Here is a 288,358-nt window from a genome sequence, read left to right as displayed (position 1 = left end):
TGACGTGAGACGCCACACGTGCTAGAGGTGGGCGGGTCCAGAACGAAGAAGAGGAGAACGAACGCGGAGACGAGCTAACCACGCCGCTCCGTGATTTCTATTTGGCTGGCTGGAATGATCCGACGAAGTGGTTGGTGTAGCCAGCTTGGAGCAATATAGCGACGCTTGATCCTTAAAGTTCGTGTTAAAAGCACACTGACGGGCTGCTACCGAGGAGAAGGAAAGGAAGGGAAGAAAGAGAAAAGAAAAGAAAAAGGGTTTTTTTTCTGCAGAGTGTTTCTTTTCTCTATACAGAGAACAAAAAGAGATTTCCTTTTTTTAAAAAAAAAAAACAAGAGCTAAGAAAGAAGAGAAAACGGAAGGGAAGAAGGAAAAAGGGAAAGAAAAAAGAGAAAAAAACCCTCAGTAATCTTCTAAACAGCTATAAATAAAACTGTGAGTACCCTGAACATACTGCAACATATTAAATTCATTAACATATCTGCATATTAATATTAGCTTGAGATAAGATTTGCATAAGAGGAGATCAAGGTAATTGATTAATTCAATTAAGCCAAAAGCTACACATAAGGCAGGCTATTTAGCCGAAATTATATTTTTTTTCTCCCTCTTTCTTTTTATTAAGAAGCACCTAAGAAATAACAAGAAATAAAAATGACAACTAGAAAGACAACTACAGAAAAGAAAAAGGAAATTAAATCAGTTCAACAAATGGAAAAGAGGTTATCTGGCTTTTTTTCAACTCCTATTAAAGACGTGCAGGAACAGCAAATTGAATGCACGACACACCCGATTAATACCTCCAACATTAATTTGGAAATTCCAACTGCTTTAATACAATCTCAAGCAACTACTTCAATTAATATATTAGATCAATTTAAACAAGTGTTGGAGCTACAACTCAATACATTAAAACAAGATATGTATATGAATCTCAATGATATAAAACAAGATATTAAAAATGTTGCAATATCAGTGGTAGAAGTGGAAAAAAAATGTGAAGTGTTTGGAACTCAAATAAAAGCAATCAATACAGAAATGCATTTTTTAACAAATAAAGCTGACAATCTCGATTTGAAAATAGCAGCTTTGGAAGATAGATCAAGAAAAAGAAATATAAGAATAAGAGGGGTTTTTGAAGAAATTACTAATGAAAAATTAAGAGAATATTTAAATAACCTATTCAAAGAAGTCCTACCCGAAATACCTTCAGATGAATATCAAATAGAAAATTTCCATCGAATATACAAACCCAATACAATTGCTTCACACCTTCCAAGAGACGTAATAGTGAGCTTTTTTCACTATCAATGAGAAATAATTTAATGAAAGCCAGCCGTATCAAACCCCGAATAAATTTTATTTATAAAGATATAATTTTTTTGCAAGACTTATCCTACTATACCAGGATTTGGAGAAAATCTTTTTCTACCGTGACAGACTTTCTGAGAAAAGATGGGATCAGATTTCAATGGGGTCTTCCAACATCCTTAAAGTTTACTTGGAAACAGGATAAGAATTTTTTTTTGGGATGCAAATGAAGCAAACAGCTGGCTAACCAGTATCAAAGAGAAAACATGAAAAGACTGTTGCGACAGAAAAATGGAGAGCAAAAAGAAGAAAAAAAAAAAGGGCAAGGGAAGGGTTAAAACTATTTTAAAAGTACTAAAATTACTTTTAAAACACAACAACAGTTTGAACTAAAATGGCACACAATGTTGCAGCACCGCTCCGTCTCTCTCCACTTCTCTACACACACAGAGGTGGAGGGAGGAGGATAAGAAATCCCAGGAGCACTGTGATCGCTGTGACTGGCTGTCACAGCGATCACATGTGCTAAGACAGCACTATGGGCGGTTGCTGGTCTGACTGTGACATCGAGGCACCCAGCAACAGCATTAACTCCATGATCGCCGCGATCGCGGTGATCTTGCGTTAACGTTAGTAAATTATGGAAATTTTCCGTCAAGGGTCCTTAACGTAAGAACAAGCTTGACGGAAAATTTCCGTCTTTGGTCGGGAAAGGGTTAAATGTACATGCATGTTTGGACACATTTTGAACATTATCATCTAATACCCCCCCTCCCTCGCCTCTTGTCATCTCCCTATTATAAACTTTAAATTGTAAGATATCTAGGTAAGAACATTTCCTCCCCACCCTAAACACTCAGCAGATGCCTTTTTAGCTTTTTTTAAAGGGGGGCCCAAAGAGCTGGCTGGCTGGTCCCCTGTGACGTGGGAATGCTGAACTGTGTGATCTCTATGCTTAGCTCCCTCAGAATGCGAGGGAGCATAGGAAGGAGATTAAAGCATCCTTGCCGCCTCCACTGCGCACCCGCCTGCATGCTAGCCCATCTGCCATTAGCTTCACTAGACCCCTGTGACATCAGTCCCACTGGGGCCCAGGGCGAAAATCCACTCCAGGTCTCCAAAAGGTAGGAAGGCTGAATCAGAGGAAATAAAATTGCCACACAAAAGTATATATTCATATAAAGCAGACATCACAGGCTATTTTGACACTTTTTACGTTGCCATTTCACCGCCAATCTTTGCTAAATATTGGAGTAAAATGTATATTTTTTTTTTTAACACAAATTTATAACAAAGAACTTCTCATGTGTATTTCGTAATGTTTGTGTGTGCTATTCCTGTACAAAACCTCATTTTGTGTTCAGCTACATCTGCTGAGTACAACAAAACATCAATTGTATGACTTTGGCACTATTTCGTGTAGAAACAATGCCATATAGGAGACCTGTCCATTTCAGTATTTACAGTAGAATTTTGAGAGGCGGATTTGATGGGCCCATGTTTCAATTTGGGGCATTATAGCAGTTTTAATGTTCGAAAAAAAAATCACAAAGGCCTACCATTTCTTAAAGAAGACACCACAGGCTATTTCAAATGGCATATTTTAAACCCTAGTATAGGATCATTATTTTTGCTAGTTTGTACCAAGTCTAGTAGTAATTAGCATTTTTTTCTGCCTTTTTGACACACACTTGTGATGTTACTGACTGTATATTTTGCAATATGTGTGCTACGGCAGTATAACACCTAATATGTTGCTCAGCTATGTCGTCTTAGTACAACAATACCCCCATGTGTACCTTTTTCAGGGATATGTAGATGTTGAAGGGGCACATTGGAGACCAAGCCATATCAGTTTTGTTCAAAAAAATCTTTTGGAATGTGTATATATAAACAATATATATAAACAATTTGCAACTTATTCGCCCTGGGTGTGAAAAACTTTGAAACAGTTGCCAATTGTCACGCATCCATCCTCTCCACGTGGAGAGTAGTAAAGGTTACCTTCCTGAGAGTGCTGGAAGTGCCGCCCAGCGGTCCTGTGCCGTGATACCTGCGCCGCTGCGATCCACGCCATATTATAGCCCCCACGTCCGCCCACGGTAATGACGACGTCGACGTGCGTGTGACATCATGCAAAAGACGCACATGCACATTTTGGGGTCAAAGGTCAGGTACGGCCAATCGGATTTGCAGGAGGGTTATTTATAACTATAACTAATTTTTCCTTCCACTCATTGCCCTGCCGTGGTTTCCCTTTGCTGATTATCCAAGAAGGTGTTCCAGAACGTATTATTTCTGTTTTTTGACTTTGGCTTCCTTTTGACTTCCCTGATTTCTGGTATCCTTGACTTTTGGCTTTCCCTCATCGTTGTGTCTCATTCTGCATCCCCGACCTCGGCAAGTATTTTGACTATTCTTTGGTACGTTAAGTCTGGCCATTCTAAGGTTCGTTTAGACGTTATCCTCAATCCTAGGTGTGATACTATTTCTGCGTGCTGGATCAATTAGTAATCCAGAACCAATACAAAGGCCGGGCTGAGAGGGGCAATCAGGGCAGTAATAACTGGTTTCCATCCTTATGCCCCTCTGGTAGCACAACCTACACCTTTTCTGGGGTGTCTTCTTTTTGGGGGTTGGTGGTATGCGGAAACAGAAGTGACCTGTCTCAACCCTTCTGCTGCTAGGCCCGGCTGATGGTTCCCCACTGTGGCACTCAGTGAGCAGCCCAGAAATCCGCTGAAACTGAAAATCTGAAACTGAAATGTGGATTTAATTTCAGCATTTGTCTTTTTGTATAGAATAAAGACATTGTGTGTCGCCATTTGCATTAGGTAAATGCCAAGCTTTTTTTTTTACCATGCCCTGGTCTTCCTCAGTATTAAATATGGCTGCAGCAGTTGGTCGGACTGGTCAGCTCCCCCCATATGCTTGTTGTACTGCCTAATGCAGACTGGCACCCGTCTAGTTTCTTGTCTGTCACGAACTGCGACTCTTCGAGTGTCCTCAGTATGCATGGATTTTAGCATGAACACCTTCTTTTTATATTTAAATTTTAGAGCCAGCAGTTCGTCCTGGCAGAGAGCAGCCATTTCCCCCCTCTTGAGCTTTTTTTGTGCCAGGGCTTTTGGGAAACCGACACGTGTTTTTCAGGTAGTGCCACAGTTTCAAAGCAATAAAGCATCCTAAGAAGAGGGATGCTCTTGTAGTAGTTATCTATATATAAATGATACCCCTTGTTTAGCAATGGGTTAATTAGATCCCATACAATTTTCCCACTAGTCCCAATGATATCCGGGCAACCTGGGGGATCCAAGTGGCTGTCTTTACCTTTGTAAACACGGAAGGTGTAAACATAGCCACTGGCACTTTCACAAAGTTTATATAACTTTATCCCATACCGGGATCTTTTGGCTGGGATATATTGCTTAAACCCCAGTCTGCCCTTGTATTTCATCAAAGACTCCTCTACACAAATATTTTTTGTGGGGTGTAAATTGAGCCAAATTGTCTGTTGAAGAGGGAAGTTAGGAGGCGAATCTTATTATCAAACTGAGGATTATCTCTTGGGGTGAACTTTGAATTGTCGCTGAAGTGTAAAAAGCAAAGTATTGCTTCGTATCTGGACATATTCATGGTCTGGGAGTAAATAGGGGTGCTGCATACAAGATTTTTGGACCAGTACATCCTGATGCTGGACTTTTTAATAATGCCCATTAGTATAGTTAGTGCTCAATTTTTTTTTTCATTCTGGCACACTGATGGGGTACCAACTCCCTTTCCTGGTGATGAGACTCTGGTCATTAAGTGTCAGGTACTGCGCAGCATAAATTTTGGTCTCGGTGACGATATCCCCTAAAATATCATCCCCACGTATAGCTGCATGAAATCCAGTGCACTGTAGTTAGCCAAGTCCAACTGAATTCCAGGACTATCAGTAAACTCTGTTATGTCAGGCGTAAAATTATTTGGGGGTTCCCAGTCACCAGCGTCATGAGCCATGTCAGAAGACTCAGCGCTTACAACAGAGGATCCTGCAGTATCTGGCAAAGAGTCATCACCACTCTCAGAGGCTGTGTCTGTGGCGTCAATCAGCTGCTAAAATATCATAGGCCTCCTCAGCAGTGTACCTTCTAGACATTGAGAAGCTGTAACTTGAGCTTAGTTTTTCTAACTTTTTAAAAAGTTTTTAGTTTTTTTTAAACGTTTTTCTTTTTTTATACTTTTTAAAAAACTTTTCTAAACTTTTAGTCCCTAACTAGCCTAACACTCAATTTCCCACCAAAGTCCACCCACTCCAGCTAACTAAAGAATCAACGTCAAATTAATAAAATAACAAATTAAATAAAATTAACCCCTAAGGGTTAAAAAAAAAAATCAAAATTAACCCTTCAGGGTAAAAAAAAAAAAAAAAATGAGATCACAGTTAAATACTGTGATCAGTATACTGATCACTGCAGGCAGTGATCAAAAGGGCAAGGGAAGGGTTAAAACTATTTTAAAAGTACTAAAATTACTTTTAAAACACAACTACAGTTTGAACTAAAATGGCACACAATGTTGCAGCACCGATCCGTCTCTCTACACTTCTCTACACACACAGAGGTGGAGGGAGGAGGATAAGAAATCCCAGGAGCACTGTGATCGCTGTGACAGCCAGTGCTAGGACAGCACTATTGGCGGTTGCTGGTCTGACTGTGACATTGAGGCACCCAGCAACAGCGTTAACTCCATGATCGCCGCGATCGCGGTGATCTGGCGTTAACGTTAGTAAATTATGGAAATTTTCCGTCAAGGGTCCTTAACGTAAGAACAAGCTTGACGGCAAATTTCCGTCTTTGGTCGGGAAAGGGTTAAATGTACATGCATGTTTGGACACATTTTGAACATTATCATCTAATACCCCCCTCCCTCGCCTCTTGTCATCTCCCTATTCTAAACTTTAAATTGTAAGATATGTTGGTAAGAACATTTCCTCCCCACCCTTAACACCCAGCAGATGCCTTTTCAGCTTCTTTCATGGGGGGCCCAAAGAGCTGGCTGGCTGGTCCCCCGTGACGTGGGAATGCTGAATTGTGTGATCTCTATGCTTAGCTCCCTCAGAATGCAAGGGAGCATAGGAAGGAGATTACAGCATCCTTGCCGCCTCCACTGCGCACCCGCCTGCACGCTAGCCCATCTGCCATTAGCTTCACTGGACCCCTGTGACATCAGTCCCACTGGGGCCCAGGGCGAAAATCCACTCCAGGTCTCCAAATGGTAGGAAGGCTGGGTGGTTTTAAATTAAAATTTAAAAAATAGTGTGTGAGAAAGTGAGTGTGAGTATGTCAGTATCAGTGTGTGTATTAATGAATGCGTGTGTGTGTGTCTGTCAGTGACTATGTGTGTGTCAGTGAATGTGTGTGTGTGTGTGTGTGAATGAGTTTGTGTGTCTGTCTGTGACTGAATGAGTGTGTGTCTGTGAGTGAGCTTGTGTGCCTGTCAGATTGTGTCAAATCAGAGGATGTGTGTGTCAAATCAGTGTCACGATCTCTTACCTTATTCCATCGCGCCCATGTGGAGCAGGATCCAGAGCAGACTCCTCTCCCAATGAGTTAAGCATGTCCCACGCCGGACACTGGAGTCATGCCCCTTTTTATGACACGGCCCCTCGTCATCAATACCGGCTCAGAACATTTTGGGGGCGTGGCCTTAAAGCAAAAGACGCTCCCTTATAAAAGGGGCGCCTTTTGCCTTGTTCCTTGCCCTATTGTGGTTCCTTGTGTTATCCTTATTGCTCTTTGATTCCCCCTTGCGTATTTACAGCTTGGCTTTTGAAGTTCCTGTTTTCTGGTTCCTTGACTCGGCTTGTATTTTAATCTCCTGATTTCTGTTATCCTAACCCAGCTTTTCTTGTATCGTTCTCCTAATCTCTAGTATTCTGATTTTTGGCAATCCTCTGACTACTCTTTTCTACCTACATTAAATCCGACCATTCTGAGGTTCGATAATACGTGCTTGGATTTCTGTGGGTTTACATACTGCGTGTTGGGTTATCAATTTACCATGATAATCAGTCAGTGTGTGTGTGTGAGTGTGTGTATGTGTATCTGAGAGTCAGTGTGTGCCAATGACTGTGTATCTGTCAGTGAGTGTATGTCAGTGCAGGCATCAGTGAGGGCTGTCAGTGCTCCGCGGGCAGCGGTGAGGGGAGGCTGCAATCCTCTCGCAGCACTCACCCTCGGTCCGTCGCCGCCCGCGGTCCCCTCTCCCCTTACCGATAAGCGAGCGGCGTCCTCTCCTCTTGACACGCCGCTCGCGTCCTCCTCTCCTCCTCCCAGCGGCAGCATGTCTAACGCTGCACGCTGGGAGCCGGCACTATTATCTAAGCGCCGGGGTCACTCACGTGACCCGGCGTTAAAGCTACAGTGCAACAAACACAGTGGGGGGTATAGATATCCCCCACGTGTGTTTGTTAATACTGATTGGTGGTTAGCCAATCAGGATTCAGGCTAGGATTTAAATACTTACCTTTCCTGTCTATCTGTGCCCTGTTGTGGTCTTTGCTTTATAGTATTGATTCTAAACGTGTGCTTTCTGGTTTCGTACTCTCTGGCTTGTTATACTGACTTTGTGACTTTCTCCTACCCTTTGACCTCGGCTTGTTTCTCGATATTCTGTTTTCTGGTTCCCCTTACTCGGCTTGTCTCCTGACTATTCTGTGTGTGCTTAGCCCGGCCACTCTAAGGACCGGTACTGCACACTTTCTGTCTGTGTGTCTGTGTGTGTGTTAGCGTGTTGGGTTCCCCAGTATCGTGACATTACAACAGGGCCATAATGGAACCTGCTGACATACCCCAGCTCCTAGTTAATCAGGAGGCAAGAATGGATGGCTTGGACCACCGTATGGATCAGTTTGCTCAAGCTTTACAGACCATACTGGCTCGTACTGCACACTTGCAGCCTGCCGTCCAGGAGGCGGCTGCTGCTGTGCCCGAACCCATTGCCACTCCAGTACCCGTTCCTGCTCATGTAGTCCATATGACACCGCCACAGCGCTATAGTGGTGACCCAGCTTTGTGTTGTGGTTTCCTCAATCAAATTGACATCCATTTGGTGATGAATCCACGTTCCTATCCCACCGACAGGTCCAAAATTGCCTTTTTGATAAACCACCTGTCTGGGAGAGCTTTAGCATGGGCAAACCCCATGTGGGAAAATATGTCTCCTATGTCCTTTGCAGATTTTTTGTCAGCATTCAAACGCACGTTTGATCAACCCGGTAGGGTTGCCTCTGCTGGCAAAGCCCTGCTTAGGGTTCGACAGGGTAACAGATCTGTAGCGGATTATACTATCGAATTCTGCACTCTAGCAGCTGAAGTGGTTTGGAATAATGACGCCCTCGTAACAGCCTTTCAGGAGGGTTTGGCCGCTTACATACTGGATGAAATAGCATCCAGGGAACTGCCTGTTCTTCTGGATGATGTTATAGACTATGTAATCCTTATTGATAACCGTATTAGAGAGAGGCGTACTCAAAGACGGTTGGATACACGGGTGTTACCTGCTCTACCCAGTACTGCATTACTAGCATTACCCGCTCCTAGGCAACCATCCCCCGAACCCATGCAATTGGGTGCTACAGGGTTAACTGAGGCGGAAAGAACGTATCGTAGAAGGGAGGGGTTATGTCTTTATTGTGGTAAGAGGGGGCACCACTGTAATACCTGCCCTAAGTTACAGGGAAACTACAGCACCTAAGGCCCAGAAAGGGGTCGGCCTCGGGTGTTATGACCTTGTCCCCTCATGTGTCCATCTCCAGACCGTTTATTACAGTTTCTCTTTTGGTCAATAAAACCACTATAACAACCAAAGCCTTGATCGATTCAGGTGCGGCAGACAACCTTATGGATGAGAACTTTGCCAAAACCGCAGCCCTGACTTTGATCCGAAAGGCCACACCCTTGGCCGTTGAGGCCATAGATGGTAGACCACTTGAGAAACCTCTGGTGACCCATGAAACCCAAGATATAGTTATGTCTGTGGGTGCTTTACACAAGGAACGATTAACCTTCCAAATAATTGACTCCCCTACTGCTACCATCGTACTGGGTTTTCCCTGGTTATTTAAACACAACCCAGTACTTGATTGGGGTTGTTTAGACATGCTCTCTTGGGGGGAATCTTGTCAACGAGACTGTATGGCCCAGGTACGTCCCGTTTGTTTACTCAACGTGCCCACAGCTAAACCACTTTCTGTTTCTGTCCCTTCTGTATATGCAGACCTTGCATTGGTTTTCGAAAAAAGGGAGGCAGATAAGTTACCTCCACACCGTGAGTATGACTGTGCCATTAACCTATTACCGGGTACTATGCCTCATAGGGGTAAGGTCTACCCTCTTTCTGAGAAAGAGAACCAGGTCATGGAGGAGTACATATGGGAAGCCTTAACTAAAGGTTTTATTAGAAGGTCCTCCTCTCCGGCTGGTGCTGGTTTCTTTTTTGTGGCGAAAAAGGAGGGCGATTTGAGACCGTGTATAGATTACAGAGCACTAAACAATATAACGATTAAAAATGCCTATCCGATCCCTCTCATTACGGAGTTGTTTGATCGTGTCAAAGGTTCTAAATATTTTACAAAACTAGACCTCAGGGGGGCTTACAACCTTGTTCGTATCAAGGAGAACGATGAATGGAAAACGGCGTTCAATACACGCAGTGGGCATTACGAGTATCTAGTCATGCCTTTTGGATTGTGTAATGCTCCTGCCGTATTTCAGGATCTCATAAACGATGTCCTTAGAGACCTACTGCATGTCTGTGCCGTAGTCTACCTTGATGACATACTGGTATATTCTCCGGATTTGGAGACACATCATACTCATGTTAGGATGGTGCTTAAAAGGTTGTTGCAGAATGGTCTTTATTGTAAATTAGAGAAATGCTTATTCGACCAAACTTCTGTACAATTCCTGGGTTATGTTATTTCTGAACAAGGATTCAGCATGGATCCTTCAAAATTGGAAGCTATACTGTCCTGGCCCCTTCCCCAAGGACTTAAGGCAATACAGCGATTTATAGGGTTTGCCAATTATTATAGAAAGTTTGTTAAAAACTTCTCATCCATTATTTCCCCTATCACTAAACTGACAAAAAAGGGTTTACACCCCAGGGTTTGGAATCCTAATGCTATTGTGGCCTTCGAGACTCTAAAAAAGGCATTTGCCACTGCCCCTGTGTTACACCATCCTGATCCTTCCCTTCCCTTTGTACTGGAAGTAGACGCCTCTGAATCAGGTATAGGAGCAGTGTTGTCACAAAGACAATCGTATGACGAAGAGTCTGAAAAGAATTACGACGTTGGGAACAGGGAATTATTAGCTATAGTGATGGCATTTAAAGAATGGAGGTACTTGTTAGAGGGAGCTAGACACAAGATTCTGGTTATAACCGATCATAAAAATCTATCCTATATCGCAGATGCTAAGAGGTTATCCTCTCGTCAGGCTAGATGGTCTTTATTTCTCTCACGTTTTCAGTACATAATCACATACAGGCCTGGTTATCGAAATGTCAAGGCTGATGCCATCTCCCGCCAGTACGAACCTGTAGATTCTATTACCTCCACTCCTGAGCCCATTGTACCCACAACTAATATAATAGCTACTACCCGTTTGGTTATCTCGTCTCTTTTTCTTGATGGTATCAAGTCATACCAATCCCAAGCACCCTCTGAGACTCCTACTGGTAAGCTGTACGTGAAAGTAAAAGACAGAAAGAAGTTGTTAACTTTATTTCACACAGCCAAAACGGCTGGTCATCCTGGGGTTACCAAGACTTACAAGGGTCTTTTCCAACAGTTTTGGTGGCCCTCACTCAAAAAAGACGTGGTAGATTACGTGCAGGCTTGCCGTGTCTGTACACAGTGTAAGTCCCCTAATGTTAAACCCCTGGGACTCCTTATGCCCCTATCTGTACCCAAGAAACCGTGGACACACTTATCCATGGACTTTATTGTGGATCTTCCTTCATCTGATGGGCAGACAGTAATTTTGACTGTAACGGATAGGTTCTCCAAAATGGCGCACTTCATTCCGCTTAAGAAGCTACCTTCTGCGGTTCAGTTGGCTCAGGTGTTTGCCAAAGAAGTGTTCCGCTTGCATGGTATACCACAAGATATCGTATCTGACAGGGGCCCTCAGTTTGTCTCTCGGTTTTGGAGAGGCTTTTGTGCTGAGGTGGGGGTCTCCTTATCGTTTACTTCCTCCTATCATCCGCAATCTAATGGAGCTGCCGAACGAGCAAATCAGTCTGTGGAGTTGTATTTACGCTGTTTCACGAATGCACACCAGGACAACTGGTCCCATCCAGGGCCGGACTGGCCCACCGGGATACCGGGAAATTTCCCGGTGGGCCGCGGCACCTGGGGGCTGCGCATATATGTGCCACCGGGTGGCCGGTCCGGTGGCACACTCATAGGGGGCCGGCCGCGTTTCAGGCTGGAGCCGCCGGGCCGGGTGGCAGCCTCGCCGGGCCGGCGGCACTTCTGTCATTGGTGATGCTGAGGGGGGAGGAGCATGTCTACCATGCTCCCTCGCGGTACCCACAATCCCCAGCACATTATGCTGTATCAGTATGATGCTGTGCTGGGGATTGTGGGTACCGTGAGGGAGCATGGTAGACATGCTCCTCCCCCCTCAGCATCACTAATGACAGAAGTGCTGCCGGCCCGGCGAGGCTGCCACCCGGCCCGGCGGCTCCAGCCTGAAACGCGGCCGGCCCCCTCTGACGTCTCTAGGTACATGGGGATGGGGTAATAGAGAGATGGTGGAGGGAGAGGCACTGGGAAAGAGGGGAGGAGGGAGAGACACTGGGGAAGTGGGGAGGAAGGGAGGAGGGAGAGACACTGGGGAAGTGGGGAGGAAGGGAGGAGGGAGAGACACTGGGGAAGTGGGGAGGAAGGGAGGAGGGAGAGACACTGGGGAAGTGGGAAGGAAGGGAGGAGGGAGAGACACTGGGGAAGTGGGGAGGAAAGGAGGAGGGAGAGACACTGGGGAAGTGGTGAGGAAGGGAGGAGGGAGAGACACTGGGGAAGTGGGGAGGAAAGGAGGAGGGAGAGACACTGGGGAAGTGGGGAGGAAGGGAGGAGGGAGAGACACTGGGGAAGTGGGGAGGAAGGGAGGAGGGAGAGACACTGGGGAAGTGGGGAGGAAGGGAGGAGGGAGAGACACTGGGAAAGAGGGGAGGAAGAGAGGTGTGGAGGAGGGAGAGACACTGGGAAAGTGGGGAGGAAGAGAGGTGCGGAGGAGGGAGAGACACTGGGAAAGTGGGGAGGAAGAGAGGTGCGGAGGAGGGAGAGACACTGGGAAAGTGGGGAGGAAGAGAGGTGCGGAGGAGGGAGAGACACTGGGAAAGTGGGGAGGAAGAGAGGTGGGGAGAAGGGAGAGACACTGGGGAAGTGGGGGGGAAGAGAGGTGTGGAGAGGCACTGGGAAAGTGGGGAGGAAGAGAGGTGTGGAGGAGGGAGAGACAAAGAGGGAGAAATGAGGGAAACACACAAGGGAGGGGGAGAAAGAGGCAGAGGGGGGGAGAGAGAGACTGGGAAGGAGAGGGGAGACATTGACACAGTGGAGCAGTGAGGGGGAGAAAGAAACATACAGAGTACCTGGGGGAGACAAAAAGGCACACAGAGGGGCTGGAGATAAAGAGACACATAGCACATAGGTGCTGTATATATCACTGGTGGATGGGGGGGCAACAAGGCAATTCCCCCCCACGAGACTTTCCCCTGCGGGCCGATCTCCCTCCCTGTTCCGCAGGCACCGTGCGGGCAGCCAGCAGGGGAGGGAGGAAGAGAGGACCCGGGGAGCTCTAGCAGCCCCCTGGGTCCTTCTCGCGTGAGCACAGAGCGTTGCCCCAGCTTCCACGGCAATGCTCCAGCTCTCACGAGGGTGAACTCTAGCCCTGGAGCTACGGGCTAGAGTTCACTCTCAGCACTGCCACCACCAGGGATTCACATTTGCTTAAAATAAATCTGCATTTTTGTTTATTTTGAAGCCTATGAGTGCGCTTTTTACATTAGAGTAATTTTTATTTAAAGTTATCTGTTCTAACACTGTATCTGCACACTATGCTGGCGCAACACATTATGGGGCTGGTAAATATTTTTTTTCCAGGGCTGCTTTTAATTCCCAGTCCGGCCCTGGTCCCATCTCCTTCCCTGGGCTGAGTTTGCCAGGAACACTGTGTCTCATTCTTCTACTGGCGTAAGTCCTTTTATGGTGGCTTATGGGTTCCAACCCGCTGTCCTTCCCGGTGTGTTCTCCGACAAGGGAATGCCCGCTTTGGACGAGCACCTCGCCTCCTTACGGAAGATGTGGGATCAGGTCCATGCTGCTCTTTGTCGTGCTGCTGCTACTCAAAAGAGATTTGCTGATCGTCGCAGATGTGCGGCTCCTTCTTATGCTCCGGGTGATAGGGTTTGGTTGTCCTCTAGGAATCTCCGCCTTAGGGTTCCCTCGATGAAGTTTGCGCCCAAGTTCCTTGGTCCCTATAAGGTGTTGCGTAGGGTGAATCCTGTGTCTTACTCCCTGGCCTTGCCCCCTTCCATGCGCATACCTAACACCTTTCGCACCTCCCTTTTGAAGCCCTTGCTCTGTAATCGGTTCTCTGGGTCTCTCAGGCGTTCCGATGCCCTCCGCGCGGTCTCTAGTGACGTATATGAGGTGGCTGCTCTCCTTGATTCTCGTTTCTCTCGAGGTCGGTTGCAGTATCTGGTTGATTGGAAGGGTTACGGCCCGGAGGAGCGGTCGTGGGTTTCTGTCTCTGACTTGGACGCGCCCTCTTTGATCCGCTCCTTTCATGCGCGGTTTCCTTTGAAGCCTTCGGCTTCCAGCCCTCTGGGCGGTCTTCGAGGGGGGGGTATGTCAGGGCTCCGCGGGCAGCGGTGAGGGGAGGCTGCAATCCTCTCGCAGCACTCACCCTCGGTCCGTCGCCGCCGAAGGCGTCCTCTCCTCTTGACACGCCGCTCGCGTCCTCCTCTCCTCCTCCCAGCGGCAGCATGTCTAACGCTGCACGCTGGGAGCCGGCACTATTATCTAAGCGCCGGGGTCACTCACGTGGCCCGGCGTTAAAGCTACAGTGCAACAAACACAGTGGGGGGTATAGATATCCCCCACGTGTGTTTGTTAATACTGATTGGTGGTTAGCCAATCAGGATTCAGGCTAGGATTAAAATACTTACCTTTCCTGTCTATCTGTGCCCTGTTGTGGTCTTTGCTTTATAGTATTGATTCTTAACGTGTGCTTTCTGGTTTCGTACTCTCTGGCTTGTTATACTGACTTTGTGACTTTCTCCTACCCTTTGACCTCGGCTTGTTTCTCGATATTCTGTTTTCTGGTTCCCCTTACTCGGCTTGTCTCCTGACTATTCTGTGTGTGCTTAGCCCTGCCACTCTAAGGACCGGTACTGCACACTTTCTGTCTGTGTGTCTGTGTGTGTGTTAGCGTGTTGGGTTCCCCAGTATCGTGACAAGGGCGTGTGTCAGTCAAAGTGCATGTTGGTCTTAAACAGGAAGAGGTAAGGCCTCGACAGGAAGGCGTTCTGCTAGAGTTTTTTCATGCCTAGGGCTGCCCAAATCCAAAACACACTTTGGCCCTTATGACCGCACATCTTGACTTGGGCCTACAAATTCCCAGGATCTAAGCTAACTCATCTGTGACAGTATTATGTGCATATCAACATTTTGTAAATTGACACGTCTATTTAGACAACAGAGGGCGCTGCAGAGTCATCACACAACTAGCACTCTCATACAGCATTTCTTTCCAGATTGGAGGGATCCATATTTGCTAAGTTTGTGCATGAATAATTTGGCTGAAGAAAAGGCGGTCCCAGGGTCCCAGGGAGCACCAGTAGTGCTTAACCCGTTCGCGCCATTAAGCTGTGCCATTACGCCCTGAACGTCATGAGCTTTAATGTTGGGGTGTAATCAGGGGAGGGCTGGCAGCCTTAGGCCTGGGGGGCAAAACCAGTCAAGTGGCCCATTGCGCCACCAAATCAGTTCACCATCCATGCCCACCTTTTTCTGGTTTTATAACGGATATTGATGTTATGCTAATCAGTAGCTCTTTGCCATACCCGCTCCTTCACGGCTCTGACTTTCAATGTTGTCAGAGCACAGGCTGAGAATCTCTGAGCCTGTGCTCTGACTCACTAACTGAGCGCCGGAACCACGAGGGAGAGGATATGATCTGACTGCACCTACTGCTGGTGCGCACCAGTGGACCACCAGCGAATCGTTTAAATTAAATATGCTGGTGTACCCAACTTGTGAGCTGTGTTGGCCGCCTGGCGCCTCTGTTGTCATGGCACCCTGCGTGACCGCACAGCTTGCCCACCCTAACGGCTGGCCCTGCTGACACACACTGATGTTACTACTTAGACATCCCTCAATATTAATACAGAGATGAGAGTAAACACCAATAAACTGTGGAAACAGAGCTGATCCCCCCAAATTTATAAAGGTTTGCTTAGAGGATTTATTCAAGATTAAATCATGCCTCCTCCTCTCTCCCCCATGCGCTGCTCTGTAGGCTGGGAGGAAGTGAAGAGTAATTACAGTCTCCCAGCACAACGCCACCTGTGGCTGCATGGGGAACAGCTGTTTAATGTAATGCTTGCAGGACGGCCAGCTGCCGCAGAACCTCTTTGTTTCCGTCTCTGCAAAGGGCTCTAGGCACTGCTTGTTGTGAGTGTGAGCCACTGTAAATAAGGGGCAGAGGGCACTTGCACTGCGGTCAAGACGGGTCTGGGCAGGAGGAGAGTGCAGTGCAATCAGTGCACTCCCCTCCTGTGGGTCACCAGTAGACTGGTGCACCTGCCCAGGATCAGAGCCGGTGCAAGGATTTTTGCCGCCCTAGACAAAATATAAATTTGCCCCCCCCCCATGTGACGTCACAATGCCCCACCCATATGATCTGCCATATGAACTAACGCCAGTGCTGCACACAGTGTGTGTTTACATTAAAAAGCCTGCAGGGACCAGCTATAGACACCAGAACCACTTCATTAAGCTATAGTGTCCCTTTAATGTGAGGTAAATTATAGATTAGTGTCACTAATAATATACTAGATTGCCTACTTACAATTAGATGAGGATGATGATGATGGGCTGCAGTTTGGCTCCACTGGTCTGGTGTAGAACAGGACCTCTGGAGGCTGTTTGCAACTGTGGTCACAAAATTCAACGTTCTGGGAGAATTGGAAGCAGCTCCATTTTTTGGGGGCCTCTTACACAGCTCAAGGTCTGGGCCCCAGTGCCTGACGGTGAGTATGCCCATAAGGCCCACTCATAAGTCCACTTATATGTTCCACCCACCCATGAGCTCGCTCACAGGGAGTGGAGTGTGTAGGGGATGTGTTATGTGTTATCTCATATGTGTGCTTATGGTATGTAGTGTATAGGGATACCAGTTTGTGCAGGTGATGCAGTGTGTTTGTGTGTAGTGGAAGCAGTGTGTATTTGTGTATAAGGGATGTATTATGTGTTTCTGGTTGTGTGTGAGGGATGCATTGTGTGAATCTGTGTTTGTATGCATAAGGGATGCAAGGTGTGTGTCTGTATGTGTGTGCATTGAGTGCAAGAGATGCATTGTGTTTCTGTGTGTATGTAAGAAAAACAGTGTGTGTTTGCATGTGTGTGTAAGGGTTTGCATTGTATGTTTCTGTGTATGTGTGCAAATGATGCATTGTCTTTGTGTGTAAGGGTTGCATTGTGTGTGTGTGTAATGGATGCATTGTGTGTTTCTCTGTGTGTAAGGGAAGCATGTTCTGTTTCTGTGTATGTATAGGGATGCATTGTGTGTTTCTGTGTATGTATAGGGATGCATTGTGTGTTTCTGTGTATGTATAGGGATGCATTGTGTGTGTGTGTGTGTGTGCGCGTAGTGTTAAAGAGCTCCCTGTCTTGCCCCCTGTCCTATAGAGCTGTCCCTTCTGTCCCTTAGAGCTCTCCCCTGCCCCTTAGTGGTCTCTCCTCTCCCCCACCCTCCCCTAGCGGTCTCTTCTCACACTCACCCACCCTCCCTGTGCTCTTCTCATCCCCCCTCCACCCTCCCTGTGTTCTTCTCACTCCTCCCTCTGTGTGTTCTCACCCCCCCTGTGTTCTTCTTACCCCCCCTCCTCCCTGTGTTCTTCTTACTCCCCCCCTTGTTCTTCTTACCCCCTTCTTCTTATTACTCCCCCCTTCTTCTTACCCCCTTCTTCTTCTTAACCCTCCTACTTCTTCTTACCCCCTCTTCTTCTTCTTACCCCCTCCTTCTTCTTCTTACCCCTTCCTTCTTCTTCTTACCCCCCTTCTTCTTCTTACCCCCCTTCTTCTTACCCCCCCTCTTCTTCTTACCCCCTTCTTCTAATTACTCCCCACTCTTGTTCTTACTCCCCCCTTCTTCTTATCTCCCCTCCTTCTTACTTCCCCCTTCTTCTTACACCCCCCTCTTATTATCCCCCTCCCCTCTTCTTACTCTCCCCACCCCTCTTCTTACTCTCCCCCCTCCCCTCCCCTCTTCTTACTCTCCCCCTCCCCTCTTCTTACTCTCCCCCTCCCCTCTTCTTACTCCCCCCTCTTCTTACTCTCCCCCCTCCCCTCTTCTTACTCTCCCCCCTCCCCTCTTCTTACTCTCCCCCCTCCCCTCTTCTTACTCTCCCCCTCCCCTCTTCTTACTCCCCCCTCCCCTCTTCTTACTCTCCCCCCTCCCCTCTTCTTACTCTCCCCCCTCCCCTCTTCTTACTCTCCCCCCTCCCCTCTTCTTACTCTCCCCCCTCCCCTCTTCTTACTCTCCCCCTCTTCTTACTCTCCCCCCTTCCCCTCTTCTTACTCTCCCCCCTCCCCTCTTCTTACTCTCCCCCCTTCCCCTCTTCTTACTCTCCCCCCTCCCCTCTTCTTACTCTCCCCCCATCCCCTCTTCTTACTCTCCCCCTCCCTCTTCTTACTCTCCCCCTCCCTCTTTTTACTCTCCCCCTCCCTCTTTTTACTCTCCGCCTCCCTCTTCTTACTCTCCCCCTCCCTCTTTTTACTCTCCCCCTCTTTTTACTCTCCCCCCTCCCCTCTTCTTACTCTCCCCCCTCTTTTTACTCTCCGCCTCCCTCTTCTTACTCTCCCCCTCCCTCTTTTTACTCTCCCCCTCTTTTTACTCTCCCCCCTCCCCTCTTCTTACTCTCCCCCCACTCAATGTGCACCTTCCCATCACTCCGGCCGGGACCGCGGACCGGAGTGCAGCTCGGCCACCTACAGGGGAGGGGAGGGAGGGAAAAGCAGCTGCAGCCGTCTGAGCGCTCTTTACAGAGCGCTTGGCGGCTGCAGCATTTAAAGGGCCGGCCCGCCGCGGCCGGTCCTAAAATAATTTCGGGCGGCCTGGGGGGCAATTGCCTCCCTGCCCCCCAGCCCAGCCCGCCCCTGGGTGTATTGACATGTCCCTCTTTGAATTCTATGGTTTTACATACTGGGACATAAATCTCAAAATTAGATAAATACAACCTCAGATGAACAACACATGACATATTACACAGTGTCATTGTTTATTTAACAAAAATAAATTCAGAATAGACAAGCCATGATGACACGGTGTAATATACCATGTGTTGTTGAGGTACCTACTTTTAAGACCTGCTAAGGAACAGATGATTATTATTATGCCCTGATAATTGAAACCTTAGAATTGAAAACCATGACTGTATGTGTGTGTGTGTGTGTGCCACCCTGCTTTAACTGCAGTTATATAGCTACTCACAGCCCCTACAGGTGAGGCTAATGACCTCGTTAGGCAGTGAGCCAGAACTCCTTAGAAAACCTGGGCTGGACTCATGCACAACCACTCTGACAGTGGGTGGAGAATCGGCCCACCCTGCTCTTTCGAATACTCCACCCCAGGGACCCAAATAACAACAGAGAAGAAAAACCTACATTTAAACTTAACTTTCCCTGGGGCTGCATGTGCTTACCCACATGTCAGGATAGTGTCTGTGCAAAAGTCTGGGTGCCAGATATACACCCCTGACCACCATCCCCAACACTCTGTCACAATATATATATATATGGGAAGGCAGAGCCTGGAGTTGTGGGAGGGGTTGATCCGGCCTATAAAAAAACCCAAACCTACCTCCATACCGGGCCGATGTCAATGGGTCACTTCGGGTTTCACCAGAAGAGGTTCCCTCGTGGTTTCCCAGGCCCAGTTACAGCCAGGATACTTTGTAGGCAATCCAGCAGGCCCGCATTCCGCAAAACATCGACGTCCGCTTCAACCGCTCGAACACGGACGCACCCAGCGCCGCAAATCTCCCAGGGCACCTTACCGAACTAACGGGTCAGCTGATGAGCACCCGGTAACAGTGAGTACACGCTACACGTGGGCAAACTACTGAACGGGGCGCACTTGTACAAATGCATAAGATTTACATGACACTCACATTTAAAACGAACGACACAAACCTTTCAGGAATGAACGCAATTATACGAACCAAGTTAACATCACCAACTACTCAGTATTTGTATTGTACAGACCCATTCGGCTAAATCTCTCCTTCGCATAGTTTTCATACATTTCGTTCGGCTTAATCAGTGTTACTTAAGTCTATACAAATAACATAGATCAACACCACCTACCGTGGGAAGCGCAAACTACACCGTAATACTAAATATATCCCAACGGTGCTCACAGTCATAGACGGTCTTACTGGGAAATATGTTATGTTTTAATTATGTATCAAGTCTATCATTTATGCAGTAATTAAAGGTTGGGTTGCTCTGGTCACATAGACAGGGACAGTTTTCCTTTTGGTGGGAAATGCAAATGGTTAGTCAGTCAGAATTGTCTTGTGCATACAAAAATTCACTTTAATGTTCATTATGTACGCTCAGAATCCAGTTAATACTTTCACATTTCCTAACCAGTCATAGAGATTTCTCTTGTATACACAGTATGTTAAGACCTGGGAGGGTTTTGGAGGGGGTGTTGCCGCAGTTATAACCTTGGTAGTTTAGGAAATACTCATTAAAGCAACACCAAACTTTCAATATGGGCGTCTTAGGGGTTAACGTCAGTAAAAAGTGTATAGGTAAACCCGGTATAGACTCTTAACATGTCATAAGTACGGTTGTTGCAGCTTGCAAGCACTCAACAATGATGTAAGAGAAGGTAGGAGTGAAGGGGGATCCAGGGCTTCTTCTGCCAATTAGACAATATTTTTCGACATGGGTAATAGACTGATGGAGCTGAAAATTTTGGCAGCTGCTTCAGGTGCTCTGCCCACTGGATCTGCGTATTTAACCGCTGGCTAGTAGCTTTCCAAAGCAGTGGTGTATCCTGGTTTTGTGCTGCCCTAGGCAGCACAAAACTCAGGCGCCCCCCGCGCGCCACCCCCACCCAACCTTTACCCCGCCCCGCATTCTAAATACACACACACATTCACTGACAGATACGCATAAACTAACAGAAACACACACACTAACAGACAAACTCACACTCAGTAACAGACAAACACACACACTAACAGACACACACTAACAGACACACTAACAGACACTCACTCACTAGCAGACACAAACTAGCAGACACACACACTCACTAACATACACACACACTCACAGGCAAACACACACACTAACAGACACACACACACACACTAACAGACACACACACACACACACACACTAACAGACACACACACACACTAACAGACACACACACACTCACTAAGACACACACTCACTAACAGACACACACTCACTTACACACACACACTTACACACACACACACTAACAGACACACACACACTCACACTCACTAACAGACACACACACACTCACACTCACTCACATTAACACTTTTCTTTTTTTTTCACTTTAACCCCCCCAGCCTCCTTACCTTTGGGAATGCTGGGGGGGGGGGGTCATCTTTCTCCCTGGTGGTCCAGTGGCTGCTGGGCGGTCGGGCGGCGCTGCTGGGCGGGCGGCGAGGGAGCACTTCCTCTGAGCTGTCTGCTCAGCTCCCTCGCGCGCCGCACAGTGAGGCTGGGAGGCAGAGCCGGAATATGACGTCATATTCCGGTTCCCAGCCTCACTGTGCGGCGCGTGAGGGAGCTGAGCAGACAGCTCAGAGGAAGTGCTCCCTCGCCGCCCGCCAAGCAGCAGCCCAGCATGTCTGTTAGCCGCAAGGCTAACAAGACATTTGCCTTGGGCATTTGGGGGGCGGCTTTTTTTGCCGCCCCCTGGAAAATGCCGCCCAAGGCAAATGCCTTGTTTGCCTTGCGGCTAATACGCCCCTGTTCCAAAGTGGAGCCCAGCTGGGCTCCCTGGCAGAGACTGTGGCCTGCAGGGCACAGAGTCTAAGCTGCAAACTGTGTGCTGGGCCTCAGAGCCTGGAGTCGAGTCTGGAGGGCAATGGGGAAGGGATTGTAATAACTTGGTGGTCGGATCGTTGGGGCCCAGTCCTGCTGGGTCTTTCAGTTGGCACCGGCTCCTTAAAGGAACACTATAGTCACCTAAATTACTTTATCTAAATAGAGCGGTTTTAGTGTATAGATCATTCCCCTGCAATTTCACTGCTCAATTCACTGTCATTTAGGAGTTAAATTACTTTGTTTTTGTTTATGCAGCCGTAGCCACACCTCCCCTGGCTATGATTGAAAGAGCCTGCATGAAAAAAAAAACTAGTTTCACTTTCAAACAGATGTAATTTACCTTAAATAATTGTATCTCAATCTCTAAATTGAACTTTAATCACATACAGGAGGCTCTTGCAGGGTCTAGCAAGCTATTAACATAGCAGGGATAAGAAAATCTTAATTAAACAGAACTTGCAATAAAGAAAGCCTAAATAGGGCTCTCTTTACAGGAAGTGTTTATGGAAGGCTGTGCAAGTCACATGCAGGGAGGTGTGACTAGGGTTCATAAACAAAGGGATTTAACTCCTAAATGGCATTGAGGATTGAGCAGTGAGGCTGCAGGGGCATGTTCTATACACCAAAACTGCTTCATTAAGCTAAAGTTGTTCAGGTGACTATAGTGTCCCTTTAACGTGTACTGGTTGTAACCCCCAATGGCAGCCCTGACTAAACATATATAAACTATCAATGAATTAAGGAATGAATGGAGACTTTTTCACAAAATAAAGAAATCTTTATTCAAGTCAATCCAAATTCTCCTCTCTTTCAATAAAAAATTTATAATAGTAATAATAATGCAAGAAATTAAATTAATAGAAGTGGTAAAATAAATTTTAACATTAGAGCCACTGGTTTATTGAAACTGCTAAGGCCGTAGAATATAAACTAATATGCTATTATTCTGAAGGGCTTCAGATCTTTGGGAACTGCTTAAATTTGGTACAACAATGATAAGAGTAAAAAGTTGTACGTACTATTTCGCTCAATGGGCATCTATTGACAGACTTCAGCTGACAGTCTCAGGCTATCACTGGCAGGGGCGTATTTGCCGCGAGGCAAACAAGGCATTTGCCTTGGGCGGCATTTTCCAGGGGGCGGCAAAAAAAAGCCGCCCCCAAACGCCCAGGGCAAATGCCTTGTTAGCCTTGCGGCTAACAGACATCCTGGGCTGGTGGCTGCTGGGCTGGTTGCTGGGCGGGCGGCTGGCGAGGGAGCACTTCCTCTGAGCTGTCTGCTCAGCTCCCTCGCGCGCCGCAGAGTGAGGCTGGGAGCCGGAATATGACGTCATATTCCGGCTCCGCCTCCCAGCCTCACTCTGCGGCGCGCGAGGGAGCTGAGCAGACAGCTCAGAGGAAGTGCTCCCTCGCCAGCCGCCCGCCCAGCAACCAGCCCAGCAGCCCGACCGGCAGCCCCACTAGACCCCAGGGAGAGGGAGAACCCCCCCCCCAGCATTCCCAAAGGTAAGGAGGCTGGGGGGGTAAATTAAAAAAAAAATGAGTTAATGTGAGTGAGTGTGTCTGTTAGTGAGTGTGTCTGTTAGTGAGTGTGTCTGTTAGTGTGTGTGTGTGTGTCTGTTAGTGTGTGTGAGTGTGTCTGACTGTGTGTGTCTGTTAGTGTGTGTGAGTGTGTCTGTGAGTGTGTCTGTTAGTGTGTGTCTGTTAGTGAGTGTGAGTGTGTCTGTTTGTCTGTTAGAGTGTGTGTGTGTGTCTGACTGTGTGTGTCTGTTAGTGTGTGTATGTCAGTGTGTGTGAGTGTGTCTGTTAGTGAGTGTGTGAGTGTGTCTGTTAGCAGCTAACAGACACACTCACACACTCACTAACAGACACTCACACACACTGACATACACACACTAACAGACACACACACTAACAGACACACTGAAAACAGACACACTCACTAACAGACACACTCACTAACAGACACACTCACACACAGACACACTCATACACTCACACACACACACTGACAGATACGCATCCATTAGCTAACAGTTAGCTAATGGATGCGTATCTGTCAGTGTGTGTGTATTTAGAAGGCGGGGGAAGGGTTGGGTGGGGGTGGCGGGGGGGGGGTGAGGGGGGCGCCTGAGTTTTGTCCTGCCTAGGGCAGCACAAAACCAGGATACACCCCTGATCACTGGCCACCTGGCTATCCATTTCTTATACTGTAGTGCACAAAGGAACAGAAGCCAGTAGGCAGAAATGCTAGAAGCATGCACCCCAACGTCAGGGATAAATTGATGCCAAATAGTTTAACCTCTGAAGTTAAGGTGCACAGACACTCCTGCTTCCATAACAACTTAAATTAACCTAAGTTGTTGTAGGGGTGGCAGTGATCCTTTAAACATATACAAGATACCTTTGACTGATACAGTTTAGAGATGCTGCGGATATAAACAGAACTACCCCCCAGCTCTTTCAGCCTATCAGTGCTATCCACATTTTAATTTGTATGGATAACATGAAAGTTTAAAGAGACAATGTGTACTGCTGCTTTTACGGAAGCCACTGATTGGCAGCAGACTGTGTCAAGGAGAAGTCCCTAGGGCAGTATTGTGTGAGTGACATAGGTAGTATCAGGTAACATATGTCAAACACAAATCCATCTGACTGACTTTACATATTTATTCAACTGTTTGAGCTGTAGGTAGCATTATGGGTAAATTTAGTCAATGGACTGTTAAATTGATAGAAACATTGAAGTTGTTATATATATGGATATATACATATGCAAGTGACACTGCAAGTAGTTTCCAACCAATCTGACATCATGGTGGTAGACAAGGAACTGAAGACTGCAGTACTGGTGGAAGTGGCAATACCCAGTGACTATAACATCAGGAAGAAGAAACATGCCAAGATGGACAAATACCAAGGACTAAAAATGGAGCTAGAAAAAGACTTGGACATCGAAGGCAGTAGTAGTCCTTTTTGTGATCGGAGCACTCAGGCTGTGACCCCCATGTTGAGGAACAGCTAGAATACTGTGCAGAATTTAAGACTCACATGCCTCTGGTAGAGTAACTTAGAAAGAGGAATAAAAAAAAATACCACCCGGATGGGTGAAAAGTCATTTTTATATTTTTTATAATAACAATACGAACAGTGGCACTCTACCTTAAAACCAAACATATTGGTGCCTCCAAAGTTGTATTTATCAATCAATGTAAAATATAGGAGCACTCTTAGAACGTTTAAATTCGAACAAAAATATTTTATTCAAAAACTCAAACCTTGATTGTTACATCTGTTGTTGACCAATGTTTTTGCTTCTCTTTGGGACTTTCACTAGATCAAATATAATAATCAAAACCTTTTGTATTTATAAGAAATATATCAATATCCCATCCCTGTGAACCTCAACATGTGCTATAATACCAATGTGCCTTGGAGGGCTCATCCTGATGATGTGAAACCCTGTGTCGTTACCATGCAAACCCGTGAGCTGTGTAACATGAAAAAGAAATTGAAGCTAAAAGTGAATCTTAGGAAAAGTAGCACTTGGAAGCTAGTGTTACGTAATACAAAGGGCAAATAAAGCCACTATCCACATAATACTGTGAAAACCAGGCTGGATGGAGAGGAAAGGGTTCAACACTTACCTTTCTCCAACTCTCCTCCTCCTTTCCCCGTCATCGGCTGAATGCGCATGCGCGGCAAGAGCTGCGTGCGCATTCAGCCTGTCCAAAGGAAAGCATTCTCAATGCTTTCCTATGGACGCTGGCATCTTCTCACTGTGAAAATCACAGTGAGAAGCGCGGAAGCGCCTCTAGCGGCTGTCAATGAGACAGCCACTAAAGGCTGTATTAACCCTAATGTAAACAACCCTAATGTTTAAAGCAAAAAGGGTTAACCCTAGATGGACCTGGCACCCAGACCACTTCATTAAGCGGAAGTGGTCTGGGTGCCTATAGTGGTCCTTTAACAGGCTCACCTGGAGGATGGAAATCTACACACTTAACACAAGTTAAGTCAATTAACACTCAATAAGCAACACTATAATATGTACTACACACACTCCCAGCCTGGTAGTTGGTATAATTAATCTTGATAGCCTAAATAGCTTTACTTTATTATGATAACGAAAAATAAGATGCAGTACGAAGTGGTTAATATTGAAAACTGACCTGGTTACAAAAAGACCATACTATAAATAGAAATAGAAAAGGGTGATATGCCAGAGCATTATTGGGTTAACAGTGTAAAGTGTCACAGAGGGTTCTATTGTAAGTGAAGCCAGTTACCCAGTCACCATACAGTTGCAAGAAAAAGTATGTGAACCCTTTGGAATGATATGGATTTCTGCACAAATTGGTCATAAAATGTGATCTGATCATCATCTAAGTCACAACAATAGACAATTACAGTCTGCTTAAACTAATAACACACAAAGAATTAAATGTTGCCATGTTTTTATTGAACACACCATGTAATGCCTCGCACAAAAGAGCTCTCAGAAGACCTACGATTAAGAATTGTTGACTTGCATAAAGCTGGAAAGGGTTATAAAAGTATCTCCAAAAGCCTTGCTGTTCATCAGTCCAAGGTAAGACAAATTGTCTATAAATGTAGAAAGTTCAGCACTGCTGCTACTCTCCCTAGGAGTGGCCGTCCTGTAAAGATGACTGCAAGAGCACAGCGCAGACTGCTCAATGAGGTGAAGAACAGGGGCGGACTGACCGGTCGGGCACTTCGGACGTGGTCCGAGGGCCCGGCCGGGAGGGGGGCCCGCCGCAGCCGTGCACATAATGTGCACGGCTGCAAAGTTATTCAGTGTGTGGAGATCGGGGAGATCGGGGCCCGGCGCTGTATCAGGAGGAGGAGGAGGAGGAGGAGGAGGGGCCCGGTCCTGTGCGCGGAGGCGCGTCGACGTCACTACGTGACGCGATGACGTCGACGGGCGCCGCCTGCACGGGACCGGAATCCACACTACAAAAAAGAGGGGACGGCCATCTTCTTCACATCCCAGGCCCAGCAACCAGCAACCAGCCAGGTCAGCCACAGACCCCCCGGCCCCAGCCACAGACCCCCAGGCCCCAGCCACAGACCCCCAGGCCCCAGCCACAGGGCCCCAGGCCCCATCCACAGGGCCCCAGCCACAGGGCCCCAGGCCCCAGCCACAGGGCCCCAGGCCCCAGCCACAGGGCCCCAGGCACAAGGCCCCAGGCACAGGGCCCCAGGCCAGCCCCAGCCACAGGGCCCCAGGGCCCTGGCCACAGGGCCACAGCCACAGGGCCACAGGGCCCCAGCCAAAGGGCCACAGGGCCCCAGGCCCCAGCCACAGGGCCCCAGCCACAGGGCCCCAGGCCCCAGCCACAGGGCCCCAGGCCACAGCCACAGGGCCCCAGGCCCCAGCCACAGGGCCCCAGGCCCCAGCCACAGGCCCCAGGCCAGCCAGCAAGCCACAGGCCCCAGGCCAGCCAGCAAGCCACAGGCCCCAGGCCAGCCAGCAAGCCACAGGCCCCAGGCCAGCAAGCCACAGGCCCCAGGCCAGCCAGCAAGCCACAGGCCCCAGGCCAGCCAGCAAGCCACAGGCCCCAGGCCAGCCAGCAAGCCCCAGGCCCCAGCCAGCAAGCCACAGGCCTCAGCCAGCCAGCCACAGGCCAGCCAGCCCCAGACCCCAGGCCAGCCAGCCCCAGACCCCAGGCCAACTAGCCGGCCAGCCACAGGCCCCAGGCCAGCCGGCCCCAGGCCACCTAGCCAGCCAGCCACAGGCCCCAGGCCAACTAGCCAGCCAGCCACAGGCCCCAGGCCAACTAGCCAGCCAGCCACAGGCCCCAGGCCAACTAGCCAGCCAGCCACAGGCCCCAGGCCAACTACCCAGCCACCGACAGGCCAGCAGCCGGCGACAGGTCGGCCACAGCAGCCAGCCACAACCCAGCAGCCGGTCACAGGCACCCACAGCCCTGCAGCCGGCCACCACAGGCCGCCAGCCGGCCACCACAAGCCAGCCGGCCACCACAAGCCAGCCGGCCACCACAAGCCAGCCGGCCACCACAAGCCAGCCGGCCCACAGGCCAGCAGCCCAGCCGCCCATAGGTCAGCAGCCCAGCCGCCCATAGGTCAGCAGCCCAGCCACCCATAGGTCAGCCGCCCACAGGCCAGCAGCCGGCCACAGCCCAGCAGCCGGCCACAGGCACCCACAGCCCAGCAGCCGGCCACTACAGGCTGCCAGCCAGCCTGCCTATAGCAAGCCCACAGCCTGCCAGCAAGCCACAGGCCTACAGCCAGCAACAACACAGCCTGCCAGCCAAAGCCAGTAGGCACACAGCCTGCCAGGTGCAGCCTGCCAGCCGGAGCCAGCAAGCCACAGCCTGCCAGCCGGAGCCAGCAAGCCCACAGCCTGCCAGCAAGCCCACAGCCTGCCAGCCGGAGCCAGCAAGCCCACAGCCTGCCAGCCGCAGCCACCAAGCCCACACCCTGCCAACCAGCAACCGTAATTGAGGTAAGAGGAGCCAACTTGGCCTAGGTATCAGCGAGCTATGTTGTGTTGCTGTATTGTGAATAGGAACCAGAGTGTTGGAGAGACCCCCCCTCCAGGCTCCATTAGACTCCATTGTAGTCTCTAATGGGGCCTGGAGGGGATTCTTTCGAACACACTCTCTGAAGGACACTGAGATAGCATCTGCTAGAAAGACCCTCTTCCAAGCCTATTAGACTCCATTGTAGTCTCTAATGGGGCCTGGAGGAGATTCTTTCTAACACACTCTCTAAAGGACACTGAGAGGGTCTCTGTTAGATATACCCCTCTCCAGGTCCCTGTAGATCAGTCTACTTCACTTCCTGCTGTTTGTCCATTGTTGTGGGATCAAGGAATTTCAGGGATAAGAATCTCCTTAGGGGAGCTTCTCTGTGCTTCAGTGCATTTATACACTTAATGTATTTTTCTATTAGAGCAGGGCTCGACAAATCCCAGGTCGCCATGTGTTTTTACTCACCTTTTTTCTTACGCTTTGCCTGTTTTGCCGCAGCTGGTCCCGGACCCTATGGCTGGTCCTTCCTCCATGGCGGATATCATCAATCTTTAAGTCAATGCTTTCCCATAGGCTTTAGGAGGATATTGCGCATGTGCAGAAAAGGCTGTTCTGCGCCAATCAGCATCAATGCATCTCTATTGGGAACATTCAGCGCCTCCATGCAGAGGCTGAAACTAAGCGTGAGTGACTGCCACAAGAGGCGTCCCAAGACAGCAATGTAAACACGGTCTTTTCTCTGAAAAGGTAGTCTTTACATTAAAAATCCTGCAAGGACATGCTACAGATACCAGAACAACTACATTAAGTTGCAGTGGTTCTGATGACTATAGCGTCCCCTTAAGAATTGTGTTTTTCATGTTCAAAATGAAGCTTTCTTCGTTTAAAAAAGACTGGCTCCTAACTTTTTAGTTGACTCCTAGATTCCAAACAAATTTATAAAGCCATGCATTACAGTAACTTTTGTTAGAAAAATATAAAATAAAAAAAATATAAAATCACCTATAACATTCACGGAGCACATATATATGAAACCTGGAATCTGCAGTCTCTTAAATGAGCTTACATTATGGGACACATTGACTTTGTGACAAGCTGAGGCAGATGATCGTATACTGTAGCTAGAGTACCTCTATTTTTGCTTCATTCCTGTGTTTTTTTAAAAAACAATTATATTTTTAAAAACTTTTAAGCTTCTGAGTGAGTGTACTGGATTTTGTATAGTTTATAGCAGGGGTGCCCAAAAGGTAGATACCCAGATGTTGTAGAACTATGCAATTGTCTTTGTTTGTGCATTTGTTATTTATTTTGCACAGTTTGGTTTTTGCATTCGTTAATTAAATGACACTTGACACATATTGCACTTTTGTTCCTTGTGTCTAAAGATTGTGTGGCTGGAGGCGGGGCAAGGGTGGGGCTTGCGGCAACGTGGGTGGGGCATGTAAGGGGGCCCTTGATTTATTTTGCCCGGGGGCCCTGAGGGTTCTCAGTCCGCCCCTGGTGAAGAAGAATCCTAGAGTGTCAGCTAAAGACTGACAAAAGTCACTGGCAAATGCTAACATCTCTGTTAGCGAATCTACAATACGTAAAACACTAAACAAGAATGGATTTCATGGGAGGATACCACAGAGGAAGCCACTGCTGTCCAAACAAAACATTGCAGCATGTTTACAGTTTGCACAAGAGCACCTGGATGCTCCACAGCAGTACTGGCAAAATATTCTGTGGACAGATGAAACCAAAGTTGAGTTGTTTGGAAGAAACACACAACACTATGTGTGGCGAAAAAGAGGCACAGCACACCAACATCAAAACCTCATCCCAACTGTGAAGTATGGTGGTGGGGGCATCATGGTTTGGGGCTGCTTTGCTGCATCAGGGCCTGGACGGATTGCTATAATCGAAGGAAAAATGAATTCCCAAGTTTATCAAGACATTTTGTAGGAGAACTTAAGGCCATCTGTCTACCAGCTGAAGCTCAAAGGAAGATGGGTGTTGCAACAGGACAATGACCCAAAGCATAGAAGTAAATCAACAACAGAATGGCTTAACCCCTTAAGGACACAGCTTCAGAAGCTTGTCTTTCACTTAATGACACAAGCATTTTTTTGCATTTTTTTGCTGTTTGCGTTCAACTGCAATTTGCATTTTACTAATTTATTGCACCGACGCATATTATATACCGTTTTTTAAAGGACCGAAAGGGCTTTAATTTGATGTAACATATATTTACATAAATGCTTATTTATTATTAAAAAAAATACAGAAAAATGCAAAAAAAATGAAAAATCTTTCTTTACAGTTTTTCTTTAAATTTTTTTTACAGTTTTTGCAATAATAATGTGTGCACAATTAGTGCAGGTTACGGAAAGTAATTAAAAATAAATTAATTTAGTTGTTCTGATTTACAGAATATATAATGTGTCTGGGATTTAAAGTTTTTTTTTGGTAGTTACAGGTCACAAAGCACAAGGAGTAAAATAAACTTTTAATGTGGAGCGATTTTAGAATTTGGTATGTTTGTCTTGTAAGCTTAATTGCCATAAAAGAAAACAAAATTGCCACACAAAAGTATATATTTATATAAAGTAGACACCACAAGCTATTTACCTAAGGTTGTTTTGACACTTTCTACGTAGCCATTTTACCGCCAACCTCTGCTAAATATTGGAGTAAAATTGTGTTTTTGGGGGGTTTTCGCACGCAAACTTATAACAAAGAACTTCTCATGTGTATTTTGTAAAGTTGGTGTGTGCTATTCCTGTACAAAGTTGTATTATGTGTTCAGTTACTTCTGCTGAGTACAACGGTACCCCCATTGTATGTCGTTGGCACTATTTTGTGAAGCTACAGTGCCATATAGGAGACCTGTCCTTTTCAGTATTCACAGTAGAATTTTGAGAGACGGATTTAATGAGCCTATGCTTCCATTTGGGGTATTATAACAGTTTGACTGTTCAAAAAAAACCCACAAAGGCCTACCATTTGTAAAAGTAGACACTCCAGGGTATCTCATAAGGTGCATATTGTGCCTTAACATGCCCCCATTTTTTTACCATTACATGCCAAAGTATGTGGTAAAAAATAATTTTGTGCATTTTTTACATATTATTTGGACTTCAAGCTGTCACTATCCATCATGGCTGTCAAATGTTCCATTTGGCCAATTTTTAAGGGTCAAAAAGAACTGCACAGACCCCGAGGTATATGAATCGCAAGCACTAAGAGTAAAACAGCAGTTTGCTGAGAAAGACTACAGCGAGGAATCACTGGAACTAGCTCTCCGGAAAGTGAAAACAATAGAACGCACGACCCTTTTACAAACAAAGCAGGAGAAAGCCAAAAGGGACAAGGATACGGAAAACATGTGTCCGGTGGTGTTCAACTATAGTGCACAAGCGAATTCTATAAAAGCGAGTGTACAAAAGCATTGGCATCTACTCCGGCAAGACCCGGCTCTAGCCACACTTTTACCTATACGACCCAGGATAATATTCAGGGGGGCCCCCACACTACAGGATAGATTAGTTCATAGTTACCATAAACCTATGAAACCCACTCATTTTCTAACAGGTCAAAAGGGATTCTACAAATGTGGGAACTGTAACATATGTAAAACAAGTTCCAAAGGGAAAAACCAAACGTCCTTCCAGTCCTCAGTCACAAAAGAAACTTATAACATCAAACACTGCATCACCTGCAATACCAAACAAGTGATCTACAAGCTGGAGTGTCCTTGTGGCCTCCAATACGTGGGTCAAACAAAAAGGATACTCAAGATTAGACTCAGAGAACATGTTTACAACATCAAAAGGGGCTTTGAGCAACATTCTCTCTCCAACCACTTCAGAACACACCACAATAGGGATCCAACACTTCTCTCATACTGTGGGATAGAGAAGGTGGAAATTCCATGGAGAGGAGGCGAACTAAGCAAAACCCTAACATACCGGGAAATGTTCTGGATTTATACCCTAAAGACCCTGACCCCTTTGGGTCTGAATGCTGAGCTAGAATTAGCTAACATACTATAAAGGAGGACCGGAACTGCAACTAGTTTTTGATTATCAATTACTAAAAAGAAGTAGCCTAAGCCTCAAATTCCATATTTCTCTCAAGCACGGAGCTTTTCTAGAAAAGAAGTAGTTAGATCAATATTAGTCTCCATATTTTCTTATGAGTTTCTGTTTCAACTATGGGCTCTAAGTTCTAGGTTCATCTCAAGCTTTAGAATCCAGCGTTTCCTCCCTTTTGCTCTTTTATAAATTTATAAGATTATCACGCTTTTGGATATGTCTTGTTATTGAGTTTCAGTCCTGATGGGAAAACTTGAAACAAAGTATATATTCCGAAATCATTGACTATATGACTACACTTGTCCCTATGTTAATACATAATTTAAATATAATTTAAACATTCTCAATTAATGATATCACATCAAAATGTAATTACATGCAATTATTGCAAATGTCTGTTTTCATGACTGTTCCATGACAAACGTAAATAATCATGCCAGAATTAAGCTAGATCCATAAATGTGTAATAAGTATTATTACAGAGCTGCTTTATATTTCAATTTCAATTTGATGTGCTATGAGTGTAGATGCACTAATTTTAGTTCATATAAATATTATATTTTACTATATTTTACTATATGTTTTATAAGCAAGCTTTCTTCAGCTCTCCCCTATGTGAATTTATTTTATTTTTCACATTTATTTTTCATATTTTTTTAAAAAAGGAGTGTATACCTTTAAGAAATTTGAATTTTTTTTACCCGGCAAGGTATAAAACTGCCACACCAAGCTTCAAGCACCTATCTTGAAAAAGCCCTCTGTGGAAGGGCGAAACGCGTCGATAGGGTGCTTTTTTATTCATTGGAAACAACTATCTGCAGCAGACTGCACCAGCGCCTACCAGAAGCCGGATTTTTCAGCCAGCTTTTCCCTCTGAACATATTACCGACAGCCTACCCGAGTGCACCGGAGAGGAGCTGTCACAGGGAAATACACAAGCCGCTGGGACAGATCTTTTGCTTGCACTATATATCACGATGAGTACCATATTTTATTCTATGTAAGAGTTTTATGTTGGGGGGGGATCCTTTTCACTTTATTCCTGTATTTTGGACAATAAATACTTTTTGATACAGTATCACGCTATGTATCTCTCCCTGTCTCCGTTTTTTTAAAGGTATCTCAACTCATTTTCGAGTCCCTGCAAATCATTTGGACTTTTGTTCAGGACTTTGTAACAGACAGAACATTTGGACACATTTTTATCTTCCTTTTTTTTCTTTTTCCTTTTTTGTGATCTATATGATTTTTTATATATCATTTCTTTTCCATATTAATGCACCCTTTTTATTTTTAAAGGGGAACATCTACTTAGCGCTGAAACTCATATGCCAATTTTTTACATACGGATTGCATTTTTGCTGGGCATTTTGTATATTTCATATGTGCCACTAAGTTCAAAACCTCCAAATTATGCTCAGCTAAGTCTTCTGAGTAAAAAGACATCCCCAATGAATGTCTTTGGCACTATTTTGTGAAGCTACAGGGCCATATTGGAGACCAAGCCATATCAGCTTTTACAGAACTTTGAATTTTGACGCTGGGCCTATGTGCAATTTCCAAGCATCTTCGCAGGTTTTAAATTCAAACTACCCCACAAAGGCCTACCATTTCTAAAAGTAGACACCCCAGGGTATTTCAAAAGGCATATTTTGAACCTTGGCGTGGGATAATTTTTCCGCTAGCTTGTACCAGGTGTAGTGGTAATAAGCGTTTTTTCTGCCTTTTTGACACACAAAGTGAGTTTGCACAGTATATTTTGCAAACCTTATGTGTACCACCACTCTATAATACTTTATATGTTGCTCAGCTATGTCGGCTGAGTACAAAAATACCCTCGTATGTACCGTATATACTCGAGTATAAGCCGAGTTTTTCAGCCCATTTTTTGGGCTGAAAAACCCCAACTCGGCTTATACTCGAGTCAAGGTCTGTATTATGGCAATTTACATTGCCATAATACAGACTGGGGGGAGAGGGGGGCTGGCAGAGCTGTAACTTACCTGTTCTGCAGCTCCTGTCAGCTCTCTCCTCCTCTGCGCCGTCCGTTCAGCTCTTCTGTCAGCTCCCAGTGTAAATCTCGCGAGAGCCGCGGCTCTCGCGAGATTTACACTGGGAGCTGACAGAAGAGCTGAACGGACGGCGCAGAGGAGGAGAGAGCTGACAGGAGCTGCAGAACAGGTAAGTTACAGCTCTGCCAGCCCCCCTCTCCCCCCCACTGAACTGCCACTGGACCACCAGGGAAGGAGAGCCCCCCTCCCTGCCATATATCAAGCAGGGAGGGGGGACGAAAAAAAAAAAATATATAAATAAAATAAGAAGAAATAAATAATAAAAAAGGGGTATAAGGACCACTATGGGAGGGGGGGGGGGGTATAAGGACCACTATGGGAGGGTGGGGGTGGGTTAAGGACCACTATGGGAGGGAGGGGGGTATAAGGACCGCTATGGGAGGGAGGGGGGGTATAAGGACCACTATGGGAGGGAGGGGGGGATAAGGACCACTATGGGAGGGAGGGGGGTATAAGGACCACTATGGGAGGGAGGGGGGGGATAAGGACCACTATGGGAGGGAGGGGGGGATAAGGACCACTATGGGAGGGAGGGGGGTATAAGGACCACTATGGGAGGGAGGGGGGTATAAGGACCACTATGGGAGGGAGGGGGTGGGATAAGGACCACTATGGGAGGGAGGGGGGGATAAGGACCACTATGGGAGGGAGGGGGGTATAAGGACCACTATGGGAGGGAGGGGGGGGGGAAAGAACGACCACTAAGGGAGGGAGGGGGTGGGTTAAGGACCACTATGGGAGGGAGGGGGGTATAAGGACCGCTATGGGAGGGAGGGGGGGTATAAGGACCACTATGGGAGGGAGGGGGGGATAAGGACCACTATGGGAGGGAGGGGGTATAAGGACCACTATGGGAGGGAGGGGGGGGATAAGGACCACTATGGGAGGGAGGGGGGGATAAGGACCACTATGGGAGGGAGGGGGGTATAAGGACCACTATGGGAGGGAGGGGGGTATAAGGACCACTATGGGAGGGAGGGGGGTATAAGGACCACTATGGGAGGGAGGGGGTGGGATAAGGACCACTATGGGAGGGAGGGGGGTATAAGGACCACTATGGGAGGGAGGGGGGTATAAGGACCACTATGGGAGGGAGGGGGTGGGATAAGGACCTCTATGGGAGGGAGGGGGGGTATAAGGACCACTATGGGAGGGAGGGGGGGTATAAGGACCGCTATGGGAGGGAGGGGGGGGATAAGGACCACTATGGGAGGGAGGGGGGGGATAAGGACCACTATGGGAGGGAGGGGGGGGATAAGGACCACTATGGGAGGGAGGGGGAGATAAGGACCACTATGGGAGGGAGGGGGGTATAAGGACCACTATGGGAGGGAGGGGGGTATAAGGACCACTATGGGAGGGAGGGGGGTATAAGGACCACTATGGGAGGGAGGGGGGGTATAAGGACCACTATGGGAGGGAGGGGGGGTATATGGACCACTATGGGAGGGGGGGGGATAAGGAACACTATGGGAGGGAGAAGGGGGATAACGACCACTATGAGAGGGAGGGGGTGGGATAAGGACCACTATGGGAGGGGAGGGGGAAGTAAGGACCACTAGGGGAGGGGAGGGTAAGGACCACTAGGGGAGGGGTGAGTCAGGACCACTGGGGGGGGGGGGTGAAGGAACACGGGGGTGGGGAGGTACTGAGGAGGTACCCCTCCACTGAGGGAGGAGGAGGGGAAGTCAGGACATATGGGGGGGGGAGGGGGCGGCAAAATGTTTTTTGCCTACGGCGGCAAATATCCTTGCACCGGCCCTGCACACACTGCATTCACACACTGCATTCATACACACACACACTGCACTCATACACACACGCTGCACTCATACACACACGCTGCACTCATACACACACACATACGCACACACTGCATTCATTATACACACACTGTAAATAAATATTCAATTAATATATTTTTTTTAGGATCTAATTTTATTTAGAAATTTACCAGTAGCTGCTGCATTTCCCACCCTAGTCTTATACTCGAGTCAATAAGTTTTCCCAGTTTTTTGGGATAAAATTAGGGGCCTCGGCTTATATTCGGGTCGGCTTATACTCGAGTATATACGGTACCTTTGCCAGGTATATGTGGACATCGGAGGGGCACATTTTGGGACACAGCCATTCCATTTTTTTTCAAACTTTTAATTTTTACGCTGTGCCCATGTCCCATTTTAGAGTATTTTACCAGGCTATATAATCCAAATACCCCATAAAGCCATACCATTTCTTAAAGAAGACACCCCAGGGTATTTCAAAAGGCATATTTTGAACCTTAGTGTGGGATCATTTTTCCGCTAGCTTGTACCAGGTGTAGTGGTAATAAGCGTTTTTTCTGCCTTTTTGACACACAAAGTGAGTTTGCACAGTATATTTTGCAAACCTTATGTGTACCACCACTCTATAATACTTTATATGTTGCTCAGCTATGTCGGCTGAGTACAAAAATACCCCCGTATGTACCTTTGCCAGGTATATGTGGACATCGGAGGGGCACATTTGGGACACAGCCATTCCATTTTTTTTCAAACTTTTAATTTTTACGCTGTGCCCATGTCCCATTTTAGAGTATTTTACCAGGCTATATAATCCAAATACCCCATAAAGCCATACCATTTCTTAAAGAAGACATCCCAGGGTATTTCAAAAGGCATATTTTGAACCTTAGTGTGGGATCATTTTTCCGCTAGCTTGTACCAGGTGTAGTGGTAATAAGCGTTTTTTCTGCCTTTTTGACACACAAAGTGAGTTTGCACAGTATATTTTGCAAACCTTATGTGTACCACCACTCTATAATACTTTATATGTTGCTCAGCTATGTCGGCTGAGTACAAAAATACCCCCGTATGTACCTTTGCCAGGTATATGTGGACATCGGAGGGGCACATTTGGGACACAGCCATTCCATTTTTTCCAAACTTTTAATTTTTACGCTGTGCCCATGTCCCATTTTAGAGTATTTTACCAGGCTATATAATCCAAATACCCCATAAAGCCATACCATTTCTTAAAGAAGATATCCCAGGGTATTTCAAAAGGCATATTTTGAACCTTAGTGTGGGATCATTTTTCCGCTAGCTTGTACCAGGTGTAGTGGTAATAAGCGTTTTTTCTGCCTTTTTGACACACAAAGTGAGTTTGCACAGTATATTTTGCAAACCTTATGTGTACCACCACTCTATAATACTTTATATGTTGCTCAGCTATGTCGGCTGAGTACAAAAATACCCCTGTATGTACCTTTGCAAGGTATATGTGGACATCGGAGGGGCACATTTGGGACACAGCCATTCCATTTTTTCCAAACTTTTAATTTTTACGCTGTGCCCATGTCCCATTTTAGAGTATTTTACCAGGCTATATAATCCAAATACCCCATAAAGCCATACCATTTCTTAAAGAAGACATCCCAGGGTATTTCAAAAGGCATATTTTGAACCTTAGTGTGGGATCATTTTTCCGCTAGCTTGTACCAGGTGTAGTGGTAATAAGCGTTTTTTCTGCCTTTTTGACACACAAAGTGAGTTTGCACAGTATATTTTGCAAACCTTATGTGTACCACCACTCTATAATACTTTATATGTTGCTCAGCTATGTCGGCTGAGTACAAAAATACCCCTGTATGTACCTTTGCCAGGTATATGTGGACATCGGAGGGGCACATTTGGGACACAGCCATTCCATTTTTTCCAAACTTTTAATTTTTACGCTGTGCCCATGTCCCATTTTAGAGTATTTTACCAGGCTATATAATCCAAATACCCCATAAAGCCATACCATTTCTTAAAGAAGACACCCCAGGGTATTTCAAAAGGCATATTTTGAACCTTAGTGTGGGATCATTTTTCCGCTAGCTTGTACCAGGTGTAGTGGTAATAAGCGTTTTTTCTGCCTTTTTGACACACAAAGTGAGTTTGCACAGTATATTTTGCAAACCTTATGTGTACCACCACTCTATAATACTTTATATGTTGCTCAGCTATGTCGGCTGAGTACAAAAATACCCCCGTATGTACCTTTGCCAGGTATATGTGGACATCGGAGGGGCACATTTGGGACACAGCCATTCCATTTTTTTTCAAACTTTTAATTTTTACGCTGTGCCCATGTCCCATTTTAGAGTATTTTACCAGGCTATATAATCCAAATACCCCATAAAGCCATACCATTTCTTAAAGAAGACATCCCAGGGTATTTCAAAAGGCATATTTTGAACCTTAGTGTGGGATCATTTTTCCGCTAGCTTGTACCAGGTGTAGTGGTAATAAGCGTTTTTTCTGCCTTTTTGACACACAAAGTGAGTTTGCACAGTATATTTTGCAAACCTTATGTGTACCACCACTCTATAATACTTTATATGTTGCTCAGCTATGTCGGCTGAGTACAAAAATACCCCTGTATGTACCTTTGCCAGGTATATGTGGACATCGGAGGGGCACATTTGGGACACAGCCATTCCATTTTTTCCAAACTTTTAATTTTTACGCTGTGCCCATGTCCCATTTTAGAGTATTTTACCAGGCTATATAATCCAAATACCCCATAAAGCCATACCATTTCTTAAAGAAGACATCCCAGGGTATTTCAAAAGGCATATTTTGAACCTTAGCGTGGGATCATTTTTCCGCTAGCTTGTACCAGGTGTAGTGGTAATGAGCGTTATTAAATGTATTTTTTAACTTTTTAAAACTTTTTTACTTTTTAAAACTATTTTTTAAACTTTTGTTTTGCTTATTAATTTTTTTTAAGTTTCCTAAACTTTCATAAAACTTTTTTTACAGATTTAACATTTTTCTAAGCTTTTTCTTTTACCGTTAACCCCTAACTAGCAGTAAGCAGCACTAACAGTAAATTCCCCATTTTCCCATAACTCCCACCAACCCCAGCTAGCAAAATATTTAATTATACAATATTTAAATTAGTTAATTAAATAAATTAACCCCTGAGGGTTAAAAAATAAATAAAAGTTCATCGTCAGGGGTTAAAAAAAAATTAGATCACAGTATAATACTGTGATCTGTATTTTGATCACTGTAGGCAGTGATAGACTGGCAGGGAAGGGGGTGATTTTTATTTGGACTGGGTAAAGGGTTTATTTATTTTTAATTTTTAACTTAAACATTATTAAAACTTTTTTTTTTTAACTTTTTAAAGCTTATTTTAAAACTTTTTTTAACGTTAACCCCTAGTTAGCCTAACACTAAATCCCCCAATTCCCCACCAACTTCCACCCTCCCCAGCTAGCTAAATTTATAATTTTAAAATATTTAAATTAATTAATAAAATAAATTTAACCCCTGAGGGTTAAAAAAAAAAAAAGAATTAACCCTCAGGGGTTAAAAAAAAAATCAGATCATATTAAAATGTAATCCCTGCCAATTGATCACTGTAGTCAGTGATCAATTGGCAGGGAAGGGGTTAATTTTTTTATTAAAATGGGTAAAGGGGGGTGGGATTTAAATTTTACTTTTTTTTTTTACAGCAGGGGGCAGGATCATCACTGATCCGTCTCCCTGCACTTCACAGTGAACCCGGAAGTGCAGGGAGGCGGAGGTAAGTATACAGAGCACATGTGCTCGCTCTGACATGCTGTCAGAGCGGGCACATGAGCTGGGACAGCCCGATCCGGTGCTCCCGGTCTGCCTCTAATGCAGAGGCAGACTGGAGCACCATTAACCCCGCGATTGCCGCAATCGCGGCGATCTGGGGTTAATTTTACCGCGTGACGGACGAGGTCCGTCACCCGTCATTAAGGGTATCCCCTGGATGACGGACCTCGTCCGTCACCCGTCCTGAAGGGGTTAAACAGAAGAAAATACGCCTTCTGAAGTGGCCCGGTCAGAGCCCTGACCTCAACCCGATTGAGATGCTGTGGCATGACCTCAAGAAAGTGATTCACACCAGACATCCCAAGAATATTGCTGAACTGAAACAGTTCTGTAAAGAGGAATGGTCAAGAATTACTCCTGACCATTGTGCACGTCTGATCTGCAACTACAGGAAACGTTTGGTTGAAGTTATTTCTGCCAAAGGAGGTTCAACCAGTTATTAAATGCAAGGGTTCACATACTTTTTCCACCTGCACTGTGAATGTTTACATGGTGTGTTCAATAAAAACATGGCAACATTTCATTCTTTGTGTGTTATTAGTTTAAGCAGACTGTGATTGTCTATTGTTGTGACTGAGATGATGATCAGATCACATTTTATGACTAATTTGTGCAGAAATCCTTATCATTCCAAAGGGTTCACATACTTGTTCTTGCAAAGGGTGCATAGATGATAGATTGCAGAATCTACTTCCCAACTTTTTTTTATTTTTATTTTTTTAAACTTGAACAATTGTATATTCTAGTCTTTCTGTAAGGATTATAGTTGATCCAGCATGCAGAATAGTATCACACTTAGGGCTAGGATAACGTCTAACCGGTTTCTGGGTGGAGTTCTGGCAGAGCTGCCTCCATATCCTGCCTGCAGGCCCCTCCCTCTCTTCCCAGGATGCCAGCACTGGGACTGCACAGGGGAGCTCCGAGCAAGCCCAGCAGCCCTCAGGCCCCCAAGAGATCCCTGTCCCAGCTTGCAGTAGTGGCACACAGGATCAATGTGAGTGAAATACTCTACCTCACCTCTCCCTGCACACATCCAAGGCTGGCTCTACTTCTTTCTGTGTGTCTCACTTTCTGTCTCTCTCTAGTTTTTTAACTGTCCCAGTCTCTCCTTTCCTTGTGTCACTCTCTGTCTCTCTATAGCTTTCTAGCTGTCTCTGGCTCTCCTTTCCTTGTTTCACTCTCGGTCTCTCTAATTTTCTAGCAGTCTCAGTCTCTCCTTTCCTTGTGTCATTCTTTGTCTCTCTCTAGCTGTCTCTGGCTCTCCTTTCCTTGTGTCACTCTCTGCCTCTCCATATCTTTACATGTGTAGCTCTGTCTCCCTTTGGTTCTCTGTCTCTCCCTCCCTCTCTGTCTTCTCTAGCACTCTCTATCTCCCTCTCTGTTTCTTTGTCTCCCTCTTAAACAGCCACAAATACAATCACACTCAGCCAGCTCTCACACACCCACACAATCACACTTATCCAACTACACAGATGCATGCAACACTCACTCAGCAACAGTACAATCACACAAAGAAACCACACATATTTCAACCATGTGTATTGCTTAGTGGGGAGTGACGAGGAGCAAGAATATGCACAAGGTAGAGTGACAAGGGGGCCCTACTTTAATTCTTGCACAGGGGCCCAGCGGTCCCCAGTTACGCCCCTGGTTTACCCACATGGGCCCCTGGTGCTGGTACTGCGGTTGTGTCAGGATCGGGACAGGGATCCAACACGCAGAGTACAAACAGTAGCCAGATACGTATACCGGACCTTAGAATGGCCGGACTAACGTAAGTAGTACAGTATAGAATGGTCAAAGACAAGCCGAGGTCGAGGGTAACAGAAGACAGGTAAGCGAGAGACAAGCCGAATCAAGGGTAACAGAGATAAGCAGAGTAAGGTAAACAAGCCGGGTCAAAACCAAAAGGGATAATAGAATACACAAGCACTGAGTGACTAGAACAAGCTAGAACCACGACAGGGCAATGAGCTAATGAAAGAAGCTCTGTTAAATACCCTGTTCAGAGCAGTAACCACGCCTCCGAGGCGTCCTGATTGGTCCTGCAGCAATTGACTGACAGGTCGTTCCGGGGGAGTATCCTGATGACTACTTCCTGCCTAGATGCTGTAAAAGGCAGTCACTCCCTCGCGGCCGGCCTAGCATGACCGGATAGACCGCGGGGAAGGGAGCCAACAGACCGTCTGGATGGAGGAACAGCTAAGTCTCTACCTCTTTCGGAGGTAGAGACCACAGGTACCCTGACAGTACCCCCCCTCTCAGATACGCCCACCGGCGGAATGAACCGGGACGAGATGGGAAGCGAGAGTGATACGCCCTGCGGAGACGGGGAGCATGAACATCCTCCTGAGGTACCCAACTCCTCTCCTCAGGACCATATCCCTTCCAATCAACCAGATATTGTACTCTCCCCCGGGAGATTCGAGAATCAATAATAGAGTTAACCTCATACTCCTCCTGACCCTCCACCTGAACGGAGCGAGGAGGGGCTATTGTGGAGGAAAATCTGTTACATATGAGTGGTTTCAGCAATGAAACGTGAAACGAGTTCGGGATGCGTAAGGTATTAGGAAGAGCTAAACGATACGCAACTGGATTGATACGGGTCAGCACCCTGTAGGGTCCAATATAACGAGGAGCGAACTTCATGGAGGGCACTTTTAAACGGATGTTCCTCGTGCTCACCTGGAACAAAGACCGGAGCCGCCCTTCTACGTTTATCAGCGTGTTTCTTGACCAAGATAGAGTTGTGCACAAGGATTTGTCGAGTTTGATCCCACAACTTCCTCAAATTGGCAACATGAACATCAACCGACGGCACCCCCTGGGAAGGAGAATCCGAAGGAAGAATAGACGGATGAAAACCATAATTCATGAAGAAGGGGCTTGAATGTGTAGAATCGCAAACGAGATTGTTGTGTGCAAACTCCGCCCAAGGAATCAAACCGACCCAATCATCCTGGTGTTCAGAAACAAAGCATCGTAAATATTGTTCAATTTTCTGGTTGGTACGTTCAGCAGCTCCGTTAGACTGAGGATGATAGGCAGAAGAAAACTTTAATTTAATACCAAGTTGAGAGCAGAAGGACCTCCAAAAGCGGGAAACAAATTGGGAGCCTCTGTCCGATACAATTTGAGAGGGTATCCCATGTAGGCGAAAAATCTCCTTAGCGAATATCTCTGCCAATTCGGGAGAAGACGGGAGTTTAGGCAGGGGAATGAAGTGTGCCATCTTAGTAAACCTGTCAACCACGGTGAGGATAACAGTCTGTCTTTTAGAGATAGGTAGATCGACAATAAAGTCCATGGCCAAACAGGACCATGGTTTTTCTGGAACCTCCAAGGGTTGCAGGAATCCACATGGAAGCGTATGGGGTTGTTTGGTTTTAGTACAAACTTCACATGCAGCGATGAACTCCTCAATATCCCTCCGGAAAGCAGGCCACCAGAAGTCCTTAGAGATCAACGCGTAAGTTTTGCGAATACCAGGATGTCCCGCCATCTTGCTATTATGTAAACACTGTAAAAGTTCCAGTTGAAGAGCAGGAGGAACGAAATGACGGCCCGCAGGAGTCTGTTTAGGTGCTAGATGTTGCAACTTAATGATCTCGGCCAATAATGGAGAATGAATCCTGAGATTCGTATTAGCAATGATATTGCATTTCGGAACTATAGAAGAAAGAACTGGTTCAGGTACAGTAGAAGGTTCATATTGGCGAGATAATGCATCGGCTTTAGAGTTTTTAGAACCAGGTCTGTAAGTCAGTACATAATTGAAGTGAGTCAGGAATAAGGACCAACGAGCTTGTCTAGAGGATAAGCGCTTAGCCTCCCCAATATAGGACAAGTTTTTGTGGTCCGTCAAAATCGTAATAGGGTGTAGGGTCCCCTCCAACAAATGTCTCCACTCCTTTAAGGCTTTAATGACTGCTAACAGTTCCCTCTCCCCGATGTCATATCTGCTCTCAGGCCCAGAAAATTTCTTAGAGAAGAAACCACAAGGGTGTAACGGTTTATCCACCCCTAACCTTTGAGACAGAACAGCCCCAACTGCTGTCTCAGAGGCATCGACCTCGAGCAAGAAAGGCAGAGTCGTATCAGGATGGACTAGAATGGGAGCCGAGGCAAAACGTTCCTTGAGAGTCTTGAAAGCACCCAGAGCTTCCTTAGACCAGAACTTAGTATCAGCCCCTTGTTTGGTCATATTGGTAATAGGCGCAATGATAGAGGAGTATCCTTTAATGAAGCGCCTATAGTAGTTGGAAAAACCAATAAACCTTTGGATAGCCTTGAGTCCTTTGGGCAAGGGCCAGTCTAAAATAGATTGAAGTTTTACAGGATCCATTTTAAAACCTTCCCCAGAAATCACGTATCCAAGAAAGTCTACCTGAGACTGATCAAAACTGCACTTCTCCAATTTGCAATATAGACCATGTTGCAGCAGCTTGTGTAATACCTTTCTGACCTGTCTATGGTGAGTCTCAATCTCCTTAGAGTGTATTAGTATGTCGTCCAGGTAAACAATAACACAATCATGCTGAAACTCCCTAAGTACCTCATTAATCAAATCTTGAAATACTGCAGTAGCATTGCATAGTCCAAATGGCATAACAGTGTATTCGTAATGGCCATACCGGGTATTGAATGCCGTCATCCACTCGTGACCTTGCTGGATTCTCACCAAATTGTAAGCCCCTCTGAGATCTAACTTGGTGAAGATTTTGGAGCCCTTAAGACGATCAAATAACTCGGTAATCAGTGGGATAGGATAGGCATTTCTGACAGTTATTTTATTCAAGCCTCGGTAATCGATACAAGGTCTCAGCGTGCCATCCTTCTTCTTAATGAAAAAGAACCCAGCCCCGGCCGGAGAAGAAGACCTCCTGATGAATCCCTTTTCTAAATTCTCCCGAATATACTCCTCTAGAACCGAGTTTTCCTGAACAGACAAAGGATATACATGGCCCCTCGGAGGCATAGTGCCGGGTAGAAGCTTAATCTTACAGTCAAATGACCTGTGTGGAGGCAAAGAATCGGCATTCTTCTTGTCAAACACTGCCCTTAAGTCTAGGTAAAGGTCTGGTATTTGTCTTTCTGTGGACTGAGTAGGATTCTCCGGTATGTTAATATTAGCTAATGGAGAAACCTTGCACAAACACCGATCCTGGCAGCCCTGGCCCCACGAGAGTATCTCTCCTAACTCCCAATCGATAATAGGGTTATGTTTCTTCAACCATGGGTACCCCAGAACTATGGGAACGGAAGGAGACGAAATGAGCATAAGAGATAAATTCTCCACGTGTAGGATACCAACATTTAAATTAATGGGTATGGTCTCACGAAAGATAACAGGGTCTAGTAGTGGTCTACCATCGATGGCCTCAACGGCCAAAGGTGTCTAGCTGGGATGGGAAATTGTTCTTACTAGCAAAGGCTTGGTCGATAAAATTCTCAGCAGCACCGGAATCTATCAATGCCATAGCCCTTACTACTTCCCTCCCGCAAGTTAAGGAAACTGGTAGCAGAAGCCTGTGATCTTTATAATCAGGAGTAGAGGACAAAATAGAAACACCCAAGGCCTGTCCTCTAGAGAGACTTAGGTGCGAGCGTTTCCCGGGCGGTTAGAACAGTTCGAGAGTAAATGACCCTTGGCTCCACAATAAATACACAAACCCTCTCTTCTCCTGTGCTGTCTTTCCTCCTCAGAGAGGCGGGTATACCCTATCTGCATAGGTTCAGTAAGCAAAGATATCGTGGAGTCAGGACTTGGAACAGCGGGAGCTAACCTAAAAGAAGGTCTCTGGTTCCTCTCTCGTCCTACTTTTGCCCTATCTGTAGGATAAGAGCGAGGTTGCAATTCAAAGTGGATACTAATTTGGTTTAAAAAACCACGACACTTCTCAGGAGCCCCACCATAGCGTACTGGGGGGGTAATGTGAGAAGAAGCACCCACTGTGGCTACCTCTAGACCTGAACCGACAGGAGAAACAGGGGTATTACGTATCTCCTCTGGTGGGTTATTGGCACAAGCTAATAGAGCCTGTAGCGCAAGCGCCATCTGATCCATTCTGTGATCCATGGCTTCAAACCTAGGATCAGGAGCAGCCAGCTGACTGTTTGTACTTGCAGGATCCATTGGCCCTGTCGTAATGTCAGGATCGGGACAGGGATCCAACACGCAGAGTACAAATAGTAGCCAGATACGTATACCGGACCTTAGAATGACCGGACTAACGTAAGTAGTACAGTATAGAATGGTCAAAGACAAGCCGAGGTCGAGGGTAACAGAAGACAGGTAAGCGAGAGACAAGCCGAATCAAGGGTAACAGAGATAAGCAGAGTAAGGTAAACAAGCCGGGTCAAAACCAAAAGGGATAATAGAATACACAAGCACTGAGTGACTAGAACAAGCTAGAACCACGACAGGGCAATGAGCTAATGAAAGAAGCTCTGTTAAATACCCTGTTCAGAGCAGTAACCACGCCTCCGAGGTGTCCTGATTGGTCCTGCAGCAATTGACTGACAGGTCGTTCCGGGGGAGTATCCTGATGACTACTTCCTGCCTAGATGCTGTAAAAGGCAGTCACTCCCTCGCGGCCGGCCTAGCATGACCGGATAGACCGCGGGGAAGGGAGCCATCAGACCGTCTGGATGGAGGAACAGCTAAGTCTCTACCTCTTTCGGAGGTAGAGACCACAGGTACCCTGACAGGTTGCACTGGGGCCCACCGGGTGGCCCATACACAGCAAGCAGAGCCAGACCCCAACTCCCAAGCACCCTAGCCAGCACACTGGACCTTAGGAAAGGTACCAGCAAAGGTAGGAAGCTGGCTTTAAAAGTGTAAAGTGTGTGTGTGTATGAGTATGTCTGTCTACGTGTGTGCAAGTATGTCTCTGTGGGTGTGCCAGTTTGTCTGTGTGTGTGTGAGCCAGTATGCTTGTATCTTTGTGTGTGTCATTTTGTATGTCTGTGTGAGTCAGTATGCCTGTAACAGTGTGTCTGTCAGTGAGTGTGTGCATGTGCCAGTCAGTGAGTGTGTGTTTGTTAGTGTGTGTCTGTAACGAAAATATACCCCAACACGCAGGATTCAGCTAAACGGAAGACAACACAGAGGGGAGATACGTCTACCGGACCTTAGAGTGGCCGGACTCGACGTATATAGGAGAAGTACAGAGTCAGGAACAATCCGAGGTCAAGGGCACAAAGAGACAGCGTAAACTAGGACTAGCCGGGGTCTGGTACACAGTAAACAGCAAGCTGGCAAACAGAACTGATAAGGATAAAGAAATAACGTAGTCAGAAAACAAAGCCAAGGTCAAGTACGAAGGAACACAACTGAACACAACAAGCGCTAAAGGGAACTGAAACAGAAACCACAATAGGGCAAGGAACCAAGGGAAAAAGGTGAGTATAAATAACTAAACATCTATTTTGATTGGTCCCTGTCATCTCCACGCCCCAAAAGGTAAGTGTATGGGGAGTGTGGCATGACAGGGACCAATGGGAGGCCTTTTCCAATTTAGGCTCCCACTGTCCCTTTAAGAGCGCGCCCGAGATCCGCGGCGCGCTCTTAGAGTCAGGCGGGACACGTGACCGCTTCTCGCGGTCACTGCCCGCCTTCCTGTTCCTGCCTTCGGATGAGCCACGCGCGGCTCGTGCAGCAGCAGAACCGCGCACGGCTCGAACAGAGGATCCCGGTCGGCCCCTGGAAAGGGTAAGTACCGCTACAGTGTCAAATCAGCAAGTGTGTGCGCCTGTCAGTGAGTGTGTCTGTTTAGGTGACTGCCCCCCCTTTCAATCACATGGGAAACGTGTTTTTACTCTCTTCTTGGTGCGATGGGCCACTTGACTGGATTTGCCCCCCAGGCCTAACGCTGCCAGCCCTCCCCTGTGTGCCGATTTCCCTCAATGCTGGTTTAGGCTCCGCCTTCACTGCTCCTCCAGCGAGGAAACCAAATGTGCATGCATGGCGATGGCTGTGCTTATATTAGCATTTATAATGCTTTCCTAAGGGGTTTTGTGTGACACTCAATGTCCTCATGCATGACGTCAATTAGGCAACCAAAAGTCGACTAACGACCCTCAAAGGCAATTATTGCAGTTTATTAAAAATCTATGAACTGAAGTGGTCTGGGTGCCTACAGTGTCCCTTTAAAGCAGGGGTGGGGAACCTTTCGCCCCCCAGATGTTTTGGACTACATCTCCCATAATGCTAGCAAAGCATCAAGGGAGATGTAGTCTATAACATCTGGAGGGCTGAAGGTTCCCCACCCTTGCTTCACAGGGTCACTCCAGACCCCTAAAGCACTTGATCTTGCGGAAAAGCTTTATGTATGGAGAGTGTGTCTTAGTTTTTCATTTTGGAAAAAGTGCAGATTTTAATAAAAACTGTCACTTTTATAAATTAGACTGGTTACAAACCCATGGCTTATCAAGCAGACAGCAGATACTATTACTTCCTGGTTTATTTAGCTAAGTGGAGCTAAACTCAAGAGGCAGCACTTGCCCAGAGAACCTGCCTTGCAAAGACTTCTCACTGAGCTGCATTGTAAAGTCTGTGATTGGACAGCCACAGAAAGTTTGGGCGGGCCTAGAAGAGGAGGGTTTGCAAAGGCAGCAGACAAGAGAATGCAGGTTTTGAAAGCTGTTTTTAGACAATGAAGAAAATGCATAATTAAATGCAATGCAAGTTTTCATTTAGGGTATATCTACCAAACAGTGACTTTTTTAAAATTTATTTTGTGTTTTGGCAGTGGAGTGTCCCTTTAACTGTTAGTATGAAATTCATCTAAACCTTATAGCCTCCCAGACACTCTCACAGCTTATGGGTTATTGATTGTAAAATGGTGATGAATTAACAAGAAAACACCACATATGGCCTCAAATAACTGAAATTCCAACATTTTTGTTTGTAATACGTGACTCTTTTGTCAATTCTCACTTGCTAAATAGTGAATAAACACCTAAATTCCTCAATACGTACCATTTTTGTACAAATTTTTTTATTTTATTTAGTGCTCAGAGGGTTAAACCACTATCTTACTATAGCAAGATTCTGGAGTGTAGTTAATGTATGATAAATTAACTAACATACACTGTTCATACTTCATTAGGCACTCAAGGCTCCAACACAAGTTAGGTGAATGTGTAAATTAAGTTTCAGTTAATTGTTGCCTGTTTTTTTTTGTTTTGTTTTATTACTCAATATTTATTTGAAAATTAACAATATTGCTTAATACGCACACTCTCTCTTCCCATCCCTCCTAACTATACTTTTAATTTTTTCATCACAGTTATAATTATACAAAATGTTGTAAATGTTGTATTTCAGCCTCTGAATTTGCTTCAGTAGTAAACTGATTTGTAACTGGTCTCTTGAAGCTTTGAACTGATAGAGCATTTGTGAGTTAGGAGGACTATCTTGTCCCAGTCCTAATCTGAGAGTTGTGTACCAGTTTCCCGTTCCCACTTGCTCATGTGGACTGATTTCTAAACACATTTATCGTAGTTTAAAGACACATTACTGTGCGTATTATTGCTGTGGAGCTCTGTTATTCACTCAGACATACCCAACAATATAGATCTTCTAGAAAATAGGGAAATTAGGACATAGAAGAGTGACAGAAGGATTTGGGCCCAAAATAGGGACTGGCCCTCCTAAATAGAGACACTTGGGATGTATGCTTCTGGTAAACCATAACGTGTCCATCACACAGCACATTAGACATCAAACTGTCCACTGTGCATGTGCCTGGAAACAGACTTACAAAACATATGGATAAGTCTTGTCTGAAGTGGTACTGATTTCCCCTTTCAAAGTTTCAAAGCAAAATCTGTGCAAATGGACACAGCCAAAACAAATGCAATGAAATGACTTCTTTAAGTTGCAGTTTACGCAATATATGTATCTGCATAGTTCCATAATATGGGTTAAGCAGAGTCGTTATAAGTATCAGTCAATTCCTGATTTAATGAGAGCTCACTTCAAGTGCTGCAAAGTTTGGGGATTTACAGACAGTGCGAGATCTTTATTTCTTAATCTAATTGTTTTTGCATAATTTCTAATGCTCTGTCTATACAATGTAGTAAAAAAAAAAGTATTAGTTTCAGCTTGGAGGGTCCCTTTAAAACATTCAAATCGCAAAGCACTGCTAGCATAGACGTTTGTAGTTTCTTCCAGCATGCTGAAGAGTTAAAACCAAATTCCCAAATGAGTTAGTCCAGCCCCTAAGCAGAACTCCAGTATGAATATAAGTGCCAGTGGCTTGCCCTGCCTTCTTTTATTGACTTTACTGTGCTGTTCATGCTAACACAGCACGTTCGCTCTCCCTTTGGAAAATGTCACAGCTTCTCTCTAGAGCTTTAGTTTCAATCAACTGGCTTTCGGAAGCCTTGAAAACCCAGACAGGGCCAGCCTTGAGGGTACTTGATGCATCATTTTACTATCCAGCCATTAGAAATGGACGTAAAGAGTATGAAGAACAGCACATTCCGGGAGCATTGTACTTTGATATTGATGAATGCAAAGACCAGGGGTCTCCTTATGAAGTTATGTTGCCAAGTGAATCTAGCTTTGCCAAATATGTGGGCAACCTTGGCATTAATAATGATAGTCATGTCGTAATATATGACGCCGATCACCTAGGCATGTACTACGCACCAAGAGCCTGGTGGATGTTTAAGGTGTTTGGACACGATAAAGTGTCTGTACTGGATGGTGGGTTCAGGAATTGGCTGAAGAAGGGTTTGCCCGTAACGTCAGAGAAGACCAAGGTGAAGCCAGAGACTTATCATGCAGTTCTTAATACCTTGCGGGTGAAAAAGTTTGAAGATATAGAAAGAAACATAAGCAGCAAAGAGTTCCAGCTGGTGGATTCACGCTCAAATGGAAGGTACACTGGCACAGAGCCAGAACCAGGAGAAGGTGGGTGAACTGTATAAATAGGGAACTGTACTTTTTTTTTTTTTAACCCCTTAAGGACACACAGTGGAAATATTCTGTCACGTTGGCATCTTACTTCCGAAGTGGTATCGTTAAGAGGTTAATTTGAAAATGTTATTTAAAGAACCAATGAACAATAGCAAATCTTCAAACATAATGCAAAAAAGATAGATAACATTAGTAAACATGATGTACACAAATTAAAGTACTGCAATAATTCGGTAAATAACAGGGCAGCAAACTGTGCGAAAGGAAAGACTGTGGAAAAACAAGGAGAGTTGATGCTTCTAGGAATCTTAATCTAATTAAAGAGTCCCTTTATGCACCATAACAACTACTGCGCACTGTAGTGGTTGTAGTACCGGCATGTCCCTGGCATCAAACTGAGGGATGCCTAGACACTGTGGCCTGACCCTTTGCACAGCATATTGCTTCTAGTATATTAGAAATTTCCATTCTGTCCAGATTTGGACACTATTTACTGGCCAAATGTTGCTAATATGGAAGTATAATGTCTGTATTATTGATATTCCAGTAGATCCCCCATTTGTTTTAAACTAGTTGAAAACAGTTTGAACAGAAATGTGTAGGAACCATAACCACTTACGATTGCTCCTTTAGTCTTTGCAAAAATGGAACATTATACTTAAACCAGGAATTCGAGAGAACTGGCAAAGGAATATTTTTTACTTAAGTTTTTGATGGGATTTTGTTTTGTAGCTTTAATCTTGGGTATAATTAAAACCACCATAAGGAATGGTACGAAAAACACAGTAATAATTAATCCTGTTTTACCTTGAGCACTAGCCTTTACGTTTCCCTGAATTGTGGTGTTTTTCTTGCACAGTAACTTGAAATGAAGAAAAGGTTGAGATAAAAAAAAAATGCAGGGAAATGATACAGAAGAAGAGAAAAGATAAGGAGCAGCTTTCTCAGTCAGTAGTCCTCACAGATAAAAATGTTCAAAACCCGTGTGCACACATGATAAGTAATAATACATGCAGGGGCGTACCTGGAGCATTTGGCACCCGGGACGGATCTTATAAACCTCATAAAATGTAAAAAACACCCACACATTTATTTTTAAAAAAAAATGTATTTAGCACTGAGCAGTGTTTGTGTGTTTGAATGTAAGCATGTTTTTGTATGAAGTATGTGTGAGTGAATGTAGGGGTGTGTTTGCACGTAGTGTTGGCATCTGAATGCAGGCGTGCATTTTTGTGTAGTGTGTGACAAACTCCCCTCTCCAAGTGAGTTTGCCACGAGCTCCTGGAGGAGCCTGCTTGCCAGTCTCCTGCCCACAGACTATGGGCCCTGCAGGGAAACCTGTAAAAGACTACAGAACTTGACCGACCGTTAGCACTGATTTCATGGAACTGTTTTGGGCATAGGACCATGTGCATGGTCGGTCAAAATTATGACTTCCAGGAAATTCCTCCGCTACAGTGGTTTTTAAAAATATTTTAATATGTGGTGTGTTTTTATGTAGTGTTGATATTTGGATGCAGGGGTGTATTTGTGTTTAGTGTTGGCGAAATGCTGAGATATATGCACATATACTCAAATATACACACATTGGCACACATGCAAATACACACAGATGCACACACTGGCACATACGTATACACAGACACCTACATATACACATGCAGATACATAGAAACACAGTCATGCACAGATACAGACAAATACTGACACACATACAGAGAAAAACAGATACAAACACACATATAGATACAAACACACACACAGACACACACTGACACACATGTAAAGAGACACATATGCACATACACACATACAGATACACTGACACACAGACACATATACAGTTACACAAATACAGACACAGAGGTATAAGTGTGCGTGTGTTTATTGTATGCAGTTTGTGTAGTGTATGTGCTTGTGTACTGTATGCAGTGTGTGTGTATAGTCTATGCTCTGTTTGTGTATAGTGTGTATGCGGTGTGTGTGTATAGGCTATGCAGTGTGTGTGTATGCTGTGTGTATAGTGTGTTTGCAGTGTGTATGCATATAGTGTGTATGCTGTGTGTCTGTATAGCGTGTATGCTGTGTGTCTGTTTAGTGTGTATGCTGTGTGTGTGTGTATAATGTGTGTGTGTATAGTGTGTATGCAGTGTGTGTATAGTGTGTATGCTGTCTGTGTGTATAGTGTGTATGCTGTGTGTGTAGTGTGTATGCGTATAGTGCAGCCTTCCCCAAATTCCAGCCCTCCAGATGTTGCTGAACTACAACTCCCATGATACTCAGTCTATCTATATCATTAATGGAATCATGGGAGTTGTAGTTCAGCAACATCTGGAGGGCCGGAGTTTGGGGAAGCCTGGTATAGTGTGTATGCAGTGTGTGAATAGTGTGTTGTGTGTTTGTATAGTGTGTATGCTATGTGTGTGTATTGTGTGTATACACTATTGTGTAATGAGTGTATAGTGAGCAGTGTGTATTGTTTGTGTTTGTGTGTGTGTGCGTGTCCCCTCCCTGACTCTTACCTGTGTCCAGGGAGGGGGTCACACACTACATTCCCTGGTGGTCCGGTGGCACAGTATGGTTGCCCAGTGAAGAGGGGCCCAGGAGTATCCACATCCAGCAGCAGCATGTTCTCTGTTCTCGAGGTTGCCATAGCAACTTTGATATTTCTTTCTGTAAAAATCCAGAATTATACAGAAGCATCCTGTACCTCTTTCAGCAAGATAGTTTTGTGAGTCTAAACTCTTATGATGAGGGCATTCCAGTTTGGTGCCAAAGCATGAGGTGAGAAAGTTTAACTACCAGCAGAACAATAAATTTTTGAACGTTCCGGGTGCTTAATACAGAATTTAGATAAAGACATTAGAGAGATTGTGATCAACATTCAATTATAAATTCGTGTTAAAACTCACTTGCAGTTAATTTTCCAATCCAGTCCTCAAGGCTGCAATAAACTATTATGGCATATAGAAATTAAGGAACACTCCAACTGCCATACGCATTACATGTCAATGTAGTGGTCATGGTGCCAATACTACCCTGGCTCCAACCCCCCTCGTAAGGAGTCATACATTTTTTGAATGGATTGACTTCTTACCTGGGGTCCTAAGGGAGCCACCTCCCAACTCCACTATCTTTTTCACAGAGCTGAAAATTCCTCGGCGGGAGGTTACATTAGCTCTATTGAAATGCAGAGCGTACCTCATTGGCTGACAGCGTCATCTTAGCTCATTGATTGAAGATGATAGTGTAGGCAAAGGTAGTTTTTTAAAAACTCCTTACAATGGGCTGGTACCAGGGCAGTCCTGCCGCCCGGGCCCCACGTGTAGCGGCGTGGCCCACGCACTTAGGGCCACCCGATGGGCCCTGTATCTTCAGGGGCCCGGTCAGCGCTGTGGCCGTGGTATAGCGCGACCGGGCCCCTTTAAAAAAAAATGCCGCCGCAGCGCAAGTGCTGCTGGGAGGAAGTGGTTACTCCGCGCGGGAGGAGCGCGCCCGGCAATGAAGAGGGAGAGCCAGCCGACTCCCAGTCCCATCAGCCCCAACAGCCCTCCTGCAACTAAATGGTAAGAAACAGGAGGGTGGCTGTAAAATGAGCTGTGTGTGTGTATGTCTGTATGTATGTCTGTCTGTCTGTGTGTATGTATGGATGTCAGTGTCTGTATGTCTGTATGTATGCCAGTATGAATGTATGTCTGTATGCATGTATATCTATCTGTATGCATGTCATTATGTGTGTATGAATGTCAGTGTATGTATGTCTGTATGTCATTATGAATGTGTGTATGTATGGATGTCAGTGTCTGTATGAATGTATGTATGCCTGTCTGTATGCATGTCTGTATGTCTGTATGCATGTCTGTATGCATGTATGTCTATCTGTATGCATGTCATTATGTGTGTATGAATGTCAGTGTATGTATGTCTGCATGTCATTATGAATGTGTTTATGTCTGTCTGTACGAATGTATGTATGCCAGTATGAATGTCTGTCTGTATGTTATTATGAATGTGTCTGTGTCTGTATGTCCTTATGCATGTGTGTCTGTATGTATGTTAGTATGTGTCTGTCACTATGTACGCCTGTGTGTCTGTATATGTGTGTATGTCTCAGTATGTGTGTGTCTGTATGTATGCCTATATGCGTATCAGTATGTGTGTCTGTTAGTATCTATCAGTGTCTGTGTGTGTGTATTCCTGTGGGCGGGATTTGGAGGCGGTCTCTGTGGGCGGTTTTGGAGGCGGCCCCCCAGGGGCCCAGACCCTGAGCTCAGTCAGGGGCCCCAGAATTTCTGGTGGCGGCATAGCCTGGCGCCATAACCACATGCGAGCTGTAGTAGTTATGTTGGAGTGTTCCTTAAAATATTAAGAGATTCAGTAGGGTTTTGCAAACTTTCTGCTAAGATATCTTAAAAAGTATTTATATATCTTGAAAGTATTTCCTAAAGTTTTCACAATTTCTATTTTAGTGCATAGTCTCAATTTTTAGGGTATCCCCGAAAATATGCCCCTGCAGGTCTCGACTGTATGTGCAAGGGTATGATTTATTTGTTGCAAGTAAACATATTAAATGTATAAAATCAGAGATAAGGGGCTTTTCCACTCCCTGGCAATGCAAACGTTAGAAGCAATTTAAAAAAATCGTTAAATATATTTCAGAAGGTGAGCTGGTATATATATACCAAAGGTCGCCAGAAGCCCAGGTATGATTGGAGTTTGTTGAACTACTCCACAGAACACTTGCAATCAGTATTCAGCACAGTCTTGTGGTCTGGTTGTCTTTATTTTTAATTATTTATCGACGAATGTTCTCACAATGAGATGATATTAACAGAAAGAAGTAGAAGAATAGCTGGAGAACAGAATAACAATTTAAGTCAAATCAGACTTTTGGATGAGTACAGTGGCTAAGCTGCATGGAATGATGTCCCTCGAGTAGGAAGAAAGCTCTGAAGTGTGATTATAGCCCTTATTCCCCCATACATCAGACAACACTTGATGATGGGACAATGATAATCTCTATTGGTAACAGTGCAACCGTTTATAAACTGATCCCTAGCAGGGGTCTCCATTTACTGTATAGGTAGACCCTCCCCGGCGCTTATGTGACTGGGAAAAGATTGAGTTATCCATCGCTCAAACCATTTATCTCCCAGACACAGGAGAGCCCAACATACAATAACCCCCAAAACATCAGTGAAATAACCCCGACCCCCACACACATGATACATCCCCAGAAAGGTCTGGCCCGAGCACCCATTCTGGTAAAATAGCGCTGGGTTTCATAAGAAATTAGAAAAACGCCATCGGGGCAAATGTTTAAATGGTCGGCCAAGAATTCTTGGCCTAAATTAGTTCCATTGGTATCAAATGCCGGTCAATTCACGGAAGGTCCTGCGGAGTGGAACACAGAAGCTCCCCCCTGGCTCTCAGGGAGCGATTGTTCAGTAGTGTCTGTACCTTCCCTTCAATTAGAGCTTTCCTAGCTCTTGGGGAAGTAGGTGAAATCAATAAGTGAACTTGACCGGTTAATGGTGTGAACCGCGGCCGAGCCAGAGTTCCAGAAAAATACGGTCAGGTCCCACTGAAGTCCTGGCAGCTTGCTTACCCTGGCTCCCCAAATTGTTAGCAGGCACGGTGGAGAGAGCGCTTTACTGTAGCACATGGAGAGTAAGGTCGAGAGAGCCAGGGGTAATGACAAAGTGAAAGATTAAACAAATAAGTCAGGGTCTGCCACAAGTACCTTAATAAATGTACATACATTTGCAATATATTTTTATTTATTTTTTTTAAATCGACTTTAATTACAAGCAGGGCCGGACTGGCCTACCGGGATACCAGGAAATTTCCTGGTAGGCCGCCGGCCTTGGGGCTGTTTGAGATGTGGCTGCACTCAGCCACAAGTCAGGAAATTATTTTTTTTCCTGTTAGTCTATGCAGCCGCGGCCGCACATTCCGGCCACTGCTTCTGCTGTTTGCGGTCAGAGGAGGCTGGAGCTGAGCGAGCGCATTTCCTGTCAGCCGCCGGATGTGAGCGGCATATGACGACATGGCGTCGCATCCGCCGGCTGCGCGGCGGCAGCTCTACACTGACTGCATCCCATGGCGGCATCTCTTCCCTCCTGCACCATTGAGCTGCATCTGCTAGTACAGGTAAGCATAAAGGGGCTTGGGGGACCTATTGTGTATTGTATTAGGGGAGGGGAGGGGGGAATCAGCAGTATATTGGGGGGGGGGTAAGCAGTATATTAGGGGAGGGGGGATCAGCAGTATATGGGGGTCAGCTGTGTATTAGGGGAGGGGGTGACAGCTGTGTATTAAGGGAGGGATCAGCAGTATATGAGGGGGGGGTCAGCTGTGTATTAGATAGGGAGGGGGTCAGCAGTGTATTGGATAGTGGGGAGGAGGGTCAGGGGGTCAGAAGTGCATTAGATAGGGGAAGGGGGGGTCAGAAGTGTATTAGTGGGAGGGGGGTCAGCAGTGTATTAGGGGATGGGGTGACCTCACAGCACCTCTACCCACCATACAGAACCCCTAACCACCTCACAGCCCCCCCCTACCCACATCACAGCCCACCTTACAGCCCCCTGCCCACCTCACAGCCCACCTTACAGCCCCCTACCCACCTCACAGCCCCCCTACCCACCATACAGAACCCATACCCACCTTACAGCCCACCTCACAGTCCCCCTACCCACCTTACAGAACCCCTACCTACTCACAGTCCCCCTACCCACCATACAGCCCACCTCACAGCCCCTTACCCACCTCACAGTCCCCTTACCCAACCTCACAGCCCACCTCACAGCCCGCTATCCACTCACAGTCCCCCTACCCACCTTACAGAACCCCTACCTACTCAGTCCCCCTACCCACCATACAGCCCCCTTTCCCACTCACAGCCCCTCTACCCACCATACAGCTACCCTATCCACCATACAGAACCCCTACCCACCATATTAGAAAAATAAATATATATATCAATAATAGTAAAAACAAGAGGAATAGGCGCTCACTAAATAAACTAAAGGTGGGCAGCAGTGAACCGAGCAGGAATTCCCAACGCCTACTCAGAATAGTGAAACAAACAAGGAAAAAAGTGGTAAACCGCGCCCAAACAGTACAAGTAATAATAAAGATGTATACATACAAACTGTCCTATAATAAGGGATGTATGGAACCTTCAATAGAAAAATACAAAACAATAATAGTGCAGTATATCAGGCAAGTAAGAGTAGTTAAAACTTATAAAAGACTAACTCACACTTTGCAGAGCTACTCAGAGCTCTGCCGTATAGCGCCTAGACGGTACAATCCCCGTCTCAGGATGTCAAGTGATGGTGCAGTGCGGGGTCCAATCCTCCACAATAGTATATGGAAAAAAGAGAGATAGGATCCAATAGTATAGTATGTATTACAAACAGTGTTGGTAAAAAAAGGAAAAATATCCTACTTACAGATTTCAGAGCAAATATCTTGCTCTAGTATGTACAGCATACGGTGGTATAATCCCCACCAACGGATATATGTCAGGATTCAGGAAAATCAGGAACAGCAAATAAAGTAGTAAAAACTGTAACTTTATTTAAATATAAAATATGTCTATAATAGAACAAATTGATATAAAATCAACTACTTAACGCGTTTCGCCCAGTCTAGGGCTTCTTCAGAAGTATCAAGTCCAAGTTTGGGTAAAATCCGCTTATATAGGTGTCCCTGATTGATGAAATTTAGTCCTGGTGTGATTTCGCTTCCTACTTCCGGGTCGCGCACGTCGCCCGGAAGTGACGTCATCGCATCTTTCCGTGGCATGCTGGGACATGTAGTCTCCCGCCGTTTGTGTTGTATGCAACACGGAAGTGACGTTGGTATAGCTCCTAGTGCCTTATGGGGCATGTAGTTCGTATTGTCCTCTTTCCCATAGGCACAATTACGTCACTTGTGACGTAATTGTGCCTATGGGAAAGAGGACAATACGAACTACATGCCCCATAAGGCACTAGGAGCTATACCAACGTCACTTCCGTGTTGCATACAACACAAACGGCGGGAGACTACATGTCCCAGCATGCCACGGAAAGATGCGATGACGTCACTTCCGGGCGACGTGCGCGACCCGGAAGTAGGAAGCGAAATCACACCAGGACTAAATTTCATCAATCAGGGACACCTATATAAGCGGATTTTACCCAAACTTGGACTTGATACTTCTGAAGAAGCCCTAGACTGGGCGAAACGCGTTAAGTAGTTGATTTTATATCAATTTGTTCTATTATAGACATATTTTATATTTAAATAAAGTTACAGTTTTTACTACTTTATTTGCTGTTCCTGATTTTCCTGAATCCTGACATATATCCGTTGGTGGGGATTATACCACCGTATGCTGTACATACTAGAGCAAGATATTTGCTCTGAAATCTGTAAGTAGGATATTTTTCCTTTTTTTACCAACACTGTTTGTAATACATACTATACTATTGGATCCTATCTCTATTTTTTCCATATACTATTGTGGAGGATTGGACCCCGCACTGCACCATCACTTGACATCCTGAGACAGGGATTGTACCGTCTAGGCGCTATACGGCAGAGATCTGAGTAGCTCTGCAAAGTGTGAGTTAGTCTTTTATAAGTTTTAACTACTCTTACTTGCCTGATATACTGCACTATTATTGTTTTGTATTTTTCTATTGAAGGTTCCATACATCCCTTATTATAGGACAGTTTGTATGTATACATCTTTATTATTACTTGTACTGTTTGGGCGCGGTTTACCACTTTTTTCCTTGTATATATCAATAATATGTAAGGCATATATGTATGCATTTCTTGCCACCCCAGATGATTGAGTAATCTATAAACACATTATATATATATATATATATATATATATATATATATAATGTGTTTATATATAATTACTCAATCATTTAATGCAGTGTTTCCCAATTACCCTAGGGTTTCATGAGAACAATATTGGGCTTCCACGGCGATTTGCACGTCGGGTGCCCCAAGCATTTAGGGCCATCTGATTGGTATCGCTAAACAGGGGTCCTGTCAGTCGCCGCGGTCATCTAAAACCGGACCCCTGTAGTATTGGATGCTGGGAGGAAGGGACAGTACTTCCTCCCAGACAGAGCACACCTCCTGGAGGGGGAGAGGGAGCAGCGAGGACTGACTAGCACACCAACCTCGGCCAGCAGCACTGAAGATCCTCCTGCAGAAATGTTGATTCACTATGTCAGTGTTCCACGGTAAAAAAATAATTTGGAATCCCTGATCTAATGATTGAGTAATCTATAAACACCTAACAAATTATATTGTGTTTATATATTACTCAATCATCTAGGGTGGCAACACATAGCCGTACGTATTACATGTGACAATATATGGCGCAGTGACTTATGGGGCTGGCATAGATTTTTTTTCCCAGGGCTGCTTTGTATCCCCAGTCTGGCCCTGACTACAAGGCACTGTATACGAATCTGAAAGCATATAGCCACTGGAATACTGGAATGAGTGGATTATAGACTATGGGGCCTCTCGCAGGGGTGAAAGAGTTACAAAAGGAATTTGTGGAGTTTTTCTTTTCTAACTCTGTATGTGAGTGGATATGCAAGATATGTGCAAGGCGTGAGATAAATTGCCCCATACCATATTTTAAGAGTATGAGAAGGGGTGTGGTATAACATTTGAGATTCTTGTAAACATGTTTGTTTTAAATAATGATTGTTTCAATACAAGAGTGACTATGTGCAAAATTATATTCTGCCGGGGCAGAGCCTAGCTGCAGAGCTGAGCGGTCGCATGGCACTGGTGCTCCTAAGATTTGAATCACTTAACACCCTATTCGTAAAAAGAACTATAAATAGGATGGCGCAAAGGGAATGGTAGATCTGACTGTTTCAGCGACAAAAACAAATCCTGGTAAAAAGATTTGGACACAATGAAACATACAGTAGTGATGGTGCGCAAGAGTAAAAATAGCATTCACTGTGGACCTCTTATAGAGAAACAATATGCATCTGTGTTATTGATTAAGGTGCACACAAGGTGTATTAATATGAATATTAATAACTGGTGCAAATCAGTGATTGTGACCAAACAGATATAATGAGTAAATATACTTGGAACATTAACCACTCTGATATCTATATAGGAGACAAAAAAACAAGACAGGGCTCCTAGTGCAGCACAATTAAGTATATCTACACAAGACAATTAGCTCTTAAGGTATTACACTCACAAAGTTGGAGTGGTAAAAGCACCACTCGTGACTATGGCACTCAGGGAGGATCAGCCCCTAGAGTGTGTAGGATCCGTGGGAAAAAACACTTGCAACCTGGATGACAGGTAAGTATTCTTTATTTGACAAGAGTTAAAAACAAAGATGATGTGTAAAGCTGCTATATTATTGCCATACCTTGTCGTAATATGTGGATATATTATGTGTGCTCCTGCTGTTGTGCAAAAATAAAAAAAAATAATTATATTCTGCCTAGTAATATATATTGGATTACATAACTGAGAAACCTATAATTTCTGAGTAAGGAGTGTCTGTATAAACGCTTCCTTGGAGGATGTAGGTGTATGTTCTGCAATAAACCAATTAAGCTGATGTCAGTATTCTTTTGTGTGTAGATATGAAGGATTATTACTGGCAAGCATATGCTATCACAGGAAAACAAACTAAGTGGTCACATCATCCTTATTGGTTTATCCATGCAATTCCTGCTCCAAATCACTAATCACAGTGCTGACACCAAAATCTTTTGTGGGCACAAATGTATGCCAACAGGACGCCAGATGTACTAAATGATGTACTGTACATATTACCTGTATACGTGAGGAAATGGCTAAAAAAAAAATACATGAAAGTTTGATTCTGTTTAAAATTGATCCTCTTGTAACTAGAAATTTAAGATACATCTTTAGTGTGATTTTTGGAGTAATATTCTGCTTTTACTTTAGGTATTTACCCAGGCCACATCCTTGGCTCCTTGAACCTCCCTTTCACTGATTTTTTAACAGAAGAAGGTTTTGAAAAGTCCCCTGAGGAAATCCAGCAACTCTTCAAGGCCAAAGGAATTGACCTCAGCAAACCTTTGACTATTACATGTCGCCGTGGTGTTACCGCCTGTCAACTTGCTATGGCATCTTTCATTTTAGGCAAGGAAGATACTGCCATCTATGATGGCTCCTGGTTTGAATGGTTCCAGCGGGCTAAAGCAGACCACAAGGTTTCGCAATGGAAGAATGAGAAAAGTTAAACTAGAGGCATTTTCCAGACACCATGTCGCGCCAGTCTTTAGAGGCAACATGGTCACATATAAGAATATATATATAAGAATATTGCTAGAGATTGATTGTGACTTGGGTATAAGGATAATGTATTTTGATGAGTTATGTACCCAGCCTACTGTGCTTTAATTGCTGAGCCAATGATTAGAGTGTTTGTATATTAGGTTGTGTTTGTTTTATTTCTTCTTCTACAGGGCCTGCTAGGCCAGCACATTTTAAATGTCTTTATATCGATTTAATAAAATAATAACATTTAAGATTTATCAATCGTTGGCAGCCTTTATTGAAAGGCAATATTAACTTTCATTTTTCATTTCTTGCTAAAATGAGTTGTTCTTGGAAGTCAGTAAAAAGATATGTGATATTTACGATCATAGAATGTAAGCTCACTTGTGTGTTTTACTTGGCTTAGTTAGTGTAACTATTCTCCCGACATAAGAGCAGATTTTGCATTACACCGGAACAAAAATTGGTGTTTAAATGTTCAATTACAGCTGCAAACAGCAACAATTTTCACTATATGCAGCAATATAAATGTCTAAACAGTAAAAGAATACATATTGGGGTCAGTGAGACCACAGCATAAACGAGGGGCCACTTGCTAGGAAATGTAAAAAAAAAAAAAAAGGATGCTACTCACTTTGAGAGAAGCAATTATCTGTCTCTCATACCGCAATAAATACATAGATTTTTAATAAATAGGTGTGCAGCACTAGTACAATTATCCACATCATCATCAATTGGAGGATACCAAAAGGGGAAAGTTCGGTATAAAATAAGAAAACAAATTGGCTTTTAAAATACAGAATTTTTCTTTAACCCCTTAAGGACCCAACTTCTGGAATAAAAGGGAAACATGACATGTCACACATGTCATGTGTCCTTAAGGGGTTAAACAAATTTACTTTAAAAAAAAATACCTATAATTGAACCCCACTATTAACCAGTTGACACCCTGTATAATTCTTCTTGTCTTTCTCTACCTGCATGGAAGGGGTGGAAGTCAGACATAACCAGGAAGAGGCCCAATTGGCCCCTTGTTCTTTAGGGTGGAGGGTCGTTTTATGAGAGGTAAGGGATCCTCAAATGTCCTCCTCTAATATTCTAATAAGGACAAGGATGGCTAGTCATATGGCCCTGATAATCTAATTGGGCCAAAGGATGCTAAGAGAATTGGACATCCTCTAAACCCTATTAGATTAGATTGTGCATCCTCTTGCCTTGTTACATTATTAGGACAAACAGACGTAGGGAACCTTGTATTCCCATTATAGTATTCTTCCCCCCCCTGCAACATACAGAGAGTAGGAAGGGGTAGGGGGATATGGGGCACACAGGGTGGATAGAGAAAATGGGAAAGAGACTCAAAATTAAGCCCTGCACTCAAACTCCCACTACTCTTGGGTGGCAGCAATGACCATAGTACTCATCAGCCCCAATACATAGGATTAAAGCAAAAGAAGCCAGAGCCAGGAAAGGGAGAAAAAAAATATTAACCCCTACACACTTATTAATCATTAATAGGGAACACATGTGGTGGGTGGCAGCATTGCAAATGCAAACATACAAAATAAAGTACTGTGCTCAAACTCTCACTATAGTAAATACCAGTCCCAATACATAGCACAAAAAAAAAAAGTTACCTGCAAACTATCCCAAATCCCTATGCACATTTAAATTATTATTATTATTATTATTATTATTGCCATTTATATAGCGCCAACAGATTCCGTAGCGCTTTACAATATTTTGAGAGGGGGGGATGTAACAATAAATAAGACAATTACAAGAAAACTTACAGGAATAATAGGTTGAAGAGGACCCTGCTCAAATGAGCTTACAGTCTATAGGAGGTGGGGTATTAGAAACATTAGGATAGGAAATATCAGGTAGGAGTGAGCAGAGCTGGAGGAGAGAGCAAAGCACTATCCCATAGGAGAGCAAGAGACAGGTATGTAAGGGAGAGATTACTCTGGGAGGCCATACGCTTTCCTGAAGAGATGGGATTTAAGGCCCTTCTTAAATGATTGAAGACTAGGGGAGAGTCTGATGGCAGTAGGCAAGTTATTCCATAGGAGAGGAGCCGCCCGTGAGAAATCCTGCAAGCGTGAGTTGGCCGTACGGGTGCGAGCAGCGGTCAGGAGGTGGTCGCGGGCAGAGTTGAGGGTACGAGGAGGGGCATACCTCTGGATCAGTGAAGAGATATAAGAGGGGCTGGAATTGTTCAGTGCTTTAAATGTATGGGTTAGCACTTTGAATTGACTCCTATAGGATACAGGGAGCCAATGTAAGGACTGGCAGAGGGGCGAGGTGTGAGAGGACCGACTGGATAGGAAAATCAGTCTAGCTGCAGCATTCATTACAGACTGTAGCGGGGCAGTACGGCTTTTGGGGAGACCAATCAGGAGAGGGTTACAGTAATCCATGCGGGAAATTACTAGAGCATGGACAAGCTCCTTGGTAAATGGGTGTTTTTTTTACTATCACTTCAATTGGCATTAAAGTTTAAGCCCACCTGCCATGTCAAGCCACCCTCTGGACATTTAAATAACTCGTAACACTTTTTTTGTTTGTTTCATTTTCTCTGAGAAAATAGTTTGTTTCTCTCATTTTGCACAAACCCTAGCACAGAGAAGGCTCTCTTATTAGGCGATTTAGGCAGCTGCCTAAGGCCTCGCGCTTGCTGGGACCTTGCAGCCGCCTAAATCACCTTAGTGTAGACTGAACTGTCGGGTCCTCGGACCAGGACCGAGGGCCTGACAGTGAGAGGGGGCCCGGTGGCTTGCCCAGTATGCTGCCGGATGCGAGGCCCCTCCCATGGTTTGCCCATAGAGAGCCAAGCCTCAGATCTGCCGCTCTGCCGGGTGATTATGTGATGTGGTTCTCGCAAGCTCAGAGCATTTCCGCGGGTTACCACGGCAACGCTCTGACCGGAGCTCGTGAGAACGAGGTCTGCAGCTCTGTGCGCGGCGGAGCTGCAGACAGGATAGTTAACCCACCGGACCACCAGGGATTGCTACCACCGGACCACCAGGGACTGCTACCACCGGACAACCAGGGACTTACATTAAAAAGGTTGAAAGAAGAAAATGAAAGGAATCTGTCCCAGTATGGTACTAAGAAATCTGTCCCAATATTAAACTGAAAAGGGAACAATAAATACTTTATTAATGAACTCAAAAACAAACTGATACTGAGTCACTAGGTACTAATGTCTCAAGGTGCTAATGTCACAATGGACACTAGCTGAGGCAGAAGGTGTTACTAATGCCGTATACTACATAAAGAGTATCCCCAAACGGGAGGGGAGTAAATAAGACATACACAAATAAAAATAAAAAGAAGCGGGCATGAACCCCCACATACCCTGCCACCCCACACTGACTCCCACGTACCCTGCCTCCCACAGTGACTCCCACATACCCTGCCCCCACACTGTCATACACCCTGCCGCCCATACACTGTCATACAACATGCCTCCCACACACTGTCATTCACACTGTCATACAACCTGCCCTGCCCCCCCACATTGTCATACATCGTGTGCCCTACACTGTCATACACCCTTCCCCCCACACTTTCGCACATCCTGTCACAGACACTGTCCCCCCCACTGTCACACACCCTGCCTCCCCACACTGTCACCATCCTCCACACTGTCACCTTCTTCCACACTGCCCCCTCCAAACTGTCACCTTCCTCCACACTGTCACCCTTCCACACACTGCCCCCCAACACTGTCACCGATACATACAGTCACCCCTCCTTAACACTACCCCCCACACTGTCACCAACATGAAAACTGTCACCGCTCCCACACACTGCACCTACACATAATGGCACCCTCTAACACAACCTCACCCTCCCAACACTACCCCACACATGACTGCTGACCCATATAATCTTTTTCCCCGGTTGCCCCAAATAAAACACACCAGACCTGAATAAGTTGGGTAAGGGTAACAGCCACAGCTTTATTTAACCATAATATCATCATGCCAGCAAATTCCTTTGTCAGCTGTTGGGGTGTTCTCCAACAGACAGCTCTACACTAGTCTCCAAGAGTCCAGAGCAGCCTGCCTCCCGCCATCAACTCCTGGCAGGCTGCGACTCCCCAAGCCGCCTTGGCGTTTTCATCCCTTGTATCTGCGCTGTCTAGGAAGAACCACAAGCTGTGACAAAACAAGAACACAAAGACACTGACACCAGAAACAGAACACAACCAAGCCTACTATTGTTAGGGATGGCGGGAAAGTCAGGATCCTTCAACTTGTCTGCGCTGACTGGTAATGCCCCTCCTCCCTTCCCCCTTTTTATCTCCTGCTCCCCATTTGCAACCATGTATCTACCTGGAGACAACCCCCAAACCCTGGGCATCAGTCATGCTCTCCCTTCCTTATTTTCCAGGGAGAAACCTGACTGCTGACCCATATAACCTTATTCCCCTGTTCAATCAAATTGGCAAGTTTGTTAAAGGGACACTATAGTCACCAGAACAACTACAGTTTAATGTAGTTGTTCTGGTGAGTATAATAGCTCCCTTCAGGCATTTTCATGTAAACATTGCCTTTTCAGAGAAAATGCAGTGTTTACATTGCCCCTAGGGACACCTCCAAGTGGCCACTCCTTAGATGGCAACTGGAGGGGCTTCCTGGCTCAAGGCTGCACAGTAGGCACCAGTGCCGTTCAGCGTTCCCACGCTCTGCATAGATACCCAGGAAGATCATCACTACCATATATTTTAACCTTTACCCTACATAGGGAGATATGCCTGATTTTCCTTCTAGTGAGACCTCTACCACCCATCCCCCTCCCATTTCTTTGTACTTATGGTATTGCACTATATATATTTTTCTCTTTAGAGATTATAGGTTCTTCATAGATACAATCAATCAGTTGTATTTTTATGTAACTAACACTTTGGTGTGAGTTGGACATATTTTACTTCCTTTACTGTTTTTTATTCTCTTTTGTTTGACCTTGTGCACAGGTCCGTGTGTGATTTCTCTGTATTTTTCTCAGCTCTACCTGTTGTAGCCTACCCAGCTCCGTGTATAGGTTTCTTTGTATTGTGCCCAGCTCTGTGTATTAGATCTCTGTTTTTTTTCTAAGCTCTATTTGTGGTATGGCTATCTCTGTATTGTATTAAGCTCTCTATATTTTATAGATATCTTTATGTTGTGCCCAGCTTGTTTTATTGTAGGAGCTACTCAGTGTTATGCTCAGCTCTCTCTATTGTATGAGTATCTCTGTATTGTATAAAGAGGAGTAAAATTCTAGGGAAAGAGTCTGGCAACCCAGCATCTTAAAACTTAAAGGACCACTATAGTGCCAGGAAAACACTCGTTTTCCTGGCACTATAGGGTTAATAGGTCCCCCCCTTCCGCCGGGCTCAAGAGGGGTTAAAAGGTTAAACAGTTACCTTTCTCCAGCGCCGGGCTCCCTCGGCGCTGGGGAAATCTTCTCTCTCTTCCAACGTCATCCGCTGAATGCGCATGCGCAGCAAGAGCCACGCGCGCATTCAATCAGTTCATAGGAAAGCATTTCTCAACGCTTTAATATGGACGGCAGTGTCTTCTCACTGTGAAAATCACAGTGAGAAGCGCGTAAGCGCCTCTAGCGGCTGTCAATCAGACAGCTACTAGAGGCTGGATCAACCCTAATGTAACCCTATGTTTACAGCTGCAGGGTTAACCCTAGATGGACCTGGCACCCAGACCACTTCATTGAGCTAAAGTGGTCTAGGTGCCTATAGTGGTCCTTTAACTAGCTGCCACTGTTACTATTAGTTTCAATAATTCCCATTTCCCATCCACCTAACTATATGTGTTGGAGCAGAGATTAAGCTGGGCTGGGATATTAGATTTCCCCCTTCAGTGCCTTCTGCTTCCCATGAACCAAACTCTAATTGTGACCCACTTAACATTCTACTTGTGATCTTCCTAACATTCTACGTCTGGTGTACATGTAAATCCCTGCGCTTCCATATCTTGCCAATTACCTGTCTAAATCTGAACAAAACAAATATATCAAATGTCACTGAGAAAAAGGTTACAAACAGTTACAATATATATATGTATAAATAAGGACTTATACATGCAGTCTTATACAAATGAGATCAGATGGAAAGGAAAGGAAGTATCCTGAATAGCAAGTTACAGAGAAATAGAAGGAATATACCGTATAAAAAAAGGGAAGAAAAATAGCCCCCAAAACGTAGAGAACATTTTACAGCCTGTGCTTTGTTGGCACTTGGCTCTAAATCTGAAAATACTGGTAAATAAAGCTGGACTGGAGCCAACGTGGTCTCAAACCACAATAAACAATCATAGCAGTATGAATTACTGTTCAAACTAAAAAAACAGAAGCAGTAAATAACCATAACAAGGGAAAAGGTATATAGAAATAGATTGCACAAAGACAGAGTACGTCCCTATCCGTGCTTTCGTCAGCACCTAAACATAGGCTAAGATAGTGAAATAAGACAAGCTGCTTTAAGGACTCCCTAAGAGTACCAAGTACGGGTACTGCATTCATAGGCAATGTGCGTAGATTAACTAAACTGGCAATGTTGGAGCCCCTACTGTCATTTCATCAACTAAGCAGCTCTTTCGGGGAGCCTTGCAAAAAGTCATCACTTTTTTTTTCCCACCATTCCAAAGGGTTTTTCACTAAGGCGAGTAATGCTGGGAATTCACAGTTCATTTTAAATTTAAGACCTCAATACCCAAACGGAAATCAGAAATATACTTTCTAATTCAGCTATTTTAGTCTTAATTTTGAAATTCCCTTTTTTAGTCACGGCAATTCTCACTTTGGTAAATAGCCCTGCTACTACAGAAATCCAGCATGTAAAATGTACATTATAGTATTTAGACCAAAAGTTTATAAAATGCTTAAAGGTTTTTGGTACATTCAATGTCTTGTTAAGAAAAAAGGTTGTGTTTCTAAATACAGATAAGAACTTTAATACAAATTCAAATGAACCCTTTCGCATTACCTGCAATCTCACCATGTGTTTAGTTCAGAACAAGAGACAAAGGTTAGATGAGCTGGGTACTGCTTTTAAAAACAAAGGAAAGCCATTTAAGTTAATTTGTAACAAACATGGTGTTGCGCCAGTGGGCAGTTATAGTGATATGATAAGAGAGTGAGGCTTTTCACTGTAGAAAATGCCGGGGAGAGGTGAATTTTTATGTCACACACATAACACGTTTTGTCCAAGCTTATCTGATTGAGAAACATAAATGGGATTAAAAGTGTCTATGACCAAATATGCATTCCTTACACACTAATACTATTTATAATAGCAATATTATTTCACTGTGCTGTGTTTAAACAAGGGATGCTATTTATTAGATTAGATATTTCAATCATCTTTATTCAGTATAGAATACATTTGTACTATTTAAATATTGATTATTACCCATATTACTAATCTATTCTAGGTGATGTCACATCATACCAGTTGTTTTAAAATAAATATATGTTCATTAAAGGAACACTCTAAGCTGGAATTTAGAAATACTTTAATGGATGTAATATATAAATATTAAAAAGCTAGTGCAAGTAATAACATTTGCAAAAATATTTTTTTCATGGAAAACTCCAAGCACCATAACCATAACAGTCAACTGTAAAATGTCTAAATGTGTACACTGGTAGTGCTGGCAGCCAGCAAGCAAATAGTTTAAAAAAAACTCTGGTCTCGTGGCACGGGCTGCTAATGTGGCATCTGGCCAACGCTTGCTAGACAGCTGCCACGTTAAAAAGAGCCCACAGAGGTCAATAAGACCCCCCATATTACTATACGGTAGATTTAAACCCTCCATTATTGTAATATTAGTACTAGTTATTGTTTTCTCTCACTATTATAGGGTGAGGTGGTATATAGGGTTAAATAATTTTGATGGGGGGTGTCCAGGTGATTGGGGACCCCTAGACACTCATGCTAGAGTGTGTGGGGGCTGGGGGAACACTAGGTTCCCCTTTGAATATTATAATTAAGGCTCCCACCAATGGGTAGGGACTGGTGGGAGGGCACTAGGTCGTCAAGGCTTTTAACCCCTTAAGGACACATGACATGTGTGACATGTCATGATTCCCTTTTATTCCAGAGGTTTGGTTCTTAAGGTGTTAAACTATATGCCTGCTGGCTGCTGGCGCTGCTAGAGAGCATATAGTACTTAAAATTGTATTAAATGACACAGAGGCTCCTATTATGCTTATTCTCTTTCTTTATTCCTCAGCAGTAAAAGAGAGAGGTAAGTATTCAACAAAAATGTAAATAATAACATAATTTACCCTAAAGGGTTAACCCTATACAATCTATTAACCAATGAGAGTGTTCCCAGCATAATAGAGTCCCATGTGACCTTAAGCCACTTTCTTTTGCTGCTGCCTCCTCAGCTAAGTACACTTTTTTGTTTCTCCTGTCATTATTGAGAATTTGTATGTGTAATTTGCCCTGTTTGGGCTAGTTGTGGTCGGTTTGTTTATTTCCCGACCGTCTATTTCATTGCAGTTTTACTGCCTCATACCTGAGGCTCTCCTCACACGCCGGGTACCTTCCCTCCCTGCTTGCGCATGCGCACACCGCGGCCATCTTTTACTAGCGCGGCCAATAACGCTCGCTTGAGGGGGCGGGAGTTAGCTAGTGTTGCTAGGCAAGTCACCGGTGCTCCCCAGGACCTTATTCCTGAGGGAACACTCGGTGAGCTTGCTCTATTGATTTATTTGTGCTTATTAATTTTACGCTGGTGCCTGTTTAGCTGTTGCTTGCCTTGTTTAAACAAATCATATACTGTTTAACTCCCTTCTACAGCAAATAGTGCCCTATTTGAGCTGCTATTTTCTGCCTGTCATTTAGCATAGTTCTGACCATACAGTCAAATAAAATGTCTGAGATTGCTGGCTCTGCCACCAATGCGCCCATAACCCCTGACCCACTTACCCAGTCCAAAACTCCGGCAGCCACTGCAATGTCACAGGAGCAAACGGACACTGAGGAGTTACACTCCCTCCTGGAAGTTGCTATGACAAAGTCCGTGACACAGGCCATATTTAACGCTATGGGGGTCATGTCAGACAACATCTCGCACTCCATTACCATGGCGCTGAAATCCACTCAGCTGCCACCAACTCCCACTAATAACCCCCCTGAGAATAAATCGGTGGCCCCTAGTGGGCGTAAAGCCGCAAAAAAGTCCAGACACTTGGACGACAATACCTCCAAAACATTACAGACGGACAGGGTACGTCCTGTCACAGAACATGTGGTTGCACCACAACTAAGAGCCCCCCACTGGGCAAAATTGGTGAGGAACTGGAAAAGGGCGAGAGCCCTCACTGAATCCTCCGAATCTGAGTCGGAGCAAGAGGAGGTACAGAGCGAGTCCGATGAGGAGGACTCAGATGATCCCAGCACTTATCTTCCAGAACACAGTTCCTTAACAGGTATGGGAACAGACCCCAAAGATGGGGGGAATGAGTCCGCCCTGGTTGACCCGCAGGGCGAACCACTTTTTGACCCCGACACCTTACAACACCCAAGATCCTCGGAGTGGTACCCACTGGAGCACGTAGCGAAATACATCGCTGCTCGTATCAGGAAACCACTGGACAAGGTGGCACGAAGCAAACTCCGGGCAGAATGCCCACGGCCCACTATCCCCGATATGGCATGCGCCACCCCGGATGTGGACCCAAAGATTTCCCAATTTTTGGGGAAGTTGGGTTGGAAAGCCAAAAAAGGCCTGGACTTTGCCTGGCGGAATTGCCCGGATAAGGTCCTGGATGTGCTGGGACCAATTGCAAAAATGTTTGACATGGTCGAACTGGCACTGACAGATGGTACACCATTGGATTTGGAAGCCCTTAGGGGGTCGATACAGCGAGCCGTATGCCTGCTGGGCAACGCCAAAACTGCAGTAGCCACTGAAAGGCGCAAGGCAATTCTGATAAAAATAGAGCCCAAGCTAGTGAACCTAGCTATTTCAGAGCCTGGGCCCTAGGCAAAAGCCCTCCTATTTGGTGATAGTTTTGTCAAGGAGTTAGGCACATATGTAGGCACCTTTACGGCATTTGATAAAGCTCAAGCCAATATGAAACGAGTGTTCCACCAGAGAGTTTTTGGCGGGGCCGGCAGATATCGGGGCCGTCTGCCCGGCCGATCACCCCGGGGTTCATACCGGGGCTATCAAGGCCCCGCACAGTCCAGGTTTACACCGCCTGAGATCAGAACTACCATACCGTTCTTCCCAGTTCGGGGCAGACCATGGCAGTCTCGAGGACCCAGAGGTTCTTCCTATGGCCGACGACCTTATGGTAAGTTCAATGCCTCAGCATTTGGCCTCATTGACTATGGTGGGGGGCAGACTGTGTCACTTTATCAACGCATGGCGCAGGCTCACTGCGGATGCATGGGTCCTTCACACGGTTCAAGGTTACTTGATAGATTTTGTACAATACCCGGTTCAAATGCAGCCCCCCAACCGCATGTTTTTCCCCACACACGACCAGGACCAGATCTCTCAAGAGGTCCAGGCCCTAGTCTCCAAGGGTGCAATTTCAGAAGTTCACCCTCTAACACCAGGTTTCTTAAGCAACCTCTTCCTAGTCCCCAAGAAAGGCGGAGTCATCAACCTATGACTCCTAAACATGTTTGTCACATACCATCACTTCAAGATGGAAGGGATACACTCTCTCAGAGACCTCCTACTTATAGGGGACTGGATGGTAAAACTCGACTTGAAGGACGCGTACCTCACGGTCCCGATTGCCGACGAATGCCAAAACTTCCTTCAGTTCCAATGGAAAGAGACCTTATGGCGTTTCAAATGCCTACCGTTCGGCCTATCATCTGCACCATGGTGCTTCACAAAGCTCCTGAAACCAGTGGTCGCCCTCTTACGCAGCAGGGGAGTTCGACTCATAATATCCTTGGACGATATCCTCATAATGGCACAGAACCCTCATATACTCCACGAACATTTTTTCTGGACAAGGACTCTACTAGAAAACCTGGGTTTTCTAATCAACTGGGGGAAGTCGGTCACCAAACCCTCTCAATCAATAGAATTCCTGGGATTCACCATAGATGCTGTGAACGGAGCACTCCTACTCCCAACAGTCAAATCCATCAAAAAGGAAATCAGGCGGACCTTAGCTCGTCCTGTTCTTACCTTGAGACAGCTGGCCAGGATTGTCGGCCTCCTCTCTGCATCAATCTAGGCCATATTCCCCGGCCCTCTGCATTACAGAGCACTCCAACGACTGAAAGCCAAGTACCTTCGCTTGGGGCACTCATACTCAGACTCTGTTCCTCTCGACTGCAGTGCCAAAGAGGCAAGAACTCAAGTGGTGGCTCCAACACATGGAAGCGTGGAACGGCCGAGCCATCTTCGGCACCACCCCAGACATCATAGTAGAATCCGATGCAAGTATGCTCGGCTGGGGTGCGCACTGCGGAGATACCTCCACCGGAGGAAAGTGGTCCTTAGAGGAACAGGGACTACACATCAACTGTCTCGAACTGCTAGCCGGATCATTTGCCTTACGGAGTCTTTTAAGTATATCGACCAATTGTTACGCATGGACAACATATCAGCGGTCCGCTATATCAACCACCTCGGGGGCACGAAGTCAACAATACTAGCGGACCTTGCGAAAGAGTTCTGGCAATTCTGTCGGGACCGCAACATCTCGGTACAAGCAGAGTACATCCCGGGGATGTCCAACATTGTGGCGGATTGGAATTCCAGACACCTACAAGATGCCAGCGACTGGCGACTGAATCCTGTCGTCTTCAGCCATTTACAATTACTCTGGGGCCCCTTGGATATTGATCTGTTCGCATCACGCTTGAACACACAGTTGCTAAAGTTTTTCAGCTGGAGACCAGATCCGGAAGCTCTAGCGATGGATGCTTTCCTCCAACCGTGGCCAAATACCCGCCACTACGCTTTTCCTCCTTTCTCCCTCATTGCACGAACTCTACTGCATCTCAGACGTCACCGAACATCCTTGATCCTCATAGCCCCTTTTTGGAAGTCTCAGCCCTGGTTCCCTACACTCATGGAAATGTCCATAGACCTCCCGAGATTACTGCCGGTGACACCCGAACTCGTACTGGATTCCGACGGGAACTTACACTCCCTTCTACGTCAGGGACATCTCAAGCTCTTAGCATGGCTCCTCTCAGGGGACCCTACTACATCCCGAATATTCCACAAGCAACTCTGGAACTCCTGACAGGGGCTTGGGCCCCAGGAACGAGAAGGTCATACCTACATGCCTGGAAAGCATGGAATAGTTGGTGCATGGAACAACACGTGGATCCCGTATCGCAAGTGTGAGTCAGGTTCTAACTTTCCTTACTTCACTTTTCGACCATGGCCTGGCATATCAGACAATCAACCTGTATAGATCAGCTATTTCGGCAGGCCATCAAGGCTGGAGTGGACTCCAGGCAGGAAAACACCCAGTGGTATGTCGACTTCTACGTGGCATCACGTTTGCACGTCCACCACGACCTAAGTATGCAACTTTGTGGGATGTTGGCATAGTTCTTCGATTTTTTTAAAATTGCCCAAAAAATTAGGATCTTTCGATCAAGCAACTCACGGCTAAATTGGTTACACTGTTATGTCTAGTCTCATGTAAACGTGTCTCGGATGTCAGAGCACTGGATCTCACGGCACGCTCCTTTACACCAGAAGGCGTCTCCTTCGACATATCAAGACGTACAAAGACATCCATCACATCAGTATTCTACCCAGCCTTTCCACATAACATTAATCTGTGTCCAGTGCTCTGCCTCAAAGAATATGAAGTAAGGACCGCTCCAATCCGTGATTCCCGGTATCCAGATCTGTTTCTGGCTCTCCGCCAACCTTACCAGCCGGTTTCTACAGTTACCATAGCTCGCTGGGTTAAATGGATCATGGAGTCGGCTGGCATTGATACCTCCACGTACGGAGCGCACTCAGTGAGGGGTGCTATGGCATCAAAGGCCTTTTCTATCGGTTGTAGACTAGAAGACCTCCTCCGTGCAGCTGATTGGTCCAACTAATCTACATTCCGAGAATTTTATTTCAAACCAATTTCTCATTTTTCCTCTTCAGTGATCACACAGCTTTGAACTAGCATAATAGGAGCCTCCGTGTCCTTTAATAAAATTATCAGATTTTACTAATTTCATGACGTAAAGTCATGATTTTATAAAGGACACGGAGGCGAGTATTATCCCGCCCAATCCAGGTAAGTGAGGCCCTCCCTGTGCATAATCTATCATATAATGGGTACGAAATGTGTAATAATGTGATTTGGTTTTCACCTGATAACTAGTGCTGAACTGACAGATGAGTTTCTGGTAGCTAAGGTTGTCATGTGATATGGAAACAATATCTAAGACCGGATTTTACCATTCCTTTTCTTGTCTTACAGCCTCCTAATTGGGTGTCATTCTGGTCCATGTCTGCCCATGAAAGTTTTCAATCAGAAGGTTGCCAGTTATATTCAGAGCTCCGTTGACTGAATTACCCTGGGAATCTCGGTTGGCACAAGCTTGAAAAAGACCTTTGTTGGTCGAAACGTTGCGTTGCATTTTGTTACATTAAAGCTGCATACGGCTTAAAATTTGGAGTGCCTGTGATCTTTTCTTCTTTGTATATTGTCCTGGGATTGCTAGTCCTGATCTGGAGCACCCTTGGCCGTTTGGATTGAGTGCGGTTCCCACTATCTACTCTGCTTTATAAAATCATGACTTTACATCATGAAATTAGTAAAATCTGGTAATTATCATTCACTTTGAAAAAAGCAAGTGAATGATGATTTGTGAATGTGTTTCCTGCCAGATGCACTCTGTTAATAATTTTAGTAAACCTAGTGGGGTAGGAGCTGTAGTGGGGACATAATGGCTGCAGTGGATAGTGACAGTGGCTACAGATGTGGTAGTGGGAGAATACTACAGTAGTGGTGGGATAGTGGCTGCAATGGAGGATAGAGACTGTGGTGGGGATGATAGCAGCTGTAGTGGGTGGATTGTTGCTATTGTGTGGAATAATGGCTATAGTGGGTAGGATAGTGGCTCTAGTAGCGGAATATGGACAATAGTGTGTGTGGGGGGTGACTGTAGTGTCATATAGGGGTGTTATAGGGGGTATAAGGGTGATAGTGGGGGGATTTAGGCTGAAGGGCTGTATTGGGAGAAAACTAAAACTAAACTAAAGTGTGTTCCTCCCTACCTGAGGTTACTTTTAGCCAGGGCGGGGGAATCCTGATCTCTGGTGATTTGGTGGGAAACTGGCAAATCCAACCCTGGATATTCCACGTGTTACCCTTTATGTAGAATAACATAGAAATAGGTGCCTAAATTATTGGGGGAATTATCACAAGCAACTGTGAAAATGCCCATAACTGTATAATTTCTTTTAAATGTGTAAAACTAAAAAGCTTTATTGGTAGTGGCTTAATACATTGTGCGTTTTTTAAGGCAAATTCTAATTCCATGTTGCCTGAAACTGATTAAAATATGAGTTTTGTTGACATTGGAACACTGCAATGTCTAAAGACCCCTAACTAGTCCTATATCTAGCAAAGTAAACCTGGGAAACACAACTACCGGTATATTTGTGTTAACATGCTTGCCCTTTACCATAATTGAAAAATACATTGCTACTATAATCTAGTGCCATCTAGGGGTGACTTAACCCTCCCACAGCTATGTCCAATAGTTGTCACCATGACAACTGTAACACAAATAGGTTTCTTGGCAACCAGTGAATGGGAATAGTCACAATGAAAGTAAAATGATCACAAGCTTCATGAATTGGGAGAGTTTGGGATATCATTAAATATCTATCATGGATGTCACCCATTCAGGTGAGCCAGTCTATTGACTTGAACAGAGGGCAAATGGTTTCACAATATACAGAATGTGTGCCATTAGGGTACCTCAAGCATGCTGCTCTATCAATACAAATAGTTAAAATAACAAAATTAGAATAACACCAAGAGAGATCATTTAAAATGTTAGCAATTTGTTGCATTTCCTGGTTTTAATTAATGCACTAGAAAGTTTACTAGTAGTAACATGGATTGTGATCTGTACTAAATAAAGTATAATGCAGATCCACTGGGGGCCCGATAACATGCCTTAAACTTTTATTAAGCTACAACAACCTGTATCGAAGACTATACACAGTCTATTAAAATTGGCTCCTAATGTCAAATTTGAGGAATATAAGCCAAAAGAGCAGTACAGTATTTGATTAAATTTAAACTCACTTGTATTGAACGTTTTATCCAACTAAGCAATAATAGCATACACTTTTGCACGCTAATTCTCCTTTAATCACAACTCACTATTATGATCACTATCTCATATTAGTTCATATTGCATGTAACTATCACCTCTCATCACTGTCTCCGATTAAAATGCATACTCTTCCATGTTCACTTAAAGGGACACTATAGTCACCTGAACAACTTTAGCTTAATGAAGCAGTTTTGGTGTATAGAACATGCCCCTGCAGCCTCACTGCTCAATCCTCTGCCATTTAGGAGTTAAATCCCTTTGTTTATGAACCCTAGTCACACCTCCCTGCATATGACTTGCACAGCCTTCCATAAACACTTCCTGTAAAGAAAGCCCTATTTAGGCTTTCTTTATTGCAAGTTCTGTTTAATTAAGATTTTCTTATCCCCTGCTATGTTAATAGCTTGCTAGACCCTGCAAGAGCCTCCTGTATGTGATTAAAGTTCATTTTAGAGATTGAGATACAATTATTTAAGGTAAATAACATCTGTTTGAAAGTGAAACCAGTTTTTTTTTTCATGCAGGCTCTGTCAATCATAGCCAGGGGAGGTGTGGCTAGGGCTGCATAAAAAGAAACAAAGTGATTTAACTCCTAAATGACAGTGAATTGAGCAGCGAAATTGCAGGGGAATGATCTATACACCAAAACTGCTTTATTTAGCTAAAGTAATTTAGGTGACTATAGTGTTCCTTTAACCTTTAGTTGACTAAGCATAGTGGCAGTCACTTTCTCCATCCCTATTAATGGCCATCGAGGCTATTTGTGGCAAAAGTATTAAGTGTAGATAATGTAAAAGGGATTCAAACCCAAACGGGAATAACTGTTAATGACAGCATGTCTGATGTAACTGCTTCGGAGTATGTAGGTGTTTCATTAAATACTGAGCTGTGAGTTGAGAACTTTCTTGCAAATTTGGAAAGTTGCAAAAGGTAGAGATTTTTTGTTTTGTCTGTATTCGTGATTTTGTCCTGAATCTAGCAAATGGATGTAGTCCTTTCCATTACTATTTAGCAATTACTTTGGGGCTTGGACAAAGCATAAAAGGGTTAACTCTTAAAGGGACACTCCTAGCACCAATACAACTTTAATGCCTTTGATTGGATTTTTGCCTCATTATTATGCTGTATGTTTTGCATGCTCTAATCTGTATAGTTTTTGCATTTAAAAAAAAAAATGTTTTGCAGAATGCTGTATCATAAACCTGCCTCTTTAGCCACACCCCCTCCCTTTAGAAAAGTACTTCCTTATCAAATGTTTGTACATAGCTCAGTCACTGACCGTATTGTATGGTATGAACAATGAACATGTCAATGCACAGATTGGCATACATTATAAATTATACTGTCCCCAATAATGCTGTGCCTTAGAGGGGCATGTGCATTGACAAAACAACAGAAGAAATGCCTGAGCATGTGTTACGGACCGTCTGGCTCCCCGACCGGGTACCACCATCAATCTCTGCTTCCTAGTATTGCGAGTACTGTAAGCACTGCACTGGAACACCATAACCACCATAAAACCCATGAACCGCGGCAGCTTGGTTGGGGTCTCGCCGTCCTCCACCCACCCTGGACCCAAGACCAGGATCCAGCTTCCAGTAGGTAGACCTCTACTAATCCAGAGAGTGTAGCAGGAACAGCTCTTACAAGAGCTTAGTGATTATACTCAGGGGAGTATAGTGATTATAGCAATCCCCAGAGTGAATGTAGTTCACTTTGTATGTGTCTTTGGCAGAGACACACAACAGAATTTGCGCCGAACGCTTGAGTCCAACGCCTCCCTCGGGCCCAGCAGTACTTACAAGAGGTGGAGCTAGGGTCCGAGGGAGCAGAGGAGAATTACATCCCTGTGCGCGTGGGCGCGCAATGGGGACGTCACACACGCCCATCGACGTGCGCCACCTGCACGGGCAACCCGCAATGCTTCAATGATCAGGAGCCCTGTGTAATGCCGCGATGCAAGGATTTTACCCCTCCCTGCTTACCAACAAGCCGAGAGAGGAGGGAGCCAGGCTCCCATCACACTCAGCCAGATGCCACCCTCCTGAACCAAAAAGGTATCTAAGCAGGGGGATGGTTAAATATGTAATGTGATCTGTGTGTGCATGTTATCTGTATGTATTAGTGTGTGTATATCTGTATATATGTTAGTGTGTGTCTGTGTAACAGTATGTATGTTAGTGTGTGTATATATCTGTATGTGTTAGTGTGTGTGTATATATCTGTATGTGTTAGTGTGTGTATATCTGTATGAATGTTATTTTAATTCTTTATTTTCATTGTGCATTAACTGTACAAGTACGCTTGCATTGCCCCAACAGCTTGTGCAAGTTGATTAATCAACAATTAACAATTGTCAGCATTGATAATATGGCACATTTTGAAATATATAGTAATATAATAAGTAGTGAATAGTTAAGTGACTGTAATGCATTGTCTGCCTGAGTGTTGCAAGGTTAGTGATCGATAGATAAGTGTAGGGCAGGGTGCATTAGACGCCTCTTTTACCGAGGAGTTGGCTAGAGTCCAGTGGACTGAGGGTAAGTGAAAGAGACCTGTGCCCCCCTGTATGCTCATTAGATGGCAAGCAAGTACTGTTTGTTCCTATGGTGGGGGAGTGCGGGGGGGGGGGGGGGGGGGCGGGTGTTTAAGTGGAACCACATCAGTGTAAGGGTATTTCCCTAGGAGGTTATGCAAGTATGCATTAATTATAAAACAAAATTAACTTTAACTTTCAAACGATGCTCATGGAAAAATTATGGAACTGTGAGCTATATATAACAGTCACGGCATTGTTGATTATGTACAGGAAAGTTCAGGGCACCGAAGTGGATGCTGTTTCTCCTCGTTGGGCTGCCGGGCCCGGTATGAACGGGCGTGCTGTAGGCTGTAGCTGTATTCCAGGCCATGGGTGTCATCTGTGGGTCAACTGTAGCTTGTTCATGTGTTTGCTCCCCCAGCGCCAGTTTCTGCAGTGTTGCTGGGATCTCAGCCGCTTCTAGTACTTTGAGGTTGCCAGTCTCCCTGGGTATGAGCAGGCTTCTGGGTAAGCCCCATCGGTAGGGTATATCATGTGCAAGGAGCTCTGTAGTTAAGGGTCTCAGGGACCTTCTCCAATCCATGGTGGCTTTGGATATGTCAGGGTAAAAAGTTAGGGAATGTCCTTCAAAGTGTAGGGGGGGTTTATTGCGCACTGCCGCCATGAAGGCCGTGCAGTCTCTGCCTTGTTGAAAGCGCACGATTGCGTCTCTCCCTCCCTCTGAGGTACCCATCTTAGGTTTGGTAATCCGATACCAGCTGTCTAGTGGCATTCCTTTGGCCTGTTTGGCAGGGAAGAGCGATCCCAGCATTCTGCGGAATAGGTGTGGTAGTTCTGCGGTCTCCACCGCATCAGGAACGCCGCGGATTTTGACGTTCTTCCAGCGCCTCCCATCTTCAAATGCAGCCATGTTGTCTTGATGTTGTCGTTGGACTTTTTGTAAGACTAGGAGTTGTTGCTCTACTGTTGTTAGTTTGCTCTCCTGTGCGGCGGTGTTAAGCTCTGTGTTTCGCAGGCGGGCCGATACTCCGCTGATTTCTTCACGGAACGTGCCGATGTCAGCTGCAATATTGCGGCGCAGCATGTCCCTCAGCTTCTCCTCCGTGATCAGAGGTTTCGCAGGTAAGTGGATTGGTCTGCTCCCAGCTAGTGTGCCGTAGTCACCCTCATCAGACCCAGAAGCCTCGCTAGATGAGTTATAGAGGCCTGCCATCTAGGACGCCATTGCGGGCCTTTGGGAGTTTTGGGGCCTCCGCAGGAGGACTCCGATATCAGCCGTTTGAGGGGGTTTATCCGGCTTCAGTTTTTTTATTTCATCACCCCGTGTCGTCTGGAGAGCGATCTGGGACAAGGGGTGTTGTTGGGGTAGGTTTTCTACAGTTTTTAGGGTGAATTGAGCGTTTTTTGTTCGGAGCTCTAGGCATGTGCGTCCTCTCCGTTTGGCTGCTGGCTCAGCCCCCCATCTGTATGTATGTTAGTGTGTGTATATCTGTATGTATGTTAGTGTGTGTATAACTGTATGTATGTTAGTGTGTGTCTGTAACAGTATGTATGTTAGTGTGTGTATATCTGTATGTAAGTTAGTGTGTGTTTATCTGTATGTATGTTAGTGTGTGTATATCTGTACGTGTGTTAGTGTGTGTCTGTATCTGTATGTATGTATGTTAGTGTGTGTATATCTGTATGTGTTAGTGTGTATCTGCATGTATGATAGTGTGTGTCTGTGTATCTGTATGTATGATAGTGTGTGTCTGTGTATCTGTATGTATGATAGTGTGTGTCTGTGTATCTGTATGTATGATAGTGTGTGTATATCTGTATGTATGTATGTATGTATGTATGTGTGTTAATGTGTGTGTATCCGTATCAGTGTGTTTGTGTATCGGTGTGGGTGTATCTTTATGCATGTTAGTGTGTGTCTGTGTATCTGCATATCTGTATATGTGTGTGAGTGTGTCTGTCTGTAAATTTGTATGTCAATGTGTGTGTCTGTGTATCTGTATATGTGTTGGTGTGTGTATGTATCTGTGAGTCTGCACCTGTGTATCTGTACAAGCAAATACACCCCTGTATTTAAATATCAACAATACATACAGACACACCCCTACATTCTAAGGCAAACAGTACACACAAATACACCCCTACATTCACACACACATACTCCATACAAAACATGCTTACAGTCAAACATACAAACACTGCTCGGGGCTCAACCCTGCAAGGATGGGGAAATGGTAGATACCCATCTGGCAAAGTATTATGGTAGTTGTTAGAAAGATGGGGATCTACCTTTTTTTCCATCCTTACGATAGGTGGACCGAAAAAAAATCTTGCACCAACACCCACTCTAATTTAGGTCAAAAACGTGAATAAAATTACTTTTTAATGGGAGGAAAGGGGGTCTGGGGAACTAAAAACTACCCCACTACAGCCCCTGTCCCCCACAAACACCCAACACTACAGTCTCTATCTGAAATTAGAACCCCTATACCCCCTCTACAGCGCCTTTTTACCCATTAGAGCCCATGTTGCCCATTATAGCCCTTATCTTCCCACTACAGCCCCAGTCCTACACACTACAACTCCTGTCCCCTAAAGCCTCCCCCCCCACATTACAACTCTTTCTATAACACATGCATGTGTGCATGATGTATATTTGTGTCTCTTGCAAGTTGGTGGGTAGACGGGGGCCCCATAATCTCCTATTGCCCAGGGGCCCAATGAGTTGTCAGTCCGCCCCTGAGTGTGTTTAATGGAAGCCACAGCTGGCCTTTTATGCAAGTCATCATGCAAGGGGCACTCCCACATGGACATTGTGGGGGACAGGGACACAAAGTTTACCACCAACAACAATACAGTGACAAAGTGTGTCACTCCCAATACAAATAGATAATTCCCTCCTCTCTGCCTGTGAGATAATTGAGTCGGATACTGTAATAACTCAATTATCTCCAGGCAGAAAAAAGCACATATTTTACAAAGTCTCACAAGTACCCCAAAACACAACATAGCCCCATACATGTTACCCCTGGTAGCTCTGATCTGGGTGAACAACATATCCAAAAATAACCCAGATCAGAGCAGGGGTTTAGGAAATTCCTGGAAGTCTCTTTTTGACCGACGCACACATGGTTTCATGCCCAAAACAGTTCCAGAAAATCCGGCTGTGCGGTCTGTCTATTTCAAATTGTCGAAATACCGTTCAAATTACTGAACGTAGCCGTTCGTCTGGGCACTTAGTCTATGTATCTGGTTCGGGAGCGTATTCCTACCAAACAACGCTCTGTTCGTATGAATCCATCCGAACGTAACTGGAGGTTGAAGTCCCAGCGGTGTTTGTGCCGTTGAGTGTCTGATTACAGTTCCATGCACTCGACGACAAAACACCGCTAGATACGTTTGACAAAACAATATGACCGCCGCCACGTGTTCGCACATACGAACGGCGACCACCCAGCCTTTCGCCCATTAAGCTGCGGTTAACCATAAGTCTGGGAGGTTAATAGGCTTGACACTCCATTTGTGGGTGGTCCGACTGTTCGGTTGTGTGTTCGGTAAACGAACACCATAAATATAATCCATTCGGAAAGCCCCATATACTGAATCATAGAAGGGAAAAGGCTCGACCAAAGCCTTTCCACAGTCCTGAACCAAGGTCTGATACAAGGGCCATAGTAACAGGGTAGGAGGCTGGCAAAAAATGGTGGCAAACTCCCAGGAAAAGGGGAGTTCGTCACGGCATGCGTTAGTAAGAGACCAGAGCTTCCTTGAAATATGCGCTGAAGAGGTAAGTGTGTCTTATGCCTACCTCCATTGCAATTCTTACCCAATATTAGGGATGGTGCTTTGTTTAGTGGATAGCTCCCTATTTTGATATCCATAAGGATACCAAACTAGGAAGCTATCTACAAACAGCTTAACAACCAAAATTAAGAAAAGGTTTTTGTTAATTTTGATCTTTCAACAGTTTAATACATAATTTCTAAATAGATTTAGTACCCTTATTTGGGCTTGTCATATTTAAGGCTACCATATTATAGAACTGTTTGGTAGACAGCTTCCTAATTTGGTAGTGGTACAATTGAATATGGATTGGTAATCCCAAATAAGGGCACCAATATTTTAATTTATGAACTAATGAATGGACCGAACAAAGAGTTCATTCTTCCATTGTGCCATTCAAAATTCGCCTAGTTTGTCCGAATTGCGATTCTTCCCAAAAATAAATGCCCAAGTCTTTACCCTTACTTCCTCTGTTATTACAGGCATCTACTCTACTGAGTTCTAGAGTTTCTCAGACAGTACTATATTGGTTGATTGCTAGCAAATCATAATGACTGCATGATTTAACTCTACTATTTACTTTTTTATGTCCTCTCCCACTGCAGAAAAAATGCCTAATAAGTCTTTGCCAACCAACACATTAAATTCAAAATCCAGATACTTCCATGGCAGTTCCCTTTCTACTCCAAAAACATCACAAATCTGTCTTGAAGGGCCTGCCAATGTGGAGAAACACAGCCAAGTAGACTTAGACAGTGTGAATCCATGCAAAAGAAGAGCGAGTTCTACAAGCATCCCATTAAAGGAAAAAACTATATCTAGATCATCAGAAACCACAATGAAAAAGCAAGATAGTTTGGTACCAGCTAACATTAGGCACAAGTATGGAACTTCTTTGGTGGACCAACTGATCTCCCCAGAGCAGGTGAGGTGGGTGGAATGAACGCTGAGGAAGACAGTTGAACTTTTGACTTACTGTCCTTCACTTCTTAAATCTAGGTAAAGCAAGCACTGACTGAAGCAAATGAAAATATATCACACTCAAATGGATATCACATTCCAAAACCGAGCTTGAATTCATGGCTGGTGGACAACATCGCATATTATGAGCTGGGACATAGCCTCCGTGCTAACCTATTTCCAGGTCTGATGGAAAAATCCTCTTGAACTCTCTCTTTCAGTCCAATAAGCTGTATTATTAATAGGCTATTCCCTAGACTGGAAATTGTGTATAATAGACAAGGGAATTGCAAAATGTTGGTCAAAATATCAGCACTGTAAAAATAGCTGTATTCCAGATTTTGTTTTACCTAGGTAAATGCACTGGTGTACAAACCCCGGTCACAGGGGTCGCAGCTGCGACCGGGCCCGTCACTCCAGGGGACCCGGCCGCCCTGCAGGCCCCTGCGACCGGGTGCCCGCCATCATCATTTGCGGCCCCGGCCCGCAAGGCAAACCACCAGGGCCACCATCCAAAGGGTCCATCCGGTGGCTGTCAGGGCCACCCGATGGAAATGTATTGTCAGGGGGCTCGGTCAGCACTGGGACTCCTCCCAGCTAACACACACAGACCACGCAGGAGGAAGAACAGGGAGTCAGAGTGGGAACTCTGACTCCCACCAGCCAGAGCCACCACAGGACCCCAGGAAAAGTCACCCTCCTGCACCTAAAAGGTAGGAAACAGGAGGGTGACTTAAATATTATGTGTGTGTTTGTTTGTTTGTTTGTATGTATGTGTCTGTGTCTGTCTGTATGTATGTGTGCCTGTCTGTTTGTATGTATGTGTCTTTGTATGTATGTCTTGTGTGTGTGTGTGCCTGTCTGTCTGTCTGTCTTGCTGTATGTGTGTGTATGTGTCTTTGTATGTATGTCTGTATGTGTGTGTGTCTGTCTGTCTGTGTCTATCTGTCTGTATGTATGTATGTGTGCCTGTCTGTTTTTATGTATGTGTCTTTGTATGTATGGCTTGTGTGTGTATGTGTGTGTGTGTGTCTGTCTGTATGTGTATGTATGTGTCTTTGTATGTATGTGTGTCTTGTGTGTCTCTGTATGTGTCTGTATCTATCTGTCTGTATGTATGTATGTGTTACTTGGACTTTCTCTTTTATTTGGACCAATTTTATTTTATTTACTGACTCTCATTTTCTATTGGTTTTATTTGGCGCTGCTTTTATTTTTATTTTATTTCATGTATGTATGTGTGCCTGTCTGTTTTTATGTATATATGTCTTTTTATGTATGTGTCTTGTGTGTGTGTGTGTGTGTGTGTGTATGTGTGTGTGTCTATCTATCTGTATGTATGTATGTATGTATGTGTTCATGTTTGTTTTTATGTATGTATGTGTCTTTGTATGTATGTGTGTCTTGTGTATGTGTGTGTGTGTGTGTGTGTGTCTGTCTGTCTGAATGTATGTGTACCTGACTGTCTGTATGTATGTGTGTCTTGTCTATATGTATATGTATGTATGTGTGTCTTGACTCCTCTATTTGTCTCATTCCCTCTCAACCCCATCCCCTCCATTTATCTCATTCCCTCTCCCCCCAGCCCCTCAATTTGTTTTATTCCTTGTCCCCCCCCAGCCCCTCCATTTGTCTAACTCTCTCTCTACTCTATTTGTCTCATTTCCTCTCCCACCAGCCCCTCCAGTTGTCTCATTCCCTGATTCCCCAGCCCATCTATTTGTCGCATTCCCTCTCTCACCACACATTTCTCATTCCCTCTCTCCCCCGCCCCCCCCTGACTGCTTCCCCCCCATCCCCTCCTGTACCGTCTGACTCTGTGTAGTGTTGCTGAGTGGTACCCAGTCTGACGGGAAGTGCTCTATCAATAAGCACCTCCTGTCAGACTAGGGTGCTCGGCCACACTACACAGAGAGACCTGCAGGAGGGTAGCTCAGCTGATTCTGATTCCCTCCTGCTGGTCACCCAGCAATCGTGGACAGTGGTAGATATGTCACTGACCTAAGTTCTATGCGATAAGGACATAACAACAGTAGGAATGATTGTGAAAAGGTCTGTTGAGCCCTAACACAAGAGCAGCAATGGCATATTCTCCACAATATAATTGCTCTGCAAGTCTGTGATTGTTCTGTGAGTTGCCATCGGGAAAGGGATAGTTAATTACTATGTAGGTCTCTTACCTGGATCCCCTAGCATTCTCTGCGATGCTGAACGCTCGTGCGCTATGGAGTTTTATGGGTAACTAAATTCGTCTCTGACCTGGCCGAAATCGGCACATAATGATGACGTCTTTAGTCATACAAATAAGGATTTCTATCTATCCATGAATCATAAGGAATTCTCTTAGGAGGTGCATTAATAAAAATTAAGTAGTGCCTATATATACTTATTTGTCCTACTCCATGTTGCCCTGTTATGGTTCTAGTAGCCAGTGGTGTATTCTGGTTTTGTGCTGCCTTAAGCATGACAAAACTCAGGCACCTCCCCACCCCTTCTAAATTTCACTTCCTGTTAAAAACCAACAGGCTCTTTGCCTGACAGACACACGCCTTCACTGATGCATACACTGACATACACTCACTGACAGATACACAGTCATTGTCACACACACTGTTTAGCCAAAACACACGTTTACTGAAACATCCACACTCACAGACATACACACTCACTCGTTCACAGTTACACTCACTCACAGTTACACACACTCACTGACAGACATGCGCACTCACATTCACCAACAGGCACACATTCACACTAACTGACAGACACGCATTCACTGACAGATACACATACATACTCACTGACAAGACACACATGCACTTACTGACAAACACACATACATATTCACAGACAGACACACATACACACTAACTTAAAGACACACATTCACTGACAGATACTTATACACACTCACTGACAAGACACATACACACTCACTGACAGACACACAAACACTCTCACTAACAGACACATTAACATACTCACCAACAGAGAGACACACACACTAATACTTTCAGTAACAAACACACACTAGCCTCCTACCTTTGCTGGAGTGCTGGTGTGGATTCTTAATTTCCCTGGTGTTCAGTGGGAATCCTTTAACTGTTGGACGGACAGACGTGCCATCAATTTAGGTGTCGAGGGAGCTCTGATCCTCCTGCTTAGCTCCCTTGCGCGCCTCTTAGTGATGCCGGAGCCGGAGTGATGTCATATTCCGGCTCTGGCATCACTGCAGTGCGCGCGAGGGAGCTGAGCATTAAGAGCTCAGGGGAGAGTGCTCCATCGCCGCCTGCCTCCCACATCAGGTAGATGCCAGCCTCTGGGGTCGCCTGAGGTGGCCAGCCGGCCAGCTCCTGGGCCCCCCAGGACAATAGGCTGACAAGGCATCTGCCGGGGGCATTTAGGGGGGGCGGCTTTTTTTGCCGCCCCCTGAAAGTGCTAACCAGGGAAAATGCCTTGTCAGCCTTGCACTAAATACAGGACTGCTAGAGTGCGTTCCTTTTATTTCCTGTTCCCGGTTTCTGATTTGTCCGTTTACTCGTTTCTCTTGATCTCTGGTATCCTTTGACTTTGGCTTGTTATGTCATTTATCCATATATCTCCTGTCCTTGACCTTGGCCTTCTCTCTGACTACCGTTAGTCCGGCCACTCTAAGGATCCGTATACGGCTTGTCTATTTATTGTGATATAATCTGCACGTTTAGGTTCCACTCACATCCTGACAAATGGACCTTATGAAATCTGAATAAGGTATTAGTAGAACAAGGATCAAGTGAGCACCATATTGACACACAGCTAGGTATACTGGAACCAGGGAGGGAAGTACAAGCAGGACACGGAAATGGGAAGTGCATACAGTGACAGAGTAAGCAGTGTACGACAGCAGAATAGCCATCAGCCTAAGGAAACATTTTGGCAATTTATTGTTCTTACTCTGTCAGTTTGATTCCTGCTTGCCCTATTACCTTATATATGTAATACAGGAGTACTAACTCCATGTCTTTGTTTTCATAGTCTTACTGTTTCCTTATCTAAAACAGGTGCCCCCATCCAATGCCATTCCTTGGTACAAGATTCCTACACTACAGAAGTTAATGAGAAAGGGAAAGTAATAAGGGACACTTTGCATCACTGGCATGGGAGGAAGACTGATGATCTAGGTATTTGTTGATCCTCCTTTTAACCGTCCTTTTGGAAAGAGAAAAACATGTATGAAGTGGAAGTGGAAGTGGAACTGCAATCCTCTGAAGTGTGGTTTAAAATTCTTCCTTCAGCTGTTTAGCAGTATGTTTACTGAACTGTGAGCTCACTTCTTGATTGTAAATTTTCTACCATGACCGCCAAAATATAATAGTCAGCAAGCATTGGTTCTTCATCTCAGAAATATTGGTGACATTTTCAATACCAGTTTCAGTTAACCATTTTCACTCAATGGTGTATTTTGGATTTGTGCTGCACTAGGCACAACTAAATTCGGGCACCCCAAAAATCTAAATTTGCCCCCCCCCCCCAATTTGTGTCAAGGCCATTTTTTTTGACTGACAGACACATGCCCTCATTGATACATGCACTGATATACACTCACTGACAGATACACAGTCATTGGCACACACATACAGTCATTGGCACACAATGTTTAACCAACACACACTTTCACTGACAGACACACACTGACACACCCACTCACTGACAGGCACACACTGTCAGATACACATAAAATTACATACACACACTGACACACACTCACAGGCACACCCATTCTCACTCACAGACACACACTGACAGCTACACTCACTCACTCACTCACTCACAATAAGGTGGACAGCCCCAGAACACGAGGCAAACAATGCATTTGTCTGGGAGCTTGGGGTGGCATTTTTTGGCGCCCCCCCTGAAAGTGCCGCCCTAGGCAAATGCCTTGTTTGCCTTGTGGTAAATACATCCCTGTTTTCACTGTCATTGAAATAAAATGTACTAAGCACTGAGTGTGCACCCCTGTAGCAATATGTAGGTAAAGTAGCCAACTAGGATAAAAATGTGATTGGTTATTTACAAAATACTATTCATTTGCACGTTTGGCTACTGTCATAGTGATAAAAACTGGAGTAGTGAACATATGGATGTGTCCAGAAGGAAGATGTCAGACTTAGCACCATTCTTTCTGCCGGGAGTAAATTCCCACACTCTCTCATCTCCCTTCCAGCAATCTGTAATAAGTAAGGGGTTCATGGATCAAGGGGTCTTCAATCTACTGTCTATTATTATTATTATTATTATTATTTTATTATTTATATAGCGCCAACAAATTCCGTAGCGCTGTACAATGGGTGGACTAAGAGACACATAATTAAGATCAGACCACTGGACGTACAGGATTAGAGGGGGTTGAGGGCCCTGCTCAATGAGCTTACATGCTAGAGGGAGTGGGGTATAGTGACACAAAGGGTTAAAGTAGGGGAATTAAATAGTTTGTTAGAGAAGGGTTTATTGAGTGCTTGGTAGGTCATTTTTGACAGTTGCAGGAAAGGAGTCATGGGGTGGGGGATGAGAAGCCTGCTGACAGTTTAATTGATACGCTTTAATGAAGAAGTGAGTTTTCAAAGATTTTTTTGAAGGAGTGGAGGCTGGGTGAAAGTCTGATTGAGGAGGGAAGGGAGTTCCACAGAATAGGTGCAGCCCTAGAGAAGTCTTGAAGGCGCGCCTCAGAGGTGGGGATCCGGGCAGAGGATAGGCGTAGGTCTTGGGATGAGCGCAGGGGTCTACTTGTGTATGAGGGAGGATAGGTATGTTGGAGCAGCATTATGTAGGGATTTGTAAGCAAGCGCCAGAATTTTGAATTGGGCCCTTTATCTAACTGGAAGCCAATGCAGGGACTGACAGAGCGTGGAGGCGTGGGAGGTGCGACCGGACAGGAAAATAAGCCTCGCAGCCGCATTCATTATAGATTGCAGCGGTGCAAGCTGGGAACATGTAAGACCGGTGAGAAGGGGATTGCAGTAGTCGAGGCGAGAGAGAACAACAGCATGAACCAGTATCTTAGCCGCGTCTGGTGTTAGATATGGGCAGATGCGCGCTATGTTCTTGAGTTGGAAGCGACAGGATTTGACTATCGATTGGACATGGGGAGTAAAAGAGAGGTCAGAATCGAAAAGAACCCCAAGGCAGCGAGCCTGCGAGGTAGAGGTGATAGTAGCGCCATTGACTTGGATGGAGACAACAGGAGTAGCAGCACTTGAGGGAGGAAGAACTAGAAGTTCTGTTTTGGACAGGTTGAGTTTAAGGAAGTGAGCAGCCATCCAGTTGGAAATAGCAGAGAGGCAGTCAGAAACACGAGTCAAGGTGGGCGGAGAGAGATCAGGGGAGGACAGGTAGATTTGCGTGTCATCTGCATATAAATGATATTGGAAACCAAAGGAGCTGATGAGTTTACAAAGTCAGGCAGTATAGATAGAGAACAATAGGGGGCCGAGGACAGAACCTTGGGGGACGCCGACAGAGAGGGGTTGGGGAGAAGAGGCAGAACCAGAGAAAGAAATACTGAAAGAGCGCTGGGAGAGGTAGGAGGAGCACCAGGAGAGAGCAGTATTCCGTAGACCAAAGTTATGAAGAATGTGAAGAAGCTGTTGATGATACATGTATTCCCCATCTTAATACAGTGTCAGTGGATATCCAGCAGTATTAGTGCAGTTAAAGCAACACCATTTCCCCCTTGCCTCATTTAAATAGGGTTAAAATGTACCTTTTTCCAGCATTGTGTTTTACTTTTTTCCTGCTCCGCCTCCCTGGCTGAGATTATAAGAATTGACAATCTCAGTCAATGTGATGCTTTGGAGGCTATTTCACATGCATGGCAAAACGCAGCACTGGCCAGTCAGCATCTCCTCATAGAGATGCAATATATCAATGCATATCTAGGGAAAATGTTCAGTGTGTCCATGTAGAGTGTGGAGACACTGAACGTCAGTGCTGCACCTTGTGCACCAGTGACCCAGGAAGCACCTCTAGTAGCGGTCTGAGTGACTGCCACTGGAGGTCTCCCTAGGCAGTAATGATTACACTGCATTTTCTCTGAAAAGGCAGTGTTTACATGAAAATGACTGCAGGGACATACTTTAATCACCAAAACAACTACATTGAGCTGTAGTTATTCTGGTGACTTTATTGGCAACCCTTTTAATCTAATCCTTTCCGGTATGCGCTAACAAGTATGCCTGGTTCCCTTAGCACTAATAGTGTTATATGTAGATTCATTTACAGATCAGTTTAATCCTCATTTCTGCAAATATATGCATTTTGATGTTTTTGTGAGGGCGGCGCATGTATTTGCAAAGAATTGACCTAGTAGTTTTGAACATTACATTTGGGTTGTTAAACAGCAGGGTTATTTACCAAGGTGAGAACTGCCAGGAATTCAAAGTGAATGTCAGATTTAGGAAAAATTAGCAAAAATTGAAGTATAGCTGATGTGGGGATTGTTTTGAGTTATTCAGCTAGTTTGGCCTGAAATTTGAAATTCACTTGGAATTTCTGATAATTCTCACTTTAGTGAATAACCCTCATAGTATTTTATTAAAGGATGGCATTAATGCAACAATGGACATTTAATATCTAAGCCCTAAATACTAAAACTTGCATAGTTTGACCAATATATTGTTTGTTCTTTCCAGGCAGGTGGCATGAAAGAAACTTTATGTACATAAATCTTAGGAAGGCATTAGACAAGAAAGGCACCCCAAGATCGTAACCTCAATAAAATGATTCATTCCTCAGATTCTGAGTTCTGTATTCTAATGTTCTGCAAGCTCTTTCTATACAAGACTCGCAAAAACATACATTTTCGTAATGATTTGACACAAAGGGGTCAGCTCTATTAGGTCAAAACAGTGAAAAATAAAACAGGCACGTAGTAAAATACTTACAACTATCAATGACATAATCAACTGACCCAGTATGTAAGAATATAAATAAAAAGTGCAAATCCAAAAATGTAGAATGTCTCAGGTGCAAATTTTAACAAAAACAATTAAATGAACACTACAGTCACAAAAACAACTTTAGTTTAATGAAGCAGTTTGTGTAAAGAGGGCATTCCTCTGAAGTTTCTCTGTTCAATTCTCTGCCATTTAGGAATGAAATCACGTTTGTTTCTGTTTATGCAGCTCCTTGCCACACCGCCCCTTACTGTGACTAACAGCCTGCATGAAAACAAAATGATTTCTTTTTCAACATTACTTCTAAATTAAACGGCATTTGCTATAAAGGTAGTGTAAACTTTAGATGACTCTTTACAGGAAGCTATAAGGAAGGCTGTGTAAGTCACATGCAGGGAGGAGTGACTAGGACTGTATAAACAAAATTATTAAACTCCTAAATGGCAGAGAATTGAACAGTGAGACTATACACCAAATCTGCTTAATTAAGCTAAAGTTTTTTGGTGACTGTAGTGTTCCTTTAAGTAGATAAAGTACATTATTAACTTTCATACTCCAAGTTATTGGCAAATGTTTTATATAGCATCAGAAAAATAAGAAGGCAGCTGATATAGTGTAGTATATTTAATGGTATATATAATTCATACAAACATATAAAATCACACTCCCAAAAAAAGGCACAACAAAACAATTGCACACAGGTACTTTGGTAATGTGTGCCTTCTACCTGAGACACAATGTCCAATCTTCTTACAGTAATCCCACATTGGTCTCTAAAGAAATGTCTATATCATGTTGCACTTTATCTACTTAATTGCATTATTTAAATTTGCGACTGACACACTTTATGTTTTTGTAAAATACCTACATGCAATACATGTACCATTTTTCAAATGCACAAAAAATATGACACATTAAATTGTCTATAGAGAATAACAGAATAATTAAGTAAATATTCCATAGGAAATTATAACAATCCTACTACAGTATTTTTGGTATATATTAATATTCTATAACTCTATATGCCACTGAGTGTTGTTTGTATTGTTTTGTAAAGCAATCTGGACTCAAATGCTATTGGAAAGAACTGCCATCACCAAAAAATTGGAGAGTATCTTCAGGCCTCCACTGACTGTCCGAATGCCCACGAGACCAAGGGTACCCAAAGAACCTCCAGTTCAATCACCACCACCAAAAGCCAACAAGAGGAAAAGTCAGACTAAGACAAAAAAGCCACAAATAGTGTCTGTTCCTATGACACAACCCAGTGAAGATGATAATTTTTGGGACTTTTATGAAAAGCCAATTTTCTGAAAATATGTGTAGTTTATGACAGACAAATAATCCTAACACCATCTGTCGTTCAAGTGCAGAGTCATGGAACACAAAAACGCACGCAAACACCCTGCTTTAGGCTGCCACCAGGGCATATTGTGTGGGTCACATTATTTAAATACACTGACACATTTCAATATATTGCTGTCATTCTGAGGAAATGTAAAGACCTACATCACTGAAAGACCGTTCTAGAAAATTCAGCTGGCATTAAATTGTTTATTTCAGAAAAAGATGATTTAATAAGTACATAATAACTGATTAAATGCCCATGAATAAGCACTTTATAATGTATAAAATGAGTCTGTCCTATGTTACATTCAGCCATGTCTCTTGTTAATTGATATATAAAGAACAAGATCTATAAATTATTTAAAAGTTGCACTGCTGAAGGCAACAGAAAATTGCATTAGGCTTGTCAGTAAAAGCAAAAATTCAAGAAACCACTGTGGTACTCCACAGATGTGGCCAAAATAGTAAAAAAACAAAAAGTTAGCATTTAATAATTATAAAAAAAAAAAACCAGAGTGAGGAAGACAGAATGACCTATAAGATTAGGCAGAAAGAGCAAGTTATAAGAGCTTCCAAATCACACACAGAAGAGAAAATAGCACAGTCAGTAAAAAGGGGGGACAACTTTTTTTAGATACATAAATGAGAAAAGAAAAGTAAAACAAGGATTAGTTAGATTAAAAACAAAAGAATGGGGGGGGGGGCGGGGCCTGATCATGTAGCTGAGAGGACGTTAGCCTCAACAGCTCCGGCCAGGAACAATAAAAAAAAACAACAATACGCGACGGAAACGGCAACCGAGTGACGGATAAGGGCTACCAGGCGAAGGAGGACACCGGGACTCATTCAACGATACCCTCCAAGCGACTATTGCTCCGGTGTACGCCTGACACCCTGGCGAGACCTCCCAGCATGTCGGGCGCGGGAGAGACTGCACAGCGGCCTGCACCCAAGCCTGCACTCAAGCCTGCACCCAAGCCGGCACAGCGGCCTGCACCCAAGCCTGCACAGTGGCCTGCACCCAAGCCTGCACAGCGGCCTGCACCCCACGACCAGTCAGAGGGACACAGCCACTTTCCGACAGCGGGAATAGGCTGACGAGGTGACTCAACATGATCTCTCCTGTGGGCCCTTACACAAAGGTCGCAACAGTGAGACCTCACATGTACTATGGTATGCCTTGTGTATGCCGTTTGTTTGCCATTCGATCACTTTCATTTACCTTTTGCCTAATTTTTGTACAGTATTGTTTACCCCATTTTTCCCATGTGTAGGACTTAAAGTGTATATACCATACATTATTTGAAGCCCCGGACTGCAACGACTTACACTCACTAACATAGCCAGTTCTACATAGCAACCACCCTCACCAGCATGACTGACTCTCACAGAACCACACTAGCGGACTAGTCAGAGGTCTTCACGCGGATGACAACATTGGACAACCAAAACCAGCACACATGAGCAACCCCACACTATATGACTGTCCCTATCCCCAGTGACACTTACTGAAACCGACAATAATCTCTAAATTAGCCACTCTAGAAATGCATTATGTGACATGTTACTTCACACTGCTGGACACCAGGCTCAGGAGATTCACCCACCGGCTGCCGTAAACCTAACCATCCAGCGGCTACCAAACGACAACCTTACCTTGCCTCGTTATCTCGCTTACTTATTTATGTCATAGTCAACATGTCAGATAGCTCTCATTTGGGAAACTGCTGCCTTGTCTCTCCAGCCGACATGTGTACTCAGGCACTTAATAATCTGCAGCAACATATAGCAACGCAATAAATGATTATTCATGTACAGCCTGTTATCATTAAAGGGACACTCCAGGCACCCAGACTACTTCTGCTCATTGGAGTGGTCTGAGTGCCAACTCCCACTACCCTTAACCCTGCAAGTGTAATTATTGCAGTTTTTCATAAACTGCAATAATTACATTGCAGGGTTAACTCCACCTCTAGTGGCTGTCTACTAGACAGCCACTAGAGGTCACTTCCTGGTTTCTAGCACAGGAAATCTGTGCTAGAGCGTCGCTGGACGTCCTCACGCTGTGTGAGGACCTCCAGCATCGCTCAAAACCCCATAGGAAAGCATTGAAATGAATCGTGCAGGACCACGTCAGGGACTAAGTTACGATTCTAGTACCCACGAACCCATGCCTCGCCCCCTCTGTGCCTCCCAGTAAGTGATTGGGAGTTGAAGACATGACGTCTCCTGGACTGGCGGGCTAATGATGCGGTAAGGTGAAGTAGACGCTTAGTCCGCCACCCACGTGGGTCGGTTCGCATCTATGCTCCCTCCCTCCTCCCCCCCTTCTGATTGAACACCGGGTGACGTTGGGAGGTGACATTGTGACGCGCCCATTAAGGGCGGAGTTAAGGACAGCGATTGGTGGTTGGGACCCCAGAGGCGGGCTGTTCCACCCTTTTTAACACGGACAGGTAGGCAGATCCTCTTTAGCTCTTGATAAAGGCGTACTTATACGCCGAAACGCGCGTCGAGCATTACAGAATGCCGATGCATTCCTGTCTTATTTTGTTTTGTTGATTTTTTCTTTTTTTTCTTTTGGCGGTTGGGGTGCAGTAACAGGGATAGCCTTGAGGCTGCCTTGAAGCAGCAGGTAGAACGTTTGGTCCCCTGGTTTTAAGGGAGACAGTCAGTAAGCTCATGGCTACCTAGGGTGTTGGTTTGGTGTGGTCTCGAGGTTTTTCTGGCATCAAGCAACATTTATATGTATGTTTTTTATGCTCTGGTGGGCGTGCACATACCTCCTGAACTAGCCACCGGGACTTAGTGTCCATTTTTTTTCCACATTAGCTTTGTAGCCTATGCTAGTAACTACTCTACTCCCTCCAGGGGTACCTTTACTACCAAGGTCTATCTCATATCCCTATTTACAACAACCTCTGGCCCTTTCTACCAGGTTCCTGGTAAGATTATGATATAAAGATTGACATATCTGTGTGCATTTTTACAATGACCTTTTTACCTACTGGTCTTTAGGATTTATCTACTGCGTTTGTTCTAGTTAGCATTTGTGAGTACTTATCTCACTTACCCATATACCCTTCTGGAGAATTTTATTACTATTTGTAGATTTTGTCCTATTAAAGGTATCAATACCCATGTCTTTTGTGGCGAAACCAACCTCGCCACTGGGCCCTGGAGAAGCCTGTTTGCCCGCCTCCTACCTGCTGACTATGGCCCCTGGATTATTTGGGGCATATTGTATTTTATTGTGCGACTGCTGGCCCTTTAAGCACAGTGAATGGTATTTTATTGTACTGCTGCTGGCCCTTTAAGAACTGTCTGGGGACATATTGAGACTTTGGGTAACAATGTCCCTTTAAGACTATGTCCCCAGACCTGTAAAATAACTTGCCCCTGGCTTTCCCCCACTTGGTTCAGTATATAGGGCTTACTGAACCAAGTACCACACAGGCGGACCACCCAGAAGCTAAAGTATGCAGGCAATTTACCTCCCAGGCTGTGAGGTTACTGCAGGTTAATTGCACGTGGCGGCGGCCATCTTTGTTCAGTCGAACGCGGTCAGCGGTGTATGCTAAAGATTCTGTGGAACTGAAATCGGCTACACATTTTAACGAACACCGCTGACCCTTACCTTCTCCTACACTTCGTTTTTCAGCTCCAGAGACTAAGTCCCGTTCGAAATGGGACTTAGTCGTTTTTCGGCATGAAATTGACCGACCGCACAGCCCAAATCTATGGAACTGTTTTGGGCAGGAAAATGTGCTTGCGGTCGGTCATAAAGGGACCTCCAGCTAACTTTTGATCCACTGGAGGGATTTGGCTGATTTTTGGAAGGGTTTATGTTTAAAGGGTGCTGATTCCAAATATGTAATGAAGATTAGATGTATGGTTTTAAAGTTATAGCACATGTATAAAAACTGTATTTTCCCTGGCTGTAATAATTATGTTAACTGGTTATCTGAGGGGAGGGAACCTGGGGGTTGTAACCATTATGCTATTGGTTGTTTTGTCCCTCCCTGTGGGCGGTCCTGTATTCTCAACACTTGTAATAAAAGCCAGGCTTCATGAGCCAGTCCAGAGTTCCTGTTTTACCCTCAAAGTGAAGTGTCGTCTCATTATTGGGGGAAGGATTTATTGCATGCTGTTCCAGTTGACTGCTAGGAGTGTAAGCCTATTCAACGGTCTACAGTATTCCTATGCTTGAGAAGATTCATATGCTGAATCGGTTCGGTGATTGTGGTGTCTGCCAGAGTGCTTGGAGTCCTCAGGAAGCGCTAGGAGCATCCTTTAACGGAGGTGCCCAGTCGGGGTGCCAGGCGATCCGTTACATCTTTTCCCTTTTTTTCTTTTTTTGCTTTATGTTTGTGTTTTTCCCTTCTTCACGGAAGTACTATTACTTTAAGGGGTATAGACTATTGAATGAACAGCCTCCCACCTTCATATGTTTATTTTTGGTGGTCGCCTAGCTCATTCTTAACTAAAATAATAGATCAGGGTGGTGCAGTAGACATTGCTTACCGAGATTTCAGTAAGGCTTTTGACACTGTTGCACATAGAAGGCTTATCAATAAATTGCAATCTTTAAGTTTGGATTCCAATATTGTTCAATGGGTAAGGCAGTGGCTGAGTGACATGCAACAGAGGGTTTTAGTCAATGTAGTATATTCGAAGCTTGGTCTTGGCACCAGTTGGGTACCTCAGGGATCTGTACCTGGACCCATTCTCTTTAATATTTTTATTAGTGATATTGCAGAAGGTCTTGATGGTAAGGTATGTCTTTTTGCTGATGATATTAAGATATGTAACAAGGTTGATGTTCTAGGAGGGATAAGCCAAATGGCAAATGATTTAGGTAAACTAGAAAAATGGTAAAAGTTGTGGCAACTGACATTTAATGTGGATAAGTGCAAGATAATACATCTTGGATGTAAAAACCCAAGGGCAGAGTACAGAATATTTGATAGAGTCCTAGCTTCAACATCTGAGGAAAGGGATTTAGGGGTGATTATTTTTTATGACTTAAAGGTAGGCAGACAATGTAATAGAGCAGCAGGAAACGCTAGCAGAATGCTTGGTTGTATGGGGAGAGGTATTAGCAGTAGAAAGAGGGAAGTGCTCATGCCATTGTACAGAACACTGGTGAGACCTCACTTGGAGTATTGTACGCAGTACTGGAGACCGTATCTTCAGAAGGATATTGGTACTTTAGAGAGAGTTCAGAGAAGGGCTACTAAACTGGTTCATGGATTGCAGGATAAAACTTACCAGGAAAGGTTAAAGGATCTTAACATGTATAGCTTGGAGGAAAGGCGAGACAGGGGGGATATGATAGAGACATTTCAATAAATAAAGGGAATCAACACAGTAAAGGAGGAGACCATATTTAAAAGACGAAAAACTACCACAACAAGAGGACACAGTCTTACATTAGAGGGGCAAGGTTTAAAAATAATATCAGGAAGTATTACTTTACCGAGAGGATAGTGGATGCATGGAATAGCCGTCCAGCTGAAGTGGTAGAGGTTAACACAGTAAAGGAGTTTAAGCATGCATGGGATAGGCATAAGGCTATCCTAACTATAAGATAAGGCCAGGGACTAATAAAAGTAGAAAATTGGGCAGACTAGATGGGCCGAATGGTTCTTATCTGCCATCACATTCTGTGTTTCTATGTTTCTATAAAACATTATTTTAAAAGAAACATCCTGACGTTATGAAAATTGTGTCCATCAAAAAAATGACTTGCTTTATTATTTAATCACTTGTAAATGTTGCACCATCCTAAAAAACTGGGGGGTTTTCCTGGCCACATCCTGAATTTTTCCCTTACAATCACGTGAAAGACAAAAAAAGAATCTGTGGCTGTCAAACAGACGTCTTAAGGGCCACTTCAGACCCCTAAACAAAATTAGTTTGCTGAAAAGCTTTATGTGTAAAGAGTGTGTGCACTTTTTTTTATTTTGCAAAAAGTTCAGATTTCGATATAAATTTACACTTTTATAAATTAACCTGATTACACCCCCCTTGTCTTTTAGGCAGGCAACAACAAGTAATCTTACTTCCTGGTTTTGTTAGCTCAATGAGGCTGACCTCAAGAGGCAGCAATTGCCCAGAGCACCTGCCTTACAAAGACTTCCCATTGAGCTGCATTGGGAAGTCTGTGATTGGACAGCCACAGAAAGTATGGGTGGGGTTAGAGGAAGAGCCTGCAAAGGCAGCAGACAAGAGAACTGCAGGTTTTGCAAGCTGATTTAAGTATATGTATGCGAGTGGAGTGTTTCTTTAAAGGGAAACTCCAGTGCCAGGAAAACGATCCGTTTTCCTGGCACTGGAGGGTCCCTCTCCCGCTCCACCTTCTGCTTACGTCGGCCGGTGGGCGAGACTGATCCCGCCCACCGGCCGAGGAGACCTAATGCGCATGCGCGGCAATGCCGCGCATGCGCATTAGCGCACCCCATAGGAACGCATTGAAAATTTATTTCAATGCTTCCCTATGGGGAATAGAGCGACGCTGGAGGTCCTCACACAGCGTGAGGACGTCCAGCGACGCTCTAGCACAGAAAACCTGTGCTAGGGACCAGGAAGTTCCCTCTAGTGGCTGTCTAATTACTAACATATACATAAAATTGCCTAGTTTAGCATGTTCAACAAAAACAATCTACAAATAGCGTGATTTAAGCCTGTTCATAAATGTAAAAATAGTGCATTGTACTACCATACCTGACACAGTCTTCCCACAGGATGTTTAGGCGGCCGCCAGGCCCCAGCCAGCGCGAGGCCTTAGGCGGCCGACTAAAGCGCCTAATTAGAGAGCCGCCTCTGGAGCCAGACCCACGTCAGCCCCAGCCAGCCGAGTCCACCGTCCTGCAGCCAAAAGGTAAGAGGGCTTCTGTGTATGTATCTATGTATACCTGTGTGTATCTGTGTGTCAGTGTGTACATGTGTGTATGTGCATCTTTGTGTGTGTGTGTGTGTATCTGTGTGTATGTGCCTCTGTGTGTGTATTTCTGTCTGTATCTGTGTGTCAGTGTGTACCTGTGTGTATATGCATATGTGTGTGTGTCTGTATTTATCTGTGTGTCAGTGTGCACCTGTGTGCAAAAAATTGTAGATCCCCAGATGTAAAATAATTCTGAGACTTGTACGACAGATGGGGATCTACATTTTGTCCACTTTACACACTCACTGCATCTTTTTGGGCATACTAAGGGGCGGGCAACATGGGCGGACTTGGGGCAGGTCTTGTAGGGCAGGTCTTTGTCATGGGCCCCAAAATTTCATTCATTTTAAATGTGGGTATCTCTGGGACTGTCACTCATCAAGATATTTAGAGTGCCTTATAGCAACCATATTATATATATTTTTAAAGGAAATGTTACTGTGTAAACATGGGGGATGAAACTTACAGTTTGAACCCTCAGTGAGAGAGGCTTAGAGAACAGACACTAAAATTAAATGTAGAAAGTCACACCTCCTTATCCTTCAACTGGAAGCCTCCATTTTAGCCCCCTGTCAATCATTATTATATCAATTATTATAAGCCCTGTCCTTTGAACCTGGCAGTCAGCATACAGAGAAGATGAGAAATGAAAATTTTTTTCTGATTTTCCTCATCATTTGCAATTTTTTAATTTGTTAAATCTTTAAAGGAACACTATATGGTCAGGGACACAAACATGTATTCCTGACCCTATAGTGTTAAAATCACCATTTAGGTGGTTTGCCTCCCCCTTGGCCCCCTTAAAAGGTAATAAACTCACCTTATTTCCAGTGTCACGCAGGTCCGTCAGCACTGGCCCCGTCCTTGATCTGCCTCCTTCCTGACATCATTAGAATTTATGATTTCAATCCACTGCTTCAATCCATACAAGGAGGCAGTATGGGTGCGGGGCCAACCACTATTTTGGCCAATCAGCACCTCCTCATAGAGATGCATAGAGTCGATGCATTTCTATGAGGAAAGTTAAGTGTCTCCATGCAGAGCGTGGAGATGCTGTATGGCATCTGAGGAGTGGCCAGTGGAAGTGTCCCTAGGGGCAATGTAAACACAGCCTTTTCTCTGAAAAGGCAATGTTTACATTAAAATGTCTCCATTACATACATTAAGCTGTAGTTGTTCTGGTGACTATAGTGTCCCTTTAAAAAATTTTATTTTTTTTTATTCTTTATTTTTGCAGTGCATATGGTGGTAACAGTCAGGCACGTGGTACCCCAAAGGCAATCCGCATGCATATTTCAAAACAAAGAGTGATAACATAGAAAGCATTAGGGTATGGTAGTACAATGCACTATTTTTACATTTATGAACAGGCTTAAATCACGCTATTTGTAGATTGTTTTTGTTGAACATGCTAAACTAGGCAATTTTATGTATATGTTAGTAATCTAGGAAACAGACGATTATATCTGCGTTAAACCCCAGCGATGCACATAAAAACGAAAAACAGTGGTCTAATATTTTTGTTCGTGTCTACAAGCTGAGTTACATGCTAGTGGATTCGTTTTTGTAATCGCTTATGTAGTCGCTATGTGGTTGCATATGTAGCTTATCTCATCTATACTTGGTTAGGCTTAAGTAAGATTGTTCGATTACTTGTTGAACTGACAGGTATACTTAGGAATACCCTACATTTATGGATAACATTAGCTTGTCACAGTTGCTTAGAACATTTGCTCATACAAGTTGCCTAGAACAGTAATAATAAAGCATAGTGGGGTATGCAGCTTGAGAGTGGGGTCGCGTGTGAAGACAGACTGATCTGCTGAGAGGGTGAGAAAGGGGCATCTGGTACCGTCCGTGTAAGCCCAAGGTAAGTCCCGTTTTGTCCCTCAGGATGGGGGCTGTCAGTGTAGGGTAGAAACTGCTAGCAGTCCTCTGCGATGGGACTCAGTTCCAGCAGCGCTTGCAGTGTGTGTAGCTTTACGGCTCCCCGATTTGCGGCTGTGGCTGGAAAGGGTGGTGACGAGCTGTGCCCTCCATAGATTCCCTGGTCGGGTAAGTGGCTTTTGTGGCGCTCTCATGGATGTGGGAGTAAACATGTGGCTTGCCATTGTAGATCTGCCCAGGTGCAAACTCCAAGCTCACTTGTGTGCTGTGTGTCGCTCCTACCCCAGTGCCATGCTGAGAGGCTGCAGCTTTCCCTTGTCCTGTGTCCGGTGCGGTCGCCGTACCTGTAATAAGACAGCTGTTGTGGCTCAATATATATCGAAGGAGCGGTAGTATAGGTGCTCTGAGCCGCCGCCATTTTGGATTTGGGCCTTGTATGTCCGGCGCCGTGTGGTCAGCTCTCAGGTCGGCTTGCGTGCGCCCCAATGTGGACCTGGATGACCCCCCTGGCCCAGAGGGGGGGGAACAGGAGCCGGCAGGCATTAAACATTCCAGCGTGGGGCAGTATAGTAGGGAGACAGGGCAGCGGCCGTCCACCCCGCTCCCCCTAAAGTAGGCCGCGGCCTCCAAAGTCCCGTGCTTCCCGTTGGGGGATCCGGAACTCCCGATCTCGGGGTCCGCTACCCTTCCCACCGCTGTGAGGCACTCAGTGAAGATTAAAATTATTTAACATTTTTTTTATTTTTTTAAAATATTAACTCCCCCCGTTCCCTCCCTCCCTGTCCCTCCCTCTCCCTTCATTCCCATTACCTTACCCGATCACCGTCGTTCCCCCGCCGGCGATTGGTGTTCTTTTCCACTGGGGGGGACTGTCTGACAGCCCAGAGAGTACCCCCTCGGCTAAATAGGACCCCATGGGCCTTGTGATCGCTCTGAAAAATCGGTCACATGGACGCAATAGGCGTCCATAGTGTTGCCTGAACTGACAAGTCAAATTAAAAAAAAATATTTATATATATATATTTATATATATATATATATATATATATATATATATATATATATATATATATATAGACAAATAGAGAATGTAGGATGCACACTCAGGACTTTGTGAAAAAATCTGTAGTTTTATTTAATCCAGGTACAAACCAAAACCGACGTTTCGACCTCTGCAGGTCTTTTTCAAGGTTGAAAAAGACCTGCAGAGGTTGAAACGTCGGTTTTGGTTTGTACCTGGATTAAATAAAACTAGATTTTTTCACAAAGTCCTGAGTGTGCATCCTACATTCTCTATTTGTCTATATTTGGAACGCAACATGGATTGCACCCAGGCAGGTATCCTATTTGATATTAAGGAGAGTGCCAAGCTATTCTTATATTATATAAATATATATATATATATATATATATATATATATATATATATATAATATATAATATATAATAACTATATATATTATTGGTAAATTTCTTTTATTCAGAATTTTCAGTTTTAAATGAAGTTGTTAGTGTGGACACGCAGGTCCGCTAATGAAGCTTTCCAGTTACTTCTCAAACATGAATTAGGTTCGAAGAACAACAGTGGTGACGTGCAAGTCACCCAGTAGCATTAAGAAACCGTTTCTAGTTGGACTCGCAGGTCCCATAACATGTGCGTAGATGGGCCGTTCCCCCTAACTTATGGTTGTCATAGCTATTCTGGGACACCTATTGTGGCAGGGGTGATTCCTGTCCTGTATCAAGGCAATTAGCGGGTAGTTTCTTACTGTGTAGGGGAATGTCAGGACGATGTTCATGTCTCGCAGGGTCAGACCTAAGGTCTTCGCTGTCAGTGGGGTCTTCCGCTGCTATTCTGGCTTGGGTAGTGGTAGTGTGTCCTATCGTGGCCGTGTCCACCATCTAGCTTCTATTTTTTTCCCCCCTTCTCATGGGTACAAGGTTGAGCCTGTTCCTCCCTGTCTTATATCTAGTAATAAACCCCGAGCTCATGTCCCGTTTGTTAGGGGGTGCCCATCCGCCTGGGATCTCTATGTACGTCCATCTTCTCTACTGTGTCGCCTCTCCGCCCGCAGGTTCCCCCGGGGAGGGGGGAAGAGGGTGGAGGGGGGGGTATAAGTTATTTTGTTTTCATATTTATTTTTGGTATTGTTTCTTCGTGTTTGTGTATTCGTTCTCTGGTCTTGTTAGTCTTTTATCTCTTTAGATGTCTTCAGTCAGGTCAGCAAGTCTTGGAAGTCTGCGCTGGTCGTGGTCAGGATCCAGTGTGTCCAGATCGTCATATACGTCTGTGTCCTCCCCTCTGCCAACAGGGAGAGCTCTTCCAGAGCTCTTAGCTCCTCCATACGTTGGAACCACGTCTCTAAGGGGGGTGCGCATTGTTGTTTCCAGTAGAGAGGGATTAGGCTTTTGGCCACGTTAAGTATCCGGATAGTCAAGGTTTTTTTTGTAGGTTAATGTTTTTGTCGTGGTGTGATGGATGAGGAATGTTGCAGGGTTCATGGGTGGCGGGGTGTCCGTGAATTTTTTAATGATCGTGTGGATGGCTGACCAGTATGGTTGGATGATCGGGCATTCCCACCATATGTGAAGGTATGTTCCCGTGTGTGTGGTGCATCTCCAGCATGTGTCGTCTTTCGTGGGGTGATAGAGGTGTGTATGGAGTAGGGTGCGGTACCAGAGGGCTAGGATTTTGTATGCTGTTTCCTGCGTTCCACTGGACGGTGCACAGTGAAGTGAGAGGGTGCATATTTTGTGCCATTGGTTGGGTGTAAATGTGGTGCCTAGAACTGTTTCCCATTTCCCCATGAAGCTTGGGGGTGGTAGTCTCCTAATCCGCATGATCATTTCATAGAGCGTTGATAGGCCCCTTACCATCGGGTCCGGGTCCAAGCATATCTCTTCAAACGCTGTTAGGGGTCTGAGGGTGTGCTTGTTTTGAATGGCTTTGTGTATGAACCCTTTCAGTTGTCGGTATCTGAATTGTAGCATGAATGAGTGATTGGAGTTTCCCGTCATGGCCTCTAGTGTTTTGATGTGGCCGTTGTCCATGGTATGGCAGAGCTTCGGTATTTCGTGTCCCAGTAGTTGAACCAGTGTCCTCGGCTCCTTTCCTGGTGGGAAGACCTGGTTGTGGGCTAGGGGCAGCATTGGGGACGGTGTGGAGGTGAGTGAGAGTGGTGTTGCCAATGTTTGCCACACCTGCATGGTTGCTTTAATTAGAGGGTGAGGGGCTGCTAGTTGTCTGCCTTGTTGGGGGTCTAGCCAGGGGAGGACTGCTATCGGTCTCCCCACTAGCGTTGACTCCAAATCTTTCCAAAGATAGTGGTCCACTCCACTATCCTTTGGATGTGTGTGGCCCTATGATATCTCTTAAAGTCTGGCAGGGCTTTCGGCAGTGTGAGCACGTCATGTTTTATTCTCGCCTTCTGCCTCTGCCAGGCGATCTGAGGGAGGTGAAAAATGCCTCCGGAATGGCCTGGAACAGGTAAAGAACCCTTGGCAGGACGTTCATTTTGAGCACTCCCACTCTTCCAAACCACGAAAGGCGGACCTGGTCCCATTCTTGCAGATCCTTCTGTATGGTATTTAGGAGCGGTTGGAAGTTCGCCGCGTATAGTTGGGAAAGGTCTTTCGTGAGCACTGTGCCAAGGTATTTCAGAGAGGTGTCGGACCATCGAAACAGCAGTTCTCGTTTGAGGGCTGCCGCTCTGGGTCCCGGGATGGAGACGTTGAGGATCGTGGATTTGGAGAAGTTGATTTTAAAGTTTGATAGCTCCCCGTATGTTTCAAATTCCTTCATTATCGCGGGCATGGATGTTTCCGGTTCAGTTACAAAGAACATGAGATCGTCCGCGTATGCTGCTAGTGAGTGTTTCCTCCGTCCTGCCATCAGCCCCGGGATGCCTGGATTGTTTCGGATCGAGTTCAGGAATGGCTCCAGGGCCAGTACAAAGAGCAGGGGGGAGAGGGGGCAGCCCTGCCTAGTCCCGTTCCTTATCAAGAAGGGGTCAGTGAAGGCCCCGTTTATGCAGATCCGTGCTGTTGGTTTCGAGTACAGTGCTCTAATCAGGGATCTGGAACATAAAGTCCCATGCGATCCTGTCGAAGGCCTTCTCCGCATCTGTAGAGAGCAGGAGAAGGCCCTCCTGTCTGGTTGTCACGGTGTGGATCAGGGACAGCGCTCTGATCGTGTTGTCCCGAGCTTCCCGATGTGGAGTAAATCCCACCTGGTCCCCCTGTACCAAGTTCGGGAGATGGGCCTGTAGCCTCTGTGCAAGTATCTTGGTGAACAGCTTCAGGTCGCAGTTTAGCAGTGATATGGGGCGGTAATTCGCACATTGTTCAGGATCTTTCCCTTCTTTGGGTATCAAGGCGATGTTGGCTGCCAGAGTCTGCTTAGTGAACTGCTGCCCTTCTCAGGTCACGTTAAGTGAGGCGTGGGATGAGGAGCTTCGCAAAGGTTTTATAGTAGCATGTAGGTAGGCCATCTGGTCCGGGGATCTTGCCCGTCTTGGCTGTTTTGAGAGCCCACTCCACCTTGTGTGTCTCGATTGGTTCGTCCAGCTCTGCGCTTGTCTCTTGTGAGAGGCGGTTACCAATACGCGGTTCTAGGTATTCCGTTATCCTTGTCTTTCTATCTGCCCTAACCCCCTCTCCCCTGTGTGGGTCGAGCGAGTATAGGTCCGCGTAGTATGTCCGAATAGCGTCGGCATGCTGTGTAGCCTCCCTTCACTGTCTCTAATCCCCGGGATGTAGGCCGCCGCTCTCTTTTTGGCGATCATGCGGCCAAGGAGGGCACCACATTTGTTAGCGTTAGTGTGGAAGAATGCTTTGGAGTGTAGGTAGGCTCTATTGTGAGTGGCGTTTAGAATGGAGGAAAGTTCCCTCCGGAATTCCGTCAGTTGCATCCAGTCTGCTGGCAGGTGGGTTTGTTTATGTCTATGTTCCAACGCCTGTATGTCCGCTATTAGGGTTTTAAGTCTGGCGTTTTTGGCTTTTTTAAGTGCGGCACTTTTCGCTATGAAGTAGCCCCTCATTACGCTTTTCTGAGCCTCCCAGAGGCAGAGAGGCGTGACATCAGACGTATCATTTTCTGTAAAGTATTGCATCAGTCTTTCTGTAGCTTCCGCTGTCACTGCTGAGTCATTTAGTATAGATTTGTTGAGTCTCCAGTTACTGCAAGTGGGCCTGAAGAGTGGGGAGGCTGGCGTCATCATGATTGGGGCGTAGTCGGCCATGTCGCCGTTCCAATGTCAGTTCGTCGAATATCCGTCAGGTAATAATGTGGGACAAGGAAGTAGTCTATTCTAGAGTATGTTTTGTGGGGGACGGAGTAGAAAGTATAGTCTCGGTCGTCGGGGTGTAGTGCTCTCCAGCAATCTACCATTTGCCTCTCGTGCAGCGTTTTCGTTATGTCAGTTAAAATGTGTTGGGGAGTCGCGGAGAACCCCATGGATGTGTCGATAGTCGGTGTCAGGGCCACATTTAAGTCCCCTCCCACAACCAGGCAGCCCTCTGCGAACCCCTCAATCGTTTTGAGTGCTGTGCGCAGGAATTGGTGTTGGCGTTTGTTGGGGGTATACAGGTTCGCGAACGTGTATGTGCGATTTGCGATCATTCCTTTGACACAGATATATCGTCCGTGGTTGTCTCGCAGTGTGTCGGTGGGGGCAAAGTGTAGCGACCTATGGATCAGTATTGCTGTGCCTTTGGACTTCCCCTCAGGGTTATTACTTAAAAAACACTGTGCGTAATGTCTGTCCGTCAGTCTGGGCACTTGGCCCTCCTTAAAATGTGTTTCATGGATAAAAACTACCTGTGACTTCTGGCTATGAAAGTGGCGTAGAGCATGCGAGCATTTTTCAGGTATGTTCATGCCTTTAGCGTTAATGGAGAGGAATTTTATCTCTGCTTGTTTGTGTGTGTTGTGGGGCGGCATGGTTGTCACGGTTCTAAGTTCTCAGGATGTGGTGGGTAGGGTAGGGGAGTGCAGGTGGGTGCAAAAAGCTTTTGCGTACGTCTCGTGGGCGGGTCTAAGATTACGGGCTCGTCCCCCGTCCCCGTGGGCCCCCCGGGCAGGGGCGACCTACAAAAGTAAATAACAAACGCTACAATAAAATTCAACAATAAACCTTTTTGGGTATCCAAACAACAAAAAAGACTAGGGTATGGGCTAGGCAGGAGTCGACTGCGCCACACCTGTCGGCACCGTCGAATCCCCCCGCCGTTGTCTGTGTGCCCCTGTCTACTAGGAGCACGGCCCTTTTTCCCCTTTTCCCCTCAAAGGGCCTAGTGCGGTGGCTCTTTCTCCTGTCTGGGTCTCCTGTGTCCCCCAGTCCCCCCCCGCTCTGAAGCTATCTAGCCAGTACAGGTGGTGCAGGCCGTCTCTGAGCCTAACCTCTGGTCTTCTCCTTCTCTCCTAAATGTGTGTTCGAATGCGAGCTCTTTGAGTCGGCTCTACCCTGCCTGGCCCTCCCCCGTAACACTATCCCTCCACTGCGGAGTGGTGTGTAACCGTGAGTGGGCTCGCAGGCTGGTGCTTTCTCGTCAAGTGCCTAGAAGGCCTCACACTTCCCCCTTTGTGTCCCCTCCCCTATCCTGATGCTCGGGTATCCCGGTTGGTGTTGTCCTGTTTGGTGCGGGGCCGAGATCGGGGGCCTGTCCTCTCTCCCTAACCTGGGTTACCTAGGCTATCGCTCAATGCTGGCCTTCCCGGATTCTGTCTGTTCTCTCCCCCTTGTAGTCTAAGGTGTGGCATTGACCCATCTCAGCACCCCCTCCCCCTGTTCCCCCCTCCCAAGCAAGTGCCCGGTAAACACTTAGTCCCCAGTGTATCTTCCGTGAGTTCGCAGAGTGTGCAAACAAATTGTCTCGTATACCCGCTCCTGATTGTCCCCCCTCCCTCCCCTGACACGTAGATTTCTTTGTATTGTAGTGGTGAAGTGTGTGGCCCGTGTGCGTTAAGGGCCTGTATGTAGAGTGTCCCAATGTATAGTTCATTGCGTGGCTCCCATCCAGTTGGGCTGCGTCGTGCGTCCATTAGCGTGTTGCCCCAGCTGGCCTCACGGTCTCCAATCTTGTTCGGTTTCTGCGCTGTGCTTGTAAAGGTTCCCCTTGGTATGTGGGTGGGCTGTTATAAAAATCCAGTGGGTCCTGCCAGGTCAGGTGGAGAGGTGGCAGGTGGAGTTCTTCTGACAACTCCTGCAGGTCCTGTGGGGTGCGGATCGATCTAGGGCCGCTTTGGGTGGTGGCTATCAAGCCCGTAGGAAAGGTCCAGCAATATCGTATTTTCTGGGACACTAGCAATCTGGTGAGTGGTTTTAGTGCCCTGCGATATCCCAGGGTGGCCGGGCATAGGTCCGGGTACAATTGGAGGTGTTGGCCTTCGTAGGTGATTTCACCCCTGTTGCACGCTTCATGCAGGATTTCTTCTTTCAGGGCATATAGTGCAAGGCAGCAGATCACGTCCCTAGGTGGTGCCTCTGGCGGGCCCCTGGGTCTCAGTGCCCTGTGGGCTCTGACGAAGTCTATGGGGGTCTCTTTGGGGCGACTCAGAATATCGTTGAAGATGGCGTTGAGTGTGTCTTTAAGCTGGGCGGGTGTGTCATCACCTTCTTGTAGGCCTCTTATTCGTAGGTTCTGTCTGCGGCCCCTGTTGTCCAAGTCTTCTATGTGTCTGGCCATTGCTTGCATTTGGGCAGTTTGCTTGGAGTGGCTTGCGGTTTGGGCTGCTTGCGCTGCGGGAAGGGTGCCATGGTCCGCCTCTATTTGGGCCATGCGGTCTGCCATACCTTGTATGTCGGCCCTCATCAGCTGAAGGTCTGCCCTGATGGAGGTCTGAAGGGCTGAGGTAGCCTGTGTGAGGTCAGCCCGTGTGGGTAATGCCCTCAGCAGGGCCAGCCAGTCTGCCAGTGGGGTCTCCCTTGAATCATCCCGGTCTGGTGAGAGAGAGTGTGGCGTGGAGGCCTCCGAAGGCAGGTAGGCCTCAGATGACGCCTGGGAGGTTGGGTCTGCTGTTGTGGCCAGGAACTGCCGCATGGAGGAGTTTTGGCTCACCTGTCGGGTCCCCGATGGTCTGGGGGTGCTCCCCGCCTTAGTGTGCTTCCCCATCCCTGTATCTGTGGCCGGATTAACGTGCGTGGCAGAGTGGGGCCGGAGGAGCTCAGACTCTATGCGGCCATTTCGTTCCGCCGCTAGGCCATCAACTATATATATTATATTATTATAAAAAATTATAATAATTGGAAAAAAATTACAATTGTAAAAATAATAAAAAAAATTTTTTTTTAATTATATATATATATGTAATTTTATTCTAACTGTATTTTGATATTAATATAAATATCTAATTATATATATAGAAAATGATGAAAACAAAGGCTTGCACTCACGGTCTTTTTCTTTTGTAAAAGTTTTCTTTCTTTATTCCATTTCTTGTTAAAACATAATCTTAGTCATAATCAACCATTCAGCCATCGTCCGTGGCTTTCATCAGGATCAGTTCAGCAAAAAAGTTCAGTATATATAAATAAACATAATACGAAATATACATGTCAATATACATAATTACATAAATAATTTCATAAATATACACGTAGACTTCAAATATATAAATATGTATATATATTTAAATTCTACGTGCATATTTATGTTATATCTTTACATAATTAAGTAATTTTATTGATTGCAATTTGGGGGACCTGCTTGACAACCCAGGCCAAACGTCTGGAGAATTTAATTTGCTTTTTTTAGTAGCCATTTAGTCACAAACATTGGCCAAAGTTAGCATTCATAATTATTTTTTTTGCTTTTTTAACACACAGACAAATATAAATGCTAATTTTGGCCAGTGTTTGTAACTGACTATTACAAAAGACTGGACATACCCCATATTGAATACCCTGGGTTGTCTACTTTAAAAAAATATGTGAGGTGTGATTCAGAGAATTGTGACAGATAACAGTGTTACAATGTCACTATTGCTAAATTTTAAAAATATATATTTGTAAACAGCAGTGTCCTACTTGTACTTATAGCTCTAGAACTTTACAAAAAAAAGCTAAGAACATGTTAACTTGGGTATTTCTAAACTCGACAAAATTTTGAAACTATTTAGCACGTTTTTTTTTTTGGCGGTTGTAGATGCATAACAGATTTTGGGGATCAAAGTTAGAGTTTATATATTTTTATAGTAAATTATACGATGTAATGAAAATAATGGTATCATTAGAAAGACCATTAGATGGTGAGAAAAACGGTATATAATATGTGTGGGTACAGTAAATGAGTAAGAGGAAAATTACAGCTAAACACAAACACAAAAATATATATGTGCGATAGCTAGTCACTGCTGAGCACCAAACACTTGTGATGGTGTTCCAGCCGTGGCCAGCGACACCATCAGAGCGTTGCCGTGGTAACCCGCGGCAATGCTCTGATTGGCCGTTTTTAGCGAGACACATGGTCTGCAGCTCTGCTCACTGCAGAGCTGCAGACCGGTGTCTGCGGTGGCTGGCCGGGCAGCCAGGAGGGGCTTTGCACCCGGCGGCATACCAGGCAAGCCGCCAGGCCCCGTGACACAGTCTGCCCACAGACGGTTTAGGCGGCCGTGAGGCCCAGCCAGCGCGAGGCCTTAGGCGGCCGCCTAAACCGCCTAATTAGAGAGCCGCCTCTGATTATCAATGCCTCACTTCCTATGTCCATCTAGACAACAATGGAGCAAACTAAATGAAATATTATAAATAACGAAAAAAAAACATGTAAGGTTCCTATTTCCACTTTTACTTAAATGGACACTTAACACTTGGCACGGCATGGTATTAGACATGCCTTACATGTTTTTTTTTCGTTATTTATAATATTTCATTTAGTTTGCTCCATTATTGTCTAGATGGACATAGGAAGTGAGGGATTGATAATTATTCTCACTGCAAGATTTATATGCAGTATATTTCCTTAACTATACCCTCTATCTTCCTTCATCTTTATTCTCTGACAACTTTATACTCTAATAATCTGTCCATAGATATACCATTGAGCACTCTAAGCATCATGGTCGCTATGAGGAATATTTCTTAATTGTTTCCAGTTGCACCTCTAAATTTACTATACTATATATAGACTGTATTTTTGTGTTTATTATTAATTTTTTCATTTTTTTCCTGAAGTGAATTACTGGTTGAAAGATTACTTACCTATCTACAACTAATTGGGATTACATGTAGCAAATTAAAAGACCTCTCAAATTGAGGATCCTTTTGACAATTTGATAAGTTGACATAGGCATTTTTAATATGGAGTGCCTTTTGTAATATCAGGGACAGTAATTAAGAGTATTTTTCGTTCTTTGCTAGTATATTAGAATTAATTTGGTTAGTGTTGTGGATATCTAATGAGCCAGATACAATAAAGCTCAGAGTAGATATCCAACAATATTTCCATAATATCTATATAATATCTATGCATATTGGAGCAATTTGGTATTGATTTTACCTTTTAAATCCTCACTTATAGGGATATTTCAGCATTTTGGTTTTTTTAGGCAAACAGCATGAAAATCTACAGCTTCAGGCTTTAATACAGTAAGATTTTGCTATATTTATGGAGGCATGAAGGGCCATGGGGGGCTAGGTGGTGGTGTTAACATTATAGGGTCAGGAATATATGTTTGTGTTCCTGACCCTATAGTGATCCTTTAAATTTGACACATTTTATGCACACATTGCTAAACTGTGTATCTCGTAAAGTAAAGCTTGTTTTGTTGCATTTTAAACCAAATGTTACAGTCAATCAGTAAGTTAAGTTAGATGTATGTGAATAGTGTTTCCCATTAGAAATCTAATGCTGCCAGGGAAAATCCATTGGTCTCACAGCTGCCTGGCAAATCATGACTGAAGTGGCAACTCTGCAAACATTTCAACCTCGATGACGAATTCCTTATTTCAGTTCCTACTCAGTTCATTTTAGACCAAACGGCCTGATTTGTTTATAGTAAGTTGCATCCAGTAGGATTTTCCTCCCATAGACTCATTACTTGATCCACTCCAAATAATCTCTTTTCTGCACATACCTCAACTTTTTCCATGCTTGTTTTCTACAAGTTAATATTGAATTAATGCTTACTCCCAAAACCATTAACTAAACCCTGTGACCTGTCTCTGAGAGTCTACGTACAGTCCCTATTATTATATTGATAGCCTGTAGCTGTGTATTGTAGGAGGAAGCTGTCCTGTTCATATTGATTATTTATTATGGTAAAACCTACTCCAGACTTTAAGGTTATTAATTATGTTGCGGCATAGCCCTTAAAACTTGCTATTTCAATTTGTCTCTACTTGCTACACTGAAGGAACGCTGATGTAAATCACTAAACACAATTTAACCCCTTAAGGTATGTGCGGCAGCAGCCAGGACCTCTATGCCCAGAGTCTTCATTTAACTGTGTCATTGTAAGAAAGACTAACCACAAATGTATATAATTAGCATTGTGACACTAGTGTATACCTACCGTCATTGGAATCCCTCCCTCTATATTTAGATCCCAAAAAAGGAAAACAATCAAAAATAAGGAACACAATAAACACAGTTTTTCAGTAAACGTCAATTGATGCAAAATAAAGTCATCTAATAAACAGTTAAACATTAGAAAGCAGTACAACTTGAATAGCATTTCACTAAGTTTCAAGTTTCTAGTAGTTTAATGTCATTCATTAATGTGTATAAAAAGATGAAAAGGGTCATCAGTGTAAATTAAACAGCCTTCATGCATATCAATGTAAATAACATTTACAGGCAGAAAGCACAATCTAGATGTGAAAACGATAACTATGTGGCCTCTTACTAAAACAGGTACAACTTTGTCTGACTGTAGCACCTCACTGGTGGGGCAAATTAAAACTTTTAGGTTTGAGGTAGGGCAAAATAACCACTGTGCATAACCTTGAATGCCTGAACAGCTGTTAGGCCAGGGTCTGGCAGGACATGCTGCTCTGTCTGCTTTGTGGATGGTGCCGTCTTCATTTCTAATTTGTCTTGGCTTCCGCGTAGCCCTGGGAAGAAACAATAATCTCCTACCTGCCTTAGCATGACAGGCCCTGTTCCATCAGGGTTTATCACCATGAAGGGTCCTTCTGTGGGAAACTGGACTTCAGAAGGTATTGGTAAAGATGAATAACTTTTACACTTAACACCACACGCCATCCCACTCTGTGGTGGTGGCATTCGAGGAGTTGCCTGTGCTCCCATACCTAACACATAGTCCCTTTGCTCTTTGGGTTGGGTGGACTTTCTTAATGGAGTAACCTGCTCAGGTAAAAAATACTCCATGTTCTTTATCTTACTACCTCCCATATTAAACATAGCATGGGCATGAGCAAACATAAAGCTAGATTCACTATAGTCACTCTTGGATTGCTGTATTGCGGAACTGGGAAGTCGTTCATTGTTATCAATGTTTGGCCCAGTGGGTCCAGATGGTATCTCCTTTGAGTGATTACACATTTCTGTTGTTGGGATTAATGCATAAGGTCCAAGAGGGCAGTCATTTGGCACTGGTGGATTTTCTTCAACGGGTTCCAATACTTCATTTACTTTTTCAATCTGTAATAGATTAACATGCCTGCCAAGGAGAAGTAGGAGGAACAATGAAAGACACCAACATACATTTTGATTAACAATAAAATAAGGTATCTATTTATTTTATGAAAACTGAACTAAAACAGTGTTTAGAATTTAACTTGAGATAAGTGTTAAAGATACTGGGTTTAGGAGGAAGGGGTGAATTCTGTGAGAGGCTACAAAAAATATTTTTTTGTCTACAGTTTAAGGAAGAATTAGTAATTAACATTGTCATGTAAAATAATGAATGGGAAAAAAAACGACAGACAAATCATCTGAACAGAATATTATTCACATGATTATTCATGGCTTGAAAACAAACTTGCTATAAAGTTTGAATAAGTATTCAATCAGAAGCTTATCCTATATACACGAATACAAACAATTTCAAACATGCTCAAAACTAGATCTTTATTACATACATTGAAACACAAAACAATACGTGTCTATGCTATATTTATTCAGAATAAAATAAAACATTAACAATGTCTGTGTTACAAGGGTTATACATTTTTTTTTCTTTATGAAAAAGAAATGCTAAACAATGATTTGCTACAAAATGCTTCTTTCATCTACACTTACACACATACAAGGACATTGACAAAGGTGGGACCAGTTGAGTTTAGGTAAAAACTTTTGCATTATCACCTATTTGTTCAACTTGTTTATTCCACTTCAGGTAATAGATGGGTAGAAGGGTAGATAGATACATATGGAGATGTTTAAGCTCTGATTCAGTTGACACATTGCATGAAAATGTGTGTTACACAGAGAAGGGAAACAGTATACAAAATGGTAAATGGTAAGACACTTTGGTATTAACGGAAAAATATAGTCACCAAAACAACTTTAGCTTAATAAAGCAGTTTTGGTGTATAGATCATGTCCCTGCAGTCTCATTGATCAATTCACTCACTGCCATTTAGGAGTTAAATCACTTTTGTTTATGTTTACGCAGCCCTAGCCACATTTATCATGGCTGTAACTCACACAGTCTGCATTAAAAAAAAGTTTAATTTTCAACAAGGTGTTAACTTACTTTAGAAGATTTTATCTCCCGCTCTATAAATTAAACTTTAATAACACACACACTCCTGAAAGGTCTAGCTATTAACAGTGCTCAAGATAAGAACTTTTAAATTAAACCGACTGTGCAATAAAGAAAGTTTAAACATTAGTAAGCATTAGATCTCACTTTACAGGAAGTGTTTAGGAAGGCTGTACAAGTCACATGTAGGGAGATGTGACTAGGGCTGCATAAACAAACTGATTTAACTCCCACATGGCAGAGAATTGACCAGTGAGATTACAGGAGCGTGATCTATACACCAAAACTGCTTCATTAAGTTAAAATTATTTTGGTGACTATAGTGACTATAGTGTTAAAAAAAACTGCACTATTTAAATTCCTTTGCCACAAGAACTCTAGTAAGTGTTTAACCAGAGGCTTCTGTACCCTGAACAGTGGCCTATGTAAGTATATTGCAGGAAAGGAGGCGCTTTGGATCAAAGGATCCATGCTGCAACAGGCCTGCTGAGCATATAAACATTGACATTCACTGCAACATTGTGGTAATAAAGGAATGCTCCAAGCACCATGACCACTACAGATGGCCCCGCTGTGTAGAGCTTAGCCCAGGAGAACTAACGGAAGCTCCTAACAGGATCTTCCAGCTCTTACTTCTCTTGGAGAGAGGTGGGGAGTGGCACCAGGGAGACCAAGGTAAGAAGCCCAACCAATAAAAATTGTTTGACTACATACATTGGGAGGGCACCAAGGCACACATGGCACCATAACTGTAGGAGAATCCCAGCAGAGATTTTGGATCGTAGTATAGCAGCTCCGCTACAATAACCACTACAGCACACTGTAGAGCAGTGGTTCCCAAACTGTGTGCAGGCACACAGGGGCGCCGCAAAATATTTCCCAGTGCTATAATCATATGATCATAGCACTGGGAACCGTCCGGGCCTCACTCTCCGCTGCCGGCTCTGCAGGACCAGGGGGAGATAAGAGATCTCCCTCACCGGCCCGCTAGCACTGTAATGCTGGCAGCCGGCAGGGGAGGAAGAGAGGACCCTGTGGAGCTCTAACCTGCAGCTTTGCAGGGTTCTACTCTTGCAAGCTTGGAGGATTGCCGAAGTTACCATGGCAACGCTCCGAATCTCGCAAGAGTGAACTCTAGCCTCAGGAGCTGCTAGAGTTCACTCTCACCACTTTGACCACCAGGGCTTTCCCACTAGAGATTAGTACTGTTCCCCCCTCCTACCCCCACAGACCCACAATAACTGCCCCTCACACACACTGCTCCCCCATACACACACACTACCCCTCCATACACACACACACACACTACACCCCCATACAAACACACTGCCCCTCCATACACATACACTGTACCCCTTACACACATGCACACACTGTACCCCTCACGCACAAACTGCCCCACATACACACACACACACTGCACCCCTCACACACACACACACTATATCCTTCACACACACTGCACCCCTCACACACACAAACACACACACACTACATCTTTCACAAACTCAATGCACCCCTGTACACACACTGCACCCCTCACATGCACACACTGCAATCCTCACACACACGCACACTGCAAGCCTCACACACACACACGCACACTGCACCTGCCATGCACACTGCACCCCTCACACACACACTCCACAACTCATACACACACATATTGCACCTCTATCACACACACACACACACTACAGCCCCTATCCTGGCAGATCCAGGTAAGTTGTCATACTGTTCTTAAACAGTTTGACTACTTACCCTGGGAGGGCACTACGGCACTACTGGCACCGTACCCACTACAAAGTGATGTAGTGGTTATTGTGCCTGGATTGTTTCTTTAATCAATCTACCAGTGCCCCTCAAGATTAGGTTCTGGATCTGCGCCCGAACAGCGAGAATTTCTGTTGAACAGGGGCCCAGTATATGCCGCAGCGTTGTACATATATACAACCTAGAAAATGTTTTGCCTTTGGAAAAATATTGAAATGGTAGAGGATGAGGTGTAGAGGATGAGGTGTTTGGAGTATTTCTCTAACTCAAATGCACTGGTTTATTTGAAACATGTACCGGTATTTATACAGTAGCCTTATAACTCAAGATTGACAACATATTACTCTGTGTCTTTTCTTATCGAACATGTAATCTGTGGTTGCCATCCTCAGATATCTTTTGTTCCACTAACTCAAGCTTTATAAAGATTATTATTACCTTTCATGAAGAAACATGGAGGGCTCCTCATCCTCTGCATTATAATTTGTTATGAATATGGATTCATTCGGATTCACACATCGCTTTAGAAACAGAGAAATGTATTAAAACACATTATCTTCCTTTCTGCCCTCTGTTTAGCATTACCCTTTACTATGTGACTTATTTTTACTGGAATTATTGAGCTATTCCTATCAATCACATGTTCTGCTTACATTTCCTATCATTCACTTCTTTATTCTTTAGTCTGTCATTCATTTATATGTTTTCTTTTTTCATTGTCACCAAAATATGCATTTTATTTTTTTTCCTGACTATTTTCTGTTCATTACCCAATCTATTCACTTACTCATCATAGCTGATTATCACTTATATTCCCTATTCTTCAAATTGCATTCTGCACCATTTCACACTATCTATGTAACCTCCATTGGTAATGTTGCGTAACTCACCAGAGGGTACATGCTGAGAAGTTTGCTCTTGCTGGGATTTGGAAAGGATTCTTCCCAATGCTTCAAGAATCTGTCAAAATACAAGTTACAAAACTTGAATGTAGTATATTGGTGGTTTAATCCGTTATGCAGTTTCGTATAAAATATTAGTTGATTGTTCATACTTTATGGGAACGGTTAAGGATTAGGAGAAATTCTGTGCCTACAATTTCTTGCGAACTCATTCTAAAAACATTGGCAAATTAACAAGTGTTGTTTTGAAAGGTTTTTGCATGTATTTTAGAATTTGTTATTCCGTTTTATGATTATAAATATATTCACTTATTGTTTGGTCATGCTGATTAATGTTTAGATCAGATCACATAATTTGATATGGCATTTTTTTTTTTTGCAAGTGTGATATTATGAAGACCTTTAATGTTAATAAGTCTACATTAAATACACATGATCAGGCTCCATTTTGTATCAATATGAACTCACCTCTTGATGTATTTATATCCCACGAAGACACAGGTTATCAGCACTATTACACAAACTATTGCAACTATATAAAGAATCGTGTTATCGACAGCTGGAAAAGAACAGAAAAAAATATTATCTCCTTCCTGTCTACATACCGTAGAGTACAGAAAAGGTCAATGTAATTAACAAATAGTGAGAAGGAGATTGCGTCAAAATTGTTTGATCCCATCTGCCCCTTTTGCACTTGAAAATTATAATTAGACTTTTGACTCACTTTTTATTTTTCTCAAAAAAGTCTATAAAAAGCTCAATTACTAGTCTTCCAATCCCAACTTTGCACAGATAGAATTTTTTAGAAGACTGTTAGTGGTAGTCACAAGATGGTGGTATGGCTAACAGGAGCAATCCCAGTGGAATTTTGCCCTGGTCTTACCATAAATAACCAGATTTGTGGCTTCGAAATGCCAGGTTAATTTTTTAAGATCTTAATGCAGACTCATTTTGGAGACAAAATGCTATGAACAGTGTTTTGTTTTAATTCAATTGGTGCATTATGGGACACTGGTGTGCCATAAGCCACCCCAAATTGTGCCATGAATAAACTGACTGTAGGGCTGTAACATATTGAATTCATCCCTTAAGTGAGCTCCTTTGACTAATATATCGGCGATATATACTGGTAATAAGATTGTGACTGTTATCTGGCAATTACTAAAACTAACCACATTAATGCGAGCCATTACTTATATGCATGTGCTATACATGTTGTGTACTTATCTAGTAAGGCTACAAGAAAATGTGACTTTTATAAACACCTGGTGCAGGTTAAAAACCAGTAAGTGTGCTGTGAATTTGTTTTCTCTCATTTTAATGTGTGTTGGTCTAAAATGTTCGAGAACCAATGTTATGAAGACCTAGAGGGTTATTCCGTCTATGGCAAAATATAAGCTGTACAGTCTTCAACTGATAACAGGAATCTAAGTTACATGCACCACAAATAATCACAGGTGCTGAAAAGAAAAAAAAAACAATCATAAAACTGTAATAAGAACATTTCACACTCAAAGCAAATAAGAACACAGCGTGCTCCCCAAAGGAATGCATTGCTGGTTATATGTTCTCATCACAGTCTAGTTCAACAAAACAAAGTTAAATGAAAATAAATCTGGCTAAGTTTGAGAGAAAACATTTAAAATGAACAGAAGTATAAATTAACAAATAAAAGTAAATGGAGAAGTATGGTATAATGGTAAAGTAATGAGGTAAATTATATCAGATTAAATATTAATCAAGTCAATGGTTCTCACTTTTCTTTGTCTTCCAAGAAGTCTCCCTGCTCCAATTACTCCAATGACCTCTGTAGGGTTGGCTGATGTCAGTCCTTGTGCGGACTCTGGCTAGGTACACAGTACTGCCTTGAAGATCTGAACTCAAGATGTGGTACTCTGGGAATTTACCAGAGACATTGACCAATAGTTCAGCAGGACATTCTGGATCTCCCTACGTAGAAGCAACATATAATTAAATAAGGACGTGAGACACAAAACACATTAATGGCTCATTCTAAAATTAAACTCTTAAAATTGGAGCTCACATTGTCAGCCCTTTTAAAACACAATATTCAACTAACTCTCTATTGCATATTCACACATTTATTATTCCCGTCATAATTAGTATAAACCAACTCGTGATTAATATAAACTTATTAAATAAAATCCATCGCGGTCTCTCTTCGTGGTGAACGTCCTAAATGTGTCCTCACTTCATATCCCAAAACTCAATTCTCATCTTCAAGACTCCTCTGGGGCTGTTTCATTTTTATAGAATTAACTTTCTCGTCCTTTCTTCTAGTTTTCTAGTCTACTGTCTACTAATCTCTAAATGGCTACTACTTTCAGGAGACCAAGAAAACTAAGCTAGTCACTTTACCCTTGTCCCACTAACACAACCTGTCCCTACTATCTGTGCTTCCCCTTTGTCCTGTTCTTTATTCTGCTACCATATGTCTATTTTAATCCATATAACATGTCTCTATGATATCTGGATACTGCTAGTGCTCCTAGCAACCTACCTTGCTTTTCTTGCTTACAAAATGTAAGCCCTATATATATATATATATATACAATATTTATGTACCTGCTTCCAGTAACACAGCTGGTATGACAAATCAACATTTTTGTAAAAAAGAACTGGAGGATCCCATCGCACCATGTAGCCATTATCTATCTGCTCCTCTGCTCTGAGATTCGTCGGAGGTTGAGTCTGAACTGAGACACAGAAAAAGAGATGATAATTAGCAACAAGATACCCTGCAATAATGTGACTCGTTACTCAATCTGATCTTATGATTCTAGCTGCAAAGAAAGAATATATTTTTATTAAATTCTTTATTTTTGATGTGGCGGTATAACAAAAAAGTCATCAAATTCAGTTTAACCACGGATTCAAGCAATATAGATGGTCTCATATTTCATCTACATAATAGGAAATATATAAAAGTAAGAAGAAAAAAACTAAATAAAAAATATTATCAGACATCAAAAACATAGGGGGAAATTTCAAGATAAGGTTCATTGAGGAGATTATGCTCTCCATGCGTCCTTATTCCCACTCCCACTCTCCCATATCTCCACCTTCTCTACATACTACTTCAGTCTCTTTCATCTTTTCTTCTCCCCTCTTCCCCTTCCCTCCCCTCATGTCCCCCACCTTGTGACTGACATCTCACCTCAGACACCTGAACCAATACATTAAGTTCCATAAATTTGCAACATTCCCGATCCGGCTCTCTCCCCCTCAGTCTGTAAACTGCTGCCTTTGTGTCTTATATATAAACAGCCTACCATGTGCTTTAGACAACATCACTGTTTTTGTTCCGTCCTTGTGAGAGGGCCCAGCTAAACTAGTCGTTGAGTGTGCCAGTAAGTCACGTCATGCATGTATCACTAAGCCTAGCTATCTGTCCTCTGATCCCGTCTCTGTTCATGCATTCGCACACTCACTAGCATCTCCCCACTCACTCCGCTTGTTGCATGTTCAGCCTGGTAACCTCTACCACGGTCATGTGGGACCTGTCTCACTTATGTAGGGGGGGAAATGAACTGATATTGAATATCTTAGTAAGCGAGGAGAGCTCCAACCATTCAAAGAGTGTAACTAGAAATCTAACAAAGGAGAGGAAAAATAAATAAGTATATTAATAAAATTAAAAAATATCTGAGTCCATTTTAGGCTTTGGTCTCTCGGATACCTTCACATTGCACAGTTAGCACCTGAGCTTCTGGCAGTCCTGTATATGAACAGTCCTATGGGGGGTTTTGTGAGTGTGATATCCTTGCCTTTCAGTGCGCTTCTCCTGCTCCCGGTTGTTATCAATTGTGGCTTGGGAGGCGTCGTCCATTCTTGGGGGAGATGACGTTTATGTTAGCCCAAGTGCATGCAGGAAATCTGCAAATCTGCAATCTGGAGGTGTCAGAGCGACTCATTTTCTTCTGTTTTTGCCCCATCTCTCTGTTGAGGGATTAGGGGTGAAGTGTAGCGCTTCTGATAAAGCTTTTGATTGTAAGATCATGGCTTTATAGTGAATTAATCAATGTGGTTAGCTGGAGCTCCACGCCAACATGTCTGCTCAGTTTCCAAGCTAGCCACGCCCCCCAAAGAAAGAATATTAAAAATAAAAAAGAGTAGGTCTAGTGGGGGGTTTCTTTGACTCAAGTCTGATACTATAGGCATTATTACATTATTATGTTACATTATTTTAATGAGGTCTAAGTAACTATCAACTAAAGCTTAAAGAGACAGTCAACATTATAAAGATTTCCATGTTTGTGTGCATCAGCTTTTTTTCAGTGTGAAATGCTTACTGTATTCAATATCCTGATTAGTGAAGCTCATGGCTACTAACTAGACTTGTACATTCGGTTTCAAGTGGGTTGCAATTTGCACAAATTGTATCCAAGTGCTCTAACTCTGCACAAAATCAGAACACCACTAATCAAATGACGTGGACAATGAACATTTTGTCTGATTTGTGATTTGGAGTTCTGTCTGTGGCTTCAAAAAAGAGATGGTTGGTGGGTAGCCCTAAATCAAATCAATGAATAATAAATTTAAAGAAATAATAAAGAAATACACAAGTGATCAGACAGGCCAAATGCTTAAAATACGTAACTGAATGCTCAAAGTAACTGAATGGTCAAAATCATGAATATTGTGGACGCGGCCTGACTGCAAGGGCACCTGAACAAGTTTTCTAGGAGTTCCTCAAGTCCTGGCTGAATTAGTCCAATCGCCAGTACTTTTGTCTGTTCATCCTGAGCAAATTAATTTTCCTTGGCATACTGTGTTAACTGACTGGTTAGGGCCTGTCTCCGCTGCTGGTCAGGGATTGTCCAAGCAGCAATCCGCATTGACTGCAAGCAAGGCAGGTCATTGTAGGTCATTGCAGGTGTTCTGATGAGGAGGATCGACCGATCTCCAAGTCTGACGCACACAGACACGTGATACTATGAAGCTGAAGCCCCGCCTCTGCCCCTCCCTATTAAACAGTGGGGGTGATCCCAGTTCCCACCACGAGGGTCCCCTGCCTTCACAGAAGGCTTGCAACTGCTATGTTTCCGGAGACACCTAGGCAAGATGCATCCAACATGGCGGAGCCGTATGTTCCTTGTTCAAAATGGAGGGAAGAATTCTGGCAGGACTTGCTACGCCAGGATCTCCAGCCCGCCAAATGGACTTGTTTGCCTGCACAGAGACTCTGAAGTCCCAGGAAACAATGCATTGCTGCGGATCCTGGGGTGGCCCAGCTCAAGAGGCACAGGCCACTATGGTGGTGCCGAGGGAACACAGCACACAGGCTTACGCCCAGCAGCCGACCAGAAATGAAGACACCTGGGAGGCCTCAAGTTCAGAGGGCAAGCCAGAAAAAAGCTCAGGGCCTGACATACCACAAAGGTAGTACTAAGGCACTGAACTGAACATTACACTTTGTATCATCTCCCCCTGAACTTGCACTGTCTTTTTCATGGAGGAATGTGGCCAGGCAACTGTTAACCACCCCTTTCAGCATAAGTGGCATGTTTGGTTTACTCACTTTATTTGTAATTTTCAATACAAATGTTATTTCATCACATTTTATCTCACTTTCATCTAATGTATTACATTCTTCCATCTCTTACCCTCAGAGTCCCTTGTGATTGAACCATCGTTAGACACTTCCCATGTTTTATCTCATACTATTTCATTTAAAAAATTGCCATACAATGGTTTCACTACGTTGCTTGATTAGCTTGCTCTCGCTGTTGTGGAGTTGCAAGCCTATTTGTAACACTTATACACAACTAAAATAAAGATTTTTTTTTTTTTAATTTGAATGGAAAAACAATACGTTCTGACTTAAGTAAGCTTTATTAAAAAGGTGCAAAAATAAGCCTATCACTGTGCTGCATATTATGTATACATATAAATATTATGTATATATTGTGCAGTACAGTGATAGGCTAATTTTCACTCCCTTTTGGTACGTTCAAATTGTTTTCCCTGAATTGCTTGTATGGCTGAAGGGAGGGCCAAATTTATTTATTTTTTTCAACTAAACTGAATTTTTCTGTCGTACACAAGTATACGACTTTTTAAAAGTTCTTCTGTTTCAACATAAAAAAAAACTAAACAATCGTTAAAACCATTTTGGAAAAAAGAAGGAAATATTGAAAGAAAATGTATATATTTTTTGTAAACGAAGTATATGTAAAAATGTTTTTAAAAACTCTTCATTACATTGAGTATATGACAGGATCCTTTAGCCCTACAGCCAGACAGTGTTTTAAAAAAGGACTATTAGTCTCTGTGTATTCCCCACTTCACTCGCTACACAGAAGAAGACAACACTATAGAGACTAACTGTCGGCTTTCAAACACTGTGCGACCCAAACTGCATGTATATATATTGCGGAAGAATCTTATCTTATATTAAAGGTAGGGATGCATTTTTCTCATTTATATTTACATATACTTCTTTTTTTTCTATTTCTTGTCAGAATTTGATTATATTAAAACTTGTTTTAAGGTGACAGTAGTCCTTTAACCCCTTAAGGACACATGACGTGTGTGACACGTCATGATTCCCTTTTATTCCAGAAGTTTGGTCCTTAAGGGGTTAAGGCCAAAATAGATGAACTGGGAAAATGCCCCAAGTCACCTATGGTTCCAGTTAGATCACTTTAAATTCTCTCAACAATTCTGACTTTAGTGAATAAGCCATATTTGCACTTGTGCATCTTTTTCAAAGTGAGTGAATATAATATGTTGTTAATTCATTAACTCAACAGTTTTACTTATGAGCCACTTACTAGTCTGAGAATGGTTGAACGTCTTCTTCTGCTCCTGTGGTCTGATTTGGAGGTTGAAGGCATTATTAGCCTGGTTCCGTGGTATATTAAAAGCACAATTATAACGTACATATGGAGCCTCAGCGACAGAAGAGCTGTTTAGATTAAGGCATTCCTTCTCCCTATACAGGATAAAACAAGATATTGATTGTAAAGGTAACCAAGCTGTTGCTGGTAATTGCTGGTGATCAACAGGTAAAAAGCTAATTATATGTTAGTTAAATTTAGAAAGGTATTGCTAAATATCATGGATAGAATGGAAAACATAGGCATGCCTGGGTGATGTTGGTGATGACTTGTGTTTATTTATAATTACAATCTATGAAGATGGGGTAAAGACACACAAGAGAAATAACCACATGTCAGAAGAGAGGAGAGACTGATGGATATAATGCTTTTGTTGAAATAAGTTAGTAAAAGTGGTGTGTGGAGCAAAATAACAGTGGAAGGAGAGAGAGTCAGCTAAGCTATGGAGGCAGGGGTACTGAGGGCAGTGAAATCAGAAGTGTCACCTAGGAAGATAGTAAGCTTTCTTATAGTGGAATGTTTTCAGTGACTTATTGATTGAAGAATAAGGGAGAGTCTGATGGCCCAGGGTAGGACATTTCAAAGGCATAGAGCCTTTGAAAAACCGGAAAAGAACAGATGTCGGGAAAAGATCGCTCAAGGAGTGAAGGGAATGAGGAGATGTGTATTTGTTGAGTAAAGACGAAATGTAGTGAGGAGTGAAGTTAGTGAGGGCTTTGTAGGTTAGTGTTGGCAGTTTGAAATGGACCTTGAAGGTTACAGGAAGCCAATGTAATGATTGGCAATGGGTAGCAGTCACTCAGGATGATGAGCCTCATTTCAGACTGAAGAGGGAAACTGCGGGTATTTGGAAAGGTGATAAGTAATGTGCCACAATAGTCAGGTCAGGAAATTATATGTGCATGAACAAGTGCCTTAGTTGTATCTTGAATAAGAAAAGGGTGAATGCGGACCATGTTTTTAAGGTGGATGTTACAGGATTTGGAGACTGACTGAATGTGAGGAGAAAAGGTAAGACCTGAGTCAAAAGGAGCACCAAGACAGCGAGCTTGAGGGGTTGGGGTAACAGATGTCCCATTGACATGCAGGGACATTGATGGAGAAGGATCATTTCAGTAGGGGAAGATAAGGTGTTCAGTTTTCTAAAAATTGTATTCTAGAAAGCAGTAAAACATCCAGGAAGTTTGTGATGTGTTCCAGAAAGGCATGAGAGAGATCAGGTGGGGAGATATAAATCTGAGAATCATCAGCGTATAGATGGTAATGAAATACAAAAATGTTAATAAGCTTACAGATAGGGGCAGAGTAAATCGAGAAAAAAAGAAGACCACAGCCTTGGGGAACACCAACTGAGACAGACAATGGCACCAGTGAAGGGGAAACTAAATGAGCATTTATAAAGATAGGATGAAGCCAGGAAAGTACAATGTCACAGAGTCCATGATTGTGGTTAACAGTATCAAAGGCAGCAGAGGAGTAGAGGAAAATTGAGAGATAGTGATGACTTGTATATTTAGCAGTGATAAAGGCATTAGTAACTTGGTTTGGTAAGGGCAGTTGGCTAACATGTATAATGTAACGTGTAAATTTGTCTATCAAAGGCTAACTGAACAACACAGAAAATTCCTGATTAAACACATCCATTTTTTTATATATGGCAACATTCCATAAATTCAAACACTGCCAATAATTTAAAAATATATATTTGTATAGCAATAAGCATATATTAGTGGCTGACGTGCAAGACTGATAGAAATTACTTGGGAGGTAGGTAGTTCATTATAGAACATGGCTTTTATATGAACTAGGTACTCCTTAAGGGTTTAATAAAGTGATTAAGTTATAAGGACAACGTTTATGAAAGCATGAGAAATCGCATAAGAAACAAGGAAACAAATTTGGGCTAAATAAATTAAATCAATAAAGTGGACAATGCCTGACAAGTATGTAGTACAATCAATGACAAACTAAATGCATATTTCCAGGTTTATTAATAATAATTATTATTATTATTATTTCGAAAACACCAACGTGTACTGCAGTATTGTACAATGGCATCACAAGTCAGACAAATAAGTTTGACTCACAAGTTTTACTTACAGGAACAAAAGATAATGAGGACTCTGTTCAAACAAGCTTACAATCTAAAGGAGATGGGATACATACAGATAGATACATAACATGTAAAGTAAGAGTACATTTTGTTCCAGGTTGAAATAGGTTGCATGTAGTATGACAGGTGACACAGACTGTAAACATTATATGAGTATAATAAGGATGAATGAAGGCAAAATGAAAAATGTATCAGAGGAGAGACATTAATTGGTTAGCAAAATAATTTGATATTATTATTAGCATTATTATGATTTTTTTTTTTGCAAAAGTATTTTGTGTAACTTACTCAGTAGCAGATGTCATGTTGGTGGCACCAGATGTCTGATCAGAATATTCAGTGTAATACAACACGTAGGAGAATGATAAATTGACCTCTCTTCTCACCTCCCAGCTACAGATCATCGTATTGATACCATCGTATTCACACTGCAGATTTCGAGGTGTTGCCTTATCGTCTGTGAATAAGAAAACATTAACATTCTGAATGGGGGACAATTTTCATTAGGGTCAAAAATACATGTCAAATATTCATTAAGTGTGATTTTACATCATTAATTACTATCTGGTAATATTTTGTCTCCTAAACCGGCAATCTCTGTCCAATACAGATGCTGAGTGAACCTCATACATTTTATCATTCGTTACCTTCAGGCACGTCCCAGGCAAGTTCTTTGCTCCACTTGCTCCAAGATCCCTTGTAGTGTTGTCCTTCTTTGGGTCGGGCACGTATACGGAAGAGATAGGTGTTTCCAGGTATTAGATCCGAGAGGCTGAGACTGGTTTCCAACTCATCCACAACATTAAGTAAAATAGCATCCTGTATAGTAAGATACACTATTATTATACAACTGATCAATATTATAAGACTCTGTGTTACCATTGAAGATCGTTTGAGCAATCTAATTATATGATCTGCTGCCCAGTAAGACTTATTACAGTGTGGGTTTATTAAAATGATGGAAATAGGAAAAATAAGAAACTACATAGCTTTCCTCTTAGAACCATGAACAAGTCCAGTGGAATAAATAGAAAATGTCTCCAAATGTGTCTTTAATTACATTTAAAAAACTATGCTTAACCCTTTAAGGACCAAACTTCTGGAATAAAAGGGAATCATGACATGTCACACGTCATGTGTCCTTAAGGGGTTAAATTAATGTGTAATTTTTCTCTATAGTATTTGGCTGTAGTGACAAATGGCAACCCACTGATAATGGTTTTGAGACCAAATTTCAGGTTTAAAAGGTACTGTCCTTATATTAAAACTTGGTTTTAATTGAGGGAATCTAGAAACCCAGTATTCTGTTAAATTTCCCAAATATAAACCATGTAATAATAACTTATAATACAGCATTTCCTGAATTCCAATTCACTTTTGCAATAAGTGGTGGCAATGCGTGAAGTGCACGTACTGCAAATTGAGATATTAAAGTGACACTGAGGGGCTACTCCCATCTCAGAACTGCATTGATAATGTGAAGTAACACTTCTGCCTTATTAGTGTCCATTTTGTCCAATCTTCCAATGACACTGGATAGCTGATAAGGATGTGGCTAAATTGCCCTTCTTTTTCCACATCTCTTTCCCTTTTATGTGGTTGTCTCTTTTTATATGTCCTACCCCTTTCATAATAAAATACATGATAGGAAACATAGTCCTTATGAATTTAGGGGAATGTGGTCATGATTAACCATAAAACTGTTGACATTAATTAAATGTTTTGTGTATAATGTAACTATGAGGGCCTGTAGGAAATGGGCAGTAGATGTGTTATTTGACTCCTTTTGATGGATAAATACAGGTTGCTAGGTACATGGAGCCATATGACTGGGTGTGATGGTAGGTGTAGGTGACTAGATAGGTAGGAGTATGTGAACATGCAGGGGGATTATGGGTAAGAAATTACAGAGTGGGTTACTGAGACTATGGGTAGGCATATTACTGGGTGAGTGAATGAGTTGGTAAATATACATATTTCAGTTGGGGTTGTGAATATAACTAGTTGGATGGCTGTATGTGACTGTGCAGGGTGTCAGAGCGTACATCTAGGTGAATGTGACTTGTGGATGGTATATAACAGACTGAGAGTATATGACAGGGGCATGTAATAAAATGGGAGCTTAGGAGAGGGGCTGGTGAGAGAAATAAGGTGGATTCATGTTAAAGCTTTGCACACTGTTAACTAGCTAGTTGAATGTATGATGTTAAAGAAAATCCACAGAGAATCAGGCAGAGTAAATCCACCTTCAAAGGTGAGGTTTCTGTGCATACTGTATTCTATACACCCCTGCTAGCTCACCTTTTAGTAAATAAACCCCTTTATTTAACGGCATATGACTCAAGAATATTATTAAGTAGAAGTTCCACCATGATAATGATGGTGGGTTTCACTGTACCTCCCATTTCTCCCAACCATGCCTATAATATGATATCTGGTAGAGCAGAGATAGTCTTGGATCCAAGTAAAGAGGACTCTTCCAACTCAGAATGATCGACCCATTGTTAATCATTTGGAGTCTTAGTCCTTCCGGGGGTGAAGTTCTCACTGGAGAAATGTAATAAATTGGAGAAGACAAACATAACTTAAAATCTATTCTACAATATTAATTAATAATTTAACAATAATCACATAAAAAATAAGCATTTTTTTATATTTAATGCAATATATATTTTGAAAGAAAAGTGTTATGTTCTTTTCCATATGTTCTTTTCTATTTGGCATTTCTCATTTCATACACAACCCTGAAAATTAAACAATCTCAGGTACTTTCCCCTCATTCTGTTTTATACATGTGACACAGTCACGACCTCCAAAAATGTTACATAAACATCTACACAGTTCATATATCTTATTCCCATTTCAAAGAGCACCTTTTACCCTTAATATCCATTCTCTTCAATCATTTTCATGTTATCTGTATACAAATTGTATCTCTATGCCTTTCCACAATTCTCATTTTATTGGCTTGTTCTTCCCTATTTGTATGTCATCCCATGGAGATCCATTTTTTTTTTTTTTTTTTTTTTTTTTATATTTTAAGAGATCCATTATTTTAAATACAATCTGTTACCACTCACCCCTATAGGCCGGTATAATGGTGGCTTCCTTCTGTATGATTCTTTCTGGAAGAAAACTGTAGCTGTCCTTCATACGGAAAGAAAATGTAGAATTTATATGGCAGTTTTGGCTCAGGTTGGGGCCATCATCTTGTTTGGTCTCAGAGATAATACAGAGCTCCTTCATATCACTAACAAAAGAGCATGCCATCAGAAGTTTGTAGACAATTCTTCACCGCTTCTCTCTTCTTTCTATCTGTCCATCCATCTGCCTATCAGTCTATCCATCCATCAATCTATATTACCAATCTATTTTATCTCTATAGACTTTTTTTTTTACTGGTATTTAGAATAATGTTCTTTCTTACGCTGTTCCTCATTGGAATGCGTCTATCACTAAAGGTAGACATCTAGTGGAATTGATTTTATAATTAGGATCTCAGAAAATCAAATCATATCTTCAAAAAATATTTGTACATGGTAATGATGTAAGTGTCTGACTACACCTTTCTTTTCCCTCCCTTTGGATGTCTATATGTCAATCCCGCACCTGACCGTCGGTGTTGACTCAGCATAGACTGACCTGTTGTTGTTTCTCCAGTAGTAGAGGTTCATTGGGATAATTGCTCGTGAGGCTCTGCTTTCCTTCCACTGACATCTCCATTGAGATGTGTAGTCATTAACACAATTCAGGGAATCCAGCAAGGCTGAACCTACATAAAGACAGTGTGATAATTGATAACAGGACTTGGACGGGTAGAGAGCCACGGTGACATCAGACATCGCCGAATCTATTAAAACTGAGGGCAGTTGGACATAGTTGAAAACCTTCTGTATATAATTGAACATATATACTTTCCAACATTGGAAATGAGTTGGCAGACTAAAGTGGCATGCCTGCAACACTTCTTGCTCACTGATGATGCCTATAAAGGGGAAGAGGGTAGTCTACCCAAATAATGGGCATGTCATGGATGCACAGCAAGCTGACTGACAGCCTTGCAGCTGGTTCCACAGGGCGAAGACCATGCAGAGAGCACTATTGAATAACTCTGCATGGTCATAGTGCCCTCAGTACCACCAGGGGCGTGCTGGGACTGGGGGCAGGGAGTCAAATGCCCCCAGGCTGCCCTAAATCATGTTCAAAATGCCCGGTGTCATTGCCTGCTTGCCTGCCACGGAGACAGAGACAGGATCTCTTGGGCAGAGGCGGCTCTCTAATTAGGCGATTTAGGCAGCCGCCTAAGGCCTTGTGTTAAAAGGGGCCACGCGACCACCTAAACCATGTAATCAGAGAGCTGCAGTGCTTCACCAATATTAACTTACTGACGGCTTCCTTTCCCAGTACAAAAATATAATTTAAGTCTTCCATGCTGCCGCTGCTGCAGCGCTACTCATACAAGATGAAACCCCTCACAGGGGTTCCATACATGCTGCAGTCCACTCCTTCTGCACGCTAAACCTTCTGGCAATTGGCCAATACGCGTCTTGTTGCTACGCGGATAGTGCTGATTGCCAGCCAATTGCGAAGCATGCTGTGATGCCGAGGATGTCACGCCGCAACACAACCCCTGCATTCCCCCACCTGTCATGCCCAGAAGAAGGAGAAAAGAAAAAGAGAGAAGGAGACTAGCTGAAGGAAAGGAAAGGAGAGCAGAAGGAAAGGAGAGCAGAGCAAAAGGAGAGGAGAAGTAGAGGAGAGCAGAGCAGAAGGAGAGCAAAAGGAGAGGAGAAGGAAAGCAGAGGAGAGCAGAAGGAGAGCAAAGGTTTGTGCATTTGTTCGGTTTTATGACTTTTCAAAATAGACCGACCACACAGCCTAAACTCATGGAACTGTTTCTGGGCAGGAGCCTCGTGTGTGGTCGGTTCAAATGGGACTTCCACAAAATTCGAAAACCCCTGAACTGGTCTGGGTGATTTTTGGATATGTTGGTCACCCAGATCAGGGCTATCAGGGGATATTACATTTATGGGGATGCTATGTGTTTTAGGGTACTTTCTAAGTTTTGGGGAAATTTTTTTTTACTGCCTGGGGATAATTGAGTTACTAATCTAGCTGACTCAATTATCTCACAGGCAGAGAGGAGGGGATTGTCTGTTTGTATTGGGAGTGTCACACTTTGTCACTGTAATATTATTGGCCGTAACCTTTGTGTCCCTGTCCCCCACAAGGTCCATGTGGGAGTGCCCCTTGCATGGGGACTTGCATAAAAGCCAGTGTGGCACCATTAAAATTCATTCCTGTTGTACTCATCATGAAGTCGAGGCTCATGTTTGGGTAACTGTCTATTTGCTGGGGAGAAACTACTTGGATGCTGCATTCGTCTGGAACTATTCGACTTTACACCCGAACTGTAGCTATGATCACACAGGCTCAGCAGTTCTGGAGGAATAGGCAAACAGGGTATCTACTATACCAGTGTTCGTAACATAGACATATTGGTTATTTTTAAAGGAACACTGTTTACCATAAGAATTTAATAAAAAAGAAGTTGTTATGTTGCCAGTAGGCCCCCGGGCACTCTATTACCTTAATGGGTAAAAACCTATCCTAGATCTTCAGGTCCCCCAGCAGAAACCAGCTTCTGAAAAGGTCAGAGTGCTGCTGCATAATGGCGCCACAGATTGGGTATGGCAAAGAGCTACTGATTAGCATAACATCAATATCCGTTATAAAACCAGGAAAGGGTGGGCATGGATGGTGAGCTTATTTGGTGGTGCAATTAGCCACTTGACTGGATTTGCCCTCCAGGCCTAAGGCTGCCAGCCCTCCCCTGAGTACAGCTCAAGTATGTCTAATGATGTGCTTAACCTATGCTTGCTGGGAAGTGTGGACTATTCCCTAATATCCATGCATGCAGGATGCCAGGGAACTGACCTGGGACTGTGGAACAGGAGCCAAAAAAACTGCTGGAGGTTCAGTGTTTTGAAGTGTTAATGGTGCTTATAGTCTGTATGTGTTTCAGTTTGAAATGCTGCACATAGAGATATTTATTCTACCTGCCAGAGGTGTAACTTTACCTACTGCCAGTGGTGTATCCTGGTTTTGTGCTGCCCTAGGCAGGACAAAACTCAGGCCCTCCCCCCCGCCACCCCCACCCAACCCTTCCCCCCGCAGACACACAGACACACACACACACACACACAGACACACACTAACAGACATACACACACTAACAGACATATACACACACTCACTCACATACACACATATTTTTAATGTAAAGGAAAGGCCGTCTCTGACAACTTGTCAGATTTGCCTTGATATTCAGCCAACTGTTGCACATCTATGCATTTTGCTTTGATTTTTATTTTTGTGAAACATGCAGAAGTAAGAGAGACCAAGTCAGGACATCATCAAATATTCGGAGCTTTCTACTTCTTAATATAATCAAAATGTTCTTATTCAGAAAGCATTAACATGTTATCATGAAAAGGAATGCTTACAGACCTTTAGTATGTTGAATGAACATCAGGGCATAGAGCAAAGAAAATAAGGTCTTTTTAATGCCAGGACTTCCCATATTTGTTACTTATCTAGAAAACGAAGAAACAGGTAAAGGTGACTTATAATACCCAGGAACACATACTAGGTTACAATTTTTAAATCAAAGTATTAATGTCCTGTATTCATGTCAATGCTGTTACCTATAATTCATCGTATAAACTAATATTGCAAAGACCAAATTATACACAAAATAGGCGAAGAGAAAACTCCAACAGAGTTATTTACTAAAGTGCGAATTCAAATTGAATTTCAAATTAAAGAATAATAATAATTTGCAATTTTTATAGCGTTTTTCTCCCTGTGAGACTCAAAGCACTTTACAAATATGCATAAAAAATATACATAAAAGTTTCTGAAGGTCAGATGAGCGGACTGAATGCCTGATGGAAGAGAGTCTTTAGCTTTTTTAAAAAAAAGTCTGTAAGGATGGTGCCTCTCTGATTGCACACGGTAAATAGTTCCAGAAAGTAGGGACAGTGTGGCTGAATGCCCTGAATCCTGAATCTGCCTTTATTCTTGGCACTGACAGGAAGGATTTGCTGGCTGACTGAAGTGAACCGGATGGAATGTAGGGTGTCAGAAGCTGTTTCAGGCCTTGATTGTTTAAAGGGACACTATAGTCACCTGAACAACTTTAGCTTAATGAAGCAGTTTTGGTGTATAGAACATGCCCCTGCAGCCTCACTGCTCAATCCTCTGCCATTTAGGAGTTAAATCCCTTTGTTTATGAACCCTAGTCACACCTCCCTGCATGTGACTTGCACAGCCTTCCATAAACACTTCCTGTAAAGAGAGCCCGATTTAGGCTTTCTTTATTGCAAGTTCTGTTTAATTAAGATTTTCTTATCCCCTGCTATGTTAATAGCGTGCTAGACCCTGCAAGAGCCTCCTGTATGTGATTAAAGTTCAATTTAGAGATTGAGATACAATAATTTAAGGTAAATTAAATCTGTTTGAAAGTGAAACCAGTTTTTTTTTTCATGCAGGCTCTGTCAATCATAGCCAAGGGAGGTGTGACTAGGGCTGCATAAACAGAAACAAAGTGATTTAACTCCAAAATGACAGTGAATTGAGCAGTGAAATTGCAGAGGAATGATCTATACACTAAAACTGCTTTATTTAGCTAAAGTAATTTAGGTAACTATAGTGTTCCTTTAAGGCTTTCAACGCAAATTTAATAATATGTTCGCCATTTAATTGGAAGTCAATGCAGGGAGTGGAGAACAGGTGTTATATGGCAGGAGTGAGCTTGATTGGTCAATTATCTGGCTGCTGCATTTTGTACAGTCTGAAGGCAATGAAGTTCTTTTTCTGGGAGGCCCAAGTAAAGTACATTGCAGTAATCTAGCCGAGAGGATACAAATGCATGGATTAATGTTGGCATATCATCTGGTGGAATTAAGTGTTGTAACCTGGCTATTTCTTTCAGATGAAAGTAGGCAGATTTTATTACGGAGGAAATCTGCTGTTTAAATCATAGTCTAGAGTCAAACAGCACTCCGAGGTTTCGTACCTTTGACGAACTGATTCAGAGCCTCCAAGCTCCAAGTCATTGGGTATTCATTGGATATTTTTGTTCCCTGACCAAGAGTAACTCTGTTTTGTCCGGGTTCACTTTAAGCCATCTAGCATTCATCCATTCTATGAGGTCTTCTAAGCAACTGTTGATGCAGCATGTTAGGTCTTTGGTATCTGGAGCAAAGGAGAAGTAGAGTTGTGTGTGTCATCAGCGTAACAATGATAGCTTAGGCCATGTCACCTAATGATGTCCACCAGTGGTAGCAAGTAAATTGCGAAATGTGTGGGAGACAAGATGGATCCTTGGTGCCGATGAGCTTGATTCTGAATGCACGGTTAGCCGAACTGAGAGGGATTTGGAAATTATATTAATATTCACATTGAATTAACTTTGCATTCTCACTATAGTAAATAGCCCTGAAAATCTGCTTTTAGCTTTGCCAGTAGTATTCATTGCTTTATAACTATCCCAATTCAATACTTTCGATAGCATTCACAACATGTCTTTGCAATTTATAATCAAACAACAAGTTGGCCATTTGTGAGAATATTTGTGCAAAGATGGAATTAAAGCGATATTGTCACTGTTTGGGGACTTTGCCAAATTCGCAAAGCCTCCTGATGGTAACATCGCTGCTGGGGGTCTGGTGGCAGTGGGGGTGGGGGTGAGGGTTAGGTAAAGGTGTGAGTGACAGGGTCTAGGAGTGTATATTTTAATGAGTGTGCTACAAATCAGTGAGATTGTGTGTCTGTCATTGAGAGTGTGTCAGTGTGTCTGTCAGTGAATGTGTGTCTGTCAGTGAATGTGCTACAAATCAGTGAGATTGTGTGTCTGTCATTGAGAGTGTTTCTGTCATTGAGAGTATGTGTCAGTGTGTTTGTCAGTGGATGTGTATCTGTCAGTGTGTGTGTGTATGTCTGTCAGTAAGTGTGTGCCTGTCAGTGAGTGTGTGTCTGTCTGCTTGTGCATCTGTCAGTGTGTGTCTCTCAGTGAGAGTGTGTGACTGCCAGTGATTGTGTGTCTGATTACAAGAATGGGTGGGTCTTAAATATGTAGAGGTGGAGTTGGCAGCCCTGTATTGATATTTTGAAGACTTTTTAATTAGTAGTTGCAAATTCTTCCTCTTTATAAACAGTACCATGTCCACGCTGTACAATGATTGACTGCCCAGTTTTTGTTATGTACTAAATAAAGTACTTTTGTGATAAACCCCCCCTCCCCCTCAAAAAAACAAAACAAAAAAAAAACAACATGTAAAATAAGTATAACTCAACTGAAATAAATTACAAAACAAAATAGTTGATTTGGAAACATTCTCTGACTCACCAATTGTCAGAATGCATTCTCCCAAGTGACCCTATTTAGGAGGGACAGTTCATATTTTGGGCCCAAATCCATCTTCCCCTCCTTTCCATCCTAATGTCCCTCTTTTCTAGGAGCACCATATTATTGGTGTTTCTGAGTGTATAACAGAATAATGTTCACAGTAATGTGTCTTTAAACTATAATACTTATGTTTAGAAATCCATTTTTGTAAATAAGTTACATTGTTCTTGTTCTAAATTACATTTTGGTGGCATACATTGTCATTAGTGAGTCACATAATATATCTCAAAAAAGCCCCCACCCCTGGCCACACCTCCACTTATCCCCTAAAATGAAAGTGTTCCTCTTTGTCAATTTAAAATGTTGGTAGGTATGAGATTGATTGCTTTAGTCTCAATGTTGTTCAGTTTTAGTTTTCAATGTGCTATTATTTGTTGTTCAATGAACACCTTGAATATGTGAATAACCCTCTATAGTTATGGCAGCACAGCTTATTTTTCAGGTTTGGTCCACTTTCCTAATGCTGTTTTATTTTCTCAAATATTTTTATATGTTACCCACTCTCTTTCTTGTTTATCCAGTTCTTTGTTTACTGACTGCAAGCAGTGGCGTACACACAACCCATGGGGCCCCGGTGCGAAAACTGATCCGTGGGCCCCCCCGCGCGCGCGCTTACTCTGCGCGGGCTGGGGCCGCAACACATGGCGGCGGGCAACGGGTCGCAGGGCTGCGACCTGTGCGACCGCGGTATGTACGCCAGTGCATGCATAAACACATACACTTAAAGGACCACTACAGACACCCAGATCAAATCAGCTCAATGAAGTGGTCTGGGTGCCAGGTCTCTAGTTTTAACCCTGCAGCTGAAAACATAGCAGTTTCAGAGAAACTGCTATGTTTCACTGAGGGTTAATCCAGCCTCTAGTGGCTGTCTCATTGACAGCCGCTAGAGGATTTTCTGCGATTCTCACTGTGAAAATCACAGGGAGAAGACGCTGAACGTCCATAGGGAAGCATTGAGTAATGCTTTCCTATGGGTGGTTTGAATGCGCGCGTGGCTCTTGCCACGCATGCGCATTCGGAGCTGAGATGCGGATCGGGGCGGAGAGATTCCCAGCGCCAAGGGAGTCCAGCGCTGGAGAAAGGTAAGTGCTTAAGACACACACACTCTCATGAACAGACGCACACATTTACTGACAGACACACACTCAGTGACAGACATACATACACACTCACTAACAGACGCACACAAACATACTCAGTAACAGACACACACACTAACACACACACTCTAACACACACACACACTAACACACTCACTAACACACACTCGCACACACTAACACACACATTAACATACACTCACACACACACTCTAAGACTAACAAACACACTAACACACACTCACACTCTAACACACACACTCACACTCACACACACTCACACTCACACACACTCACACTCACACACACTAACACACACTCACACACACTAACATTTTATTTTTTTAATCCCCCCAGCCTCCTTACCTGTGGGAGAGCTGAGGGGATTCCCTGGGGTCCAGTGGTGTTGCTGGCCCTGCTGTCCGGTCCTGCGCGCGCGCGAGGGAGCACTGTCTCCTGGGTGCTTCCTCTTCAGCTCCCTCGCGCGCCGCGTACTGATGCCGGAGCCGGAAGATGACGTCATCTTCCGGCTCCGGTATCAGTGCGGTGAGCGAGGGAGCTGAAGAGGAAGCACTCAGGAGACAGTGCTCCCTCGTGCGCCCGCAGGACCGGCCAGCCGGGTGACAGCAGGGCCAGCCTCGGGGGGCCCTGAGGTGGCCGGCTCCTGGGCCCCCCAGGAGAAGAGGCTGGTCCAGTGACATACATACCTGGGTCGCCCCCTGGTGGGCCGGGCCCGGTCGCAGCCGCGAACCCTGCGACCCCAGTATGTACGCCCCCTGGTGGGCCGGGCCCGGTCACAGCCGCGAACCCTGCGACCCCAGTATGTACGCCACTGACTGCAAGCCTTCCTTCTGTTGTAGTATGCTTGTTTTCCCAGGAACCCTCCAAATATCTCTTAAAGGGACACTATAGTCACCTAGACCACTTCATCTCGTTGAATTAATCTGGGTGCAGTGTCCCCTGTCCCCTTTCAGATAAACTGCAATGTTTACATTGCAGGGTTAAGACTGCCTCTAGTGATTGTCTACTAGGCAGCCACTAGAGGTGCTTTCTGCAGTTTCACGCTTTGAATGAGGATGTGCAACGTCTTCAAATCCCCCACAGGAAAGCACTGATTCAATCCTCAGCACTCGCTACACATGTGTTATGTTCCAGAATTGTTGTGACGTCGGAGGAGGAAAAGCCAGATGCAGCACCCAGGGACAGCGAAACTGGAATCGGGTACGTGAAGAAAGGATTATTAACCCTTTATTTGTTGCTGGGGGGGGGCCACGAGGGAGGGGAGCTGAGGGACACTATGGTGTTAGGAATACAGTTTTTATTGTCAGAGCCGGATTTACACTCCTTGCTGCCCCAAACGAGTTTCCTTAACGTGTGGAGGCTGCTTGTGGTGTTACGTCTGTGGCGGGAAGCTGCTTATGATGTTGAATGTTTGTATGGAAGCTGTTGGTGGTGTTGCGTGTGTGGGGGTGGTTGGTTGCTTGATGTTTTGCATTTGTGAGAGGGGGCTACTTGTGGTGTTGCTTGTGTTTAGAGATGCTGCTTGTGGGGTTGTGTACATGTGTGAGGATGCTGCTTGTGAGATTGTGTATAAGTATGTGAATTATGTTTGTGAGGTTGTGTATGTGGAGTGAGGTTGTTTGTGTGGTTGTGGAGATAATGATGCTTTTTGGTTTCATGTGTGGGAGTGAGGCTGCTGTGGAGTTGTGCATGTCGGTAGCTCTGTTTGCGGTGTTGTATGTGTGTGCATGTAAATAGGTGCTGTATGAAGGGTGGGGTTGTTGTGTGTGTGTGTGTGTTGTTGAGCATATGAGTTTAGGGTGTGTTTTGGGAAATAAGGGCAGTAGGGTGTATATTGGTGTATAGAGGCAGCAGAGTGCATTTGGTGGATAAACGCTATAGTGTCTGGGTTTGGGAAGAAAATTGGGGCTGCAGAGTGTATGTGGAGAAAATGGGACTGCTAATGATTATGTTTAACCCTAGTGTTTGCAGGTTCAAGGGGCTGTTGTGTGTGTGTGTTAAGGGGGAGAAAGGTGCTATAGTGTTGGCAATAGGATTTGTGGTAGGTGGACAAGGAGCTATAGTGTGGGGATAGTGGCTATAGTAGGAGCAGGCCCGGACTGGTCATCGGGCATACCGGGCAAATGCCCGGTGGGCCGCGATGGCCGTGGGGCCGAGGCCGGCAGGGGAGATCACAGAATCTCCCCTGCCAGCCCCTGCAGGGCCAGCGCTATCAGTGTGCCGGCCCTGCATAGTGCCTCCATGGGGGGCCGGTGGGGAGATCAAAGATCTCCCTCACCGGCCCAGAGACACTAAGATGCGGCCGCCGGCGTGGGAGGGAGGAGAGGACCGGCGGAGCTCTAGCCAGCAGCTCCGCCGGGCAGTGGCGTCTCTAGGATTCATTTTTAGGGGGGGCACAGGGTGGGCCAGGGACAAAAGTAGGGGGGCACATTCAACCCCGCCCTCGCCGCAGTTTGACCCCGCCCCTGCCGCATGTTAAGCCCTGCCTCTGACACAATGTGTTGTTTTTTGTTTTTTTATAATCGCTGGTGGAGGATTCATTATTTTCCAACAGAGATTATTAAAAAACAAACACATTTCCTTTGATACAGTGCCATAGTTGCCAACATTTGAAAAAAAATTCCAAAGACATTTTGCAGCACAGCTATCAATTACTGTCTGTGTATAATATCCCTGGACAGTCAGTGCTCTCTGTATAATACAGGGTTGTGTGTATAATAAATTGGGACAGTCAGTGCTCCCTGTATAGTGCGGCTCTCTGTATAATACATGGCTGTGTGTATAATATCCCAGGACAGTCAGTGCTCCCCGTATAGTGCTGCTCTCTGTATAATACAGGTCTGTTTCTGTATAATATCCCAAGACAGAGAGCAGCACTATACAGGAACACTGACTATCCCAGGATATTATGCCCACACAGATCTGTATTATACAGAGAACAGTACTATAGTATTATACAGATAGCTGAGCATATACCCCATGTCCCAATCTCTAGACTACTAGTACCTGTCAACAGCAGCTCCCAGACGCGTGTAACAGGGTTAAAGTGTGCGGCAGCTCACACAGATGATTCAGCGGTAAAGCGCACTCGCTGGCAGAGCCAAACTGAGAATCCAAAGAAGCCCTGGAAAAAAATGTATGCCATTCCTACAAGTCAATATGCATATATTGTACTGTAAGCACACACGCTCACTGACATGCGCAAATAGGCTCACTGACAGACAAAACTCTATGACCCACACACAAGCTTACTACAGACAAACTCACTTGTATAAACACAAGGGCACACTGATAGTGGAACACATGCACAGACTGACACAAACAGACAGGCGTATACACACACAGATACATACATACATCCACACACACAGATAAAAACACTGGCACATCCACACACAGAGATACACACTTACACACACTGACACAGATATGTATACACACTAAGATACACACGGACAAAAAGTTACACATGCATGTGTGTATTTTGGTGCTGTCTTGACGTAGGAATGCTGGGATGTATACATTGCCACACAGATGCACACTTACACTAACACTGAGATACACACAGGAACACAGATAGGAACACTAAGATACACATAGACACACGGGTACACATGCAGTGGTGTATTTGTGTGCAGTATTAGCGTTGGAATGTAGTAGTGTATTTGTGTGCAGTGTTGGTACTGGAATGATGGAATGTATGCATTGCCACACGCATAGATGCACACTTACACAAACTGACACTCATATACACACACAGGTACACATACACATACACAGACACGCAGGTACACATACAAACTGACACACAAGTACACAGACACAGGTATACATACACATAGATACACATAAACGCTGACACAAAGGTACACTGACACAAACACAGCCAGATATACACACACTGACACTCACACAGCCAGATGTGCACACACAGCCAGATGTGCACACACAGCCAGATGTGCACACACAGCCAGATGCGCACATACAGTCAGATACACACACATACAGTCAGATACACACATACACAGTAAGATACATAAACATACAGTCAGATAAAAACAGTCAGATACCCACACATTTATAGCAATTTAAATAGTTTACCCACCCTCCGGTCTCCTTACCTTTACAGAAGGGTGGCTTCCTTGGGGTCCAGTGGGAACTGGATGGCTGAGGTTGATGGGAGTCTGAGGAACTTGGCTACCTCAGTCCCTCTCCTCTTCCTGTGTGTGCATCCTCCTTCTCCTCCACTTCCATGTGTGTCTCCTCCTCCCCAGCAGCACTATGTTACTTGGGAGGAAGTGACCTCACCTCACTTTCTCCCAGCAGGCAGGAAGACAGGGGCCCGGTCTAGAGCACTCTTAAAGTTCAGGGGCTTCACCTCCTGCAGCCCACCGGGAAATTTCTTAGTTTTCCGGTGGGCTGTTCAGTCCTGGTTGTGGACAGGGGTCCCACGTGCAGCTGCTTTGGGTCCCCCAGGAGTTATTGGGCCCAGGGCAGCTGCCCCGTTTGCCCCTTGTTAAAGACGGCCCTGGACCCCTGCGACCCCTATATGTACGCCACTGCACACAGACATAAAAGGCACACAATCTAACACTCCCTGTGGCTTACCATCCTGTTCCCGGGTGGTTCGGTGGAAGACGTGCCTCTTTGTCTGCATCCACAGGAGGTGCAGACAGCTCCTTCCGCCGCCGCAGTGGAAAGGATCAGAGCGTTGCCATGGCAATGCACAGTAACGCTCTGATAGTAGGATGGATAATTTCCAACTCCCACTACTCAAGTGGCTGTGGATCATCACCCTTCGCCCTAATTTGGCGCTAGAGAAAAGCCGACCCACTAGGAGCCAGACTGGCTCTGTCGATCCCATGCCCCGAGTCTGGAACTCGGCCATGCTACATAAAATGAGTGGCAGGAGAAGAGCGCTGTGTGTTTTACTCCTACAGGTCATCCGGAAATTAGCATCCCTGGGCCGATGTGCACTAAGGTGGCCGCCTGTGATGCCGTCTGATAGCGCTGGCCCTGTCAGCCCAGTCCACCCAGTCCAAGGCTTCAGACCGTTAGAGAAAGTGTTTTGGGTTAAACTGTAAATAGTTAAACACATTAAAGTGAGATGGTGCCATGATCCTCATCACACCCTAACAACGTCATTGTGATGAAGGTGTTATGGTGGCCGGAGTATCCCTTTAAAGCCACAACCACAACTTGGAAAATCAGGTTGTTTATTTGCCTGTCATTTAAATGCTATTTTAGTTTTCAATTGGATTTAATTTCCACATACATCATGCAGTCAGCCATTTTTCTTACATCATAGATCATCAGGTTCTATTGTGATGTCACTGACCAGATAACACATTGTGATGTCACTGACCAGATAACAGATAACCCTGTTACTGCTGGTTACACTGGCATTTCACAAGCAGTTTCATTGCAGTGAGATTATTTACAGAGACAATGGGTAACGTTATTTCTACGATTGAACGTCCCCTGGTTTCATGGCTGGCGGGTACTTTACCCCCACCCAGGAATTCTACTAAAAAAGAATTCAGAAAACAGCCAAACATCCAGCCTTCTACGGACAGGTAAGTGGTCAGCGGCTGCAGGTATATTAGAAGATGGGGGTCAGAGTTTGATAAAGAGTAGAATAAAGGATGGTTTATTAATGGGCATAATTTCTATAAATCACACCGCGTTCCTGTAGATTGAATTGTGCTGTCATTATATGAATGGGAGTAATATAAGGGTTAGAATCCTTAAAATGTGAATTTGAGTTTCACCTTTTAGTTATTTTTCTTAACAAATGAGATAAAAAATGAACAATACAAGGAATGTGTGTAGCTTAGCCCATTTGTAGTGATTGATATAAAATAAGCAGGCATTATATACAGGGGTGCAAAAAAAAGAAGGAAAATATATAGGAATTAATAAAGGTGTTTTGAGTCCATAATCAGACAGCACCATCCTGGGATGAAATGAGTCTTGAAGAGTTTCACAGGTTTTACACATTAATTCAAATTATTTAACCATTACAATATAACCCAAATAACAACGCATAATATATAATGACTTACTTTATCATCTCCTAAACACACTCAGTTATTTCAAACACAAAACATCAAATGTATGAAATATGAGACTTCACTAATCACTTTTTCTTTCCTAACTAGGCTACCTCTTAAATCAGAGCCCCAGACATTCCCCCAATTATCAACTAATCTGGATATTTCTCCAGAAACTGAGAAGGGGAAGAGATGGGAGCCATGGGAGCAGAATGGTGGGTTTGTGGAAGAAACTCTAAAATGTTGCCAACAAGGCACAGAGAGACGTCGCCTTCCCCCTTCTGTTACATCTAAATTTGCTGTGCTTGACAAAAGGTAAATACTATATGATCACATTAACAAATTGCGATAATAACCTCTAGGCTGGTGCTGTAAGAATTAGCCTGACCTTTTTTGTTTTTGTGTTTTTCTTCAAAAGCTTTAGGCATTATGATACTTTCTACTATGTCAGATATAGAAAAGAGGAGAAGAAACCCGATGCACCATACTATATTCGGGTGACTCCAAAAAAATCCAACTTGGAAATTCGTTATGCTCGGCCACCTAGGTAAGTGTATCATGAGACACAGAATGACCAACCATAATCCTATAAGTTATCCAAATAAACCTTCAGTGTCCTCAGTAATCCAATACCCTGGTTCTCTCACTGGCTGTCTGTGTACACAGGAAACCAATGAGAGAAGATCCACAGATAGAGAAAGATGTCAATGGTCTTTCTGAGCCAACATCACAAATCACTGGGGAGTACTACAGCAAGTGACTTACCAGGCATTACCTAATTCGAATAAGATATGTATTTTAATATAAACAGAAGCTTTAATGGTACAAAGTAAACTATTTACTGGAATTACTGTAACCAGAATGAAATATGCGTAACATAAATGATCTGATAGTGTCACTACAAGCTGTGCAATAATGACTGATAGATAACAAGTGATAGGGTAGCTGATGGACTGAAAGTAAGAGGAAAGCTGAAGAGGAATAAGATAAGTGACAAAATGGGCTGATGGATTGAAAGGGAGAAAAGGACATAATAGTTACAACTGTATTTTCACTTTTTCTATTTTAATTGCAGGGACCCATTCCTATTCTCTAAGGTGAAGCCTAAATTACTTCCAAAACAATACAAAACAACTAAAAAGGCTGAAAGTGGAAATTATTGTGCAGAGTGTCATAAACAGGATAATATTCTACAGCCTGAACCTGTCACAAGTCTAAAGGATATTCCTTATCAGCCTTCTACGGACAGGTAAGTGGACAGTTGCTGCAGGTATATTAGATGGGGTTATTGGAAGATGGGGATCAGAGTTCGATAGAGATTAGAATAAAAGATGGTTTGTTAATGAGCATCATTTCTGTAAATAACAGAACTTTCCAGTAGATTTAGTAATGTTATCTTTATATGAATGGTAGTAATCTAAGCTGTAAAATGCTTAAAATTGAATTTGAGTTTCACCTTTTAGTTATTTTTTCTAAACAGATGAGATAATACAATGAACAAATCCATGAATGTGTGTAGCCTCTCTCATTTGTAGTGATGGAATTTGAAATAAAATAAGCAGGCGTACAGGGGTGATAAAAAAAAAGTAAAATATATTGCAATTAAATGGACACCATAGTTACCAGAACAACTACAGCTTAATGTAGTGGTTCTGGTGTTAATAGTCTGTCCCTGCAGGTTTTTTTAGTGTATAAAATGTGTTTACATTGCTCCTTAGGGACACCTCCAGCGGCAGTCACTCAGACAGCCACTATAGGCGCTTCCTGTGGCAGTGCTGCAGAGTGTGTAGTACTGACATTCAGCGTCTCCACTCTCTGCATGGAGACACTGAACATTCTTATCAATATGCATCAATTTATGATTGGCCTTGGCAGCATTGCCTTCGCCCCCAGCCTGCCTCCTTGGCTGAGATAATCAAAATTGACTAACTCAGTCAATCCAATGCTTTCTTAAGGTAAAGCATTGGATTGGCTGAGATCATCAATTCTGATTATGTCAACTAAGAAGGCAGATCGGGGGTGGGGCCAGATGTGAGGAGCCCTGCGTGGAGCTGGAAAAAGGTGAGATTTAACCTTTACTTTAGGGGGGCTGAGGCCCTAAATAGTGATATTAGAACTATAGTGTCCGGAATACATATTTGTGTTTCTGACACAATAATGCCCCATTTATTAAATGTGTTTTGAGACCCCAAATAGACAGCACCATCCTGGGATGAAATGCAGGATGTAATTAGTGCAGACGTGTCAAAGGTTTTACACATCAAATTGAATTATTTAACCATTACAATACAACCCAAATAGCAATGCATAATATCTAATGGCTTCTTGTATCATCTCCTAAACACACTCTGTTATTCCAGAGATATAACATCAATTTATTAATGAGCTCTTTGTTTTCTGGTGTGTTTTTCTTCAAAATCTTTAGACATTATAATAACTATGTCAGATATGGAAAAGAGGAGAAGATTCCCGATGTACCATACTATACTCGGGTGACTCCAAGAGAAACCATCCAACTAATGACATGTGCTCGGCCACCTAGGTAAGTGTGTCATGAGACACAGAATGACCGACCATAATCCTATAACGTTATCCAAATAAACCTTCAGTGGCCTCACTGGAAACCAATGAGAGAATAACCACAGATAGAGAAAGATGTCAATGTTCTTTCTGAGCCAACATCACAAATCTCAAATTGGAATATTTAATAATTACAATATGACCCAAATAATAACCTATAACATCTAATGGCTTCTTCTATCATTTCCTAAACACACTCAGTTATTCCAGAAATATAACATTAAACATGTGAAATATGAAACTCCAATAATTACTCTTTCTTTCCTAAACAGGCTACCTCTTAAATCAGAGCCCCATAAATTCCCCCAGGTATCAACTAATCTGGAAATCTCTCCAGATCCTGAGAAAGGGAAGAGATTGGAGCCACGGGAACAGAATGAGGGGTTTGTGGAAGAAAGTCTAAAATGTTGCCAAAAAAGCACAAAGAGACTTTGCCTTCCCCCCTCTGTTACATCTAAATTTGTTGTGCCTGATAAAAGGTAAATACTGTGTGATCACATTAATCAAAGGGGAGACATCTTCTTTTTTTTCTATTGTTGATGTTTGTTTTGACAAATTGAGATTTTAGCCTCTCCACTGGGTGCTGGAATAATTAGCCTGACCTTTTGTTTTTTTGTGTGTTTTTCTTCAAAAGCTTTAGACATTATAATAACTATGTCAAATATGGAAAAGAGGAGAAGATTCCCGATGTACCATACTATATTCGGGTGACTCCAAGGGAAACCATCCAACTAATGACATGTGCTCGGCCACCTGGGTAAGTGTATCATGAGACACAGAATGACTGACCATAATGCAATAAGGTTATCCAAATAAACCTTCAGTGTCCTCAGTAATCCAATACCCTGGTTCTCTCACTGGCTGTCTGTGTACACAGGAAACCAATGAGAGAAGATCCACAGATAGAGAAAGATGTCAATGGTCTTTCTGAGCCAACATCACAAATCACTGGGGAGCACTACAGCAAGTGACTTACCAGGCATTACCTAATTTCTATAAAATGTGTATTTTAATATAAACAGAAGCTTTAATGGTACAAAGTAAACTATTTACTGGAATTACTGTAACCAGAATGTAATATATGTAACATAAATGATCTGATTGTGTCACTATAAGCTGTGCAATAATGACCGATAGAGTACGAGTGATAGGGTAGCTGATAGACTGAAAGTGAGAGGAAAGCTGAAGAGGAATACGATAAGTGACAGAATTGGCTGATGGATGGAAAGGGAGAAAAGTACATAATTGTTACAACTGTATTTTAACTTTTCCTTTTTTTTTATTGCAGGGACTCATTCTCTAAGGTAAAGCCTACATTACGCCCAAAGCAATATAAAACAACTAAAAAGGCTACAAATGTCCAAGAAAAAGAAGTGGACAAAAAAGAACTGGAAAATGAAAAAAAGTATTCTGCAGAGTATTATAAACAGAATATTATTCCACAGCCTGAAGCGGTCACAAGTCTAGAGGATATTCCCTGTCACTTGCTGCAGGCAAGGTCTCTAGAGCCTACAGAGATTATCACACTTCTAGAAGACAACACTTCTCTAGAATGTCACGTTTCTACTATCAAACCTCATACAAGTGGATTGCCAGAGGAGTTGCCAGTAAACCTTGGCCAGCCACAGTCCACTTTGGGTTGTCCACCTGAGCCTGCAAATCTAGATTCTCAGAACCCAGTTACAGTTATTTTACTACAGCCTACCTCTCTAGAGCCTACAGAGGTTATCACACATCTAGAAGACAACACTTCTCTAGAATGTCCTGTTTCTACTATTGAACCTCATACAAGTGGATTGCCAGATGAGTTGCCAGTAAACCTTGGTCAGCCACAGTCCACTTTACATTGTCCACCTGAGCCTGCAAATCTATATTCGCAGAACCCAGTTACAGCTATTTTACTACAACCTACCTCTCTAGAGCCTACAGAGGTTATCACACATCTAGAAGACAACACTTCTCTAGAATGTCCTGTTACAACTATTGAACCTCATACAAGTGGATTGACAGAGGAGTTGCCAGTAAACCTTGGTCAGCCACAGTCCACTTTAGATTTTCCACCTGAGGCTATGAATCTAGATTCTCAGAACCCAGTTACAGCTATTTTACTACAGCCTACCTTTCTAGAGCCTACAGAGGTTATCACACATCTAGAAGACAACACTTCTCTAGAATGCCCTGTTACTACTATCGAACCTCATACAAGTATATTGACAGAGGCGTTGCCAGTAAACCTTGGTCAGCCACAGTCCACTTTAGATTTTCCACCTGAGCCTATGAATCTAGATTCTCAGAACCCAGTTACAGCTATTTTACTACAGCCTACCTTTCTAGAGCCTACAGAGGTTATCACACATCTAGAAGACAAAACTTCTCTAGAATGTCCTGTTACTACTATCGAACCTCATACAAGTGGATTAACAGAGAAATTGCCAGTAAACCTTGGTCAGCCACAGTCCACTTTGGATTGTCAACCTGAGCCTATGAATCTAGATTCTTGGGAGGCTGTCAAAGATCAAGATCCAGGTATTCTTCTAGTGGGCCCAGTTTGTCCTGCCAAATCAAGCACTGGTGAAATGTTAGAGGAGCTGCCAGTAAACCTTGGTCAGCCACAGTCCACTTTGGATTGTCAACCTGAGCCTATGAATCTATATTCTCGGGAAGCTGTCAAGGATCAAGATCCAGGTATTCTTATAGTGGGCCCAGTTTGTCCTGCCAAATCAAGCACTGGTGAAATGTTAGAGGAGCTGCCAGTAAGCTCTGACACTGTGATTTATCACTCCAAAACTACTTTGGATTGCCCCACTGTTCAGCCAGAGGAGTTGCTTCTAATTATTCAAGAGGGCACCCCTGAGGAGGAACAAAATGAGATGAAGAATAATCAGCCAGGAACACATGCGAGTCTGAGCAGTGACCATGAAGAGCAGCCATTGTCAGAAGAAAAAGAACCTCCTGCTGAGGCTGATATCGTTCGAAAGAAAAACCAAGACCTTCCAGTACCTGTACTCCAAGAGAAGACAAATATTAAAACAAAAGTAGAAAGGATACAGTATGACAGGGATTCTTTACTTAAATTTAAATATATTACACAGGAGCCAAGGGACTTGTCTGAAATTGCTAAACTCTACCAAGGAATGCTCATTAGACCTCACCTTCGACCACGATTTACCAGCAGGAAATGTACACCTCTAACTGGAAATTTCATCCACCCTGCTAAGGATAATTACAGATTGCCATGTGGAATGGGCCAAATGAGGTCTCAGCAGGGTCCTGGTAAGGAACCTCGCAAAATCCTTCATGTAACTGAGAAGGTAAAACAGCATACATCTGAAAAGGCTTGGAAACCTCCCATGAAAAGGACAAACGAAGATCCGACTATGGCCAAGGCTCAAGAATTGGTTCGCAAAGTTCGCAGTATTCTAAATAAAATCACACCTCAGACATTCCAGCACCTAATTAAGCAAGTGAAAGAGCTCTCTGTAGACACAGAGTATCAACTGAAAGGTGTTGTAGAAGTCATATTTGAAAAAGCAGTCGCAGAGCCACATTTTGCTGTTGTATACGCCAACATGTGCAACTGGCTAATGATGGTTGAGGTCCCAACAGAAGACAAGCCTGAAGAAAGCATTACATTCCGTAGGCTGCTAATAAGACTCTGCCAGAAGGAGTTTGAGAGAGGTGAAAATGGAAATGAAAAAACTGAGAAACTGCAAAAGGAACTGGATGCTGCCACGTCACCGAAAGAAAAGACTCGACTAAAAGAAGAATTGAGTGATGCTTGTAGTAAAGCACGCAGGCGATACCAAGGAAACATCAAATTGATTGGGGAGCTATTTAAATTAAAATTTCTCTCTGAAGACACCATGAAAGACTGCCTTATGAAACTACTGAACAGAAACAGCGAGGAGTCCATGGAATGTATTTGCCTTTTGCTCACTACAATTGGAAAATCCTTGGAAAATGGACAGTGTCGCTTGGACAACTATATCAGCAAGATTGACATCTTTATTAAAAACCAGAAGACCTCTTCGCGGATTCGATTTTTGGTGCAGGATGTGATGGAATTAAGAAGTAATAACTGGGTACCTCGACATAAACCTCAGGGACCGAAAACAATAGATCAAATCCATAAAGAGGTAGAACTGGAATCTAGACGAAAAGAGCAGTGAAAAAAAAAAAAAGACTACTCATTGCAAGGTCACATGGATAAACACAACGTATGCACAGGGACAAGGCTGTAGATTCATTCCCATGAATACATTCAAAATCATTCAGGCAGCAACACCAACTTTTATGCACAAAGAAACACATATGCACAAGCACAAACATTTATTCAAAGACAAATTCAGACAATCATGCAAAGTCAAACACAAACAGTCATACACTGCCTATTTGCAGCTTTAACACTTGGGCAAACAAAATATTTATTCAGATACAAAGGCAATCCCATGTTATGAAACAAACACATTAACGGTGACATAAAAACATGATTTAGAATTGCACTTGGTAGTTTCATCATAGCCAAATAAAATACACAGTGAAACTCACATTAACAACATGCATGGTTCACTGGCCTTAAAACTTGTCAGAAACACTATTGTTTTCCTACAAACATATTTTGTATATTGTTAATTTTATTAAAACAATAAAGTATATTTTTTAAAATTTATCGTGTTATACTGATGTCGGTTTGTTCTTTGGAGTGTTTTATTTCCGTGGCCGTTGCTGGGTTTCAAATATAACTATAGATTCAGTCCGTAATATAACTATAGATTCAGTCTCACAGACACCTTCCTAAGGTACTCAGTCCCTTAAAGAAATCCTCCAAGCACCAGCAGTCTGTGGTGGTTATAGTACCTGGAGTGCCCTACCGCCCTCACAGGATAAGTAGTCAAACTTTTTGAGACAGGGAACATCCACTTGTGACCCAGAATCTCTTGCATTGAGCTAAACCAGTGGTCCAGGGCTCAGCTCATTGGTTGAGAGAGCTCAGCTGACTCCCTCAGCCAACGAGCTTAAAAAAGTGGAGTTAATGGAAGCTCCTTCTTTGACTACTTACACTGGGGGTGTGCAAGGGCACTCCTAGTACCATAACTACTGCAGCAGACTGGTTAAGGTGTTGCAAATATCCCTTTAAACCCTTTCAGGGCTGGGTATAAATAGGGAATTGTTTTGGAGCAAATTAATGCATGGCATATGTCAGTCACTGAAAGGGTTAAGCTGTGCCGGCTGTTGATCTATGTCTCCCTTGTTGTAGTCCATTGGACATTAATATTAGGGAGTTAAATTATTAATTTAATGTTAAAACCAAGGCACATATTTGCTGAACATTTTCTGGGTTATTCACTACAGTGTGGCTTTAAAGTAAATTTCAATTTAAGGACAAAATAGCCAAATTGGAAGCATTGCTGTCTTGGAGAATGTTTCCATTTCCACTTTTTGGCCTCAAATGTGAATTTCACTTTGAATTCCCAGTAATTTTCACTTTAGTGCATAACTCTGAAAGGATCCATACTCACTGGCTGGCTGAGAACCATCTGTGTTTTATGTAATTACTATCACAGCAAGTTGCAGCACGTGTATTTGGAGAAACAATGAAAATCATAAATGTTTCAGGTGAAATCCCCTTTAATTATGTACAAAGCCGTTATTGTACTTTCATAAAGAATTATCCGAAAATATTTATGTTGCATATTGCTACTCCAAATCAACGTGGAGTGATACTAGTGCATCCTTAAAGGACCACTATAGGCACCCAGACCACTTCAGCTTAATGAAACTGCTATGTTTACACTGAGGATTAATCCAGCCTCCAGTAGCTGTCTCATTGACAGCCGCTAGAGGCGCTTCCGCGATTCTCACTGTGAAAATCACAGTGAGAAGATGCTTGACATCCATAGTCTATGGACTGATTGAATGCGTGCGCGGGTCTTGCCGTGCATACACATTCGGCGGATGACGTCGGAAGAGGGAGGAGAGTCCTCAGCGCTGAGGGAGCCCGGCGCTGGAGAAAGGTAAGTGTTTAACCCCTTCCTCCCCCTTTAGCCCGGTGGGAGTGGGACCCTGAGGGTGGGGGGGACCTATTAACACTATAGAGCTAGGAAAACAAGTTTGTTTTCCTGGCACTATAGTGGTCCTTTAATATGTTATTAGCACTTTTAGCTATTTGTCCTGGCTTCATACTGTAAATTGTATTGTAAGAACCAAACAGTGATACTGCTAATGGCTATATTTGGCAGCATAGGGGCAATCGTATCTTTCAGGTACCACATTCACCTGCTATATTTTTCATTTTGAATTGACGTGTCTATGATTTCAATTATTTTTCGAAAGTTAGATTGCAAATATTGCAAGGAGTGAATTACTACCATGTACCATTACAGTAAATACTGTAGATCTTTATTTATAGGAAGTTTAAGGGTTATATTAGAGTCGTGTCATTTTCAGTGTTGCAATTTTGACAATTTGTTTTATTGGACCCACGTGATTTTTTTTTAAAAAAAATTGCATTCCCGAACAGCACTTTATTCCCATTGTGGCATTTTGTTTGCAAAATAAGACAAACTGCTCGATTTCATGTGAGTCTTTTTCAAGGCTTTTTATTTCATCACCAATTTCTTTTTATTTTATTTTCTTTTATTTGTAAAAAAAAAATAAAAAAATATAGAAATGGCAATACACATACATATAGCTTAGCAATTAAAACCACAGATAACGGGAGTGGTGCTGGACGGCATATTCAGAATACCGAAACCACCCACAGCCCCTCAGACAGCACCCAGAGACTTAATCGTCAAGTTTCAAAAGCGGCAGGACAAGATGGTGGTAATGGCAGCCGCCAGGGGCAACACACCCCTCTCCTTCGAAAATATGACCCTCTCGCTATATGCTGACCTCTCCAGGGAGACCGTGGCTTGGCGCGCAACCCTGAGGCCTTTTACCGCCTTGCTCCGCGCACACACCGTTACTTACCACTGGCGCCCCTCGCACAAGCTCCAGGTGATCAAGGATGGGAAAACATACCTTATCTCGGACCTACAGGAGGCGAAGTCGCACCTCGTCCCTCTGGGCCTCCCTCCGGATTCCCTACGACAACCTTGCACACAATCCACGACCCACGAATGGAACCCTGCCACAGCAGAGACTTTTGTACCGAGAAACACGGCCCGAGCCTCACGGATTGCGGCCCCTACCTGAACGCTCCTGACAGGGGCACCAGTTAAGCATGACTCTGTTTTACTTTGGTTTAAACATTTTATTGATTTGTTGCTAATGCGAGTTTTGCCCACGATAACGCCCTGATCCAGAGTTGCGGAGACACCCGCCTAAGGGACATATTAGGTTCCTTCCAACTCCACCACCATTGGACGCTTAGACACCTGGCCCATCAGGCTCCTTTGAATGTACATTGTTCCATAGCTAAATAAGGTTGACAAACTAACTGCTCATTTTATTTCTGGTTTGCTGTTTTTCCTTTTTTTTTATGCCTTGTACTTGTGTCTCAACGGTCATTATGTTCAGACCGACATAACTGGTATCTGCACGAGTGGGCTCCCGATGACACTCACGCCCTTCAAATTTCTACACACCGTGTAAGAAGCACTCTCCCCTCCTCCCCCCCCCCCCCATACCCTGGACGGTACAGCGCAACACAGAAGTGTCTCCTTAATTAAACCAGGAGGAGGGTTACCCCTGACAGGGCACTGCATGACCCACGTCAGCAAGACACATCTGTACCCTAGAGACATTACTGAATAAGACCCCGCTCCGACACCACTTACACACTAAATTAAGCTGCTCACATAGACAGCCTTAACACGCCAGTACATTAAATACTCTCTCTCACGGCTGGCCGACACGTGGGGAATCCCGCAGTCCCACTCTCGGACCCAATCACCCACAGTATAGGACTGTGACCCCCGGGTGCTGCTACGCTGGTAGAGACTTTTTCACGCTTGACCTATTTGACTTCTTGAACAAAAACAAAAAAAAACAGTGCAGTATGGATAACCTTATATGTTAACTGAATGTATGCCTCATAACGTACATATGTATACATGTCTTTTGATAATTGTCTACCTCATGCTGCATTGTCAAAAATAAAAATAAAGAATTTAAAAAACCACAGATAACGGGGGCGTGGCCTGGCGCTCGAGCTGCACGGACGCATGGAGGAGTAGCTCCTGCCGACCGAGACACAGGGACAAGAAACAATCGGTCTACCGAGCGTCCAGCACACAGAGAACTGACCAACCTGTCAGTATGTCGCAGAGGCAAAAGCTGAAATCCGCTAAGGCGGATAAAACATATTTTTTCCTCGCTAAACCGACGCCACAAAAAGCGCGGGAAGAATCGAACCAAGATGGCGGCGCCCAGAGATCGCGAGAAGCATCTCTCTCGCCCCCGGCATCCCCAGAAATGGAGGCAGGGGACAGACCCCTTACAGTGGCAACAATGCAGGGGATGATGACAGACCTGGCAAAAAATATTCAGCTCGGTTTCCAGACACAAATGAAGACCTTAACAGCCGAACTGAAAAGGGACATCCAGGAGATAGGTAATCGCACAGCTCACCTGGAAGCAAGAATGGATGAGCACTCTGCAGCACACAATAGCCTAGCTGCCCAGCTACAGGAACTAACCTGCAATATGGAAAGACAAAAGGTTAAGATAGCAGATATGGAGGACAGGTCACGCAGGAATAACCTACGATTTAGAGGCATCCCTGAAAAAGTAGGTAACAATGACCTGGATAGATATTTACAAGAGCTATTCCTCCAGTTAACCCCTGAAATACATCCTGACCAATTGATCATTGATAGGGCTCACCGTCTCAGAAGACCTGCCCACTTACCTACATCTTCCACAAGAGACGTAATAGCCAGAATACACTTTTTCCATGCCAAGGAACGGATCCTACGTGCCTCAAGGAAAGCGGAGATGCCTGACAAATTCCGGGATATCAAGATCTTCTCCGACCGGTCGGCGGAAACCCTGCAATTCCGTAAATCACTAGCGCAGATCACCTCAGCCCTACACACGCAAGGTTTAAACTACAGATGGGGATATCCAGCTAAGCTGTTGGTGTACCACCAAGAAGCCCTCCACTCCATCACGACCCCATCACAAGGCATACGCATGCTCAAGGACTGGGGCATTCCTCTGACGGAGCAGGCGGCTCCAGACCCAGCCAAAATCCCCAGGCTGATGCAAGACTGGTCCACTCGCTGAAGAATGGAGAGTACGGCAGAGGTGTATGTAAGAAACTGTTATAATAAACACTCACACAGGCCCCTGCCTTGTTAAAGGTTATTGTTAAAGGTTATTGATATACTACTGTTTTAAAGGTATAAGCTGTTCATCTATGTTTCTTTAACCCGTAAATGTAGATACTATAACGTGCACTGCCAGCGAGACAAAATCTCAGTTAGACACTGACACTGCCCATGAGCCAGGTGTAGGGGGTCCGGCACTAGGGCCCAGAGACAGGCAGGAAGCCTACCCAACACACAAGGCCCGGGTGCCGATGTCTCACCTCACCTTCCAACAAAGCTAGACATGTTATAGATCATCTGCTCCCTTGTGCTCCCAGCGGTAGGACTCCCTCTACCAGGTTGTGTCCTATGACCGCGACCCCCACAGGAGGTGCACGACCCTGGGTCGGCGCACAAAGGCTCAAACCCTATGAGCCAGATGGAGACAAACCCCCTCAATCCCTCACTCCCACACCCCACCCACGCAGCCTATCACATGACGCGCAGACCCCAGACTACAAGTCGCCCTTACGAGCAGCTCATAGATTATCGAACACAGACGCTCCTCCACGAAATGTAGCACAAAATAAACTATATCTCATAGGGTATCTAACAAACAAGAGATGGGTACCAATATGTATATGTGCAGAACAGAGACAGGAACTACATAGACAAAATGTTGCGAATTATGTCATATAATGTCAAGGGGCTCAACACCCCAGGTAAAAGAAGGTTGCTGCTACACGATCTCAAACAACACTCTATAGCGATCGCATGCATACAGGAAACGCATTTTAACCCCTTAAGGACACATGACATGTGTGCCATGTCATGATTCCCTTTTATTCCAGAAGTTTGGTCCTTAAGGGGTTAAAAAACCCAGAGAGCCGGCCCTATTCACAAAATTTTACCCCACGCAATACCATGCCATGTCAGACTCAAAAACAAAAGGGGTCTCCATCCTCATTCACAAAGATGTAGCATTTACCCTACAACAGAGCCATATAGACGACAAAGGTAGATATGTTATCATAGTAGGCCTCTTTAACAATGTACAGTATACGTTAGTAGCCACATACTTCCCTAATGACAACCAATCCGCATTCCTTACCACCCTCCTGAACAAGGTAGACCAACATAAACTTGGGGGACTCATAATAGGGGGCGACTTCAACTTTATTCAGTCTCCCTCCTTGGATACGACCGCTCCCTTGACAGGCAGACGGAAGAAAAGCCTACAGAAACAATGCAAAACTTACAATCACGCCTTGTCCCTATTTAACCTACATGACAGCTGGAGAATATTACACCCCACGGACAGAGACTATTCGTTTTATTCCACTGTCCATAACACTTACACCCATATCGATACATTCTACATGGATAATATAGCACTAGCTCAGCTGGAAAATTGCACGATAGGGGACATGACGTGGTCTGATCATGGGCCAATCTACTTGGACGTAAAGGACCAAATTAATCGACAAGGCCAGAGTACGTGGAGACTGAATGAGTCACTTCTAACAGATGCCCCCTTTGTAGAACAATTGAAGTTAGACCTTCAAAATTACTTTAGCACGAATGTATCAGACCAAGTCTCAGACTTCACTGTATGGTCTGCCCATAAGGCGGTAATCAGGGGTCAACTCATTAGGCGGGCAACATATCTCAAAAAACAACACCAAACTAGCTTACTAGAATGCCATAAACAGATAGCACTGACCACTGCCCAAAACAAACGATCACCCACACCAGAACTGGCATCCAAACTGAAAACCCTGCACCAAGACCTCACCAAACTCAATGCCAAAAAAACGTCATACTTCCTACACCGGTTGAGGGCCACTACATACCATACCAGTGGAAAATCATCTAAATACCTCGCCAACAGGCTTAAAACAAAACAAGTGGCAACTAGAATACCACACCTTATAAACCACTTAGGGGAAAAAATATTGAACCCCATGGCCATAGTCCAAGAATTTGCCTACTTTTACAAGCAACTATACAACCTCAAAGAAAGCGAGGGTAGAGAAACCCCAGAGGCCAGCCCCATAACCACATACCTACAGGGCATAACGCTCCCTACAATTGGCCGTTCCGATGTGAACACACTATGCCAACCATTCACACTACAAGAAGTCCTGACGGTCATAAAACACCTACCCCTGGGAAAATCCCCAGGAGCTGATGGGTTCTCAAACGTATACTACAAGATATTTGAGGACATACTAGCGCCGCACCTACTGAAGGTATACCAAAGAGCAGCAGAAACAGGGAACCTCCCCCCCCGAAATGCTCCTGGCCACGATAGTTACGCTGCCCAAACCGGACAAACCGACAGACAGTTGTAAAAATTTCCGACCCATCTCCCTCCTCAACACTGACGCTAAAATATATGCCAAGTTACTGGCCAACAGATTGACTCCCATCCTGCCAACCATAGTCGATGACGACCAGACGGGATTTGTTAGGGGCAGACAGGGCCTGGATAACACCATAAAACTCTCCCTGGTACTGGAAACGAAGGGGGTCGGGCCAGGGCGGTCTACTGCTAGCCCTGGATGCTAAAAAAGCATTTGACCGCCTGGGTTGGACATTCCTCGAACAGGCCCTTATAAAATATGGTTTTCCCGTACCGTTCATCAAACAAGTTTTCGCACTATATTCGGGTCCCACGGCCCAGGTGTTGCAGGCCGGATTCCTCTCAGACCAGTTCCCCCTAGCGAATGGCACGAGGCAGGGGTGCCCCCTGTCACCATTACTTTACGTACTGGCTTTGGAGCCTCTCCTATGCCGAATCAGACAGAACGCAGATATCCACGGGATACACATCAACGGCAGGGAGATAAAGGTTAGCGCCTTTGCGGACGATATTCTTCTGTACATAACCCGACCGATAGACTCCCTCCCCCACCTATTAGACCTAATCAAAGATTACGGAAAATTGTCCTACTACTCCTTAAATACAGGCAAGACACAAGCAATGGGGATGCGACTATCACAACAGACACTAGCTATACTTAAGAAAGACTACCCCTTCGAATGGCGCACTGATAACATCAAATATCTAGGGCTCACTTTCACGAAACAGCAAACAAGCACTTTCTCCGCAAATTATGTTAGGGTTTGGAAGGAATGCCAGACACTGATGAAAAGATGGAGCTCCCTGTTTCTGACATGGACGGAGAGGGTGGCGACGGTTAAAATGTCGGTGCTCCCAGACTCCAGTATCTGTTCCGCACCTTACCACTCCAAGTGCCCATGTCCTACTTCAAAACCATACAAAAAGAATTAGCCAGATTTGTCTGGGGCGGGGGCGCAGCTAGAATACAGGGGCCCATATTAAGGGCTCCACAAAAACAAGGGGGCTTCGCCCTCCCTGACATCAAAGCCTATTACCAGGCGGCGGTGTTGACAACTCTACTGCCCCACCTTCTGGACATACCACCACCACAGTGGGTTATGATGGAGAAACAAACATTAAAGCCATTCGATATGCCCACATTGCTGTGGCTCCCGAGAAGGTTCCGACCTTCCATGCCCCTTCTACCAGAACAGATTAGAATCACTATACGGGTATGGGACACAACGAGAGGTAGTATGGAAAGCCTTACCCCGCTATCACCAGCAACACCACTCCACATCATAACATACTGTATACCAACGTTCAATGCCAAACCATGGATGGAGAATGGGGTCACACACCTCTCCCATATGATCGCACGCCATAAACTGAGATCATTCCAAGACATGCAAGACAAACACCACATACCAGCAGCATCACAATTCTCACTTATACAATTAAGATCCTTTCTGGCAAAAACAGTTAACCAATCCCTCCACACCACAAGAACCGTTCCCGAACCAGAGATGACAGGGTGGGAGCAAATGGCAATGAGAGGCGTGTTACCTAAGGGCTGTAGACCTCTGTCATGGTGTTACAGATTTCTCCAGTCATACACACACTTTGCGGACTCCAAACAAGCGGCACAGTGGGCGGCAGACCTACAGTGCACTTTAACGAGAGAGGACTGGGAATCCATAGTGAGCGCACCCAGAAAGGTGATAAAAACGGAGACACTACTAGAGCAGCATAGGAAAACAGTGTACAGATGGTATATGGTCCCCACACGTATCCACAAAATATACCCAAACTCGCCCCAGGGGTGCTGGAGATGTAGGCAGCAGACGGGTACAGTGTTATACATATGGTGGTCTTGCACCCAAGTCTCAGGCTTCTGGGAGGACATAATCAGCCTAATAAGGGAACTTACTCATACTCAGGTACCCAAGACACCGGAGACGTGCTTACTGTTGTTTCTGCCTCCCGGCATAAATACCGCAGTACAGAAACTAACCTTTCACGTTCTCCTGACAGCACAGCGAGCAATAGCACGGCTGTGGAAATCCACAAGCTCCCCACGGATCACAGAGGTGTGTGAGGAGCTAGAGACTAAAAAATTATACGAAACCAGCTATCAAAGTGTCTTCCCAATGACTAAAACGGCCGTGGAGGCATGGGGGTTATGGGAGTCTTGGAAGACGAGCAATCTCGGCCACAAGGCACATCCATTCAACTAGTGGGGCTAAGACCTAATAGATAGCCTGTCACCACACATAACCATAAGACAACCAGGTGTCTACTAGGGAACCGTTGGGTACGCCATGAAAGAGATAGCAAACATATAAATGCCAAAGGATTATCTGCCAAAAGTATACCTTTGTAAATGTATGTGATGCAATAAATTGTACTGTACGTGATGGTCATCTGTGGAGAATCCGTATGTCCACCGAAGGGGAGACCCTGAGGTTGCGTGATACTACTAATACTACTGTTATTATTAGTATTATTTCCCTTCCCCTCCCTCTTTTCCCTTCTGTACCCCCACCCCATCCCACCTAAAGATACATGAAAACTCAATAAAAATCTTTAATTGAAAAAAAAACAACCCACAGATAACAATTTATCAACATTTACAAGACGACATTGAGAGCATATATAAATGATAACTACAATGCAGTCAGGAAGCTTGCACGATGGTAAACTAAGCTATCTGTAGGGTCAGTGTTAAACAGAGTGCTGCACATTATGAGCTATACTACCAGGAACAGAGTTAATCCGAGGTGGGTGTACGGATTAGGCTCCAATCCCAAATTAGGCTCCGCATTCGGCGCCAGAGACCACCAGGAATCAGGATTCCTGCCTCCCTAACCCAAGCTAAGCATCAGAGAGGGGGAATAAACTACAGTTTATTTTTCTACCCTACTAAAACCCCAAATTGCAGCTCCTAACCCCTACTACAGCCCTTAACACTCTTACAACAGCCTCCAACCCCACTACTACAGTCCCTTACACCCACAGCAGACACACACATATAAAGACACATACATACATAAAAACAGACAGGCACACAGACACAGACAGACAGACACACACACACACAAATACAGACACACACACAAGACACACATATATACAAAGACACATACATACAGACAGACACACACACAAGAAATATATACAAAGACACATACATACAAAAAGACAGGCACACATACATACAGACAGGTAGACACAGATACATACATACAAACAAACACACACACACACACATAATATTTAAGTCACCCTCCTGTTTCCTACCTTTTAGGTGCAGGAGGGTGACTTTCCCTGGGATCCAGTGGTGGCTCAGGTTAATGGGAGTCAGAGTTCCCAATGATAGCTGGGAGGAGTGATGGGGAGTCACTTCCTCCCAGCGTGTGGGGGGCCCGGTCTGCCTGGCATCAGTGTCCCTATATTTCACAGTGTCAGTGTCCCTATGTCACCCAGTCCCCTAGTCTCCCAGTGTCTGTGTCCCCATTTCTCCCAGTGTCCCCATGTCTCAGTGTGTCCCGTGTCACTAGGATACTAGGGGACATTGAGAGACATGGGGACACAGAGACCCGGGGACACAGACACATGGGGGCACTGAGACACTTGGGGACACTGGGAGACATGGGGGCACTTGTGGATACAGACATGGGGACACAGAGACATGGAGACACTGGGAGAAATGGGGTCATAGACACTAGGGACACAGATACATGGGGACACAGACATTTGGTTCAACTAAGACACTAGAGACACAGAGACATGGAAACACAGACACTGGGAGACATGGGGACACAGACACTAGGGACACTGGCTGGGAGGCATGGAGACACAGATACTTAGGACACCGGGAGACATGGGAGGACTTGTGGACATAGACATGGGGACACAGACACTGGCTGGGAGACATGTGGACACTGGGAGACATTTGGGGACACTGAGGCAATGGAGACACTGAGACATGGGGACACTGAGACGTGGAGCCAATGGGAAACATGGGGCACTGGGAGACATGGAGACACAGACACTGGGAGACTAGGGGACACTGGGAGCCACGGGGACACTGAGACACTAGGGACACTGGCTGGGAGACATGGGGACACTGTGTCCCAAGTGTCTCTGTGTCCCAATGTGTCTACCTATGTCTCACAGCGTCCCCATGTGTCCCAGTGTCCCCTAGTGTCTCAGTGTCCCCATGTGTCCCCCAGTGTCTGTGTCCCCATGTCTCTTAAATTAGAGGGGCAAAGGTTTAAAAATAATATCAGGGGGCGGAGCCTAACTGCCTAGCGGACCAGACGTGCCCGAATAGGGCTCCCGCATCTGGGGACATAATCCGGGGTGATCCAGTCCCAAAAAGCGACATTTGCCTACCGCAACCTATACCACGCAACCCGGGAGAGGCTGCTGCACCGGACGGTGCCTTTCCCGACCACATCGCTGCCGGAACGAGGTTTGCGGCCTACACAAGGAAGAGACCTGGGGAGACGGCCGCTCTCCGGACTCACTAACCATGGCTGGACACCTCGGGAAACACTCCCTCCCCCCCCCCCCCCGGACCGACGGGGGTTATCTCGGTCCATGCCAGCACACCTCACCTACCGCACAGCCGGCAGACGGCTAAGCCTGTGGTCGTCTGCCGTCCAGAGAACCCTCGCAACATGGCAGACACACTCACTATCAGAAACACGCGACAGTCCAGGCCAGACGGGAGCGCTGTGCTGGATGGCATGCTACAACGCATCGACGAACTCTTTACCCGATTCTGGGAGAAGCTGGAGGAGCGTATGATGACAGCTAATGGGGAGCGGAGGAGCACACGGCTGCAAGCGGGTGAGAGGGAGACCCCACAGGGCATTAACTCCCGCCGAACCCCCAACCCACGTATACATAACACACCAACGAAGGAGACCAAGCGAGTATACCTCTCAAACCCCCCCCCAAAGGGGACAGGGGACGGGTATTAGCATTAAACGCACGACCACCCAGAACCCCCTGTACAATAAAGCGGCAACTGACAATGGGCGTCCTAAAAGCCTTCCCGGGCTGAAGACCACTCGGCGGAACCCTCCCAGGCACCGACCACATCGCCGGAGAGTAGGCCACCGCAGGCGGCGGCAAAACATCCACGCTCTACACGGCGCCCAACTGAGAATCAACCCGGCCTTACAGAGATACAGAGTTGGTGGATTGATGGTGCAGGCCTTCACAAAGACCTGGGGCCGGCAGGCGGCTGCCACATACCCGCATCCTACTGCCCCTGGGGGCGCTCTCCTAACCGTGGGGGCCAACATACCCAGTAGAGGTATCGGCTGATCTGTATCTCTCTGCCCAACAGACCGGACAAGACACCTTCTGCAATGGGCACTAAACTCCCCACCTTGAAGGGGCACACCTGATAACCAATGAACTCCAATTAAATGACAAATCTCACCTGTTACCTGATGGCTATTACTCCTAGGCGTTCCATATACAATACTTTACACACCGGAGACATACCCAGCCTACAAGGACTTCCTAACCGGGACATGAAACCTAACATTAAGACCCGCACACATTTACCACACGCGGTTGCTGAACACGTTCCCTCACGTTCTGGACTTTCCCACCGCTGGGCAACCCATCTCGACTGCCTTAGATGTGATGTCTCTGCACGTCTAGACCGGGACTCAAAAATCTCTTTACTTGTTTCGATTGTGCCTGACTTTTCTCATACTAAAAATGCATATAATACCGCACAATGATGCTTAAACGCCTGTCACTCTAACTCTAATGCCCACCCTGTTAGGCCTTGAGACACAGCGGAAGGTTTAAATGTGCCATTAACTGCATACTTGTATATATGGACAAACGAAGAGGATGGGTAGTATACCGATATAGGGGTATTGGGAACGTATAGGAGGTATTTTGAATTCTAATACCAATAGAGGCTAAGGATACCAATCAGAAAAAATGATTGAAAAATAAAAAAGAATTTATTGAAAAAATATATATGTATATATTAAAAATTGCCTATAAACTTGGCAATCACCCAGAGTAAGTGCAGAACACGCCTAGGATGTAGAGACACCCGTCGGACCGATAAAGTAACATAAATTCCAATCAACTAAAACTAAAAAGGAATATGACATAAGGGAACACATCACGTGTCGGAGGAGTGTTAATGAAATATATCATTTAGAATGCCCTTGTGGGCTCCAGTATATTGGGAGAACCACACGTCCACTCCATGTAAGAATACGGGAACATGTGTATAACATTCGGAAGGGTGTCACGAGTCATAGTGTCTCCAATCATTTCAAGGAGACACATAATCAAGACCCTTCAGGCCTTTCTTTTATTGGGATCAAAAGAGTATTTAAAGACTGGAGAGGGGGTGACTTCATTAGAAAAATTGGGCAGGAAGAGATGAGATGGGCTTACTATATGGATACATTAACCCCCGCAGGATTGAATATTGATTTCGATCTTTTTAATTTTCTCTAATGGATTTTTAAAGCACGACCTCTAGCACACTCTTAATGTCATTTGATTCCTCCTTTTTTGTTCTAAATATCTTCTTTATGAATTGGTGGATACTGCTATTAAGGTTATTATTGCAATAGATTTTATATTCTAAGCTTCAGTACTATTTTGTGATTTTCCCACAGATATATAACTTTTATGTATTGATATATGTTTAGTAGACATCCCCCCTGTTTTTGGGAAATCTCTAATACCACCTTGTAGATGCATTCAATATTCAATATCATTTTATGTCTTTCTGTAGATATATTTAGTGTCCAATATATTTTAGTTATTCTGACTACTTTGGGGTATATCCTTAGTAGAAATACCTCTTAGGGAACAGTATTATTCCTACTTCTTGCATATATGCCTGCAATATTAGCCTTTCTAAAATATTACTGCTTTTTTCAATGTGTATTTTTATATGCATATATCTGTATTTTGTAATAACTATGGCTAAGTGAATGGGCGCATTATGAGTATGTACTTTGGAATCGAGTTGCGATTTATGGATTGATTAGTATCACATAATGCACTTGATTAGCGATGTCTGCAAATAACTTAGGACCGCTAATTATGTGGATGCTATTTAAGAGACGCTGAGAGCTTTTCGTACTTACGCTTGAGAAAGCCCCAAGAGGCGGGGCGAAACGCGTTGCGTGAACCGGAAGTCGGAAGTAACTTACCAGCGGCAGGAGCATACTTTTAATTTCAATTTTAATCATTTTTTGATGTCTGAATAAATGGAATTCTGCTTTTACACTTAACCGGTCATCAAGTGAGTGCTTTCAGCTGTCCATCCACTGGATCCCACGACCACAAGGGGCTGATCCTCCCAAAGCCTGATAGTTTGGAGTGGTACTTCAACCACTCCACAATTGTGAGTGTGGAAGAAAATGTTTTCATTTCAAGTCTATTCACCTCAACAATATTGCACTAGGTCTGTGTCTTTTTATGTTTTAGATTGGACAACCTGAGCAGACCTGTGCAAGTATATATTTTCTTTATATTGGTGTATATTAACCTGCACAGCTAATATATATGTGGTGTTTTCCCAATATTTATATATCTGCATTTATACACATAATTGCATGACACTTTTGCATGCTTGGCACATTGTATTGTACAATTCACCTATCTTACATATCTATTTTGCGCACCTATTTTTTATTGTCTACCTTTTAATCACCCAGAGTGTCACACACTAGCTAAATAAAGTGAGAGAACCTAAGATAAATAAAGTAAAATAATTGCAAATAAAAGAAAATGGCTTGATAACTGAAGATTCAGGAGTTCCAAAGTTGCACTCCAATTGATATCTGTGTTACAGAAAAGTAATGATAAACGTGAAGTATTGGGAGGGGAAAGGATAAGATGCTTAGGGAAGTGTGGAAGATTGGCAGAACCTGTGTAGATATAGTTTAGGAAATTGCCTCAGTAGACAGAAAAGCCTTAATACAAAGTTTGCAAACGGCAGGCTCAATAAAATTGGCATGTGTGTTCGGATGTAACAATTCATCAGAAAGTGTTGCCAATATTGCGCACTGTCTGTTCGCTGTATGTGTAAACTGGCAATAAATCTCAGTGAAAATACCAAGTACTGCAAGCAGCAGGCTCAATAAATTGGCATGTGTGTTTTGGATGTAACAATTCATCAAACAATGTTGCCAATATTGCGCCCTGTCTGTTCGCGGTGTGTGTAAGCTGGTAGTGAATCTCAGTAAACCGCTAAGTACTTTGAGGCTATCTCAATTCCCAATAATTATAAGCAGGGACACTACATCAATTGATGCTGTTAGTTGTACTGTCCGTTCGTTACATATACAGTCTAGTAATGGATAACTGTAAACAGCAAGGCACGGAAGCCTGTCACATTACCCTATATGATTAAAATGATGCTGGGCAGTGTGACACGGTATTGTAGTCTCTTTGCAAACGTGGAAAATTAGATCGATAGCCAGAGTACTAGATATAACTAGATGTGTTCTGGCGGCAACCTTCTCAGTTCCACAGGATTCAAAAAAATACACACATATGTAAAATATTCATAGAAAGGCCGGGGAGGGAATAAAGAGGAGATAGAGAGAAAAATAATGAGAAGCCAAAGCAGCTAGACAAGTTATCCGTAGATAGTCCCCCCTGTGCCTTCAAGGGCACCTAAATCCAACCCCCCTAATAAGATATACGGAAAGAATTGAGTGCAAGCATGGGAACTAATAGTTAGCTGAGTTCGATAAGCCACATGGTAATTCCCTTGACGCGCGCGTTTCACCCGACCAGGCTCGCCAATGCCAATTTTATTAAGCCTGCCGTTTGCAAACTTTGTATTAAGGCTTTTCTGTCTACTGAGGCAATTTCCTAAACTATATCTACACAGGTTCTGCCAATCTTCCACACTTCCCTAAGCATTTTATCCTTTCCCCTCCCAATACTTCACGTTTATCATTACTTTTCTGTAACACAGACGTGTGTTTTACAGATATCAATTGGAGTGCAACTTTGGAACTCCTGAATCTTCAGTTATCAAGCCATTTTCTTTTATTTGCAATTATTTTACTTTATTTATCTTAGGTTCTCTCACTTTATTTAGCTAGTGTGTGACACTCTGGGTGATTGCCAAGTTTATAGGCAATTTTTAATATATACATATATATTTTTTCAATAAATTCTTTTTTATTTTTCAATCATTTTTTCTGATTGGTATCCTTAGCCTCTATTGGTATTAGAATTCAAAATACCTCCTATACGTTCCCAATACCCCTATATCGGTATACTACCCATCCTCTTCGTTTGTCTATTTCTACCAAGGGTTACCCCCTTTTCTTTAGTATACCAGTGGGAGCTGTACCCAATCAGTTTGTATTTACTTGTACATATGTGCCTGTGCTACAGCGCAGGGTTGGAACACGGGGGATGTGACGCCTAGGGGTACCGTAGCCTCTTTACAAATAGGCATACGCACAGCAGCTACCCGGTAGGGTAATTCACACTGTTATCTCCGAGCATAACGAGAGGCTGACCTACGCCGGAGATTAGATTTAAGTAACAAACAGACCTAGGGAACTCGGTGTTGAGATGTGCCCACTTCCTGTTAAACGTTACCGTACCCAAATGTTTATTAATCAGTCTCTCATTTAGCCTGTGTGTAGCCTCGCTGGGAACTCTGACTGTAAATATGACTGCCAATTTGCAACCATTTATGCTTGGACTTACTTCGAGCGAATTCCTAGCCTAATTACGAGGAACCATAATGTACGATGTGCATGTTGCTAATATGCAGGTGAGGCCCACTTCACTTCACTTAACTCACCCTTACGGGTTTCCTCTACCACTTGTAAGCGGAACATCGTTCAGCTTGGCTATACTTTCAGTTTACTAAACAACTTGTTCCATGATCTGATACTTATAATGAAAAAATGTGCAATGTTTCTTAATGCCATACCAATGTTATGTTATGTTTATATACCTGCTTACACCAGCTGTTGTGGCAGTGCAGGCATCTTTGTTCTCTCTAAGCACAAATAAAATAAAGATTGACAAAAAAAAAAATATCAGGAAGTCAGGAAGTATTACTTTACTGAGAGGGTAGTGGATGCATGGAATAGCCTTCCAGCTGAAGTGGTAGAGGTTAACACAGTAAAGGAGGTTAAGCATGCGTGGGATAGGCATAAGGCTATCCTAACTATAAGATAAGGTATTTAGAAAATTGGGCAGACTAGATGGGCTGAATGGTTCTCATCTGCCGTCACATTCTATGTTTCTATGTCTCCCTGCTGCCTCTCCCCCCATCCTTCACATACCTGAGCTGTAGTCTGTCTCTGCAGGCTGGGAGCTGCTGCCTGAACTCTCTGTGCTGTGTAGCTGCTCCCCCGCGGATCAGTGAGTAGAGAGAGGCAGGTAGATGCTGTAACTTCCTATCCCTGCCTCTCTCCATACACAGTGACCCCTACTGGCCGGTGCTGGTATTGCAGCGTAATCTCTGTTTATACTGAGAAAAATATTTGCATTTGTATTGCTGGTATTACTGCAATACCGTCATGGCCCTGCAGCCTCAAATACTGGCTGTGCCTTAAAATACCAGTCAGATGGCAGACTTAAGAGTAGTGTAAAAAAAAAGCTGCAGCTCCATCAGGCCCAGAGGAGGCGGGCTGAAGGCTAGCCAGATAGGAGGCATGTGTGGGTGTGGTGGGTGTAGGTGTCATAATTGGGTGTGTCAATTAGAATAAGGGTTGGGTGTGGTCATTTATATACAAGCCATTTTGTCTCCCTTACCTCAGCCATCTTAGATTTAACGGCGTGGTAACATCTCTGCATCCTCCTGTGCTACCACTGCTTGTCTCACGGCCAAGGGCATGGATATTGATGCTATCCTCGCTGCCCTCAGGGCTGAGGCCCTTCAAGATGGTGGACGGCACCTGCAGTCACAGCTAGCACGCCTGCAGGGTGCTGCCTCTGTGGCTGCTCCTTCTGTCAGCAGCCATGTTAATCTGGGTGCTGTTCCTGTGACTGCTCCCTCTCCTGGCGGCCATGAGACTCAGCGCCATCGCGCACGTCCCCCTGCCCGGTATAGCCCCTCTCGGGAGGGTCGGGTGAGGGAGAGGAGTAGGAGCCCTGTTGCAGGCCAGCACGCCGGGTCCCCCGCGGCCGCGGGCGGAGCAGCTTCCCGCGCTACCCATACCTCCTCCCACGTGTCCACACGCCGGATGAGTGCCGGCCATGCCACATCGCGGCTACCACCCCCCCCGGTCTCGCGGGCTCGGCGGAGGTCGGCCGCGAGATCCCAACAGCTCCCTGCTCAGCGGGCACCGATCACCCGGTCGGCCTTGGCGGGTTCCACAGTGGCGCAAGGGCGGGCGGCCCTCTCTCCAGGACGGGTAAGTAGGCCGCAGGTCGGCAGGGCTGTCTCCGGGGGGGGGGTGGGGGGTTTTGGGGCACGGGCCAGGGACCTTGCTCCCTCCAAATCACTGTACAGCCCCCCCCCTGCTCTGCCTTCCCACTCTGCCTCCCCTGGTGCTGCTCCTGTCCCTGTGCCTGCTACTCTGGCTGCTGTTTCTGTCTCTGGGGCTGCTGTCTCACACTCACCCCACCCTGTATCTGCCCCTCCACTTCTCCCTTCCACCTCAACTGCCCCCATCATGGCTGGGGCCCTGGCAGGGTCCCCTGGGCCTGCTCCTCCTAATTTCCCTGTCTCACCTGCTGGCCCACTTGTGGCTGGTACCCAGGTTGCCCCCCCTGGCCCCTTAATTCCCACGTTGCCCCTAATCTATCCTGCCACTCATCTGGGACCCTCTCCTACCGGTTTCCTTTCCACAGGGGTGGGTGGGCTGGGGTCTATCTCACCTGTGTTGTCTTCGCAGATCACCCCTGGTAGGCTCACGGTTCGTTTCTCTGACGTTGCGGCTGGTGCAGTCCCTCCTGCGGTCGCAGCTCCAGCAGGGCCATCACAGTCTAGCGGCCAGGGTGTGGCTTCCCAGATGGCTTCGCATGCGGTTCCTGCAAGTGAGTATAGTGGGGTACAGGGTTTAGGGTCGGGGGGTATTAGTGGAGTCACCCCTGAATGGGATTCATTGCTACACACTATGCGACAGTTTCTACACTCCCTGGAAAAATCCCCCTCCCCTGGGGCTACCCACACCTCGATCTTAGATAACCAACTTAGGACGGGTTGGCCGTCTAGCGGAGGGTCAGGTGCCACACCTTCTACCTCGGCCGTCGCGGGAGGGCCTATTTGCCCCTTAATACCCTCGCCCTCTACAAGGGAGCTTGAGACCCCCGCGGGGTCATCAGTGACCTCCGCTGCGGTCCAGGACCTGGGGGTCGCACCCGCAGCGCACGGGGCGGCCTACATGTGTTGGTCAGGCCCCCTGGGCCTCCATTTGACAGCCGAGTTGCGTACAAAAATTGAGAAAGGGGAATTTGTCGAGATTTTTTCACTACTCCCTATGGAGGACCTGCCTCGGGCTGATCCCGCGGCTAAGGAGTCTGAAAAGGAAAAAGAGAAGTTTCGGTATCGGAAGATACCGAAAACTTTTGGGAACTGGATCAGGGCTTTTTCGATCCTGGCTAGCGTCATAGGAGAAAAGACCCCCAATAAATGCTCTTCTCTTTTTTGCTACCAGGATATGATCTGGAACGCGTGTCGGGTTTATGGCGGATTGGGCTGGTGGCATTACGACGAACAGTTCCGCCAGCGTTTAGCCGTGCGCCCTTCCCTGAGTTGGGACCAGATGGATATCGGTTTGTGGCTGGCCATCATGACCCGCCCGGCTTCACATAAGGGAGGCCTTTCGTCCTTTCTTGGGGGGGCCGGCGCTGGGTCCTCACCCTCCGCGTCGGCCAGTCAGCGTAGAACAGGTTGCTGTTGGCAGTTTAACGACGGCCAATGTAAGTTCGGAGCAGGTTGTCGCTTCAAACACGAATGCTCTGGTTGCGGCGGGTCCCACCCCGCCTCCAAGTGTTTTAAACGAGGTAAGTTCGGGGAAAGGGGGGATGCCATGGGCGCTTAGGGCGAAGACGCCGGTGGACGTCGTCGCGATGCAACCGTGGCTAAAACGTTATAGAAACAAAAAGGCGGCTGCCTTGCTACTGGATGGCTTTACATCTGGTTTTTGGATCCCCCATCGGGCTCGATCGGCATCGGGTTTGTGTCGGAACCTGCGTTCCGTTGCTGAACACCCGGAGGTTGTGAAGGACAAGCTGGCTAAAGAAGTGGCTTTAGGCCGCATGGCTGGCCCGTTTCGTGACCCACCCCTTCCGAACCTTCGTGTTTCGCCACTAGGCGTTGTACCCAAGAGAGAGCCTGGAAAATTTAGGTTGATTCATCATCTCTCGCACCCCCAAGGGGGTTCCGTGAATGATGACATTGCGGCGGAGCTATGTCGGGTTTCGTACGCCTCGTTCGATGCAGCGGTTCGTATGGTTCGGGCCGCGGGCCCTGGTGCACTGATGGCGAAAACCGACATCGAGTCGGCTTTTCGCCTCCTGCCGGTTCACCCGGAGTGTCATCATTTGCTAGGCTGTTCCTTTGAAGGACGATTTTACGTGGATATGTGCCTCCCGATGGGTTGTGCTATATCCTGTTTTTATTTTGAATGTTTTAGCTCCTTCCTGGAATGGGTAGTGAGGACTGAGTCCGGTTATGACTCCGTGCTTCACTATTTGGATGATTTCCTTTGTGTGGGTCCCGCGAACTCCGCGATATGCTCGCATGTTTTGCAATCAATAGCCGACGTGGCCTGTGGGTTCGGCGTGCCGCTGGCGCCCGACAAAACGGTGGGCCCGTCCACGTGCTTGAGCTTTCTTGGGATAGAGATCGATTCGGTTTCGGGGGAATGTCGGCTCCCGGATGACAAATTAGAGGACCTGCGTAGGGCGGTGCACGAGGCGAGCTCCCTCTGAAAAATTACTTTACAACGGCTTCAATCCCTCCTTGGCAAGTTGAATTTTGCCTGTCGGATTATGCCAATGGGACGAGTGTTTAACCGGCGACTAGCGGCCGCCACGGCTGGCATCGTTAAATCATTCCATTTTATCCATTTAACCAAGGTGCTCAAGGAAGACTTGGCAGTATGGATGGTTTTCTTACACGGGTATAATGGCAGGTCCTATTGGCAGCAACCGGAGGTGTCGAATTCAGTGCTTCACCTGTTCACTGATGCTGCCGGAGCTTCGGGTTTTGGGGCGATCTTGGGGACACAATGGTGCGCAGAACCTTGGCCTGAGGCCTGGGTTGCTGCTGGCCTTACCAAGAACATGGCCCTCCTGGAACTCTTCCCCATCGTGGTGGCAGTTCATTTGTGGGGTAGAGAGTTCAAGGACCGGCGAGTCGTTTTCCATTGTGATAATTTAGGAGTGGTTCAGGCCATTAATAATCTAACGGCCTCCTCCCCTCCGGTGGTCAGGCTCTTGCGGCATCTGGTTTTACGTTGCTTGTCTTTGAACGTGTCTTGCCGCGCTGTGCACATTCCGGGTGTTGTGAATACCACGGCTGACGCTCTCTCTCGTTTCCAATGGCAGGTGTTTCGATCGGCTGCTCCGGAAGCGGATCTGGAAGGTCTCCCCTGTCCCACGGAACTTTGGTCCCTTGGGCTGAACGAATCAGAGAGTGGATTCGGTCGTCGGTGTCCGAGGCAACATGGGCCCGGTATGGTAAGGCTTGGGGGGATTGGGTCGCGCTTGAGCATGATTGCGGTGGGTTCAGCTCATCGGCCGAGAGGGTCCAGGGTCTGTTACGCTTGCTCTGGTTCTGGGAGGCTAGCGGGTGTTCCCCGGCCACTGTTTCAGGGAAGCTATCGGGCCTTGGTTTTTGGTTTAACTTGACCCAGGTGCCCGATGTGACAAAGCACTTCATGGTGAAGCTTGCGATGCGCGGTTGGCGTAAAGGCCCGCGGGTGCAGGATGCTCGGAGGCCGGTTTCGGGCGCGCTCCTGTTAGGGATCGCCTCGGTGCTACCGCAGATCTGTTTTTCGGCTTCGGAGTCTAGATTGTTTTTGGTGGCTTTTACTTTCGCCTTTTTTGGGGCCCTTCGGGTCGGGGAATTGGTGAGCCCTAGCAGGGGGACCCCTGGAGGGCTGTTATTGCAGGATGTATTTGTCACGGGCGATTCAGTGCAATTTTTGTTGCGCCGGTCCAAGACTGACGTTTTTGGCAGGGGTACGTGGGTTACCCTTCGTGCCATTCCGGATTCGGCGGTTTGCCCCGTCTCAGCATACCTAGCTTACAGTTCCGGGCGCTCAGTTCTCTCGGGCCCGCTGTTAACGCATGAAGATGGGTCCTACTTGTCTCGATTTCAATTTCTTAGGGTATTTCGCATCGCCCTTGATCGGCTGGGGATCCCTAGCAAGGATTTTGGGGGTCATTCCTTCCGCATTGGGGCCGCAACTGAGGCCTCTCAGCTGGGTTTCTCGGATCAGGCTATTCAGAGGATTGGCAGGTGGGAATCGGGGAGGTTTCGGTCCTATGTACGGCCCACGCGGCTAATAGGTTCCCCCCTTGTGTTTTCTCCACAGGGCCCGGCCGTAGGATCTGGCTGATTGGGCATTCGTACGTCTACTGGGCTCACCAGCGGGCTGGGGTACGCCCGGGTGGGACACGCCTTGGAATTCCTCGGGAGCTGGCGGAGGTCCGTTGGTTTGGTTTCCGGGGCATGAGATGGGGCCAGCTCTTGCCGGAGGTCGTGCAGTTGGCCACTTTCCTAGGGGCACCAGATGTGTTGGTGATTCATTTGGGCGGCAACGATCTGGGGGCGCTGCCTGCATGGGGTTTGGGGGAGATAATTAGGCGGGATTTAGCGGGCTTGCGTGTATTGTTTTCGCAGCTTTGTTTAGTCTGGTCGGGGATAGTTTCCAGGAACTATTGGGGGCGCGCGCGTGATCAGGGGGCTATTGAGCGATGCAGGATAAAGATTAACAAAAGGGTAGCAAAATTCGTGCTCGGAGTCGGTGGCATTGCGGTGCGTCACCGAATTTTTGAACGAGATGCGGCGATCTATTTTCGCCCGGACGGGGTCCACCTGACCGACGTGGGGTTGGATTTCTTCAACCTGGCTCTGCAGGATGCGCTGGAACAGGCCATGGCATTAGTTGGGGGTCGCGCCCGCTGATCTAGGCTTATATGCAGCTGGCGCTTGTGGCGGGTATGGTCCTTGCCGAACCTGTTGGGAAAGGTGTATACTGGACGAAGGAATGCTGGGTCTGGTCCCTCCCTCAGGAAGTATTACTTTACTGAGAGGGTAGTGGATGCATGGAATAGCCTTCCAGCTGAAGTGGTAGAGGTTAACACAGTAAAGGAGTTTAAGCATGCGTGGGATAGGCATAAGGCTATCCTAACTATAAGATAAGGCCAGGGACTAATGAAAGTATTTAGAAAACTGGGCAGACTAGATGGGCCGAATGGTTCTTATCTGCCGTCACATTCTATGTTTCTATGTTTCTATGTTTCTCCCCTAACCTCGGGCAATGGTTTGGTATTTGGGCGTGCCCTCCGTGCCAGGAAAGGCGGCCAGGGGTTGGCATGGGGAATTGGTGGGCCAAGGTGAAGGCCAATTAGCTTGGACGAGGGGGGAGGGCAGGTGCCCTGGAAAGAGGTACTCCAAGGTTATTAAGGTTCGGTTGGCAAGGACGGGTTGTTGAGTTAAATATATACATTCTTTTATACATGATTTGAATTGGTTTTAATTAATTAATTATATATATGAATAAAGCTGTGGCCTGTTTTATACCACATTTATGTTTCCTGTCTTAATTGGGGAAGGGAAAAGGCGGGGGGCGGGGTGGGTGGTACGGTTTGGTAATATTAGTGGGCACCACACATTAGCCACTGCCTGCACACAAGCCCCTATGTTAATCCGGCCCTGCACAAGGCTCACTACAAAGAAGTTCAGGGACACACACAAGCTCACTAAAGACAAGATCACTGACACACACATGCTCACTAAATAGAAGCTCACTGACACACACAAGCAGTACCATCTTAACAGTGTTAAGGGCCCCCGGGCAAAGCAGTGCACTGGGGCCCTTCCTACACAACAATTCACAGGAAAAAATGTTTTAATTATTGATAGACTGCTGAGTATATACACACAGTACACTGAATATGAACACAGAGAGACTGCTGAACACACACACACACACACAGATGTTGCTGAATGCACACAGGCTGATTTTTACACGTACACACAGACTGCTGAGTCCATACACACACACACACACACACAGACATACAGACTGCTGAGTCCATACACACACACAGACTGCCGAGTCCATACACACACGCAGACTGCTGAGTCCATACAAACACGCAGACTGCTGAGTCCATACAAACACGCAGACTGCTGAGTCCATACACACACGCAGACTGCTGAGTCCATACACACACGCAGACTGCTGAGTCCATACACACACCCAGACTGCTGAGTCCATACACACACAGACTGCTGAGCCCATACACACACACATTCTGCTGATTCCATACACACACAGACACACAGACTGCTGAGTCCATACACACACAGACACACAGACTGCTGAGTCCATACACACACATAGACTGCTGAGTCCACACACACACATACACACTGCTGAGTCCTTACACACACACACACACAGACTGCTGAGTCCATACACACACACAGACTGCTGAGTCCACACACACACATACACACTGCTGAGTCCATGCACACGCAGAGACTGCTGAGTCCATACACACACACACACACAGACTGCTGAGTTCATACACACACACACACAGACTGCTGAGTCCATATACACACACACACAGACTGCTGAGTCCATATACACACACACACACACACACAGACTGATGAGTCCATACACACACACAGACACACACACAGACTGCAGAGTCCTTGCACACACACACAGACTGCTGAGCAGGGCTGCCATCAGAAATGTTAGGGCCCCTGACACAGCTCAAGATCTGGGCCCCCGGGGCCAGCCCCGAGTCCGCCCACAAGGATGAAGTGTGTGTATAGTGGATGTAGAATGTGTGTCATGGATGCAGTGTATATAGTGGATGTAGAATGTGTGTAGTGGATGCGGTATGTGTGTCATGGATGCAGTGTGTATAGTGGATGCAGATTGTAAGTTTTGTGTAATGTATGTAATGTTTGTATGCATGCATTAGATGCAGAGTGTGTGTGTGGTGAATGTAGGTGTGTATAGTGAATTCAGAGTGTGTGTTTTTGTAGTGGATGTAGTGTGTATAGTGAATGTAGTGTGTATAGAGCATGTAGTATGTTTGTAGTGAATGTAGTGTGTTTGTAGTTTGTGTGTAGTGCAACATGTGTATAGTGAATGCAGTGTGTGTGTGTGTAGAGCAAAGTGTGTTTAGTGAATGTAGTGTGTGTGTGTAGTGCAAAGTGTGTTTAGTGAATGTAGTGTGTGTGTAGTGCAGAGTGTGTTTAGTGAATGTAGTGCTTGTAGTGAGTGCAGCGAGTGTATAGTGAATGTAGTGTGAGTATGTGTAGTGCAGAGTGTGTTTAGTGAATGTAGTGTGTGTGTAGTGCAAAAAGTGTATAGTGAATGTAGTGTGTGTAGAGCAAAGTGTTTTAGTGAATGTAGTGTGTGTGTGTAGTGCAAAATGTGTATAGTGAATGTAGTGTGTGTGTGTAGAGCAAAGTGTGTTTAGTGAATGTAATGTGTGTGTGTAGTGCAGAGTGTATTTAGTAAATGTAGTGTTTTTAGTAGTGCAGAGTGTGTTTAGTGAATGTAGTGTATGTGTAGTGCAGAGTGTGTTTAGTGAATGTAGTGTGTGTGTAGTGCAGAGTGTGTTTAGTGAATGTAGTGTGTGTGTGCTTGTAAGGTGTGTGTGTAAAATAGGGGGGAGGGGGGGGCGGAGCTTGACAGCCGAGGCAAACGGTCGCACTACTCTGGCGCTCCGAGGCCCAAACACCGAAAATCGGACAAACACCCACATATCCAGCAGCTGAACCACGGCAAAAGCCCCCGATCCACACCCTGACAACATGGGTCGCAGAACGAACAAAAAAAACCCAGGGAAAAACAACCCGGGACTCACCATAGGAGACATGTGGAGGCAGGCCAGAGGCGCAACCGAAGCCAACATGGCGGTACTCCACGGAGGCTGCTCGGACTTCTCTGACGACCTCTCAGGGGAGGAATACCTGCCAGCCCACACAGCAGGACGGCCCTCACCTCCGACTAATGCCACACCAGACCCCACACCTGTGACAGTGGCGATCCTAAAGCAAATTCTAGCTGACCACCACGACGGCATCCATAAGGACATTGCTGCGCTGAGGGGAGACCTAAAGGGGTTAACAACTCGCCTAAATGCAGTGGAGACCCGAACCGACACAAACGCCAGAGACATAGAGGAACTCAAACGTGCTATGCAGGAGCTACAACTACAGCAACGCTCCCACGAACGCCGCATGGCCGAGAACGAAGACGCCAGGCGGCGTAACAATTTAAAAATCAGAGGGCTCCCCGAGGAAACCACAGATGCGGGCCTACCGGAGGTCGTCAAACGCCTGCTAGCGATGATTCTGCCACCCGCACAGGCGGAACGCATCCGCCCAGACCACCTATTCAGGGTCCCCAAATCGCCAAAGGCACCCGCTGGGACCACCAGAGACGCCATAGTTGCACTCCGGAATGGAGCTGACAAAAAAGCGATACTGGACGCCCTGCGGGGCAGGACACCCCTACAATTTGATGGAAGAGCACTGAGTTTTTACGCCGACCTCTCCAACGGCACCTTGGCTTGGAGATGATCCCTCCAGCCACTCACCACCCTCCTCCGCCAACAGGGCCTCAGTTACCGGTGGCGACCATCCCACACACTAACAGTCCAACGAGGATCTGACCTGCATCAGGTACGGGACTTATGTGACGCGGCTCCACTTCTACATTCCTTAGGCCTACCTACGGACTCCCTCAACCCAAACGGTCGGAAGAGCCCAGTATCCCCGCAGCACAGATGGGACCCAACCAGAACTGTCCCGTTCGTCCCACAAGGCCTCACCCCCGACTCATACGCCACTATTACAACTTGAACAACGACGGACGACCATACGGAATACCTGTCAAGACGGCCAGAACTTTTACACCGAACATACGGTAACCCGCCCCTTTAGGGTCACCGAGACGTGGTCGGGACAGTTACCACACAGATTTATAATCCCTGACCAAACTGTGTTTGTCGTTACCAAATGCTGAAGCCATGTTTAAAGTCAAATGTTGATGACATGTTTAACCCCTATTGCATATTGGTTACCGTTTCACCCTTCTTATGCTTAACTTCACTTATATTAACCACAGCTCTACACTACCACACTTGTCTTTTAAACACATCACACGGGCAAAGAGGACCACACACATAGCTATTACAAACACCTTGCAACCAAACATTAACTAAGCAACTGTCTGATTAGTCAAAAATAGTGTAGCTATACCAGTGATGGCGCCTCATATACTAAGCATTTCGCTAAAGATGACACACTTAAGAACCACCTCGACTCTCCCATTACCTAACCGCTAGACCGCACACCCATTTGCTCCTTAAATAAAGTTTTCCTGGCTACAATTTCATATAACTAATAATATCCCAGGCAGCTACAGAAATATACAAACCTATGATATAAGCCTTAATACTATACCAAAATGTGAATTTTTTAAATCTGCCATGACGTTGGATATCTGTATTGATTTTGTAGTTTTGTTCTATGGTTCATATTGTTTACTGTCTCACTAAGTGCATGTTATCACAGTCGCCCTATAGGCCTCAAAGAGGTGCAGGCATCTTTTACTGTCGCTACCTCCTCTAGCCCCATTCCCAAGCCTCGAATGCACCCAACATGTTTTACGGCCAGCACTAACAAGCGGAGCATGACTTATGCCTGCTTATCTTGGGTTAACCTGGTCAGCCAGCTGACGTTTCAGTTTTGTTTATTAATTTTGTGTTCCTGATACCATGTACCAAGCGAGGTCTCTCTCGTTAATTGTTTTATACCTGCTTTCATTCTAACCTTAGTGACATTCGATTGGACAAACGCCACTAACCTGTTTATCAATGTACTAATCTAAAGGAGCTGAGCCAGACGGCCTGGCACTCATGTAATAATCTCCACTGTTTAAAACGTATTAATCACACAGTAGGCACGGGAGCAAGTAATTACTTTTACCTTATTTTAGCACCTTGTAGACTTTTACGACTCGATTATAAAGGGCAACGTAGCCTAACATATGCCTACCTTATTAACCTGTTTAGTGTTACTACTATAACGCTGCCTGATTTCTCCCTTTAGTCCAACCACTACTTTCTTTACCACTACGCTCAACTTACTAGACCAACTCCTCTTAAAATAAAATGAGGATTAAAGTTAAGCAAAGATGATATATACTGCATTGTACTATACCCGTTATGTATGGAACGTTATCGTCCCCCATCTTTCATTCTGTATCCCATATACTTTTATGCCTCAATAAAAAAAAGAGATTGAAAAAAAAAAAATAGGGGGGAGGGGAGTATTTTAAATTTTTTTAAATTTGTGTATATTTCAATTTTATTCCCCCCTCCCTGGTTATTACCATGCCAGGGAGGGGGGAGTTCGCATTCCCTGTTGGTCCAGTGGCATGGTGGAGGGAGCCCGCTGCGGTACATTGAAGAGGGGGGCCAGCAGCACACACGGTATTCCTTTCCAGCTCCTCTCTGACTAACTCTCGCGAGACAGGCCTGCGTGCTGTGCGGAGCGTTGCCATAGTAACCCGTGGCAACGCTCTGGTGGCCACAGGGCGCAGGAAACTTAGACAGAGAGCAGCTGGAAAGGAGGACAGAGTGTGCTGCTGGGCCCCCTCTTAATTGTACAGGTAGCAGGGGGATCTCTGTGCACATATATATAGCGAAAATCGCTATATATAGATATATATAGCGAAAATCGCTATATATAGAGATATATATAGCGAAAATCGCTATATATATATATATATATATATATATATATAGATACATATATATATATATATATATATGTGTGTGTGTGTGTGCACATAATGAATGTGGGGTTCGGCCCCCCAGGACCGCCGGGCCCATGACAACCGTTATGGTTGTCATGCCCTGATGGCGGCCCTGCTGCTGAGTCCATACACACACACAGGCTGCTGAGTCCATACACACACACAGACTGCTGAGTCCATACACACACACAGACTGCTGAGTCCATACACACACACACATAGACTGCTGAGTCCATACACACACATAGACTGCTGAGTCCATACACACATACACACACAGACTGCTGAGTCCATACACACACACACACACACACACACACAGACTGCTGAGTCCATACACACACACACACACACAGACTGCTGAGTCCATTCACACACACACACACACACAGACTGCTGAGTCCATACTTACACACACACACAAACACACACAGACTGCTGAGTCCATACACACACACACAGACTGCTGAGTCCATACACAGACACACACACACAAGCTTCCTCACTAGCAGACAGACAGACAGACAGACACACACACCAAGCCTAGCTGTTGCTGGGGGTCAGCCATCTTCTGGCCTTTGCAGCAACAGCAGCATGGGCTGCTGCTTAACGGCGGGGGCGTGGCTTATTTGCGGGAGGCGGGGCTTCGTTTGGGGGCGGGGCCTGTGTTGGGGAGCCTGTCAGTGTTCTCTCCGGCCATAGACAGCCCCCAGCACCGCTCCAGCTCCTCTCTCCTGCATTCCCTCGGGCTGTGACAGACTGTTACAGCCCGAGGGAATATAATTTAAACCCATGGCCAGCAGGTTGCTGGCATTTGGAGGGGCCCAAGGGGGGGCACAGCATGATGTAGGGGGGGCCATGGCCCCCTCTGGCCCCCCCCCTAGCGACGCCACTGCCGCCGGGTCCTCTCGCGAGGTCCGGCAATGCTCAGATCTTGCGAGACCACTGGACCACCAGGGAAGGAAGCATGGCAGCATGGCATCCCCCCCCATGGCAGCACGGTACCCCCCCCCCCATGCTAAAGGTAAGAAGGGAGGGGGGAATATAACTTTTTTTTATAATAAAAAAATATATTTCAATTTAAATAAATACATTCACACTCACACACACAGCACCCCCAGACAAACACAGCACCCCCAGACACACACAGCACCCCCAGACACACACAGCACCCTAACACACAGCACCCCCAGACACACACAGCACCCAGACACACACAGCACCCAGACACACACAGCACCCCCAGACACACACAGCACCCCCAGACAAACACAGCACCCCCAGACACACACAGCACCCCCAGACACACACAGCACCCAGAAACACACAGCACCCCCAGACACACACAGCACCCTCACACACAGCACCCCCAGACACACACAGCACCCCCAGACACACACAGCACCCCCAGACAAACACAGCACCCTCACACACAGCACCCCCAGACACATAGCACCCTCACACACAGCACCCCCAGACACACACAGCACACCCAGACACACACAGCACACCCAGACACTCACAGCACCCCTAGACACACACAGCACCCCTAGACACACAGCACCCAGACATACACAGCACCCTCACACACAGCGCACAATCACTCACACACAGCACCCTCAGACAGACAGCACCCTCGCTCACACACACAGCACACACACACACACACACATATATATAATATATAAAATAACCCTCAGTGAGTTAAAAGACAAAGACAATTAGAAACCTAGAAGGTGACGGCAGATAAAAACACCCTCACACACAGCACCCCTCTTACATACACACACACTGCGCCCCTCACACATACAATACTTCCATATAAATATATATATATTTATATATAGATTTATTTTTTGTTTATATATTAGACGCCAGCGATTTGCACCCAGGCATGTAACATATAGATATATTTTTTGTGGAGGAGAGTGCCAAGCTTTCATCTATAAATATATATATATATATACACACACTACAGCACCCCTCACACAGTACAACTACATACATTACACTCCTGATACACGCTAGATCCCTTACCCTATATGCACTCTTAATCCTCTACACACACACACACACAATCTCCTATTCACACTCTGGGTCCTTTACACACTAGATCTTCTACACACACACACTGCACCACCTAAACACACACTACATTCCTTGTCAGCAAACACATACTACATTCTCTAAACACACCCTCTCTACAACCCCTACACACACTACGTCACCTATACACACACACTACAGCCCGTATGCACACACTCGCTACATCCCCTATAACACTATGCCCCATATACACACACTCTGTACAGCCCCTAGCCACACATATTACACCACAAACACAAATGAAATTGACCTATTTACACAATACCACACTCTACACACACGCAATCCCACAAGCAGGCTCCAAACACATGCACCATACACTTTCCTGGCCCTTTTGTCCTCTGGTATCCCACTTGTGGAGACACCAGAGACAATTTAAAAGCCAACTCAGTGCAAGCATGTTATTAAGAACAAATTCAGGGCCTTTTTCTAATGCTAGAGCTCTTTAGCGGGGCTCTGCGCATTGAACCAACATGCTCACTTTGAGGGGGGCGTGCTTGTCATTAGTGATGACAAAACACACCCTCTCTGGCCCCGCCCCCTTCTTAGGGGGCCGCTCTGATTGAAAAATGCCCGGGCCTAATTTTTTTCCCAGTCCGGCCCTGAGTAGGAGGAAAGGGGCTGTAGTGGATGTTAAAGACTACAGTAAGGAGATAAAGGATTATAGGGGCTGTATTGGGTGATAGGGACTGTAGTGGTATATAGTGGGGGATAGGGGATTTAGTGGCGTGATAGGGGATTTAGTTGGGGGATAGAAGCTATAGTGGGGACATAATGGCTACAGAGGGTGATAGTGGCTACAGAGGATGGGGGATAGTGCTACAGTGGGTGAGAGCTAATAACAATAGTGGAGTGATAGTGGCAGTGGTGGGAGGATAGTGGCTACAGTTGGGGGGAAAGTGGCTGTAGTGGGGAGATAGTAACAGTAGTGGAGGATAGAGGCTGTGGTGTGGATAATAGTAGCTGTAATGGGGTAATGGGGTTATAGTGGTGGTAATGGCTATAGTGAAATGGATAGTGGCTGTAGTTCGGGTAAATAGAAGCAATAGTGTGGGGGTAGTGGCTATAGTGGGGATATAGGGGTGATGGGGGGGAATACTGGCTAAAGGGGTGTACTGGGGGGACAAAACCATTTTAAATAAAATTTTAAAAAGCTAAACTAAAGTGAATTAAAACCTTTCTGAGGCTTGTTTTTCAGTGAAAGATGTTGCTCTCTCCACCCCCTGTTGCCGCAGACAGCTCCTTCCAGCTGACGCTGTGAAGTGTATCAGAGCATTGTTGTGGTAACCAGCAGCATGTTCTCATGCAATAGATCTGGGTCGGTAAAGGAAGTCGAAAGGGCCGAGAAGATCTCCCTCTCATTTTGGCCCCACTGCAGGAGAATGGACTGGCAAGTGAGGGAGTACTTTAATATTTCTGTCTGGCACTCAGAGGCCATGGCCTTATGGCAAATGCGGCCCTGACTATTGTGTTTCTTTACAGGAAAACTCCGTTTTCCTGGCACTGCAGGTTCCCTCTCCCTCCCACCCCCCAATCCCCAGTTGCTGAAGGGGTGAAAACCCCTTCAGTTACTTACCTGAGGCAGCGATGATGTCCCTCGTCGCTGCTTCCTCCTCCGCACCGCTCCTCCTTCTGACTCCGTCGGCCGGTGTGCGAGACTGATCCCGCCCACCGGCCGAGGAGACCTACTGTGCATGCGTGGCAATGCCGCGAATGCGCATTAGTGCTCCCCATAGGAATGGGGAGAAGTAGTCTGGGTGCCTGGAGTGTCCCTTTAATATCTCCTTCCCAGTACTACTTAACTTACCCGTATTAAATTGCACATTACTTCCAAAATAACAATTCCATTTTTATATTGACCTCTTAATATTGTTCCCTCCCAATTCTGTTTACAGACATACTAAAACCAGTACATGAGAACTTACTTATATGTTGCAATGCTTACATAGCCTAAAACAAATGTGACACTTGTACAATACCTCTTTCAATTTCTGTATTTTGATGATGATCCTCTGTTGTGGATTCTGTAGTGCTGTTTAGAAAGCTAAGACTTGAGAAGACTTGAGAGCTGTGATGTATAATCCATATTTTTTGGAATTTTCACACTGCCACGAAATGAAGACTATCTTAGTAGATGTTCTCCATGAGTTCACTTGTCCTGACGTTTTATATCTGGTATGAACAGCTCAGTGTACTTCGTTCCCATTCTCATGCTTTAGGCAAGGTTCTCACACTTTTACCTGTTCTTATCTCCGGAAGGCCAACAATCTTCATCTCTCTTTTAGAGACTTGGAGATGTGTATGCTCAATGTGTGTGTGTTTGTGTGTGAGAGCAGGAGCTTACATGAACGTATTGAGTCAGTGTCTTTTCCTGTGTGTTGCAACCGTTTCAAGGAATAGAGAAGTGAATTGTGCCTGTATGTAGGAAGAAGGTAAAGGATAGAAAAAAACAAACTTTAAAGGGGACTTCCAGTCATGGGTTTATAGCAAAGTTATTAAAGTACAATTGTCTAATGAAAGAAATATCTCAGAAGGTTTTACGATTTGAGATGAGCACTCTAAGCACCATGACAACTGCAGCTCAAAAAAGTTGTGTTGGTTTACAAAAACCCCAATTTTTCACATTGGAGCACTTTTGGGCAACCAATGTCCTGCTGTTAAATAGCTGCTCAGAAAATATGGAATTCCAATATGGATCCAAAACCATCAAATCTCCAATGATGGATGCATCTGTATTAGCTGAGCGATAGGGGGCAGGATAGGGGCTGAGGAAGCCCAATTCTTTATCAGAACATTAAAAATCTCACCAATGTTTATTACATGCACACAAAGTTCCTTAGGTTTCCCCTTTATATCAAGTTATCAAGTTCAAGTAAAATACCAAAAAACATTAAAGGTCATCTTGTTGAACACATAAGTTATTTAATATTACAACATCCATTTAAAGGCACTCTAGTAAGAAATGTATTTGCTGTAGTGCTTATGGTGCCAAGAGTGTACTTTTGAAAAATGTTTGACTTCTTATCTGGGTTCTGCCTGGCATCATTGCCTGCCTCTCTATAGCTGGAAGTTCTCTGCTCTGAGTTCTTTTCTGAGCATGAGATATGAAGTTCTAAATTAAACACACTGTGCAATAGGGAAAGCAAAACAATATTTTGCTCTTTTTCAGGAAGTGTATAATGAGGCTGTATGAGTCTCAGTCCATGGATGTTTGGCTAGGACTGCACATTGATTTAATTAATGTGTGCAAATTTAAACTTTCCCATAGGAAAGCAGTGAATCAATGTTTTCCTTTCAGAGCTTGCATATCACGTGATTTAGTTTTACTAGTCAGTACAGCAGAAGACATAAAATAAGAGGACATAAAATGACAAAATATACACTAAACACCAAATGTGAAAAATATGGAAAAAAGCTACTTAGCTTTCTTCCATTTCTCCTCTCCACGGCTGTTTTCGGTTTTTCAATTGCTGCCATGTGTTTTTTCGTGTTCTTAATCAATATCCGGCTTGCATACCACCGCCTCCTTCCGTGCGTTCCAATTTCAAATTAAGCTTTATTGTTCATGTAGGTCAGGGGTTCTCAACCCAGTCCTCAGGACCCCCTACCAGTCCAGGGTTTAGGATTACCTGGGTGTGTCTAAGGTGTTTAGAAAAAGGGGAAAAAAACACCTTAGGCTCTAAGGTGTTTTTTTTTTCTTTTTCTAAACACCTTAGACACACCCAGGTAATCCCTAAACCCTGGACTGGTAGGTGGTCCTTGAGGACAAGGTTGAGAACCCCTGATGTAGGTCATGAATTTACCAAAAATCACAGATTTATTTTTAACTCCTTAGTCTAGTGAAAATCGAAGTTGTCTTAGTGAACAGTTATCAGATATATATATATTTATTTTAGGCAAGGTTTTATCTTAGATATTTGGGTGAAAAATGTATGCACCATAGATTAAAGTGCTATGAATGTAAGCCCATTACTCATCACACACACTCATACTATATCTGCAACTATATAGGTTGCCCCACCTGACAAGCTCAAATTTACAAAATGACTGTCAATCACATATTTCTTCAAATGAGAACGTATGTGCCATGGGTCACTAGAAATATTAATCTAAAAAAAAATAATAAAAAGATATAATAAAAAAATATATAATTATAAAAATAAAGATAAAAATGTGAAAATATAAAAATGTAAAAGATTACAAAGCATATTTTAACTTGTCCAGTGGGGCATATCTACACACATATCTCCTGTAGGGTTCACAAAATAACAAACCAAATCGTTGTGTAAATTAAAGCCATTCGGCTCCAGTGTCTGCAATTTGTGGATGTAAAAGGTCTCACATTGGGACAAGGATCTCAGTCTGTCCCCTCCTCTCCTATTTGAACCAATCTTTTTGATATACATCATGAACTATACACACCAGTTCATTGGGGTCAAACATTGGACAGGAGTTGCAGTGCATAGGAACCGAATGGGACTCAAGACTCTTTCTGATATTATTGGTGTGCTCCAGAGAGGAGGGGACAGACTGAGATCCTTAACTCTTAATGGTAGATAATTAAGCACTGAGACTGCAGGGGCATGGTCTTAACAACAAAACTGCTTCATTAAGCTAAAGTTTTGTTTGTTTAATACCTATTGTATCCCTTTATGGGGGGTCAGGTAGTGTGAACAGTGCACTGGCAATTGTCAACTCTCATTTAAGTGTGATGTTATGGATGTGTGATTAAAGAAACTCTAATCCCAAAATGTATGCGGCGGTGAGGTATTGAGGTAATGGTACTGGGGTTAGGAACTAGCATTATGTACACAGGTATTTTATACAGGTTTTCACGGCTAAAAATATAAGCAAGTAATGGATATACCCCCAACAATTGATGTTGCTTGTTTAATAGTATTATTACTTTGGCAAACAATCAGTTGGAAGATGAAAATAAAGAGTGGACGGTACATGATAATATCCACTGAATATATAAATCTATTCATCCCACGCCCTAATACATGGAATACAGGTTTCCACACTGCTACAATATAGGAATCTTGGAAGCATTAACAGTCTTGTTTATTTAAAAAAAAAAAAAATCGCCAACGTTCCTAGCAACAAGGTATTTTTTATAATGTGGTCTCAATGTAGTTACTGGATCTCTTAGTATAAGATGAGATAAATGTATTATTTTTTTTGTTTTCCCTGATAAATAAATTGACATATCTGTAATGAATACAATTGTTGTACAGCAACTTTAGAATTTAATTGTATTTTATCACATTGAGCAAATATGATGCTAAATAAACAATTTACACATTTTACAAAAACAGCTGCAAACAATTGCAATTAAAAGAAGTTAGTTTCAATAATACATTCTAAACAAGAATGTTTTAATAGATTATTTTATGTGTAGTACAGGTGTTCATACACTTTACAAATGAAAATAAAAAAATATACAATAATATATGTCTAGAGAAGAAAAGAGAAAAGAGTGTTTCAACAATCGTGCGCCTTACTAAATCACAGATAGTGGTTAATGTTCCGTGTATCGCAACCAATTAACTGAATCGTGGTCTATGTTGTTTCATGGAATAACTGTGGGTGATGACTACTCTAGTAGTTGTCTCAAAATAAGAAAAAAAATATTTTCAAAATCAGAGGGCTGCACAGCATGCAGTGCAATTAGAAGGCCATGCTTTTTATTTGGTCCGAGACACGAAGATTTAAACAGATAATATTACAATGTTTCGGTCATAGGCTTAATTATGGTTAAGGCTACAGACAAAATATTGTTATGCTATCTGGTTAAATAGCCTTCCGATTGCACTGCACCCCATGTAGCCCTCTGATATATTTCTTATTTTGATGTCTTACTTAGGAAAAGATGCTCGGGAGGATGTGGTATGTGAATGCTTTGGGTATGGTGGCTTAGCGAGCCCCATTGCCTGTGTGCAGGCTCAAATTACGTTTATTGTGACTACTCTAGTTCTAGTAACTGAGATTAAAAGAACCTTCAACAAATATAAAAACATGATCTCCTTGTTTCAATGTAACCAGCATTGAAAATTGTAGTAAGTTTACCTTTTCATACTTTACAATCTTGAATTTTTAATTCCACATTTACATTATGAACAGAAATACTAAACATAATATATCATATTGCACACAGAGTTATAATTTATTTGGTCTTTCACGATCCTGTTCCATAAATGTCCAGGTCCCCGTTGCGAGTCACATGCAGTTCCCAGGGGAAGTAGTTCCCAGCACGGGTTTTCCTTTTTCCCTGTGTGATGAGGAGGTCCATGTCACTGTTGTCCATTAGGCGAATGAGTTCTCCCTCATTGTCCTGCATGTTCAGAACCACATCAACCTCAGGAAATTCATTTCTGTAATACAAATGAGGGTAACTGTGTGAAAATTATAAGGTATTCTTTAACGACATATGAATTTCAAAATACCACCAATGACATCAATTTGCTACATAAATTCTACCCTTGTATCCAGTGAATTCACTGTTTGCTAGATCAAACTCAAGAAAATCTCCCCATTAAGTGAAAATATTCAAGGTCAAAGGTTGCTGAATACCTCAATGGGTTTTCTTGGCAAACTTAAAGTAATACCAGCAACCATTTTTATTTGATGGTAAATCTGATACCATCTTAGTCATTTCTGAAAAACCCTTCAAATTTTAATGCCAAGGTACGGCAGTGTTGACTAATATCGGAACTGACAGCATTCTGTTTGGATGCCCATACTCACCTTATTAAATCTAGAAGTTCTTTATAAGATGGACATTTCCTCACATCTTCCTCAACAGATATGTCCCTGTGAAAGACAAAGTATTGATCAGTGTTGATGGTGTTTCATTTATTTAGAATTAGGGAATATGATTAATTTTAGGGATGCCATTCACCTTGGGCCTGAAATTGTGAGGGAGACTTCTGTCTATTGTTTCCAATTGTGCCAGTCTAATTTTAATATTATTGTAATTATTGTTAGTTTGAGGATTGATAGATTTTTTTATTTAAAAGAAAAGAATTAATAATAAAATGGTACATCAAGGTTCATTCAACACATTTGTCTGTCTGCCTATTTTTTGGTCTGCCTGTCTGTCTACCTTTGTTGCATTCATATTATTATAAATATGAACATAAATCAAGACCGCTTTTTAAAGGTTCTATTCCTGCACATTACATATATGTAATAAATATATAACCCATGATAGAAATTTTTTTTTTCATATTCTATAACAGACACCTGAGATTCTCTATTTTAAGGTATTTCATTGTTGCTCGTTTCATGTGGTGCCTTTCTCAACAAGAAAGACTATGTGAGCTGAAACTTTGCTGTGGTATGGTAAATTAATGACAAAAAAAATTAAATCCTAGTTTCTGGTCATCTCTATGCCATTAATATTAGAGTTTGGCGGTCCCAGACTGTCCAGGCTGATTGACATGTGTGTTCTCTTATATGTATACTTCGTTAAACTCAGCTTAGATAACAATTTCCTTTTAAACAGTTTCATTGTTTTGGCTTTTTCCACTGGGGTGTAAATGATATCTTCCCCAATAAAATTATTCATCAAATACTTATTATTCATACTTCCTGTTTCCTGTGGGTAATAGTCATTTTAAACTGAAGAATAAACCGCAATATTTATTTTATGGGCTATTTACCTCTACATATAAAATCAGTTAAATATAATTTTATTACAAAGCAAAATGAGATGTATTGTTTTATACGTGCAAAAATAGCACTCAAGGTTAAATGTGACGGGAAATATATATTGATGATTTGAGTGATAGTTATTTATACAGAATATTGTAACTGTACTGGTGAAAAGGCTAGATGGAGTAAACACTTCACGGTTAGAGAATGCAACCACTTGGTCATTTATTTTGTATGTTTTCTACTTAATTTAAAGTCTGGAATAGTGCTCACTTTTTATGTATATTACATTTTACCTGATGTGGCAGATATCATCATCATGAAAATAACATCGCAGCAGGCTGGCTGAAATCTGTTCCTCCGGGAGGTCTTTGATTATCCTCACAAATGAATGTGGAAAGATACCTGTCCGGTCACCGACTGTTCCCTAGCAACCATACGAAAAAAATCACAAGCGTTGTAACAACCAATAAACAAATGTATGCACCATCTGCCTTTAGAATACGGATACTATTCTCCGCTGTCCCTTGTACATCAGGATCATACGGAATGAAGGAGTTTAATATGTGGCCCGTCTAATTTGCTGCATCCCACCACAAACTGACAGGCACAGGAAAACATAAGAAATCAAATTTCCTGTTGACAGAACTGGCTCTAACGACGATTCTGAAACTGAATTCTAAATGGATATTTTACAGCAGGGCTAAGTCAAAGACATAGAATAAATTATTTTTGTTTTACATCTCATAGTGTTGTCTATCGAACTGTTGTGACGTGCAGTTAATATTAAAGTAAAATATGATGTGTAAGAACATAACAAGAGGGAGAAACATTAAAATGTTATGGTGACAGACCAGTATTTGCTCTCTCTCACCTCCAACCAGTCTTTGTTGATTCGACTCAGAAGATAAATCACGTCTCCACTCTTAAAGGACAGCTCAGGTGCAGCGTTGCCCTTAAAATCAAAGAGTGCCTATAGAAAGAGAAATGTATATGGGAATAATAAGTGTGTCATCTGTACAGAGATTGGGTGAATGTGTATAAGGGGTTGTGTGTATAAGAGAGAGATTAGATGTCTCCATACGTGTAATGTGACTGTATGAGATAGAGATTGAATGTGTTCGCATAAGGGACAACATGTTTGTACCATAGAGATATAGGGTATCTGTGGATGAGGGACAGTGTGTATAGGAGAGATCATGTTTCTTTGTATAAGTGACAGTGTGGATATAGGCGCACCCTTGTATTCCCATAAGGTGGTCTAAGGTGGCTGTCCAAGGCCCAGGGCTCGGAAAGGTGTTAATATGGCACAGTGGTGGTGTGATGATCACTTGCATGGCCAGCCTTATGAATGTGTAACTTGTGCAATTGCATAGGGATTGCAAAATGCACACACAGGCAGGGGACAGCAATGAGCTGGTTGGAGATTTCAAAGAACTCTCCAACCATCCTACTGACAGAGTAGGCTGTGTTCCCTTTACATGAATCACTGTTCCTCTAACATGTTTGAAATCTCAGCACTCGCCAAAATGCTCTTTGTTGCCCTGTTTAGACTCCGGGATTTGATATTGTGCCAACTCCTTGCCCCTTCCTCTCATTGCATTTTAACCAGGGACACTATATTTAATGTGTTGAACAAAAAGAAGAAAGAACAGTACTGTCTGATGGCCTATTTGGGAGATAAAAATGTATTAAAAGCTAATTTTTATCTCCCAAATAAGCCATAGGACAATATTGTTCTTTCTTCTTTTTGTTTCTCATTTATTTCTGAGGGTTATCCCCTATCACAACTGTCCTGAGTATTCACTAAATTGCTTCAAATTCGCTCAGTCTTTAATGCGTGGAAGCTGAACAGGAGAGCTAAAAGCCTTTGTGAGCAGAGACAACATGGTCATGGTACAAGAGTAGGCAGTATGGAGGGGAGGAAGGACGGTAGGGTGGTAGACACTATGGGGATGCATAATATCGGAGAAACACTATGGGATGGGGGAGACACAATGGAGGAAACACTTTGGGGGAGTGGGGGAAGAGGGAGAATGGGTGAGATTCTATGAGGGAGAGGAAGAGACAGAATTGTGGAGTATTGAGAGAGAGGAGAAAACAGTACGGGTAAGAAGGAGAGACAGAACATGGACAGATGAACGTAGAGGAAATTAAATGATTAAATGTGGTTGATGTAGCCGGTACACAGACATAAAAAATATTGCAGTGACTCAACTGTTCCATCAGATCTAGTTTTTTACATCAACAAAAGTCCTATATGTTCCAGCTTTTGATGCACAGAAATTATGACAAAGTATTTTAGAAAAGCTTACCTCTGCCCTTGATCTGTCCATATCAGAACAGACATGTTGAGTATTCTGCTTTCTAAGAGATATGAAACAAACTATATTAATAGAAACGTTTGCTGCTAAACAGAAATATACTGAATTACTCAGTGCAGATGATATGAATCGTGGTTTCCCTGATGCTCCACTGTGGAGCACCAAGATTCCAAAACAACTGGTTTACCAAAGGTTACCCATCATTGAGTATATAGGGGAAAGCAAAGTAAATATAACAATATTATATGGGGTTTGTTACATTATACAGAAAGTTATTTTTTGACTCCATTCACATTTTGCAATGTTCACACATGGGCATGCATTTAGGAATTTTATTTACAAAGCACTGTGTGCGCCACAATTTCTATAATGTACCAACAATGAAAAAATAAACCTTGTAGAAACATTACTTATAAATCCTGTAATAACCCAGGTCTCGGCATGTCCCGAGGGGTGCTCTAAAGGTAGATCTCTAGATGTTGTAGAACTACAATTCCCATGATGCTTTGCATGTCTTTAGAATAACAAAGCATCATGGAATCGTAATTCTACAACATCTGAGGACCTACCTTTTTGGCACCCTGCTTTAAAATATAACATGCCTGACCGGTCATTGATCTTGGCATTAAACTGGTATGTAACCATCTTAGAAAAATAGGTTTGCTATTGTAAATAGGTTTGCTTTTATATACACATCAAAAACATATCTAGCAGCGTGAACTAGACATCAGGAGCAGAGAATGATCTCTGTTAGGTGACCTGAAAAAATTGCACAGATCCACCATATGTTATAGGACTAGTTAGTTGCAACAATCATTTTGTATAGGGGCGCATAGTTCATCTTCATATTATATGTCAGCAAAGATCTGGCACCGTGTAGGAGTTATTCTTTTGTGGTAAGAACCTTGTGAGAAATGCAATAAAGTACCTAAGAGAATATTAAATAAATTTATGGACAGAATCTTTTATTTAGCTGCAAAGGTTTATATTTGGAGCATTCAGTAGAAACCTTTCACCTGTCGATATAATGATTGCTCAATATGTATGACTATGGTTGCATTGTTAAACTATTGCCTTGATAACTATAGTTGTCTTTTCTTTTGTTTTTGTTTGGAGAGAAAGATTTGGGATCTAGTAAATGAAAAGATGAAGTCTTACATTTTCCGCGTTTGGGGGCGCAACCTGCGCAGGCCACGTGGGATCCGCTCACTGTCAAATACTGTTTGGCAGAAAAATACCCTCAAATCTTCATCTAATAGGAGCCAAACAGGGGAATTCAGCAGACCCTACACAAGATAAATACATGTATCATTAACAGAGGTGCACTAGAAAGGCAGGTATTGGAGAGAGATATTAACAAGTAATATAGCCATTTAATGTCATCAGTGTGTGTGGTTATATATATATATATATAACTGTTATATATAGCTGTTATAGTCTGCTGATTTAAATAGACTAGTGAGACCTACAATTATTTTGGGGTTCCTAAGAGTTCCCATTCTCGTTAATAACCCCATAAGATTTAAATCAGTAGCCATTGCCACATTAACCTCTTCACTATGTTCTTACTAAAAGAAACATCAGAAACAGGATAAAATAGATAGGCAACGTGATCAAGAATTAGAAAAAAGTAAGCTGAATTATAACAACTATAAAGGACAGGTAAAAATGATAGAAAAACGTAAATCAACAAGATTATCCATTCATTATTAAGTAAATTTCTATCAATTGCCCATTTTGACTTTCACCTTGTCTATATATTTGCAAAAAATATATATTTTTTTATTTATTGCATCAATAAACTACGCAAACAATTTCAAAAACAATTTGTCACTTTAAACTCTGACTATCTTTTGCTTACCAAAGTGTAAAAATAGATTGTAACATTGCAAATAATTACTATCTCCTAGTTGGTCAGCCTAGGTGCAGCTATTTGAAAGCATCAACTCACACTCCTTACAATCAACTGGTGTGTTTGGCAAGTTGACTGTTGGCAGGTAACATTGTCTCAGCTACTGGAGGTTTACACAGGTGAACTACTTGGGTAGGGTTACCATTTACGTTGACATCCATATTGTGGTTAATTAATTTGATACTTCTGTACGTGATCCAATGGTTGATGATTCTGTAAGTTGTAGTTCTTCTGTACACCTCCCAGAATCATTGCTGTACGCTGTGCTCGCACGATAAGCTCTGCAGTGCTATAGACATTTAATTGACTCTCATGTTACTTCCAGATCTGAGCACAGACTCAATGTGAGCATTTTTTTGTTCCCATTATTGCTTTTCCATAGTTTTAATGCATTATGTATGGATTGCATTTAGAAAATGAAAAAAAACAAAGGTTGTGGGGTTAGGGTTAAATAAGATATAGTATCAGCACTTGGGGTTAGGTTTTAGGAGAAATTGAGGCATGCGTTTGGGGCAATTAGTGATTTTAATTATGATAAAGGCGTATCTGCACCCTCATTCCCAGCCAGATACAGCTTGTCTGAGAGTTGCTATACTTATAGTCTATGGCTTTTCCTGTGTTCATGAGTGTTACATTTTCTACCCAATAGTCTGTATCTCCTCCTGTGTTTATGGGTGTTACACTGTTCTACTCAATATTCTAAGGATATGGTGGATACAGCATAGGGTACACCGATGTACCCCACTCTGTGACGATGTGTACCACTGTAAACAGTGCAATAATGGAGCAGCATTCTTTTGAATTTGCATTACTATAATGACACTCCAAATGTAAGTTGACATTATTAAAGCAAATATTTAAAATAGTACATGAACTCTGTTTCCTGTAAGGTGTGTGCATGCGCACGCACACCTATTTTGCATTTAGCGCACATAACGAAATTATGAGCAAGCGCAGGCTGTGGGCCTCTGCGGATGTGTCAGGACTCAGGAGCAGGACTTGTGCTCCTTTACACGCACTGCGCAGCTTTGTGAATCTCAGCCATGCTCTATTTATTGACATCTCGCGTGAGTGCAGTCGAGAATCACAGTACTGCGTGACATGTGTAAGGAAGCCCAGTGCAGATTTAGCAATGGACAGCCTGACTGAGTGCAGTCTGCATAATAAAATGGAGGCAATGCGGCATGGATGTGGGCATTATAAAATGAAATAAATATAAATGTAGGCAATGTTTAGACAATGTGGCATGGGGGCATAATATAGCTTGCTATCCTATGTGTGTTATATTAAAACATGGAAATATAATTGTATTATACAAATAAAAATGTGAGAAGGCACATAAAACAATGAGAATGCCAGGTTGAAAACCTTATAAGGCACTACTAAAGTTTAAACCAACACAATATTCAAATATATAAGAGATGCACAAAAATGACAGGCAGCACATAGTAACGTGGCTTGCATAACGAGCTATACAAAAAGCATACAATTAAATCATAAGCCAACTACAGAGTAATAACCTACTTCTAATGAGATAAAATTGTCTTGTGAAAATGTAAACCTGAACATTGTTTCAAATATTCAGTTTGCACATCCTTTTCTGATAGAAAAATAATTTGCACAACAGCATATTTCTGCACAAACTACGAAAAATTAGAAGGAATATTGTACACAAATTATATTCCTAGCCATAAAGCAATCTGTTTTTCTCTCTTTTAGAAACCTTTGCCTCTAATAAAGAAACATGCATTGATAAATATGTTTACCCTAGTGTACAGTGAGCAAATATTGTCTTTCCAGTGCAAGTTGAAACCTTATGCAGAATGTCTGGCTTGGTTATTTGTGGTCACAAGCGCCAGCTACTGGTGGGATTCAAAATTACATGTCATTGTTTTTTTCTGTAAATCCTTTTACATAAAAATGAAACATTTCTACTACTCAGTTTGTATTATAAATCTTATAATACAGAAAATGACACAATACTAGATAACATTTCTATGTAAGTATACCTTATACCTTGATATACTTGAAGCAAGTTACGTCTAACAGTTGGTGAAAACTGACATTTATTCTTCACTTGATGTGAAAAAGGAATAAAATACATAAAAATACATATGCATGTATCCAAACACAAAATTGAGGAATTAAAAGCTAAATTGCATAACCAAAGCCAAAATAGCCACAATAAGCATGTATTATTATTATTACTGGTATTTATATAGCGCCAGCATATTCCTTAGCAAATTACAATATTACCAAAGAGGGAGATTTAACAATAAATTTGACAATTACAAAAAATTACAGGAACAATAGGTTGAAGAGGACCCTGCTCAAATGAGCTTACAGTCTATAGGAGGTGGGGCGTAAAACACAACAGGACAAGAGATAGCAATCAAATAAGGTGGGAGTGAAGCAGAGCTGGAGGAGAGAATAGAGTGTTACCCTTTAGGAGAGAGCAAGAGATAGGTATGTGAGTTAGCGGTTACTCTGGGAGGCCGTAAGCTTTCCTAAAGAGATGGGTTTTGAGGCACTTTTTAAACGATTGAAGACTAGGGGAGACCCTGATGTTGAAAAGAAAAGGAGCTACCCGCGAGAAGTCCTGCAAGCGTGAGTTGGCCGAACAGGGGCGAGCAGCAGACAGGAGTAGGTCATGGGCAGAGCGGAGAGACCGAGAAGGGGCATACCTGCAAGTCAGTGAAGAAATATAGCAGGGGCTAGAATCGGTCAGTGCTTTATAGGTGTGTATTAGTGCCTTGAATTGACTCCTGTAGGATACAGGAAGCCAATGTAAGGACTGAACGAGGGGAGAGGTGTGAGAGGAGTGACAGGAGAGGAAAATCAGTCTAGCTGCAGCATTGTATATAAATTAAAGTAGTTCTGCCACTGTCTGAGGTCTTTGCACAATTTGGGATGTGGTGGCCATGGAGCACAGGGGAAGGTAGATTTAACTTTATCCTACTTTACCTGAATCTGTACCTCGCGTGTGCCGCCATCCTCTGTCGTCAGCTTCTTTTCAGCTTCTGACGTTTCAGCTGCAAGGAGCCATCGTCAACACTACACTATACTTGTGCGTGCGTGGCCCCCTGGATCCTCCATAGAAACATATTTTTTCCCTTATAGCCATAACTAGGGACAGCTGAGGGAAATGACAAGCTCGACAAAAGGTAACGCTCCCCTTTGTCAAGCTTTGTCAAGCTCAGGAACAAAACTGAGACAAAGTAGTTCCTCAGTGTATTTTTTTGACTGGATTGGAATTTAAGTGAAATTAAAACACAGTCAATGTTAGGATTTCATGAAGATTTTATTTTTACAAAATACTCCTGTTGAAGGGGTGACAGAACCGAATTAAAGTGGTTGTGTTTTATATAAAATTTGCTATTTGTTTTTCAGTTTACCACAGGTCCTCAAACATTTCATAATCTCAGCCCACTAATAGATATTTCTGTAGCTAGTGACTGAACCCAATCTATTTAGTAGTTTATTGTTTAACAAAAGAATTGTGGTGAATTATAAAGTACATTTTCTATATTAGGAAAAGAGCCAAGCTGGCTATTATATGGTACATTGATGTTGGGAGTCAGACTGCAATGGCCGCTAATCAGGATTGGTCATTTAGCTAGTATGTGCAATTATAGCCGTGGGCGTCCCAAGATACAAAAATATCTATTAGTGGGCTGAGATTGTGAAATGCTTTGAGAAGGAAGCAACAGAGTGGTTAAGTAAAATTAGCACCGAGTAGTGGCTTTTGGATTTAAAATGGGATTTTTCTAGATAAAAGCTAACATGAGGAATTTCTGAGCAAAACATAAAGCCTCTAGCAGCATTACCTTCATATATGCATTGAGAAGTGGAATGCGAGCCTCTGCAATTTCATTCTTACTCCCGACATAGATCTTTGCTGTAGGTAAAAGTCAATAATCAGATTTAGAACACGTTCCGAGAAACCACAAATTCAATTACATCTGAGCTAAACTAAAACACAATATGCACACATATAATCCAAAAAATACTTTAAAACTACATAAATCTTGAAGTACCGTATACTTCCTAATTGAACATTTTAAGGACAAATATTGATCTTTGCTGTAATTACAGTTGTATCCTACTTATATATGGTGAATTTTTGACCCCCTTACAAAAGGTGAATTTTCTGATTATTGAGTCTTGGAAGTCCTACTGCCATTCATTGAGAAATATACTTTTTTTTGGGAATAGACCTCTTAAAGATCAAATTGCTAAGAAGTCATAGGACACCACCAGTCTTTAAGGGGTTGATTATTATAAACTATAGGTTATCATTCAGAAAAAAATAACGAAAGGTAAATGTCCCTCTAGTGCAGTGGGTACCAATGGGAACTTGGTTCCTATACAATATGTGCAGAGGTAACCAAGTTCCCACAATTCTTACTGTGATAAGATGAGCACTACCAACAATGCAAGGACATTCATACAGAGCACTGGACATTTTAAATACTCTGTATCTAAGGATGTGCCTCTAACGTCACAGAAAGCGGAGACGGGCTTGCACATTAACAAGCAGCCCCTACCCCAAGCTAAAATATTAAATCTTTCTATAAAAGTCAAATGTTTTGAAGAGATTTTAATTGCTGTAATTTTAATATTTGACTGATAAACTCCCCTCACTACACTTCAATTAGTCCAAAAAACAGTGACAGGAGATGGGGGTATGCTGTATCCTGTAGGAAACAATCCATGATAGGGGTTTAATATATTAATATTTTATGATTTCATAAGTAAAATGTTTACTTGCTTGATAATATCCTTTGCATTCTCATATACATAGTTATATAGCAGAAAGGACACATGCGTCCATCAAGTTCAGCCTTTTTCATGTGTGATTTTTGCTGTTGAACCAAAAGAAGGCAAAAAACCCAGTCTGAAGCGCTTCCAACTGTGCAACAAACTCAGGGGCGTATTAGCCGCGAGGCAAACAAGGCATTTGCCTTGGGCGGCATTTTCCAGGGGGCGGCAAAAAAAGCCACCCCCAAATGCCCAGGGCAAATGTCTTGTTAGCCTTGCGGCTAACAGACATGCCGGCGGGCTGCTGGGCGGGCGGGCGGGCGGCCGGCGAGGGAGCACTTCCCCTGAGCTGTCTGCTCAGCTCCCTCGCGCGTCGCAGAGTGAGGCTGGGAGCCGGAATATGACGTCATATTCCGGCTCCCAGCCTCACTCTGAGGCGCGCGAGGGAGCTGAGCAGACAGCTCAGGGGTAGTGCTCCCTCGCCAGCCGCAGAGTGAGGCTGGGAGGCGGAGCCGGAATATGACGTCATATTCCGGCTCCCAGCCTCACTCTGAGGCGCGCGAGGGAGCTGAGCAGACAGCTCAGGGGTAGTGCTCCCTCGCCAGCCGGCCGGCCGCCCGCCCGCCCGATCGCCCAGCAGCCACTGGACCACCAGGGAGGAAGAGACACCCCCCTCCCCAGCATTCCCAAAGGTGGGGGGGGGGGGGGGTTAAATAATAAAAAAAAATGTGTTAAAAAAAAAATGTGTTACAAATAAATTTAAAAAAAACGTGTTAAAAAAAATGTGTTAAAAATAAATAAATTACAAATGTGTTAAAAAAAATAAAAAAAGTGTTAAAAAAAATTTAAAAAAATGTGTTACAAATAAAAAAAAAAAAAACGTGTTAATGTGGGTGGGTGAGTGTGTGTCTGTGTCTGTTAGTGTGTGTCTGTGTCTGTTAGTGTGTGTCTGTGTCTGTTAGTGTGTGTGTCAGTGTTTGTGTCTGTTAGTGTGTGTGTGTGTCTGTTAGTGTGTGTGTGTCAGTGTGTGTGTGTGTCAGTGTGTGTGTCTGTTAGTGTTTGTGTCTGTTAGTGTGTGTGTGTGTCTGTGTGTGTGTGTCTGTTAGTGTGTGTGTGTCTGTTAGTGTTTGTGTCTGTTAGTGTGTGTCTGTTAGTGTGTGTGTGTGTCTGTTAGTGTGTGTGTCTGTGTCTGTTAGTGTGTGACTGTGTGTGTCTGTTAGTGTGTGTTTGCCTGTGAGTGTGTGTGTATGTCAGTGAGTGTGTGTGTCTGCTAGTTTGTGTCTGCTAGTGAGTGAGTGTGTGTCTGTTAGTGAGTGTGTCTGTTAGTGTGTGTGAGTGTGTCTGTTAGCGAGTGTGTGTGTGTGTGTGTATTTAGAATGCGGAGCGGGGGAAAGGTTGGGTGGGGGTGGCGCGGGGGGAGGGGGGGGGCACCTGAGTTTTGTCCTGCCTAGGGCAGCACAAAACCAGGATACACCACTGAACAAACTATGAAAAAATTCCTTCTTGATCCCAAAATGGCAGTCAGATATTTCCTTGGATCAAGAAGCTATTACCCCACTAATTAAAATGTAAATCCTTGTATAGTGTGTTTGCAAATATTTATCCAACTGTTATTTAAACATGACCTCTTGGTCCTATGTATAGTCCTGTTTATGCAGGCCCGTCGCTAGCGGGCAGGCAAACCAAGCAATTGCTTGGGGCCCCGAGCAGAGCCGGTGCTTCCTATAAGGCTGCAGCCGCCTGAGCGCTCTATAGAGAGCGCTCAGATGGCTGCAGCACTCCTCTCTCGTCACCTCCCCTTCCCTGTAGCGTGGCCGAGCTCCTCTTCCTCCTGGCTCTCAGTCCGGCCGGGTACCGCGCGGTACAGGAGATTCAGTTTCCTGTTCCCGGCCGGATTGACAGGAAGTGCACACTTCCTTTCAGTCCGGCCGGTAACAGGAAACTGAATCTCCTGTACTGCGCGGTACCCGGCCGGACTGACAGCCAGGAGGAAGAGGAGCTCGGCCACGCTACAGGGAAGTGGAGGTAACTGAGAAGAATATGGGGGGGGGGGAGTAGTAAAAAGAACAGAGGGAGTGGGGGGGTAAAAAAACATAGGGGGGGAGTAAAAAAACATAGGGAGGGGGGAGTAAAAAAAACATAGGATGGGGGAGAGGGGGAGTAAAAAAACATTGGGGGAGTAAAAAAACATGGAGAGGGGGGGTAAAAAACATGGGGGTAAGTAAAAAAACATAGGGAGGGGGAGTAAAAAAACATGGGGGGTAAAAAAAAAAACATAGTGAGGGGGAGGGAGGAGTAAAAAAAAGCATAGGGAGGGGGAGTAAAAAACCATGGGGAGGGGGGAGTAAAAAAACTCCCACTACCCTTAACCCTGCAAGTGTAATTATTGCAGTTTTTTTAAAACTGCAATAATTACCTTACAGGGTTAAGTCCTCCCCTAGTGGCTGTCTATTAGACAGCCACTAGAGGGAACTTCCTGCTCTATAGCACAGGTTTTCTGTGCTAGAGCGTCGCTGGGCGTCCTCACGCTGTGTGAGGACCTCCAGCGTCGCTCTATTCCCCATAGGGAAGCATTGAAATTCATTTTCAATGCTTTCCTATGGGGTACGCTAATGCGCATGCGCGGCATTGCCGCGCATGCGCATTAGGTCTCCTCGGCCGGCGGGCGAGATCAGTCTCGCCCACCGGCCGACGTAAGCAGAAGGAGGAGCGGCGGGGGAGGAGGAAGCAGCGACGTGGGACCTGTCGCTGCCTCTGGTAAGTCACTGAAGGGGTTTTCACCCCTTCAGTAACTGGGGATTGGGGGTGGGAGGGAGAGGGACCATACAGTGCCAGGAAAATGGATCGTTTTCCTGGCACTGGAGTTTCCCTTTAAATAGTTGAAAATGTTAACATTTTATGCACATTATATGCAACAGCAGTATTTGCACTGTAAACCTTTTTTTATTTATATAAAGTGTGGGTGAACTTAAACTGTATGGCTATGCTGTGGTTCCTGTAGGCTTTGCGTGCGTGTGGGGGGGAGGGGGTTCGCAGAGCCTCTATGTCCATTTTGCTTGGGGCCCCCAAATTCCTTCAAACGGCCCTGTGTTTATGAATAGATTTTCAGATAATGGTTTTTATACAAAAAAAAAATGGCTATTTTTATCTTTAACCCCTTAAGGACCAAACTTCTGGAATAAAAGGGAATCATGACATGTCACACATGTCATGTGTCCTTAAGGGGTTAAGGATATATATATATTTTATATGCTCCTTTACCCACACCATACGTACAGGCTGGTGTGGAAAAATATAGAGCAACATAGTTATGCAAAGAGAAAGCGTAGAGTCCTAGTTTGTTTAGGGAGAAAGAATTACAAGGAACAGCCTAGCCTGTACTTTGAACATCCTGCCTAACATTGAGCACGATTGAAAGGCCAATGTAAAGAGAATATTAATTTTATGGCAAGACAGGAGGCTTCATATTTGCTTTATCTTTCTTTACTGAACCTCCCAGCAGCAAAGGAACAGTTAACAGTAATGTAAAAAGTTCAACCAATCAGATTGTATAACAGTATTATATGATGTCATTAAACTCCTCCCATATCCTCTTTCTTTGCTGCTTGCCTCCCAGGTGAGTCTGTTCCAATTACATAGCTCTTAATTTCTAACCATTATACTATATTCTAAACCTACAACTACCTTATTACTACTGTTTTTAAGGTCTTAACTATTCTCAAACCATTTAATGTGCCTGTTATCCTTTATTAAACACTTGCACTCAACATATAACACTTATCCGAATGTATTGTTTTTTCCCCTTTAAAATGAGCGGGGTTAACCCGAGTATTTCGTTGCTTGCGGCCGCGGTCTCTTCCGAGTGACCGCGGCTCTACTTTCAACTCTTTTATTATTACCGCGGACTCCATTTCCCAAGAGTCCGCGGCTCAATTCCGTGGCTATTTTCCACGCCCTTCGGGTTTCCCGCCCTTTCGCGGCTATTTTCTGACGCGCTTCCTCCTGCCCTTTCTTCTGGCGGCGGCCATTTTAAACCACGGTTTTGTATAAAAAGGACACAGATCGCTTGTCCCAACGTTGGATTTGGTAAGTACCCTTACCTGATCGCTAATCAACAATTTAAAGTGCCCACTTTGTATACTGAATTCTCATGTGTTTCATTAACAGGCTATATCTGCTGTATTCTCCATTTCTATTAATAAAGAAGGCCTTATGGGTGAACCCCACCTTTTTATCAGCTCAAAATTGTTACTCATTTTATGTTTATTGTGGGTGACCCCCACCTTATTCTTTTATTATTCAATCTCTAATAGTGATGTCGCGAACACAAAATTTTCAGTTCGCGAACGGCGGACGTGAACTTTCGCGAACCGGCGAACCGGGCGAACCGACCATTGAACCGACCATTGACTTCAATGGGCAGGCGAATTTTAAAACCCACAGGGACTCTTTCTGGCCACAATAGTGATGGAAAAGTTGTTTCAAGGGGACTAACACCTGGACTGTGGCATGCCGGAGGGGAATCCATGGCAAAACTCCCATGGAAAATTACACAGTTGATGCAGAGTCTGGTTTTAATCCATAAAGGGCATAAATCACCTAACATTCCTAAATCACAATGGATATGGATTGACACCTGACATATGACATATTGACACCTTGACATATGGATTGACACATGTCCTCAGAGACCCTGATACACACTGACACAGAGCAGAATAGGGACTGTTCCCCCTACATAGGGTCACTTGGCAGATATGGATTGACACCTATCCTAATGATCCCTGATACACACTGACACAGAGCAGAATAGGGACTGTTCCCCCTACATAGGGTCACTTGGCAGATATGGATTGACACCTATTCTAATGATCCCTGATACACACTGACACAGAGCAGAATAGGGACTGTTCCCCCTACATTGGGTCACTTGGCAGATATGGATTGACACCTGTCCTCAGGGACCCTGATACACACTGACACAGAGCAGAAAAGGGACTGTTCCCCCTACATAGGGTCACTTGGCAGATATGGATTGACACCTATCCTAATGATCCCTGATACATACTGACACAGAGCAGAATAGGGACTGTTCCCCCTACATAGGGTCACTTGGCAGATATGGATTGACACCTGTCCTCAGAGACCCTGATACACACTGACACAGAGCAGAATAGGGACTGTTCCCCTTACATAGGGTCATTTGGCAGATATGGATTGACACCTGTCCTCAGAGACCCTGATACACACTGACACAGAGCAGAATAAGGACTGTTCCCCCTACATAGGGTCACTTGGCAGAAATGGATTGACACCTGTCCTCAGGGACCCTGATACACACTGACACAGAGCAGAATAGGGACTGTTCCCCCTACATAGGGTCACTTGGCAGATATGGATTGACACCTATCCTAATGATCCCTGATACACATTGACACAGAGCAGAATAGGGACTGTACCCCCTACATAGGGTCACTTGGCAGATATGGATTGACACCTATCCTAATGATCCCTGATACACACTGACACAGAGCAAAATAGGGACTGTTCCCCCTACATAGGGTCACTTGGCAGATATGGATTGACACCTGTCCTCAGAGACCCTGATACACACTGACACAGAGCAGAATAGGGACTGTTCCCCTTACATAGGGTCATTTGGCAGATATGGATTGACACCTGTCCTCAGAGACCCTGATACACACTGACACAGAGCAGAATAAGGACTGTTCCCCCTACATAGGGTCACTTGGCAGATATGGATTGACACCTGTCCTCAGGGACCCTGATACACACTGACACAGAGCAGAATAGGGACTGTTCCCCCTACATAGGGTCACTTGGCAGATATGGATTGACACCTATCCTAATGATCCCTGATACACATTGACACAGAGCAGAATAGGGACTGTACCCCCTACATAGGGTCACTTGGCAGATATGGATTGACACCTATCCTAATGATCCCTGATACACACTGACACAGAGCAAAATAGGGACTGTTCCCCCTACATAGGGTCACTTGGCAGATATGGATTGACACCTATCCTAATGATCCCTGATACACACTGACACAGAGCAGAATAGGGACTGTTCCCCCTACATAGGGTCACTTGGCAGATATGGATTGACACCTATCCTAATGATCCCTGATACACACTGACACAGAGCAGAATAGGGACTGTTCCCCTTACATAGGGTCACTTGGCAGATATGGATTGACACCTGTCCTCAGGGACCCTGATACACACTGACACAGAGCAGAATAGGGACTGTTCCTCCTACATAGGGTCACCATTTTTAGCCCAAGGCAGCTCATCTCATCAGGCCTTTTTTAGTCGAATGTATCGCCCACTGTCAGTCCCTTCGGCATCCATCCCTCATTCATCTTAATAAAGGTGAGGTAATCTAGACTTTTTTGACCTAGGCGACTTCTCTTCTCAGTGACAATACCTCCTGCTGCACTGAAGGTCCTTTCTGACAGGACACTTGAAGCGGGGCAGGCCAGAAGTTCTATCGCAAATTGGGATAGCTCAGGCCACAGGTCAAGCCTGCACACCCATTAGTCAAGGGGTTCATCGCTCCTCAGAGTGTCGATATCTGCAGTTAAGGCGAGGTAGTCTGCTACCGGTCGGTCGAGTCGTTCTCTGAGGGTGGATCCCGAAGGGCTGTGGCGATGCGTAGGACTTAAAAAGCTCTGCATGTCCTCCATCAACAACACGTCTTTAAAGCGTCCTGTCCTTGCCGGCATGGTCGTGGAAGGAGGAGGATTACTTTCACCTCTTCCCCTGTTAGATTCCCGTTGTGCTGTGACATCACCCTTATACGCTGTGTAAAGCATACTTTTTAATTTATTTTGCAAATGCTGCATCCTTTCCGACTTGTTGTAATTTGGTAACATTTCAGCCACTTTCTGCTTATACCGGGGGTCTAGTTGCGTGGACACCCAGTACAGGTCGTTCTCTTTCAGCCTTTTTATACGAGGGTCCCTCAACAGGCATGACAGCATGAAAGACCCCATTTGCACAAGGTTGGATGCCGAGCTACTCATTTCCCATTCCTCCTCCTCAGTGATCTCAATGAAGGTATGTTCTTCCCCCCCAGCCACGTACAACACCACGGGTACCAGATAGGTGACAACGAGTACCCTGGGATGCCTGTTGTGGTTGGTCTTCCTCCTCCTCCTCAAAGCCACATTCCTCCTCTGACTCCTCTTCCTCACAATCCTCTTTCAGCAAGGGATGCTGATAAGGCTGTTTCTGGTGGTGATGGTGACCACAACTCTTTCTCTTCCTCTTCACGCTCATCTACGGCTGATCCAGCACTCTTCGCAGGGCACGCTCCAGGAAGAAAACAAATGGTATGATTTCGCTGATGGTGCCTTCGGTGCGACTGACTAGGTTTGTCACCTCCTCAAAAGGACGCATGAGCCTACAGGCATTGCGCATGAGCGTCCAGTAACGTGGCAAAAAAATTCCCAGCTCCCCAGAGGCTGTCCTAGCACCCCGGTCATACAAATATTCATTAACGGCTTTTTCTTGTTGGAGCAGGCGGTCGAACATTAGGAGTGTTGAATTCCAACGTGTCGGGCTGTCGCAAAGCAAGCGCCTCACTGGCATGTTGTTTCGCCGCTGGATATCTGCAAAGTGCGCCATGGCTGTGTAGGAATGCCTGAAATGGCCACATACCTTCCTGGCCTGCTTCAGGACGTCCTGTAAGCCTGTGTACTTATGCACAAAGCATTGTACGATCAGATTACACACATGTGCCATGCACGGCACATGTGTCAACTTGCCCAACTTCAATGCCGCCAACAAATTTGTTCTGTTGTCACAAACCACTTTGCCGATATCCAGTTGCTGCGGAGTCAGCCACTTTTCCACCTGTGCGTTCAGGGCGGACAGGAGTGCTTGTCCGGTGTGACTCTCTGCTTTCAAGCAAGTCAAACCCAAGACGGTGTGACACTGCCGTATCCGGGATGTGGAATAGTACCTGGGGAGCTGGGGGGGTGCCATTGATGTGGAGCAAGATGCAGCAGCAGAAGAGGACTCAGCCGAGGAGGTTATGGAAGAGGATGGAGTAGGAGGAGTAGAGGAGGTGGCAGCAGGCCTGCCTGCAAGTCGTGGCGGTGTAACCAACTTCTCTGCAGAGCCACGCATTCCATGCTTGGCAGCCGTCAGCAGGTTTACCCAATGCGCAGTGTAGGTGATATACCTGCCCTGATCATGCTTTGCAGACCAAGTATCAGTGGTCAGATGGACCCTTGCCCCAACACTGTGTGCCAGACATGCCATTACTTCCTTTTGCACAATCGAGTACAGGTTGGGGATTGCCTTTTGTGCAAAGACATTTTGTCTGGGTACCTTCCACTGCGGTATCCCAATAGCCACAAATTTTTTGAACGCCTCTTGTATGGTAAAAGCTGGCAGGCTAATAGTTCTGACAAGCCAGCTGTCAGACGCTGGGCAAGGGGGTGACTTTCTGACATTGGCTCAAACATGTCCTTGACAGACACCTGACTGTGGGCAGATAAGCGGGAACTGCTCAAGGCGAGAGACGGAGTGGCGGATGGTTGAGGGGGGGCAAGGAGGACAGCAGTGGTTGACGTGGCTGAAGATGCTGGACCAGGAGGAGGATGGCGGCTTTGAGTTTGTGTGCTGCTTGTACTCATGTGTTGATCCCATAGGCGTTTGTGATGTGCGATCATGTGCCTACGCAAAGCAGTTGTACCTAGGTGGGTGTTGGACTTCCCACGACTCAGTTTCTTTTGGCACAGGTTGCAAATGGCATCACTGTTGTCAGAGGCAGACACACAAAAAAATGCCACACTGCTGAGCTCTGCAATGACGGCATTCTGGTGGTGGACACAGCATGCGTTGATTGGCGTGCTGTAGGGCTGACTCCGGGTGCCGATGCATGCTGTCTGACTGTGCCACTAGCTCTTTTCGACGACCTCCCCTGCTTCCAACTCGTCTCCTCTTCTCTGTCTCCCCATCTGAACTTTCGCCCTGTTCTTCTTCTTGTCGAGCGGGCACCCACGTGACGCATCCATGGACGCATCGTCATCATCAACCGCTTCACTTGTATCTGACAACTCAGCAAAGGAAGCAGCAGCGGGTACAACATCATCATCATCATCATCACACCATACGTCCATGTGTGTAATGCTGCCTGCCTGAGACATATCCCTGTTATCTACATCCTCTGGCAATAATGGTTGCGCATCACTCATTTCTTCAAACGTATGTGTAAATAACTCCTCTGACATACCAAGTGAAGCGGCTGTGATGCTAGTGTTGGTGGTGGCGGCAGGTGGGTGAGTGGTATCTTGAGAGGTGCCCAAAGCTAAGCTGGAGGAGGATGGTGCGTCAAGGTTCCGAGCGGAAGCTGTAGAAGATTGGGTGTCCTGTGTTAGCCAGTCAACTATGTCCTCAGAACTTTTCAAGTTCAGGGTACGTGGCCTCTGAAAACTGGGCATTATTCTAGGGCAAAAGGGAATCACAGCACCACGACCACGATGGCCCCTGCGGGGTGGCCTGCCTCTGCCTGTCATTTTTTTTTGGATTAGTGGTACTATGCGTGCAAGCTACTGTGAGACCAGATATGAGTGGCAATGTGCACTGGCAGAGGTTGGCAGAGTACACGCTGTAGGCCTGACACCCGCTTGAAGACAACTAACTGCTATTCAATCTATAACAGTGGAAAAGGTTTTTTGGTTTTAAATGCACGCTATAGTGACACCAGATATGAGTGGCAATGTGCACTTGCAGAGGTTGGCAGAGTACACGCTGAAGGCCTGACACCCGCTTGAAGGACACTGACTGCTATTAGCTTACAGTGAATAACTTTTTTTCTTTTTAAAGGCACGCTATTGTGACACCAGATATGAGTGGCAAAGTGCACTTGCAGAGGTTGGCAGAGTACACGCTGAAGGCCTGACACCCGCTTTAAGGACACTGACTGCTATTAGCTTACAGTGAAAAACTTTTTTTCTTTTTAAAGGCATGCTATAGTGACACCAGATATGAGTGGCAAAGTGCACTTGCAGAGGTTGGCAGAGTACACGCTGAAGGCCGGACACCAGCTTGAAGACAACTAACTACTTGTCAGGATCGGGACAGGGATCCAACACGCAGAGTACAAACAGTAGCCAGATACGTATACCGGACCTTAGAATGGCCGGACTAACGTAAGTAGTACAGTATAGAATGGTCAAAGACAAGCCGAGGTCGAGGGTAACAGAAGACAGGTAAGCGAGAGACAAGCCGAATCAAGGGTAACAGAGATAAGCAGAGTAAGGTAAACAAGCCGGGTCAAAACCAAAAAGGGATAATAGAATACACAAGCACTGAGTGACTAGAACAAGCTAGAACCATGACAGGGCAATGAGCTAATGAAAGAAGCTCTGTTAAATACCCTGTTCAGAGCAGTAACCACGCCCCCAAGGCGTCCTGATTGGTCCTGCAGCCATTGACTGACAGGTTGTTCCGGGGGAGTGTCCTGATGACTACTTCCTGCCTAGATGCTGTAAAAGGCAGTCACTCCCTCGCGGCCGGCCTAGCATGACCGGATAGACCGCGGGGAAGGGAGCCATCAGACCGTCTGGATGGAGGAACAGCTAAGTCTCTACCTCTTTCGGAGGTAGAGACCACAGGTACCCTGACAGTACCCCCCCTCTCAGATACGCCCACCGGGCGGAATGAACCGGGACGAGATGGGAAGCGAGAGTGATACGCCCTGCGGAGACGGGGAGCATGAACATCCTCCTGAGGTACCCAACTCCTCTCCTCAGGACCATATCCCTTCCAATCAACCAGATATTGTACTCTCCCCCGGGAGATTCGAGAATCAATAATAGAGTTAACCTCATACTCCTCCTGACCCTCCACCTGAACGGGGCGAGGAGGGGCTATTGTGGAGGAAAATCTGTTACATATGAGTGGTTTCAGCAATGAAACGTGAAACGAGTTCGGGATGCGTAAGGTATTAGGAAGAGCTAAACGATACGCAACTGGATTGATACGGGTCAGCACCCTGTAGGGTCCAATATAACGAGGAGCGAACTTCATGGAGGGCACTTTTAAACGGATGTTCCTCGTGCTCAGCCATACCCTATCACCTGGAACAAAGACCGGAGCCGCTCTTCTACGTTTATCAGCGTGTTTCTTGACCAACATAGATTTGTGCACAAGGATTTGTCGAGTTTGATCCCACAACTTCCTCAAATTGGCAACATGAACATCAACCGACGGCACCCCCTGGGAAGGGGAATCCGAAGGAAGAATAGACGGATGAAAACCATAATTCATGAAGAAGAGGCTTGAATGAGTAGAATCGCAAACGAGATTGTTGTGTGCAAACTCCGCCCAAGGAATCAAACCGACCCAATCATCCTGGGGTTCAGAAACAAAGCATCGTAAATATTGTTCAATTTTCTGGTTGGTACGTTCAGCAGCTCCGTTAGACTGAGGATGATAGGCAGAAAAAAAGTTTAATTTAATACCAAGTTGAGAGCAGAAGGACCTCCAAAAGCGGGAAACAAATTGGGAGCCTCTGTCCGATACAATTTGAGAGGGTATCCCATGTAGGCGAAAAATCTCCTTAGCGAATATCTCTGCCAATTCGGGAGAAGACGGGAGTTTAGGCAGGGGAATGAAGTGTGCCATCTTAGTAAACCTGTCAACCACGGTGAGGATAACAGTGTCTTTTAGAGATAGGTAGATCGACAATAAAGTCCATGGCCAAACAGGACCATGGTTTTTCTGGAACCTCCAAGGGTTGCAGGAATCCACATGGAAGCGTATGGGGTTGTTTGGTTTTAGTACAAACTTCACATGCAGCGATGAACTCCTCAATGTCCCTCCGTAAAGCAGGCCACCAGAAGTCCTTAGAGATCAACGCGTAAGTTTTGCGAATACCAGGATGTCCCGCCATCTTGCTATTATGTAAACACTGTAAAAGTTCCAGTTGAAGAGCAGGAGGAACGAAATGACGGCCCGCAGGAGTCTGTTTAGGTGCTAGATGTTGCAACTTAATGATCTCGGCCAGTAATGGAGAATGAATCCTGAGATTCGTATTAGCAATGATATTGCATTTCGGAACTATAGAAGAAAGAACTGGTTCAGGTACAGTAGAAGGTTCATATTGGCGAGATAATGCATCGGCTTTACAGTTTTTAGAACCGGTTCTGTAAGTAAGTACATAATTGAAGTGAGTCAGGAATAAGGACCAACGAGCTTGTCTAGAGGATAAGCGCTTAGCCTCCCCAATATAGGACAAGTTTTTGTGGTCCGTCAAAATCGTAATAGGGTGTAGGGTCCCCTCCAACAAATGTCTCCACTCCTTTAAGGCTTTAATGACTGCTAACAGTTCCCTTTCCCCGATGTCATATCTGCTCTCAGGCCCAGAAAATTTCTTAGAGAAGAAACCACAAGGGTGTAACGGTTTATCCACCCCTAACCTTTGAGACAGAACAGCCCCAACTGCTGTCTCAGAGGCATCGACCTCGAGCAAGAAAGGCAGAGTCGTATCAGGATGGACTAGAATGGGAGCCGAGGCAAAAAGTTCCTTGAGAGTCTTGAAAGCACCCAGAGCTTCCTTAGACCAGAACTTAGTATCAGCCCCTTGTTTGGTCATATTGGTAATAGGCGCAATGATAGAGGAGTATCCTTTAACCCCTTAAGGACACATGACATGTCTGACACGTCATGATTCCCTTTTATTCCAGAAGTTTGGTCCTTAAGGGGTTAATGAAGCGCCTATAGTAGTTGGAAAAACCAATAAACCTTTGGATAGCCTTGAGTCCTTTGGGCAAGGGCCAGTCTAAAATAGATTGAAGTTTTACAGGATCCATTTTAAAACCCTCCCCAGAAATCACGTATCCAAGAAAGTCTACCTGAGACTGATCAAAACTGCACTTCTCCAATTTGCAATATAGACCATGTTGCAGCAGCTTGTGTAATACCTTTCTGACCTGTCTATGGTGAGTCTCAATCTCCTTAGAGTGTATTAGTATGTCGTCCAGGTAAACAATAACACAATCATGCTGAAACTCCCTAAGTACCTCATTAATCAAATCTTGAAATACTGCAGGAGCATTGCATAGTCCAAATGGCATAACAGTGTATTCGTAATGGCCATACCGGGTATTGAATGCCGTCATCCACTCGTGACCTTGCTGGATTCTCACCAAATTGTAAGCCCCTCTGAGATCTAACTTGGTGAAGATTTTGGAGCCCTTAAGACGATCAAATAACTCGGTAATCAGTGGGATAGGATAGGCATTTCTGACAGTTATTTTATTCAAGCCTCGGTAATCGATACAAGGTCTCAGCGTGCCATCCTTCTTCTTAATGAAAAAGAACCCAGCCCCGGCCGGAGAAGAAGACCTCCTGATGAATCCCTTTTCTAAATTCTCCCGAATATACTCCTCTAGAACCGAGTTTTCCTGAACAGACAAAGGATATACATGGCCCCTCGGAGGCATAGTGCCGGGTAGAAGCTTAATCTTACAGTCAAATGACCTGTGTGGAGGCAAAGAATCGGCATTCTTCTTGTCAAACACTGCCCTTAAGTCTAGGTAAAGGTCTGGTATTTGTCTTTCTGTGGACTGAGTAGGATTCTCCGGTATGTTAATATTAGCTAATGGAGAAACCTTGCACAAACACCGATCCTGGCAGCCCTGGCCCCACGAGAGTATCTCTCCTAACTCCCAATCGATAATAGGGTTATGTTTTTTCAACCATGGGTACCCCAGAACTATGGGAACGGAAGGAGACGAAATGAGCAGAAGAGATAAATTCTCCACGTGTAGGATACCCACATTTAAATTAATGGGTATGGTCTCACGAAAGATAACAGGGTCTAGTAGTGGTCTACCATCTATGGCCTCAACGGCCAAAGGTGTCTCCCTTAGCTGGGATGGGAAATTGTTCTTACTAGCAAAGGCTTGGTCGATAAAATTCTCAGCAGCACCGGAATCTATCAATGCCATAGCCCTTACATTCTATGTTTCTATGTTTCTATGTTTCTTACTACTTCCTTCCCCCAAGTTAAGGAAACTGGTAGCAGAAGCCTGTGATCTTTATAATCAGGAGTAGAGGACAAAATAGAAACACCCAAGGCCTGTCCTCTAGAGAGACTTAGGTGCAAGCTTTTCCCGGGCGGTTAGAACAGTTCGAGAGTAAATGACCTTTGGCTCCACAATACATACACAAACCCTCTCTTCTCCTGTGCTGTCTTTCCTCCTCAGAGAGGCGGGTATACCCTATCTGCATAGGTTCAGTAAGCAAAGATATCGTGGAGTCAGGACTTGGAACAGCGGGAGCTAACCTAAAAGAAGGTCTCTGGTTCCCCTCTCGAGTGTTCTGTCTCTCTCTTAGACGTTCATCTATACGAGAGATGAACGAAATTAAATCCTCTAAATTCTCAGGGAGTTCTCTGGTAGCAACCTCATCAAGGATTACATCAGATAGGCCATTCAAAAATACATCCATATACGCCTGCTCATTCCACTTGATTTCTGCCGCCAGAGACCTGAACTCTAGTGCATAATCCACCAGTGTTCGGTTCTCCTGTCTCAGGCGCAACAGTAATCTGGCTGCATTAACCTTTCTACCTGGAGGGTCAAATGTTCTTCTAAAAGCAGCTACAAATGCGTTATAGTTATAAACTAATGGATTATCGTTCTCCCATAGTGGGTTGGCCCATCTCAGAGCTTTCTCAATGAGTAGGGTGATAATAGATCCTACTTTTGCCCTATCTGTAGGGCATCTATCTGTAAGAGCGAGGTTGCAATTCAAAGTGGATACTAATTTGGTTTAAAAAACCACGACACTTCTCAGGAGCCCCACCATAGCGTACTGGGGGGGTAATGTGAGAAGAAGCACCCACTGTGGCTACCTCTAGACCTGAACCGACAGGAGAAACAGGGGTATTACGTATCTCTTCTGGTGGTTTATTGGCACAAGCTAATAGAGCCTGTAGCGCAAGCGCCATCTGATCCATTCTGTGATCCATGGCTTCAAACCTAGGATCAGGAGCAGCCAGCTGACTGTTTGTACTTGCAGGATCCATTGGCCCTGTCGTAATGTCAGGATCGGGACAGGGATCCAACACGCAGAGTACAAACAGTAGCCAGATACGTATACCGGACCTTAGAATGGCCGGACTAACGTAAGTAGTACAGTATAGAATGGTCAAAGACAAGCCGAGGTCGAGGGTAACAGAAGACAGGTAAGCGAGAGACAAGCCGAATCAAGGGTAACAGAGATAAGCAGAGTAAGGTAAACAAGCCGGGTCAAAACCAAAAAGGGATAATAGAATACACAAGCACTGAGTGACTAGAACAAGCTAGAACCATGACAGGGCAATGAGCTAATGAAAGAAGCTCTGTTAAATACCCTGTTCAGAGCAGTAACCACGCCCCCAAGGCGTCCTGATTGGTCCTGCAGCCATTGACTGACAGGTTGTTCCGCGGGAGTGTCCTGATGACTACTTCCTGCCTAGATGCTGTAAAAGGCAGTCACTCCCTCGCGGCCGGCCTAGCATGACCGGATAGACCGCGGGGAAGGGAGCCATCAGACCGTCTGGATGGAGGAACAGCTAAGTCTCTACCTCTTTCGGAGGTAGAGACCACAGGTACCCTGACACTACTATTCAATCTATAACAGTGGAAAAAGTTTTTTGGTTTTAAATGCACGCTATAGTGACACCAGATATGAGTGGCAATGTGCACTTGCAGAGGTTGGCAGAGTACACGCTGAAGGCCTGACACCCGCTTTAAGGACACTGACTGCTATTAGCTTACAGTGAAAATCTTTTTTCTTTTTAAAGGCACGCTATAGTGACACCAGATATGAGTGTCAAAGTGCACTTGCAGAGGTTGGCAGAGTACACGCTGAAAGCCTGACACCCGCTTGAAGGACACTGACTGCTATTAGCTTACAGTGAAAAACTTTTTTTCTTTTTAAATGCACGCTATAGTGACACCAGATATGAGTGGCAATGTGCACTTGCAGAGGTTGGCAGAGTACACGCTGTAGGCCTGACACCCGCTTTAAGGACACTGACTGCTATTAGCTTACAGTGAAAATCTTTTTTCTTTTTAAAGGCACGCAATAGTGACACCAGATATGAGTGTCAAAGTGCACTTGCAGAGGTTGGCAGAGTACACGCTGAAAGCCTGACACCCGCTTGAAGGACACTGACTGCTATTAGCTTACAGTGAAAAACTTTTTTTCTTTTTAACCCCTTAAGGACACATGACGTGTGTGACACGTCATGATTCCCTTTTATTCCAGAAGCTTGGTCCTTAAGGGGTTAAAGGCACGCTATAGTGACACCAGATACGAGTGGCAATGTGCACTGGCAGAGGTTGGCAGAGTACACGCTGTAGGCCTGACACCCGCTTGAAGACAACTAACTGCTATTCAATCTATAACAGTGGAAAAAGTTTTTTCTTTTTAAAGGCACGCTATTGTGACACCAGATATGAGTGGCAAAGTGCACTTGCAGAGGTTGGCAGAGTACACGCTGAAGGTGACACGCCGACACAGAAGCTGGCAGGCAGGCAACTGCAATTACATTACACAGAAAAAAAAACAGCAGACTGATGTTCTAGCCCTAAAAAGGGCTTTTTGGGGTGCTGTCCTTACAGCAGAGATCAGATGAGTCCTTCAGGACTGTAGTGGACACTGAATACCCTAGCCTAGCTATCAATTTCCCTATCAAATGAGCAGCAGCTACACTTTCCCTCCTCTATCTAAGAATGCAGCTTCAGAATGAATCTAAAATGGATGCTGTACAGGAGGTGGGAGGGTGTGGAAGGGAGGGTCTGCTGCTAATTTGCTGGAATGTGTCTGCTGACCATGAGGCACAGGGTCAAAGTTTACTCAATGATGACGAATAGGGGGCGGATCGAACCACGCTTGTGTTCACCCGCCGTGGCGAACGCGAACACGCTATGTTCGCCAGGAACTATTCGCCAGCGAACAGTTCGGTACATCACTAATCTCCAACAAGTGTTTACACACCATTTACTTAAGTGAGTGACCCTCACTGGTATAACATATATTACTTAAAGTGCATCACACTTTACTACAGACAGACATACACCTTTTAATAAAGGGTCTAACTATTTGTGTGGTAACCCCACCATTTCTTTGATACAGTGGTACAACACACTGGAAAAAATTAGTGGTCTTCCCCACTATTGTTTGCCGCCCTTTACACCAACTGCGTTGATTTGGGTGACCCCCATATTTAATCCACTAAACACTTTGGGTGAACCCCATTTCAATCTGATCTCAGATTATTTGTTAACTAATTTATTAAAACTAAAACATGTCTGTTAATAATGAACCCACAATGTCTCAAGAACTTAAAGCCTGGCTAGTCTCCACAATAGCCGAATCCATCCCTAAGGCGTTAGCAGCCTTCCATGAAAAAACTGGCGATATCAATCCCATCACTCACATATCCTCTGACTCAGAGGACTCTCAGCCCTCAGACCAAGAACCAACTCGCAAACGCCCTTGGAAAGGGAGTAGTATTTCCGCGGACAAGGGAAAGGCTCCTGCCAAGTCCCTGAAATTATCAATTAATCGCCCAGCACAAGATATTTTTGACCCCTTGGAGGGTTCTACATCTCATAGGGGCGATGAAATTCAAGACTACTGAGCTCCCGAGAACTGGGACCAGAGGTCAACGGATTACTCTTTGGAGATCTCTCCAAACACGTAGCGGTATTCACTACCCTAAATAAGGCCCAATCCTCCTTTAGGAGAGTTTTTCGTTCCCAGTCAGGCCGTTTTTCTGGGAGAGCTGGACGTTATAGAGGCCGAACGAACAGCAGAATTGCCTTCACAGGCTACAGGCCTCACCCGTCAGAAAATTATTGACAGGCCTACTGTCCACCTCTATCCAGGCCATTTATCCAGGACCCTTACACTACCGAGCCATGCAACGGCTCAAGACATACTATTTACACCGTTCCACCTCCTACAATCAATACATCCACCTAACAGACGAAGTTCGTATAGAACTTCATTGGTGGCTCCACAACATGGAAGCCTGGAATGGCAAAGCCATCTTCGGATCCCAACCGGATTTCATTCTGGAATCCGATGCCAGTCTCCTAGGTTGGGGCGCCACTTGCTCTGAACGGTCCACAGGAGGCCTATGGTCCCCCTCCGAGAAAGCACTGCACATCATTTGCCTAGAATTGATCGCAGGATCTTTTGCAATTCGCAGTTTCACAAACGACTGCTTCAATTGTTCACTAGTACTACGCTTGGACAACGTCTCTGCAGTACATTATGTGAATCGTTTGGGAGGTTCCCGATCCAAGTTACTGTCGGACCTTACCAAGGAACTCTACCAATTCTTCCTAGAGAGAAACTTATCTATCAGAGCGGAATACCTTCCGGGCACGGACAACCTAGTCGCAGACTGGTTCTCCCACCATTGGAGGGATGTAAGCGATTGGCAATTGGCCCCTCACCTATTCTATCAAATTCACTGTCTTTGTGGCCCCCTCTTGTGGTGTATCACCAAATTAATATAAATATTAAACAAGGTTCGTCTACATTAAAAGGTATTTATTTAGAAGGCAACAACACAATACTATAAATATATCACAAACACACAGCCCAGACCCACGGAGCAACAACCCTTTTAAATCTATCTATCTATATAGTAATCCCCTTCCCCACACGTTTGATCTCACCCACGGTTAGGCCTTCACATCTAGTAATGGCTCACTGCTGCAAGTCCAACATCACATCCACCAAGGAAGAAAAGGAAGCAACAGAGTATAACATGGTTCACCAAGATAGCACATGGCGTCTGCACATCTGCTTAGTAGCACAGCCAAGAAGGAACAGAAAGGAATGGGGATAGGGGGGAGTGGTTATCTCTTTCCTGACCTGTAAAGGCATTGCATTACCATATCAAAGGTAAAGCTTATCCCACTGTGAGAAAGGCATACATGAGCTTGGTCACATGACCCCTAGTCACCATATTAGTTTGATGACAGAATGTCACCACATTCCCTCACTTTTTTTTCTCTTATGTTGAGCACATTTAAAAGTGAGAGAAAGAATATAGTCAAACAGGGGTTGCATCACCCCACATTCCCCCAATTTCTATTGTTTTCAGTTGTTCCGTTTTTAAATTAACTACTGCCCTAGTGGGTTGGTAAGCACCCTGGTAGTTGTTCATTAATATTATATGGTAATGTGTTCATGTGAAGTAAAGTAAAATCCAGACACAATCAACCCCACACAGTAATTATCACTAGTTTATGACACAATATGATGTTTAGTTTAGTCTGGGACTGGAATCTGAAGACTGTGACTGATCTGTGTGCTTGATAGCTGTGATTTTAGAATTAATTCTCCTTGAATATTGTCTTAGCCAATCCATTACAAAGCTTGAGGTTTGTTTGTTTAACCCCTTAAGGACACATGACGTGTGTGACACGTCATGATTCCCTTTTATTCCAGAAGTTTGGTCCTTAAGGGGTTAATGGCACATGCAAGTTCATGAGTGTAGGGGAAACTCATTCTGTGACCACCTTGAAATGACACAAATTCCTGCTTCTTGCTGTTACTTTATCCTCATTCTGGGCTGTGTTAATAGTTTGACTCGGTAATCTCAGCACTTCTTCATCTGTATAGTATCCATTTTCAGGATAATAGTTTGACATGTAATCCCAGTACCTCTTCATCTGAATAGTAATCATTTTCATGATAATAGTTTGTCTTGGTAATCCCAGCACTTCTTCATCTGTATAGTAAACTGTGACAGGACATGTCAGTTACCTTCACCTCTCTGGGCCTTCCAATTAAAATGTTCTTTGAATCAAACACAGACAATGAAAAATGTACAACAGTAATCAGCGTATTGTCTTGTGTCAAAGGCTTAACTAGTTTTCTCTAATAAAATCTATTTGGTTGTGGTGTCTTAAGGCTATGTTTACATTTTAGATGTAGGTAAAAGACCCACAAATGTCTCCTGAAATTTTGATTAATTTAGACATTTACTCCACACCTGATGGAGAGTTGAACACAAAACCATATTAGTAATTTATAATTTACTGGTGAATACATGCAATAATCACAAAATGTACATAGTTTTAACCGAAAATTATAATACATGAATGTGAGTGGGAAAGATGTAAGGGTGAAAAATGTATTCGCAATTGAACATAGGTGCAAATTCTCATACCCACAACTATTTAATCCCCTGCGTATAGCCAAATAGAACAAATAGCATACATTGTCACTTTATTCTTTATGCCATCTTCACTCAAGGCAATCTAATTTCCCTATATTCGTAATGACAAAAAGCAAAAAAAAAACAAAAAAACAAAGCATCAAAGATGGAGAGAGAGAAGAAAAAAAAAATAAAAAATAGACTGAATGCTACCATGACACAGTTTGGCAGCGTGCAATCTATAGATCAATCAAAAATCAACTTGAGGCTATATTTGTTGGGAACCAAATAAAAAAAAAAATGCTTTTAATGTTTTTACTGTTGTAAACCAACAGAAAGTTACACTATCACATCTCTCCAGTGTGATCAAATATAAGCCTCACGTTGGCCACAATTCACTTAAACTATGATTTTTTAAATTATTAATCCAGCATCAAAAAAAAAAAAAAAAACATAGCTGGCAGTGCAGGCGTGCTAAACTAATAAAAACAAAAAATATTTGGAATTTGGCCCACCTGACTGTAATTAATGAATTTAGAGGCTTATCCTTAATATGAAAAAAAAAAAATATATATATATATAACAATACATACTAAGGTCCTCTTTAAACTGGAGTGTTACGAGATAATGGTGAGACAGATAAAATATAGAAACAAAAGAAAAACAAACATACATACATACAGATGTAGAGGACAACAAACATTATGGGAGTTATTAATTACTGGGGACCCCTAATTGATCAGTATTTCCCTCCCTCATCTGTTCCCTAAGCGCTTTCACGTCTGCCTCCAATCTCTCAGTCTGTCTCTTTAGGTCCCAGTAGTCTCTATTCCCTTCTTTATTCCTCCAATTATCCCAATTCCGTCTATTAGTCTGATGCTCATCCCATCTATGGTTCCTTCTCCAATTATTCTCCCAATAACTGTTCCTGTTGTTTCTCTGTTTTTCTTGCCAACTGTGATTTTTGCAGTTCTTCTCCCTCCTTTTTAGCCTCTCCCATGTATTATTATTATTCCAATTATTATTGATTACCTTAGGCCCCTCCCATCTATTTTTCCAATTATCTCCCATTACATTGCTTCTTTTAGCACTGTCCCTATTCCTATGGTCCCTCTGTGGATCTCTCCATCTTTTGTCAAAGTCCTGTTTTGGTCTCCAGTTCTCATTATCCCTCTTGTTCTGGGGTACATCCCACCTCTGGCTTCTCCATTTACCATCTAAATCTCTACCAGAGTCAACCTTGAATGTTCTTATGGCTGAAACGGAGAAGGCCTGTTCTGAGGAAGGATGCTTAATCCACCAATTGTCAGCTCTAGTTAGTACAATCTCTAAGTCTGCTGGTGTTGGATCAAAAAGCCTGACAAATTCTTGACACTCCCAGGGAAGGGCTTCCATTACTTTAGCAATGTGTTCTGGTGAGCCCAAGACCAGAGGCTGTTGAGGTTGGCGTAGCGTATACCAGAACAATATCCTTTGAGCTACCTCTCTAGGACCATCTGCTGGCCTCATCATAATATTAGCTATTTCTTTCTCTATGCTGACTAGATAGAAATTTGTTGCAGCAGTTCTTCCTGCCTGATCAGACACACTGTTGTTAAATCCAAATAGTCTGCTAGCCAAAGGACCCATAGCATATTCTAACAGTTCTGTCCATTCTTCTAAGTTAAGACCTCCTCTTTTTGCTCTATTTGCTCCCCTCATAAACCAATGTGTAAAGGTGTTAAAGTCGTCAGTTGGCATACTTCCCCACCATTTCTGGAAATTATCTTTGTCTGTGATTGACATAGTCCTTGTCTGTCTAGAGAAGCTAGTAGGCAGTTCGCTTACATTAAAATGTTCAGTTATTATTATAGGGGCTTGTGGGACACAATTTATAATTGGCACATTTCCCTTGTGCTTTGTTCCCAGCACTGGTTCTTTACTTTCAGGTATATAATACGACTGGTCTGGGCATACTCTAGGAATCTCCTTATCCCATTTATTTGTGTTTTCTTTAATTTTCATTTTATATTCCATGACTAGGTCTTGGAGTTCAGTGATCTCTCTGTTGTTCTATTTCCTTTAATTCCTTCTCCAACCCTTCGATCATTTTGTTTGTTCTTAAGGCAGATATTTTAAAACAATCTCTTTCATCAAGAGCATCTTCCATTTTATTAGTGGTTACTAAATTAGCTTGCTGCAATTCGACTACCATGCTTGCCAAACCCCTTATTGCAGCAACAACCGCTTGTGCCACCAAGCTTTTCCTTTTCTTAATATTGCACTTTTTATTAGTAACAATCTGTGTCAAAACATCCATAAAACCTTCATATTTTCCACAATTGGGGCCTGCTGGTTCTGGAAGCTCATATGGTCCATCATGTTTGTCAATGTCATTCTTGAAGTACTCTAGTACTTTTACAGAAAAATACTTAGTACCCAGAAATGACATTTTAAAACTGAGCTCTCCCTGAGTCTTTAATCGAAATAGACTAGCAGACTAAGAAAAAAACAACAACAAGCTTTTAACAATGGGATTAATTAAAAAAAAAAAAAAAAAAACTGAAACTGGCTCCAAATAGATTGAACCATTTGAGAAACTTAATTACATTAACCTATTCAAACAAACTCTTGTCTTTTAAGAAAAAAACTTCACAGTCTCAATACAACAAATGCCCACAGATAGCAAAACACAAAACCACCCTTCTGCCTTTGTTTAAGGGGAGGGGGTGGGGGGTTTACAAATAAACAGAATGATTTAAAGGAAGATATGGGAACTGTAAAATACCTGATTGTAACGTCACAATGATAATTCCCAACCATATAACAATCTAGCATAGGCACCTTTACTTCATAATATTTACCTCAAATACAAACTGTTCATTTTCTATTAAACACACTCCAGTGTAAAAATGGAAATGGTAACCTGGCTAAACAATAGCCACCACACTGTATTAGCCCCAATACCTTTATCATGTAAACACAATGCTCCTACCCAGAATTCAATGGTTCAAACAGACAAAAGAGAACCAAAAAAAAAAAAAAAACAGTTTGCTATTTAAACTTAGAATGCAGTGAAGCCACAAAATGTACAAAATGTAACATCTAAAAACAATTACAATATATTCAGTTTAGTTCTAGTTAGTTGCAACAGGAGAGAGACAATACAGCACATGGGCTATTAAAAATGGCCGAAACATCAATAATACGAATGCAGTGCAACTATTCAATCTTCCCCTTTAATCACCAATAATTTAAAACTGTGCAGAAACAAAATTAAACTATAAATGCTACAATTTGCAACAAAATACGTTCTGTCAGTCATAATGCACAAACATTATGCTCCTATCCTGAATTCAATTATTCAAACAGACAAAAGATAACAACAACAAAAAATTTTGCTATTTAAACTTAGAATGCAGGGAAGCCTCAAAATGTAACATCTAAGAAAACAATTAAAATAGATTAAGTTTCATTCTAGTTAGTTGCAACAAGAGAGAGACAATACAGCACATGGGCTATTAAAATGGCCAAAACATCAAAGGTTCCAATGCAGTGAAACTTTTCAATTTTCCCTTTTTATCACCAATACTTTAAAACTGTACAGAAACAAAGTTAAACCTATAAATACTACAATTTGCAACAAAATATGTCAGTCACAATACACAAATTTAAAACAGTCAACAAAACACATATGTATATTTGTTTCAACAACGAATCCTATGCTATAAAGTCTCTTGCTCTTAGATTATGTATCAATATGGTAGTTATTGCGCCTCACAAACATTTGTTGTAGAAGTCTAAAATTCATGGTCGCCACATGTGGTGTATTACCAAACTCTATAAATTATTATGTACGCATACACATATAAACTCTGGTCCGTCTACTTTAACAAATATTTATTCAGAGACAAAACAACAACAACATACAAATAATGACACACAATCTAACTAACTATACCAACAACAACAACAACAACAACAACAGCAACAACAACCTAACTAACAATAACAACTAAATCTTATAAAATCACCAGATCCCACTCACAGTTCACCATGATAAAAATTAGCCCATGTCTGCTTAAGGGTCTGCTTAGTAGCACAGCCAAGAAGGAACAGAAAGGAATGGGGATAGGGGGGAGTGGTTATCTCTTTCCTGACCTGTAAAGGCATTGAATTACCATATCAAAGGTAAAGCTTATCCCACTGTGAGAAAGGCATACATGAGCTTGGTCACATGACCCCTAGTCACCATATTAGTTTGATGACAGAATGTCACCACACCTCTCACTGGACCTATTCGCATCTCGGCTCAATCGCCAGACGGAGGCCTTTTTCAGCTGGCTCCCAGACCCCCAGTCCCGGGCAGTCGATGCAGTTCTGCATCCTTGTCCGGTGACAGGCGCATATGCGTTCCCACATTTCTCCATGATCCAACGCACCCTTTACAGGGTCAAAGCCCTAGTAGTAACGATAGTCATTGTCACTCCCCTATGGAGAGCCCAGACTTGGTTCCCAACCCTACTAGAATTATCTGCGAATTACCCAATTCTTCTACCTCAACTTCCCAACATCCTCAAAGACCCAACAGGGCTCTGTCCCCCACTCGCCCTTCAGGGCCGACTCCAGCTTGTGGCCTGGACCGTTTCAGGGGATCCTGGAACGTGTCAGGACTTTCAGAGACAGCTCAGGCTTTCCTATGGGACTCATGGGCCACAGGTACCAGACGAGCTTACCTCTCTGCATGGCGATCTTGGGCCGGCTGGTGTTTGAAAAGGGATACCGATCCCTTTTCAGCACCTCTGACCATTATTCTGAATTTCCTATCTACCCTTTTCGATCAGGGCAAGTCTTACAGATCTATTAATGTTTTTAGATCAGCCATCTCTGCGGCCCACAACCCTATTGATAATGCATCAATAGGAAAACACCCTTCAGTCTGTAGACTTTTACGAGGAATCAGGCTAGCCAGACGTCCCTGTCCTAAATATTCTAATTTCTGGGATGTCACTCAGGTTTTCTCCCTTTTAGAATCATGGCCCTCTAATGAGAATCTGACATTACGCCAACTTTCTGCCAAACTGGCCTTACTCCTATGTCTGGTATCCTTCCGTAGGGTCTCAGACATTCGAGCCTTCGATTTCCACGCCATAACCTTCTCACCCGAAGGCATTACCTTTTTATATTACCAAGCGTACTAAGACTAATTCATCATCTGTCTTTTACCCCTATTTCCCGAATAGACAATCACTTTGCGTGGCGCTCTGCGTAAGGCATTATATAAATGCCACAACCTCTCTACGTCCCCCTACAGGACCCCTTCTCGTATCCTACGTCAAACCACACAAGCCTGTGTCGACCCCCACCGTCGCACGGTGGATCAGATGGATACTAACGCAAGCAGGAGTTGACTCTTCCTTCGGAGCGCACTCGGTCAGAACAGCAGCTGCATCCTCAGCCTTTCGTGCGGGTAGTTCCTTATCAGACATCCTGTCATCTGCGGATTGGTCTCTAGGGAGTCTACCTTTCGTACATTCTACTTCAAACCTATGTCACACGCTGCATCCTCTATCATTTAGGAGCGTTAAAACAGCAAATATGAAGCCTCCTGTCTTAATTAGGGATTATTCTAGCTTTAGTGACTGAATAATCTAAATTTTATTAACGACAGGAGGCGAATATTTCCCCCCCCCTTCTTTATTCTCATTATTATTATACCCGCCTAGGTAAGTTACTATATATGTTCCAGTCTATCTGTTCCACACAATTCATACACCATCTGCCATAGATTCACGCCACAACACTTCTAACCTAGTGTTTGAAATATTCAACATTTTTTTACAAGAAGTAATTACAGTTATTGTTCTTAACATGCATGCCGTAAAATTGCATTCATCTAGTATGAGAACCTATACTCTCATGTCTTTTTTCTCTGTTCCCTTAGTGTGAAAAATACCTACACTTGTACATATGGATTCTTCAATCACGCTGAATATTTACATGGTTGACTACATCAGGACTTCAACTTAGTCCACAGTTCATCGTTACGGTTTACAGGGTTGACACAGACATATCATCGGCCACAGCAAGAAAGAGGATATGGGAGGAGTTTGATGACATCATATAATACTGTTATACAATCTGATTGGTTGAACTTTTTACATTACTGTTAACTGTTCCTTTGCTGCTGGGAGGTTCAGTAAAGAAAGATAAAGCAAATATTCGCCTCCTGTCGTTAATAAAATTTGGATTATTCAGTCACTAAAGCTAGAATAACCCTTAATTGACCCTGGCCTCCCACCCTCCGAAACTTTCACCCCTCACCTTGAACCCCTGCATCCACGTACTCCGAATTCCCTCTACCACCCCACTCGAAAAGAAACTGAAAAACATGCACATATTAAAATGGCTTTATTAACTGTATTAAACCATATTATAAAACAACTTTATCTAAACTAAGGTATATGGTTATTGTTATGGATATTTCATTTCTGTGAAGTGATATGCTTCACGTAGACAATGTTCAGTTGAGATTAAACATTCATGCAATGGTTATGGCCACCAATATGTGTCACTAGGGAGCAAATATGCTCCCTTTGAACAACAGTCCACTAAAAGGTCTGTTCACATGTTAAAAGGTTTGGACCCCAAGTCATGACTTTGTGGCTTCCCCTCGGGTTCCATACCCATTTAATTTAACTTCTGTCCCCATGTTTACACGATTCTGCTGTATTAAATTTTTTTGTCAGAAACATCAAATGCCGTTTGGAATTATTTTACCGTGGGTGGTAACTCGTGCTTTTCCCCCAAAATGTGAAATGTCATATATCTTGTGTGAACGTCTATCGCCATGCACTTGTGTGTTTGTGCTAATGTCATTTGAAACAAGTGGTTTACTTGTGTGTAGTGTTTGCGTTTGAATGCGGAGTGTGTTTGTATGTAGTGTTTGTATTTGTATTCTGGGATGTATAAACAAATACTATAATAATATGTGGTACACCTGATGGGCCCCCTGCAGCTTGCAGGACACTGGCTGCATAGGCTTTAGTTCCACAGCTAGTGACCATCATTGCCAAGGGGAGCAAGGGACAGATGTTGCAGTGGACCCCTGTAAATTATGGGGCCCAAGGTTGTTTGCCCCTTTTGCCCTGCAATAAAGACAGCTTTAATTATCTGTTGATAATACACCCTAGGATACACATGTTTATGAGCAGGATAATGTGAGTTACTTAAAGGATGGTAAACAGTGGAGAAAGTGATGGGTTCGTAGACTTACTTTTTGCAACTGGGACCTGAAAGTGAGTATTGATAACAAACTATATTGGACAGAAAGCATATCACAAATAGAGAGACTGCTCACTGGATATAAAGAAACAGAATGACCTTCTTATCATAAGATGTGAAAAGATGTTGATTAACTTAGAAGGGTTAGAAGTCTTGTAAGATTCAGAACAAGTAAGAAAAGAGCACAGTGCTGGTGGCTGTTACAAATGGTGGGATTTAAGGTTTGTAGAGCACTTACGTGGTAAGACAGGAAGTATGCAGACATACGGGGGTATGCTATTCTCCGGGCCATAGTTAAGTTCCAGTTTGGCATGGAGAGTGAAAAATTGGCTGTATCTTCTGTATATAAAATACTTGCTACCACCTTTGGTTTTCACCTCGATCACAAAAGCCTGCAAGGAACAACAGGTTACATTTGATTCAGAGCAACAGAGAGAGGTTTAAGTAAAGAGTATGTGTGTCTGCTAATGCTATAGCTGAGTCCTTAGAGACACGGACATATTTAAGGATTTCACAGACTCTGGTAAGGTGGAATAAAATCTGTATATTTCTTTTAGATTCTAAATATGAAGTTACCCATTTACCCTACTGGAGGTGCACTCAAAGAAGCAACAAGTAAAGCAGATGGAATATTGGAATGGTTCTATGCCACTGGTCAAACTGAAGAAATCAAAACACAACAAACTCCAAGCATATATGGAAATTATAGGACTTACATAATATACAGTAAAGCCTCTTTTCTCCTCCACATCTGCTACGTGAGCAGATACAGCAACATCTTCAGGTAACTGGTCAAAATCACTAAGGAACAGAAAGCAGAGCAAAGAAGGTCAGTAGCTGAGATAAGACTAGCAAACAAGATGGTACTATACTGTGGTATATTGGAGACTGTGATGACATTATACAGTGGTATACTGGAGACTGTGATGACATTATACAGTGGTATACTGGTGACTGATGGCATTATACACTGGTATAGTGGAGACAGTGATGACATTATACCGTGGTATATTGGTTACTGATGACTTTATACAGTGGTATATTGGTGACTGTGAGGGTATTGTACAGTGATATATGGGTGACTGAGGGCATTATACAGTGATATATGGGTGACTGAGGGCATTATACAGTGGTATAGTGGAGACAGTGATGACATTATACCGTGGTATATTGGTGACTGATGACTTTATACAGTGGTATATTGGTGACTGTGATGGTATTGTACAGTGGTATATTGGTGACTGTGGGGGCATTATACAGTGATATATGGGTGACTGAGGGCATTATACAGTGATATATGGGTGACTGACGGCATTATACAGTGGTATAGTGGAGACAGTGATGACATTATACCGTGGTATATTGGTGATTGATGACTTTATACAGTGGTATAATGGTGACTGTGATGGTATTGTACAGTGGTATATTGGTGACTGTGGGGGCATTATACAGTGATATATGGGTGACTGAGGGCATTATACAGTGGTATATTGGTGACTGTGATGGCATTATAGAGTAGTATATTGGTGACTGTGAGGGCAATATACAGTGGTATATTGTGATTGATATGGCATTTTACGATAGTATACTGGTGATTAAATTACTATAGCACAGAATGAGATTATATTATCTGGCGGTGTACTACTGGCTATAATCTCATAAGAGTTTGCTTAGTTCATAATCTACATAAATCCATAAATAGATAACTTTACTATGATGGTAACATTTACAAGCTTGGCTTAATGATTAGAGTAAGGATATTCAGTAAGTAAGTATAAAGTAAGTATTATTCAGTATAGTTAATTAATATCTTTTACATGAAACATGCAAGTAGGGCTTTCACAGAATTACTGTACTTTTAACAGCTGCCAACAGTTTGCTCTTAAAATACAGTATGGATTACAGATATTTTGCATGTGTAAATGTATGTATAGCTAGTCTTCGTGACATGTGCCTTTTACCTCTCATCCCGAAGCTGGCGTGGGAGGGACATCCTTGGTTTCACAGAAATGAAGATAAAAAGTCTTCCAAACAGTGACAGGAAAAACCTGATGGCAATCTCACCTGTCAGAAAAAGGAATATGTTCTAGTCTAACCTGTTACAAAGACACATTATGCATCATATTGTGTAATGATGGAGACATCTTTGAGGCATACAGTGTGACTGATTGGTTGTATGCAGCTTTGAGTATTGTTCTGTGATATGACATCAAGTAGAGAATACAGTAAACGAGTGCGGGTTTGCACCTGTGGATGATCACTTAATCCCGGTTCTTTGGAGGAACTTTATGGAGATCTAGAAACCATATGCACTATTAATTGTCATCACATTGGTGGCAGCGGCAGCAGACAATATTTATGCATTAGCACAAGTGAGATAATCAGTGTTGGAGGTATAAACCAGTATAATAATTTGGTGATTAGTGCAGCTGCAGCATATTGTTGCTTGGTCCTTTTTTTCCTTAACCCCTTAAAGACCAAACTTGTGGAATAAAAGGGAATCATGACATGTCACACATGTCATGGGTTCTTAAGGGGTTAAAGAAACGCTATACCTGTATCCTAATACTATAGAATAACCCTCACTGTTTAGGTGGCTGCTTTATATTCTCCCCCACTACTGCCCCATCACAGCCCTTCTACTCCCAAACTCCCTATACCTTTAAACAAACTCCCATCATCCCATGGCCTCTACAAGCTCTGCAGCCCCTACCCCCTTCTCTCCCCCTGCAGCCCCTACCCCCTCTGCAACTCCAATCCCCCTGTTCCTTCTGCAGCCCCCCTACCTTCTGCTCTCCCCCTGCAGCCCTTACCCCCTGCTTCCCCTACAACTCCAACCACCATGCTCCTTCTGTAGCCCAATATCCCCTTGCTCCCTCTGCAGCCCCTACCCACCTACACCTTCTTCAGCCCCTACTCCCCTGCAGCCCCTAACCCCCTACCCCCTGCTCCACGGCAGTTCCTATCTCCTTGCAGACCCATACCCCCTGCACCCTCTGCAGTCCCTGCCCCTATTGTCCCTCTGCAGGTGCCAGTTGGCATGTTACTGCAGGAATGAGGCAACAGAAAGGAATTGTTAGCCTAGAGGACTACACCTCCCGTGTGTCCCTCCTATTTGGGAGGGAGAGTCCCTATTTTGGTCCCAAATCCCTCTTTGTCCATTTCAAGTGTTGGAAAGTCTCTGGGTTGCCAGACTATGATGAGTATGGGACCACCGTGTGAGAGGACACCGTGCTCATCATGAAGCTAATAAAACATGCAAGCTGTCATTGGTGGCTATCTAGTATTTCTATTAACCATGCAGATTTCTAGGTGAATACTCCCGCATACCAAACAGGTCATACAGATGACAGCTAAGGATATATGATGTCAAGCCGTGCAGCTTCCACAGCTTCCATCTGTAAAAACCCATAAATCACATGGCCAATATAACTAGGACCATCCATATCGAAGTTTGTAAGATTTGTGTGCAAAAAAAGGTTATTGATTGAGTGTATGTGTCACCTGGCCAAAACCTGCCAGTCCTCCTTTGCCTTAAGTTCCTTTCAGTTTCAAGTTACATCCACAATTACCAATAACCCGCTGCTTCAGGATATCATCACTATAGTGTGTCACACACCCTAGCGTCCCCAGCCCTCCAGTCTTACAGTGACATTGTAACTTATCATAAAGACAACCTGCTATGAACAGTGCACTAACCTGTCAGACAAGCTGGATAGCCACCGTGCTGCAACTTTCTGGCCTCAGATCCCTTGCACAGGGGCTCTCAGCACAAACAGAGAGATTACGACTACTTACGTGCCCCTCTCTTACACTCCTGTTTATATTCTGGTAATGACACAGAAAGGGGAAGTTTGCATTAAAGAGTTTCTGAAATGCAGAAGGAGATATGTAGGAAGTGGTGACATAATGAAACTTTCTCCGCCCCCACTCAGTTTTTGCGACAGGTGAACCTCTGTGCATGCTGCCCAATTACAAATATGAGGGAATACAGGTTTTTTTTTTCATGCTTAACCAGGACCACATATCACACGTGCCAAGTGTCTCTGTTTAGAAGAGTCAGTTGCTAATTTGGGAACCAATCCATCAGTCCCTCTTTTCTAGGAGTTCTATATTGTTGGGTGTGTCTGAGTGTATAACAGAGCTCCACAGCAATAATACTTACAGCAATGTGTCTTTAAACTACAATAAATGTGTTTAGAAATACGATAAATTGTTCTTGTTCTATATTACATTGAATAAATTGCTAGCAAGTCATCTAAAATTTCTCAGAACAGCCATGCACCTGGACATATCCTAATATATATATATATATATATATATATATATATATATATATATATATATATATATACACACACAACATTAAAACCGCTGACAGGTGAACTGAATAACATTGATTATTGTTACAATGGCATCTGTCAAGGAGTGGGACGTCATGTGTTGGAAGAAGGTAAAATTGGCAACCAAAAAGATCTGAGTGACTTTGACAAGGGCCAAATTGTGACAATATGCAGTGATTAGTACTTACCAAAAGTTGTGCAGGGCAACCATTAAACTAACGTCAGGGTCATGGGCGCCCAAGGCGCATTGATGCACATGTGTAGTGAAGGCTAGACCATCTGGTCCTATCACACACAGAAAAGCTACTGAAGCTCAAATTGCTTAAGAACTTAATACTGGCCATGATGGAAAGGTGTCAGAACATACAGTGCACAGTGGCGTACATACCCGGTATGTATGCCACTGTGGCCAGCCTCTTCTCCTGGGGGGCTCAGGAGCTGGCCACCTCAGGGCCCCCCGAGGCTGGCCCTGGTATCACCGGGCGGGCGCGCGAGGGAGCAGTCTCCCCTGAGTGCTTCCTCTTCAGCTCCCTCGCGCACCGCACTGATACCGGAGCCGGAAGATGATGTCTGTTACTGAGTGTGTTAGTTTGTGTGAGTCTGTTAGTGAGTGTGTGTTTTGTAAGTGAGTGTGTATGTGTCTGTCTGTCAGTGAGTGTGTATGTGTCTGTCTGTCAGTGAGTGTGTATGTATGTCTGTCACCGAGTGTGTGTCTGTCAGTAAATGTGTGTTTCTGTTAGCTAGTGTGTATGCGTCTGTTCGTGAGAGTGTGTGTGTCTGTTAGCTAGTGTGTATGCATCTGTTCGTGAGAGTGTGTGTGTGTGTGTCTTAAGCACTTACCTTTCTCCAGTGCCGGACTCCCTTGGCGCTGGGGATCTCTCCTCCCCGATCCGTCTCTCAGCTCCGAATGCGCATGCGTGGCAAGAGCTGCGCGCGCATTCAAACCGCCCATAGGAAAGCATCTTCTCACTGTGATTTTCACAGTGAGAATCGCGGAAGCTCCTCTAGCGGCTGTTAATGAGACAGCCACTAGAGGCTGGATTAACCCTCAGTGAAACATAGCACATAGCAGTTTCTCTGAAGTGTTAAAACAAGAGGGACCTGGCCCCCAGACCACTTCATTGAGCTGATGTGATCTGGGTGTCTGTAGTGGTCCTTTAAGTGTATGTGTATCTGCATGCACTGGCGTACATACCGCGGTCGCTGGACCTGCCTAAGTCAAGATGGGAGTTACCACAAGGAGTTGTTTAGAATGCCAGACAGACAAGCAAGTACTGACTAACCAATCTGACATCGTGGTGGTAGACAAGGACTGGAAGACTGCAGTAGTAGTGGATATGGCAATACCCAGTGACCATAACATCATGAAGAAGGAACATGAGAAGGTGGGCAAATGTCAAGGACTGAAAGAGGAGCAAGAAAGCATGTGGAAAGTGATGGCACTAGCAGTCCCATTTTTTGACAGGAGCACTCAGGGCTGTGACCCCCAAGTTGGGGCACTGGCTTCAGCAAATTCCAGGTGGGACATTTGAATTCACTGTCCAGAAGAGTCCAGTTCTAGGAACAGATAAGACACTGCGTAGAACACTCAGACAACTTACCTGGGTACTCCAGGGTACCTGTAGCTGCAATGCCTGCTTTCGGAAATCCCTGCAAGGAGAATATGGTTAGCTCCACTGATCTAAAACAGAGCTGCCCTCTGCATGACTCTGTATCGGGCAATGCTTCATTTAATGGAGACAAGTATCTCCTGCAGGGACATAAACCATTCTTAAATGATTTGAAAAATTACTCTGGGAGGTTGCCAGGCCACTCCTGGCACCATAACCACTACATAGGTTATTTGTAAATGCACATGTTTTCTGTTTGTAACAGCTTGGGTAGTGTTTAGCATGCCTAAGTTGTACAGACCACATAAAGATAGCTGGAAGGTATGTATGGAGAAGGGAGATATCATTTTCCCCTGCTATATCTTAGCAAAAAACATGCAATGGCTGCTATTTTCTATCCCATTCGTATGGTATTCTGGCAGTCCGATTGTATTTTAAGAGCACGCTAATGTACCTTTACGGGTAGTGCTGCTAGCTGAATCTACTAATAAATATGCTATTGCGTAGTTTTAATGTGATTTTGAAAGCTTTGAGGGAATGTAAAATTCTGCTTATGCTCTATTGGATGGCAGAAGATATTATGTTACGGCTTTATCCGTCAAATGTGTCTGAATCAAATGCAGTGGAAGTGCACAAAAGGAAAAGCCATTTGAAAAGGTGCAGCCACATTAGCAATGCAGCTGCAAAAATCAATTGTTTTATATCTGTGGCGCATATTAATCAACCAGTCCCTGGGGTCACTTAAACACCAAATGCTGTGCTGCAAGACAGTGAGAATGTTTATTGCATTGAAATGAAAGGCTACAGGTCTAAAATAAGATAATCTACTGCTTAAAGTAGGGGTGGCTAAAAGGTAGATTCTCAGCTACAGCAGAACAAAAAATAATTTTACGTTTTACCAGCCTAAAAGCTACGGGTCTGGGAAGAGACAATCAAATAGTTTAACCCCTTAAGGACCAAACTTCTGGGATAAAAGGGAATCGTGACATGTCACACATGTCATGTGCCCTTAAGGGGTTAAAGGACCCTCTAGGCACTATAACCATACCAATATCTCACTGAAGTGGCTATAGCGCCTGGAGTCCCCAGTTCCTACATCCCCTCTCCCCACGTTCAAAGTTAACTGTTTGAAATGGTTTAACGCTGAAGGAGGGTCCCTGTTGCTGGCAGCTAGGCAGCTCTCTGCTTTTCTGACTGATGCCTCTGCATTAGACAAATCAGTGATGAATGCTAGTGATTGGCGGAGAGTGTCAGCTGAGACTTTTCACCCTATCACAGTAGCCCATCGCTGATTTGAATTGGTTGGGCCAAGGACGAGTGTAGTCTCAGTTGAATTGGTTCAATAGTGGTATGTATCTTGGTATGTATCTATGTGCCGACCCAAATAATTTAACTATTTGTAATAATAAGCTGGGAGCAGGTTAGAGCAGAACTTTCAGCCTACTAATACCACCTAAAGTTTGATTGGCTAATGCAGTAATCTGGGGTGAAAGACACATTTTTAGTTCACAACTATTAAACACAATCATTGATGTAAGCTCTGCCCTTTTCTGACGTTGAACATGTGCGTGAAGAAACAATGTTTCTACTTATCTTCTGTGTTTGTGCCTGGCTGGGCCAGGACTGAACTGGATTGTGAAGTCAATTGCTAAATCTTTAATATACATTTGAAAGAAAACAAAATATTATGTGAAATAAAATCAGATTAATACAAGTTATTGGTAATTTTCAATGTTTTGTCCGTTGGCATAGTTTCCAGAATTTTCGCATTGAATTTTGTGATGGTACCCCACTCTCTCTAGTCATTTACTAAGCCCGTAATGACGTTTACATTATGTGGCAGCATTTTTATTCATAATTTTCACTGATCCCTCAACAAAATAACATACCTTCAAAATATGGCCTGCTGACATTACAAACTATATATTAAACACAAATAATACACTCTGAATCCTATTTAAATAAGACAGCGTAGCTTTAAAGCTCTCTCGGGATAGTGTTTTCACCACTTAATGTAGTTCTTCTATTAAGCAGACTGCCTGCCAAAGGTCAGTAATGTAATAAATCATAGGGAGTATATCATTTATTTATAAAGCTCTCACATTTCACATAGCTTTACAGTGAGTGAAGTAAAATAGTATACTGAAAATAAGCGCTACGGAATCTGTTGGCGCTATATAAATGGCAATAATAATAATAATAAAAATATAGCATGTATATCAAAACAGGAATCTTGTTTAGGTCTTATGGAAAATGTATACATCAGGAAGCATTAGATCATGATTCTATTTGTCATGTGTTCCTATTTAAAGTTTTGATCCCATCATTAATTTAAAAAAATCTCGGTAAAGAGTCTTAGAACAAGCAATTCAATAAGGATAGGCTGCTCTGAGAGTTGTGTGCGTTTGTGTTTTATTTTTTTTCCCTTTGACTGTTGAACTACAAATCACAGCACGCACAGCCAGCCGAGAGTTGTTGTTTTTTTGTTTGTTTTTAACCTTCAACTAACTTCTTGGTTTCATATCCTATTGAGTAATATTAGTTTCCCATGCAATACAGGTTTGCCCTCCACTGGAAAGCTGACAATGATGCAAGATTACCAGCACAGTAACAGACATCAATAATGAACACCTTTCAGAAATAAGGAAGGCATGCGTATTATATTGTGAAAAATGGTATGTTTCAATAATTGGTTTAGCCAATACTTGACACTATTCTTGCAATCGTTATAGTTTACATGTGGCATACATTATTGGTTACTATTTGCTATAGTTGTATATGTTGTAATCTATTACCTTTATTTATATTTGTATTAAATAATCTCTATGTGATAATATGATTACTTAGATTATCTGCCAACTAATCAAAGCATGTGGTACTCCTATCACAATTAAATGGACACTACAGGTACCCAGACCACTTCATCTCAGTTTCAGAGAAACGGCAATGTTTACATTGTAGGGTGAAGACAGTCTTTACTGGCTGTCTTCCAGACTTTTTACCGCGCTTACTAGCTTCCTAGAGTTTAACTCTGTAAAACGACATTGGGTGTCCTCATGAATTGCATGAGGATATGCAGCGTCTTCTAAATACCCATAGGAAAGCATGAATTCAACATTTTCCTATGAGGAAGGCCTAATGTGTACGCAGCAGTTGCTGTGCATGTGCGTCTGGTTTCTGGATTGCTGTGATGTCGGAGGAGGAGAAGAGGAAAGTGAGAAAAGGGGTTTTAACACTTTATGTGGACCTATAGTTAATCGCAGAGTGACACTAGAGTGTTTGGAATACTGGTTTGTATTCCCAAAGCTATAATGTTCCATTAAGCAGTCTCAAATCATAGGCTAAGAATGTATTTCATATTTTAAAAGTAAACGTTATAATTGCTTGTTGGTGTGTGGACTTGTTTCCATGGTTCTTGGTAATGCTTACTGAAGAGTCACTATTTACTAAAATGGCTGCCATGTCCTGTTCAACACCAAAAACCTGTGGATACACATATTTAGAGAAACATCACCACTTTAACCTGTAAGGGACCAAGGCTCTTTCGAGATGTGACGCAATTGTGATTTTACCACATGACAGGAGGCTTCATATTTGCATATCTTTCTTTACTGAAAACTCCAGCAGCATAGTAACAGTAACAACCAATGAGAAAAAAGATATGCTGCCCATAAAAGGGTCTGTCTATGACATAATTTCCTCTTTCTTTGCTGCTCCAGCCTACAGGTCAGAGTATTTTTTACCTCTCTGGGTCAACTTACTCTCTTGATTTGTTTTCTCTATATATTTGTACCTATCCAACAATCCCTTTTTACCTGGCTCTCTACCCCTAGTCCCCTACTTCTTCCCTCTGTATTTACACTTCTCTCTTAACTGTATAATTTTTTACTTGCGTTATTGCCGATTGGTCCGCGGGCGTCACGGCTACCCGTGCCGCGCTTGCCACGCGGACCGATCCGTTTTCCATGTGTGGGGATGGGTAGGGGTATCCAGGTAGTTAGTCTGTTGGGGTTGTTTCGCGCGCCGCGCCTTCTCCCCGCGACCGCGAGCTGTTATCCACGCGGCCGACGGTACTCGCGGCCGGCGGCCATCTTGGATCTCGCGACCCGCGAGATCCTCGGCGGCCGTCTCTCTCTTCAATTCAGCGGATCGGGAATCACCCGATCTCCGCTCGAGAACCTTAAAGCGATACTTATATTATTATATTTGGACTCTATGTAATACTGCATACATTGGATGTTTACTGTATTCACCACATTAAAGTTTTTTATATCTGAGGTATTAAACGGATATGCAGAATATTGTCATACCTCACTAGGATTATATACATACATATGATTTATTGCATGCTACAATCTACAGGAATCCACCAATCACTGTGGTACTGTAAATATTTTTTGAAAGAGGCATATTAATATCATACCCTTTACAGGGTCATATTACACTACTGTACCCTCCAAGGGCATACCACATTACCGCACCCGCCTCGGGTCGTATGATATCACTGTACCGGAAAGTACAAATTTATGTGGGTGTCCTCTGGGCTTTTTTCCATGGCACACCACCTGGGGTGACCCCCCAGATATGCATACAAGGTCACTGACCATTATCTTATGTGGGTGTCCTCTGATTGCCACGGCACACCACCCGGGGTGAACCCCGAGTATATGCACATGGTATTAACTGCACTGGCATCAAACCCTGATTATTTACTTAACGTGCATACAGCTCTGGTGTACAACTGTGGCGAACCCATACATACACCACTACTGAGCTCATAACTGAAGGCGGCCTCTATATGAGGCGACAGCCCTTACATATACGCCTCTCTAAACAAATTTCACTAAAAACTGGGCGGCCCCCAGTTGTACCAAGAGTCTGTCACTACAGATACTGACTCTTCTACACTACCTCCACTGATTTTTCATTATCGCCCAACAGGACGAGAAAAAAACTCTAAACATCATGGAGGACTCACAAGCCAGTCAAGACCTTCAGGCCATGATTAATGCTGCAGTAGCGGCATCCGTTGAAAAAGCCCTCTTGAAGGCTAGACCCCTAAGTCAGGGCGACATGAGTCCCCCAGAACGGATGGAAGCGGCTGGCTCGGAGATGCCCAAGATGAAACGACATCGCAAGAATTCGAGCCCCCCGTCCACTAAGGCCAAGAGCAGAATACCCGTCAAACTGAGCAAGGACACGGGCCGACAACTGCCCGCGCCCCAACCGCTTCAATCCTCCGATGAGGAGGAATCATATGTGCCACACACCCTGGACGTGATCGACGAGTGGCAAGGGGATGACTCAGTCTCCGAAGAGGAGGAGTGGCAGGACCTACCTCCCACCTCCTCGAGATATGTTAAAGAGACTTTTCTTGACACCGCCGACGGAGGCAGAGATGTCAATACCCCCACCGATATGGCCGGGGATGGAGTATTTATGGATGACCAAGGAAATCCACTCTTCGACCCGCGTACCATCCGACACCCGCGGTCTTCCGAGTGGAACCTACCAGAACACCTGACAAGATTTATTCACTTCTGGCTGCGGAGACCGCTGGAACGAGAAGTGCGAGCACGCCTCCGGGCCGAGTGCCCCAGACCCCTGTTACCCGATAAGGTGGCACTTACGCCTGAGTTCGACAATACAGTGATGGTATTCATGTCCCGCTCGGGCCGTGATCCCCGTAAGGGCATAGAGAAAGGCATGAAGGCGGCACAAGATAAATTGCTGGACTTGCTCGGCCCCATCGCCAAAATACTTTACTTCGCAGACCTAGCCCTCAGCCAGGGCTCCCAACTAGACCCTCACATCATACGGGAATGGGCTCAAAGATCGGTCTGCCTGTTGGGCAACGCTAACGCCGCCTTATGCACGGAAAGACGAAAATCAGCGTTAATCCGCATCGATAGCAAGCTCCTGGAGCTCGGAGCGAAAGAACTTGGACCGAAAGCCCAAGGACAACTGTTTGGCGATGCTTTCATAGCGGAATTAAAGAAACATGTAAACCTATTCACCACGTTGAATAAGGCCCAAACTTCACTCAAGCAAGTTTTTCATGCACCAACTACAAGAGGTGTTTTTGGAAGGGCTGGTCGGCAGCGGAACCGTGCCACCAGCCGCTTTTGGTCCTCAGGTTCCAGACCATTCTCACAAACCCAAAGTTTCTTCCCATCTACGACGCAGAGACCCTATGCGTCCCGAGGAACCGGACGATCTAGAGGATTTCGAGGCCGAGGACGCGGCCGTTTCTCCAATGGTGAGTTCACATACACCCCAAAATGTTTCACATTTTATTGCAGGCAGCCTGTCCCTTTTCTTTCAGAACTGGGAGCTGATTACCAAGGACCCCTGGGTACTACAGACAGTACGAGGCTTCGTCATAGATTTCTTCGAGGATCCCATCCAGATCGGAACCCCTCCTCCGATCCACATGTCGAAGGAACAAGAACACTTGGTAGACGAGGAGATCCACACGCTCTTCAGGAAAGGCGCAGTACAATACGCGCCAGAAGGAGGAGGCTTCATAAGCAACATCTTCCTGGTCAAAAAGAAGACAGGCGACTACAGACCGGTTATCAATCTCCGGCAACTAAACTAATTTGTAGTATACAGACACTTCAAGATGGAAGGAATCCATCTGCTACAGGACCTCCTCATCAAAGACGACTGGTTTACACGTCTGGACCTCAAAGACGCGTACCTGTCCGTGCCAGTAGACGTACACTACCGACGTTTCCTCCGTTTCCTGTGGAGAGGACGGACATGCCAGTTCACATGCCTGCCATTCGGCCTCAGTTCGGCCCCGTGGTGTTTCACGAAGCTCCTGAGACCGGTGATGGCTCACATTCGAACCCAAGGCATACGATGTCTCGTATATCTGGACGATTTGCTAATTTTCTGCGAATCGGCCTCCAGGCTACGATTGCAGACGAAATTTGTCGTTCACTTACTGGAATCTTTGGGTTTCATAGTGAACAGACAAAAATCGGCGCTCTCTCCTTCCCAGTCAGTGCAATTCCTCGGCTTCGACATAGACTCGAAAGACTGTGTCCTACGCCTCCCCTCAGCAAAGATAGCCTCAATAAGGAAGGAGATCAGGAGGGTTCTGAGGATGGACACAATACCACTCAGGATGCTCGCCCGGATTGTAGGGCTCCTCTCCTCCTCCATACAGGCGATTTTCCCAGGCCCGCTACACTACAGGGCCATGCAACGACTGAAAGCGGCATACCTCCGCACCGGACACTCATACGACCACTGGATCCCATTGTCGTCGGAAGTGAGAACGGAACTTCGGTGGTGGTTACTGCACATACAAGCCTGGAATGGAAAGGCGATCTTCGGCTCATCCCCGGATTTCATCGTGGAATTGGACGCCAGCTTGTGGGGATGGGGAGCTCACTGCGCAGATGCCTCCACGGGAGGCCCATGGCAAGTGGAAGAGACCAACCTTCATATCAACTGTCTGGAACTGATTGCAGGATCCTTCGCCATCCGCAGCCTGGCCAAGGACAAGTCGAATTGCTGTATCCTGCTCCGCATGGACAACATCTCTGCGGTACAATACATCAATCACCTGGGAGGAGCGAAGTCTCGAGCATTGACAGAAGCCACGAAGGACATCTACAGCTTCTGCCTGCGCCGGAACATCACACTACAGGCGGAATACCTACCGGGAATCTCCAACCTGACGGCGGATTGGTTCTCACGCCACTGGCGAGACACCAGCGATTGGAAACTCAACAAGGAGATATTCCAAGTGTTACAACGGGGGACAGGCCCGCTAACAATAGACTTATTTGCCTCCAGGACCAATCATCAACTTCCGAGATACTACAGTTGGCTTCCGGACCCGAAAGGCGAAGCCGCAGACGCATTCTTACAGGACTGGCCCACCCTAGGAGCCTACGCCTTCCCACCATTCTCCATGATACCACGAGTAATACGATACGTACGCACCCAAAGGATCTCTCTCATACTGGTAACCCCCCTTTGGCAGAGCCAACCGTGGTTCCCAGATCTCCTGGAGATGTCCCACGGACACCCCCTATTACTCCCTGTCTTCCCACTACTTCTGACAGGGCCTCGGGGAGAACCACACCCCCTCATCCTGGACGGACAACTAGAACTGGTGGCCTGGACGATTTCAGGGGCTCCTGGGCGGTACAGGGCCTATCACAGTCGACTAAAGACCTCCTATGGGACTCATGGGCTCCAGGCACCAGGAAATGCTATATATCCGCTTGGGCAGCCTGGACGGATTGGTGTATGGAACGGGACTCCGATCCCTTTAATGCCCCTATCACACTGATCCTTAACTACTTAGCCCATCTATTCACGCTAGGACGATCCTACCGATCCCTCAACGTGATCAGATCAGCCATATCAGCGGCACACGTCCCGGTACAAGGCAGACCAGTGGGTCAAGATCCACTAATATGCCGATTACTACGGGGCGCTAAACTGACGAGACCACCAGCACCCAAATACTCTAATCTATGGCAGGTAAACGTGGTGCTGGATTTTCTTAGGACTTGGCCAGACAACCCTTACCTGTCACTGAAGCAGCTTTCAGCCAAGCTAACCTTGTTACTATGCCTCGTCTCGTTCCGACGAGTGTCAGACGTTAGAGCATTCGACGTGGACGGCTTCTCCCTCACTCCAGAAGGAGTTACCTTCTCCATTACAAGACGGACAAAATCGGACTCCACCTCTGTATCATATCCGTACTTCGGATCAGACCCCAAACTATGCGTCGTTAGGACGCTGATGAGATATACGGAAAGCACAGCCCCCCTTCGAAACAATTCGAAGGGCCAACTGTTGATTTCCTACGTAAGACCTCACAGACCGGTGTCTTCGACCACACTGGCTAGATGGGTTCGCTGGCTACTATCGCTGGCAGGAGTTGATTCTTATTTTGGCGCACACTCGGTCAGAGGGGCGGCTGCATCCCAAGCCTTCACGGCGGGCACCTCCCTAACCGACATCATGCGCTGCGCAGACTGGTCACGAGAAAGTACTTTCAGGACGTTCTATTTCCGTAATACATCTCATGCTTCCTTCACACTAATCAACTCTAAGCTTTAAAAATGCAAATATGAAGCCTCCTGTCATGTGGTAAAATTGAAGATTATGTTAGCTTTAGTGTACTAATAATCTTAATTTTAGTAATGACAGGAGGCGAATATATCCCACCCAGGTTATTTTCGGATCTGACGGGATCAGGTATTAGTGCTCAGGTAAGCATACTGACGGTTGTCAATATTTTTTCTGATCTAGACGCTATTTCTTAACCATGTATGAATTGTATGAATTGTATAACCTATCAGATTTCATCTATTAGATGGTGAGTTTTGTCATATTGTCTCACGTTGTAATACACAGTACTATATCTAACTGTAGACTAGGCAACCTAATAGTCATTAATATTCAGATTAATGTTTTGATATGCGGACATATTGCCACGCCAGAAACCTTTCACCTTTTTTCTTTTCCTTTCAGCGTGAAAATCTCTACTGCGGGATAATGAAGCACTTTCAACACAGCCATACCATGGACCTTCCAAAGTTTATCATACTACCATGTTATTGAATTGTTAACTTGATTTGTTATATGTTTACTGTTATTTTTTCGCCTCAAAGAAAGAGGAAATGATGTCATAGACAGACCCTTTTATGGGCAGCATATCTTTTTTCTCATTGGTTGTTACTGTTACTATGCTGCTGGAGTTTTCAGTAAAGAAAGATATGCAAATATTCGCCTCCTGTCATTACTAAAATTAAGATTATTAGTACACTAAAGCTAACATAATCTTCAATTAAGGCCTTTTTGCACTTTTGCTATCCAACATAATTTCACCATTTCTGTTTAAATACACCCATAAATATTCTGTCTAATTTTTGAAGGAGATATTGGGCTTACCCTATATGAATACATTACACAATATTAAATATTAATAAAATATACATATATTTTTTAAATTAAAAATATAAAAAATATTTCTCAGTTTTACATTTAATAGTTTCTTCCCGATGAGTGCACCTAAAGAAACCTACCTCAAAATAGATTTAATTATTAGTCCTAATTAAAATTCCTAATATGTCATTTTTAAAAAGTTATACAATAAATAACGCTGGCCCCTGCTGACAGAGGGTATACTCAGGTATTCAATTTTCAGCAATTTCAGATTATGCAACGAAAAAGGGAAAACCTTCCTCATTGACTCCATAATGGCAAAATTGCAATCAGATTTCATATTGATTAACAACCTGTTCACATACATATAATTATAACCTTGAATAGTCTGTTGCAAAACAAAAATCTTTAAAATATATATATCTATATATCTGATAAGACAAACTCTTCAGACAGATGATTCAACATCTCATTTAATCTTACTGTAAAGATCCTCAGCTATAAATGGAAATGCCCTTTTTTCCCCCAATCTCAATGGGTGGCCTCTTTTCTGTTGTATATTCCTGCTTATGAACAGGTTAGCACATTGCAGTTTTGCACTGACTCTGAATGTATTTGTATAGCGATATCATACAGTGGCGTCTCTAGGATTAATTTTTAGGGGGGGGCACAGGGTGGACCAGGGACAAAAGTAGGGGGGCACGTTCAACCCCGCCCTCACCGCAGTTTGACCCCGCCCCTGCTGCATGTTAAGCCCCGCCCCCGACAAAATGTGTTGTTGTTTTTTGTTTTTTTTTAGAAAAGGATTCATTATTTTCCACCAGGGATTATTAAAAAAACAAACACATTTCCTTTGATACAGTGCCATAGTTGCCAACATTTGAAAAAAAATTCCAAGGACATTTTGCAGCACAGCTATCAATTACTGTCTGTGTATATCTCTGGACAGTCAGTGCTCTCTGTATAATACAGGGTTGTGTGTATAATAAATTGGGACAGTCAGTGCTCCCTGTATAGTGCTGCTCTCTGTATAATACATGGCTGTGTGTATAATATCCCAGGACAGTCAGTGCTCCCTGTATAGTGCTGCTCTCTGTATAATACAGGTCTGTTTCTGTATAATATCCCAAGACAGAGAGCAGCACTATACAGGAACACTGACTATCCCGGGATATTATACACACACAGATCTGTATTATACAGATAACAGCACTATAGTATTATACAGATAGCTGAGCATATACCCCATGTCCCAATCTCTAGACTACTAGTACATGTCAACAGCAGCTCCCAGACGTGTGTAACAGGGCTAAATAGTGCGGCAGCTTACACAGATGATTCAGTTGTAAAGCGCACTCGCTGGCAGAGCCAAACTGAGAATCCAAAGCAGCCCTGGAAAAAAATGTGTGCCATTTCTACAAGTCAATATGTAATGTACAGTAAGCACACAAGCTCACTGACATGCGCAAATAGGCTTACTGACAGACAAAACTCTCTGACTCACACAGAAGCTTACTACAAATTCACTTGTATAAACACAAGGCTTACTACAAAGAAGTTCAGGGACACACACAAGCTCACTAAAGACAAGCTCACTGACACACACAAGCAGTACCATCTTAACAGCGTTAAGGGCCCCCCGGGCAAAGCAGTGCACTGGGGCCCTTCCTACACAACAACTCACACGAATAAAAATTACACAGACTACTGAATGCACACAGGTGTTGCTGAATGCACACAGGCTGATTTATACACGTACACACAGACTGCTGAGTCCATACACACACACAGACACACACAGACTGCTGAGTCCATATACACACACAGACTGCTGAGTCCATATACACACACAGACTGCTGAGTCCATACACACACACAGACTGCTGAGTCCATACACACACACACACACACACACAGACTGCTAAGTCCATATACACACAGACTGCTGAGTCCATACACACACACACACACACACCGACTGCTGAGTCCATACACACACACACACAGACTGCTGAGTCCATACACACACACACACACACACATACAGACTGCTGAGTCCATACACACACACACACACACACACACATACAGACTTCTGAGTCCACACACACACACACACAGACTGCTGAGTCCATACACACACACACACACACACACAGACTGTTGAGTCCATACACACATACAGACTGCTGAATCCAGACACACACACACAGACTGCTGAGTCCATACACACACACACACACACACACACACTCACAGACAGACTGCTGAGTCCATACACACAGACTGCTGAGTCCACACACATACACACACACACACACACACACACATACTGCTGAGTCTAGACACACACACACACACACACTGCTGAGTCCACACACACACACACACACACATACACACACACACACACACAGACTGCTGAGTCCATACACACACACACACACACACACACATACAGACTGCTGAGTCCATACACACACACACACACATACAGACTTCTGAGTCCAGACACACACACACACAGACTGCTGAGTCCATACACACACACACACACACACACACACACAGACTGTTGAGTCCATACACACACACACACACACACACATACAGACTGCTGAGTCCAGACACACACACACACAGACTGCTGAGTCCATACACACACACACACACACACACACACACACTCACAGACAGACTGCTGAGTCCATACACACAGACTGCTGAGTCCACACACATACACACACACACACACACACACATACTGCTGAGTCTAGACACACACACACACACACACTGCTGAGTCCACACACACACACACACACACACACACACACACACACACACACATACACACACACACACACACAGACTGCTGAGTCCATACACACACACACACACACATCAAGCCTACCTGTTGCTGGGGGTCAGCCATCTTCTGACCTTTGCAGCAGTAGCCACGGACGTATTAGCCGCGAGGCAAACAAGGCATTTGCCTTGGGCGGCATTTTCCAGGGGACGGCAAAAAACGCCGCCCCCAAATGCTCAGGCAAATACCTTGACAATAACTGACAATCCGGGCAGGCTGCTGGTCGGGCGGGCGGCGCTGGCGAGGGAGCACTTCCCCTGAGCTCTCCGCTCAGCTCCCTCGCCAGTGCTGCCCGCCCGACCGACTGACCAGCAGCCACTGGACCCTCAGGGAAAAGGAGCCCCCCCAGAATTCCCAAAGGTAAGGAGGCTGGGGGGGTTGAATTTTTAAAAGAAAAAGTGTGTGTATGTTAGTGTGTGTCAGTGTGTGTGTATGTTAGTGAGTGTGTGTGTCTGGTAGTGTGTGTGTGTGTGTCTGTATGTCTGTTAGAGTGAGTGTGTGTCTGTTAGTGTGTGTCTGTTAGTGTGTGAGTGTGTGTTTATGTTAGTGTGAGTGTGTGTATGTTAGTGTGAGTGTGTGTCTGTTAGTGGTGTGTCTGTTAGTGTGAGTGTGTGTCTTTGTCAGTTAGTGTGTCGTTTAGTGTGTCTGTTAGTGTGTGTGAGTGTGTGTGTCTGTTAGTGTGTGTCAGTGTGAGTGTGTGTCTGTGTGTGTGTGTCTGTGTGTGTATGTTAGTGTGAGTGTGTGTCTGTATGTCTGTTAGTGTGAGTGTGTGTCTGTTAGTGTGTCTGTGTGTGTGTCAGTGAGTGTGTGTTTGTCTGTTAGTGTCTGTCTGTTAGTGAGTGAGTGTGTCTGTTAGTGGTTTGTCTGTTAGTGGTTTGTCTGTTAGTGGTTTGTCTGTTAGTGTGAGTGTATGTTAGTGTGATTGTGTGTCTGTGTCTGTTAGTGTGTCGTTTAGTGTGTCTGTTAGTGTGTGTGTTTGTGTGTGTGTGTTAGTGTGAGTGTGTGTCTGTATGTCTGTTAGTGTGAGTGTGTGTCTGTTAGTGTGAGTGTGTGTTTGTATGTTAGTGAGTGAGTGTGTGTCTGTTAGCTATTGTATGCGTATCTGTCAGTGAATGTGTGTATTTGGAAGGCGGCGGAGGGGGTGGGGAGGGGGGTTGGTGGCGGGGGGGGAGGGTCTGAGTTTTGTCCTGCCTAGGGCAGCACAAAACCAGGATACACCACTGGCAGCAGCAGAATGGGCTGCTGCTTAACGGTGGGGGCGGAGCTTATGCATGGGAGGTGGGGCTTCATTTGGGGGCGGGGCCTTGCCGGGGAGCCTGTCAGTGCTCTCTCCGGCCACAGACAGCCCCCAGCCTCCAGCTGAGCTGCTTAGTCCTGCATTCCCTCGTGCTGTCACAGACTGTTACAGCCCGAGGGAATATAATCTAAACACATGGCCAGCAGGTTGCTGGCATTTGGGAGGGCTCAAGGGGGGGCACAGCATGATGTAGGGGGTCCATGGCCCCCTTTGGCCCCCCCAGTCGCCACTTATGAGGAAAGGCTGAAAAAATGGCATTTGTTTTCTTTAGAATATATAGATATGATGTTATCATATCTATATATTCTAAAGAAAACAAATGCCATTTTTTCAGCCTTTCCTCATAAGTAATGTTTTTTTTATCCCCATTATTATTGTTACTCGATCCGAAATACATGACTTTGCATTTATGTGTACTGAATCTCATCTATCACTTGCCTGACCAGTCCCCCACTTTATCCAAATCCCTCTGTAGACATGTTATATAATATTCCACTGTATTACCTTACCTAATTTTGTGTAATCTGCAAACACCAACACATGGTATTTACTTACCACTTAAAGATCATTTATGAACAAATTAAAGATAAGTGGACACAGGACAGAACTCTTGGGCACTCCACTTACCACATTTGTCCAATATGAAATATTTCCATTTACAACTACTCTCTGGCATGACCTGCCTTTCATAAAACCATGTTGATCACTGCTAATGATGTTTTTCAAAATGAATTCTTGAATATTATCCCTTAACAGTCCTTCAAATAATTTTACAAACACAGATGTTAATCTCACAGGGCTGTAGTTTTCAGAATGAGAATTCCTAATACTATAGTGCCCTATTCATAATTTAAGTGACCAGGTCCTCACTGCCAGGGTTAAAAAGGTGAGTTTTCTTACCTTTTTTTCCCTCACTACGCTGGTCCCCTGGGTCCACCTCTCATCCAATCCAATACATTTTTAATAGGAAAGCATTGGGAAGCTAGTGTGCATGCGCTGCAAACCACTGTGCTGCGCCAATAAGATGGTTTCTATGAGTTTTACACCACTATTTCCACTGAAGAACCTCTAAGGGCTGCCAGTATGACAACCACTAGAGGCAGGTTAACCCTGCAATGAGAACATTGCCCTTCTTTAAAAAAATAGCAATGTTTTCAGCTGCAGAATTAAAGTGAGGAGGGCATGGCACCCACACCACTTATTGAGATAAAGTGGTCTGAGAGCCTACAGTGTTTTTTTTTTTTTCAAGGGACATTAAAGGAACCAAAACAACTGAAGCAGTTTTGGTGTATAGAACATCTCACTGCTCAATTCTCTGCCATTTAGAAGTTAAATCACGTTGTTTATGCAACCCTAGTCACACCTCCCATCATGTGACTTACACTGCCTTCCTAAACACTTCCTGTAATGAGAATTATAATCTATAAACTTCTTTTATTGCTCATTCTGTTTAATTTATAATTTCTTCTGCTCTTTTTTTTAAATTCTTTTATTTTTTCGTGAATAGTAAAGACATGACATAACGGCTAACACTGCCACAACAGCAATTGTCAGCACTTCACTTTACATAGGAGTACAATCTGGCATGAGTAGCGGTGCACATTTTTATATATAATATAATGAGTCGAGAGACCGTGACGATGTGTATAGTCGGCTATGTCGGCTTAGGGGTCGATGCTTCATTAAGGTCACATGGGCTGTAATAAGCTGGTTCAATGAGTCAACAAAAGCATAACATAACTGATGAAACATGTCAGGATCTTACCTGATGTGTAGTCAGACGTGCAGAGTTATCACCCTTGCAAAAAAACACAGACCAAGGTGACCAGATAAGAAGCCACCTGGGCTGTGAGCCTGTGTAGGATATAGCTCCAAGTCACAGTACAAGCAAGGACACGAGCAGGAGGATTGTCGAGGATAAGCCAAAGTCAGATGATGCCGGAGGTCAGGATAAACAAGGGTAAGTCAAAGTCAGAGGATGCCAGAGGTCAGGATTAACCCCTTAACACCGCAGCCAAATGTACAAGTTGTGAACGAAACAAAATGTAAACAAAACCTGGCATTTGCGCTATATGTCTGTCAAACCGTAATTCACCTCTTTCATATTAAATGCACCCCCCCTTATTATATATAATTTTATTCAGGGGAAACAGGGCTTTCATTTAATATCAAATATTTAGCTATGAAACATAATTTAATATGAAAAACATGGGAGAAAATAAGATTTTTTTTTATTTTTTTAGTTCTACATGACATTTTAACTGTCAATGTCATAATACGGTTTGCTTTTACTGCAATAAAATACACATATTTGTATTCAGCAAAGTCTCACGTGTAAAACAGTACCCCCTATGTACAGGTTTTATGGTGTTTTGGGAAGTTACAGGGTCAAATATAGCGTGTTACATTTGAAATTGAAATTTGTCAGATTGGTTACGTTGCCTTTGAGACTGTATAGTAGCCCAGGAAATAAATTTACACCCATAATGGCATACCATTTGCAATAGTAGACGACCCAAGGTATTGCAAATGGGGTATGTCCAGTCTTTTTTAGTAGCCATTTGGTCACAAACACTGGCCAAAGTTAGCGTTAGTATTTGTTTGTGTGTGAAAAATGCAAAAAACGCCAATTTTGGCCAGTGTTTGTGACTAAGCGGCTACTAAAAAAGACTGGACATACCCCATTTGCAATACCTTGGGTTGTCTACTATTGCAAATAGTATGTCATCATAGGGGTAATCTTCATTATTGGGCTACCATAGGGTCATAAAGGCAACGTATATATAGATATATATATTATTTCGTTCTACATGTATTTTGATATAAATATATATATATTAATATCACAATACAGTTAGAACGAAATAAAACACATCTATATATTTTTTAATATTTTATTTTGAATTATTTTTTTTATTTATTTTTTTACGTATTTACATATTTTTTTTATATTATTTATAAATATATATATAGCAATAATTATATATATATTTAATCAGTATCAGTCTACGTGTAATTTGATATTAATATATATATATATACAGTGGCGTACACACAACCCATGGGGCCCCGGTGCGAAAACTGATCTGTGGGCCCCCCCCCCCCCCCCCGCTTACTCTGCGCGGGCTGGGGCCGCAACACATGGCGGCGGGCACCTGGTCGCAGGGCTGCGACCCGTGCGACCGCGGTATGTACGCCAGTGCATGCATAAACACATACACTTAAAGGACCACTACAGACACCCAGATCAAATCAGCTCAATGAAGTGGTCTGGGTGCCAGGTCTCTCTAGTTTTAACCCTGCAGCTGAAAACATAGCAGTTTCAGAGAAACTGCTATGTTTCACTGAGGGTTAATCCATCTCTAGTGGCTGTCTCATTGACAGCCGCTAGAGGATTTTCTGCGATTCTCACTGTGAAAATCACAGTGAGAAGACGCTGAACGTCCATAGGAAAGCATTGAGTAATGCTTTCCTATATGGGCGGTTTGAATGCGCGCGTGGCTCTTGCCACGCATGTGCATTCGGAGCTGAGAGGCGGATCGGGACGGAGAGATCCCCAGCGCCAAGGGAGCCCGGCGCTGGAGAAAGGTAAGTGCTTTAGACACACACACACACACTCTCATGAACAGACGCACACATTTACTGACAGACACACACTCAGTGACAGACGCACACAAACATACTCAGTAACAGACACACACTAACACTAACACACTCTAAAACTAACACACTCACTAACACTAACACACTCACTAACACACTCACTAACACACACTCACTAACACACACTCACTAACACACACTCACTCACTCACTCACACTCACTCACTAACACACTCACTCACTAACACACACACAAACTAACACAAACTAACACTAACACACTCACTAACACTCACTAACACACTCACTAACACTAACACACTCACTAACACACTCACTAACACACTCACTAACACTAACACACTCACTAACACACTCACTAACACACTCAATCACACTAACACACTCACTAACACACTCACTAACACACTCACTAACACTAACACACTCACATTAACACACTCACTAACACTCTCACTAACACACTCACTAACACACTCACTCACTACCACTCTCACTAACACACTCACTAACACACACACACACTCACTAACACACTCACTAACACTAACACACTCACTAACACACACTCACACACACTCACTAAACACACACACACGTTTTTTCTGTTTTTTTTTTTTTTATTTAATCCCCCCAGCCTCCTTACCTGTGTGAGAGCTGGGGGGATTCCCTGGGGTCCAGTGGTGTTGCTGGTCACCCGGCTGGCGGGCGCGCGAGGGAGCACTGTCCCCTGGGTGCTCCCTCTTCAGCTCCCTCGCGCGCCGCGTACTGATACCGGAGCCGGAAGATGACGTCATCTTCCGGCTCCGGTATCAGTACGCGGCGCGCGAGGGAGCTGAAGAGGGAGCACCCAGGGGACAGTGCTCCCTCGCGCGCCCGCCAGCCGGGTGACAGCAGGGCCAGCCTCGGGGGGCCCGGAGGTGGCCGGCTCCTGGGCCCCCCAGCAGAAGAGGCTGGCCCTGTGGGTACATACCGGGTTGCAGGGGCGGCCGGGCCCCCTGGTGGGCCGGGCCCGGTCGCAGCCGCGACCCCTGCGACCCTGGTATGTACGCCACTGTATATATAATTATATATATATTAATATTAAAATACACCTAGACGGTGTATGTGTATGTGTGTATATGTGTATATATATACTTAGATCATATATATATAATATATATATATGATCTAAGTATATATATATTTTTTTTTTTTACACTTTTAACTTAATTTTATTTTATTTTCAGCCAGCAGGGGGACCAACTGTCATTACAGTTGGTCCCCCTGCTGGCAATGCCTGAGCCAGCTATACCGGCCATGTGATTGTGAGGTCCTCGCAAGGACCTCACTCTCACATGACCGGGAGGGACCGGAGGAGGCAGATCTGCCTCGGGGGGGCTCCCTGGGAGTCCCCCCAACCGCGATCGCCGGCGTGGGACCACCGGCGACCGGGTAAGTTATAAAAAAACGGCGGGCGTATATTTACGTCCTGCGGCGTTTAGAGCCGCTTTTAAAAGGACGTAAATATACGTCCGCCGGACTTAAGGGGTTAAAGATAGGATAAACCAAGGTCAGAAGCCGTCTGGAAAACACTGGATCAAGAACACAAATACAGGAACCAGAGTCGATGAACTGACAAAGTTTCCAGGGTGAGGCAGTGCTTATTTACCCAGTTAATTAATGATCTGCTTCATAGAATGTGACGGAGAGAAGAACTATTCGGCCCATCTAGTCTGCCCAATTTTCTAAATACTTTTATTAGCCTCTGGCCTTATTTTATAGTTAGGATAGCCTTATGCCTATCCCACGCATGCGTAAACTCCTTTACTATGTTAACCTCTACCACTTCAGCTGGAAGGCTATTCCATGCATTTTTTTAAATTCTTTATTTTGTGTTGTGCAGGTGGGTACAAGATATTAACAGACGCCACAACAGCATGTTACAGTATTGACATACGTTAGGTAGTGGCATGAGAATTCGCACATTTTTTATAATTTTAACTAGCTTAGACAATTATATTGTTAGAGTAAAAGTATATAAAACAAGTGGGAACACTTAATGGATAACAGTGTAGATAAGACATTACGTGACATATAAGGTTACACTTTTCTATATTAAACTAGATAATGCTTATGATCGACAAAGATTATATCAGTAAGAGAGGTGGGTGCTATCTGGACAGGTCTGACTGCCATTCAGGACATGAGTTGAGTAATTAAACAATATAACTCTATTAGATGTAAGACAAAAAAAAAAGAAAAATACTGGTCACCAGTCGTCTAGTTTTACACAGTTTAGATGCAATTTGTCTATAAGGTTAGTGGTCACATCATTCCATTTTACAGGCAGTTAACGTTTTATTTCTAACTAGAACTAAATAATAAGAGGAAGGCAGTGTGTGACTTCCGTTAATTCAGACAGTCCCCTTCACCAAAATATAGTGGGACACAAAACTGGGTCATGGGATTTAAAGGCATGCTGTAAGTTGCCGCTGGTAGGATAAACACAACAGTGAGTCCAGCTCTGTGTAATTCCGATACAACAAGAAATTAAGATTAGTTGCATTAGGCTTGGACACCCATGGAACACTAAAGGTTTCTGTTGCAGATATAAAGATGAGAACTCAGCATAATAAATGACAAAATTGACCAAAAGGAATATCCTAAACAGAGTGTAACTGAAAGTACAATGCAGAACATTTCCACGCTATACGTGGTACTTTACGTTAGGTATTACGTTTAGTTTTTTTTTTTTTTTTAATAATCATAAGGCTTTATAACAATAGAGTAAATACCTGGCGAGGTACTAATACGCACAACAGGAGAAGAGAGATCACAATTTTAACTATCATAAGAGGGCATTTGGGGAGTCATGAACAGTTATAGCAGTGGAGGCATCACAGGCAGCGATCAGGAGGTAGTCTTCCCGATTGCAACCTATACTGTCCAGTCAGCCTATGCCCAGGGGCGGTAGGTCGTTTTTTCCGCTGCCATTAGCCATCTCGCTTGTGAACCCCCCGGCTGTGTGAGCTTGTGTGTAGCTTTGTGCCATTACCTCCTGGGCGGCTACAGGTCGCCAAGCAGTGGCTAGCCCTGTGAGGGGCTGCTTGTGTGCCTGGGTAGTGTGGGTCTTTCGAGGTAAAGAGCTGTGTCCAGGTGATTTTCTCAGCTGGGGCCGTGTGTCAGGTCGGCTGCGGAACTTTGCCGGGCGGGTTCTTTGGCGCCGGAATGGTTTCGGGCCTCTGGGTGCCGATGTGGTTATGTAAGCCAATTTAGTCCCTGGGGTGGGAGGTCCCAGGAATGCTGTGGGCCTTTGGCAGGGTTCCATGTTGCGTCCCGCCGGCTGCTTTCTGTTTAGTCCCTGGAGCTTGGTTGGAGTGTGTGGCCTTTTCCGGTTTCCCCTTGTGACCATCTTCGCTGTGCGATCCCAGGTTCGGTGCTCAGCGTGAGATGGGAGCCGATCAGGTGAGTGCCTGCTTGTTTGCAGGGAGGCTTGTTGGAGTGCCCGGTTTGCCAGTTTAAGCCAAAAGGTGTTGAAGATAGCCTCCAGCTTAGTCTGAAGCTCGGACTGATGGAGGGGGAGGCACGTGGTTTCCGCCATGTTTGGCGCGTCGGCTGCTGAGACCGTCGTTGGCTTGCTTGGTTTCACCTCCCCTTCTCTCCGGGTAGGTGTGTGTCCGCTTGGACCGGGATAACCCCCGCCGGTCGGGGGGGGGTCAGGTTGCTGGCAGGTCAGTTCCTCCGGTTCGTGGACTGGGAGAGCGGCCGTCTCTCCCTGTCTCCGTCGCGTGTAGGCCCCAGCCAGCCATCGTGGGTTCCCGATCACCGAATCGCTCGTGGAAAGCGTCAGGCGTATCAGCGGGACCTTCTCTATATAGGTAGGGTATCCCGGAAGTTTTATGTCTCGGTTTTTAGCGAGTTAACGGTGCTAGTCGAGGAATCCAGCAGGAGCTCAGCCTCCATGCGTCTGCTCCGCTTGCTGGCTTGGCCCCACCCCTATTCCATGCATTTTAAACCTTTGCCCCTCTAATTTAGGACTATGCCCTCTTGTTGTGGTAGTTTTTCTTCTTTTAAATATGGTCTCCTCCTTTACTGTGTTGATTCCCTTTATGTATTTAAATGTTTCTATCATATCACCCCTGTCTCGTCTTTCCTCCAAGCTATACATGTTAAGTTCCTTCAACCTTTCCTTGTAAGTCTTATCCCGCAATCCATGAACCAGTTTAGTAGCCTTTCTCTGAACTCTCTCTAAAGTATCAATATCCTTCTGGAGATACGGTCTCTAGTACTGCGTACAATACTCCAAGTGAAAGAGGGGATTGGGAGGGTATACACCACTGGTAGACAACCTACTATACTATAGCTCAAAAGAGACCCAGGGTCCCAGTCGCTGCTCAATAGAACTTCAGCTTGTAACCAACTGGACAGAGTACGCCAGAGCAGAGGGGAGTACCCCTACAGTTCCCACAAGATAACCCTATAGCACACCCGACGCGTACATTATCAATACATTGTTATACTGATATATGTTTGTTTATTTGTTTCCTATTAACAAAAACCTAAATAAAGAATGTCAAAAAAAAAAAAAAAACAATACTCCAAGTGAGGTCTCACCAGTGTTCTGTATAATGGCATGAGCACTTCCATCTCTACTGCTAACACCTCTCCCTATACAACCAAGCATTCTGCTAGCATTTCCTGCTGCTTTTCAGGTGGGCTAGATAGACAGGAGCAGCCACGGGTCCCCCAGTGCTGGAGACAATGTGATGGTAAACATTAGGCAGAAACAAGAACTGAAGTATGGCCCAGAGGCAAGACAGCAGGAATAAGGCAGAAAGAGTCCAGACTTCAAATCCCCTGTTGAGCACTTCTGGATCTGTCTGGATGTCACGGTGAGAATCATGACAGGACCCCCCCTTTAAGAACGCCCTCTGGGCGTGAACTTGTTACTCACCATTTCCTTCCAGGTCAGGATTACCCTCTTCATCTGAGAGGTCGAATACATTTTCTGGCAGGAGGTACGTTCTCCCATAAGCATGCATACGGCCTTCTTCCAGATTAATGTGACCACCTACAGTGGCCTTTGCTTTAGTACTTTTCACAGCTTGCAATGCTTTTTCGAATACTTCTAAGTATAAACCAAGGCCAGGAGCCGTCACTGGACACTGGATCAAGAACACAAATACAGGAACCAGAGTCAATGAACTGACAAAGTTCCCAGGGCGAGGCAGTGCTTATTTACCCAGTTAATTAATGATTTGGTAAACTAAGGTAAGCCAAAGTCAGAGAATGCCAGAGGTCTGGATAAACGATAAGATAAACCAACTATACTGTGCAGGGGATAGTCGGGTAGGTCTAGGAAGGGGTTGGGCCTACATGTCAGTAGTAGTGGTTCAGGTTAATGGTGCTCTACTGAGAGCATGAGCTCTCTAACTAATTTCTTTGTATATATATAGAACAGTGGGGGAATGTCCTGGCAAAGAGTCCGCGTGGCCCTGTATGATTAAGGTCATGACAGCGGCGTATGCATCCGCCGGTCTCTGTCGAGGCACAAATTCTGCAGTGTGTGCAAGGTTCCAGCCGTGGGAATGCGTGGATTTAGTTGTAAGTATGGCTGGGCAAAGTGAGTCTGGTGATGTGAATTGCGTGCGTTGCTTCCCCTCGGGTGACGAACAGTGTGTTAGCTAGGCCCCAATGATAGGGAGGTAAACATCCGCAGTGACCTTCTCCACGCCAATGTTTCCCCGGAGAGATCTGCATTAAATTACAGGTCCATCTCCTCAAAGAGGTATGTTTTTTGACCTCTGGGTAATACTGCGGTTTTGTCTTTAAGGCTTTGGAACTGTATCACCAGTTTTCCAGGAGCAGAAGGCTGGTCTTGGTATGCAGAATATTCTGTCTAGTTGAACCGCTTTAGCTGTTTTTGGGGTCAGTAGTGCTGCAAGGAGCTGCCTGTTGGCAGTTCAACCTCTTGGATGCACTCAGCTACCCCCCTGATTTTCAAGTTTTTCTACCGCCTCTTGTCCTCTTGCGTGGCAAACTTGCATTCAGGAAGAAGCTTCTACTGTTGCAGTTCTTTAACCGCATGTTGTAACTCTTTGATTTTGCTGGATGTGCCTTCCACAAACCCTAGCTGGCTGGTTATACCCTGCAGGTCATCCCGGATCACATGGGCTGAGATTTTCTGGTGGTGGTCTGCCATAAGCTTGCTGAACGGTTGCAGGTTGGGAACTGTTGCAAGTTGTGTGAGCGGCGGTTGTGCCTGCGGGGGCATCGTTGGTGTAGGTAAGTACTCCCTCTCTGCTTCATCTGACATCCCGTCAGAGAAGTCCGAGCAGCCACCATGGAGGGACGCCATCTTGGGTCCAGGAGTGCCTTGGGCCTGCCGCCATAACTCCCCGATGTTCATGCCCAATCGGGGCTTGTCAGGCTTCAGTTTTTTGTTTTTTCACCCCATGAGGCCCGGGTGAGGCTGGGGGTCCCCCTGAGGTGCAATTGGTTAGGGATATACCATTGGTAGTGGGTAAAAATCGCTGCTGTAGCCCAGAGCTCTGAGGTCATGCAACTGTCCGCTTCAGTGGTTTGACTCTGACCCCACCCCCCCTTTTGCTCTGTTAATAGCCTTCTAGACCCTTCAGGAGCACCCTGTGTGTGATTAAAGTTCAATTCCCAGAGCAGGAGATGATCACTTCTAAAGTTAGCTAACATCTGATTGAAAATGAAACAATATTTTTCATGCAGGCTGTGTCAGTCATAACCAGGGGAGGGGAGGCTAGGGCAAAAGGACAGAAACAAAGTGATTTAACTCCTAAATGGCAGAGAAATGAGCAGTGCAACTAAAAGGTCATGATCCATACTAGGGGTATTGAAATTGAAATTCCAGATGTTATGGATTACATCTCCCAGAATGCTCTTACATAATGCTGACAAAGCACCAAGGGAGATGTGGACCCTAACATATGGAGTGCCAAAGGTTACCTATTCCTGGATGCCTATAGTATCCCTTTAAATTTGTGACTAAGGAAGGGTATTTTTTGATTTTGGGAGGGGTTAAATTGAAAGCAATGTTAAGGGTATTTGTAGTGTGAAAAGTTATTGTCAAAGCGCTCACTTTGTCATGTCTTCTGTAGTCAGTCAGCCTCCTATGATTGATTGTAGAGCTGCAGAAATTGCTATACACTCAGGGTCAGTGCTACCCTAAGGCGACACAGGCAGTCACTTCTTGAAGCATGGCCAAGCACCAGCAACTCCATCCAGCCCAGCCTTCCAGTCTCGTATATATACACCAGGCTGTGGGAAGTGGCCCGCACACTAAGGGGGCCCATCAGGTCACTCACTCACTCTCTGTCACTCACACACACACACTACACTCCTCACACATACACTGTGCCCTCACACACTGCACTCTTTACACACACACTGCACCCCTCACAAACACACACACACACACACACACACACAATGCACCCCTTACACACACTGTTCCCTCACAAACACACACACACACACACATTGCTCCCCTCACACACACATACTGCACCCCTCACACACATACTGCACTCCTCACACACATTGTACCCCTCACACACATTGCAACCCTCACACATATACTGCACCCCTCACTCTCTCTCTCTCTCACACACACACACTCACACACTGGACCCATCACACATACATGGTGCCCTCACACACTGCACTCTTCACACACACAGAAACCTTCACACATACACAGCACCTCTAACACACACACTGCACCCCTCACAAACACACACACACACAATGCACCCCTTACACATACTGCCCCCTCACAAACACACACACACTGCACCTCTCACACACACAAACACTGCACCCTTCACACACATTGCACTCCTCGCACACACTGTACCCCTCACACACATTGCAACTCTCAGACATATACTACACACCTCACTCTCTCTCTCACACACACACACACACACAGTGCACCCCTTACACACACTGCACATTGCACCCCTCACACACACACACACTGCACCCCTCATGCACACACACTGCACCCGTCACACACACTGCACCCGTCACACACACTGCACCTCTCACACGCATTTCACCTCTCACACACACACTGAACCCCTCACACACACTGCTTTCTTCATAGAAAACTGCACACACATACTACATCCCCTTTAGACACTACTTCCCAATTTTACATGAGATGCCAACACAGCATTTGGCTATTATCTCCAAAGTGACAGTTTCTCTATATACTAAATAGATTTTATCTCATATGGCTGCTACACTTATATAAGTAGACTTAATAACTACTAAGGTATGAAATAATGAGGTAGTACTAATGACTTTATAACGTTGCATGCAGCCTTTGGATAAGTCTTGTTTTTTAATGTGGCCCTCGGATTACCTAAGGTTTGAAAGCCCTGATTTACTTCATGATTTCTCTGCAACTTGTACATGTGATCAGTTTCCCACAATGCACACTGTTATGTACATATTAAATCCCTTGTTTTTCAGGCAGCACACATTTTCCATCAGATGAATAGTCAAACTAGTGTTCTAGGAATGCACAGACTGCAAAGTTAAGCAATCAACATGACAGCTGCATATTTCAGAAATGGCCTGACTAAATGGTAACACTAGAAGTCTTGCAGAAACATAAAAAAAAAAACCTTCCTTGTGCCTGACTGCCATGAACCTTTTATGTACATTTCCTTCTCTTTTCTCTGAGTTGGGAAGGACGGTTTTACACACAGGTTTGTTTACATTCTCAGTAGTGCAACAGAAGTAAATGGAAACTGAATTATGAACATTGTGAAGAATTGACTGAGAATTTGCAAACAATAGGCCGAAATTGCAGAAAAAAGAAGAATTTTCAAACAAATCCATATTTCCTATTCTTAATGATTGAAGTAAGATTTGAAACTCTCATGTCAGTTTTATACAATTCCCAGTTTAGTAAATAAGTCCATATGTACCATTTATACAATTTCCCAAATTTCCGTGCGTATAATGTGAAATTTCCAAACATTCTGTAGACAGCCAGATCTGACGATTACCCCCTCTGTTGGTTTAGGCAAGTATGTCTCAAAATTCTTAAGGGAATCTGTCATCAGGAATTAATTAAGGTGCATTTCAAACAAGACAGAATTCTGTGTAGTGATTAATTGATCTATTTTCTTATAGATGGGCTAGATTTATGGACTATATCACTGGACTCAGTTGCCTGTATATCATTTGTTTCTCCATTATATAACCCTCACCCCTCTCCTCATCTAAGATTACTAAAGTGGCTGAGTGGTGTCTGAGGATGAAAGCTCAGATACTTGACACAGAGAGAACATGAGATCAATCGCCAACAAATCCCAGTGTTTACCTTCCGTGCTCTGATTAATTACTTTTCCTATGTTCACGCTTGTGATATTAGAATTCCAATTGGACAGATAAGCAGTGATAAAAACAAACTGCCGAGTAGCAGGTATTTGAAACCACACATGTTTATTCCAACAAATATAAACCAACTACACAGCAAAAGACATTGGAAAATGTTTATCAAGGTAAACGCACTTGCCAAGCTGGAGCAACTTAGCTAACTTAGCACTTTGCTCAAGTTTAACACCTGTTTTGTCAAAATAAAGTTGGACTTCAATCTTCTTCGATGGCTTCCTGCTGACAGGTTTCATCTAAGGGAGAGCAGATAGGGGAATGTATATGGCTTGGAATAAGGGCCTGAAAGTTCACAGATTATCGGGATCGGCTCTAAAAACTCAATATCGGTCAATCCCTATTTAAGATAGCATATGTGACATTTTGTGCAAAGATTGAGTGTGTGTCGTGTGAGTACATCAACACTGTATATACTTTATCCCTCAATATGTTCTGAAATGTAAGCCACTCAAATCGCACTGCTTTGAAAATATCCCAGAGCTACTTCAATGACATTTTCAAACTCTCCATTTCCAGAGAATAAATTAAACATATAATGCATTGCACACATGATTTTTTTTGTGATTATTGTCATGGGTTCTCTTTACTTCCTCTGGGAATTGACAATGCCACCTGTCACGTTTCAAAACAGTATCCCAGGGGGGATTGAAATCATTAAATAGTTTGGGTTAATAACCTTTAAAATGCAGCTGATGTGAATGCTAGTTGAATGAAGCACCCCTGTAATGTAATGCTTGGTGAGCAGGCTCCGTGAATAGGACATCCTGACGAATGGAGTCTAATGATCATCCTTTGTAAACAGTAGTTGGATGCAACACATTCCTTCACTTGATTTTATTACATTTTTTTTCAAATAAAATTTTATTAAAAAGATTTTACTTATTTAGAACATAGCTGAGTCCATCACATTAGTAACAAGCAACATGTGGAAAATAACAATGTTTTGTAAGCATTGCGGTTTCTTCTAAAACTATAATGTTTTACATTCCAGGTTTAAAATGACAGGACCACTGCACCCAGACCACTCCATTGAGATGAATATTACTGTATATTGTCCCTTTCACATATGTATTTGAAAGCTATGAGATATAAGATTAAATGTAGAAATCCACACCTCTGTATCCAGCAACTAAGCACTCTTACCTCCCTTTCAATCATTGCTATAATCTCTGTGCTGTCACTCAGCATAGAGAAAATATACAGAGAAGAGGAGAAATTTGAATTCCAATTCAATGCCTGCCCTCGCTGTGTCATTACTGAGCTTGATTGTTATGTTATTTGCAAAATTTTTAACTTATTAATGTCCGTATGACTTTCCGACACTTTAGCATAATTTAAATGGCCTGGAATATAGTGGCATTTTGGTGCAAGCAGGGATAAATCTCTGCTCACACTGAGATGATTCAGGTATTAATCACATGGTATCCCCTCCGTGGAGCCAGATTTAATGGCTCCAAGCTGACCGATTAGATGTGACAAGTGAGCAATGTAACATCCATATTAAAATAACACGTCCACATTAATGCTTTCACTCACGTCACCATGACATCATTACAGATGATGCCTGGTGCTGAGGTTATCCTGGGGGGTACAGAGTCTCTAAGTAACCCCCTTTGTGCCTGGTCATACAGACATCTGTCTCAGTATTGGAACAGGTGTCTGATCACTGTGTGAGATCAGACACACAGAGAACTGTCATAGAGCTCAGCTGAAGTGCAGAGTAGGAACACGTGTGTTTCTTGGCCTTATGCTTAGATTTGATCAAATATGGCACTATTAGCACTGTATACTCTGAAGGCTGCAGTGATACTACTATGGATCCCTCCTAATAGGATGAAAAGGCTCCATATTGGATCACAATATACTTTTTTAAAATATAAAACAAAATATATATAATTTTATAAAATATTCCCATTTGTACATATTTTTATCATTTTAAATGACAATTTATGTAGAGAGCTGGATTTCTCATGGCCTCAGGACGGCAGGCAACAATTGGAGCGCATGCTGCTGCCGAGTATCGGCCGCTATGCCAAACCAACTATTTGAGCAAACATCTGCAGCCAAAACCACAATGGCTGTGGCTGAGTGAGCAATAAGCTCCCAACTCGCGTGCTGACAATGGGAACACAAGAACAGGTTGTGATTCATTTTTAAGATTCATTTTTAAAACCATAGTGGATACAATAATGCTTGAAAAATATAGCACAAGTCTTAAATAGATCAAAACAGCACTATCTCAGCTACAAATAAATGTATCAAATACCAAGCGTAATTACAAGTGTATTATTACAAAGCAACAATGTTAAAATTTTAGCTCTAAGTCAAGGTTTCTACAGCTAATTGAGAGACAATACGTGGCAGTAATAGATGTCCCCTATACCGAGTAAATGATATTTAATGATTTTGCACACTATATATTTGTATCTTTGTCATTTGTGTTTTTCTTGTCATCCTTATGAAAGCTCTAGGTGGGAGCTGAAATGGCAATTAGTGTTTTTATATTATGTATTCAAAGTTAAGTTTTAACTTTTGGATAAAGGCCTTGGAGTGCGGTCATACTTTGGATTTATGTACTTCTTTGCCTGGCCAGCACCGGGCATCAGCCGTAATTATTCAAGAGTGCAAGCTTAATATATGTATAACATCAGTCCCCAATGTATAAAACAGCCTCCCACCGTACAACTGCCATTACCATCCCCCCAACACACACTATAGCCCCATCCCCACAACACGAACTCAAAAGCCCCATTTCCCCAACTCTCACATAACAGTCTCTATCACCCCAAACCATACAAGCAGCCGCCACATATACACCAACTTTTTACAACTGTGTCTCACACTTATCATCCACTCACCTACTTAGACACCTTTACCATTATTATTAATTTATTTATATAGCGCCAGCAAATTCCGTAGCACTGTACCATCCAATCCTACCCAAACTAACCACCTCATTCAGTTTTATATATATATATATTTTTTTTTTTTATAGTATATAGTGTGTGGGTATACTTAATATAAAAGAGTTTAATCTCAGTTGAAGGAATACTCCACTTGCTGAATTGCTTTATGTGACAGAGCTCCCATACTCCGTTTGTTTCCTCGCTACCACAGGGGACTCTGGAGCACTTCAGATCCATTCACCAAAGCTTGAATTGGCATCTCTCAAGAACTCTTCCACCGAACCAGGATGCAGCTCTCTCCTTCCAGGCAGGTATCGTCCACATTGCCTCTTCAGTTCCTTTCCTAGGCACTTGTTCCCACCTCTGCCTGCACTGTGACCAGCTACTGCCTTTACAAAGACTCTGCTACTGGGATCCCCAAATACGCCAAACAGGGCACACAGTTCCCAATGGAACTAACACACAGCTTTATTTTTTTTTTTCTCAGGACTAGCCCATATGCACATTACATTAAACGTACTGTGACAAACATAATAAAATACAAATCATTAAATCTTATGGGGAAAATAACTAACAAGAAGTATCTCCCCTGCCTGCAGATATCCTAATATGCAAATCTACCTGAATAAGCAAATTAACAAGCCTTGCTATTAAGGTAGTGTATATAGCTGTTTCAGGATCCTAACAACCAACAGATGGTGCTGAACAGGTTCCATCTAGTTGGTTGAAAGCAACAGCAGGGCATGAGAGTACACAAAACATTTAACAATACATTATACACACTGCACCTATAATGGCACAGGGTGACTAAAACATAAGAATAATCCAGGGACCTACATAATGTGCCTGTCTTTCACCACCAGTGATGGTGACTACTGTCACACTTTATGAGTCTTTATTTTTTTGATAATTTATAAAAGTGTCAGTTCCACTAGAAATCTGCTTTTTTTTTGTTATAATTGGAGGCAGAGGTGACAGCTCCACCAATCAGTTTTAGACTATTTTTAAAAAGTAAGAAACTTTATACTGGATCTCAATTTATAAACATCTGTATGAATGAACCAGAACAACCAGCCAGCGACGTTCAAAGGCTTTAGTAATCCTACATATTTCCATGCTTGGTTTCCATTTCCCTTTTCCCCTTATTTCTATTTTTTCATTTATTTATTTTTTGTCTCCAACACATGCTCACCTTGCTGTCACCAAGCTATGTCTGAACAGCAGGTGGGAGCAGTGAGTACCTACTGCTGAACCTTTACTGGAAGCCACACATCTCAGACAGCTCAGGCACAAGTATCATTAACCAGCATCATCTCAGCAATAAACGTGTGTTACTTTCCATAATTTATGCTCTTTATTTTTTTTTTAAATACAATTTTAAACATTGCTTGCTATTTTTTATTTGAGAGACAAGTAGCCATACATAGTATTGAGAAGCTGAAGGTGCACAGTCGTTAAGGTCAATGTTGGGAGAAAGCATAACTAATGCTACTTTGCCATAGTACAATCAGACATTATGTAACTATGGATGAATACAGAGGAAGGCTATTTCAGCTCTTAGAAGTGGTCTAGGTGCTGTGTCCTAGTGCTACTTAGTCCTGCAATGTAAAACATATTGGTGAAGCTGCAATGATACTCAATCCACAAAAGTACAGTATCATTACAACTTGGCCATAAAAGCACATGTCATTACACAGTGGGGTGCATTGGTGTAAACTGCTCTGTTAACCTGTAACTGCATAAAGCTGTGCGGTAAAGCTGTGCATCCTCCAACTCTCACGGGTCCTTAAACATAGCTTTGTCTATGGTGACAAACACAGATGTGTAGAAAGGACTAGCACACAGGCTGTAATTTCTAAGATGAGCCATCAACACATATATTCCCAAGTGACATCATGCACTTACTGTTGCACAGTTTCCCCTTCCATGTTGATAAATTCCTATTTCCACAGCAAACTGATCGTGTATCCAAGTCTTCTGATCCTAAAATACCTAGCAAAGCTCGGTATCCGTAAACCACGAAGAGTTTGGAGCAGTACTTTGGGTACTAGCTTTATTTCAATTAATAATTTCAATTAAGGTTAGCCATCGTTGAGTCAATCATCATACGTCCTCCAATCTATGACCAATTTTAACTTCATTGATTGATCATCTACCTTCCACTGTCATTCCTCCTGGCTTAAACCTAGTTGCAATGTCTCAGTTTCCTGCTGATTCAACTAGCGTGGCAGGAATCCTGGGCAACATATTGATCAGCTACACTAGCTCCCACACAGAGAAAACACTCATTCTGTATTAAATCCTACATCAACAAGGTCATCATCCTCTGATTAGAGCAAACCTGCAGAATATCCACATTACTGCACTGACACTAGGGAGCCAGATGATTGAAGACATGAGGATATGGTTTGTCAACACAACTGACACAACAAATAAAAGTTCAATTTTATTTTACGATGTTCTGGAAGTGCTATCCTGTTCAAGTCCAACTGCTATCAGGCCCAACTCAAAATTTGAGGCTTAGATAATTATAAATTTTCAAAAGTAACTTAATAGATAAACTCCAGCTTACACTGGTGAATAACTCTCAAATTTTAAACGATGAGACCGGATATGTGTACCATAACCACTGAATCACTGCGAGAATAACCGCCACCTGAGGTTAAAGTGTAAATAGTAAGTGTGTCTATTGAATAATCAATAGTAATAGCAGGACTCTGTGGAGATAGTTATTAAGGCAATATGAGTTCACAAAATAGCAATATTGTGTAACAAATGTCTCAGCTTTTTGTATCTTTTCTTCCCATATGTGGGAAAAATTCAGCTATTGTTTCATTTTTCTTGCCCACATATGGGAAGAAAAGATACAAAAAGCTGAGACATTTGTTACACAATATTGCTATTTTGTGAACTCATATTGCCTTAATAACTATCTCCACAGAGTCCTGCTATTACTATTGATTATTCAATAGACACACTTATTAGATAATTATAACACTGAGGTTTATTCATGATAGTGGGGGTTGTGGAGAATTGACCAGGAAACTGCAAATTTGAGGCCAAAATAGCTGATCTTTAAGCAGGGACGGACTGACAGCCATTTGGGCCCCCGGGCAAAATTAGGTCCTGAAAGCCAATACATATGTATTTGATTAATTTTAAATATAACTTTCATATAATGTTGTGTATTACTTTTGATGCATATGATTATCAATGCATGTTTGCATTGAGCATTTAAAATCATTGTGAATGGTCGTTTCTGTTTATTGTGCCAGTATGAATGCATGTGTGTTTGTAGAATATCAATAGGTGTGATTTCAAGGATATATTTGAGTTTACTGAAAAACTGTGTGTAAATGGAGGGATGAATTATGTCTACTGCAAGAATATTTATGTAGTCTCAAAGTACAATTGTATGAGTCAAAGTATGTATTTGTGTAATGCTGATATATGTGAAACCCAGAAAGTATAAAATGCAGGAGCATGTAGTGTTTGTGTATGAAAACAGGAAGTTTATTAGAATGTAAAACATATCTGTGAATTCAAGAGTTTATTTATAGCAAGCATGTCAAACTAAAAGGCTAGCAAGGGCCAAATAAACAAGGTTTAAGTTTAAGTGGGCCGCTAAAAAACAAAAATGTACATTTTCATAAAAACGTAGGTTTATTTTGAAAAGTACACTATTAAAAAAACAAACAGCGATCCCCTCTACTAAATCCCAGTCCCCCCCTCGTCTACTAAACCTTAGTACCCCCTCGTCTACTAAATCCCAGTACACCCTTGTCTACTAAATCCCAGTACCCCCTCGTCTACTAAATCCCAGTCTACCTTTGTCTACTAAATCCTAGTCCCTCTGTCTACCCCTGCCCCTGTTCTCACTCAATCTCACTGAGACACACTCACTAACAGACATACACAGACACACAGAATCACTCAAACACACAAATGCACTCACAGACACACACATTCACTGACAGACACACACAATCACTCAGACACACAGGCTTCCTCACAGACACACTGACAGAGACACACACACATCCATATATACACTCACAGACAGCCATATATACAGCAATACACACACATACAGCAATACACACAGACAGACAGCCATATACACATACACACAGACAGCCATGCACACGCACAGACAGGAATACACACAGCCACACACAAATAGGCAGCCATACACCCATACACACATTTCCCCCCAACACTTTTTATTATTTTATTATTATTATATTATTATTATAGCCCCCTAACTTTGGGAGAGCTGGGTGGATTTCCTACCTGGGGTCTAGTGGGACTTCTGGGCAGGTGTACATTCAGGCAAGCGGGGGGCAAACAGGCAGCAAGTGAGCATTGATATTGAGCTCTCCCTGCTCAGCTCCCTCGCGCGCCGCAGAGTGATGCCGGGAGCTGGAATGTGACGTCACATTCCGGCTCCCGGCGTCACTGCGGGAAGCTGAGCAGGGAGAGCTTACACTCAGCACAACCTCGCCGCGGGCTGCAAACATATTAGTTGTGGGCCGCATGCGGCTCCCCAAGTTTGACAGCCATGATTCATAGGGAATTATGGCACGTGGATGCAGGGGTATATTAGTATTCAAATTAGTTGTGTGAATGCAGGAGTATATTTCTATGAAGTGTCAGTGTGGAGTGGGTGCACTTGTGTGTAGTGTTTGTGTCTATGTATATGTAGGGATCTCAAATGTATTTGTGTGGAAGAAGCTGTGTGTGTAAATTAAGAGGATTGTGTGAATGTTTGTGTGTATTAATGTTCAGAATGTTCATGTATTTATTTGAGCAGTCAGTATCAGTGTGTGACTGTAGTACTCTATTTGTGAGGAGTGTCAGTATGTGTGTGAATGCAAAACTATATGCCTGTAGATTATCAGTCTGTAAAAACAAATAAGCAGTGTGTCACCATGTGCATGACTTCAGTGGTGTGTTTGCATGCAATTTCTTTCTTTTAAATACGATTTTATATTCATTATGTGTCTCTGACTCTCTATCTTCCCTAATGTGTGATCTGTCTCTCCTCTCTTTTTTTCTGACACCTTACACTCATCCCAATTGTACACCCACAGACCCACATTTCTCTCTCCTACCTCACCCTATTTACACCCACAGACCCACCTTTCTCTCTCCCACCTCAACCTATTTATGTCCCACCTCACCCTATTTACACCCACAGACCCACATTTCTCTCTCCTACCTCACCCTATTTACACCCACAGACCCACATATCTATGCCCCACCTCACCCTATTTACACCACAGACCCACATTTATCTCTCCTACCTCACCCTATTTAAATCCACATTTATCTCTCCCACCTCATCCTATCTACACCCACAGACCCACATTTATCTCTCCTACCTCACCCTATTTACACCCACATTTATCTCTCCCACCTCACCCTATTTACACCCACAGACCCACATTTATCTCTCCCACCTCACCCTATTTACACCCACAGACCCACATATCTATGTCCTATGCCACCCTATTTACACCCACAGACCCACGTATCTATGTCCCACCTCACTGTAACGAGTATATACCCCTACACGCAGGATCCAGCCTAACAGAAGACAGTACAGAGGAGAGATGCGTCTACCGGACCTTAGAGTGGCCGGACTCGACGTAATAGGATAAGACAGAGTCAGGAACGATCCGAGGTCAAGGGCACAAAGAGACAGCGTAAACGAAAACTAGCCGGGGACTGGTACACAGGAATCAGCAAGCCGGCAAACAGTACAGAATAGGATAAAGCGAAAACGAAGTCAGAATACAAAGCCAAGGTCAAATACGGAGAAACACAACTGAACACAACAAGCACTAAAGGGAACTGTAGCAGAAACCACGATAGGGCAAGGAACTAAGGGAAAAGGGTAAGTATAAGTAGCCTTCAAACTAATGTGATTGGCTCCTGTCACTTCCACTCCCCCAACAGGTAAGTGTATGGGGTGATTGGCATGACAGGAGCCAATGGGAGCCTTTTTGCAATTTAGGCTCCCACTGTCTCTTTAAGAGCGCGCCCGAGATTCGCGGCGCGCTCTTAGCTGCAGGCGGGACACGTGACCGCTTCTCGCGGTCACTGCCCGCCTTCCTGTCTGAACAGTCGGACGAGCCGCGCGCGGCTCGTGCAGCCGCAGGACCGCGCGCGGCTTGAAGAGAGGACCGCGTCCGGCCCCCGGATAAGGTAAGTACCGCTACAGTACCCCCCCCTGAGGACACGCCCTCCGGGCGGGCAGGACCAGGCCTGGCAGGAAAACGCGAATGGAAAGAACGTACAAGGCGGGGAGCATGAACAGCATCCGCAGAAATCCAACTGCGCTCCTCAGGCCCATAACCCTTCCAATGTACCAAGTACTGAAGCCGACCCCTGAGAAAACGAGAGTCAATAACAGCAGATACTTCGAACTCCTCATGACCCTCCACAGAGACAGGAGGGGGAGGGGGAGTATGCCGGGTATAGCGGTTGCGTACGTAAGGCTTCAACAAAGAGGTGTGAAATACATTGGGTATACGCAGATTCTTAGGCAGACCCAAGGCATAAGAAACGGGATTAACCTTATGTATAATGCGATAAGGACCAATGAAGCGGGGAGCCAATTTCATAGAAGGCACCCGGAGGCGAATATTCCGTGTGGAAAGCAAAACCCTGTCCCCCACAACATAGGAAGGAGCCGCTCTGCGATGCTTGTCAGCCTGAGCCTTCTGGCGGGCAGCAGAGTCCACCAAAGAACGCTGAACCTGCTCCCAAGTATTACGCAAACCAGCCAAATGCTCATCCAGAACTGGCATGCCCTGTGAGGAGAATGCAGCCGGAAGAACAACGGGATGCTGGCCATAGACAACGTAAAAAGGGCTTTTGCCGGAAGAATCATGAGTGGCATTATTCCGAGCAAATTCAGCCCAAGGAAGCAGGTCAGACCAATTGTCCTGATGGTGAGACACAAAACAACGGAGGTACTGCTCAAGAGACTGGTTGGCACGTTCAGCAGCTCCATTAGACTGGGGATGGTAAGCGGAAGAAAATGAGAGGGAAATACCCATCTCCGAACAAAAGGCTTTCCAGAACCTGGAAACAAATTGGCTACCCCTATCGGATACAATAGATAAGGGAATACCATGTAATCGAAACACTTCTCTAGCGAAGATAAGAGCCAATTCCTTGGAAGTGGGCAACTTGCGAAGAGACACAAAGTGAGCCATTTTGGAAAACCGATCTACTATCATTAGGATGACTGTGTTACCATTCGAAGGGGGTAATTCAACAATAAAATCCATTGATAGATTAGACCAAGGTCTCTCGGGAACGGGCAACGGGTGCAACAGCCCACAAGGAACTCTACGAGAAGTTTTCATACATGCACAAGTAGTACAAGCACTTATATAGTCAGTAACATCCTTACGTAAGGTATCCCACCAGAAATACCGAGAAACGGCTGACACTGTTTTGGAAATACCAGGATGTCCAGCAGTCTTAGTATCGTGATAAAGTGACAGAATATCCCGTCTCTCGGGAATGTCAACGAACAATTTATCATTAGGCCTCTCGCTGGGTGCCATGCCTTGTTTCGCTTGTATGGCCTGCAAGAGGGACGAGGAAATAGACAATATAGTAGTTGCTATTATCCTGTCTGGGGGAATGACAGGAGTGACATCAATCTCCTGTTTGTCAATAGTCTCGAATTGTCTGGACAGAGCGTCCGCTTTGGTGTTCCGGTCACCTGGCCTATAGGTGATTATATAATTAAAATGAGACAAGAACAGTGACCACCTAGCCTGCCGTGAAGACAATCTTTTAGCTTCGCTAAGGTAGGATAGGTTCTTATGATCTGTAAATATGAGAATAGGATCCTTAGTTCCTTCTAGCAAATGTCTCCATTCTTTGAGTGCTAAAATGATAGCAAGGAGTTCGCGATTACCCACATCATAATTCCTCTCTGCCTTGGACATTTGTTTAGAAAAGAAGCCACAAGGATGCAATGGCTTGTCAGGAGACTCTCTTTGGGATAAGACAGCACCTACCCCTATATCGGAAGCATCAACCTCAAGTATATATGGCAATGAGGGGACAGGATGCTGTAAAATAGGGGCAGAGGCGAACGTAGTTTTAAGAAAGTCAAAAGCCTGAAGTGCCTCAGTAGACCAGACACGTGTATTGCCATCCTTTTTAGTCATACGAGTAATAGGCGCTACTATAGACGAAAAACCTTTGATAAAACGTCTATAATAATTAGAGAAACCCAGAAAACGCTGGATGGCTTTCAGACCTTGCGGCAGAGGCCATTCTATGACTGCAGCGAGCTTCTGGGGATCCATCCGAAAACCCTCGGCGGAAATCAAATACCCTAGAAACTGGACCTCGGACTGGTCGAATAGACATTTTTCTAATTTGCAATAAAGACCATTAGCAAGAAGGGTCTTCAGAACTGTCGTAACATGTCTGTGATGAGTGTGAATGTCTGTAGAATATATTAAAATGTCATCCAAGTACACAATAACAAATGAATGAATAAAGTCCCTTAAGACATCATTAATAAATTCTTGGAACACTGCTGGGGCATTGCAAAGCCCAAATGGCATGACGGTATACTCATAATGACCTGACCGAGTGTTAAAGGCTGTCTTCCATTCGTGGTCCTTTTTAATACGTATCAAATTGTATGCTCCCCTAAGATCTAATTTGGTGAATACCGTAGCATGTTTGAGCCTGTCAAACAATTCTGTTATTAGAGGTATAGGGTAAGCATTTTTGATGGTGATCTTGTTAAGACCTCTATAATCAATGCAAGGTCTTAAATCACCTTCTTTCTTTGATACAAAGAAGAACCCCGCTCCAGCCGGAGAAGAGGATCTTCTAATAAATCCCTTGTCTAATGACTCTTTAATGTATTCCTCCATGACACGGTTTTCTTGAACCGATAGGGGGTACACCCTGCCCTTAGGAGGTATAGTACCAGGCAACAAATCAATAGCACAATCGTAGGGTCTGTGAGGCGGTAATTTGTCAGCTTCTCTTTTATCAAAGACAGTCTTTAAAGTTAAATACTGAGAGGGTATTGTCGTAGATAAAGGAGGAACAGTAGGAACGTTAATAGAATTCACAGGCGTGACTTCAATAGTACATGACTCATGGCAGGCTTCACTCCATGATTTTATCTGCCCTGTCTCCCAGTCAAAAATGGGATTGTGGGCACGTAACCATGGATACCCTAACACCAACTGTGAAGAGGGAGAGGTGATGACCTGGAACCGAATGGTTTCATAGTGTAGAACCCCTGTGTACATGTGTAGCGGTGCAGTCTCGTGAGTAACAACAGGAGATATCAATGGTCTACCATCTATGGCCTCAACGGCCAAGGGTATCTCCTTCTCTCTGATGGGAATATTGTTTCTCTTTACAAAACCAGAGTCTATAAAGTTCTCGGCTGCCCCAGAATCAACCAGGGCGTCTATGTTTTCAACTATACAACTCTCTCCCATATGTAAAGAAACAGGGAGAAGCAATCGGTTAGGAGGCAATGTAGGAGACTTAGAAATCACACCCAAGGCCAGTCCCCTATAAGGTCTTAGGTGCGAGAGTTTTCCGGGAGCAGAGGACACTCCTTTACCATATGGTCTCTCTTACCACAATATAGGCAGAGTCCCTCCCTTCTCCTATGTAATTTCTCAGTATCTGAGAGTTTGGCAACCCCTAATTGCATAGGTTCCTCTTCAGGTACTTTAACACTCTCCGGTATATTAACTCTGGGTTGAATAGGTGTAACAAAACGTCTATTCCTGTTCTTAGTATAGAGCCTGTCACGAATCCTATTATCTATATCGATGAGGTAGTCAATAAGGTCCTCTAAGGCAATAGGAAGCTCCTTAGCTGCTACCTCATCCAATATAGAGTCTGATAAACCTTCCATGAAGGCCGTAGTTAACCCATTATTGGTCCAATCGACCTGTGAGGCAAGGGTACGAAACTGTATAGCGTAATCAGCCACAGACCTAGAACCCTGTTTAACCCTCATTAATGCTCTAGCGGCATTCTTAGACCTTTTCATAGTATCAAAAGTTCTGCGAAAAGCTGTTAGGAAACTGTGAAAGTTATGCACCATAGGTCCATTAGCCTCCCAAATAGGGTTTGCCCATTCAAGTGCTTTGTCGGTAAGTTGGTGCATAAAGAATCCAACTTTAGACCTCTCTGTGGGAAATGAACGTGGATTTCAAAATGAAACTCTATTTGGTTAATGAACCCTCTGCATGTCTTAGAATCCCCTCCGTACCTAGGAGGAGGCGTTAAATGTGCTGTAGCGTTAGGCATAGTCGATACTTCAGGAAGCAGGGGTGCAGGAGGGTTAGGTGCGGTTGCTGGAATGGTTCTAGTTAAGAGCGTCTGGAGAGCCTGAGCTATTTGATCCATACGGTGATCCTGCTCTACAAATCTAGCCTCATGGGTCGCCATCTGTTGAGCTAAATCTGCGGGGTCCATGGCCCTATCGTAGTGTAACGAGTATATACCCCTACACGCAGGATCCAGCCTAACAGAAGACAGTACAGAGGAGAGATGCGTCTACCGGACCTTAGAGTGGCCGGACTCGACGTAATAGGATAAGACAGAGTCAGGAACGATCCGAGGTCAAGGGCACAAAGAGACAGCGTAAACGAAAACTAGCCGGGGACTGGTACACAGGAATCAGCAAGCCGGCAAACAGTACAGAATAGGATAAAGCGAAAACGAAGTCAGAATACAAAGCCAAGGTCAAATACGGAGAAACACAACTGAACACAACAAGCACTAAAGGGAACTGTAGCAGAAACCACGATAGGGCAAGGAACTAAGGGAAAAGGGTAAGTATAAGTAGCCTTCAAACTAATGTGATTGGCTCCTGTCACTTCCACTCCCCCAACAGGTAAGTGTATGGGGTGATTGGCATGACAGGAGCCAATGGGAGCCTTTTTGCAATTTAGGCTCCCACTGTCTCTTTAAGAGCGCGCCCGAGATTCGCGGCGCGCTCTTAGCTGCAGGCGGGACACGTGACCGCTTCTCGCGGTCACTGCCCGCCTTCCTGTCTGAACAGTCGGACGAGCCGCGCGCGGCTCGTGCAGCCGCAGGACCGCGCGCGGCTTGAAGAGAGGACCGCGTCCGGCCCCCGGATAAGGTAAGTACCGCTACACTCACCCTATTTACACCCACAGAACCACATATCTATGTCCTATGCCACCCTATTTACACCCACAGACCCACATATCTATGTCCCACCTCACCCTATTTACACCCACAGACCCACATATCTATGTCCCACCTCACCCTATTTACACCCACAGACCCACATATCTATGTCCCACCTCACCCTATTTACACCCACAGACCCACATATCTATGTCCCACCTCACCCTATTTACACCCACAGACCCACATATCTATGTCCTATTTCACCCCAACCCACCTTTTGTGTCTGTATCCTCTTGGCTGGCTGCATGCATTCAGCTCTCCCTCTCTCTGTCTCCCATGTGCTGCTCCTCTTGTAGCTGTGTTAAGGCTGCTCTGCATGTGTGGAATGAGAGCAGAGGATGTGATGTCACATGCTTTCCCCTCCTCTCGCTCAACACAGAGTGCCTGCACAGCGCTGGGAGAGTGAGGAGCCCTGAGAGGGGGAACACGCGTGCTGCCAGGTCTCACACTGCGGAGGTAGTTAGGAGGTGATATTTTGCGATAGTTGCAGACTCCCCACAGGCAGGCACAAGAACTAATGCTGGGCTAGATGGGAGATCCAAGGACCTGTCTATGCATCCGGGCCCCTGACTGCCACGGGCCCTCGGTCAGTGACCGAATTGCCCGAGTGGTCAGTCCGCCCCTGTCTTTAAGAATTCTAAAACTCAACTCTTTCTCCATGTTGTGCATTTCTGTTGTCTATTCTTCACAACTTTATGTTTAATGAATAAATTCTAGCTCAAGGATTATTTATGTGTAGAACACGTGTGTTCCATATACGGTGCAATTTTATAATAATGACCCAGTTTTACGTCTGAAGGTGTATATTGTTTTTAACTTAAATCAAGCATGGGGCAAGAATTGTTTTCTGAAGTCTAGCTACAGAAAAATAAGCTGCAATTATGAATAATGTAATCAGTTTCATTAGAATTACAGCAAGCGGTTGTAAATGTGTAAAAGAAAAATGTGTTTATGTGATTTCTCTCCTTTTTCTATTTTTTTTAACAGTGTTTTCATAACTGAAATTATTTCACGTGCCTGAGGAAAAAACCTTAACAGACGTGCAAATCCTGTAATCCTTAACGTGTAGAATTATAGTTACCACTCTATAAATAATACACGATAAGGTTCAGATTTTCCAGCGATAATTTCACTACCTCCCTCCTCTCCAGCTGCTAAGGCTTGTATAGATCTTGTCTGATTCACTAAATGATAGGGTCCACAATCAGAGTAATAAAATACTTCCACATGAGTAAATAGACTGTAAGCTCAGATTCCCCTGAATCCCCACATGATGCACAATGGAGGTCTGGGCAAGGAATACAATGGTATATTAGAAAGGTTATAGAATGCTCATAATATATCCTGTACTGTACCTGTTGCACTATCATTGGTTTTCCAGGGACAAGAGTGTCTAGAGAACTCTAAATGTAATCCCCTCTACTCAGAGTAGGAAAAATAATTAGACAGTTTAGTGTTTATCAATGAATTGCAGTGAATTAAAACAAAAATCTAGTTACACAATTAGTAATTATAGCAGAATTCTAAATGATCTAATGCAACTATTTTTCCATCTCGGGCCTCGATTTAATAAGCTTTTCAAATGATTCGATACTGTTAGAATAGCCTTCCAAATTATTTATCTTCAGAAGTTACCGCTAAGTATATGGGAATTTATATAGATAAATCACATTGAATGATCTGGAAAGCTTAGTAAATCGAGGCCTTGGTTATCCCTTCAGTATGCCTTTCTTTCATGTTTTAACTATGTATGTATATTCTTGTAGACAAAATAAAAACTACCAGCCAGAGAGAACTCTGGCGGGAAGTAGTAGGGTTACAGGGGTAGTGAAGGGCATAACCCTAAATATATGGAACAAACAGAAAAAGTAATGAGGAGAGCTCCTCGTATTGCCGGGGTGCTCCACCTCACCACTACTACCCCTTGTTAGATATCCAATATTACTAGCTTAAAAACTGACAATCTTTATTGAAACAAATAAATCTCCAACATACTCACAAAAATGAACAACACACACCCTCATACACCCTAAATAGTGAAAAATTAAAACAAAGACTAGAGACTGTACACCTAACTGGTAAAGTATTCAAGCGTTTTCCTTGTATAAACAGATAAGTCACAGTATATCAAAACAGTGCAGTTCAGTTCAAATATGTCACAGTGTATCAGAGCAGTACCGCTCTTGTATAATTAAGTGAGACAATTGAGCACACTGACAAAAAGTTGTATACCAAGGAAATCCAGCCTGTTAATAGTTAACTGCAATATGTAGCAGGAGATCTCCTTTTTGTGTGGATCAAAAGATATATACCAAGGAGATTCAGCCTGTTAATAGTTAACTGCAACATATGGCAGGAGATCTCCCTTTTATATGGATCAAAAGTAGGGAAAAATAAATAAATAAATAACATAAACTCAACAAAAAAAAACCCTTCCAACAGATCCCTAATCGAACATTGACCTCCAGCAATGAGGAGAAAAACCTGCTTATATTTAGTCTAGCAGGAGTTAAATCGAAAGGATAGGGAGATGAGAGATAGAGGAAACAAATTGGTTAAAGAAAGTGCTGTCTAAACAGAGTCCATTATAGAAAAAACAGACTCAGTCATTACATTAACATATGTCAAAATCCCTGTGATATAGCATAAAGTTAAAGATCTCTTTAGGGAGTATCCTGCTAGCTGTAGTCTCAGTCAGTAAAAGCCACGACCAGAGACGTTAGGTCATAGCTAGATAATAATTGGTGATATGAGTACAGGTCGTCCTGCACAGATCGCCCAACGCGCGTTTCGGCGGTATAACCGCCTTTCTCAAGGGCAGGTAGCTATATTTGAACTGAACTGCACTGTTTTGATATACTGTGACTTATCTGTTTATACAAGGAAAACGCTTGAATACTTTACCAGTTAGGTGTACAGTCTCTAGTCTTTGTTTTAATTTTTCACTATTTAGGGTGTATGAGGGTGTGTGCTGTTCATTTTTGTGAGTATGTTGGAGATTTATTTGTTTCAATAAAGATTGTCAGTTTTTAAGCTAGTACTATTGGATATCTAACAAGGGGTAGTAGTGGTGAGGTGGAGCACCCCGGCAATACGAGGAGCTCTCCTCATTACTTTTTCTGTTTGTATATTCTTGTATCCTATTGGCTGCAGAACTCTGTGGTTTACTTTTTGGTGTCAATTTTAAGCAATTACATCCCAATATATACTCAGAATAGCCAGGTTTGAAATTTTATCCCATTTGAAAAAGCCCTAGTGGCGAAACACGTTATGGCTATTTTAATTGTGTCATTTTCTTAATAAAAGTTTTTTTTGGTTACAAGATTGTGCCAATCATCTTTTGAATTACACGCTGATTCCATAGGGCATTCCACTTGTGAGTACAGAAGATACAAAAAATAAGGAAATGAGGGAGGAGCATCCCTAAACAGAGAGCAAATCCCGTCAAAACCAGTACCCCCAGTAGAGCACTATATAAAAACTTGCAAGAAAGACTGTATCTCAGACAAGGTACAAAAAAATAATAAAGTTTTATTAATAGTAAAATATATTAGAAAACTAAACACCAAGTGTCTAAAATACACCAGACTGTTTAACCTATAGATATGGAAAAATACTGAGAAATATAATCCAGCTCAATTCAACACAAACTAGTAACGAAGTTGTGTTGTAAATTGATACTTTGCAGGTAAATCACTCAAAGTGGCAGAGTGGCTAGTAAAAAATATATATGAGTACAATTTTACTTATGTTTATCCCCCTCTGGAGGACTCCTATCACACATCCGTTAAGCGGGGAATATACCGCTGTATGCTCTTCACACCCAAGCTGGATATAGCTCTTTTAAATGTGAGTTGAACTTACTTATCCATTTATCTTATCTTCACTTGTCAGTACATATTGCACCATTGGCTTTTTCCATTCTTGTTTTACATACGAGCAAGGAGGCTGAACAACTTAAGCAATTGAGGACACTACACCCAAAATCCAGCACTCCATAAAGACATTTACCTCTGTGTGAGACTTTGTTTTTGGCTTTTATTTCATCTTTTTGGTTATTTTATTAGAACTTTAGTCCCACTGAGTTAGTGAGACTATGCTAATTATATTGTCTTAGGACTATTGTATATACTATTATTACTACTTTTATTATTAATACCTACCTCTTGGCGCAGCCCTTCTTCTGTTTTTTGTGTCAATTGGTTATTTCTGTTTAGTTTTTGATATTCCGCTTTTAATGCACCAGAATGCACTGTTTAGTGAATAACCATTGTGTGTTGCTGTGATAGTTTATGTTTGTATTTGTGGGTTTCTTTGGGATTTAATTTTCCATATTGGTACAAAAAGATAATAGGAACCAGATCACAAAGTTACTTACGTCTGAGTAACAGACTCCAGTGAGGAGACAACAAAAACAAGACAAAATAATCAGGGATAAAACTAAGTCCTGGTATGCAGGACAGTCAAGAGTTTGGCAACATTATAATAGCCGAGGTGGCAGCTCATTAATGAGAGAGTAGAAGAAAGAGAAACAGGAGAGAAAGAAAAGAATAGAATCAATCAATCCTCCCACCCTCACCAAAGGACTACATTAGCCAGGGATTCAAGCAGAAGGCCTGAGGAGCAAAGGCCTCCATCCATGGACTCCAGATTTTCAGGAAGTGATCAGTGGATTTTTTTTTTAGCTGCAGTCAATTTTTCAATACCATATCCTGGCATCAACTTTGGCCTGTAAGGGTGGAACTGATCTAACTAAGGGAGAGTGAGGACCCTGTATCCCTATTTAAAATAGGCAACCAGGGGTCTGGAAGTAGAGTCACATTAAGGCAACTGGAAAGTTTGCCAAACAGACAAGTCCCTTATGGCTATAGCTTGCGGCAGGACCACCAGGCTTGCAGGTACATATCCTCTTCCTCACAGCCCGAAAAGTAAGCAGAAGTCATACCAGGATGAACATTTGCTCGTTTAAAAGGTTGGATGTACTATTGCTCCATCCTTTATAATATTTTTTTTTTAATCTGGTTAGATTGAGTAATATGCATTGCGTTGGTGAAAATATCAATCCTGAAAAAATTTGGACAAAACCTTTCTAGAAAGTTCATCCTTTTAACCACAGAATCCTGAGCAACCAGGTAATGGACCTCCGGGATACTCATCCTAACCCCCCATTGAAAAGCCAGGGGAGAAAAATGTCACTTTATAAGAGTCAGGATCAGTCTGCTACCCTCAGAGGAGAGACCACCCACAATCCTATACTTCCAATCATAAAGAGTGCTGAGCTAAGATGAGACTGTACAGATTGTGACCCATCATCTCCACCAGTCACACCCCTATGGCCCAGTTAACAATCAATTTTATCTAGTAGGAAAATTGGGCTGCCGCTCTGGCCCTTTAGCGATAATCCCTCTACCCCCATCAAGCCAAAACTCCCCCGTGCCCTTCAACTGATTACCCACTGCCCCTTCAACTAATAAACCTCTGCCTCCTTCATCTGGTGTTTGTAATATATGTATGTTGGTATGTTTGAGTTAAATATCAGTGCAAGTGAGTGCTTGTTTTGTATATGTTTGTAAGTGACTAATTTAGTGTGTGTAATGTGTGGATGGTTATTTAGATATAAGAATGGGGACATAAATGTGTATATGTTTAGTTAATTAGGTCTCTGATAGACAGTATGATACTGCTAGTTATGTAGGTGCATGTGAAATAAATACACTGCCTGGCCCAAAAAAAAGTCGCCACCTGGATTTAACTAAGCAAATATCCAAGGAGCCTCCTATCGGATAGTTACTGCATGGGTGATTATCTTTCAACTGGCAACAAGTTATTTAATCCCAACTGATGCAATTAGAAGCCTCTAATTTCTTAAACAACCATGTTGAAAGACACATCCCGTGGTTGTGGAAAAGCTGTTAGTCTGTTTGAGACGGGTCAAATCATTGGCATGCATCAAGCAGAGAAAACATCTAAGGAGATTGCAGAAACTACTAAAATTGGGTTAAGAACTGTCCAACGCATTATTAAAAACTGTAAGGATAGCGGGGAACCATCGTCTTCGAGGAAAAAATGTGGTCAGAAAAAAATCTTGATTGACCACGATCGGCGATCACTTAAATGTTTGGTGAAATCAAATTGTATAAAAACAACAGTAGAACTCAGGGCTATCTTTAATAGTGAAAGTAAGAGCATTTCCACATGCACAATGCGAAGGGAAGGGAACTTAAAGGATTGGGAATGAACAGCCTTAAGAAAACCACTAATCAGTGAGGCTAATTGGAAAAAAGGCTTCAATTTGATAGGGAGCATACAGATTGGACTCTGGAGCAATCAGGTGATGAACGCATGAGGGTAAGAAGAGAGGCAGATGAAGTGATGCACCCATCATGCCTAGTGCCTACTGTACAAGCCTGTGGGGGCAGTGCTATGATCTGGGGTTACTGTAGTTGGTCAGGTCTAGGTTCAGCAACATTATGTGCCCAAATAATGAGGTCAGCTGATTACCTGAATATACTGAATGACCAGGTTATTCCATCAATGGATTTTTTCTTTCCTGATGGCACGGGCATATTCCAAGATGACAATGCAAGGATTCATCGGGCTCAAATTGTGAAAGAGTAGTTCAGGGAGCATGAGACATAATTTTCACATATGGATTGGCCACCGCAGAGTCCAGACCTTAACCCCATTGAGAATATTTGGGATGTGCTGGAGAATGCTTTGCGCAGTGGTCTGACTCTCCCATCATCAATACAAGATCTTGGTGAAAAATGAATGCAACACTGGACGGAAATAAATCTTGTGACATCTGATGGACAGAACAGTGAAAATGGCTTAATAACAATGGCAATTCTCATATTTACTAAAGCCAAATACAGACAAGCGATTATCTGGATGCATTCAGTGTCCAGATAAAAATTGGTGCTTTCACATTCAAATCCTATGCAAAGCTCTGGTTTCGATCAAATTTGGGAACAGATATATCTGGCTTAAATATTCTAGTTAAGGCTCTCAAGGCCTCCAATGGGTGAGGACTGGGAGGGGACACTAGGACCCCTTTCTCAAAAAAATGTCAGCATTCACTGCTAAACCATTTTTTTTTTTTTTAGAGTGTTAAGAATTTATTTGGTAGTTGGCAAATAAGGAGTTAAACATGACAACCATTTTTAATGTATTAATGTTAATGTTAATGTCCTCATCAGGCCATCACCTCTAAACTGCTTGGACTAAAAAAGAAGCATTAGCCTTAGCAGCAATGTGTGATTGGCTGAGAGTGTCAGCTGATTGCTTTAAGCGTGTCACTTCACCCATTGCTGTTATAAATTGGTATTTCTAGAAGGAGGGCTGTGGGTGTCCAGGGACCGTTATTTAGTGTTTAACTGCTCAAAAACGGTCTAACATTGAATGGAGGGACAGTACCTCTCATCTTATTGAATGGGATGACATTATTATAGTGCCTACAGCATCCCTTCAATGCATGACAAATCACATGCCAGCAAATAATCCGTAAAGAGAACATGTTAATGTTATTGTAAAGACATATGATGTGTGCTGCGTTGTAATCTCAGTACCATATTGCCGCATACATTTTCACAAAATGACATTCTAAATTACAGTGTAGCGGGCTGTAATGAGATAACGCAGCAGATTGATAGGCTTGTGGAGGGAACTTTACTTAAATAAGTCATCTGTTGTGACATTTGCTTATGTTCTGTGATTCTACGTATGCCTGGAACTCTTTGACAAATTAATTACAACATATGGAAGATAAAGTACACTAGTCATTAGCACATTATAGGGAATAATATTTAAAATTTAAGTTGTGCTAGGCAAATCAAGAGAAAGTGATTTATAGATTTCAATTTATTCCTAATTTTCCGCCTATCCTCCTGATTTAATCTCAATGACGAACTGTATATTATTTATACGATTGATCAATAAAGTTGGCTGACATATTTGGCAAATTGGTCCGAGGCTACAGCCCATAAACCTCATTACAACTTTCTCGTGTGCCTGGCTCAATGGTTCAGCATCTTGTCATTGGATCCAGGCACAATATCTTCAGCCAGTCCTGCATACATGAATTGACATCATACACATAGGCCTACATATGCAGCAATTCATGTGAACTTTAAATACACACAGCACTAAAAGAAATGTTCATGCACCATAACCACTACAGCACTACAACCACTAAAGCTTGTCCCCTTTTTAAGGAGTTACACCATTTTAGAAAGGTTAGCCTTCTTTACCTGTGGTCTACCTAGCATAACTCCTCATCTCCACTACTTTCTATGGTGAGCCAAAAGCTACCAATCTGAGCTAAGCCTGGCAGTACAGGACTGCTCATTGGCAGTAATAGTATAGGTACAAATTCTCAAATGCAAACGTGTATTTATGCATTAAGATCATGTATGAATATATGCATGATGATATGGCTTTTTATATCCAAAATACGTAAAAATAGTAAGCAGATATAACAACCAACATTAATAATAAACTGTAGAAAATGTAATTGCAAAGAACACTGAAAACAGCATTTACGGTATATATCTGATATTGTTTTCCAATCAATGAGTGCAAACAGTCACAATAAAATACTTTATAGGATTAAAATCAATATATGCAGTAAAGTCTCCCCAGATTAAAATCCTGACTGCCAAAATAGGCAAAAAAGGATGCCAATGCATCAAATATCCCACAGAAGATACACAAAACATATAAGTATGCATAGCCGGGAAGTAGCTGCTCCTGCGCATCCCAGGATCGGGAGATCAACCGCCTCTCCTGCCCGGTGAGCACCAGGCCAGACTTGCCACGCGGAGGTAAGTAAGACTCTGTCGAGTTGCTGACCGCTATTAAGCATGTTGGGTCGGTCAGGTAGGAGCAACATTGCTGGGTCATCCCCTTCTGGGGTGAAATTTGCTTATTGATAGCTGCTTAAAGTGGGTAGAACAGGTCCAGTTAGGCCCCGAATTGAGTGCAGAGGAGCATAGACAGGCTTCCCAACTGTTAGAGGGATTTGGGGGCATGTTTTCGGCAGTCCCAGGCTATACGACCCTGGCAGTCCACAGAGTGGAGACCCCAGGCCAGTTACCCCTGCGGCAGCAGCCATATAGAATCCCAGAAGCAGTACGGGAAAGCATGCTAAAAGAGCTCCAAGATATGTTAGAGCTGGGAGTAATAGAAGCATCTCAAAGCCCATGGGCCTCCCCAGTGGTCCTAGTTCCTAAAAAAGACGGTACTACACGATTCTGTGTGGATTAGCGCAAACTTAACAATAGGACGGTCACAGACGCATACCCCATGCCCAGAGTAGATGAGTTACTGGACCGTATGGCTGGGGGGAATTATTTGACCACTATTGATTTGTGCAAAGGATATTGGCAAATCCCCTTGGAGCCTGAGGCCGTTCCGAAATCGGCATTTTTCACCCCATTTGGCCTATACCATTTTAAGGTAATGCCATTTGGGATGAAGAATGCCCCTGCTACTTTTCAACGGATGGCAGACCGGCTCCTAGAGGGATTTCAGGGCTTCGCTTGTGCTTACTTAGATGATATAGCTATCTTCAGTGGCACTTGGGAAGCCCACCTGGAACACATATCAGTGGTGCTTAATCGGATTCAGAATGCAGGACTTACCTTAAAACCTGAAAAGTGCCATGTAGGCATGGCGGAGGTCCAGTATTTTGGACACCGGGTAGGGTCAGGGAAATTGAGACCAGAACCAATGGCCCCAACCCCGGACTAAAACCCAGGTTATGGCTTTCTTAGGCACGGCCGGTTATTATAGAAAATTTGAAGCCAAATATAGTGCCCTAGCAAAACCTCTGACTGACCTCACTAAAAAGTCACTACCCCGACAAATAGCCTGGTCCCCTGAGTGCGAGGGGGCTTTCCAGAAACTCAAAGCTGCGTTAAGTGCATCCCCTGTGTTGGCAGCACCTGATCATACTAAAAGGTTTCTCGTCCACACAGATGCCTCCATGTTTGGACTGGGAGCAGTTCTAAGCCAGGTTGGGGACGATGGCATGGACCACCCGGTGGCATATCTGAGCAGGAAACTATTACCACGCGAAGTCAGCTATGCCACCGAAAAAGAGTGTCTGGCATTAGTCTGGGCACTTAAGAAATTGCAACCATATTTGTACGGACGTTCTTTCACCGTGCTGACCGACCACAACCCGTTAATTTGGCTTAACATAGTGGCCGGAGAAAACCCTAGACTACTCAGATGGAGCTTGGCACTACAGCCTTATAATTTCACTATACAATATCGTCCTGGAAAGCAGAATGCCAACGCAGATGGCCTATCTCGTCAGACAGAATTGGACAAATAACTGTGTCATCCGGTCATCCCTTAGCCGATCCGTTGGGATCTAAGCTGGTATGCCGTTCCATGGGACTAAGGGGGAGCTGTGTAACGAAATCCCTGTTTAACAAGCCTCAGAAACAGCATTTCGTTTGACCATGCGTATTATGCTTAATTCGTATAATACTAAAGAACCGAATAAAACCATCGAAGCACCCGACCTCCCACTGAGGTCGTGTGTCCCTCATTTACCCCCCAGATCTTGCAGTTAACCGCAAGTTAATTGACGAAAAGCATGGTGGCCCTCGTTCGTTTGACGAACACGTGTCGATCGCCATTTTAAAACCGTCGAACGCTCAGCGGTGGAAAGGCAACAATCCTCTGGAACTATTTTCGGACACTTATTCCTCCACCCACCGCTGATAAGTACCGAGTCCTCGTCCATACAGACAATATCTCCGGAACATATTAATCACCTTGCCCTTCTGGACTTTCTTTCACCCAAGACCTACCGACCCCAGGTAGCTACAGTAATGGAACTCTCTTCGGATTGAATTGCATGAACAACTGGTGAACTTAGACTTTGCTCGATGTTTTTGAGAACTGTGTTCGTGGGATCTGAGAGCTATTCGCCTATAATATGCGCTCAGATCCAAGCTATCTGGGGGTATGTGGAATATGGGGATTATGTTCGGTGAAATATAAGTTATAGATTTTAATACTGTTTTGTTACAAAATAAAAATAATATGTTTCTCTCTGCCCGGAGATAATTAGGTTCTCTTCAACCACTTAAGTTAATTATCTCCAGGATAGAGAGGAGGGGTTACACTCTTCCTGTGGGTGTGTATAAAAATTGTAATGTACATTGATTGGTTCTGTATATTTTGTTACAGTCTTCCACAAGGTCCCATGTGGGAGTGTCCTTGCTGGGAGACCATCATAAAAGGGCTGAGTTTGGCCATCAATAAACACATCGTTTTACCCCTTCATGAAGTCTCGACTCATGTTTGGGGAATTGGGATCTATAATCACTATTTCACTCTTTTCAGCTTGGATTTCGGGAGATGCTACAAGCATCAGCACTGCACGGATAGCAGGATCCTTTACAAACATATCCAAAAATCACCCAGATCGGTTCAGAAATTTCCTGGAAGTCTTATTTTTGCCCCACCGTGCACATCGTCCCATGCCCAAAACAGTTCCATACACTCGACGACAAAACACCGTTGGACAATTTTGCCGCCGCCACATGTTTGAATCTGTTGCAGTTAAAAGTCCAAGGGGCAGAAACAGTACTTTTGAACATGGGTTATCACAGGGCCCATAGTCCCAGGGTAAAAGGCTAACAAGTAGTCCCCTCCTGGTATGCAGCCTGTGAAAGAGAAAAGAGGTGGATGTAATGGATGTGATGAGTATAGCAAAGAGAGGCATGCCATAATGTCACATGATGGCAGGATGATGTTGGGCTCTTGGAGAAATAGGAGCAGAAAGAGCTTTTTTCACAGTGTACAAAGTCAGCTTTACATTATTTATATTATAGCTAGTCAGTCCATGCAAGTTTTGCTCCACTTTTTTTTTGTACAGATAAGGGAGCACTGCGCACAGGGCCGGCGCTTCCTATAAGGCGAACTAGGCAGCCGCCCTGCGCCCCCCACCCCCATCGCCGGCCCTTTAAATGCTGCAGCCACCTGAGCGCTCTATAAAGAGCGCTCCGGCGGCTGCCGTACTGCCTCACCTCCCCTCCCCTGTAGCATGGCTGAGCTCCTCTCCGGTCCGCGGTCCCGGCCAGACTGACAGGAAGTGCACACTCAGTGTGCATTTCCTGGCAGTCCGGCCGGGTACAGGAAACAGAAACTCCTGTACCGCGGACCGGAGAGGAGCTTGGCCACGCTACAGGAAGGGAAGGTGAGGAGAAAAGGGGGGGGGGGAGAGAATTAGAGATTACAGGGAGGGGGGAAGGCGGGGAAGAAGAGATTACAGGGAGGGAGGAAGGGAGGGGGAAAGAAGAGATTACAGGGAGGGGGGGAGAGATTACAGGGAGGGAGGGAGGGGGAAAGAAGAGATTACAGGGAGGGGGGGGAGATTAGAGCCAGGGAGGGAGGGGGAAAGAAGAGATTACAGGGAGGGAGGGGGAAAGAAGAGATTACAGGGAGGGGGAAAAGAAGAGATTACAGGGGGGGGGAAAGAAGAGATGGGAGGGAGGGGGGAAGAAGAGATTACAGGGAGGGAAGTGGGGAAGAAGAGATTACAGGGAGGGAAGTGGGGAAGAAGAGATTACAGGGAGCGTGGGGTGGGAAGAAGAGATTACACGGAGGGAGGGGGGAAAGAAGAGATTACAGGGAAGGAGGGGGGAAGAAGAGATTACAGGGAGGGAGGGGGGAAGAAGAGATTACAGGGAGGGGGAGAAGAGATTACAGGGGGAGAAGAGATTACAGGGAGGGAGGGGGGAAAGAAGAGATTACAGGAAGGAAGGGGGAAGGAAGAGATTACAGGGAGGGAGGGGGGCAAAGAGATTACAGGGAGGGAGGGGTGGGAAGAAGAGATTACAGGGAGGGGGAGAAGAGATTACAGGGAGGGGGGGAGAAGATATTACAGGGAGGGAGGGGGAAAGAAGAGATTACAGGAAGGGAGGGGGGAAAGAAGAGATTACAGGAAGGGAGGGGGAAAGAAGAGATTACAGGAAGGGAGGGGGAAGAGATTACAGGGAGGGAGGGGTGGGAAGAAGAGATTACAGGGAGGGGGAGAAGAGATTACAGGGAGGGAGGGGGGAAGAAGAGATTACAGGAGGGGGGGAGAATAGATTACAGGGAGGGGGGAAGAGATTACAGGGAGGGGGGAAGAAGAGATTACTGGACGGAAGGGGGAGAAGATATTACAGGGAGGGGGGAGAAGAGATTACAGGGAGGGAGGGGGAAAGAAGAGATTACAGGAAGGGAGGGGGAAGAAGAGATTACAGGGAGGGAGGGGGGAAAGAAAAGATTACAGGGAGGGAGGGGTGGGAAGAAGATATTACAGGGAGGAGGGGGGAAGAGATTACAGGGAGGGGGAGAAGAGATTACAAGGAGGGAGGGGGAAATAAGAGATTACAGGAAGGGAGGGGGGAAGAAGAGATTACAGGGAGGGAGGGGGGAAGAAGAGATTACAGGAAGGGAGGGGGAAGAAGAGATTACAGGGAGGGAGGGGAAGAAGAAGAAGAGATTGGAGGGAGGGGGAGAAGAGAAGATTACGGGGGGAGAAGAAGAGATTGGAGGGAGGGGTGGGGGAAGAGAAGATTACGGGGGAGAAGAAGAGATTACAGGGGGGGAGAAGAAGAGAAGATTACAGGGAGGGGGAGAAGAAGAGAAGATTACAGGGGGGAGAAGAGGAGAACATGGGGGAAGAAGAGGAGAACAAGAGGAGAGGGGGAGGAGAACACGGGGGGGTGATAACACAGGGAGGGGGGTTGAGAAGAACGTGAGGGAGGGAGAGACCACTAAAG

The 288,358-nt window shown here is 44.1% G+C and overlaps 4 protein-coding genes across 6 annotated transcripts; 2 read left to right on the top strand and 2 right to left on the bottom strand.

Annotated features, from left to right (window-relative positions):
* The first annotated feature begins 50,242 nt into the window (after positions 1-50,242).
* Positions 50,243-192,751, top strand: LOC134568153 (thiosulfate sulfurtransferase-like). Of its 2 annotated transcripts, XM_063426503.1 has the most exons (3): positions 50,243-50,898; positions 61,879-62,202; positions 192,738-192,751. In XM_063426503.1, the coding sequence occupies exons 1-2, from the start codon at positions 50,313-50,315 to the stop codon at positions 62,175-62,177; spliced, it is 885 nt and encodes a 294-aa protein (XP_063282573.1). In that variant the 5' UTR covers positions 50,243-50,312; the 3' UTR covers positions 62,178-62,202; positions 192,738-192,751. The 2 variants fall into 2 exon arrangements, with proteins under 2 accessions (XP_063282573.1, XP_063282574.1); XM_063426504.1 differs by lacking the exon at positions 192,738-192,751 and having other exon boundaries at positions 61,879-62,471.
* Positions 77,003-94,276, top strand: CIMIP4 (ciliary microtubule inner protein 4). 2 transcript variants are annotated; one of them, XM_063427450.1, is made up of 5 exons: positions 77,003-77,091; positions 84,455-84,774; positions 84,849-84,993; positions 88,850-88,969; positions 93,798-94,276. In XM_063427450.1, exons 1-5 carry the CDS (start codon positions 77,073-77,075, stop codon positions 94,052-94,054), a joined length of 861 nt encoding a protein of 286 aa, XP_063283520.1. In that variant the 5' UTR covers positions 77,003-77,072; the 3' UTR covers positions 94,055-94,276. The 2 variants fall into 2 exon arrangements, with proteins under 2 accessions (XP_063283520.1, XP_063283521.1); XM_063427451.1 differs by lacking the exon at positions 93,798-94,276 and adding an exon at positions 92,477-92,565.
* Positions 114,597-185,633, bottom strand: CSF2RB (colony stimulating factor 2 receptor subunit beta). Its single transcript, XM_063427449.1, has 14 exons — positions 185,181-185,633; positions 134,748-134,833; positions 131,880-132,009; positions 131,318-131,487; positions 130,636-130,784; positions 128,885-129,056; positions 128,526-128,694; positions 126,059-126,219; positions 121,848-121,978; positions 121,019-121,211; positions 119,730-119,820; positions 119,250-119,319; positions 118,798-118,880; positions 114,597-115,539 (listed from the first exon to the last, which is right to left on the bottom strand). Exons 2-14 carry the CDS (start codon positions 134,818-134,820, stop codon positions 114,822-114,824), a joined length of 2,310 nt encoding a protein of 769 aa, XP_063283519.1. The 5' UTR covers positions 134,821-134,833; positions 185,181-185,633; the 3' UTR covers positions 114,597-114,821.
* NCF4 (neutrophil cytosolic factor 4) lies at positions 188,559-231,160 on the bottom strand. The gene is made up of 11 exons (XM_063426502.1): positions 231,034-231,160; positions 229,296-229,398; positions 228,051-228,135; positions 227,573-227,726; positions 198,921-198,991; positions 194,340-194,467; positions 193,173-193,224; positions 191,732-191,830; positions 191,154-191,284; positions 189,949-190,014; positions 188,559-189,575 (listed from the first exon to the last, which is right to left on the bottom strand). The coding sequence occupies exons 2-11, from the start codon at positions 229,325-229,327 to the stop codon at positions 189,380-189,382; spliced, it is 1,014 nt and encodes a 337-aa protein (XP_063282572.1). The 5' UTR covers positions 229,328-229,398; positions 231,034-231,160; the 3' UTR covers positions 188,559-189,379.
* Positions 231,161-288,358: the final 57,198 nt, after the last annotated feature.

Source organism: Pelobates fuscus, chromosome 7 (genome assembly GCF_036172605.1).
Source record: "Pelobates fuscus isolate aPelFus1 chromosome 7, aPelFus1.pri, whole genome shotgun sequence".
Taxonomy (NCBI): domain Eukaryota; kingdom Metazoa; phylum Chordata; class Amphibia; order Anura; family Pelobatidae; genus Pelobates; species Pelobates fuscus.
The sequence above is the reverse complement of the archived record's forward strand: the minus strand, read 5'-3'. Positions and strand labels throughout refer to the sequence as shown.

Bases quoted from the DNA above. Each gene is read 5' to 3' on its own strand.
- LOC134568153 (XM_063426503.1), top strand. From the start codon at position 50,313: ATGTCACAGCTTCTCTCTAGAGCTTTAGTTTCAATCAACTGGCTTTCG. The intron at 50,899-61,878 runs GTGGGTGAACTG...CTTTTACTTTAG, and splicing joins AGAGCCAGAACCAGGAGAAG to GTATTTACCCAGGCCACATC.
- CIMIP4 (XM_063427450.1), top strand. The intron at 84,775-84,848 runs GTGAGGTGGGTG...TCTTAAATCTAG, and splicing joins AACTGATCTCCCCAGAGCAG to GTAAAGCAAGCACTGACTGA. The intron at 84,994-88,849 runs GTCTGATGGAAA...TATCTAAAACAG, and splicing joins CCGTGCTAACCTATTTCCAG to GTGCCCCCATCCAATGCCAT.
- CSF2RB (XM_063427449.1), bottom strand. From the start codon at position 134,820: ATGGGAAGTCCTGGCATTAAAAAGACCTTATTTTCTTTGCTCTATGCC. The intron at 126,220-128,525 runs GTAAGTTACACA...TATCCTGTATAG, and splicing joins AACATGACATCTGCTACTGA to GGAGAAGGAATGCCTTAATC. The intron at 119,821-121,018 runs GTGAGAACCATT...GTTCTTTTCCAG, and splicing joins TTCTTGGAAGACAAAGAAAA to CTGTCGATAACACGATTCTT.
- NCF4 (XM_063426502.1), bottom strand. From the start codon at position 229,327: ATGTCCCTCCCACGCCAGCTTCGGGATGAGAG. The intron at 194,468-198,920 runs GTAATGCTGCTA...TATCTTGTGTAG, and splicing joins TTCTCAATGCATATATGAAG to GGTCTGCTGAATTCCCCTGT. The intron at 191,831-193,172 runs GTAAGCTTTTCT...CTCTTTCTATAG, and splicing joins TGGACAGATCAAGGGCAGAG to GCACTCTTTGATTTTAAGGG.